Raw genomic sequence first — 288,358 nt, forward strand, 5'->3', positions numbered from 1 at the left:
TAATGTACTGGAACCAAAGTGTCAACAACAACTTCAGAGATTACAAATTGACTTGTCCAGTTGTCCCATGTTTGGTGTGAATTATTGGCACAGTCATGTATACTTCCATTGCATTGTGCGACTCGTAGTTTTGATGTGTCCTTATGCTTATAAAACTTTTGCCCCAACTGTAAAAAAAAAATTAAAAAACTGCAGGAACTAGAGATTTGAATATTGCAGCAATGTTTCTCTGTCTGTAAAGTGCCACTCAAAGTATCACACGTGAGAAATGCAAACGTCACACATAGGCACTTGTCCAATTATAGAATCGTGCACATTTACATAAAGTAAAGTTGATACGTGCAGCAGATATGTTTTTCAATATAAAATGTTCCAGGGTACGGACAGTGTCTACTTCATTTAGCCAGCAGAGAGCGCCCAACGCACACGATACTTCGATGCCATTAGTCTTGAAGGCGTGCTCTGCAGATGGCGCTGTAGATACAACAGTCTACCCGTTCCTGGTCTAGTCTCTATGCCCATCGCTGACCCGGCCTGTTTGCGACCACGCCTCCGCAGGTGACGCTCTTGCTGTTCTGCACGTCTCGCTGCTCCGTCTATAACCTCTGTGAGCTCCTTGGAACCTGCGTCTCTCTTCTCTCCGATTAGCACCGACAACAGCAACATGGCAGCAGCACTGCGAGCGTGCAGCCGGGGGCTGGGGCACAGTCAGTTCTGCGTCCCCATGCGGGCAAGGTGAGTCTAAAGGCGCTAGAGTCCTTGAGGACAGTGGCACAGTAACGGTGCCTTGGGCTTATGCCGGTGGGTGAGTTCTGGGGATAGTGGGCGTGGGTAGAGAACTTGAACAAGGAGAATAATTAGCGGAGAGGGTTAGAGCTACATTGGCAAGCAGTCCAGAGAGTTGCCCTTGCTGACTGAAGGAGATATGAGGCCTCAGCAGGGAGAGGGCATTAAAGTGGCTGCAGGGAGTGGGTATAAGGGTGCCGGTTTAGCTGTACCTTGAGTGGGAGCAGTGCGAATGATTAAGGGATGTGGAAGGATTCTTTTTCTTTTCTATCCCAACCAAATACACCTGCTTCTTGCCAGTTCCAAGTGCTTTAGTCTACACACTCCTGCAACAAATCGGCCCTGCCATAGGACGTTAGTAATTTTCAGTGATGGCTCTAGAAAGGATGGTTAAGGACCCTGGAGGTGTTGCTCAGAGCAAGCGGCTAACTCTTGTATAATATTTAAGTGAATACATGTGTACTTCAAAGTTAGGGACGATCGTTTTACTGCACGAACCCTCGCAGCTGTCAGACAAGAGACGTCCTTGGTCTGTCCTCGACCTGTCACTGTTTCACACTGGCTTTGCTGTGAACAGTTGATGTGAGTGCATACGTTATGCGGGGCTCAGTTTGCGTGTGCAGACTTTTCAAGGTGCACCCCTGCGCCGCCTAACCTGGCAGGGTTATAGCCAAGTTCTGTACCTAGGCGTCTAGACTCACTGGAACAGCACATCTCGTGACATCCGGCTCCTAAATAACTGTTCGTGCCTCGGTAGTCGTCCTGGAACAAAAAGGCATCCGAGAAATGTAGCACAGGAATCCCTTGCCTCCCCCCCCCCCCCCTTTTCCCATTCAGCGTCTTAATTTTTTTTACACCTTGGTTCACATGTAATCATACTTCGTGCTTTATTGCACGTAATAAGACAGTGTGAAACGAGCACCTTTGACCCTTCTCACGCTCCTACCGTTTATCCATATATTTACCCTTTCATCCACTCCTCCTCCTGTCCGTTCTTCTTCGCCCTTCTAACTATCCAACCATTGCCCCATTCACCCGTCCATCTATCTAGTCATCCATCCATCTAGTCACCCATCAATATGTTCAAGTATCCATCTGTCTTTTGAAGATCCACTCTTCCCCATCTGTCCATTCTTTTGTCCTTCAATCAAGTCACTTTTACCAGCCAATCTTTTTACTCTTCCATCCCACATTTCACCCTTCAAACTTTTAAACCTTTCATCCATCCATCCATTCACGCTTTCATCCTTCCTTTCACCTTGCTTCTATAATTTAATTAAGTTTTATATAGCGCGAACAAGATCCTGAAGGATATCAGAGCGCTTTACAAAAGGATGGAAGGACAAATCCAATATCGACATCAAATAAGAATACAAAACAGGAATAATCGCATAATTACAGGACAACTGGTTTAAGGAGAGTAATACAATAAACAGGTACACAGCGGGCTATAAAGGAGGGCACCCAATGAGGTAAAGAATATCAGCATCAGATAATAGTACAATGGTTGTAGGATTAATGACTTTGAGCAGGTGAGCCTAGCCCAGTTAAGGTAAGAATTTGTTTATTAGGAATCGTTTGGCTTCCAGTTTGAAAGTAGTCATTGAGGACTTCGGTGGAAGAGTTCCATATCTTGGGGGCAGCACCGGAGAAGGCTCGGTGACAAGTTCTTTTTGCTAAGGATGAGTGGTTTCAGGAAGTGTTATGTTGTACAGATCCTTCGACTTTACTTCCTACCTGTCACCTTTCCATTCTCCCCCAGTCCTTTTTACTCTTTCTATCTGCCAATCTTTTTTTTCTATAATGCATACTTTTCTTTCATATCTTTCTCTCTCATAATCATTGTTTTCAAATGTCGTCCTTTTTTTCGTTTTTTTCCTAATCCTTTTATTTTCCTTTTTGGGTTACCTCCCCTGTGCATGCCAGTTGAAAGCCCTTAACCGTTTCTCATAGTATCTCCTAGAAGTGTGATTTTATAAAACATTTGTCTGCAGACATCAGAGGCCCATAAACAGCTAATTAATGTTTATGTGGACCTAGTTCACCAGCTTATCAGGCTTAGTTGTAGCCCCCGCTTAAGCTGCTAAAGCGGGGATTCCCTACACCACTGTACTGGAGGCTTTTTGTGCGACTATTTTCAGGCAAGTAAAGATAATTTGAGCCTCTACAGCCAGGAAGGTTTCTTTAAAATTGTAGAACGCTGTGGGGTTAATCCTCTAAAATCCGTTTAATGTACTGTTTTTGGAACCACACTGCTAAAAGACCTTAGACGTACCAAAGCTTACACTAAATATGGATTAGATTCTGCAGCTCTCATGGGGTTTATTCTTCAGTGTCAGGTTAGGGTTTGAGGTTCACAGACATACCAGTTAGAAGGTCGGTGTTGATTTATCTTCAGGAGGAGTAGTTATTTATAGAATTGGGATATGTAGGCAGAATATTACACTGCAGCGGAGGGATTCGATTGGCTCAGATTCATTGTATAGCTTTTCAGTATTCTGTTAATACATAACTAGACTGGACTCGTGATACCTCCATATTACAACAAGCATGACCTCTGTTAAGCTAACTGTCTCTTTCTGCTGTCTAGAGTATTACATATTTTCTTACAAAAGGCTTTAAATCACCCCATGCATCTTGGCTTATAAAAGTTCTCCCTGTCTCTGAGGCGCATAATCTGTGCAAAGGTTCTCTCTCCTCAAGCTTACACAGGGACAGATAACTATTCTGGTATGATGGGGCTCAAACATAAAAAGTAAACTTTTTTTATATAGGTCACAAAGGGACTCAGAACAGTGAATGGTGATGTTGAGCTTGTTGGGAGTCTTTAGTCCAGTGAGTCGAACAATGTGTACCTGGGCTGCTCACTTAGTGGCCATCTGACAAGAAAAGAGTGTTATGGTATCCTTTCTCACCTCTGTCTAGTTAAGTGCATTGGAGCCATCTTAAGGGGAAAAGGAGACCACACAACCTACCGATAAAAAGATAATCTTTGCTAGCCTTAGCTAGAATGTTGGTGGAAACTCATTCATTTCGTCTTTATTTCGACAAAGATGTCATAAAAGAAGTTGGTGGAAACTCCTCTGCCCTACAAATGATCTCATGCTAACCAGGAATGCAGTATGCATATTCCAAGTTGGTCTCTGTGCCATCCTTTAATTCAACTTTTTTTTTCTTTACACTATACGAAGCTTGGGTTTGTGATATTACAAAGATGTTTCTTCCATTGGGAAAAAAACAACGTGGAGGCTTTTTGTTGAAGTTTAGGGGCAGTCCTTGAGCACTGTATGTATACTAGTGTGTACCACTGGTCTTCCTAGACTACCTTTACATTTGGACCCCATTAAGGTAAACAAACATATTACTCCTTTGGGCATCTGGCTTTCCAGGGGTATCAAAGTTGAGCAGTCAAGGCTTTAGAAGGCCGTAGTGGCTAGAATCTCAGTCAATTCCTATGACAGTAAATATTGCAACAAACTGACTGTCCAGTCAGTGCTATATCTTTTAAAAGAAGAAAATTACTTTTACATGCTTGTAAAAAGAGCAGTGAACAATGATTCACACAAAATTAGAAGGTGGTAGCACCCTCTGGTCAGCGATAAGAAAACAAATGTTACAGTAGAAAACCGCATCCATTGTGCCCTAAAGCCTGTCATAGCAGACAGGCAAACCATTGAGCTGGTTCACTTCTTTGTTACCCTCTAACTAGAGATTTTGGTATGAAGATGGCTATGGTCCTCAGGGTTTTACTACAGTGTTTGTAAATGTTTAGTCAATGGGCAGATGATCTAGAAAGAAACAAACCATTATTCCAGTTACACATGGTATCCAAAGTGACAGCCCTCCCTCCAGGTTTCCAAATTATCCGGCAGGATCGTCCTGATGGGAGAGGAGGAGGCCTAGCCATTATATATAAAGAGCAATACTGTCGAGTAATCCCTGAAGTAATTCTAGATTGTGAGAGCTTAGCATTTACTCTGGAACTCTCCCCGAACAACTGCTTTTCAGGAACGGTAATATATCGCCCCCCCCCCCCCCCCCGGGCCCCCCCAAACAGTTTCACAATCTCCTTCCATCGATTGTGGCTGAACGTGTTAGCAATACCTCTAATTATACTTTGCTAGGGGATCTCAATTTTCAATTCCTCCCTCTTTTACCTATGGATGCAAAGCAGGTGGCCATCCAAGGTCTGATACAGTCCCGCTTAGACTTCAACAATGTCCTCTACCTTGGCGCCCCGGAGTACACCTTGCGTAGACTACTGATAGGGCAGAACTGTGCGGCCCGCACACTGTTACAGCTGCCACGCAGACAATCAGCCAAACCTGGTCTGATCAGCCTGCACTGGCTGCCAGTGCGACAGAGAATCCTCTTTAAGGCCATGTGCATTGCCCATCAGGCCTTTTGGGACACACGACCAATGATTACCCGGGCCTAGTAAAACAGTACCAACCCAGCAGAAACCTTCGCTCTAGCCAGGCCTTTATGGCTATAGTTCCGAGAATAAAAAAGGTGCGGGCGGCAGGACGTTCACCTATAATGCCGCCAAGATCTGGAACTCACTTCCTCTTCATCTTAGATCCAACCCTAACCTCTCCTCATTTCGAAAACAGCTGTACACTTTTTTTTGTTTAACCCCCCTCAGTAATTTCTGCAAGTTACCTCTGTCAAGCAAGTTCTATTCTGGTCTCTAGCGCTTGGACGCCTCCGGGATGCAACCGCGCTATATAAATCCACTTTTCGTTTCAAATAATGTGTGCTACAGAGCATCTGATCTTAGGTGTCAAATAGGACAAAGTTCATTGTGAGATCAGTTGCGTAGTCAATATCTTGCCTAGATTCTCACATTTTTTTCAGTTGAGAACCAGAGCTGTAGTGCTTCAGTACTCAAAGAGGCACACCACAGAGTGCCAGACTTTAGGCCACCATATCAATGGGCAAGGTAAGATTTGTAGTTGTTATAGACACCCACCGAATCCAGAGGCTCCACCAGCCTCACATGAAAACAGGGATTTCAGATTTAGGTCCAAAAGTTCCTTTGAGTGTTAGCCAGACAAGTTCAAGGTATTCAAAGTTACTGTCTTAAGGGAGTGCAGTATTTGTTACTTTGCAGACCTTTCTGCAAGCTTTAGCCAACCAAAGGACAGAGTTGTTTTGAAATTCATAATCTTTCTTCTATCGGGAGTAAGTTCAGCTTTGGCCTGTCATGAGCTTGGTAGACTTTTCCAGGCAGGTAATGAAGGTTATGCTGGCCAGGTCCAGTGGTGGCAGGTTGTGGATTAGAATCAGACCGGTGAAGCCACAGGTTGCCAGGAAATGGCCTGCACAACACAGACAGAAAGGATGGGGTCCTTTTTTGGAGAGAGCACAAACTTGTCCTTCACAGAGGGGTGATGATTCCCCTCCAGCCTATCAACTCCCTCTCCCTAGTATCGTATAGAGGAATCCTTAACCCTAAGGGGTTGGAGGCTGCCTTGCCCCATGGAGGAAGGCAACCAGCAGATATCCCACTAACTTTGAAGTGCCATGAACATGTCCAAATGGATGCCCTACAATCTGTAGAAACTCTTGGTCAAATGCACAACTTTTGAAATTGCCCTTTCTGATGAGTCAACTCAAACTTTTCGCCCGTTAGACACACTTTTTAGGTCTCGCGACCTATCGATGTGCGCAAGCGCATCGAGCGTAGCGAGAATTCATGTGGCGAAAACATCTTCAAACCAAAGGGCTTTCAGCCCCGCGGTTTTCATGAAGTTCACGTGAACATGCACGCGCATCGCATGCAAGCCCAGCCTCTCCCGCCCCATCCGGCATCAGGCTTCTCCTCCCCTAGCAGCACTCCTCCCACACCAGCAACTCCCCCCTCCCACACCAGCACCTCCCCTTTCTCTCCACGCAATCACAGCCTCCCCCTCCCACACCAGCACCTCCCCCCTCCCACACCAGCACCTCCCCTCTCTTTCCACGCAATCACAGCCTCCCCCTCCCACACCAGCACCTCCCCCCCTCCCACACCAGCACCTCCCCTCTCTCTCTATGCAATCACAGCCTCCCCCTCCCACACCAGCACCTCCCCTCTCTCTCTACGCAATCACAGCCTCCCCCTCCCACACCAGCACCTCCCCTCTCTCTCCACGCAATCACAGCCATGCCGCACTGCCGAGCCTGGGCTTTTTTCCAACTCTTCCCTCCCACTCACTCACTCTCCCGCCCCAACCTGACTTGTTCTTGTTCTGAACTGCAGATGTACGAAGCGCCGAGCCAACTGCACAGAAAGAGCCAGTCTCATTGAATAACAGTCAAAAAGAGCCACAAATGAAAAACAGATCCCTTGAGTCATCTGATCACCTGCAGACGAATGACCGCTTTGGTTTCAATGACCTCGTTTTTTTTTTTGGTTCTTGTTTGTGCGTTAATATTTGAAACAAAACAATGAAGCAATGGGAAATGGGGGAGAATTCATGTGCTCCATCGGATAGTCAAACCACCACTTTTTTTCGTGGCGTTTTCTTCGAGTGCACGTACAGGCACGCGCATTACACTTTCATGGCCATCTGTTCCTGTTCCTAATGGCCCTCCCCCCTCCCCCAGCACAGAGCGCGCATCGCGGCCGCACAGCACATCAAAGGGCTTCTCCCAGCGTGTGCTGTGCGGCTTCTCCTCCCCTAATTATGTGGCCGGCCGTACTTGTGTTTCCTGGCCGCTTCCCGGACGATCAACTTGTATCAGTTTGCTTACATTACCATGGTTTAAGGCACACATAATTTCCTGTATCATGCCTTGCACTCCCTACCTTCTCGGGACATTCTTTGCACTTGTAATCATAGCAAACAAGGCAACTTTCGGATCAGCTACGGTCAGACAGCTATCTTCTTCGCTGTCCTTGTTTTCGACGTTTTATGTTCTCTTCCTAAGCCTTACATCAGTGACGGCCCTTCGCTAGCCTTGCACACCAAAGCCTGTGATGTCACTTGTATCACAGTTGCTTGAACTACATTACCTACCCATGCCACCTCATTTTGGCACACATTTTATATTCTCTTGCTGGACATCTCATGCCGTATCGTTATTTTTACTCCTCAATTTCCACACCTGGCATTAGTTTCTTTTCATGCCTTGCACCATTTTGTCATGCTTTACTCTACTCATGGCTTGCAAGCCCTGAACCTATTATCTTCCCTACCCAATCTTTCCACCTGATATCTTCACATGCCATATACCTGTATTCTCCTCCTATGCATATGCACCTGTTATCGTCTCTCACATCAGGAAGGTTTTGTTTCCCATGCCTGCTCCTTGCATCAATCTCATGCACTGCACCTGAAATGTCACATCAAAGGCTCTGTGCCACTTTCACCCACACAGCAACACTTACAGACACACAACGCCACTCACACCCACGCAAGCCCACTATCATCCACGCAGCACCACACTCACCCGCGCAACGCCACTCCCCCGCGCAACGCCACTCCCCCGCGCAACGCCACTCCCCCGCGCAACGCCACTCCCCCGCGCAACGCCACTCCCCCGCGCAACGCCACTCACCCGCGCAACGCCACTCACCCGCGCAAAGCCACTGACACGCACTGGCGTTGCCAATAGGTCTCGCAGTAGGAAAGTTGGAGATATTACAATTGCAAATAACAATGCCTTTTATTATTGTTTTCATTTTCAAAACATAAAGGGCTTTCTCATTTACAAAACCAATAGCTCCAACTTTCCTACTGCGAGACCTATTGGCAACGCCAGTGCTTGTATTGAATTTGTTTATGTTGGCTTTAGGACCTTGGGCACTTTACCCCTGCTAACCAGTGCTAAAGTGCATGTGCTCCCTTCCTGAAACATAACATTGGCTTAACCACAATTGGACTATTTAATTTACATATACGTTCCTAGTAAAGTGCACTACATGTGCCCAGGACCATTAAATTAAATGCCACTAGTGGGCCTGCATCACTGTTTATACCACCCACTGAAGAGTCATTTTAAAAAATGTCTTGGGCCTGCCACTCCAGAGCCTGTGTGTGCAGTCTTACTGCCATGTTTACTTGGCATCTAAAATCCCTTGTCAATCTTTTAACCCCCCTTTTTTATTACACATATCACTCCTAAGGTATGCCCCTGATAGCTAATAGGGCAGGGTGCTGTGTAAGTAAAAGGCAGTGCATATACCTGTAAGCTTTATATGTTTTGGTAAAGACAAACTTTAAAAATGTGTTTTCACTACTTTGAGGCCTACCCTCCCATAGATTAACACTGGGGACTCCTTGTTGCATCTGATCAGTGTAATTTCCTATTTGATGGAGTTAAAGCTGTCATGGTTAGGATCAATAGAATTGTAATAATCCTTTTTAATGGTAAAGTCAAATGTATCATTACAATTTCAAAAAAATGCCACTTTTAGAAAGTTGACATATTTTTGCTCTTAGCCCTGTGTGCCTGCTGCCTGCCTGCAATACAAGTCTAGGGTGGGTGACAGCTAGACCATGTGCATTTCCTCTAGACCGCCACACACAATGGAAGCTTAGGTGTGACTTGATGGGCCTTAATGGGCATTAACTGGCTTGATGGGATGCTGCTGAGCACTGTCTCACGTACACCTGAATAGGCTGTGTTCTGTCCATACACAAAGGGCTGCATATCCCCTGTAGTGAATCTGGTGCCAGAGCCCGAAGGGCACGGAAGTCACTCCCACTTCAGAGGCACCATTAAGTATAAGTACTGGACCTTTGGCACACGAACTCCGTACACTTCTGGACAACTAGATACTCTGTCAGGAATGAATGGCTGCCCCTCTGCAGGACTGCTGCTCAGAAAGTACTACTTTTCTGTTGATGTTGACCTGTCTGCTGCCCTCCTTGCCTGGGTCAGATGCACTGGACCTACAGCACTTGAACCCAGAGTAACCCCAAGGGCTTGTCTGGTTGCCTCCTGTTGAAAGTGTCAGGGACAGAAAAGACTTCCATCCACTACACCAACAGCACCTGGACTCTACCATCTGTGAGTCTTGCCCTGCCCAGTGGTGCCAGTCCAGTCCTGGACCTCTGAAAATGGGCTTAAAGTGCTGCATCTGCCTGAACTTGTGCATCAGTGGCATTGTGCCGATTTGGAACCAGTGCATCTCCCTTGATGCATCTTTGAGGATCTAGTACATCGCTTGCCGACTGCAAGGCGCAGCACCTTATGCTAAAAGCTAGATGACCACGCATCGCCCCTTTGCCATTTGCATCTCGGATACGTTGACAACACAACAAGGTACTTTGTGGCGCACCAAGGCTGTTCCCTGTATCCGACCCATTCTCCATCATGGTCGGCTTGAACCTTTGACTTTGACCAGATAGTCCCGGTTGGTGCTTTTTGCTTTAATTATTATATTTCAAGATATTCATTACCCCCTTCACTGCTAGGCCTCCACCCCATTGCTAAGCCCTTTTTTTGACTATTTGGGGTAGTTCGTGCTCGGGCCTCCATAACTTTATGTCCACATAGGCTATCTATTTTTTTCAACATCCTGGGGAGCCTAACGGTATCCAGGGTTTGTGTGTTCTGCTGGAGGGAACTGAGAAATTAGCCAAAATTTGTAGGTTTATTTATCTTGTTTCTTGGGTTGAAAAATGGGGGGGAAAGTGCTGCAGAAGAAAGTCCCCCTTTTTTTCACTGTAAATTACATCAACCAGTTTTGTGATGCTAAAATCACCATCTTCCCAGCTTTCAGGAACAGGCAGAATTGAATCTGGAAACCACATTTTTTTTTTAACACCAGTTTTGGAATCCTGCTGGGAAATGGCCAATTTTTCATATCTTGTGTGCACTTTCAACTTCCTTCCACTTTGTGGTGGAAACTGATGGGAAACCCAAGATGGATCTCGAAAAGCTGTACGTTTCTGAAAGTGACACATACATCTGAATTAAGGAAGGGGTCATTTGTATTGATCCTTCAAGGTTTTCCTACCAAAAATAACAGTTGAAATAAAAAAAATATATCTAAACACGTTTTCATCTGACACATCTTACAGTGGCAGATTTTTGAAAGCAATATACAGTTACATCCACTGGACCCTTCTGGTTGCGGGATGTATAGGGCTGTAGGTTCTCCAAGAACCCAAGGTACCCAGAGGCAACAACCAAACTGCACCATAAAATGTTTTTTTTATTGTGTCCCAACTATACCGCAACTTTTTTATGGTGAATTATAATGAATAGAAAAAGGGTATGAAGGAAAACTCAGTGTATTTCTGAAATATAAACCAGAAACTGAGTGTTGGGGTAGTGGTTGTTTGAACATATCTACATTTATGGGTACCCATAGTGTCATGTGTTTCAGAGGGTATTTTGTAAAATGTCTTCTGTGTTACACACTTGCTTACGTTTGAAAGGTACAAATGTAGAGATATTCAATTGGTACTAACATGTACTATTCTGTATTCCCACATGTCTTCTGATAAAAATGTTACCCCACTTGTGTGGCTGGGCCATGTGCCTGCGACACAACACATCTCAAAAGGTGACCTAGCAGACCTCCTATTTCACCCAGCAGAATGCATTTTTAAAAACATTTTTTTTACGGTGGCTAGCTGTGGATTATGGGCCCCAGCTAGGGTAACCTACCAGACCAACACCTGTGGAAGTGCAGGGTGCAGTGACTTGCATGGCTCTCACCAGGTTGTTGTGTTTTTTTTTTTGTTGTTTTTTTACTCAATCTCCTGCTAAATTTAAACTTTGCTCACAAAAAACAAATTTCCTTGCATTTCTGCAAGGATATGTCCTGGAATCTTCAGGCTGCCACAAATTTCCTACTATTGAGCATTCTACCAGATCCACCCAGTAAAAATGCTACCTCACTTGTCTGGGTGGGCCAAGTTCCCGCGACGGGGAATAGTGGTGATAAAGATAACTATGGTTGGTGTACAAATTAGTTGTGTGGTCGGCAATCGTGTAGGGAAACCTACCAAGCCAGGCACCTGGGGAAGTCCAGGTAGGTGTGACTTGCTTGGATCCCCCTACATTTCCTTACCCAGACTACCCTACAAAAGTGAAGCATTAAATAAAAACAAACATTTCTACCACACTGCGTTCCCCCACTTGTCTAGATATAAACACTACACCAGGTGTGTTCCTTGGCCTACTTCCTTCGTCAGGAATGAATTGCAGGGTTCACAGCGTTGCCCTGTGAATATCGTGATTAAATAGTTATGAAAATATCCCCGTATGAACACGGTACATATGTTCATCAGCAGACGCACAGAGGCTCGTCTTTCATTTAATATAGGTGGTTACGCTTTTGAAACCTACTGACTTTAGTGTATTTCAAATCGGCAGTATGACACAGCGATGTCACTTCATGTGCATGATCCAGCAGGACTTTCTCATTCATAGTTAAAAAGAGAAGCGTGAGGACAATAGTTATCATGTGAGGAATTCAGGGAAGTTACATTGCAATGTCTCGCGTTGTAATATTGTTTGCATATGAGCACCAGAACCAAAGGGGATTGCACAATGAGTTACATTTACTAGGTTCACTTCAATCTTACAATTTTTTTTCAGCATTGCTTTAGCATTTATAATCTTTTGTGGGGCCAAATGATAGTGGTGCTTACACGTACATATTTGCTCGTTTACTTGCTGAAACACCTGAAGAAGTACTTTCGTTATGTATGATAGTCTGCATGTAGACCTCTCTCCTGTCTGAAAAGTTCACAGCTAGAAAATCATCACTATGCTAGGCACTGCACTGTCGCCTCAGTTTTTTTTTTTTTTTTTTTTTTTACAAACAAGCTCATTAGGGTAACTTTTACAGTTAGAGCAGATTGTGCCATATGCAACAGTGTCCACTTTGAACAATTCTTGAACAATTGCACCCTATTGTATGTTTTATCTACTTAAAAATGGTGCCCTTTATTAAAAAGTCCACTAACAAGTTCCCGTACAATTTTCTCACTGACTCCGAAAGTGAGTAGACCACCAGGGGGGTTAGTAGTGGAATCCCTACCAGTATACGCTCTGAAATTATAGACCTTTCCAGTAATTCACTCACAGCATATACATCTTAATTCCATTACATGCCCACTTGCTAGGAATGTACTGCCTAAAAACCAATCGTCCCTTGAACAGGACCAGAGACTCATCCACCGCTATTTCTTTCCCTGGAACATAGATCTCTGAAAAGCGATCTACAAAAGAATCAAAGATAGGCCAAATCTTATAGCGACTGTCACAATCAAGTTAATCCCGTGGCAAGGCTGAAGCATTATCAACAAAATGCAGCATTCCTATCACGACTCATGGTAGCAGGAAATATTGCAGTTGCCATTAAGGGGCTAGTAGACCAATATGAATCAAGCAACGACTTTCTGATCCATCCCATCAAAAAAGTGAAACCCAGAACTACTTCAACTCAACCAGATTTGTGGGAGTCAACAGTGTAGGTCTAGAGTGGGGCTTAAGTCTGGCACTGTTGTCCCTCAAATACTGTTCAGCATACAAATCGGTACGGTCTGCAATCTCATCCAAAAATACATTTTCTATAAACAAGTTAGACATTTATGTGCAAGTGTTTTCAGTATTGATTCTACAACCTGCGATGCCACTTAAGGCAGGCAAAACCAGCTGCACCACGTTTGGGGCAACCCAGAGATCAGCACCTCCAACGGGAAGCCTTTCAGCCCCAGGCTGCAATCCAGAGGCCTCTTGCTGCACTATTGCCATAACGGTGTGCTCTCTATAAGCGATACTTGCTCCACCCTGAGAGTGGCTTCATCATCAAATGATTCCTTTTGGTCAGAAAATTCACTATCAGAATCTTGGACTTCCTCGTCTGCCTCTGATGCAGAGTCAGTCTCAGAACCTTGGTCCGAGGCAGATTAAAAAACAAAGCTAACAACCTGCTGAGGTAATTCTGTGGCTAGCCATAATTCCTACTAATAAACATAACCCAGCAAATAAGTCAACAATAACCAACACTGTGTAAAGTAAGTAATAAACAAAGTGTGGCTTTATCAAACAGAAAGTGAAACTACTGGCATATAATAATCTGGCAGGAAAAGTTGATCAATACGCAGCACACAGACCTATATACTCAGAAACTATACCACTCACTTGCTAGAGACAGCAAGACTGATGATCAACTGCACCTACTCTTCACAGACACTGCAAGCACCGAAGAAGACCCATTGGAAAGGAAGAAAATAAATTACACATCTTAAAGCAGGAAAAAGTGTGCACAAATCAATACTTTACTTTAAAAGTCACTCACTCAAAAAGCTAAAGAATCAAACAATAGTATAGCAGTAAAAGACATTATATAAACAGGTCAAGGATACACATTAGATGAAAAGATTACATAATGAGTTGCTTACTAAATGCAACTCTAAATCCCATCCCACTCCCCCCCCCCCCCCGTCGTTCTCTGAGATAGATCGGCCAAACTACACCACAGGAGGGGCCAAACAGAGAAAGGACCATGCCCAAGTGGTTGCTGCCTGCAACTTAAATTCCAGGTCTCAAGTGAGTTTCTTCTTCCAGATCAGCTGGAAAGAAAAAGAGCTGAACTAGCCCCCAGGGAGGTCCGAAACACAAATCGCATTTGCCCCCAAGAGATGGACCCTTTCCTAAGGAGTCGCTTCCCCAAAAACAGAAACCCATCCCTAGTGGTCAAGTGGCTGGGATTCCTACTCCACAATTGTGGCCCCACCTGCGATCGTGGAGAAGGAATCCACTCCAAACAGGCAGGGGGAAAGGAATGGCTTCCAGCGCATCCCTTCCCTTCTCTGATCTAGGCATGTGGCCTAGGTGCTAACTGTCATAAGATCACCAGGGAGCATGGGGGAGGTTGCAGCAGAAACGCTTCTGCTGCCATCCCTGGTGAGGGCACAGAGGTGTGACCCACAGGGAGAGCTCTAGCTCTTCCCCCTAGGACAGCTCCAACCTGTCTTCGCACACAGTGGTAAAACATTCATAACTCCAGTGCTACTTATTGGATTTTGGTCGTGTTCGGTTCATTAAATTGAGCTTTGTTTCTAACCAGGTGAATCTTTTTGTGTGGTGTCTTCACACTGTTTTACTGTTTGAAGTGTTTGCTTCACACATTGCTTCTTAAATTAAGCCTGACTGCTCTGTGCCAAGCTACCAGAGGGTGAGCACAGGTTAATTTAGGTTGTTTACCTGACTTACCCTGACGAGGATTGTTGTTCCTGCTTAGAGAGGGTGCATACCTCTGCCAACCAGAAACCCAATTTCTAGCACGGATGAAGCGCATATTCAGAGTATTCTTACAAGAACTCAAGTGAACCTAAGTGGTTCATACTCTGGAAGGAGCTAGAGAAAACATGATGATACAGCTGTGTGATAGAATCTCTCTAAGTAAATCTACATAACACTACAAGGTATCCTACCATCTTGTCATTCTCTGACCTCTATAGTAGGGTCAGAAAATGTTTGTGATACATCTCCACAGTCAATCGGGGTTTGTAAAGCGCAGTTAATCACCCTTGAGGTTCTCAGAATGCTGTGGTGAGGGTGCGCAGTGGATTAGACTAAGGGCTGAGTTCATACAAGGGGCTAGGCATTGAGCTCCTTCCTGAATTGCGTCAGCGGGAGTGATTTTCTTAAGTGGATGGGCAGGGTGTTCCATGTCTTGGAGGCGAGGTAGGAGAAGGACATTCCTCCAGTTCTTGTATTGAGGATTCGTGGGACGGTAGCCAGGGTTAGCTGGGCAGAGCAGAGGTATCGGATGGGTATGTGGAATGTGAGGCAGCGTTTCAGGTTTGCGGGTCCAGTGTTGTGAAGGGCCTTGTATTTGTGGGTGAGTAGTTTGAGTTTATTCTTCTGTCGACTGAGAGCCAGCGGAGGTGTTGAGTGATGTGGCTGCGCCAGAGCATGTTGGGGATTAGTCTTGCTGCGACGTTCTGGACATTCTTGAGTCTAAGGACGAGTTTCTGGGTGACGCTGGCGTAGATTGCTTTGCAGTAGTGTGCTGCTGATGAGGGCTTGGGTGACTGTCTTCCTGGATTCGGTGGGGATCCATCTGAAGGTCTTTCAGAGCAGGTGTAATGTGTTGAAGCAGGCCAAGGATACAGTCTTTATCTGACTGTCTATTGTGAGCGAGTAGTCTGTACAATGCAGAGGTTTTGTGCCTGGTTGGGGGGTAGGGAGATTTCCTAGAGCAGAGGGCCACCAAGAGTCATTGCAAGCGGAGGGGTAGGCCCCCAGGATGAGGACTTCTGTCTTGCCCGAGTTGAGCTTCAGGCAGTTGTCCTTCATCCAGGCGGCGACTACTTTCATTCCTTCGTGGAAGTTGTTCCTGGCAACCGTGGAATCTTTGGTGAGGATCACCTGAGTGTCATCAGCGTAGGAGACTATGTTGAGCCTGTGGTTCCTGACTATGGGAGATATGGACATTGAAGAGGGTGGGGCTGAGGGAGGAGCCCTGGGGTACTCTGCAGCTAATCTGTTGGGTTACAGAGGTAGGCAGGCAGTCTAACCCATTGGGTTCCACCGGTGAGGAAGTAGCAGAACCAGTTGAGGGCCTTGTTTCGCATACCAGTGTCGTGGAGTCTTGTGGCTAGAATGCGGTGGGACACGGTGTTGAAGGCCGCTGAGAGGGCCAGTTGGATGAGGGTTGTGGCTTCATCCTAGTCGAGGAGGGAGTGGTTGTCGTCTGTGGTGGTGAGGAAGGCGGTCTTGTTGCTATGATTGCTTTGGAATCCGGATTGGGAGTTGTCCAGGACGTGTTTAAAAAAAATATATATTTTTCAGAGTTTTATATAGTGCGAACTTGACCTGAATAGGGTATCAGAGTGCTTTACATCAGCACCAATTACATTACATGAGGACGCATTCATGTTTGTTAAACACGAGGAGATTAAGTGATTTGCTCCGAATCGCTGGATGTTCAGCTTCATTGCCGAGACTCTAACCAGCTCCCCTGATTTGAGGTCTACTGCCCTAGCCGGTATGTGGTTGGTTTCGATAAAGTTGGCGAGCTGGGCGTTGATACATTTTTTGATGACCGTGGCTGGGAATGGGAGCAGGGAGATGGGCCTGAAGCTCTTGAGGTCCGTTGGGTCCGCGGAGGGTTTCTTCATAAGGGGCTTGATCTTGGTGTGTTTCCAGTTGTCGGGAATGGTGGCAGTCTCGAGGGAGCAGTTGATGGTTCGGCATAGCACGGGTGCGATGGCGGCTCTGTGACAGATGCAGTGCGGGCAGGGGTCTGAAGGTGCTCCGGAATGAATGCTTTTCATGGTCTTTATGGTGTTGTCCGTGGTGAGTGGGGACCAGCCATGCTGAGTCATTCGGGAGGGGTGGTGTTGGTTGTAGTGGTTGCTGGTGCGGTGGGTGGTCCTGGGTGTCGAACTGACACAGTGACTCAAAACAACAATCTTGGTGCCTTTTGTTAGTGACCCTTCCCCACTATAGTAGAGGCATTCCCAATCATTGGGTTGCATCCCAGTCCTTAACATCCTGGAGGGGCTCAACCATATTCTAGGTAGCATTTTTAGAGATTGCGGTCTACCGAAATCTCCGATAAAAATACCTTAAACACTGAGGTATTCCTTTAATAAGAGTGTTTCAGGTACGGGTAAAAACTGTATCTAGGGTGATGGAGGGGAATTAGTGACCCTACACCCTAACCCAGGTAGACCTGTTTCCGCTTCAGTTGGTATGTGGTCCAGGGGGTCTGCAGGCTTTCATCAGGACTAGATTAAGTGCCCTCTGGTGGGGGTGTAGAAAGAGCTATATGCCTTTTCAACTTTTGTCTGTGCCATACTCAAGTCTGGTCGGACACAGACATTCGACTCATAAAACATACAGGGTGCTGCTAGCCTTAAAGTTGAGTCAGTTTCTCCATATTCCTATGGGAGAAAACAAAATTATGATCATAATGATCCATGGGATATGTACTGATGAGGATGTACCAGCATAACATCCTTCCAGTTATCTTTGTGTGCTTATTTTAGCACCATGCACGCCAACAAAGCATTAGATACATCATTTAGGATGGGACCGACCAACTGACTCATCTTTTTGAGAGACTTTTAGCATCTGCGAGATATTAAAGTACATAATTTAAAAACACATACATTGGTCACTCGCTGTGGTTCACTCCATGCAGTTCACTTCAATACAAAACGCGAATAAGTAAAACATAACGTCCTCAGTCCATGTCATCTTACCCAATTTGGGACAGTCTACTGCGTCATAGGAAGGTTGGGGGCATGCCCCTGTAGTCACACACTATACATGGCGGTTTTCGAAGAAAAACAAACTAATGTTAATTGCACTTACTCAAAATGATGAATAGTGCTAAACCCTTTGCCTTGGGTAGGTTACTTGCGTTGGCAAAGATGCCATACTGCTTTTCGATACCTACAATGACACTCTTCTCCCCCAATACCCCCCCCCCCCCCAACACACACACACTGTCGGTTAGTCCATAGCCCCAAGCACCGTATTTATGAGTGGTTCACAGTAGGCTCCAAAACTGTTTCTGTGTCACTGTGTAGTGCATATGATGTTATTACGTCCTCCGACTTTATGCGCGGTGTGGTGGGCATGATCGAAGTGGTAGTTCATATATAAAAAATCTCTATACCACGAACGCTGGTGTTATCCGTTGTAGTTAATAGTCTGTTCCAGGCAAATACTCAATAATGGCCAATATATTTCATTAATAGATGTTGTAATTGGATAATCATGGCTCAGGTTCACCAATGTAGCATGGTTGTTAACCTCTTGTATGCTTATGTGGAGCCCAGCTCGTCATGAGGAATAGTGGAGCTGGGCTCGTCATAACGGCCGCGGCACTCCCACGTGTAACTGATCTCCCGCCTGTGCGGGAGAATCAATTAGTGAACGGAGTCGTGACGAGCCCAGCTCATCATGAGCACAGCTCCGCTGTGCCTCATGACGAGCTAGGCTCGTCACGAGCGCCGCAACCCCCGCCCCCCCCCCCCACCACCCCCCCGCGCCGTGGGGGGGAATTGCCCCCGCAGAGAAAGGGGTGAATTGACACTGGGGATGAAATCCTGTATTTTTATTTTTTTTTTAATCAAAGAAACCATTTTTTGTAGGTATGAAAGGCACCATATTCAGTTTTCATTTAAACATTCAGGTCTTGAGCGTGTTCTTGAATTTCTGAAGCTATTGGCGGTCGTGAGGTGCAGGGAAAGGTTGTTCCATGTGCTGGCTGCCAGGTGGTTGGCAGGTTCCCTGCTGGGTCATAATGAGGGGGAAACTTTGCTAGGGTCTTTGTTCCAGTAAGCTTTATAGTTGATCAAACAGTTTTGATCATTGACTTCTCTAGGAGACCAAAGTGTACTTTTAGTGCTGGTTTCATGTTATCCGTTTTCCCGAAGAATAAGACTAAGGGCTCGATTACAAATCTGGAGGTCCACGAACTGCCAGACTTTGCGGGGGCACGCCTGTGGAGGTCTTCCACCGCTCTATTACAATTACGGTTGTTGGACTGCTGTTGCCCCACCACAGCTGCCAGGGAAACGCTGTACCCTGGCGGTGGTGTAGAGGCAGCAGTATGCTTGGTGGGAGAACAGTGGTCCCACCAAGCTTATTCCATGTTTCCTCTCTGCAACGGTTTTCATTTTGGTTCCTTTCTCCATGAAAACTGTGGCAGAGGAAACAAAGGAGACCCTACAGGGCCCCCTTATGCCTCTGGACCATGGGGTGCATGCAGGGGGGCTCAATATGTGCCCCTCGTGTACATGCACACCAGTTTCTGCACGGCATGAACTTTACAGTCCATGAAAATAGTTTGTCTGCTTTGATATTGGAGTGTGAGGTTTTGTGTCAAACAAGGCACCTAAGTTCCTAACGATAAGTGGCATTTGAAGGTGGGTGAAATGGCAAATTTTGACTAGCAGTTTTTGACATTTTTCTGAAAACGTAATTCATTATGATTTTTAGGATTTTCACCTATTCCACCAGGCAAATTAAGTCCCTAGAGATGCCTGTTAAGAGAAAGGGATTCTGGTGTATGACCCACACATAAAGTATGTTAGTTTTGGCGAGGTTAACAAGATAGTCTGTTTATCTGCAGTCAGACTTCAAAATTGTAGGAAGCTGGATCTGTATATACTATACCAAAATGAGGCATAGTGTGCACAGTCAAGTGGAACCCCAAAGGTAGGCAGAGGTAAAAGTAGATAGCACCTTACTCTCTATTTGTGGCAGTGTGGGCGAGCAGTAAGGCTTTATCAGAGGGTAGTGTTAGGCATTTGTTGTACACACTCAATCAGCAAAAGATGTCACACACTCAAAGACTGAACTCCGACCAATTTTGTTATTCTATTTCTAGAACCAAGCCAAGCCTGGCACCGTTAAGAGAAATAAATGCTTTGACAAATGTTATGCAATGTTTTACAATTGAATGCAGGTTCAAATGCAATTGATTGAAATGCAGGTAAGTTAAAATGCCAAAATTACTTTTCAGATTACTTTTTCCACGCAGTGGGATATGCCTGGATATCACACTGGTACATTTCATAGAGAAAAGGTAAGTAAAAACAGTTGAGCAGTTGTAGTTTTTCAAGTTTTCATACAAATCAACTCCACACTTAAAACATGTTTGAAGAGAAAACAGTCAATGTATTCCTATGTAGAGAAATGAAGTCATTGGTTAACAGGTAAGTACTCTATCTTCGGGGTTGGCTTTCTTGGTTTAGAACAAGGGTTCCCCCAGGGTCAAAGATGCAATCTCAAAACACCCTCAGCTGCACTACGGTGACTGGGTTCAGAGTGCTGATGCCCAATGTTATCAATGGGGGAAAGGAGGCCTCCGGTTGGTGGCTGCTCACGAGCAGGCCACAAGGTTGTGGAAGCAAAGCTCCTGGTGTTAGGCTCAAGGCAAAGGAGGATCCGGTTTAGCACACAAAATGCACCCACAGCAGCACAGGGGCGGCAGGGTGCTGTTTTGGCGTCGGGTGCCCTGTTTTCAATGGGGATTTTCGGTTTTGGTTATTAACTGCAGGCTTGGTCCAGGAAGACTTCCAGGAGGAACCAGCAGCTGGGCAAGTAAGTTAGAGGGCTTGGGGACGTAAGTGCACATCTGGTTCTTTTTCCAGGACGGCTGGATGCAGGGATGTCTTTTTGAGGTTGGAATTCACCTTACCGGGCCACTCACGTGTGTTGGGGTGGGGGGGGGGGGGCAGCATCGGGGGATCCTGGGGGGGGGGGGGGGGGGGGCCGCATCGGGGGATCCTGGAGGGGTCAACCCACTGTGGATTCAGACTCTGGAGGACCTCGCTGGGACCAGTGGGCAACTCAAACTCTGGCAGTATGCGACTGGTGCAGTTGTGTTTGCAGGCTTCTGGTTTATTTGTCCTCAGCAGGCTCTGAGTCTTGCTTTGGAGATTCTTTTGAAAAGAGCTGCTGTTCACAGGCGATCCGGTCTTTGTTGAAGGCAGTCAGTCCTTCCAGGGGTTCTGGCGGTTGCTGGCTGCAAGACAAGGCAACTTTTGGCGCAGGATCTCTGGAAACTGCAGATGGGCTGGTAGAGTTTGGGGCCAAGTCAGTTCCTCTCTGCAGTCTCCTCTGCTAGGCGTTTTCTATTGTCCTTCGTAGATTGTGGGAATCCGTCTTCCTGGTTCAGGGCTGCCCCCTAAATCCTGTATTTGGGGGTGTTTTAGGGGTCTCTAGGTCAGTAGTCAATGGGCTACTGATTTTAGGATGACACCCATTGTGCGCTCACCCTGCATGGGGGAGTGAACACAATCCCTAATCCAGATTGGAGAGTCTGCAAGATAGCAGGCCCTGAAGAGTGGGTGTCGCCTCGCCTCCCCCACCTGAGGGGTGGGGTTGACAGAGGCAGGCATTCCTTCTGGGCTGTGCTAATTTTTCCCACTGGTCTTCCTGCCAAAAAGGAGGGGAGACAGGAACGGGGCCTGCTCCTGATGGCAGGAGAGGTTGGGGGTAGTCTCATTGCAAAGGCGGAAAGGCCTTTGAAGCTCCCCTGCTCTTCCATGCCTGGGGGAGGTGTGACCACCTTCGCCCAGGAAAGACTTTGTTTCAGGGCTCAGGGAGCGAAGACTCCCACACCTGGAGTCTAGAAACATGTGTCATGGTGGCAGGCTGCTGGTGTGTACCAGTCTGGGAACCCACCAGAGGCTGGTCGTTTTTCAGGGGGCATCTCAAAGATGCCCTCTGAGTGCATTTTTTTTTTATTAAATCCCTCAATGGCATCCGTGTGGGTTTAATGTACCGAGACATTTGATGCCTAACACCCCAGTTTTCAGTAAAGTTTTATGGGTGTGTGGGTGTGGGTGTGTGGGTGTGTGTGTGTGTGTGTGTGTGTGTGTGTGTGTGTATATAATTTTAGTTTTTTCCAGCAATAGACCACTCAACCCCCCCATACTTGTATATTCTCATAATGTCGTCATTTCATAATTTCATAAACAATTACGTTTTACTTTACATTACCCCCAGCAGTAAGTCCTACAAAAAAAATGCCGTACAGTGAAATATTCTTCATCATAAATCACTAGGTATTGCTATGGGATTGTTTTCCAACAATATGGAGAAAAATTATTCGGGTAGGGCGATTACTACTCAGAAGGAGTAGAAGGTCCAGCTACAGCATATGCCCTGAGATGTATGTGATACAAAAGTAGCTGAGCTGTTTCTCAGAACAAAAGGAATGTACTAGTCATGCCGGCATGTAAGGATGTTGTAGCATCTCAATGGGACCTACAGTTGGGCATCCATAGTGTTGGATGTAATGCCCTTGCAGGTGTCATGCTTCATCATCTGGGCTGCTCCTCATTGGGTCGGCGGTGCAATACCCAACGGGCGACACCTCAAAGAGGGGCACTTTGGCGGAGATCTAGCCCTATTTGAAACTCACAGACCAAGTCTACGTTATTCTGGCCCCACACCCCCACTTCATCATACGGCGGTTGGATAAAAGATCTCCGCCAAAGTGCCCCTCTTTGAGGTGTCGCCCGTTGGGTATTGCACCGCCGACCCAATGAGGAGCAGCCCAGAGGATGAAGCATGACACCTGCAAGGGTGTGTGAGGGCATTACATCTAACACTATGGATGCCCAACTGTAGGTCCCATTGAGATTCTACGACATCCTTACACACCGGCACGACTAGTACATTCTTTTTGTTCTGAGGAACAGCTCAGCTACTTTTGTATCACATTGCTTTGGGATTGACACCATTCAGTTAAAGGAGACCAGATACTCAGCCCCCTTTTACGCCATTTCTTACCTTTCCTTTTGTAAATTGCAACTTCCAAATGAAAGATTGCTAGTAGCCTAGCTAGCCACTGATGAAAGGAGGGTGCAATAGGATCCAGCCAAGCTGAGGTTATGCAAATTCTTAACACTGCCATAGCACTAAAAATGAATTCATGGCCAATTCTGGGAGTGCTTGGATCGGAGGCCCCTAATAGGATAACTTTGTTAGACCGTTATCTCTTTTTAATACGGCAGACAGGAATTTCCCAATGTCACGTTTAAAAAAAGTGAATCCATCACAGGTAGAGAAGGTATGTACACAATCTGCATTGAATAACTTACATCTAGGGCAGCATGTCTCCTTGCCACTCCCCCATTTGGCAATTTTATCTGGAGTGTAGTATAGGAAAAAGCATGTTTTATAGAACTGTACTTGGAGTTTTGTGGACATAAGAATTGTTTGAGACATTGAGTAGGCATTGTTAAATTTATCCAAAGTTATACCTATTTTTCCCCTGCCACTTCTGTGCGGTTTTCTCCAGATCATCCGGAAACATCATATTTACAAGGGAATATATTCCCCCAATGGTGCTTTGTTTTAATGTGAATTAATGTTTCCACTAGGGCTATTTTTTTCAGACAGAGTCCCTCTTGGATTTTGAGATATTTAAAAAAAAAGTCCCGCCTGTCCAACTGGAAGTTTTCCCTTCAATCTTCTAAGGATTGAATCCCTACAGGGGAGAAGAGGCACCCTATAGGAGTTATTCCTGCCGCGTCCCATTTATTCATGCAGTTCGGCAGATCAGGGTTTTCCCTTGGGGGGTATAAAATGATATTCACCCTATGCCCAGCATTCTTCTTGCAGCTTTCCATGTCTTGAACCCACTAATCCATGTTTTAAACTTCACTTTTTTAGGGCTCGCCTGGCGTTGCAGCGCGAAGCGCTGCCGCTAGCGAGCATTATTGTCGTTGTGAAGGACTGCCGGGGGACGCGCAGATTCTCATCTGTGAACGCGCAGATTCTGTCCCTGTGCGCGTGCTCCCTTCCTGCCTCTGAACGCGTGCTGCTGGCGGCGCAGGGGCGCGCGTGAGAGACTCAGGTGGAGGGCGCGCGCGACCCCGTCCCGCTCCCCTTTGTTAGGGCTCCCCCAAAAATTGCAGTTTCACTACTTGTTTAAATCACTGTAAGCGGTCAGTGTGAATTCAGCAGCAGCCAGCGCACGCCACTCATTTTCAAAAGGGCTCGTTCCACTCGTGGGTCCATTCTGATTGTTTGCCAATGTTTTGCCACTCAAATAGTGCTGTTCCCCTTTAAGAAGGCATGTCCTACGTTTAGCAAAACCCCGAGTCTATTGGAGGACCTCTCCGCCACGTGTCTGCCATGACAGCGCTCCCGTGCAGCTGATTTTCTGGTCATACACAACAGGAGAAAGAAAGCTCTTCCTCCCCTGCCCGTCGCACGAGTAATGTTTTGACAGATGTATACAAAGAGACCAGCTGTCGGTCTCTTCTATTGCTTCTTTTATTTTGCTTTTTATTTTACAAATAAGGTGAGGTGCCAGTGAAATTTACTTGCTACATATTCGTGTGTTCTTTCATTAAATTTTTGAATTCCCGTTAATCCAGGTCACATGCATGAAATGTCTTCACACATGAGCGTATTTTCTCAATCAGTCTTTTGTCAGTCCTGTCGCATTGTAAGCTGTCACCGCTTCACGCCTTGAGCTCTGCTTGTCTGTCTAGTATGAGATGAATGGCCCCTCCCTTCTGGTTTCACAGTTCTCTCTCACCCGCGAATGAATGAGCTGGCTGGGGATGGATGCTCGTTCTTTCAGTGCACGGATTTGGCAATTTTTGAAGGCTGCCTGTCTCAGTCTTGTAGAAAGAGCAGACGTGCAGAGCTAGGTCCGAACACCCAACTTGTCAAATATTGAATATCAGGTTCACCTACGTTTGACAACTGTGCCCCCTTGTACCCAACGCCTGTGCGTGAGGACTTTTGAGGGAGAGAGAGCCGAGCCAAGTGTCTGGTCAGGCATGGCGCCCCTACAATTGTGGAACCGTGAAAATGTCTGACATGTAATTCATGCAAAAACCATGGAAGTATGATAAATGCTTGTCAATATTAAAATATAAACTCATTCTTCAGCGTGTGGAAAAGTGTCACCTTAATACTTCTGATGATATCGCTTCATTGAGAGGCATTTTTTAAAAGTTATAGTTTCTAAAACATGTACTTGGAAATATTCATACAGCCCTCCCCCCCCACACACACACAATGGGAACTGAGGCTAGTAAATTGTTATTTGCGCCATATATGTGGCCTACTTTCTTATTATATATGGAGCAAGATTATAGTACATTTAATCAAACACAAGAGATAGTAGTTTAGGATCAAACAGGCCATACATTACCAAGAGAATGTTGTGGGGTTTAGCTGGCATTGGGAGCTTGCATGCTTTTTGCTTGCAGCAAGGGGTTTCACAGTAGCCTCTGTGTCTAATGTAGTACCTTGGGGATTGGTGGTGGTGGCTGCATGAGGTGAGAGCAATATCCTAGTGCAAAAAGATGAGGGATGACAGGCCTCTGACTGTAGTCCAGGAAACAGATATTGTTTAATACATAAGGGGGAAGTGTTACCAAATGTCCACCTAAGACAATACTGTGAGGGGGAGTTCAGGAATAGGAATTGTATCTTTGATTCAGTATGATCAAGCCATGTTGTCCACTGGTTCATTCTGTGAATGGAACCGACTGGATTTGGTAAAATGTCCTAGATTACCAAATGGACTAATTCCCGCACACAATACCTATCAGACTCTCACCCCTTTGGGACTTGGTTCAAATAGGTCACTCTTTTCTGATGGAGGGAGCTAAGTAACTTTAAAATTAACTTCTCACCAGGAGATGTTTTAGAATGAGACTAAGAATTCATTTTAAATAGAGGCTCTTGTTCAGATTGCATGACTCCAAGAATAATTAATAGTGGAAGGACTTTCAGTGCCTCATGCTCCTTATGGAGATGTTTTCTCAGCTTGACCTTCTGCCAGTTCAGTTCTACCAACAATTATGGGCAAAGTGTGACCGATTAGCTTTGACAATGCTTGTTTTCTAAAGAAGGTACGTCACACTGAGGTTTGAATGTATTTAACAAAGCAGTAATCCATACTAATATAATAAAGAGAGAGCCCAAACCTTTGAGGCGGGTAATCTCAGGAACCACAGCCCCAATCACAACACCCAATACAGCGTTGGAAAGGGCAGTTGCAGCAGAAGGACATAGGCTATGCAGACGCCCACCATATACATTTAAAAGGTAAAAGAACCGTGCCAGCAAAGTAGTCCCTTGTGGGCGTGTCTGCGTTGTGGGCGTGACAAACACTGGGGGCGTGTGGTACGTTCCGCCTTCATGGCATGTCTCATCGTGTGGTGTGGGTGTGTGCTGGGGGCGTGGGCGTGTGCGGGGCGTGGGATTACGGAAAAAAAGCGAGCTTTGTGCCCAATATTTCATTGTTTTTTTCTATCCAGGTTCTGTACATTCCAGCTCCGGGTGTCCACCCTGCTCCCTTTAAATACCCTTTTACCCCATAATAATAAACCCACCCTTACTCCTTAAGATACCCCAACACCCTTAAACACTAACCCATCTTAACCCTATAAATATACCCTGTACCTCAAAACCCAAACCTATCCCTAAACCCTAAAAATACCCCTGTACCCCAAAACCCAAACCTAGCCCTGAACCCTAAAAATAACCCTGTACCCCAATACCCAAACCTACCCCTGAACCCTAAAATACCACTGTACCCCAAACCTAGCCCTTAACCCTTAAAATACCCATGTACCCCAAAACCCAAACCTAGCCCTGAACCCTAAAAATACCCCTGTATGCGTGGTAAAAGCATATAAAATGTAATGCCATGCATTATAATGGCTTTGCAGAGTCATGGTACTTTCGTAATGGAAGTATGCGGAGTGATGGTAAGCGGAAAGAAAGTTGCGGAATAATGGGTGTTTACCCTCCCCCGGTAAGTACATTGGTGGCACGGCGACCCACATCTCCAGCAACATACTCATATTTTTTTTTCACCACCGATTTGAAAAATGCACAGGTCTCTCTCATTGATGGCCAGCACCGACATACTCTTTTAGACACAACTCCCGCCACAAGTTCTAGAATTGCGAACTTTAGAGCTGGGGAGCTACGTTCGAATCTCGGCATCAGCTCCACATCCTGTGATTCCAGGCAAATCGCTTTGTCTCCCCGTGCCTACCACAAATGAATGTGTTCTTCTGTAATGTAAATTGTGCTCATGCCATGTTGTCGAGTTCGCACTATATAATATTGCAAGGAAAAATAACGTAGGGAAACTAGAGTTCACGCACTACTGAACGCGCACTCTTAAGTGCATCAGCAGTGCACTGTGAATCGGAGTGTTTCACAGGCCTGTCACAGATAAGAAATGCTATCAAAACGAAATCCAACAAAACAATATACTACTGGCCGGCAGCAATTTATACCCGGACAACGTCTGGACGGGCTGCTAGTATCACACTAAAAGCGAAATTTTGATAATTCATGGAAGTAATATTAACAAGCATTTTCAATGCAATAGGTTTCGCAGTTGTGAGAGTTTGAGCTATTGGCATTGTAAATGGCAATGCCTTTTATTTACGTGTTGGTTTTTAAAACCTAAATAAAAGGCATTGTTATTTACAATGCCAATAGCTTAAACTCTTGCAAATGCGAGACCTATTGCAAATGCTTGTTTTATGGTAGCTGTCATGCAAATGTAGCCACAAATATCCGGTGCTTTTCCTTCCCAAAATTAGCTGATAGATGGATGGCGAACCACCCCCGGGTAACATTTCAACCCTAGTATTCTGTAATAGTCCCAGACTATAAAGCAGCACAGAAGCCCAATAATATGCTCTTAAACTTGGGAGAGCAAGACCTCCTCTTTCCTTTTGGAAGGGTCAGAAGTTTATAAGCATGCCGACGTTGCGCGTATGCCCAGAAAAAACTGGAAAAGGTACGTACCATAGATTTAAAACACTGAACTGAGAATTCTAAGCATATGGCTCTAAATAAATAAAATAATTTTGGGGAAAAAGGCCATTTTCAAGGCGTTAGCCCTACCAATTAAGGAAATATGTAGATTGTCTAAACGGCGATGATCTTTCTTATATTCTTAATGACATTACCACACTTAGTTGTCGAAGAATTGGTCTAGACACTGTAGGGGTACAGGGCTCATGCACATGTACCCTCACCACTGGTATAGTGCACCTAGCTAGAGGGGTGGCTGACCTATGCAAGGGCAGTGGGGCTGTAGGCATGGTACACAGGGATGTGTGTCGACTCTTCGCTTTGTTCTGCACCAAAACACGCAGCCTGCAATGGCAGTGTGTGTAAAGGTACAGGGCCTCTAAGGGTGGCACAATAAGAACTGCGGCCCTTAGAGGCCTTCCCAGGCCACAGTGCCCTTTGTACCCATGGTACCTTTTACAAGGGACTGACCTGTGGCCAGAGAGGTTCCAGTTGGGTGTACATTTTCGGGAAAGAACACTGGCTATAGGCACCTGATTGACTGGGACCCAGGGCACATCAAGTCCAAGTGCATCAGTAGTCTGGCAAAAAGTGGGGGGTTACTGCAACAGAAACCCAGCTTCCTATGCCAATCCAGTGAGCGATCACAGCGACATTATAGTCCCCAATCTCACTTACATCCTGGACCATACTCTTTCAGCAGGAGCCTATATCTTGGAGATGTTGCCATAGATAACTAGTTTGAAACTTCTCTAAAATTGGTGGATAGTGAAACATTGTTTTGGGTCTTTAACGGCATGACCCCTTAAAATGAGGGGCTGATTTTGTGATTTGCAATTGTTTTATTCTGCTTAGTCTTCTTAGTCACTTGTTATGGTTGCTTTATGGTGCGAAAGGCTTCAATTCCACACTTAGTACTCCGTATCTTCTGGACCTGCAGCAGATCTTGATTGGATCCGGCTCCGTCCTACGTTTTTCTCTGAAGTATCTGTAGGCACTGCAGTCTTTTTTCTGTTCATCTTGCAGGTTGAACCTTTTGCATTGGTGGTCTTGGAGGCTGTGAAGAATGAGCTTTTCACTATGAGGCTTGAGCTTTACCTGCACGCAGAATTAACTGATAAACCTCAGAGCACTTTCAGCAGTTTTGTTGTGTAATATATATAAAATCGGGTAATGTACGTACATCCTGTGGTTGCGCCATTCGCTTGGCAGACGTGTCCGTGCTTGGCCGCATGCTTTCCAGTTCTTCCAGCAATGGTGATTAATGCTTGGTAAGGCATGCTCTCGTTCAAATGGCATTGGAAAACCCAAGATGATGACTCGACTCCCATTTTTTTTTTTCTTTCAGCTATGGATTACAACAGTGTACATTTTGCAAGCACTAACGTTAGGTGGTTGGTCTTAAAACATTCTTTTAGGGTAACATACCCCCTGATATGTCTGTGTAGGTGTTTTATGTCCTCAATTGGCACCTTTTTTATAGAACGTTTCTTAGAATAGATATATATATATTCCACACATTATAATAGCTGGTAGACTGTAATAGGTAAACATCCTACTATTGATTTGTAAGCTTAAACTGCCAAGGAGGAACTTTCTTTAAAAAAAAAAAAAAAAAAACCTTGTAGGGATAGGTTTTTTTTCTAATTCTCTCCTGAAGGTGAGCTAATTCAAGTACTGAGGCCAAGTGCCATGTTTAAAAAAAAATAAAATATTTTGATTGTTTAAATATACATAGCAGCCGATAACATATGCTTAGGAAGAAGAATATAAATACATCTGGCCTGGACTGAAGGAAGAGCATATAGTTTTACACTGTATGCAGAATCTGTGTCCTGTGAACTCCAGCAGGTATGGAAACAATGCACATGAAGAGTAGGAAGCAGAGATGGCTGGTGTAGAACCCGTGGAAAGCAATGCAAGTCCCTGTTCAGTAAACCCTCTCGTTGCCATTTGATGCCTGTGAATCCATATCGCAGGCATTCATTCCTTAGCGGAGCAGGAGATGTCATGGCATGGATTATAGTGTCTTGGAGCCCTGCCTCCTCCAGCTGTCTTGACTGCAAGCCCGGTTGTGTCCAATCAATGTCTTTCATTCAGAGAGTAGTGATTGTTGGCAGGATACCGTGATGACAGTTAAGCTCTGAGAAGCCCAACACAGGGACACTTGCCCCGGTAGCCGTTGACTTATTGGGGAACCCAGGGTCCTCCGTCTTTTCACGACGACGGAAGCAGGTGGTAACTGAAGAATCAGGACAGCCCACTGGCCAAGTCTCCATTTCCGCTGAAGCATTGTGCGTCCACGAAGTAAAAAGCTGCTTTTGTAATACGGATTTTAAATGGATTTTGATTACAATATGCTGTACAAATATGACTAGGCACTTACATCAATAGTTGGGCACGAAACTTTATATATATATTTTTAACCTACCGGGACGTGCTGTGTCATTGTGGATCACTGCCTGTGTGCACAACACTCAAGCGATGTGCAGATTATAAGAAGTGCTATGGAGGCTATGCTTTGAACTTTGGCTGGTGGCTAGGCACACTATGCAATACTGTTGTGCAGAGCTGTTTTCCTTTTATAGACATCGGCTCCTAGGATGACTGACCATGTCAGCGAAACCATGATTAGTGTTAAAGTTGAGAAGAACTGATTGGTGCACGCTTGACACTTAGAATTTTTAGTAGCAGGGCTGGCAAAGCACAGGTACTTTTCCACAGTAATATGTTTATACAGCTTATTGTGTGTGCAGCAATCCACGTGATGTGCAAAGGTACAAAGAGCAGCACACCTCTCGCATGCATCCATGTTGGAGTGTGCAATGCTGGTGCTAGCCAAGTTCCAGTCCCAGCTGTTGTCCTTGACATTAAATGACCCCTCTGCTTGTCCATGCGGAGCGATGATGTTTCTGAACTGGCACAGGACGCTTGTCCTTTGGCAGCCTTCATATACAAGCCCTTTGCTTGCAGGTGACCTGGTCTTGATGTCCTCTTTGAACTGCAGTGACACAACATGAGGTAGTGAGCCAGGTACGTCACCCCAGCACATTGGAGGTGTATGACGAGGTGATCACCCCAATCCCTCCTTATGGAAAAGTCAGCCTTTTCTTAACTCGTCCGTAAAGTTACAGGAGAGATTGTAAAAAAAATATATATTTTTTTTAAAACAGTAAAGCAAAATTGGATTTGCTGGAATTGCACAAATACTCTATATTCTTTTTTCGCTGGTTAAACGTTATTAAACAATCCCAACTCAGTTTAGGAGTGATAACCCCTCTGTTTGGGTACAGGTTGTATCCTGGCGAGCGCTGGATGTGAGCAGAGTCCAGACTTACTTGAAGTTTAGGGCCCTGATTGCTTTTTAATCAGTCCATTGAAGACTGCCGTCTGACTCCCTGGTCGTTTTCGAGGCATACCTTGGATCAGCAATAGGTATTCCACACATTATGCCATCTCCGAGGAGCATGATGCTTTTAGAAAGCAGCGTTTAGTGGTTCACTTCTAGTGGCAGTCCCAGACTCTACCACAGTAGGGTTACCGGTGAAGGCGATGGCAAGGCATTTCTGCTAACTTGCCAATTGCGGATTTTCTGAGAACAATATTACTAGAATTTTTCCTGTGGAATTATTGGGAGTTAAGCAGCGACTAATTTGAGAAGGCAATAACCCCTTTTCTGGGTGTTGCAATAAAGTGGATCTTGTGCTGATCACATTTGGCTTACAGATGTTTCTATTGAGTTGCACTTCCTGTTGCAAATCCAGGTGCTTACGTATTTGTCTTTGTGGTGGTTAGATTAGATATTTGTTTTTATTTACTAGCAGAGTGAGCTGAACTAATGTGTTCTTCCTTACTTCTTTCAGAGAATCCTTAATACCCTGCTCCTCTTCGCCCTTTGAAAATAATGTTTTTGACTCGTAGGGAACGTGTATTCCAAAGGGACCAAATCCACCCTTGCTTCCGGACTTTGTACACTTTAAATCCACTTATCGACTATGACATTGTAGCCCTAGCTGGAGCACTAGAGCTGGTGCTGTCACCTCAATACAATCCTACACCCATTGGCCAGATTAATTTCAGGTACCAGAAATTAAGCTACTTTACCTATAATGAACACTGAGTGAGTGCTGAAGATAACCCTTTCTCAGCACCATAAAAGCATTTTCTCTGGCAAATCTTGCTCTTTTAGGTAATGTGTGGATTGCAGGGCAAAAAACAAAAGCAACTCTTAAGTCTGATCTTCATCTGTACCTCAGCAGTAATATCTCTTTTGCTGTACTTTACAGGCAATACAAAAGGGGATGATGGACTGAGCGTTTGAGCAAATCAAACACTCGCCCCCAGTCAACAGAATGAACGGTGATGGATCAAACCCAGATCTGTTGACTTGGTGTGAGTGTTTGATTGGTTCAGATGCTCCGTCTATTACCACCCCCTTTTGTACTGCTTTGTTCGCCATAAGTTGGCAGGGTATGCTCAGACTTGAGTCCCTTGCTCACTTTGCAACTGGATTCAAGCAAGCCGGGCTGAAGACGGCTGAAATGCCAGAAACCGGTCCTCGGAAATTTGTTTCCGGTCCAGGGAAAGCATGGCTTGGCAGTTCGGGCTGGACTGTTCCCATGAGGCACAGGGTCAGACTAATTTGCCACCCCAGTTCAGACATGACCATATGCAGAGTGGGCTAAGGAACAGTGATGGATCAAACCTAGATCTGTTGACTGGGTGTGAGTGTTTGATTGGTTCAGATGCTCCGTCTATTACCACCCCCTTTTGCACTGCTTTGTTCGCCATAAGTTGGCAGGGTATGCTCAGACGTGAGTCCCTTGCTCACTTTGCCACTGGATTCAAGCAAGCCAGGCTGAAGGCGGCTGAAATGCCAGAAACCGGTCCAGGGAAGGCATGGCTTGTCAGTTCGGGCTTGACTGTTCCCATGAGGCACAGGGTCAGACTGATTTGCATATGGCCATTTCTGAACTGGGGTGGCAGAGTGGGCTAAAGAACGGTGATGGATCAAACCCAGATCTGTTGATTGGGTGTGAGTGTGTGATTGGTTCAGATGCTCCCTCCATTACCACCCCCTTTTGTACTTTACAGGCAAGCTGGGATGAATGGGGAGCAACACACGTATTTGAGGGTTGAACCAATACATGCAGGAGTTCCAAAAAACACATGCTCTGTGATGGGGTGCTCAATGAAAAAACTAGTTTCTTAAAAGTGAGGAGTTGCAGGATACAAGTAAGCCAATATTATTATTATTATTGACTCGTGGCTGAAGAGACTGGACACGCCGCCCTAATTGCTGCTTCCTGCGCTTCCACTGCAGCGCCTTGCGGTACCCGCTTCGAGCGCTGTGCGCTGAGGATTTTTGGACCTCTCCTGTTTTGCCCTGAGTGCACGGAGACTGTTGTGGGTGTGGAGGTGTGTGGGCAGGGCTGCGAGCTGCGGGACTACCTCTCCCAGGAGTCCTAGCCAGACCCAATCGCAACCAGCTGGGCCGCTCTCCCTGCCTGCCACGCCCCCCATCACCGGGATTAATTATATAAACAAACTGTTCTCCCCGCTGCGTGGGAGAGTGCCGGGAGAGCGCCGGGACAAGGGCGGGACAGTCTGTGGCCGTCCGTGGTCGGACGAGGTTGGGTTGGGCCACCCCCCTTTTGTCCCCCTGTATTTATTAGTGTTGTGCCAATATTGTATTATACGGGCTGTGGGTTGTGTATTAATCTATCATGCCTCTACGTTCTGGAAAAGAACGTAATGTACAGTTACAAACCGTAAATGGGGTAGGGTAGTTTCTGGTCCTTTAGATGCTTTTATTACTAGGGCCACAGGAATTCTAGAAACAGAGATAGCTATGGTTGAAAAAAGGCTCTCTATAGATTTGTTAAATGATCAACGATCCTCCATGGGAAGGTTAGCTACAATACCCAGCCCAGATGTCCAGCCTCCGAATACGAGCCACCATTTTATCGAAATGGTGGCTGATGTACATCGTGAGGCACAGGGGGAAGGCCTACCTCCGACTTTGACTGTGACAGTAGAGAGTGACTCCAGCTTCCACAACACACAAGCCAGTGGGGGAGAGGATAGTCTGCTCTTGGCCAGTCAATCTCTCTCAGATTCCTCAGAGGTTGAGGATTCACAGAGAAAAACATCACGAAAAAGAAAAAGAAGTAAAGGCCAACAGAGGGGGGGTGTTAATAAGATTCAAAAACCGAATGCCCCAGTAACTCTCACTGTCACAACTCTTGATGCTACCTCCATCACAGTCTGTCCCAGTCTTAAATGATCTTCCGAGAAAATCACATACCCATTTTGGCCCTTCGGACCCATGCCCCACTTGTTATAGCAGTGATGATAGTTTGTTGTTAAAAATGGAAGCTATGTTTAAAACTCTTCTGCTCCCCGTACTAGAAAGAACGCGCCTGATGACCTCTAAATTAGATGCACTGGAGTCCATAGTTAACACCAATACTGGTCTTTTAAATAAGTTGGTAAGCTCCCAAAGCGCTCTAGGGAACCCCAGTTCTTCCCTAAGTAATTCCAAAGGCCAGAAAAATGTTACCATAGGTAAAACTACTTCGTCAGTAACTGTAGGCACAGCACCCAATCCTGGTTTAATTAAAAATAAGGGTTCATCGGCAGGGGGGAGCTCTGGGGAATAATGATCGCATGACTGCACCAGCTCCCTTGTGCCAGGTGACAAAAAAGGCTCCCTTTAAATCCAACCATCAAGACCAGCCGAATAGCCCCGCACCCCAAGTGGCTACTGGGTCCCAGGATATTGTAAAAAAGAAGGCTTCAAGTGTATCTTCTCAGCCTAAACCAACTAATGGTACAAGGGGGAGTAGATCCAACAATCCCTCAACACCTTTTGTAAAAGCCAGCAAACGGATACCCCCATGTACAGATTTACCTATAGAAGCAACACCATATACGATCATCTTGACAGGTGTTGCCCCTCTTAGGGAGGGTTCAAATGAATCACATGGGGATCTCCGAAACAAGGTTGTATTCTGGCTGAATAAAAACCGCCCACTTCCCCCTTCCTCCTCGACAGAAATAGTGTTTGTGAGAAGAGTTGAATGGCTAGGACATTGCACCAAGGACCTAGAAGGGGACTGTATTATCATATCCTTTAAGGATCCCTGGGTGGTAGATTTCCTCCGCAGGGATGCAAGGTTTGGGAGGCTGGGAGATGTGCAGACCCTAGGTCTTGGGTATTTTTATCCAAGACGATCCTGTGAGCTCCCCCCTCGCCTTACCTTCTCAAGGATACCTGCTAGAGGATACCAGTCTGATAAAACCTCTTCTTTTTTTGCAGTACCCATTATTGTTTAATCGTTATGAACCCCTTTCTGGCCTGGAGTGTATCGATTGACTTCACACATCAAGTGGTAATGGGAGGGCTTTGGGCAATTAATTAGACTGGGTAGTTGGAGTTGGTACTGTAGAGTCTACTCAGGGGGAGTTTAGAAGTGAGAGGGAGTTGGTGGTGGCCCCTGTATACCCCCACCAGAAGGTCAACAAGGTGGTGGGCCCACACCCGAGCGTAGTAGCACCCTTGGGAGTGGATCACAATGGTAGGGATAGCTCTATAACATCTAGCCAGGTTACAACACTTAAACTAGCATCATGGAACGTGGCAGGGTTGAAGGGTCGTATGGACTCAGAGGATTGGTTGGACTTTATTGATACCTTTTGATATTCTTTTATTCCAGGAAAGTTGGGCGCCTGATCCTATTTTATAGGATTGGGTTCCTAAATTTTTTCAAACCCGCTATAAGGGGTAATAAGGGTCGGGCATCGGGGGGGTTAGTGATTTGGGTCAAACAGTCCATAGGTTATCGACCAATGGAAATTTGCGTGGATAACCGGGAATTAGGTTAAGTAAAGAAAATTGTCAGGATATTGTAATTATTAAGATCTATGCACGTGGCCAACCAGGTGGGCGTTGCCCCGGTATCCTAGATGTGTTAGACTCATACCTCGAAGGGGTAGGGAGAGACAAGTTACTCGTCCTAGCAGGGGACCTCAATTGCACCTTCGAGCTGCTTTATGCTGCAGAGGAGTACTTGGGGTTTGCAGAGGATACTGTCTAGAATATCCCAATGCTTTCTCTGGATACTATTAAAAGATGTTCAGAGGCAGCCCTACATTGGATGGGGCTTTGTCTAAATTGGGGGCTAAGGGCAACCAACGGTCGCACAGCCTCTGACGAAGTTGGCAAATCTACTTTTGATAATGGGGTAAGAAATAGTCGGATAGATTATATCCTGCTAAAAATGGAATTCTGGTCACTTTGATTGACATGGAAGTAGTGCCCCGCCCCGAAAGCGACCATAACCCTTTATCACTTAGCTTGAGACTACCAGGTGGATTTGGTAGGCCCACCTCCCCTGCTCATGTAACAGGGGACGTGGTATTAACAAACGATAGAAGAAGGCTTAGATGGTCTAGAGTTGTAGAGAACCCAACTCTTCTTGATAGTATAACGGAGGTAGTCTCATCATCTTTGACTGATATTTCGTCCCTTGCCCACAGCAGGGCTGCTTGTAATCAAATTTGTGACCTCCACAAACTGTGCTTTGGCCGTCTTAAGGTTCTTTTGACGATTCCACCAACGCAAGGCACCGCTGAGGTACATGGCCCTCCGAAAAAATGGTACAATAAAAACTGTAGGGAGGCTCATGGACGTTTAGTTAAAGCAGTAAAATCGAGGATATCTAGGGATATTAAGGAGGCACACTTAATGTATAAAAGAACCCAGTGGCAGGCGAAAAAGGAGTGGGATGATCTATTCTGGTCTGACCTACTGGATGCATGCATTTCTGCCAACCAGATTACATTTTGGGAAATTGTAAAATGGGGAGGAAATTCTGATTCCCAAGCCCCAGTTAATCATGTGTCTGCAGAAACATGGGTTGATTTCTATTCTGGTCAGTTTATGGACTCTGACCTAGAAATCGACGCAGCTCTGTCCAGGCACGTCCTCACCCTCACTCCTAATCAAGAGCTAAAATTCACGCCACTGGAAACAGAGTCTGCGCTCCGCCAGGTCCTAAAAGGGAAGGCACCAGAGATGGATTGCATCCCGGCCGATTTATTCAAGGTCAATCTCCAACTCTGGGTCCCATATATAACTAAGGTAGTGAATGCTATTGCCATGGGTGGTAGGATCCCTGGGTCTTGGAAGGGGGCGGAGATCCTCCCTATTTTTAAAAAGGGGGATTGTTGAGATCCGGGAAATTACCGCCCAATAAGTTTAATAGATTCACTTCAAAAGGTCACTGCTAGGATGGTCCTAGCTAGAATTCAGGGATGGATGGAGTTGGAGAACATCTTGTCTCCCCTACAGGCCGGCTTCAGATCAGGGACCAGCACCATTGACCAGGTCTTCAGATTTTGTCTGATTTACTGGAAGGTGGTGCTGCTGGGCGGCGGAACGATCTATGCCGTTTTTATTGATCTGAAATCGGCCTTTGACCTTGTGCCAAGGGCCAAACTCTGGACCGTTCTTAGAGATCTGGGTCTGCCATTGGAACTATTGGATATGATTGTTAGACTACATGAGGAGAACTTTGCTAGGGTGAGGTGGGGAGGCCAAGGGCAGGTGACGGATTGCTTCCCCGTAACTCGTGGCGTCCGTCAGGGTTGCGTCCTGGCACCTACACTTTTTATTGTTCATTGACCAGGTGGTCAAATTTTTTTCGAACACCCCCACAGATCCACCCTCCTTGGGAGGGACAAAGTTCCCCATGCTCATCTTCGCTGATGATACTTTGCTCCTCTCAAAGACTTGTGGGGGTTTGCAGGTTGCATTGACCCGATTCGAGGAGTTTTGTACTGTCAACAATCTTAAAAGTAACGTAAACAAAACTAAATTTATGGTTCTGACTAAAAGCCGTCCCATTAAGAGCTCAGTGACCTTGAATGGAGTGGGCCTAGAACAAGTTGATGTCATGACCTATCTAGGAGTAACCCTGGATTACCGACTCCGTTGGAAACCACAGGTCGATACATTGCATCTAAAACTTGCTCGCCTCACAGGTTGTCTTTTACAGGAACAAAAAAGGTCCCTAACAAAACGTATCAAACCAGCACTTAAGATTTATACTACTAAGGTAAGCTCCGCAATATTGTACGGGGCAGACCTTTGGGGGCATATGGATCTATCAACACTGGTGAAGGTTCAAAACAAATTTATGCGGAAATTAGTAGGTCTTCCAAAATCTACCCCCAATCAAACCTCTATGTCTGGATATGGGTTGTAACACAATTAATGAAATTGCTAGATACAGACTAGTAGCTATGTGGAGACGTATCTGGACTTCCCCAGACTTAAGCCTCTTTGCTAGAGAACTTGAGGAAGTAAGATCCATCTGGGGGTCTAGCAGCATACCCTGTAAAGTAAAATTGATTCTGGATGAGATGGGCCTTAATCAGCTATGGACTTCTCCAAGACATACCAGCTTTCCATCAAAACAGGAATATAAAGCACTATATTGGGCATCTGTTCGTAAAGGGCTTGTTATCAAATCAGACTGCGTTAGTGTAACAGGAATGTTCCTGCGCCATAAACTGGACCCTCTCCTAGAGAACTATTGGGATGACATTACTAAGCCCCTAGATAAGAAGCTTTATCACCAGTTCCGACTAGGTACTTTGCCTTTTAAGATCTTTCACTAGGAACTGGTCCAATCAAGTGAGCGACTTTTGCCCTTTGTGCCTCGTACACAAGGAGAGTGTGGGTCATCTTTTATTTGCATGCCCGGCTTATCAAGCCCCAAGAAGTAAATAGTTAGGGCCTATTTGCCGCCATCTTAAAATCAGAGGGAGCGCTGAAGCTATTTGGGCGCTTCGAACTAATACCTCAGAGGTGGTAGCTGTGGCTGTTGCCAAATTCTTGGGGTGGTCGTGGGTGATTAGATTAAGATACCTGCAGGCACTTTGAACTTGTTTCCTGATTTTGTCATTGTATTTTAAAAATCTCTAAACAGGTTTTATCTGTATTAGGTCTTCATCAAATTGTTTAATTCTGATATTAGTATTGTAACGCTATGAAATATATGAAATTGTAAAATTGAGGTTTTTTTTATTCAAAACTTTTTCTTTTCAATTGTATATATTATATTGTTATGTATGTTTAAATTTTATTGTGTTTTTAACTGTCTTTTATGATCTAAAAAATCGAAATAAAGACTTTAAACCTGAAGTAAGCCAATCGGAAGGATCATAAAGAGGCTTTGCTGCAGGGAAGGAGAATACACAAGAGGAATGTGCGCCATAAAATAAGAAGCAAGCAAATGAGACGGACATCTTGCCTACTTCTACATTCAGTGCCCTGCTGCTGCAGCCCTTTTTTATTATTTTAGTTTTTTTGTAACTCACTTTTGCAGACGTTTAAATACGTTTTTTTTAAGTGAAAAAATGGTGTGCCATGTCATATTCACATGCATGCATCCTGACACATAAATGTGTACTGGCCATCACAATGGGCTGCTGTAGCATCCTTGAATGCTTTTTTCCCGATGCTAAACATCACTGGCAAAAAGCATCAGTACAGCCAATAGGTCTAAACTTGCAGAGAAAGAAACATATGTATAAAAAAACGGGAATAAGAGCGTAATTGTGTGAGTGGGCACCCCTCCACTATAATCCATTCAAGAACCAATAGCCCAGAATAGACCACCAGAAAACGTCACGATTATATGGTCTAGTTGACAGTCTATTCAAAATAGTTGTGTAGAAGGTTAAACTAGTTGCATGTTCCTTAAAGCCACAAATAAAATGTCCTGATTCATAATGAGTATTTTTTTTTTTTTTTTTTTTTTTAGCAGTATAAAGTTGTATCCCATGTTTGGAACCACTCTTTACCTCTGATTCACTTAAGTTTATTGCTACATCTGCATAGAATCAAATAAAGATGTGCTTACTGGCCAAATAGTGGGGAAATATCGGCACAGCGCTCAACGTTCCTCCAAATAGCTGGGTTTGTCTATCAATCAGGGGTTTGTAAGCCCAACTACTCACCCGAAAGGGCCTTAAGGTGCGGGTGCGCGCAGCTCCTGGATGATCATGGTGATTCGTCAAAGTGCCAGGTCTTGAGGTCCTTTAGGAATTTGAAGAGTGTTGGTGTGTGTCGGAGGTGAAAAAGGAGGGTCTTCCATTCTTTGGCCGCGAGGAGGGAGAAGGTTCGTCCTCCTGTTCTGGTCTTGATGTGTGGTACTGTTGCCAGAGTGCTGGGCTGAGCGGAGGGATCTTTGGGGTGCATGGAACTTAAATAAAATTTGCAGATGAACACATCGATACTCAAATCCATGCACACACAGGGCATATTTATTTACCCTGAAATTGCAATATAGTCTCGTTCTAGCCCATGTACCAGAGTAGCTCACACAGAATCACAACTAACCAACGATGAACGCTTCATTCATCTAGCCTTGCCCACATAAGGGAATGATTAAGTGCTGTGGAAAAAAATCCAAGATTGCTGTTTTGCACTTTTTTGAACATTCAACTTTTGACAGCATAACAATTCCCCCCCCCCGCACCCCCACCCCCCCACAAACACATCTGTTTGTGTGATTGAAGGGATATTTGCAGCCTTCAATTGCTCCCTTAAATGATAATTCAGTACTTGTTGTGGGGATTCTGACTATGCACAAGAAAACAGGACCTCAGTAAATAAGGGCGTACCTCCTACCACATTAGTACCCGAAATCCCAACTGACCAGCAATAGTGTCTCATTCGGTCTCCTATAAATAGCGAGAAGCTGCAAAGGTTCAGACAACCCAGAACACGAGCACTCCCGACTCACCTCAGGAATCGCCGGAACAAGATACTCACTCACTCGTACTTGTCCACAATAAGAATGATCAGAGTCCCTTAACCCCTTCGCCGCAGCATGAATTTCTTCGTGGCGCTGGGGGTGTGTGGTGAGCGCGGCGCTGCTGTGCCCATGACGGAACCGCGCCGTCATGAGTCACGGACGGCGTGGTTCTGTCACGGCCCCACCTGCTCATTAATTTGCATGCACAGGCGGGGAATTAATGACACGTGGGCGGAGCAACAGCCGCATGACGGAACCATGCCGTCATGAGCACCCGTGGCCCGTGGCTCACGACTGTGTAGTTCCGTCATGCGCACTTAAGGGGTTAATATGGTAAAAATGTTTATTTTGTCTATAGTGATTCATAAAACAGTATGCAAACCACGACCAGCATCAAAATGCATAAGGCTAGCATCATTAGCATTGTTACAAGACCATAGAATACAAAAGGAGTGGTCTTTTTATAAAGACTGTGAAAAAGGCAAAACAACTAGGCCTAAACAACCTCCACTTGGCAGTAAGAAGTTATTTTATCTAACAGAAGGTCTCTAGGCGTTGTTAGCAGACCCCCCCCTACCTGAAAGCCTAAACGCAAAGGTTTACATCGTAGGAACAGCAGAGCTCCACTCCATGGAACAGCTTTCTTCAAGTGTGTTTTAAAAACATGCAACAACGCTATATCAAAGCACGATTCTTCCATATTGCAGCTGTTGGTAACATGTTTTGTCTAGGTAATAGGGACTGACCAGAACAGAATAACAAGAGGCATTGTTGATTGACTTTGCACATTTTGTTCAGACAGAATTGAAGGGAAAGCTGAGAACGTGAAAAACAGTCTGTTATCATATGTAGGGCAGAGGCAAAGTGTAGCGAAAACAAACTCTAGCAGAGGCGTGCGCAAAAGCAGCATCATAGGGCAAGCATAACTCATGCTAACTTAACAATGTCGTCGAGGTATCTAAGGGCCACATAGCCCATATAACATACTCTTATAAAATATTGGCATGTGTGCTTGAGGTTGGCGACTGCCCTTCTTGAACACCATGATGAGCAAAGCACCCTTTCTAACAACTGGAATCATCCCCAAATATCAGTGTTTATCACAAATATGTCTGCCCACTACATTTGAGGCTTCAGATGATTGTATACCTAAATATCTTTACCCAAGGCATTAAATAATCATGTCATTAATGTCACCAAATGATTATATAGAACTACGAACTCATTACAACCCAGGTGCACAGTGTGCTTGGCTATCGAGTGTCTAACCTACTACACAGCCTCCCTGGACAGCTTAATGTGCGCAGCATGTCACCAAATCCACCAGTTGGTCAAGTCCTGCAGACTGAAAAGCACTGTACTTGCACATCTTCAACCTGCATCTTAGAACCATTCACGAAGTTAGCTTAAGCATACATCACTATTATGTACACAACATTGCATTACAGCTATTTACCTGGCTGTAGATCCTGTTGAGAAATCAATCTGCAAAGTCTGGGCTGCTGACAACCAACAGCCCAGCTCAACAAAAGCCATCCAAGTCCATTGGCGGATCCATCCACAGACCGAACTCATTTTGTAGCAGGAGTAAACCATTTTTACTTTCACAATAACTATTCCAAACCATTACTAAACAGATCTCTACTATTCTTACCCAGTCGAACACCTTTGATGGATTGGAAACTTAAAACTGTATTCAGAAACCAGTACAGAGTTGGTGCTGTGGCTCTGAACAAATGCCAATAGCTTTACACATGACTATTAGTGGAGGGCTCATGAGATGTTGCTCCTCTAATTGTCCTCACCTAAGTCTTTCATACAGTGCAGAGCGCAAACATAGGTGCATGTGTCCTGTGTGTGTGAATGATCTTGTTCTTTGTCCAGTAAATAACCTGTCCTGCAGCAGCACATTTCTGGAATTACTCATCCTTGCTGGTTACAATCGATCTTTGTTCAGAAATTATTTTAATTCTGAAGTGCTTACCTAACCGGTTTATTTTTTTTCTTTAGGATAGGGGTCAAAAGCATTAATTTTCAATCTGTCCTTTATTCATTAATATAATGGTATTTTCTTACTGTATCTAACTCCTCCAGCATCTAGAGGCCTCACCGTATGGTTAGCGCATGATGGTCATCATTCATTCCACTGATGTACCTATTTGTCCTAAGTGGTAGTCCTGTTTCTAATGTCGCCCACAGCGTCTGACCAATGACTTGCATTATTTTGGGTGGTGATTTATCCTTTCAAGACAGTTTGAAAAAACGTCAGGGGTACGCAGATAGCCTCACTGAATAAGCTCAGTGCCTAATGGTTAACTTCCAAATGTCAAGAATCATGAGTGCTCCTCCATACAGGGCAGCAGACTTCTGCTGGGGGCTGCAGTGGCTTTTTTCACGTTTTTTAGGTTGAACCTGGGCAGCGCATGGGCTGCTCTGCAAGCCATGCTGTATTAGAGTATGGAATAGAAGCCCCGCTCACTCCCCACCCATATTTGTCATTGACTTGTTTCATTGTCCTTCGTAAATGCTGGTTTCTGATTCTTTAATAGGCTTGGTAGTCTCTCCTTAGTACCGCCTTGTCTTCATTCCCAACCTCCCACGGGGACTGGCCTTTTTACTTCGGATGTTACACAGTGAGTCTTTTTTAGCCTGCAAGCAATATTTTCTTTGCATAGTTTCTCCTACTGCAGGCACAACATGCTTTCCTGCAACATTCATACTTTCTAAGCAGTCCGGGACATTGGCGACTGCTTCTTTGCATAGGTCTCGTATTTCCCATAGTTTGAGCTATTGGCATTGTACATGATCATGCCTTTTATTTATGTTAATTAGCAAAACATCTAAATAAAAGGTATTGTCTTATACAATGCCAATAGCTTAAACTCTCGCAATTGCAAGACCTATTGCATTGCAAATGCTTGTTTTTATCATGCACTGATGGCTGTATCCCTGAAACTGCCAAGGACTGTTTCATGAAGTACTATCCCTTTGCTTGGTAAGAATATAAAATGAGTTCCTAGACATGATGCGGATTCCCCTGTGTGAAACTTAGTCTGGAGGTACTCATGCCCTTTTCAATTTTTTCTTCCTTAGCTCCTGTTGGGCCCATGTCGAGATGGGCCCCCCTGATGCCATCCTGGGGGTGACTGAGGCCTTCAAGCGTGACACCAGTGCTAAGAAAATGAATCTCGGTGTGGGGGCATACCGGGATGACAATGGCAAACCATTTGTACTAAGCAGTGTTCGTAAGGTAAGGCTGGCAAGTGGATGCAGTGTAGGTAATGGGCAGATATCTAAACCCTCGTCTTCCTGTGCACCATTCCCTCCTTTATGAAGAGAGGCAAATCCTGCTAGTTTTGCTGTGATTACGATTCTGTATTTGTTGTTACTCTGGTTTCTGAATTTAAATAGTTCCCACTAGCATTTAATTTTCATCTTCAACTTTGCAGGGTGTTGAGGCCTTTCCAGGACAGTCTACACCAACCACGTAGCATACAGGTTACTGGAAATGTTTTTTTGTTGTTTTTTTTTTGCAACACATGATGTAGGGATCACACTACCATTATGGTTCCTCGCTTCAAGGATTTAAAAAATAGATGGGCTCTCTGTTTTCATTCTAGTCCTACATGCATTCTAAAGATCATCACAGGCACATGTCTAACCCCACTAGTGTTTCCATTCCACCAATTTGTGTGTTGTGCTGGTCAGTAATTCGTTTTTCCTGTACCCTAATCTGTTTTGTTGCAGTGACAGAATTTACTTTAAAGATGTCATTGGGTAAGTGGACCGGCCTGGGTTTCACCTTTCTACCTCTCAAAAAGCCAGCTTTTAGAGTTGACTGTCCAGACTGAAGGTGAGAGTCTGAAGTTGTTAAATTGGGGTTCAACACATAAGGAATTTTTTTTCTGTGCTTTCAAAGTGCTCGTGAGGCTCTCCTATATGTGCTCATTCACTTTCGAGATTGGGAGGCAAAAGGGTCACTAGAAAAAAACTGCTCCCAATTTGAATTTTCATTTTAAATGTGATTTTTCGACCTAAATGGTGTTTTTCCTGAGTTTCAGGGAACAGGCTTATGATTCAGCTAGCATGGGCCCCTTTTACCCTGCTCAGTATGATAACCCATTCTAAGAATGGGGAAAAATGAGCAATTATGTTTTTTCTCAAGTGACTTGCACATGTGGACCTACTAAGTGAACAGAGATCGGTGGATCCTTGTTGGACAATTTGCTTTTAATTACTAACCGGTTTGATGTGGGGACTGCCACTAAGTTCCATTCTGTCATGCTGCTTTCCATGTGCAGCACCTTGGGTGACTTAGATTCTTTAAATGTCTGCTTCTAACTGGCTTGAATTTAGGGCAGCTGAAGTTTTGGTTCTCAGTCAATGTGCTATTAAACGGTCACTCGTTGGGAATAAGGTGGTAACCAGGTCTGTTTGTTCTCTCTTGCAGGCAGAGGCTATGATGACAGCAAAGAAACTAGACAAAGAATATTTACCCATTGTCGGACTGGCAGAGTTCAACAAGGCCTCTGTAGAGTTGGCACTAGGAGACGGCAGTGAGGTGGTCAACAGTGGCCGGGTATGGAAACTGAATACTCAATCACATTTTGTTTCCTGAGAATTGAATTAGTGAGACTTGCTCGTTATGCTATGTTTAATATTCTGTACAACACCATAAAATGAGGGCACACTTACTTGATTGTAGTGAACATGTATTTAATTTCACTGTAAACGCAGTATATGTTTCACAGAAGTATTGTGGCAACCGTTCATACTATGTTTAGTTCACGTGGACATACTTTCAAGGCTCCAATAATGGCACAACCACACATTCATGATGCTGTTTTTAAAGTACATTGTTCTGTTGGATGCTGGTCCCTTGAATGTTACCCTTCAGGCAGAGTGCATTGAGGCAATGAGGATTGAGCATCTTGCTCTTGTTGGCAACACAGAATGATGAACGAAGTGCTCAAACGTTTCAAACATTCACACCAGTCAGATCTAAGTTTGTGCCATCATTGTTTTGCTCACCAGGCCACCTCGGTGTGGACCCAGCCATATGCAAATCAGTCTTGGCCCTGCTCCCATGGGAACAGTCCAGCCCGAACTGACAACCCAGGCCAATGTTCAACGTTCAGTCCATCATCTTTTTGTATTGCATCTTGCTCTTGGTTCCATTACTGTGACTGCAGTTAATCTCTTGCTAAAATGTAAATAGTATTTTTTTTAGCCTATTCAATTTTCCAAGATGAACGCTCTCTTTAACCGTGTTAGTTCATATGCGAGCCTTGCCCCTATTTATTTATTTGAAAGTTTTATATAGCGCGAACAAGATCTTTGCAGATATCAGAGCGCTTTACAGTAATAGCATGTAGCATGTAGCAGTTGAGGTAGTTAGGTACAATATGCATAATTACATAGGTAGGTCAAAGAACAACCGGAGGTAGATCATAGGTGAGGTAGTGTCAGTACACGGTACATAGTCAAACCGTTGCGCCAATAATATAAAAGTACAAAAGTATGCATATACTTATTTAAACGTGCTGCAAGTGTTTTTGGAGATAACATAAAGGTGGGCATAGTTGAGGTAGGTGCGTGCAGGATGTTAAGTCACACAGGTGCATCAGTAGTACAAAAGTAGGGATGGTTGAGGTGGTGTAGGTACAGTGTGCAAGTCAGACAGGTGCGTCAATAGTACATCAAAATACAAAGAGGGAACATATACAATCAAATAAGTCATAATACCAGTGGTACAAGTAGTACAAAGAGGGAACATATACACTCAAGTAAGTCATAATACAAATAGTACTAGTAGACCAAGGGGTCAGGCCGGTATGGAGCGGATTCATGAGAGATACAGGTTAATAGATCATGTGTATTTAGCCATGAGGATCGCTTTTACTTCTTTCTTAAACAGTTTGTTGGAGGAGATGAGCCTGGTTTCAGGAGGAAGTGAGTTCCAGATCCTGGGCGCCATACCTGAAAAGGAGCGTTTATAGGTTTTTTTCCTTTCTGAATCTTCGAGGTTTCAGCAGAAGATTGTTTGTGCTTCTAGTAGTTCTAGAGCCACCCGAGATTGTCAGCTTTTGAGTGAGGTAGCTGGGCGAGTTATGGTGTACAGCCCTGTGAGTCATGCAGGCGATTTTCAGATGTATTCTGGCTTCAAAAGGCAGCCAGTTCAGGGATTTAAAGTCAGGGGAAATATGCGAGTGTTTTTTTGAGCCAGTGATGAGTCTCGCTGCAGCGTTAAGGGACGCTCTAAGGGGTGCCGTAGTTGTTAGTGGGAGCCCGCAGAGGGCGGTGCTTCCGTATTCTATGTGCGGGATGACTATAGATTGTACTGCAGTTTGGAAGTCTTTGGCTGGAAGGAAGGCTTTAAGTTTCCTCAAGGTATTGATTTGGAAGTTCGCTCCTTTGGTTGCCTTGCTGATGTGCTGCTGCATGTTGAGATTGGCATCAAGTGTTATGCCTAAGGATTTTGCTGAGTCTACGACGGTAGGTTGTACATTTAAGGCTGTTAACTGCTTAAGCCATGATTGAGCCGTGGAGATTTTTGCGGGAGGAGAGATCAGGAGGAATTCAGTCTTCAGGGCATTGAGTTTGAGGTGATTCTCTGCAAGCCAGGACTGGGTGTTTCTGATCGTGGTGTTCAGAAGCATGATGCCCTTGGGGGATTGTATTTTGAGATAGAGTTGGGTGTCATCGGCATACATGTGGAAGTGAACATTGTATGACTGTAGCAAAGTAGTGAGAGGTTCCATAACTAGGTTGAACAGAGTAGGGGAGAGGGAGGATCCTTGTGGGACGCCTAGTGATACAGGTACCGGAGAGGACATCAGGTTGTTGCTTTTGAATCTTTGTGAGTGGTTGTGTAGAAAGGAGGTGAACCACTTGAGAACAGTCCCTGAGATGCCCATTCTTGTGTTTAACAGTTCGAGTAAATTCTCATGTTTAACTGTGTCGAATGCTGAGGAGAGATCCAGAAGGATGAGGAGGCAGGTATCGTTTTGGTCTAGGATTTGGAGGGCGTCGTCCACTATGTGCGTCATGGCTGTTTCAGTACTGTGCCCTGCACGGAAGCCTGATTGATGAGCGTTGAGGAGATCAAACTTGTCTATGTGTTTAGTCAGTTGTAGCTGTACGCATTTTTCCAACAGTTTGGCGAGGGTGGGAATATTTGTAATAGGGCGGTAGTTGTTTAGATCAGTGGGGTCTGCTGTTGGTTTTTTTAATAGAGGTGTGACTTGTCCGACTTTAAGGGCATCAGGGATGGATCCTTGTTGAAGAGAGCTATTGATGATTTTAGTCCAGAGTGGGAGGAGCAAAGGGGTAAAGTCTTTTACAGCGTTGGCAGGAAGAGGGTCAGTGAGGTGATTGGATGGTTTCAGAGTGCTGAGCAGTCTGCCAATTTCTTCTTCGGAGTAGGTGCTAAAGGATGACCATGTAGCGTTGTTCTTTGGTGCAGGCGCTGCTGTGAGTTGGGGGTTGGAGTAAAGGATTGCGTCATTGAGGAGATCGCTTCTTATGTTGTCGCTTTTTTGGTTAAAGAAAGCAGAGAATTCTTCGCAGGAAGGTGTAATGCCCATGGTGCTGATTGTCTGGGGTTGTTCTTTGGATTGTGTTCTGATTAACTCAAACAATTTCCTTGGGCGGTTTTTCGCTTGGGCGAGCTGGAGGCTGAAGAAGTCTCTTTTTGAGCGTTTTATTTTCCTGAAGTAGGCATTTCTCTGCTTCAGGCTTTCTAGGTGCAGTGTAGAGGGGTCTGACCTCCAAGTGCGCTCTGCCATTCGCATGGCCCGTCTATCCTCATTGAGGCTCCCGTCATACCAAGGGTTGGAGATCTTGGACGAGACTCTTTTCAGTTGCATGGGTGCAGCATCATTGATTATTGTGGACATAGCATTTAGATAGTGGTCAGTCAGGAGTTGGACGTCTGTAGCGCCAGACTGGGGAAGTAGTAGATTGCAGCTGTTAGGCGGTAATGAGTTTGGGTTGAGTTTTTTCATGTCCCTTTTCCAGACTTTGGGCTTAGAGGGTTGCAGTGGGTTAAATTTAATCTTTTCATTGATAAGGAAGGAGACAATATGATGATCTGACCAGTCACAAGGTTGAATTGACTCCAGTTGAATAGCGTTCTCTTTGGCGATGATAAGGTCGAGGATAGCACCTTTCACATGAGTCGGGCTATTGCATATTTGGGTGAAATCAAGGGCGTTGAGGAATCTTTTGAGGCTATTAACCACTGTGTCACTGCTGTCGTTCCAATGTAGATTGTAGTCGCCAAGGAAAACTTGGGTATTTTGTCGTCCTGAATTGGTTGTTATTGTGTCCATGAGTTGTTGGCAGAAGGAGAGCTTGTCTCCAGGTGGGTGGTATATGATGTGAAGTGAGCAGACCGGTTTGCTTTCGCTTATGACATCAAGGCAGAGGTATTCACAGGAAGTAAGAGAAGGGGCGGACGCTTTAGTAACAGAGATTGCTTCTGTATATACAGGCAATTCCACCGCCTGTCTTTATGGGCCTGTCAAGTCTAATTATACAGTAGTTGGGGGGGACTAGTATATCCAAGATAGGTGTAGAGGTATCTGACAACCATGTTTCAGTCAGAATGGCCAGATCTGGTTCCTGAGACATGATGAGCTCGGCGACCCCCGCTGAGTGTTTTTGGGCCGATCTGCAGTTGAGAAGTATGCATTTGAGGCTAGGGGCGCAGAGGGTGGAGGCAGGTTCTGTAGTGATGGGCACATTAGTGAGGTTGTTAGGGACGGCGCCTCTGTTATCCTTTTGGTGCCTGAGGGGGTTAGAGATGATCGTTGGGATGGGCAGGTGGTTGGTGGCTAAGCGAATTTGGGGAGCCGGGACGTAAGATTGGAGAAGGACGTGTGTCTCATGGTCTGTTAACGTATTGGCAGTGCGTCTAGGGCGGTTGGTGGTATTGCGAGAGGGGATAGAGGTCCAGTGTGGGGGGAGTTGTGTGATAGGGCGAGTAGGCGGTGAGGAGGAAGTGTTAGGTGTAAAGGGAGTATTGCGATTGGTGGTAACGCGTTTGTGATTGGTATTGTGATTGTTGGAGTTGCGAGAGGGGATAGAAGTCCGATGTGGGGCGTGTTGTGTGGTAAGGCGTGTAGGAGGCGCGGGGAGAGTGTTATTAGGTGTAGAGGTGGTGGTGGTAGAAGGGTGTCTGGAGTGTGTGATGAGCAACTCTTTGATGGAGTGTAGTTCTTCTTTCAATTGGAGGAGGGAGGACATGATCATGTCGAGCGTGGTGTTCGGCGCGGAGTTGGGGGAAGGGTACAGGCGATGAACCGGCGAATAGGTTGTTGGAGACGGGTGAGGATCGGGATGGGGAAGTGGAGCTGGTGAAGAGGTTGGGAGTGTTAGAGAGAGGATAGATGTTAGGGATGGTGTTGGCGTTGTCGGGAGGGGCATCAGTGCTAGGAGGGGAAGGGTGAATGAGGGCGGTGTGGAGGCTGGAAGTAATGGGGGAGGAGGAGGGATAGTGGGGAGTGAGAGTGGGGGGAGAAAGGTTGAAGGAGGGGTGAAGGCTAGGCGGGACGGGAGTGCTAAGAATGTGGGGCGAGATAGGCGGAGAGAGAGCCAAGTTATGTGGGGAACAGTTGGGGGAGGAGGGGTGTTCTGAGAAGATTGGTGTGGAGGACGGGACAGGCGTGCAATGTGTAGGGGGGGGTATGGGAGGATGAGCGGAAGGGTGAGGGTAGGCAGGGGGGATGGTGGACCGGGTGGAGTAAGGAGGAGCGAGGTCTCTGTCTGAGATTGAGGGGTGGTGAGGGTTAGCTGCCGCAGGTAGGTCAGTGACTATGGTGCTGGGTGTGAAGGTGAGAAGAGTGTCGTTCCGGTGCTGAACTTGGTTCGGGGTGTTAAGGGTGGGTGCTGTGTCGTCAGGGGTGGAAGGACAGGAGGTGATATGAGTGAAAGTCCGAGGATTGGATAGGTGCTCTTTGAAAGTGGGAAACAGATTGTCAAGAAGTTCTAGGTTCCTGTCTTTCGCTTGAATTAGGACAATCCCGTTATTGTAAATCGTGATGGTGGTTCTGCCTGGGAAGAGTTGGGATGGTGAGATGGAAAGTGTTAGGCCATGGGTGGATTTCCTGGTGAAGGAGACGTTGAGTAGGGTGAGAAACGCTTTTTTTCCACTGAGCTCTGCGTGTAGTGTGGAAGATGATATCGGTGTTCAAGGGTCCATTGACCGACGAGAAGTAGGTGTCGGCAAAGGGGGTTTCTGGGTGGGACTTAAGGAAGCCGTGTTTGAAGCGCTTGGCGGCTTTTTTGGTGAGCACGGGTGGGTAGTTGATTTTATATGTGTGCTTGCCGAATAAATCCATGTTGCAGGTTAGATAAATAAATGTGCTGAATGCACGCTGCAAATGCCTCCCCAGTTTACAAGGCTCCAGAGTGCCCCTAGGGCGCCAACGTGTCACTAGTGCGCCTACGTGACTCTAGTGATTTTAGCGAGCGACCAAAATACTTGAGGTAGCAGTTGGTAAATTACAGGAGAGGAGAGCGAGAAATGGGTGCAGAGATTTACAGAGTAGTGCAGAATACAATTGGAGGAGTAATTCTGAAAGAATAAGAGCAGAATACAGATGCAACGCAATCAGTTACACGTGACAGGTAGGTCCCCTGGGGCGCCAATGTGACACTAGTGCGCCTAGGGCTCCAACGTGACACTAGTGCGCCTACGTGACTATTAAGAGTGAAAATCATAGTCATGACCAGGCGCGCGTCTCAACAGTGAGTTTCAGTTACTTCAACCACTCTGTACAAATATGATCCCGTGTCTGCAGCACCCAATCACCGCAACCAGGCCCAACAGTGAGTACGGGAACTGGAACAGACACTGAAAGACTTCCAAAGGCTCAGGTCGAGGCATTGCCAGAAGGCCTTAGCCAAGATCATAACTAACATTCTATAGCCCCGTGTCTCAGCCTGGCTAAGAATATATCACACAAGCAATCGGTCGAACATTACCAATCACTACTTAAATCGAAACCGAAAGCCATGGAGTCTAAACCGAAACCGAAACTGCTGGAGACAGAGCTTTGTCATCCCCTCTTCTTCCAGCTGCGGGTGTTGTTCCCACTCCAGTACTTGCCTCTACTAACTAATAAAGTATGCCCTTCCGTATAGTATGTACTGGGCGCACGTCTAATCAAAAGTATTGATACTGTAAAGGTTTATAACCAAGTAAGTCGACACCGGTGGTGTAATAAACACATCATTTTATCTTGTTCTTTTCTTCGAAATTAATACAACGCCAGCCGACACGTGTTTCGTCAAATAGGGCGATACCTTTGACTCATCAGGGCTGTGAAATTACATCCTATCATTGCATTAGAAAGAGAATTGTTGACAGTCAAAACAAGGGCCATGATATATTACAAAGTGAAAATTGTCCTCAATAGAGGACAAGTGGATGCATGTCACCTCAACGCGTGGACAAACCGAATAAAAACAAAATAAATTCCAAGTGAACATGTGATAATGGGTTTGGGAGAAAAGTACAAAAACAAAGCACCCATATAAGACATATGTATACGTGAAAAGAACACTAGGTGAAAAGGTTCCCGACTTTATCTGGACCTAATGAAGTAAAATGGTCATGTAAAATGGGGCTCTGGTAGGAGAGCAGATAATCTGTCTCTTATTGAGGATGTAGCCATAAATTGCCAAAAGCGTAGATGGAATAAGTCAAGACAGTTAAAAGGTTGATATCGCAAACGTAGGATAGTGTGACAATGTGGCAAATGGTCCAATATTGAGTTTGTAGGGATTTAACAGATACAGTCTTATTACATCACGGAACAAATACAGGTTAGGAAATAAAAAACGTTACATCAAAACAATATGGTCGGCGAACTATTAAGAGTGAAAATAATAGTCATGACCAGGCGCGCGTCTCAACAGTGAGTTTCAGTTACTTCAACCACTCTGTACAAATATGATCCCGTGTCTGCAGCACCCAATCACCGCAACCAGGCCCAACAGTGAGTACGGGAACTGGAACAGACACTGAAAGACTTCCAAAGGCTCAGGTCGAGGCATTGCCAGAAGGCCTTAGCCAAGATCATAACTAACATTCTATAGCCCCGCGTCTCAGCCTGGCTAAGAATATATCACACAAGCAATCGGTCGAACATTACCAATCACTACTTAAATCGAAACCGAAAGCCATGGAGTCTAAACCGAAACCGAAACTGCTGGAGACAGTCTTCGGATCGAAGAGTTCGAATCCATCGGATTCGACGAAGAAGAAAAGTGTTGACGACCCTGCGGGGTCACAAATAAGGGGTGTCGAACCGAAGATCGGTACGCTGAAGTCCATGACTAAAGTCAAGCACGTCGAACCAACGAGGTCGACTGACAGCGACACAAATAAGGGACTCTAGTCTCAGAAGGTTCTCGATCCGAAGCAACGAGTCGACAGGCCACAGTTCGTCAAAGGCCTCGAGCCAAAGTCCAAGAGAGGCTCAAAGGAGCTCGTCGAGGCAGAAGAGCGCGCCTCCAATGCAACAGGCGCCTCAGTTGACGCAAGGCCAAAAACATACTGGCAAAGACCAAGTCGGTCGGACCAATAACGACGCCGGACCCGAAGGTCAGTCTGTCTACAAACACTATGCCACCAATAAAATTCGGACTGCCCCCAACTGCACGGCCTAAGGCGTTCGATCCGAAAACGGGGATCGAAACGTCCAAGAAGGTGTCGATGGGCAAAAGGAGTCCTTCTCTAGAAGAGGACATTGTGTACCAAGAGCCCTCCTATGATGAGCAGTCGAAGCTACATATCGACTCCGGCAGACTTAGTATTTATCAGAGGAAGATCCGGTCAGAAAATCCTCTTGAAACATATAAAATTACACTCAAAAAGAAAAGGGATTCTTCCACATCACCTGTCCTTTTTGAGACTGTAAGGTACCATGGCCAGGACACTTCTGCATACTCACCCACACGCACTAATGAGGATATGGGGTATGACTACAATGAAGAATTTAATTACCCTGTGGACACGGATCAGGATGACCAGACTCAAGCCTGGACAGACCCTGTTGACCTGGGGGAGTCACAGACTATTCCTGACACTCCTTCTTATCCTGTCAAGACTCCGCCAACAGAGGATACAGCTGCGTTTAACGCATTAATAGAAAGGGCAGCACACAATCATGATGTGGAAATGCATGCTGACCCAATTGAAGAGGACTTCCTATTTGACACTTTCTCCACTTCAGAGAAATCAGTCAAGACATTGCCAGTGTTGAAAGGTGTCCTTAAACACGCAGGAGAAATTTTCAAGGAAACCACAAGAGCAAGGGTTGTTAACCCCAGAATCGAAAGAAAATACAGACCGGCACCTGTGGACCCTACCTATATTAAGGGACCGCTACTATTGGACTCTTTGGTGGTATTAAATGCTCGTAAACGGGCCAACTCACAAACCACTGGTGATGCTCCTCCTCCAGACAAGGAGTCTAAGATATTAGAAGCTTCTGGAAAAAGGGTGGCTGCTCAAGCAGCTAATATATGGAGAATTTCTAATACACAAGCCCTATTAGCCAGATACGATAGGGCTCATTATGACACACTAGAGCAACTGCTACAACATTTGCGTGATGTCTACAAGGAGGGAGCAGAAACACTGAGTACCTACTATTAAAGCTTTCATGGAGGGACTCAAACGAGTGATTCCTCCAAGACACCCACCTTCACCTGTCTGGAACCTGAAAGTGGTTCTAACCAGACTGATGGGACCACCTTTTGAACCTCTACACTCGTGTGAAGTACAATTCCTAACGTGGGAAGTGGCTTTTTTAGTGGCGATTACACTTAGAAGAGTTAGTGAGCTGCAAGCCCTAACTATTCAGGATCCATTCATCCAAATTCACGCAAATAGGGTAGTGCTACGTACAAACCCAAAATTTATGCCAAGGTGGTATCCCAGTTTCACATCAATCAAACAATAGAACTGCCAGTGTTCTTCCCAAATCCAGATTCGGTGGCAGAAGGAGCTCTACATACACTAGACGTTAAGAGAGCTCTCCTGCACTATATAGACAGGACAAAACATTTCAGGAAAACTAAGCAACTGTTTGTTGCCTTTTTCACCACAGCACAAAGGCAACCCCATTTCCAAATCGGGTGTAGCCAGATGGATTGTTAAGTGCATACAGATTTGTTATCAGAAAGCTAAGCGCACATTAACAGTTCACCCAAGAGCGCATTCAACACGCAAGTTAGGGGCATCCATGGCTTTCCTAGGAAACATTCCTCTAGAGGAAATATGTAGAGCAGCCACATGGACTACCATACATACTTACACAAAAATTGTGTAGATGTACATTCCAAGCATCAAGCAGCTGTAGGACAAGCTGTACTCGAGACTCTTTTTCAGACTGCTGCAGCTGGCACGGGCAACCACTGCTAAGGGGAGACTGCTATACATTCTATGCACAGATATGAATTCAGCAGCCCACATGCCTCAAACGGAATATGCTACTTACCAGTATGCATCTGTTCTTGGCATGTAGGGCTGCTGACATTCATATCGCCCGCCCTCCTCCCTGATGCCTGTCGCAGCTGTAGCACTCAGAATTAATCTCTAGCATGGACATCACTTACTGTATCATACTCCATCTCTGCCACAAGGCGAAAAACAATCTGAGGATGGAGAGGATGCCCATGCGCACTGTAGTCCGGGGGAGGAGCCACCTATCTCGTGATACTTCGAAGACTCTTCCAGGACAACAATGTGCAATCATCCGGACCCAACACTAGGCGGCGATCTATGCACAGATATGAATGTCAGCAGCCCTACATGCCAAGAACAGATGCATACTGGTAAGTAGCATATTCCGTTCTAGATCAAGAAAGATGATTTTCTGTGTACTGAAATTACAGGTGAACTTCATGTCCATGTCATTGGTGTTGAGGTGGTTGCAGAAGGCTTCTAGTTCAGAGTGTGACCCAGACCAGAGTAGTAGGCAGTCTTCTATGTAGCGACCCCAGTAAACTATTGAGTCTACCCAGAGTGCTCCCTTTGTGTCCCAGATCCATGTAGTTTCAAGTGCGCCTATGTACAGGTTAGCAAAAGAGGGGGAAAACTTTGAGCCCATGGCCACCCCCTTTGTTTCTTTGTACCATTTTTGGTCCTATATGAAATAATTGTTTTTTAAGATGGTATTCGTCATAGTGATGATCATGTTAGTATGTTGCCACAAAGTGGCGGGTCTTTTATCAAGATAATTAGATACCGCCACCAGGCCTTTGTCAGGATTGATCGAGGTGTACAATGACACGACGTCTGAAGTTGCCATTGTCATCCCCGGTTGCCACTGAATGTCAGTCAGGATCATTAGGATATATTTTGTATCTTGAATGTACGAAGGAAGGTTTTTAACTAGAGGGTTGAGGAAAAGGTCTGCTATTCTTTCTGTAGGGCCTCCTATGCCTGAAACGATGGGTCTACCAGGTGGGGGAAGGGGGATGGTTTGTGGATTCTGGGCACTTTATATAGCCATGGTGCAGTGGGTCTGCCAATTTAAGTAAAGCGTTTCTTCGTTATTGAGTATGCCTGCCGTGTGCCATTCTTTCAGTTGGTTGTTGATTAGGTGAGTTACAGAGTTTATGGGATTGTTCTTAATGGGTGTGTAACAAGATGGGTCACTGAGTTGAGACCTGATTTCATTATGATGGTCCACTCTGTCCATGACAACAACGTTACCGCCTTTGTCAGCTTTTTATTATCTCCCTATCTGCGGAGAGAGTTTTCAGAGCAATACGTTCATTCCTGGTGAGGTTGTCCCTGTTCCTATAGTGGTGTTTGTGTAGCCTAGTCTCATGTTTCTCAATGTCATCTAGGGCTCGGTTGTCAAACGTGTCAATAGGATTACCCGCTGGCACGTTGGGAGTCCTTCTAGATCTACATTTCAGGTTGCTAGCTATCGTATTGTCACCCTTGATGCCTAAGTCCTCTAAAAGTTGCTCAGGTGTTGAAGGGTTGGTCATCAATCTCGTTAAGTATAAGGAGTAAATGTGTGTCCTTAATCTCTCTTATGGTTTGTATAGTCTGTGTGGGTGTCGTGTGGGTGGAGCTACTGCTCGTCATCTCACTGGGGTTATTAGCAAAATGTTTTCTAAGTTTTAAACAACGTACAAATTTGAACAAGTCTATTTTCGTTTTGCACGGGTCTTCTGAGTCATGTGGGTTAAAGTGGAGTCCTTTGCTGAGTACGGAAATCATGTCTTGGGTTAAGGGTTTGGTGGAGAGGTTCACCACTTGTACCTCTTGTGAATTCTCACTTATGTCCGTGGATCTCCTGACCTCCGCTTTCTCTTGTATTCTTCCTTTCCCTGCTCTTTTCCCTCTACGGGTTTTCTTTCTAGAGTGTTCTGTCTTTGTTGTGTTCTCTTTTCGTGCCTGATCGTTTGGACGTCGCCTAAAAAATTGGAAGTGCCTGTGATTCTTTTCAGATTCTGTTTCGTTTTCAATTGGGATGGTGTTGAGGGATGAGGAACTCTAGGCGATGGAGACTGTTTCTACTCTGTCTGGTTTCTGTCTTCTTGGTTTTCTGGATAAGTTGGTCGTATTTCCAATCAAAGGTGAAGACACGTCCCTCTTTATAATCAGCCTCGTCTCGCTTAAGTTGTCGACTCTTAACTTTAATTTCTTTCTGATGTGTGTTCAGGATATCTTTCAATATGGCGTAGTTTTAATCTGTAGCTTCTTTTAGATTGAGCTCTTTTATCACGTCTTCTAGTAGTGAAATCTCTGCTTGTAACTTGCACACTTTTCGTTCTGTGTTTTCAATAAGGATGTTAATTAGTGTGTTTTGAAATGATGGTTAAGGCTTCTTCCCATTTGCCTAGCAGATCATAGTCTAGATCGTCAAACGTCGGTAAAATATGAGAGCGGAGTCTCCTTGTGTTTCTATTCAGTCTACGATACTGTTTAAGGGTGTCACTGTCCCACCATCTAGTGTTCTGTTTTTTTGAGCCTTTCAAGCTTGATAAATTTTTCTTTTAGCAATTCTCTACGTGGGGGATTACCACTAGTTGAGGGACCTGCTTTCTGTCTTCCTTTTTCTAGATTCTCAAAGTTCCGATGCCTTCTTGTCTCTATCCATTACCTGGATGTGCTATCGTGTTTTTAATCTTAATGCTGCGAAGCTGCCAGTCCTGCGGGGTACAACAAATTGTAGGCCTGTTAAGGATGGGCAGGAATGAAGCGCTCTAGCAGTGCATGAATTAGTGGGGAGTGGTATGTTCATATAGTTTTTAGACGGTGCAAACAGTATAGAGGAATACCCTAAACCTCTTGAAGAGATCAAGAACAGAAACCTTGACTCAGAAGAAACGAATAGCATGTACTGGGCACACGTCTAATCAAAAGTATTGATACTGCAAAGGTTTCCAACAAAGTAAGTCGACACCGGTGGTGTTATAAACACGTCGTTTTATCTTGTTCTTCGCTTCGAAATTAATACAACGCCAGCCGACACGTGTTTCGTCAAACAGGGCGATACCTGTGACTCATCAGGGCTGTGAAATTACATCATATCATAGCATTAGAAAGAGAATTGTTGACAGTCAAGAAAAGGGTCCTGATATATTACAAAGTGAAAATTGTCCTCAATAGAGGACAAGTGGATGCATGTCACCTCAACGCGTGGACAAACAGAATAAAAACAAAATAAATCCCAAGTGAACATGTGATGAGGGGTTTGGGAGAAAAGGACATAAACAAAGCACCCCTATTAGACATGTATACGTGAAAAGTACACTAGGTCAAAAGGTTCCCGACTTTATCTGGACCTAATTAAGTAAACTGGTCATGTAAAATGGGGCTCTGGTAGGAGAGCAGATAATCTGTCTCTTATTGAGGATGTAGCCATAAATTGCCAAAAGCGTAGGTGAAAAAACTCAAGGCAGTTTAAAAATTTGATATTGCAAACGTAGGATAGTGTGACAATGTGGCAAATGGTCAAATATTGAGAGTTTGTAGGGACTTAACAGGTACATTCGTATTACATCACGGAACAAAGACATGTTAGGAAATAAGAAACGTTACATCTAAACAATATGGTCGGCGAACTGTTGAGAGTGAAAATAATAGTCATGACCAGGCATGCGTTTCAACAGTGAGTTGCATGGTTACAAATGCTCAAACTGACTAAAATTTGATCCCGTGAGGACGGCAAAAGTGGTGGGCACCCAACCGGGTGTGGGAAATGTCTTGTACATGAAGTGTCAATGAACACAAAGGAGGGGATAATGGACCGGGTGAAGAAACAAGTGAAAGGAAGGGGAAGGCAGAACGTTACCTGCACAAGGCTTGTAAAAATAATGCTGTGGAGAAAAATGACAAACAAAACCGGGTCGGCAAGTCAGTAAGGGGCGACAAAGAACCACAAAAATATGGCACAGAATAAGGCAAAGAAGCACGTGGAATGACCGCACTCACCAGAGGACCGGTGATAATTCCAACACGTGTCGGCTGGTGTATTAATTTCGCAGAAAAGAAAAAGATAAAACGACGTGTTTATTACACCACTGGTGTCAACTTACGACGTGTGCCCAGTACATGCTATACGTTTCTTCTGAGTCAAGGTTTCTGTTTTTTGGCTCTTTAAGAGGTTTAGGGTATTCCTCTATACTGTTTGCACCGTCTCAATAATATATGAACCTACCACTCCCCACTAATTCATGCACTGCTAGAGCGCCTCATTCCTGCCCATCCTGACATTGTTCTGCATTCTGTCCATCAATAGTTGTTTTTGCATCCTAAACCCTAAGCAGGCCTACAAAGTATGCCCTTCCGTCTGGGAGTTGTGGTAGTAAAGCAAGTGTTTCCGTTTCAGTGCCTGTCCCTTACACAAACGGCCCTGCCCTAACACACAGAGGTTAATAACCTGTAGAGCCATAACTCAAATGTGTGCTTCAGTAGCATCATCAAGCTCTTGTTAATGGACATGAAAAAACACAAGAGCTGGCCCTCTGGCACGTTCCTCTCTGGTTGTCTTTTTTTACAATTGTGGGGAATATGGATGCAGGTATCTCACTTTCACAGATTAGGCTGATGTGATTAGATTTCAGTTCTGAACAGTTTAATCTGAAGTAGACCGTCTTACAGTTTGGTTAACTGTTTTTAGGTTTCGACCTGGCGAGGGGCATGCAGTGCCCCTCCCATATCGTAAACTTTTGTCTACAGTAGGGATGTTCGGACCGCCTCTGTTTCCCATTGGCTAGCTCCATAAATGGAGGCTAGCCATTGGGAGACAGAGGCTGTCAATCACGCTTTCTCGGGAAAACCGATTCGGGGGCGTTTCTGTGTCTTTTTTTAAGTACCGCCCTCTCCTCTTCCCATTGGCTGGAATTTTACCTTCCAGCCAATGGGAAGGGGAGAGCGCGAAAAACACGCCCCCAAATCTGCCGGCCGGGACACCCCCGTGACGTCATTCCCGCCCGCTGTCCGTGTCTTTTTCACCACCTCCCGCCCGCTGTCCGTGTCTTTGTTTTTGCCCCCCCTCCCGCCGTCCGTGTCATTGTTTTTGCCCCCCCTCCCGCCCGCTGTCCGACAGTGTTGCATATTTTAAAACCTGCCCTTCATACAGGCAGACAAATAAATGCCGGTCACAGAGGCAGCACTGCCAGTTCTCCCGGCTGTTAAAAGGCTGGAGCTGCGGGCGGGCGCACGGGAAGCAGACGTCTCCGACCAGGTTAATCATTGAAAAGTGAAGGCAATTCAAGTACTGTACGGAGAAAAAATGAGTCGGCAGCCTGCACGTCCGACGCAGATAAGATCTCCGTTTCATGATTAACTTCGGCAGGTTCAAATATTTGCTGAGCCAGGGATTTCAGGTGGGGGAGGTTTCGCGACAGAGCCCGCCTAAGTAAGAGCTGTCATCAGCTCACAAGTGGCTAATGCAGGGCCTGCTCTTTTTAGGCCGCTACGTGAGAAGGCCATTGTGCGCGCACCAAAAATAGCCTCACAGCGCAATATTCAAGCAACCAGCGGCCGCGCAAGGCACCGAGGGCAGGAAACGCGTGACCTCAAACTGCAAAAAATAGACCGCTTGCCCAGCCGCAAGTCTGCCCCTTTCAGAACAATATCGCAAACGTGCTACAGGTCCCTCTGCTCCCGGGGAGTTTGGCGGCCCTTAAGAACGCCCAACACAGAGATAAAACCAACCACAAAGAACAAGCTTTCTAACAAGACACGTAAAACCTCCCAATTTGAAAGATACAAAAGGAATTTGACACAGAAAGGACCACAGACAAACAAGCATCCCAACCTCGGACAACAAGCCTAGGCACTAAAGTCTTGAGACTTTTCCTGCAGGCAGTTTCAGAAGGGCCAAAACTAACAGCATTCGGAAGCTTTTTAAAACGCATGGGTATTCCACCTCGTCTGGTCTAGAGTTTTAAGGTAATATAAAAGGAGTTATTCATTTCCAGTGGCAACTGTTGTCTAAGTGGAACTTTTTATATTTAAAAGTCAAATGGAGGATTCAAAACCACCAACAGGGACAGTTTTGTTCCAGCTATCTGCTAAATATAGGCTTGTTTTTAATAGTTACCAAACTGAAGGGTGCTTGAAAACCATGGAGAAACAGCGGAGATCTTACAACATGACTCGTTTTTGCTGCTGGCGCCATTGAGTTGCGTCATCCCCACATCACTTCTGTGGGACACGAGTATTCAAAAGGATCTCGCCAAACTGAATGCAGGTTAGATGTTAAGTTCGTTGTACTAGAGGCTTTTTTTATTTTATACAAATATATTTTTAAGATGGTTATAAGTGTGTCGAGGGTGACTTGGGTTGAATGGTCTTATTTTTCTGTTGCTTGGTTCGTAGAAACTGTTTGTGAGTTATAATTTTAGAACTTGCCTTTTTTCGCCCTTGAACTGTGCCATTTTTTTACTTTCATCAGTGGACCCCTGTGTATATGCACTACTACGGTCGGTAACCATTTTTTAGGCTGCCTTTCTTTTTAAAGTCCGCTCTATGTTTTCGATTTTAATGTGATGCGTTTTTCAGTATTTACCTGTATTTTGGTTTACGTTACGTTCTGTGGCATTACTAGAACGGTGATGAGCCTTTAAATTGTAACCTTTTCTTATGTGAGGGGTTAAGAGTGTTTTTTATACCCCCCCCCCCCCCCCCCCTACAGACACACACCCACCCACCCCATAGAGGGTTAGCGATCCAAGAAATAAACGGGGGGTGGGGGGAGCGAGTCTGTGCACGAGCCGAGTCCCGAAAATCTTTAGCAAGTAACTCGAGCAACAAACATCCTGTAACAAACCTGCCAGGCTCTCAGATTGCGTATATGACCTTTCCAGTGTTCTTGAATGCTTGAGCATGATGCTTAAATGTTTTTAGTGTGAAAGTTAGAATGACGCTTTCTCATAAACTTAATAAATTATCCCTTTTAGTGTAAATGTATTTTGAATTCTCTAACACTGGAGGCAGCTCTGCAAGGTTCCGAACCCAAGTATGCCACCATGTGTAAAAAGCTAAGAGGGAGATTAAAAAAAAAAGTCGGTTTAATTAATTTTCTATTTGCATGGAAGCGGTGAGTTTTGACTTGAGAACCTACAATGAACATTTTTTTGTGCAAAATTACAAAATCTCTTCGGAATACATTGGGAATGTATGCTACCTTTCTTCCTTTTGTCACCAGCAGGTTGTATTATGGGACTTGTAGTTTCTCTTTTTGACTCTTCGGGAAATGGTCATTGGCTACTAGAATAAATAGATGAAAGAGAAACGGGACACTTACCTGGCTTAGTTTTTCCTTAACTTTGGTGCTAAGTATAAGTGAGTAGGAAGGACTATCACTGTCAAATGGTTGCTGCTGCAAGATGTTCAATTGCTGCGAAATTGTGACGGCTCGCAGATATCTTTCTTGCCTTTGCTGCTGAAGCACTCTCTCACCTGCCTCTTCTCTTGCTCTGCTGATCATCTGCTCCTAATCCCGGTCTGTCTAGGCTCGTACCTGTCCCCCAGATTCCCAACCCCTTAGAGGCCTTTCATTTGGCCTTCCTGCTACCTGTATGGCCATCTATCCCTGTGGTTTCCTGAAGGCCTCTTGCCTACCCCTCTAGTCTCTGGCCTCTCTCCTGTCTCTTTGGATCACTTTGTGACTTATCACCGGCTCTCCCAACTCTCTGCCTGTCCTCATGTCACCTTCCTGCAGTTTTGTGTGCAGTGGCAGCCGCTGCAATTTGAAAGTGGTAGGGTGAAAGACTTTGGCCTGCGAGCGTAGGAAGCGAGCCAAAAATGTCTCCGGGCTATACTGTGTAGTTCTCCCTCGAGAAAACAATCTGGTGTTAAAATGGTGCATTTTCTAGGGCATTGCATGATCTGCCCATGTCCTGTGAATTAACAGACTGCCTCTCAGTATATTCTGCTGTTTGGTGTCTTGGAGAGCATGAAGCAGTCTGGACACCTTGCTGGCTCGGCCCCCACTGTGTAAAAAGATGTAGCGTTTAAGATAGAACAAGTGCTTTCACAAATACATTTTTGGTAAAATTCAATCAGATTGTCTCTAGTGCGCAAATATTTTCAAAGTTTGCTTTATTAGGACACATTTCAAAACTCAGCTGGTAGCATCCTTGCATTATCTCTACATCTTTGGCTCCTTGAAGCTTCAAATGAATAAATCAATTCAGCCATACACATTGGTTTCCAAGCAGCCTTTACTTTTGCAAACTGGCCAACTGCACATGTGGCTTGTTTTTTTCTTTCACTGTTTGCCGCTCCTATGACTTGATGGCACAGAAGGCCCCTGGTCCCTTTCTTTCACTTAGAGGCCACCCAAGGTCATCATTCAATTATACGTTTGATAATACAATTTTAAAATAATGACTTGCACATGCGCTTCACTTTTTTTTAACGGACTGGGACTTAATAGCACCATATATATGCATGTCACTATGTATTCCCCACACTAGGCAAAACCGGATTTAATTCTTAGATTGGCTGATTATACAGTCATATGAACTGTTCACATTAACTGACTGAGTTACCATGACGTAATACTGCAATTCCAAATGTTTTTGTTTAGTTGCATGTATTTTTCATTGTAGGTCTTGTTTTTACCTAAAAGTGAAAGGCTAACAAAACTGCTGCAGAAAATGGTGGCCTTTTTTCACGTCACAGACCACATCCCCATTATCAAGCAATGCCTGCACTAAAGTCCTTCGCCATTTGCACCCTGGATAACAGTACCCATACTTTATTTGAATGTACTTCAATGTGAGCCACTGGCAGAGCTTGTAGCTCCGTGCTTACAGGAGAAGAGAGTTAAGCAGACGCCAGGTAATGGCAGTCTTCTGCTCCAAGTCCTGTTATCTTTCCCGTGGTGAGAGGTTGATGACTGTCAACACACTGGTCCCTCTATAAACTATTTGCAGTCCAATCTGAAACTCGCAGCTGCTCAAAACCAATTTCTCTAAACAGATACACTGCATACTTCTGTGAGCAAAAGTATGTATCCGAGTACAAAGTGCTGTCATATGTAAAAACAAGCATTTACAATGCTACGGTTTCGCCTTTGGAAAAGTTTGAGCTATTGGCATTGTAAATGACAACATTTGTATTTATGTGTTGGTTTTGAAAACGGATAAATAAATGGCATTGTCATTTACATTGCCAATAGCTCTAACTTTTCCAAAGGCGAAACCGTTGCATTGTAAATGCTTGTTTTATTTATTTTTTGTGGGACCTGTACAAGTGATTTGACTTTCTTGAATTCAGCTAGTCCAGTTTTTACGAATATAAAGCTTAATGGCTTTCTACATTTAATTCTGAAATCTTCTGCATACCGAATCATGTCCAGGGGTATCAAAATTCATTAATTATCACCTATTGCTAAAGAAATTTTTAACTTGTATACTTGGTAGCGATATTTAGTGCTGCATCTTATTAACTTTAAGCCGTTCAACTTTTTAGAAAACCAATTTTTTTTTAGCTAAAAGATGAATGCCACTTATAGCAGAAGGTGGGAGTAAAATGTGCCTAAGTATTTTTTTTTTAGTAAATAAGATACATTTAAATTGTGCCCTGAATGTGTTCGAGGAGGGGGTAGGTGAGGGGTGTGCTGGAAACCCCCAAGACCATTTTCCAATCACATGACGAAGGAAGTAGGCTCCATAAGTGGCAACAGGCTCAAGTCTCATCTGAAATCTTTGAATCGCACACAGACCAGTCACATTCCTTTACGTATGATCCTATGCGAAAAGTGTTGAACTTGATGCCTGATTTAATGTGCTGCTACCGGTAGTGCAGTTCACTGTAAATCTACAACAGAAGTTGACTGAGCCAAGACCTCAAATGAAGAAAAAATGTCAGATGGGTATTTTCTGGCAGATGGCTTCACAGCGTCTCTGATAGCAACCAAGACCACTTGCTGCTAATTTTATCTGACCTATACAAAATCTTCTTTTCAGTTTACCTTGAAAAGTTGCCCCAATCCAAGTCCCTGAAAATTGCCTAACCTTAAAAGCGTATTATCTTTATGACAAACATTCTAAACGTGATGTCTCTTAAACCATGATGTCTGTGAAACCTGCCAGCACTCAGACCTGGTTGATGTTTTACTTTTACCCCTGTCGTCATTAACAGGTTTGTTATTTTTGAGGTGTGCGTGTAATTACTAGAATGCCTGCCTGTGTTTTGATGTAAACTTTGTGCTACAGTTTCTAATGAATTTTAATTTATCCCTTCACAGTACATGACTGTGCAGACCATATCTGGAACAGGATCGTTGCGCATCGGAGCAAGTTTATTGGTGAGTGGCAATTGCATTTCTACGTGTAAGTGATTTTGAAGTATTGGAGGAGAGAGGCAACCATGGAGTCATATTTTGCTTTGATATCTTCTGTTTTTATATATTTTAGATGTACCTAAAATTTGTTTTTCTTCAGTGCACCACACCCCAGTATACCAACCCATTCTACAACGTTCTGTGGCAGGTGAAACAATGGTGCAGAGAACTGGAGATACCTACAAAATGTGCCTGTGTGGTTCGATCGATAGAAAACAATTCACATAGAGAAATATTCTGGTGTGGGCTGAGACCATGAGCCTTTAGGACTGGTCATCATTGGAACTGAGGAAGATGCAGGGCTTCAGAGAGACATTAGGACTGAGGGATGCCAGGGCAGATGATGGTCAAGACGCAGCTGGGGAAGCTCAGATTGGCAGGACATCAGTAATAACACAATGGTACAAATTACCTGCCCTAAAGATTATAGTGATGGCCATGGTGCTCTCGCGCCTTGATTATGGGAACATCATTTACAACGGCGCTCCAGCTTACGCCATTCGCCGTCTGCAGCTAGTGCAGAATCAGGCTGCCCGCCTGATTCATGGCCTGCCTAAATACCATCGAGCCACTCCCTTACTGCAGGCCTTGCACTGGCTGCCGGTGAAAGAGCGTGCCCTGTTTAAACTTGGTTGCACCACCTTCCAGGCTAAAACAGGCACCGCCCCGGAATTTATCTGTTCTGCCATCACCCCCTACATACCTGGACGAGAGCTAAGGTCCACTCATCAGGCTCTGTTAACTATCCCCCGCTTCAGTAAGAAAAAGACTGGTGGTACGAAATTTGCAGTGCTTGCTCCTGCGTTTTGGAACTCCCTCCCCTCGGAACTCCGCATGTCATCTTCCTATATGGAGTTCCGGAAGGGTCTCAAAACTTTTCTTTTCTCTCGAGCCTACAATGCTTAATCCCCCTCTGCTCCTGCCTGCTTCTCACAATCCAACAGCGCCATGAAACCGCATGGTAAAAGTGCGCTATAGAAATGTTTTTAAATTCAAATTCAAATACTTCATACCAAAAACATTCACTGCTGATTTGCAATCTCTGCGCAATAAATACTAACTGATGATACGGCTAAGAAATAATTGCATACACAAGTGTGCTGCAGCCTTCTAGCTCTACAGATAACTTTTCTTTAGCTAAAAAAGTTAGGTGCAGAGACCACTGGAGGGAAACCGGATAAGAAACATAGCTCACAGTACTTCGTCTCCTACTGAACCCCAATCGCCATTAACAGGCAAACCCTCACCCCTTTATCACTTACTCGGTCTGGTGATGTTCTAGTGAACTTCCCCACTCATGGACTTCAGTGGCAAATACCACCAATTGCAGCCCTGAGTCTGCCATTTGTGAATCTGAAAATGCCTAAATACTAATAAATTAAGCAATGTTACTTAATATGGCTCATCCAAGAATATACTGCACTTATTCCTGTTTTGGAGCTTTCATAGATTCACATGCTGGAATCATTCCCCGTCGGCATGATGGGAGTCCCTGGTACTTTAAATAGTAATAAAAGTAGACTGATCGGTATAGACCAGAAAAGGCCTAGGCCTCAGTTTATTAACCTTTCATAGTCATTATTAAAAAAGAGACCAAAGTTTTGTCTTAGCCAATCCGCAACTACAACCCTCTAGAACACCCCTGGGAGAAGTCAGAAACTCACATTTTCTACCGCACGTTGTGCTAGGGAGTCTCCTCTGAGCTCTGCTCCGCATTTCCCATCTTCAAGAAGATTCTGGATTTCAACTTTCAGGGAAGTGACTTTATTCGCTATATGGTCTCAATCCGATATGTCTGCTCTTTAGATCAGTGGTTTGCCACAAATCTGACTGAGTCATGTCCGCAAAGGCACAAAAGGCTCTCTTTAGAGAGTGTGCCACTTGTCTGAAGAAGAGACTGTATGTGGAAGGCCCTCTCAAAAAGTGCATTTATTGTTTATATCCTTCTCATAAGGCGTCTGACTGCTAGATATGTGGCACCTTTACGAATAAGACTGAGAACATGAGGGAAGGCTTCTTGCTTTGGCTCCAAAAAATTAAGACCAAGTCTGATCCTGTGTCAGTTGGAGAGCGGGCTGGGCTGCCTACCTCATCGAAGATTTCCCTCAAAAGAGAGAGGGGATTCATCGCACTCTGTCAAGGAACCCCACTCAAAATGAGCCAAAATATCCTCTCTCGATGTTACCTCAGGGCACAGTAAAGGGTCTCAAGAGAGAACCGCCTTATAAGTCTCTATCTGAGCCAAAAACTCCATCTCCAGGCCTAAAACTGACTTTTAAAAACCTTCTTCAGAGCCATCTATATGTTCTGTCACTCGAGCGATTTGCTGTCGACAACCAAGGGCATGCACCTCAGGTACGTCTACATCGTTCTCCACAGCCGTGTCCGCGACAACAACATCCCGGTCGTCAATTCAGGCCTAAATTTAGTCCACTATCCCTTTGGCATCGTCGACGAGGGTCTCCTCCCGGTCACTGAAATTGAAGCCTTGTAGAAGTTGCCGTTGACCAGATGGTCCTTGTCAATGAAGACTGTACTGCTAAGTCCAGGTTCCAGGTTTCAAGTCTTTATTTCGATTTTTGTCAAATCATAAAAGACACATTAAAATTCGATAGTAATCTGACAGACAGAATTTTTAAGCAAAAGGACTGTTTAAGAATGAAAAAAAGCAAACATCAATGAACAGATACTAAACATATTTAGAACAAACCACTAAGTCACTGTCGCCGGTGAAGATGTCGACGGAATCGTTGTTGACCAGGAAGAAGATGCTACAGTAGGAGGGCACACTTTTGTCTAGCCCATCGCTGTCTGCTTCAGCGCAGCTGTTGACGGAGACTATCTCGTCGACGAAGGCTCTTAGATCATCAACATCAAGGCCAGGAGCTTAATCACCATTGCCAACGAATACCGTCTTACTGAGGGAGATAGATATTACCCAGAACATCTGTCCCCAAGTAAAATTACACCTCTTTTACCCCCTCCTCATTTGGAAGAAGAGGATTCAGAAGAGGAAGACCCCTTTGGACCTGCATATAGTCCATCACATTTGCATGTCCAGCATCAGCGAGATGACGATGAGGCGCAGGAGCAGGACTGCTATGGTGAAGTTTACTGTGCACAACCTGATCTTGGCCGTCAGTACTATGGTGACAGTGCCTTCTGCCTTAACCCCTTCACTGCTGGCCCGTTTCCGCCCCTGTGCTGTAAACAAATGAACAGGGGTGGGCCATGACGAACCCCAGCCGTCATCAGCACACGAGCACTGTAGTGCATGACGGCTGGGGTTCGTCATCAGCATGCAAGGGGTTAATATCAGATTTTAGTTCATGTTTGAGGACTACCACCACCGTTTTCCACCATCAGTACCTGTTGCTGTCTCTCCGTTTCCAGTGGGGTCACCAGTGCAGAAATCCACTCCTACCAGGTGGTCACTCCCAAATACTCCGCAGTTGTTACTCTCCAGGAAACCGTTTCTTCGGACGAAGAACGCGAAGAGAGAGAACTTTGCAACCCAGCCGCAGAATGGGATAATTACTCAATCTCTCTGCCTGCTTCACCAACACCTCCTCCAGTAGACTCTCCACTATAGGATATAGGAGATTTTCATAATCTTCTAGAACATGCAGAAAAAAGATGTGCTTTACCACTCCCTTCAAAGTGATGCAACTGTTTCCTTTATGATTTTAAGGAACTGTACCTTCAGTCAGTTAGAGCCATACCGATTATTGATTTCATCTGGGAAGAGGGTATGTGGATTATGAAGACCCCAGCATATATTCCTGCGGAGCTACCATGCCTTGACAAAAAATACAAAGGCACAGACCATGCACTAGCGTGACTTACGGGACATCCGAAGACTGATTCAGTGGTCATGCAGGCAGCTCAATGCCGCTCAATAAAATCCAGAAGCACCCCATTCGGCTCTACCTGGTAAAGATGGCAGGTGTCTAGATACAATTGGAAAGCGGTTTGATCAATGTTAGCATTGACAGTGAGAGCAGCAAATTCTCTGGCCACCTTAGTGCACTATGATCGCCAGATGTGGTCCGACATTGCTCCCTACGTGGACCAACTCCCAGACGACGTTGCAGAGGCAAAAAAGAAATTTGACATTTAAACCAATCGGATTACATGACCTCACTGAGCCTCCAAGACTCATATTTCTACATACCCATTCATCCAAAGCACAGGAAATATCTGAGGTTTTTGGTTGCCGGACGCCATTTTCTGTTCTAAGTGCTCCCGTTAGGTCTCAAATCAGCACCCAGGATTTTCACAAAGTGCTTTGCGCCAATCGCAGCATTCCTCAGAGAAAGCCAACATCAGGTTTTCCTGTATTTGGACGACTGGCTGATAAAGGCACCTTCCGAGTCAGCAGCGTGAGCATCAACACAAGCCTGCACATATCTTTTCTGTTGACTGGGTCTCTCACTCTCAATCTGGAAAAGTTCAAACAGAACCCATTGCAAAAGATTGTTTTTCTAGGAGCAAAGCTATACATGAGGTTCTTAAAAGCAGATCCTGCTGAAGAACGGCAACAGCGACTTCTCATGCTAGCGACATCCATAAGAAGAAAAAAGTCTTTCAGTCCGATTATACAAGTCACTCTTGGGAATGATGTCTTCATAAATACCTCTGATCCCATTTTGTCACCTCAAAATGCGACCATCCAAGAGGAGCTGGACAAACAGTGAACACAATCCAAAGGCTCGTTCAACATGGTCAAGGTAACCCCACGAATGCTAAAGGCCTTGGAGTGATGGGTAGACTAGAGCCAACTGTCAGTAGGGCTGTCTCTCCAGCACACGCTGGCACCCTTTGGAATCACCATGGATGCGTCCCCGGAGGGCTGGGGAGCTTGCCTCCAAGAGTTTAAGTAAGCAGCAAGTTGCATCGGACTCAGTCAAACACACATAAATATGCTGAAATTAAAAGCTGTCCATTTAGCCCTTCTTCCCAGAATGCAAGGTTTGTCAGTGCTTCTCTACACAGACAATACCACAACGATACATCACATAAACCGGGCGGCAGACAATCTTGCCAACTTTCCAGAACGGCAGAGAGGTTATAGGAATGGGCTATAACTCTGAAAATCTGCCTCCGAATAGAGCATGTCCGGGAACACAAAACACGATTGTGGATACACTTAGGAGGCTCACTACATTGTGCTACGAGTGGAAACTACACCAACAGCCCCGCTCAACATCTTCAGCTGCTGGGGTACCCCAGAGTTAGATCTATTTGCAACCATCCGTAACCGCAGATGTTGGTACATGTGACCTTACGTTGCGTGAATACAAGACACGCTCCGTTTCTGTGAACCTCGGCAAGACGCTGCTTCGGTCTGCCGTCAGGGAACCCTGTGGGCGGTCATATGGAATAAATAACGAGGGGGATTACAAAGAACCAGGACTTTTGCCTGTACCAGAACTCGTTTGACTGAACACGAGCAGTTGGTTCCCCCTGCCTAGCTTTATTTGGATAAAGGCTTGGAATAATGCGTGAGGATCCCCCGGTTTCCCTTGGGAAATTGTGCATCTAATTAGAAGTCAACTATTGGAGAGTTTTGGGACACAACAGTAATAGGTGGCCCGTCCAGTCTCATTGACGTGACCCCTTCCAGTTACCTGTGGTCCTTCCTTCCCCTGTTTCGGACAACTCCCAATCCCCTCCTGAACCCAGTCCTGAAGAAGACCCGCAGCAGAGGTCTTGAATTTCCCTTATTGCGTTAGGGTCGAAACGTCGACGATTATGCCCCCTCATCACACCTTACATTTTCCCTGCCCTTGTCCCCATTTTGTATGGCCAAATTATGTATATAGAAGTGTATGGGTAGGCTTTGTTCGGTTGTTCAACTGAAATGTGCATTTTTAGTTGTACATAATAATCTCAACTCTGTTCGTTGAACTATTTTCTCTTTCAATTCACTTGAGCACCCCCTTTTTTCCTTCTTAATGCGTCCCGCAGTTTTCTTTCAATCTGTAATTATTTTATGCATATGTAAATAAATCTGTTATATATGAAAATGATCAAACATGACTTTTTTGATTTAGTTTGTTGGATATGTTGAATTTATACCATCTTTAGATATACAAAGAAATACATCTCCTTTTTACAGCTGCAGATTAAATCGGTTTATTCTAAAAAATTAAGGTATACATTAATTAGTGTTGAGTTTTTTCTAGGACCACTTTGTTTATATATTAATTGATACCCAGGTACTTTGACTCACTGGGTTAACCCCATTGTATTAATGGTACTATGTAAGCTGGCATCCCCAACGGGGGTCATGGGGGAATGCTTTTTCAATTGCATGGTCCGGCATGTCTGCCTACTCTTTTCCTCCCAGTCCTCTTCTCCCAAGAGTCATCAGGAAGATGAAGAACGAGCCATACAAGCTGATTCTAATTGCTCCAGCATGGCCACGACAACACTGGTACATATAACTGCTTCTCCTCCCTCAAGTTCCGCACATGCGACTAAAAGTATTCTCCATCCTCCTCGCGATGAACCAGGGAGAGATCCTACATCTGGATCCCCGACACCTCCTCTTATCGGCATGGCTCCGAAGTTCAATGAGTTCCAGCATTTGAACATTTCTGACAAATGTAGAGCTATCTCTGCCAGAGCGGATAGTACCAACAAAACTTACAGCCTCAAGTGGAATCATTTCTGTATCTGGTGCTGCCAAGTAAGAATACATCTGTTTTCCTCCTCTCCTGAACAAACTCTTGCCATACTTTTTACAATTGGCGCAATCAGGCTTGGCACATATTTCTATAATGGTCCATTTAGCAGCCATTTCCCTGCAACAGAGGACAATTTCTTCTCCACCATTGGTGTCTTCCAGGATTATCAAGGAATTCCTCAAAGGTTTGTTTCGTGCCTATCCTCCTGTAAGGTCTCCTCTACCATGGCAGTTAAATGCGGTTCTTTCACAATTGACGAAGCCTCCTTTCAAGCCTATTCACAGAGCGGATATCAAGTTCCTATCGTGGAAGTTAGCTTTACTTCTTTCCCTGACGTCCTCCAAATAAGTGAAATACAGGAATCTTATTTTCTCTGTTTAATGGTAAAAGGAATTATTTCCTAATTGTTATACCTATGATTGTGATTAATATACTGCTTGATGTTACTTAAAGATTTGCTATTGCTTCGTCCTGTGAAGTTGTTCAAGGCCATTATAAATGTGCTACTTAACTGCTAGCTACTCTTATTCAAGCATGTGAATCTATGAAAACTCCAATACTGGAGTAAGAAATAAGTTACTTACCTGTAACTGTAGTTTTCCAGTATTTGAAGCTTTCATAGATTCACATGCGACCCACCCTCCTCCCTGTGGGGACAGCTCACCTTCCTCTATTTCTCTAAATGAGCGCTAGCACTAGTGCTCAAAAACCTGAGGTTCTTAGCTTCTGTCAGGTGTTCTAGAGGGTGGTCCATGCTGATTGGTGAAGGCAAATCTTAAGTTTTTTTTTTTTTTTTTTTTACAGATTTTATAGATTTTCAAAAGTACCAAATGAGCAAAGCCCAGCAAGCATTATGCATGTAAAAGTCATATTGTAGAAGTTCTTGGCACCAAATGTCATCCCCAATGAGGGTCTGCAAACATCAGACCAAAATCCCCTCCCCAAACCACACACCACACACTTAAGTCTCTTTTTTAATAATGACAGATGATATAAACTGAGTCCTAGGCCTTTTCTAGTCTATGCCGATCAGTCTACTTGTATTACTATTTAAAGTACCGGGCACTCCCATCATGACTGGAAATGATTGAAGCATGTTTATCTATGAAGGTTTCCAATACTGGAGAACTACAGTTATAGGTAAGTAACTTCTTTCTTCCCTACATGTTAGGCAGAATAACATTGTAAACTGCAGTATTATTCCCCTAGAGCTAATAAACTCTGACTTTACAAAATGGGTGTAGGATATGATTTTTCATATAGAGCTGGAACAAAACTAAGCATTCTGAAAAAAAGACCCAACAGAGTGCTTGCTAAAGGCTATTTATGAAGAAACAAATATATGTAGGGCATAACTCCCACTTGCTTACAACTGAAGTTATTAATGAAAAAATTACCTGACAGAATGAGGTTGGCACTACTTTGAGTGTATGTTTGGGGCAGCAGAGACTGGCTTAGATAAGTTAATTCCTGGTAAATGAAAGTGCCTCTCCACCACAAGATGCTTTATGCAGCCCCACACTCTTCAACACCTTTGACACCTCTAGCCGACATCGTCAGAACTCCACATCTCTACATCATATCCTACGCCGATGATATTTAGCTCATCCTTTCACTCTCAGCAGACCCCACCACCATGAAGACCAGTTTCAATAACTGCATGAAGAATGTCACCGACTGGATGAAAGCCAGCTGTCTGAAGCTAAGATGATCTTTGGCAACAATACCTCCCTCTGGTACGATATCTGGTGGCCCGCTCAACTTGGATCCTATACCACACCTATAGACCACATCCACAACGTGGACATTGTTCTGGAACAGCACACTTGCCATGAAACAACAGGTCAATGCGTTCTCCTCCGCCTGCTACCGCCCCTCCACATACTCTGAAAAATCTTCAAATGGCTCCCCACCAGCACAAGAAAAACAGTCCCTCATGCCCTAATCACCAGCTGACTGGACTACTGCAACACACTGTATGCAGGAACCAACACCGAACTCATGAAGTTTTCAGACAATACAGAACTCAGTGGCAAGACTGATTCACAACCGACCCACATCACCCCACACCTCTGGAACCCGCATCAGGCTCCCCATTTAGAAAAAATGCCAATTCAAGATATGGACGCACACCTTCAAAGCCCTCCACAACCAAGAACCAGCATGCATGAACCACTGCCTGAATTTCCACCAACGATCCGGAGACCTTCGCTCCACCTTCCTTGCTCTCTCCACACATCCACCGAAACCACAGCAGCAGCCGTTCCTTCTCTTACACTGCCGCCAAGTCCTGAAATGCTCTCCTCCACCTCCGGACGTCCCACTCAGTGGCGGACATTAGGAAGAGACTCGGTCCATGGATTTTCAATTGAGCCCAGCAACCTAGCACCTGGATACCTTCTCGGATGATTAGCAGCTCCTTAGAAATTCTGATTGATATGCTGCAGAGACCATTGTGGGCAATCGAGTCGTAAGGATGGCTGCTCTGTACTAGGTTTTCCCCTCTGAATTGTACACCTTACAATCACAGAAACTGAACTTGTGTGGATGGTGGTGCAGTTTAATCTATTTCAGCGCAAGGTTTGGTGCAGAGGTAGGGGGTTGATGTTTCCGTTGATACCATATACCAGTATGCTTTGTTTATAACCAGTGCAGTATTTCTTCTGACATTGTTGGTATCGTGACATACCTAGCACGTTTACTCTGTCCTGGGGTAAATAAAATGGTCCATGACAATAAACGCCACCTACAAGAGTAAAACAAAACACATTGCTTCTGTGGTTTAGGAGAAAGCAAAATGGGGCGTATCAGACTAGGAAAGTGGAGGTGTGCCTTTGTATGAGACAGTAAGGTGTCCTGCTACCCAGAAACTAAACCGCATGACCAGACATGGGAGGGGAATAGGTATGGATATGGAATCGAGGGAAGGGAAATCCATACAGGGCTGCACAGCAGAGACGAGTTGTCGTAAGTACATGAGATTCACTGGGGGTTGATGTACTTTGTTCCCTGTCCTGATTTCACAAGGAAAAAACACATATGAGGACATTGAAATGTATTGGAGATGAGGTCTTATGTTAAACTAGGGTACTTGTTTTCTGAAAACTTATTTGTTGGGGTTCCATTCCAAAATTCTGTTAGTCAATTTGGTGCCTTTGGATCTCTGGACGGGTGGATAAACTGTACAGCACACTATCCAAACCAGCATTTACAATGCAACGGTTTCGCCTTTGTAAAAGTTAGAGCTATTGGCATTGTAAATGACAAATTTTTTATTTATGTGTTGGTTTTGAAAACAGATAAATAAATGGCATTGTCATTTACAATGCCAATAGCTTAATCTCTCGCAAATGCGAGACTTATTGCATTTGCACTCACACACACCCAGAGCCACCCACACATAGAGCCAAATACAAAAAAAGCTAGCCCAACACACACAGAGCCCCAACACACACAGAGCCCCAACACACACAGTACAGAAAATAAGTTGAGGACTGTGCACCAACGCTCTGTAATGAGTACACATTTGCAGGCAGCTGCACACTGTAAAGAATGCATGCTTATTTTGTACATATATATTCAACCTAGCTCGTTCACATATTGTAAGCACTCTGCTATGTCACCTATACTGAGCCGACCTATGTCACCAAAATAGACTGCAAGCACCCACCTATGTAGCCTATGATGTGCAGTTCAACGACCATACCCTACACATGCAGCTTTATACCAAAACACACTGCATGCCCAGGCCAGTCACCAACGATACACAGTGCAAAATCAGCTCCACCAGCTGGAAAACAAAAACCTAGCTGCCAACCACAATAATTTTCTGAGCACGCTGACATGTGTGCCATGCTGAGCACTCAGCTTACAGCCACGGGGCATTACGCACATCAACCTAGAGTACAAAACAGAATGCAATCACATATAGTAAACTGCTCGCCATCTGTCGCAAACTGACCAAATCCAATTGTCATACATGATGCACGCAAATTCAGGTGTGACTTACAGCAAACTACAGCCGGCTCTTGCTAACTTTTCTACGCGGTGCACAACCAGTTGTTACTATTTTTGCACAGGAACCTGCTATGCACTGTACAATGCAATCAGTTGTTACTTTACGTACATCCATGTGTCACCCATATTATAGTATGCACAGCCGGATGACAACCACTGTGCAGACAGATGTCACTAATGGTGCACAATCAGCTGTCACTCCTAGTACACCGCACAGCCAGCTGTCACCTGTAAAATGTACGACTAGGAGTTGCCTACAGTAACTGTTCCCAACCAGCTTCCAACAGTGCACAATCAATCGTCATAAGCAGCACACTTGCGTGCCGTCCACAGTATAGCTGTCACCTGTAGTCCAATTACACAGCCAGCTGTCACCCACCATATACAGTCATCACTACAGTACACTGGCCAGGCAAGTGCTGTGAACTGCAATCCACTGCACATCCAGGCGACACGGACAGCGGGAGGGGGGGGCGGGAACGGGCACACGGACAGCGGGAGGGGGGTGGCGGGAACGGGCACACGGACAGCGGGAGGGGGGTGGCGGGAACGGGCACACGGACAGCGGGAGGGGGGGCGGGAACGGGCACAGGGACAGCGGGAGGGGGGGCGGGAACGAGCACACGGACCGCGATAGGGGGGACGGGAACGAGGACACGGACAGCGGGAGGGGGGGCGGGAACGGGCACACGGACAGCGGGAGGGGGGGCGGGAACGAGCACACGAACAGCGGGAGGGGGGGTGGGAACGAACAGCGGGAGGGGGGGCGGGAACTGGCACACGGACAGCGATAGGGGGGACGGGAACGAGGACACGGACAGCGGGAGTGGGGGCGTGGGAAGTATGCTTTCAAAATGTTCAATGGGATGGCATGCATTAAGGAGTAGAAGTTTGGTGAGGTTTAATTACATTTCTGTGCCTATTACACAAGGACTGGGGGTGGGGGGGTCGGGGTTGGGAACGTGTCTTCTATTTTGTCCATACACTACGTAAGGTGTGAAACTAACAGACTAACCCCACTTGTCCTTTACCCAGGGAAGAGGCCCCTGGACCTCACGGCTAATTCTTTTTTCCACAGCAATTAACCAGGGCATTGCCCAGACCCAGATACTGCAAATGCATTACATCACTTCCTCGCACAAGACGAAATGCTGTCCAGTAGCTATAGGATCCAGGAAATGTGAATTCTATTCCCAGTGTAACCACTAGACCAAATTGTGTGATCTTGGGCAAATTACATTTTCTCTCCATTTATTTCCCAATTGGTACCAACATTTGGGAGTACTTGCAAAGAGGGTGAACGCCAGGATTACGTGCCACTGGGCACTGCAGCAAGCGCATAGAGGCAGTTTAACTTGCTGCAGCGCTCTGAATACGTCTCCTCACTCGAAACGCGATGTATCGAATACCGGTGAAATCCATATACTTTGTATTGCCATTCCCTTATAAAGACATATGGTGGCTTTTGAAATGGTTTCGACATTGATCATGGTATTTGTTTAATCACATAATAAATGAAACGCCAATAGGTCCTGTTACACAACGTCGGATGGGTGACGTAATGCGATTGCAGTCCACATATGTTCACTGTGATGCCTGGGCACATGACAGCAGAAGCAGCGTGCTCGTAAGATTCCACATTATCAGGCAATGTTTTGATTTATTCTGGCACAGCCCTCTCCCCACCAAACACACCCACCCCCATTTTATGTGTCTGCAAAAATTGGGGCGGGCTCTCCTCAATTCGGGGCAGGTTGCTCACGTGCACATTGAATGAGAGCTCAATGTTCCAGCAGCTACACGGTTTCTGAGAATCAGCGCCTTGTCTTCAGATGAACTTTCCTGCTGCTTGCTGCAGTGTGCTCCTTAAAGTGGCAATGTCGGGCCGCCCCACAAGAGCCGCTCTCTGAGAGGCATCAACGTGAGACACTGTGACTTATGATTAGCAAACACGAGCACTCCGGGTACCTGAGATGAATTCCGAGGTGTATTTAAGGACATTTCCCTGAGCAAATGAGGAAAGCGCAGCAGAACCTATTTTAAACACAAGAGGCATGTAATGAGCTGGGCACGCGGGCATCGCAGACTGAAGCTATGCTCGATGTTAGCAATACCACATGCCTGAAACAGCTGGGTCAGTCCAGAATATCATCTGGGCACGTTCTATCAAAGCTGACAGAAGCCCACGGCATAGAAACTCGAAACTTTCAAACCGGCATCCCGGAGCTGCCACGTCCGCTGGTTCAAGACGGCACTGCGGAGCTTCTCAAGTAAGCTACTGCCCGGCCGCCATCTTAGGAGAAATGACCAAAACAAACCTTAAAAAAAATAATAATAATAAACCACTGCCCACCGCCGCAATGACGTTCAGAGGGGCGGAGAGCGATAAAATCACCGGAACGCCCACGAATCTGCTTTGACAATTACGGACAGATCTCTCTTCCAATGGCTAGCCTCCATTTATGGAGCTAGCCAATGGAACAGAGAGGCGGGACAAAGCCCCGTACTGCTAAAACATAAGATTTCGCTTGCGCGAACACTGCTGCGCAGTGGACGCCAGGCAAAACCTAAAAAGGTCTACATTTTAATTTCTCTCTGCATCATGGAGGGCAGTGTTTTGCTGATTTTGTGCGCTCTGCTGACAAATGCAGTTTTTTTTTTTTTTTTTAGTTTACTGTAATAAAACCAGATTTAAGTGTAAATTGCAGATTGGGACGTCATGATTTTGTGGATAAACTTACCTAGCTAAAGAGTGGCATTCTTAAGCGTGCTGATAATTCAGAGCCTAATAAATCTGTAATGCCCCTTTTATGTTAGAACATACATTTACTGTTGTTGAAAGTGTGTAAAAGGAATTAATGTATCACAATGTTTTGGGTGACCCATGACCTTTGGCTATAAGAAAAACCATAAACAATAGTCTGTCGTTTTACCAAGCAGTTTATATCCAGCAACATAAATGAACAGGATTGCCTCATTTGCTTAGGAAACAAAGTCTAGTCCCTGCATACTATTTTCCATTTGTTAGTGCACTATTCCGAGTAAACTTCATTGAGTGAAATTTCCACATCCCAGAACACTAGCCACATGGAATTTTATGAAGTATTAAAAAGCACAGCACATGGTCTGTTTTTAAGCCAGCCAAGACAGTGACTGCTTACTGATTAGGCTGGGGTGTCTCTTTGAAGTGGTGGGTAAAGGTGAAGCCGCACTATTGGTGCTGCCGATCTCTAAACACACTCAGTCTCGTTATTGTCCGGCTCCAATTTTGAAAATGTATTGTATTTCATCCGGATTTGACATCTTTACTCAACCGAAGTGATGAAGTTAATTTACCTTGAGTAGTATCTTTTGAACATCTTTAAATTATGTAGCCATGGTACCTTTTGGGAACCACTTGTTAGTGACCTGATTCTGATCTCTTCTGTGTGTTTATTTTCCGTCTGCTGAATTGAATAATTCCAGGGAAACTAAATGCTTAATATATTTAGCGTGTAGTAATTCATGCTTTTACTTGGTCAATACTTATCTGACCAGTGCTACTAATAACTTAATTTTGTATTTTATTGCATGTATTGACTGCCTCTCCCTAACCGGACTTTGAAAGGTTGGTAGGGTTAGGGAACTGTTGATCATGTGCCTTTATAAGAGGCTCCATGTCCAGTGTGATGCCCACTGCTAGCTTTTGGCTTCTGAGACTCTGGAAAGCAGAACACAAAGGGGGGTGAAAAATTACTGGCCCCAGAAGGCAGAATTTTGCTGGCTTAAAAAGGTCTGTCCTGGCTGAAGGTCACATGCCATTGGAAAACTTGGTAGCTCCGCAGTCTCATGTCTGGATTATCCCTGGACGAAGGACAGACTACAAGTAAAGTTGGTTACATGCCAGCTTTAACTTTGGCAGACACGCAAGAGTGAGGAATGGTCTGTCACGTGAGGATCGCTTCAATAAGTAAATCCGGCTGGGTAACCGTCACATGTCAGGCTTGCGTTTGGACGACTGGTGGGCTGAGACACTACTTCTTTAATCTGAAAGAGCGTGATCGAAGGGTACAGTTGGTCACATTCCAATCACCCTCCTACATCTGACTCCATATCAGCACTATTGCTTCAGATTACCGTTAAATATAAAAACCTGTAAAAAAGGTCTTTTTATAGTGTTCTCCCAGAGTCCTCACTTTCTGCTGTTTACAGGTTGCTAAGCTCAATTGGGAGGGAGGGGGGAGGGGGGGGGGGGGCGGCATTGAAAGGCTTGGCAGATATGTAAACACTGAACGTTTGCTGTTTTTGTTTTACTATTTGCTGATATTCTGTTCAATGTATCTACGAAAATGATCAATAAATATATATATTTTTAAAGTATTGGGTTTTATATTTTTTCCCTACCTATTATCACTTTTTCAAAGTGATAATAGGTAGGGAAAATTATATATAAGGTTCTATATATTTTTTTTTTTAAATGGAGTACTACGGTACTTAAAACAAATGGTTGAAAATATGCTGTAGTACACTATTTTACGAATAGTGTAGTACAGGATATTCAATTTCTATACGTGTTTAATTCTTTACAAAACATAGTATTGCGGTAATTCCTAAAAATTAAATGGAAAAATGGAAAAACACAGTTCTCTGTAAAGTCCTCTAAAAATATGTGGAAAAATATAAATAAATGTTCGAGGCATGTGTGGCTGAAGATACACATGCTTTACATACTCTTGCCTTCTAGTGTTGGGTCTGGATGTGTGGCAGTTGTTTTTCTTCAAAAAAGTATTTCAAGTCGCGAGGTAGAGTGACTCCCCTTGGTGATGAGCATGGGCATTGACTACATTGTTAGATTGTTTTCTTTCCGCCATCTGGTTCAGTTGTGTATGCTTGTTCTTCAAGTGTTCAGTCTTGGTGTTCTTATTGATTCACTCACACCTTCCCCTTAGTCTGTATTGTTTTGCGATTGTGTTTCCAGTTTCCTTTGCGTATTGTTGTATACACTTTCGTTCAAGCTGAACTTGGCTCAACCACTGCTCCTTTGGGGCCTCCTTGGTCTCCATCGCGTCTCTCAGGAATGCCTTGCTGGTAATGGAAGGGACGCCCTTCTGTTAATATAATTTCTAATACTCAAAAAGGGCGGCTCCTAACCTCCGGTCCCTCAACAAATACATCCTATTAGAGCACTTTCACATGGTAACCGTGAAGGAAGTTATCCTGTTTCTCCAACAAGGTAACTTTATGGCTACAGTAGACTTAAAAGACGCCTATTTCCACATACCGGCACACCCAGCACATAACCGATATCCCAGGTTTGTGATAGGCTGCAAACATTACCAGTTCAAAGTCCTCCTTTTTCGGGGTCACTACTGCACCTCGATTTATTCACCAAGTGCCTTGCAGTGGTAGCCGCACACTTACACAGACAAGGAGTCCACATATTCCAATATCTGGACGATTGGTTTATCAAAGCTTCAACCCACCAATTGTGTCAACACCACACTCTGGCAACTATAGATCTCCTTCATCTCTAAAGGTTCACCATCAATTCCAAAAAGTCCCCCCTCCAACTCTTACAAATCCAAGCTTACCTGGAGGTATTCTATACACAGAAATAGGCCTAGCCTATTCCAATTCAGCAAGTATACAGTCCTTTCCAGAGTTAATAACCTGTTTCAACTACATTAACAGCTTACAGGCAGGATAGTTATGCGCCTCCTAGGCTTGGTAGTCTCCTGCATTGCCATAGTACGTCATGCAAGGCTGCACATGCATCTGTTGCAGGATCGTTTGAATCAACCGTGGTCTCAGATAGAGGGTCACTGGGACGATCTAGTGTTGATCGACCTCCGCACTCATCACTTTCTGCAGTGGTGAAACATCAACAACCTGTTACGGGGCGGCCTTTCCTTAACCCTGTTCTGCACATCATTGTCATAACCTTTGCATCGCTCACAATGTGGAGTTCACACTTACATGATCTAACAGTACAGGGCCTGTGGGAGACCAAATATCTGGGACTCCGCATCAACTACCATAGAGCTTCTATCTGTTCACCTAGCATTAAAAGCATTTCTACCTCACCTTATCGGCAAAGTTGTCCTAGTTCGCACAGACAATATGACAGGGGGCACGTTCACCACAGCTATCTCGCCTATCTCAGACCATTCAGTGCTGGGCTCTCCGTCACAACATCCACCTGTTAGTGGAGTACCTCCTAGGGACAGACAACGACTTTGCCGATCTCCTCAGCAGGATGCGACAGCAAGTCCATGAGTGGGCACTCAGCCCCTCTGCCCCCTAAGTCCTCCTCCTTCAATACTTTGTCGGTGGTGTTTTTTATAGGGAATTGGTGCTCTTGGGAATATCCACAAGCTAATAAGCCCCGTCTCAATATCCAAAGCGGTGCTGAAAGGTAGGAAGAACCACTATGCTCCCACAGGTGTGGCCTAGGCCTCCTTAAACTAACAAAAATAGAGTCCCCAGAACACGCAGAAATAGTAGTTCACATGTATGTAAGAGCCCAAGTACACAATAAATCAATCCTCTTTGGTTTCTCTTTTCATTCTTTTTTTTTCTTATGTCGTTCTGCTGGATACTTAACCAACATGTGTTTCGTCACCTGGTGGGCACACTATCCTGTGACTTTTTCAAGGCTCAAACTTTTGTACGTCTCATTTCTCTTTTGGCAATAATTCCGTCCCAAGCGATATTCATATGCAAATAACTTCCATGTCTAGTAACTCAATCCTTACGTTCTCTGCTGGTCATCCTTAAGTGTCAACCTCTGCCCAGTCTGAGTAGTAAACCCAAGTCTCCAGGGTCAAAACCCAAATGATAGTCTATCATGAGCGCAGTAAGAAGTTATAATATTTTCTTCTTATGGACTCTCCGCCGTTAAGCCGTGACCCAGCGCAGCCCCCGTTTAAGGGAAACTAAGTCAGTCCGTTTCGGTGAGTGGGGAGACTATCAGTCCCTCTGTTCCTATCCGAATGTCTTTCTACGTTTTGTAAAGACAGCCATTAGCAATCAGATACTGCATTCTCATCAGCATGCACCGTGATATACTGCAAACGTACCATGGTATAATCCGGCGAATATAGAACTATGTATTTTAACACTTATAACTTTAACACTGCTTACACATACTATGAAAAATCACTGGGGGTGGGGGAGCACACTGCCTCTCATCCCAGCACACAGTTCACCCCATTGCATCCTGGTAAATGCAGTATACTTTCCATGTTGCTGTAGATGAAAATCGTTTTTTGATCTCTACTTATGACTGATAAAATCCGGTTTAAAAAGGCTTCCTTGAGCCACTGAGCTAATGAGCTAGTGGAGATGCGCCTGTGAGAGGTACTGAGGAGACCTGTAAGAGTTTTTGCAGCCTACTCGGCAACCCCAGATGAAAATAGTTTCTTGATCTCTACTGATGACTGATAAAATTCAGAAACACGTGCGTCTAGAGATGACCGCACCAATCTGCACCAACTTTGGTGGAACACTCCACCAAAATACCAAGTAAGCATGCACTGCAAACTGCATTTACCATAATGCTAAGGGGCGAACTGTGCTGGGAGGTCAGCAGTTTGCTCCCACCCCTTCCTACCAAAAATTACCATTTACACCTCAATTGATATTTCTGACACACATCTGCATCCGTTCACCCACTTTCACATTACGTCCGTTTCAAGTGCTACATTCACGCTATTCCACTCCACGCTATGCAACTATACTGTACACCACTCCACTGTAAGCCTATGCACTGCCTCTCCACGCTATGCGTCCCACTCCACTCAATGCCCCTCGAGTCTACTCAACAAAACACTTAACAAAATTCCACTCCACGCTGTTCCACCGTACAACACTACTCCACACTGTAGTCCACTGTATGCCACTCTACCACACTGTACTCTACACAACTCCTTCTGATACTCCACTACAATTTACTCTACTTTATAACACACTCTTCATTCTACTCGAAACTCACCTTTGTGGCAGTCTACTCAACAGCACTGTATGCCACTTGAGTGTACAATAATTCTATGCACTCCACTGTACCCCACACTGCTGTATTCTGACTCACTCACTCTACAACACTGTACTTCACTCCATGCCACTCCACTCTTTAACAGATTCCCACACTGTATGACGCTCCATACCTCTTCAGTGTATGCTCACTACTCCACTCTACGGTAGTACACAACCCGACACTCCACTCTGATACTTTACTCCGCTCTACAACACGCTACTATATACAAGTCCACTCTACAACACTGCTATATTGTATAACGCTCTGCTACATTCTGACACTGACATTATACGCCTCTGTATGACACACTAATTCACCTCTGTATGACACACTAATTCACTGAGACACCCTATGCAACTCCCTCCATGCCACATCGCTCCACCCCACTTTACTCTGACATACTAGTCCACTGTACACCACTCCACTTTACCCAAATCAGATTCTCTGCTCTACAACACTCTACTTTACACTGTATTCCCCTCCACCATACAATGATTCACTCTGTAGCTCTCCACAACACTGTACTCCAGTCTATCCGCATGTGTCACTCTAATTTACTCTATCCCTTTACGACACTACACAACTTCCTCTATGCCACACCACCCCACTTAACTGCCCTCTACTCTGTGACCCTCTGCTCCATTCTAGTCTACTCCAGTACTTCACTCCGCACCACTACACTGTATGGTACTCTATGCCACTTAACTGTACAAGTCTGTATGCTGCTCTACCACACTGTACCGCAATTTACTCTATGGCACTCCACAGTAGAACACTCTGATCCAATCTGTGGCACTGCACTGTTCTTCACTCTGCAAAGCTTTCCATCTCGCTACGACATGCCAGTCCACAGCACTGTACAATACAGTACCAGTTTGAGAAGGTCCTCCATTTAATGACCCGCCAACCCACTCTAATCTAAGACATAAGACATTCATCTTTACTCCACCCTATCCTATGCAACTCCACTCAACCGTAAGATATTTAACTCCACTCTGTTTCACTCTACTACCCATACACTCCACTGTACAAAACTCTACTAAACTCTGACACTGTCCAACAGTCTGTGACACAGTAGTGTACTGTACGAGACGTCAGTCAAATTTATGACCCTTTACTTGACTCTGCGCTACATCACTTCATGCCGCTCTACGAGACACTAGACACGGCTGTCCTACACTATAGAACACACCACTCACCTCCACTGTACGATGCTGTTCCACAGTACGACACACCATTTTACAACCCTCTACTGTATGAGATTCTACACCACTATTGTATGGCACTCCATTCGATAACGCTGAACTATACGACACTGTAATCCATTGACCTCCACTCTATGCCACTACATTGTAGTACACTGTATTCCACTCTATGCCACTGTACAACATTCAACGCAACGACACTACTCCATGACACTAAATTTGATGACACTCACCTGTACGACACCCCTCCACAATACTCCATGACACTATAGGACACACCATGCCACTTCACTGTATAACACATGACTCCACTGTACGCTAGGTCACTCTATTCTACTGTACAACACTACACTCTGCGACACTACTTAATGACACAACACTGATTTAAAACAAATTGTTATTAAAAAAAAAAAGCTATTTAAATTCAATGAAAACCAAGGTGAAAGCTAAGGTATAGTTGGAAACTTTATTTATTCTTTCTATACAAACCCAGCTAAAACTATACAAACATTTGAAATTCCAAAGTTTTATAGTTGGAAGTTAAATATAGAATTTACGCTACACCATCAGTTTACTATGTTGTACACCTGCGTACAGTCTTGTTGTCTTTCGCCACTCTACATTAACTACAACTCGCCACCCTACCATGCTCTGTTCTCACCAATCAATCAAAATAAGCTTTATTCGATTTTCATAAAAAGAAGAGATAAAAGCATACATATACAATGTTTACGCAGTCACGATCACAAACAGTTGAGCGATTGGGGTTTAAAAACGGTCAGTGGAACCCCATTTCTGGATAGCCATATTTTTCCTAAGATAAATCACAGACTATAAAGCTCAAAATCCTGCAACAAATTGATAAGTGAGTTGTAAAAACAGTAATGGAGATTGATATTTATTTATTTATTTATTTATTTGTTCAAAGTTTTATATAGCGCGAACAGGATCCTTACAGATATCAGAGCGCTTCACAAAGACAGGGAGGGGCAATAGGAGTAAACAGAGATAATGGGAACAGTATAATAGTCAGTGACATGGTAATAACATGGATGATAGAAACAAACATAAAACCAATCCATATATGATCAGGTAAATAACATGGTAACATGGTAATAACATGGTAATAACATGGTAAGTAACATGGTAATAACATGGATGATAAAAACAAACATAAAACCAATCCATATATGATAAGGTAAGGGAGTAGTATAGAGCAGCACAGGTCATTGATCCGACTACAATGGCGTACAGGTGGATCAGTAAACCAACGTGTATCATATCTTGGTCGGTAGTAAGAGAGTAGCGTAATAGTGCCCCCAACAAGTCAAGTATAGTGCCAGGGGATATGCAGAGCAGCGGTACAAGCAATGCAGAGTCTCTGACCCAACATCTGTAGCGATCAGGAGATCTTGGCCAGAAGCAATGTTTTCACCTCTTTCTTGAAGAGTGCAGTGGAGGTGATTAGCCTTGTTTCAGGAGGGAGCGCATTCCAGATCCTGGGTGCCATTCCAGAGAAGGAGCGTTTGTAAGTTTTCGCTTTCCGAAATCTACGAGGTTTCAGGAGTAGATTTTTAGCACTCCTATTGGATCTCGAACCTCCTGATATAGACAGCTTTTGAGCGAGGTAGTTGGGTGCCTTGTGGTGCACGGCCGCGTGTGTCATAGTTGCAATTTTTAGCTGTATTCTGGCTTCAAAAGGCAGCCATTTTAGAGACTTTAGGTCTGGGGATATGTGCGAGTGCTTTCTAGAGCCAGTAATGAGTCTAGCGGCAGCGTTCAGGGAGGCTCTTAAGGGTGCTGTTGTGGATTGTGGGAGACCGCTGAGGGTCGCAATTCCGTAGTCTATTCGAGGGATGACTAGAGCTTGTACAGCAGTTTGGAAGTCTTTGGCCGGGAGGAAGGGTTTAATTTTCCTCAGCGTGTTAATTTGGAAATTAGCTGCTTTTGTGGCTTTGCTGACGTGCTGCTGCATGTCGAGCTTGGCGTCGAGTGTGATGCCTAGGGATTTCGCCGAGTCCACGATGGTAGGTTGGACATTGAGTGCTGTTAGGTTGTTGAGCCAGGTTTGGGTGGTGGAGATTTTCGCCGGAGGTGAGATGAGTAGGAACTCAGTTTTTAGAGCATTCAGTTTGAGGTGATTATCGGCCAGCCAGGATTGGGTGTTAATAAGCGTGGAATTCAGCTGTTTGATATCTTCCGGGGACTGTAACTTTAGGTAGAGTTGTGTGTCATCAGCGTACATATGGAATTGAACATTGGATGCTTGAAGCAAGGTGGCGAGGGGTTCCATAACGAGGTTGAACAGTGTAGGAGAGAGGGTGGATCCTTGTGGAACCCCTAGATCTGCAGGCACAGGTGTAGATAGTACATTGTCGATCTTGAACCTCTGAGACCGGTTGTGAAGGAAAGACGAAAACCATTTGAGAACAGTTCCCGATAGCCCCATCCTAGTACTTAGCAGCTCCAACAAGTTCTCATGTTTGACCGTGTCAAATGCTGACGAGAGATCAAGAAGGATGAGGAGGCAGGACTCCTTACGATCCAGAATTTGGAGGGCGTCATCAATTATGTGTGTCATAGCTGTTTCCGTGCTATGTTTCGCTCTGAAACCTGATTGATGAGGGTTGAGGAGGTCAAATTGATCAATGTGTTTTGTTAGTTGGAGTTGGACACATTTCTCCAACAGTTTGGCCAGGGTGGGGATATTGGTGATGGGCCGATAATTGTTTAGGTCAGACGGGTCAGCTGTAGGTTTCTTGAGTATAGGCGTGACTTGCCCCACCTTAAGGGAGTCTGGAATGTGTCCTTGTTGCAAAGAGCTGTTAATGATCTTGGTCCAGAGAGGGAGGAGCAAGGGGATAAAGTCTTTTACAGCATTAGCAGGTAGAGGGTCTGTGTGGTGATTAGAGGGCTTCAAAGTGCAGAGCAGTTTGTGTATAGCTTCTTCCGAGTAGGTGTCGAAGTACTGCCAGGATGCCTTGTTTTTAGGTTGAGTGTCAGCCATTCTGGTGTAGTTGGAGTATCGATTTACATCCATGATGAGGTCATTTCTTATGTTGTCAGTCTTATGTTTAAAGAAAGCAGAGAAGGCTTCACAGTGTGGAGTGTCTTTTGTTGTGCTATTTGATTGTGTGGGTTGTGCCTTTGTTTGGGTCTTGATTAGCTCGAACAGTTTTCTTGGCCTATTCTTCGCTTGGTCCAACTGGCGGCTGAAGAAGTCCGACTTTGTGCGCTTTATTTTCCTAAAGTAGGCATTTCTCTTGTTCTTGAGCTTTTTGAGATGCAGTGCTGAAGGGTCCGATCTCCAGGTGCGCTCTGCCATTCGCATATTACGCCTTTCGTCATTGAGATTGTCATCATACCAGGGGTTCGAAATTTTGGTGGAGACTCTCTTCAGTTGCAGAGGGGCGACTTCATTGACTATTGTATTCATAGAGTCAAGGTAGTGGTCAGTCAGTGATTGAACATCTGAGGCACCTGAAGGGGGAAGGAGGAGGTTGCCGATGTGGGGAGGTAGGGTGGAGGGGTTAAGATTCTTCAAATCCCTTTTCCATGTTTTGGATTTGGTTGGTTGAGTAGGGTTAGGTTTAACTTTTTCGTTGATAAAAAAGGTGATAATGCGGTGATCTGACCAATCGCAGGGTAGAATCGCTTCCAGTTGAATAGCGTTCTCTTTGGCAATGATGAGATCGAGTATCGCGCCTCTGTCGTGTGTTGGTTTATCGCATAATTGGGTGAGGTCAAGCGCATTGAGGAAAGTTTTTAGACTATTCACTGAAGTGTCTTTCTGATCGTTCCAGTGGAGATTGAAGTCACCCAGGTAGACTTGAGTGGTCTGCCGACCGGCGTTGGAAGTGATCAGGTCCATGACTTGTTGGGTGAATATGAGATTGTCACCAGGCGGGTGATAAATGAGATGTAGAGTACATACTTGTTTGCCCTCACTGATGATGTCTAGGCAGAGGAGTTCACAGGAGGAGAGGGAGGGTGAGGTGACTTGAGTAACGGAGAGGTTGCTCTTAACAATGCATGCAATTCCCCCGCCCGTCTTGCCAGGAGACCTGTCCAGCCTAATGATGTGATAGTTGGGGGGGACTAGTATGTCCATAATCGGGGTAGAGGCTTCAGTGAGCCACGTTTCCGTTAGAAAGGCTAGGTCTAGCTCCCTATTTAAGACAAGATCCGCGATGTCGGAGGAATGTCTCTGGGCCGATCTGCAGTTTAGTAGGATGCATTTGAGTTTGGGAGAGAGAAGGGTGGTCGAGCTTTCTAGTGTGAGGGGAACTTTCCTGAGGTTGTTAGGGACGGAGCCTCTGTTGTTGAGTGTTGGGAGCCTCAGAGCGTTTGTGGGAATTGTGGGTATGGGGATGTGCGAATTGGAAAAACCTTTTACCGGACCTGGGCCATAAGAGCGTAGGAGAGAGCAAAGGTCGAGGTCCGACAAGGGGCTGAGAACACGACGGGGGCGGTGGGAGTTATTGCGAACGGGGATAGTGGACCATTGCTGGTGTCGTCGGGGGCGAGTGTATGTAGGAAGGGTGCGTCGTTTGTAGGGTAGTGGGATGGTGGGAGGTAGACTGGGCTGTGAGGAGAGAAGGTCTTTGATTGCGTGGATGTCTTTTTTGATTTGTAAAATTTCCTCCTTGACTTGTTGGAGTGTGGATAAGGTCAAGTCAGGAGGGTTGATGAGGTGTTCCGCGGTGCTAATGGGTGGGATGGTATTCAAGGTGTGGACGTGTTTGTGGGCGAGGGGTGTGAGTGGTGAAGGTGAGGCAGGCGGAGGGTGGGAAGCATAGATAGTGACTTCAGTGGGAGGCGGTACAGGTGAGTAGAAGAGTGAGTGAAGGTTGAAGACCGTGGGGGAGACAGGAGGGTAGTGAGGGCTAAGAATAGGAGGTGGGAGAGAGGGGGGTGATAGGGTAAGTGAGGAGGTATGTTCTGTATCTTGTGTTGGGAGGGGGATGACGTTATGAGTGGGAGTGGGGAGGGAGCGGGGAAGGGAGAGGTGTCTGCCATGGGGGGGATGGGGTGGTTGGGTGGATAAACTCCGAGTGATGGTGTGTGCAGATGTAGGCGTGTTGTGGGTGGGAGTTGTTGTGTCGGGTGTGAGAGACACGTGGGTGGGAGTGGAGAGAGAGATGGGGAGGGAGAGGTGTCTGTCGAGGGGGAGATGGGAGGGGGTGAATAAACTTTGGGCGGTGGCTTGTTCTAATGGTGGAGTGTTGTGGGTGGGGGATGGTCTGTCCGAGGGGAGAGGGATGGAGGGGGTGTGTGTGGGGATAAGAAATGTCATGTTGGAGGGGCTACTAGTATGTGCGGTGGGGATATTCGTGACTGTCCTTGGGGAGTGGCGTGCGTTAACAGCGGGTGGGCCATTTACTGGGGTACTGGTGGTAGAGGTGTAGTAGGTGGTGGCTACGAGGTCAGGGGGGATAGTGCTGGCGGACTTCTGGGTTCGGGTCCGCAGTTTGGAGAGGTGCTCTTTGAACTTGGGGAACAGGTTGTCTAGTAGTTCCAGGTTCTTGTCCGTGGCTTGGATCAGGACAATCCCGGTATTATAGATTGTAATGGTAGACCTGCCAGGGAAGAGGTGGGAAGGTGTGATGGTGAGAGTTGAGCCATGGGTTGTTTTCTTGGTGATGGAGACTGTGAGTAGAGATAGGAAAGTTTTTCTCCATTGGGCTCTGCGTGAGGTGTGGAAGATGAAATCAGTATTCAGGGCTCCATTGCCTGATGAGAAGTAGGTGTCAGCAAAGGGTGTTTCCGGGTGCGCCCTCAAGAAGTTGTGTTTGAAACGTTTAGTGGCACTTTTGGAGAGAGGGGTGGAGGGGTAGTTAATTCTAAAAGTGTGCTTGCCGTTGAGCTCCATTTTAGAGAGGCTGTGGTGTTAGGTGTCTGAACTAGGGCGATAGTACACGCTGTCAGCCGCTAGTTACAGGGCCAAGGAGGACACTAGTGAGTGAGCACAGATATATAATTATAATAGTTTAAAATTGTAATAGTGTAAAATAGCCAATAAAAAATGTTTCCGAATGACCTTGTAGAGAACACAAAAGAACATAATGTGCAAGGTGCATTAGCCAGAAAAATCCTCACGGGCCATTTAATCCGAAAGTCTGACCAGTTGTTAATATTGGGAAATGTGACTAGACGGTAAGGATGTCCAATCTAAAACGCATCAAAACTAACCTGTGATGACCGTTCTGCACAGAGTTAAGATATGGCTGCAAGCCATCTGTAACCAGTAGCCTCTTGTTACCAAAAACACTGGGTTTCACCAATTCCCAGGATAATCTTCATTCTTCGAGCAAAGACGGACCATATTTCTTGAATTCACTTCTACTAATGGAGTGAAGTAAAGCAGGGTTCTCAAAATATTCAACATGGCCCAGTTCCAGACAAGTCAGTTTAACATTTGAACCTTGGAATTAAATGCACCTGGGACAATTTAAAACTATCATTAATAAACTTGTGATATAAAACTGTCTTCATAGGTCCATGCCTTGTGCCATAGTAAAATTGGCTGGATTCTAATCTGGTCAGATAATAACGAATCCCCAAGTTCAGTATAACATACAAAAGAACAGCTCTTGGGGACAGACAAATGGTTCCTGAAAAAGGCATTCTCTACTATCTGATGCCGGTTAATGTTATAGTCTTAAATTCTCGCTCCACATAGAGCTGCCGACACACAATAGGCATTACATATAGTTAACCTCTCTGTTTTTTTTTGTCAAGCTTGATGGCATAGTTTGCCAGCTCTGAAGTGGATTTATTGAAGTGCAACTTTAGGTTTGTGGCTGGATTCCATGAGCCCAGTGCCTCGAATAAAATGCCCGGATACGAGAAGGTGGGAATGCAGCTTAGCTTGACTTTACCAAACACAAAATCACGACACTTCATGGGTTTTCTCCCACATTTCATCTTCGTTTTTCCTAAATTAACATTCAAATCAAAAGCTAACGTGGTTGACCAAACAGGCAAGTAACTGCTGCATACCCAACGGGGTAAGGTACATGAGTATGATGTCATCTGCATAGAGCAGACTGGGAATGGGTCTCTGGCCAATCTGGGTTAGATCCCTGCAGTTTTTAGACTAGAAAGAACCAGACTATTAATGGACAGGGTAAATGGGTGCAAGAACACACAGTTTTGTTACATTTTTAGACCTGAGCTGTTAATGCTTTTGGATGTAAGTATATCTTCAGTTGGGGTCTGCTCATAGAGGATTCTCCATGGGCTGTGTCCAAAGATATAGCTTACACTGTGTAGTGCCTGTGGTGGTGGTGGTGGTAGCATCTTCTATCTTTGTTTGCTAGACCCTTCCTCTCAGCCAACCACAAACTGACCCTTTAATATTTGTGTTTCAGTTCATAGAGATGACTTTGTACATGTACAGTAAGACCAAGATTACTTTCAACTCCTTCCTCTACTAATGCGTGTCTTCGTAGATGTGTCTCAGTTCAATGGGCTGGAACTTGTAGCTGTGTCCACCAAATCTCAGCAAGTGTGTACTTGTCAGTGGTTCTTAGAAGGTTGATAGGCTATTTTGCTGTGGGTAAGCACGCAGTAGAATGGTTGTTTGGCCAATATAACTTCAAATGATGTCTTTATTTTTTCTTTTACTTCAGGAACGATTTTATAATCGAAGCCGTGATGTGTACCTGCCTAAGCCATCCTGGGGGAACCACACTCCTATTTTCCGGGATGCTGGCCTGCAGCTAAAGGCGTACCGCTACTATGATCCCAAGACCTGTGGCTTTGATTTCACTGGGGCTCTTGATGACATTTCTGTGAGTGTCCGTTTGTCCACCTTTCTCTGACCTCTGTATGTAATACTATGGTGGACAGGTGCACTGTTCAATAAATGCACACAGTATCCACTTGGAAAGCCTGCTCATCTAGTTGATGGAACTCCAGAACCTTTATAAGTTGCTAATGCAATGTTCTCGTTGTCATTGGCAGAAAATTCCCGAACAAAGCATTATCCTCTTCCATGCTTGTGCTCACAACCCCACTGGCGTGGATCCCCGTCCAGAGCAATGGAAGGAGTTGGCAGCCTTGGTGAAGGTGAGTACTTCAGAATGATTTTGTCTGGATGAAGATGGTTAGAATGACAAGTGACTGTCTTATAACTCTCTACATGTTAGATTTGACGAACATGGTCAGTTCTCAAGTGTCTATTATATTGGGTTGAAGATCCATATCCCCTTTGCCGTGGGGCTAATTCCCCCGGGGTGTGGGGGGGGTGTGGGATGGGGGAGGGCTTGGCTCGTGACTAGTTCGGCTCGTCACAAAGCACAGTGGCGCTGTGCCCATGACTAGCTGAGCTAGTCATGACCACGCTCGTTTTTAATAGAACGATCTGCACAGCAGGGGAATTATCCCTGCATGGGAGCGCCGCAGCGGTCATGACTAGCTCAGCTCGTCATGAGCACAGCGCCACTGTGCCTCATGACGAGCTGAGCTCGTCATGAGCACCGAAGGTGTTTAGCTTCTGTTTGATGTTAGAGAGCTTGCATTTTTTTCAGTGAGTATGTGTCTTGTGCGATACTGGCCACCAATCTAAGCATTACTGTGGCTCCACCAAAGCGGTGAAGGGATTGCCACATTTATGGTATCATTATGCCCAGGCACTCTAGTTTCCAACTTTAGCTCTGCTGCCACTCAGTGACATGGCTGGAATCTGCTTCTCAAAAGCCCTTGTTCCCACTAGATGTAATATTTCTGTTTCTAACGAGATTTATTGTTGAAAAGCCTGTACAGGGTGGAGTTTAGCCATTTGCTCCCGCACATGACTGGAGCAATGTTTCACAAGGAGTCTGCTCCTTTGCCACCTCTGAAATAGAATACTAGTTGATTGACAGGATAGGGTTTAGTACTCTCAGCTTTGCCATTCAGTCATGAACCTCAAATAATGCATTTCCTCTCAATCTCAGAGTAAAGCTCTTAATGGTGCCTTTATCAAACCAATCACTGACCACTCAACAAATTCCCTCATGTCATAACCAAATGTTTGAGGGTTGCAGGCCAGGTGAAAACAAAACTGAGGGTTAAAGTGTAGAGGTGAGGTATGCACTAGGATTTCCTCCAGCAAAGTTAAACAATCCTAAGTATCAAAAATAATCACTGTCACAGAGCAGAGGTATAAAATGTGTGGTTTGTCTGCTTTGGTTAAAAATAGAAATTCCCAAAGTGTTATGCCTACCTTTGTCAGGTCCATGCGAAACTCCTGCTTTCCGGATTCTCGGGTAGTCAACTTCTCTAGTATTCCTAAGTGGTTAATATAATATTGCTATATAATAGGACAACCCAACCCCTTGAGTGTGGGCCATCGGCATCTCCATGGCAACTTCGAGGGGGTAGCCATGTTAACTGCCTGAACAAGGTACAAGGGGGAAAATGTTCATCTTGACTGTTTGTCCTGCCCAGCTAGGATACGAACAGCCTTCCAGCACCCCATATCACACAATCTCCTACCTAGTGTGGCCAATGTGCTCTGAGGATGGTATCCACATATCTTTTTGGGTCTCCTCAGTGCTCGTAGACAAATTAAGGATCTCTGATTTACTGTGGTTTATTTTAAAAACCAATGCCACTTAACATCTTCAAGCTCAGTCCCCATGGCTCTCAAATACTTCTCAGATTCACACCTTGACTGAAGATCTGAAAATAAATTGATTTTGTACAGTATTCAAAGAGTATTCCGACAGCATGGCTGAGTAGTTGCACCCTCGCTGTGATTAACTCCATCACCAAAACGAATTGGAGAAGTGATGGGAGCATCCTGGGGAGCTACACCAGTAACGAAAAGGGAGTTGAGCAGCCACAATAAAGTAATATCCTGGATGTAGGATCTGTGTTAATGACCTGAAGCCAAATAACAAGACTACCACTCCAATCCCACTCTGAAAAACACTTCATGGAGAGAGGTCCAGCTAACCAATTCATGCTCCTTATCTGCATCTAAAGCTAAAAGAATTGTGGACATTCCTAAACCCTTAACTTTTACTACAAGATTTCTGGCCTTAAGATAATCATCTGTTGTCTACCTGGGATAAAGCCTGATTGATTTACTCCCATGTGCAAAAAGAACATGTTTAAAATGTTAACCAGGTTTTGCATGTTAATCCATGGAAAGGGGCAGTAAGAGGAGCACTCCGCCGAGGGGTCCTTATGTGGTTTAGGAACTGGGATTGGCATTTCTGTCAAGGAGTGTAACAGTCTTCTGCAGAGAACGTATTCAAACCGTTCACTAGTACTGGAGCACGGTCCCTAAAAGTCGCATAAATGCTCATGTAATATCCATTTGGGTATGGGAACTTAGGGGAACTCGTTACTTAAATTGGCCTTAAGGACTTTTTCTTCAGTCATTAGGTTGTCCATTTCCTTGTGCAAGTTTCATGTTAGCTGCAATAACTGGCTGTGTATATGTAGGATCCAGTTTTTTCTAGGGATTCATAAAAGTTCTGGAAGGCCAATATTGTTTCTGTCTTACTGTAAATCACTACCCCTTAAATATTCCTTACCCCTTAAATAAATCTTTTTGTTGTTTTAGATTTGATTCTATTTGCTATGTTTCTCAGCTTTGTTTCCGCTTTTATACAGCAATTGCCAAGTGTCGAAGAAGAGGCTTTTCGGCCTTGTCTGTCAGTAAGACTTGAAGCTGGCTCTCGGTCCTGTTTGTAGAATGTAGTAAACTATGCTCTCTGTATGAATCACTTAAGTGCATCTCAGTTTGTGGCTTGTGATGTGTGGCCCCTACCATTAATTGCCAAACAGGAATATATTGCTTGCTTAATTTCACTTTAATGTACTGTGTCCCTAATAATTAATTCAGGCACCCCTTTAAGCAGTTCCAGAGTTATTCACCGATTTGCCAGTTGAAGCCTACTTAACATGATCCAAGAAGAAGTTCTACCTGCGTATTTCGAAAACTTCTCTCTGTGCCATCTGAGAAAGGAAAAAATCAGTCCATGCCTGTGTAAGAACTGTGGGTGAAGAACTTAATATCCCGTTGCACTCAGTGTGGTGCCCTCCAAACATAAACCAATCCTATTTCCCAAGCAACATAACGCAGGTGCGTTCTCTGCACTCCAGACATGGCAAGACCACTACTTGATCTGTTCCGGTAGCCATTCCATACCATATTGAAGTCCCTTCTGAGAGGTTCATGTTTCTAAAAGACATTTGGGATTCCTGCCCAGCATTTGGAACGTGTGTTGACCATTATGCATGTTCTACAGCCTCCAAACCTCCGCCCACCTCCCCAATTAATATAATAAAACTGCAAGTAGGATCTCTGTTCTCTTGTATCAGCATGTGGGAAACGTTTGTTAAAAACTGAAATGCTACCCCGCTACCTTGGTTGGGGTGGTGTGGTTTTGTATATGGGAACCTTTGTGGTGTAAATGAAACTGATGCCTCCACAGCATCTGTTTCCCTGGCGATTTCCATTCAATCCTAGGGACCTATGGTGATGCCAGAAGCTGGTGGGTTTGATGGGGGAATGCATGCCTATCTTACTTTTAAGGAAGTAAAGTACAGCATTATGAACAAACTTTCTTATTGCTCAAACCATCCTATGTTTTCTTTGTAGACTCCCTTCTGCGTATTTAACACCCTCCCCCTACTTCCTCCCCATCCTGTAAATGAATGAAACCACAACAATAAGCAACATATTAATATTAATGGAACTAAACTAAGCTAGTTCCACTGATTACTCCCTTTTAGCCAGTCTATTAGGGGACTTAGGCTGACACCAACAGGTTTGCTTTTCAATAGTGTTGTGTAGTTCCCACTAATCCATAGAATCTGCACGTTTGTTGGACATCTGTAGGAAGCTGGGTTTCTGTTGCAGTAAACACCCCCCCACCCATTTTTACCAGACTACTGATTCACTTTGACTTGATGTGCCATAGGTTCCTGCCAATCTGGTTCCCAGGGCCTGTGTTCTTTCGCAAAACTGTACCTTGTACCCCCAATTGGCACCTCTCTGGCCACATGTCCATCCCTTGTAAAAGGTATCAAGGGCACTGGCCAGGGAAGGCCTCTAAGTGCTGCAGTACTTATTGTGCCACCCTGTACCTTATAACAAATGCACACACACACTGCCATTACAGGCTGCGTGTTTTGCAGAACAAAGTGAAGAGTCAACATGGCACACATCCCTCTGTGCCATGCCTACAACCCACTTTCCTGGCATAGGTCAGCCACCCCTCTAGCTAGGTGCGTGCACTGTACCAGTGGTGAGGGTACAGGTGCATGAGCCCGGTACCCCTACAGTGTTTAGACCAATTCTTAGACATTGTAAGTGCATTAATGCCATTAAGAGTATATGGTGCTGGGAGTTTGTCATTAGGAACTCCACAGCATCATAATGGCTTTACTGAAAGCTGAGAAGTTTGGTATCCAACATCTCAGCACATTAAACCCACCATGATGCCAGTGTGGGATTTAATGAACCATGCACTCAGAGGGCATCTTAGAGATTTTCCTTGAAAAACGACCAGCCTCTGGAAGATTCCCTGATTGGTACACACCAGCCTGCCACCACAAGACCGGTTTCTGGACCCCTAGGTTGGGAGCCTTCGCTCCCCATGCCCAGAAAAAAAGCCTTTCCTGGGAGGAGGTGGTCACACTTCCCCCAGGCAAGGAAGAGCCACCTGTGGCAGGGGAGCTTCAAAGGCATTGCCACCTTTGTAACACGACGCCCCGCTTCTCCTGCCATCAGAAGCAGGCCCCCTTCCTATCTCACCTCCTTTTCGGCAGGAAGACAGGCGGGGAAAAATTAGCACAGCCTAGAAGGTGTGCCCACCTCTGCCATCCCGACCCCTCAGGTGGGGGAGGCGAGGTGAAGACCACTCTTCAGTGCTCGCCATCTTGCAGAAGGCAGGCACTCTCCAATCGGGATTAGGGATTGTGCCCACTCTCTCACGTGGGGTGAGCACGCCAAGGGTGTAGTCACCCTAGGGTCAGTAGCCCATTGGCTACTGACCTTGAGACCGCTAAAACGCCCCTAAATACAGTATTTAGGGGGCAGCCCTGAACCAAGAAGACAGTTTCCCGCAATCTAAGAAGAAAAAGGACGTAAGAAGACGCCCAGAAGAGGAGACTGCAGAGAAGAACTGACTTTTCCCCAGCCCTACCGGCCTGTCTGCAGTATCAATTGAGCCTGCGCCAAAAGTCGCCTTGTCCTGCGGCCAGCGACCTCCAGAACCCCTGGGAGAACTAACTACCTTCAACCAAGACCGGATCTCCTGGGAACAGCAGCTCTGCTCAAAATAAACTCCCAAGACAGATTCTGAGCCTGCTGAGGACCAAGAAACCCAACGCCTGGAACCACCACTACACCATACTCCTACGGCCCGAATCCAGGTGGCCCACCAGTCCCAGTGAGGTGCTTCCGAGTCCACCGTGGGTTGACCTCTCCAGGACTTCCCAACGTCGCCTGCTGCCTCTGCACGGAGACACCCCCCACCCCACCCCACCCCACCCCTACCGTGAGTGACCCGGTAAGGTGTATTCCAACATCAAAAGACACCCCTGGAAAGAGACCCCGAGATGCACCTACGTCCCCGAGCCCTCCAACTTACCTGCCTAGCTGTTTGTTCCTCCTGGAAGTCTTCCTGAACCAAGCCGGCAGCCAAAATCCAAAACCGGCCACTCCCATTGAAAACAGGACACCTTGTGTGCTAACTCTGATCCCCCGTTGTCCTGAGCCTAACACCAGGAGCTTTGCTCCCACAACCTTGTGGCATGCTCGTGAGCAGCCACCAAGTGGAGGCCCCCCTATACCCCAATAGATAACATTCCTAACAACTGAGGATGTTCTGAGGGTGCATCCGCAACCCTGGTTCTAACCCCAGAATACCAACTCGCACAAATAAGTACTTACCTGCAAACTGTTAACTTAATTTCCTTCCACTGGATTGCTTTGCCTGCTTTTCCTTGAAAATTGTTTTAAGTGCGGAGTTGGTTTGTATTAAACATTGAAAAACTGCAAATGTACCAAAATTGAATTGCATACCTTTTTGTCTAGAAAATATTTGTGGGGTATCTAGGCATATCACACCTAGTAGCAAAAGTAACTTGAAAAGTAATCCAAAAAGTAATGTGCACAGTATCTGTTAAGTAATTAAAAACGAATTTTGAACTGTTGAGTTAAATATAATTCAACCAACTGCATTTCAACCTGCATTCAACTGCTAATCATTGCATAAGATTTTGCAAAGTATTATTTGACTTAGCTGTGCTAGACTTGGCTTGGTTCTAGAAATATCTAAATAATATTTTTGATAAAAACAGGTTGGTCTGAATTCTGTCTTTGTGTGTGACATCATTTGCTGAATGAGTGTGTACAACAAATGCCTAACACTACCCTCTGATAAAGCCTTACTGCCTGCCCACACTACCACAAATAGAGAGCAAGGTGCGATCTAATTTTACCTCTGCCTATATTTGGGGTTCCACTGGACTCTATGCACACTATACCTCACTTTGTTATAGTATAAACAGACCCAGCTTCCTTCAACAACAAACTTTGGGCGAGGTGCCTAGACTGATTCCGGGCACCCCTGCAGGATATGTAGCCTAGAGACAAGCTAGCTCACAGTGCCACCGTAAGCACCCACAAAATTTACCAGGGAGCAAATGGTTTCTGGCAACCACTGAACATGTCAACCCTGACCCTTCCAGGATTGTGGAAACCGATCAGAACCTTTTGCTTAGTCACGCTTGCTTCCTTGTAATCTGAGACATATATACAGAATACACAGTGGGACGTTTTCAATATATTTATTGAACCAACGTGTTTCTGTATAGAATACATGTGCTGCGATAATCATTTGACAGAAGCAGATGAAAGTGATTACAAGCACCAAAAGTGTAAATAGTAGATATAGTTCTACAATGGTGCTGAAACAGTGTATATAAGCGGGCAAGGCAGTAATATACAAAGCAGTAATCTGGTGTACTCCTACTATGTAAACCCTACTCTAAGGGCCCGATGTAGGTAAACGCGATTTTCCGATTTCAAAATACTGAGGCGGGCCGAATCGGTATTCTGAAATCGGAAAACGAGATGTAGGAAAAAAATCCCGAATGAATACCGAATCGGCCGGCATCGGTAATGAGATTCGGTACGTTCCGATTCTGCTCGGGCCGAATCGGAAATTACCGAATCGGCCAACAACGAATCGGAAAACACCGATTCGGCTACCACCGAATCGGATATTCCCGATTCGGCGAATACCGATTCGGCAAAAGCCGAATCGGTAAAATCCGAATCGGCAATCATAGACCCATGGCGAAAAAGCCCATAGGAATGCATTTAATGAACCGATTCGGCTTTTACCGAATCGGATAATACCGATTCGGATTTTACCGAATCGGATTTTACCGATTCGGTAAAAGGCGATTCGGCAATAGGCGATTCAGCCAATGAGGTGGCTCCCCCTCCCCCACCCAAACAGGGAGTGGCAACCCTGGCAGGTGCAGCTAATTAAGAAGTTTCTAGAAGTTTCTGGAAAGCCTGCCTGAGCCCAACACACAGTTAGCAGCAGTGGGAGAAGGAGGTTGCAGACTGAACAGCAGAAAATGGAAGATCAGGCAGGAAGCCAGAAGTCCTCCCAAAAGAGGAAGCCCAAGTTCACCACCACCGAACTTCAGGTGCTGGTTGAGGAGGTGGTGAGGGTGCACCGCCAGCTCTTTGGCAAGCTGTCCCTCAACGTGCCAGACAGCACCAAGAAGAGAATGTGGGCCGACATCGCCCAGAAGGTCAATGCTGCTGGTGTCACCTCCAGGTCCATTGAGGAACTTAAGAAAAGGTTTTATGACCTCCGCAGCCTCACGAAGAGGAAGCTGGCTGACCTTCAAAAGCAGGCTGGTCTCACCGGAGGAGGCAAGAACCCGGCGCCACCCCTCACCGAGCTGGAGGAAATTGTCTCCAGCACCATCGAGAGGGAGAGCATTGTAGGAATCGGGACCCTGGACAGCTCTGCGAGAGCCCCAGCTACAGGTAAGAAGCATGCGCATCATGACACACCCTACCAGACACCTCCCCATGAGACACAATGCATAGGCAAACACCAGCACTGTACTGTCACCAACATACAAGAGACAAGCATCATGGTACATGTAGTCAGCAGAAGTTAGCCAAATATGTCAGTGCAGAATCACAAGACAGGAAACAGTGTGACACGGTGTAAGGAGATGCAAGGACATGTGGAATGCCATAATTGTACTGACTGTAATACATCGGCACTCAGTTTACAAATGCTTCTTTGTACCTAGGGGCACCATCAGGCGGCACCACTGTGGCAGCAGAGGGAGCATCAACATCAAACACTGCAGTCGCAGGGCCGAGCACCTGGCCGGCTGGCCAGGAGGAGGAGGAAGGAGACACCCCAGGGCTTGGAATGGAGGGAGTCCTGGTGATTGATTTCCAGGCAGTGCACTCCCCAGTACTGTCCAGCACACCCCCCTTGCAATTTTCACCAGACAACTCCCCTACAAGGCAGACCATTCCGCCGACAACAGCTCCTGCCACAACCGTGGCCTTGCCACCCGTCCAACCTGTCGTGGGAGCAGGGGCTCCGGGACCGGCCAGCACCACACCACCACCAGTGGCACCCCAGCCCACTCAGCAGGCCGGAGGCAGCAGTGCCAGACGCCGTGCCACCACCACCACCACTGCTGCACCAGCACGGGAGGGCAGTGTGTTCCTGGGCCTGGAGGGCCAGATGGTAAAAATCCAGCGCCAACAGGCCAGATCCACCATGGCCTGCCAACGCCAGCTCCTGCAACACAACATGCAGATGGGGGAGTTGGTGAAGGGTTTCCAGGCTGTTGTGGACAGCAACAAGGAGGTGGCAGCAGGGTTGGGCAGGCTGACCACTGCCATCACCTACTCAACTGCCAGGCAGGAGGAGCATGAGGTTGCGCGCAGGAGGGATGCCCGGGTGCTCAACCGGGCCATGGCCCGCCTTGCAGCGGCGACCGCACAGCTGTGCCATCGCAGCTCAAATCAAGAGTCAGTGCTCAGTCAGCATACGGCTGAGCTCACCAGGGGGATGGCCAGGATAACCACGGCCATGGAGGCCATGTTAATATCAAACGCCGCCTCCAATCCTGCCCTGGACCTGGGTGATGCTGGAGACAGCAGCAGCCCGGCCAGCGCTGCATCAGAGCCAAGGAGGAGCACCAGGCGATCCGCTGATGCTGCTGGGCATTCGGAGGGGGCCGAGGGACACCCCAGTGGGTCTGGAAAGCGGGCCAAAAAATAGACTGGCAAGGGGGGATGTGCAAACCAGAACCCTGGACTTTATTTTAGTGTACATTCTCCATTTTTTGATGCACATCAGTGCTGTAACTGTGGTGCATCACTATTAATAAAAAAAAATTTCCAGCAACATTTAGCTGTCTTTGCATCTGTACTCAGTCAGAAATAGTTCTCAGTGATCTCCTCACGTCTGTATCTGCCATCACATGGCGTACACACCCCAGCTGGCTGTGTCAGTGGCACAGCTTCGTCGTCGTCATAGTCCTCGTAGTCAGACAACTCCACCTCAGTGCCCTTCTTGACCGCAAGGTTGTGTAACATTGCACATACAGCTATGATCTTGCAGCAGGTGATGGGGGTATACTGCCTTGCACCTCCACTCTTGTGCAGGCATCTGAATCTACTTTTCCAGATGCCAAAGGTCCGTTCAACAACATTCCTGGTGCGTATGTGGGCCCGGTTATACCTCCTTTGGCTGGGTGTGGAGGGGTTGAGGTAGGGGGTGAGTATGAATGAGCGGAGGGCATATGCACTGTCGCCTGGAAGAGAAAGGGGTCACATTAGACACATGCATACATGTATTACACCTACCTACTATGTGTTATGGGGGTCTGATGATGTGTCTCACCTAGGAGGTATCCTTCTCCAAAATCGCCAGCCATCAGCCGTGCATATATGCCGCTCTGTTGGAATATATAGGAGTCATGGGTACTTCCTGGAAATTTTGCTACCAGGTCTGTGATGGTGCACTTGGCATTGCAGATCACCTGCACGTTGATGGTGTGTGTAGATTTCCGATTGCGGTATATGTATTCGGTGTCCGCTGGTGGGCAAATCGGAATATGCGTGCCATCTATGCAACCGATGATTTGGGGAAAGTGTGCCATCTGGTAGAAATACGCTTTGGTTTGTAGCAGTTCTGCGTGGGTTGCAGGGAATGAGATGTATTGGTCCATCCTGTCTATCATGGCGTCAAGGAATATGTGGAAGAACCTTGACAGGCTGCTCTGGCTCACCCCTCCTGCTGCTGCTACTCCACTTTGATAGCTGCCAGACGCTACCAGGTGTAGGCTGCATAGCACCTGGACGTGCGCAGGGATGGCGTGTGCCCTTGGGGTGTGGTGGTCCAAGTATGGCTTAAGGTCCCTGATGAGCTCAAGTATGGTGTCAGAGTCCAGCCTGTATCTCTGTAGGATCTCAGCCTCAGTGAGCATGAACAGGGTTATCCTCTGTCTGTAGACCTGTTCATTTCGTAGCCATTCCCTCTGTTCTTCCTGCTGTAGCCGTAGCCGCCTCGCAATGACATAGAAAGCTGCCATCCTGCAAGTTGCAATGCATTTTGGGACTGTTTATATGGGTTGGAGTTGGTTACCACCTGATTGCAATCCATGGTAAATACCGAGTGAATTCTACCGATTTTGAGCCGATTTCGGTGTTTCTGTGCCTCCCTACATCTCCCCAACTGTCGGAATCGGGGAATTTCCCGATCGGAGATTCATACGAATCGGCATGTTTTCCGATTCGGATCATGTCCGAATCGGTATTTTTTCCGATTCGGTACATGGACCGAATCGGTGATTTTCCGATTCGGTGTCACTTACGATTCGGTTCTTGGACCGATTCGGTGATTTTCCGAATCGGTGTCACTAACGAATCGGTACAAGGACCGAATCGGTGATTTTCCGATTCGGTGTCACTTACGATTCGGTTCTTGGACCGATTCGGTGATTTTCCGATTCGGTGTCACTAACGAATCGGTACAAGGACCGATTCGGTCTTTGTAACCGATTCGGTGTTTTTCCGATTCGTTACATATCCGATTTTCGGTATGTACGTATCGGATTCTTTCCCATTCGGTACTCATTCCGAATCGGTTTTCTATCCGATTCGTTCTGTTTTTGGTTCCCTACATCTCGATGGCTGTTTACCGATCGGTAAGGGCCAAAAATCGGTATTTTCGGCCAATACCGATCGGTAAAGCCCTACCTACATCGGGCCCTAGGTGTACCTAGGGTTTGTGTAGGTGTAGAGCCAAGAATCTTGGAGAGAATCAAGGGCACTGTCTTGGTCACGAACTGGACACCCCTTGCAAGATTTCAGACCACTGCGTCGTTAGGTCTCCGCATGCAGGGACCCTCGTGTCAGCTGAAGTGTCTCTTCTGCAAATCTATTGGGATGTTAATTATTTATAATAGAAAGCAGCCTTGCGATGTGCGTTGTAGAGTAGCGATGTTATGGATATGTAGATAGCTCTGTCGCCCCGTGAATGAAGATGGAACAACATTTGTACATGATGTTTGAGGCATCGTAATAATGTTGTGAAAAGCTAGATGTGTGAACAAAGAACTAATCCGACATTTTTGTGCATGTAAATATGTGCAAAAGTTCATGGCAGAAATGTTATTGTGAAAAAGAGGACAATGTAACAAATTGGCAGCTTTGCTACATGGGCCTAACCCAGCAACATAATTGAATGAATGAGATTTATTTTCTAGCATCTTAATGTAGTAAATTGAGAAGGGCAACTGTAAAACCTTCATCCTGCGGGAATCCATCACTCCTTCCAATTTATTAAGATGTGAAGCATCTTCCGGGGGCGATAATCTCCATGTCCCTGCCTGAAGATGGATTGTCAGAGTTCTCAGAAGGAAAGGAAGCTACCCACACTTCTTCCTATCAACCTTAATTTTCACCGACCCGGTGAGGTCATCTGTATACCTCAGATCCACTTTCAGGCAAGTTTTTAGCACTGCCTCCTTCTAGCAGACTGTTTTGCTTTCGGCTAATTTCATCATTCCCTATTGAGTTTCATATTTCATCCTGTGACGCATATGTTTTCTTGGTCGGTCAGTCCCAGAAGTTTGCCTTTTTGTTCCAAGATAGACAACCACCTCCCTCCTCTTGTAAGTTAAAAGCTTGCCTGAGAGGTCCAATACAGCATCAGGCGCCCATAGCAAACCAATGGGGGGAGATCCGGTTGTAATAAAGGCTGCAGCCTCGGGCCAGGAAGCAGGACGACGAAAACTCACTGCTACCCAGGTAAATAGAGATGCTAAGGGACGTAGGGGCACAGTCTGTCCAGCTCCCTAAGGCCCAGGGGCTTCAGGTGCAGGGCTGTCCTTTGGTGTCTTGAATCAGCTTACCGGGTAGGTCACAGTCAGGGAGACTTTGTGTTGAGGCTGCAGGCGTCTAGGTGCAGTATGCCAGTCATCGGCCAGCAATGGACTCTGGCTGGTGGCGGGAAACCTTTGCAGGACCTGTGGGCCCCTTGACCTCGGGCAATGTGCGTCTGGTGCAGAGGTGGGTCCAAAGGCAGTTCTCGATTCCTCAGGGCAGAGTTCTTTGTTTTTGGAGTTGGTTTCTTCTGGACGGGTCTGCTGTTCACAGGAGATTTTCAGTCTTTGTTGAAGTCAGGCAGTCCTCCAAGGGCTCTGGAGGTCGCTGGTATGCAGAAGGAGTTGCTGTTCTTCAGTAGGGTCTTTGAGCGCTGCAGACAGGCCAGTAGGTCTGGGGTTAATTCAGTTGGTGTCCTCAGTCTTCGCTGCTGCACAGCTCTTCTTTGTATGCCACCCTCCTGTGGGTGGGGGGGCTTAGCCCTTGCCCTGAGTGGATAAGTCCCATCATCTTCAAAATGGTGGGCACTGAAAATGTGCATATCTTTGCCTCCAGCACCTGGGTGGTGGATTTTGGGGAAGGTAGGCACACCTCCTACTCTAGTTTGTTTTTCCTGCTGGTTCTCCTGCCAAAAGTGGGGGTTTGAACCGGTGAAGGCCATCTTTTGCTAGCAGCAGAGGCTGGGGTTGCATTACAAAGGCGGCAGACCTTTGAAACTTCCCCTTCGAGCACTGGCCCATCCTGGAGTAGGTGGTGTGACACCTCTGCCCAGGATGTGCATTGTTTGTTCCAAAATAGCAGAGGCTCTCCACCCAGGGGTCCAGAAACATGTCCGTGCGACAAGCTGCCTAAAGCCAGTCTGTGTCCACACCAAGGTTGGTAGATTTTCAGGGGGCACCTCGGAGGGGCCTTCTAAGTACGTGTTACAATAAATCCCACCCTGGCATCATTGTGGGTTTATTGTGAGGAGTAGTTTGATACCAAGCCCTCTTGTTTTGAGTGAAGCCATCATGGTGTTGTGTAACTCGTTGGTGTGCCATGTCGACTTTGTCATTTTATCTGCACCAGGCCATGCATGCTGCAGTGGCAGTCTGCATGATTTAGGTGAAGGGTTCCTAGGGGACCCTCTTCAGTCTGAATGCCCTTGGTACCAATGTACCTTTTACTAGGGACTAACAGTGGACCAAAAGGGCCAATTGGGGAATAGTTTTGGGAAGAAGTACTGGCACAGGGGACCTGATTGGCTGGGACCCTGTGCACTATAATTGAAACCACATTAATACCAGGCAAAAAGTGGGGGCTAACCATGTCAAGAGGCACTTTCTCACAGCGATGTCATGTAAAATGCAAACTTGTGAATCCCCAGTTGATTTGCTGCACAAAAATCTCCTTAATTGATAAATGATTAGTGAGTGTCCTTTGAAACCACCAAAGCAAATCAGGCATTTAACCAACTCATGCTAAACCTTTTTTGCTGCATAAGGTACCTGTGTTAATGGAGTAGGGGAATAGTCTTAATCCTCAAAGGAGACCATCAACTGTACACTGGGGGTTCTTTTGCAGAAGACTCGCAGCCAGATGGTTTATAACAATGTTGCTCTACCAGTGTTGTGCACAAACCCTTGCAGCAGAGATATTGTGAGTCAAAGGTTCTCTGCTGAATGAGTACTTTCCTCGTTGCCACTATTCATTGTGGTACTGTAGTGAGTTGGAGGTACTCTATCTCTCAGAATGATCCGCCATTTTCATTGTGAGTAGTTGGACTTAGTGTTTTTTCCCAGTTCTTTCCTTTAGGTGTTCTCAAATGTCCACCCAAACGAGGAAACCTTTCTTCCCTCCGGTGGGACTGCTTCGCAATCTAGTTGTCAATTCTGCGACTAAGTGGTATTGTAACCCATTGGTTTGGAATGGAAGTGTGCATTAGGCTAAGATGAACAGTCAGTTAACATTTTCTGTTTTTTTTTGCTACATCTTTTAATACTATGCTTTGCTCTTAGAATATCTGTGCAAAGCGTAAGTTAAAATGTACCATAGGATTTGCTAGAAGGATTCCCTTTGAATTGGTTGGTGAATATGTAATTGGATAAGTAGCATTCGGGTTTGGAGTGGTCCTCAAGGATATACTTCTAGGATAGACGAAGCTCTAGAGCAGTAAATGAAGAAATGAAAGTCTGTGGAGTTGGGCATTTGGATGTTAAGTCTTGTTTCCTCTCCCACAGAAACGCCAGCTCTTCCCATTCTTTGACATGGCATATCAGGGCTTTGCCAGTGGTGACACAAATCGAGATGCTTGGGCTGTGCGATACTTCCTCGAGCAAGGAATCAATATGGTGCTGTCACAGTCTTATGCAAAGAACATGGGCTTGTATGGTGAGTAAGGCTCTTCAACCTTTGTGCTTTATGGTATCTGAATTAATGTATTTAATTTTTTGAGTTTTATATAGCGTGAAAATAACCCTTTCGGGTATCAGAGCGCTGTACATCAGGAAGCAGAAAGGTAAACTGATAGGAATTTACAATCCAGAGAGCAACTAAGTCAATATAAGAACGCAAGTTGGCATTCGTAGGGTCTGGATTCTAAATGGTCATTTAAATAACGTGTGGGGTACCATCATAGAAACAGTAACAATGGATATGTAGTAGTACTAGATAGTCTTGTGGAAGGGCAGGCCATGGTGGTTAAAGTCTGAGAAGGATGCATCTTCATTGGGGAAGGAATCTGTTCATTAGTAGCTGCCTTGCATTTTGGATTTTGTTTTTAAAAGGGCAATTGGGTGGTAGCATTCGGCCTCAGGATCAATGGAGTTCCATATTTTGGGGGGGGGATTCCGGAACAGCAATGCTTATAGGTTTTCTTTTTAATTTGGTTTGGGAGTTTGTAGGGCTTCAATAGAAGTGAAGCATGTACTTTGTAAAGTTCTGTTCTGTAGTAGGGGATCTCTGTGTATAGTCATAATCTAGTGAATAGTCCCGCCCATGTGCGCGGACCCCGGAGCAATCAAATATAATCTCTTAAGCTGTCAAAACATGCAGACCTGCATAGACACTTAAGAGATAATTTAAAGACAGATAATGCAGCCTATATCCACAGGCTACACTGTCCAATACTTCAACTAGAAATTCCACCAAAAACCACAACAGCACAGCCTGTCCAGGTTTTCCACAGAGAAAATCTTGCCTTTAACAGCAAAACCCTCTGGAATGATAGAGAGGAAGGAGTGGACAGACAAGCCCCATAGGCTGCCATTATGTGGCTCAAAACAGGATACTGTGCCTTTAAGAGAACTTTCCAGAAGCCTCACAGTATCCCAGAATGCAGTGCAGGTCCCTTTCACCTTCAGTTCTTTTTTCCGGCTCCTGCTAGCAGGACCCTGGAGCATTAGCTCTTCTTTTTTGAGTTTTTTCTATACAATTTTTGTGATATTTTTGGATTTTTGTAGCTTCACTTGACGTCTTTGGCCTTTATCTGCATTCTGCTGTGTTTTTTTGGCAGAATTTCTGCAGTCTTCTTGTCTTTAGACTATTTCTAGTCTGACAAGTGCTTTGTCTGCAGCTGAACTGAAGGCCAAAGCTGAAGCTCACAGGGTTTGTACTCTGTGCTTGCCTGTGTCTATTGACACCTGTCTTCTCTGCCCCTTCTTTTCTAGGGGGCTTCGGCTTCCAGGTTTCAAACAGAGGAGTTTGAAGGCATCTTCAGCCTCTGGGTGAGGAGAGGGTAGGTCCTCTACCAAGTCCCATGCTGGGATCTCTGGGGTTATCCCCAGTAAGGGCACGTCTGAGCTATGACGCGGTTCCGGTCTGCGTCTGGGCCGTCGTGGAGGGCCTCGACGTCGTGGAGGGCCTCGACGTCGTGGAGGGCCTCGACGTCGTGGAGGGCCTCGACGTCGTGGAGGGCCTCGACGTCGTGGAGGGCCTCGACGTCGTGGAGGGCCTCGACGTCGTGGAGGGCCTCGACGTCGTGGAGGGCCTCGACGTCGTGGAGCGGTGATGCTCCTTTTGGGGCATTGGTCGCTTGGGCTCTGCTCTCTTCCGTTGGGTCCGGACGTCACCGTTAGGGATGGCTCGGCGTCTCCGTGTTTGACACCATAGTGACATTTTGACGTCTGAGTGTTGGTTGTCATAGAGACAGTCACTGTCTTAGTGATGGTGACGTTGTAGTGAGGTCGACGTCCTGGGTTACAGCCGCAGAAAACTGCCGGCTCTTGACGCCTGGGTCTTGTTCCAGGCCTCGCTCCTTGGTGAGCCTCTCTTCGTAGGAGGGTACTTTGTGTTCCCGGCACCTTCCACTCACGACGCAGAGCAGTTGATCAGCGTCGAGGAACCCTTCTGATGGGGAGTTTGTGGTTACTCACCACGTGTAAGCGAGGGACGTTGGTCCTTTTGCTTAGTTTTGAGTACTTGCATACCTGCACATCTGCTAGGTCGCCTCCTGCTCAACCACTACTGGTGAGACCACCGGGGATGTTTCAGAATCCTCTCGGTTCCCTCTCCCGCCCACCACCCCAGGGGTCTTTGGCCCCTCAGTCTGCGAACCTCTGTGCCTTGATGCCAGGGATGCGTCTTCCGTGAGTACGGGGAGTCTCTCTCCGACTCTTTACTGGTTGGCGGGACTTAACTTTCGTCCACTACCACCTGACAGGAGGTTCTGGCTCCGACCGTGCTCCTGACTTGGTCGCAGGGGTGGCGGCATGTAGATCTCGTGCTGTAGCCCGCTGTTGTTGGACCGTTGTTGTGAGAGCCCTCTGTGGGGGTGTTTTCTTCACCGATTTGTGGTTCCTCTGCCGAGAGACAGGAGGGAAGCCTTACAAGAGGTGGTCTAATGGGCCTGATAGTTTCGGATCTAGGCATCGGTGTCGGAGCGGAGTTTTCTCTCCTGCCGACCCCCAGGTATTGTGGGTTTGTCCTACGTTGCCATACTTTTATTCGCCTGACGTCTCTGCAGCCTGTGGCTCAGCAGTGTGCTTCCACTCTCCCGTTCTTTGGGCAATCCTTGGGCTGCCATGAGAGTAGTGAGTGGCTCGCATGAAGTCTGAATCGGAGACTTTTGGACGGCTGTAGGTTTGGGGCATGGAGAACGGCTTGAGGCCTTCTGCCCTTTCTAGCGGCGTTTTTCCTCCCAGGATTTGCCGGTGGTCCCGGGCCGCCGTTTAATGCTTTACAAGTATATTGTGCGCATACGCGGGAGAGCTTGTTGCTCCTCGGCGAACAAAGGCCGGCTGGGTCTAAGTCAGTCTTCGGTTCATCGGCCCTCCTTCAGCAATTCCTCCGGTCGGCTCGCGGTTTCAGCTGCGCGAGCTATAAGCAGAGGCCGATATCCTGTTTAGGAAAAGGGCGATCGAGGACGTACCTCTGTCTCAAAGGGGAAGAGGTCTGTACTCCCGGTTCTTTCTGGTTCGCAAGAAGGACAAGAACGAGTTCAGGCCCATTCTGGATATGCGACAAGCAAACAAGTGGATTCGCAGAAGAGGAATTTCGCATGCTGTCGTTGCATCAGGTTTATACTCAGCTGCAACAGGGAGATTGGCTCGGTGCCATAGATCTACAGGATGCATACTCCCATGTGCTCATTGCACACAAACGCAGGAAGTTCCTGCGATTCCAAGTCGGCGCCCATCGTTATCAGTACACAGTACTGCCAGTCAGGCTGAAGTCTGCGCCCAGACCATTCTCAAAGTGCATGGCAGTGGTAGCTGCACGCCTGAGGAAAAACGAGGTGGTTTCTCTAACCGTACCTGGACGATTGGTTGATCAAGGCCTCCTCCTTCTCGGAAGCTCAGGCACACCTCCAGAGGACGTGCGTTCTCTTGAACGAGCTGGGGTTGCACATCAACATGTCCAAGTCTGTCCCGATTCCGGTCCAGTGCATACAGTACTTGGGAGCCTCCGCCAATACGCTGTCAGCAAGCGTGTCTCCTTCGGAGGAGAGACTATTATCTCTTCTTAGGAAGGCTCAGGCTCTTGTGACTGCCCCATCTACAACAGTGAAGACGGTGTCTTCTCTACTGGGGTCGATGACCTCTTGTATATTCCTCTCGCCACACGCACGGCTGCTCCTGAGACCTTTGCAGGAGTGCTTGGAGGATCAGTGGGATTAGAGGAAAGGATCTTTGGGCGACAAGATACGACTGACTCTGCGTGCTCTTCAGTCTCTGAAGTGGTAGTGTTCTGCGGAGAATCTCCTAAGAGGGGTTCCCTTTCACAAGGACAATTCCACACAGACTGTCGTGACGGATGTGTCTCCCCACGGCTGGGGGGCGCTTTCCGGAGACTTGCAGATACAAGGAACGTGGTCCCCGATGGAGTCCACGTATCGCATCATTTTCCGGGAACTCAGAGCTGTTCACTTGGCACTGAAGGCGTTTCTTCCGTCCTTCCAGACCAACTCTCTGCTTGTACAGACGGACAATACGACCACAATGTATTACCTCAACAAGCAGGGGGGTTCGAGATCGCGCACTCTGTCGCAGGAGGCGCGGGCGATCTGGCGCTGGTTTTTATCCAGAGGACTGACTCTAACGGCTACCCATCTGCCAGGTGTGCAGAATGTTCAGCAAGACGTGCTGAGCAGACTGATTCAGGAAAACCACGAATGGGTCATAAACGACGAAGTACTAGGAGTAGTCTTTGGCAAATGCCTGGACTTCGCCTCCAGGTACTGCCTGCGGGGAAGCTGGGGAATGCATTCTGGATTAACTGGTCGAACAGCTTTCTGTACGCTTTTCCACCCTTTCCCTTGATTCCGGCGGTGTTCATCAAGCTGTCCCAGTCCAGGGCGTGGATGATCCTGATTGCCCCGGAATGGCCGCGACAGTGGTGGTTCACGGACCTGCTTCACCGGTCTCTCCGTCCTCACATACAGCGGCCTTGCAGGCCGGACCTTCTCACAAAGTTCAGGGGGCAGATGTTGCACCCCAACCTCTCGTCTGAGTTCGGCTGCATGGCTCCTGAGATAGTGTAATATGGCCATTTGAATCTTCTTATGCTTACAAGTGGAAGAGGTTTTGCATCTGGTACAAGTCCAAGGACCATGACCTGATGACTGTGTAAGGAAGATGTCATCCTTCCGTATCTTCTACACCTGGCGCAGTCGGGCCTTCATGTCCAATCCATTACGGTTAATCTTGCTGCGCTGACTGCCTACAGGAAATGCCCTTCAGACTTCCTTCTTCCAGATCCCTGTGATCAAAGACTTTTTGGAAGGCTGGAAGAAAGCATTCCCTCCTGTCTGGCTTCCTTCGCCTTCATGGGAATTGAATGTGGTGCTGTCCAGATTGATGAAGGAGCCTTTTGAACCTATTCATAAGGCTTTGTTGCAGCACCTTTCCTGGAAGGCGGCGTTCCTCGTGGCCATCACATCGGCCCGCAGGGGGAGTGATATTCAGGCGTTGTGTTGCCAAGAACCTTATACTGTATTTCATGCTGCTAAGGTTGTTACGCATAATAATAAAACAGAAGAGGGACCCTGTATCTAAGGAAATACTGCAAAGGGGAACAACCCGCCAGGGCGAGAACAAAAGGGAAAAACATGAAGGGGTGTTCCCTTGCTAAACAGAAATCAAAAATTCAACTCACATCAGCAGTTCACCCATGCGCAAAAATACAGATACATTTATTCAAAAAAGTTTTTAATTTTCATTTTTTGTACATATAAATATCAACATACTTTTTTTAGATACATAATTCCATTTGGACAGTAGAAAACATTAGAAAGAATTGACAATCATGAATGCTAAAAAACTAGGACACGCAATGACAATTCAAAAAAAAGAGGCACCAAATATATCCATTCATACATACAAACATCACTTTTATACAGTCAATTCCACACACAGGCATTCACATCCATATCACTACACACAAGGACAGGAAAAGCGCCGACGCGCGTTTCGGACAAGTGCCAGTAGAGGCTTCCTTCATCAGGGCGCACTTAGGAAAGACATAGGCAGACACAGTAAATGATGTCTGTAACAAGGTCCTGAAAGGCGGTCCTAGGTAACAGCAAGGCTGAGGGAGGGTGATCTAAAGACCCTAAAATGACAAGACCCTTTAAGATATGTAGGAGGGTCTGCAGATAAGTAGAAGACCTTATAAATGCGGGAAATAATCTCCAGGTTCCACAGGTCAGGAAGTCTCAATTTAAAAATAGCCCCGCAGGGGATCCAGGCTTTCAAAAGGAGTAAGGGTGCAGGTGCAATTCCGTAGAAAACATCCAAATGTCTCAAAGAGAATAGCAGGAGCTGTTTTAATACAGGAAATAACGTAGAAGCCTTTAAGGAAATAAGAACGACCTCAATTAGAAGGTACTCAGAAGCGTTTAGTTTACGGTTGGAAAAAGACGAGACGTATCCAGCTAGTGCAGCACATCAGTTCAAAAAAAGGTACTGGGGACCTGATGCGACCCGAAGGTCTGAGTATAAATAGCGTCCTCGATGACAGTAGACGCGGAGCTCCTACTCCCTGCAGCGCGAAAGTTCGTCGGTAAGCAATGGATGTTTTCTACGGAATTGCACCTGCACCCTTGCTCCTTTTGAAAGCCTGGATCCCCTGCGGGGCTATTTTTAAATTGAGACTTCCTGACCTGTGGAACCTGGAGATTATTTCCCGCATTTATAAGGTCTTCTACTTATCTGCAGACCCTCCTACATATCTTAAAGGGTCTTGTCATTTTAGGGTCTTTAGATCACCCTCCCTCAGCCTTGCTGTTACCTAGGACCGCCTTTCAGGACCTTGTTACAGACATCATTTACTGTGTCTGCCTATGTCTTTCCTAAGTGCGCCCTGATGAAGGAAGCCTCTACTGGCACTTGTCCGAAACGCGCGTCGGCGCTTTTCCTGTCCTTGTGTGTAGTGATATGGATGTGAATGCCTGTGTGTGGAATTGACTGTATAAAAGTGATGTTTGTATGTATGAATGGATATATTTGGTGCCTCTTTTTTTTGAATTGTCATTGCGTGTCCTAGTTTTTTAGCATTCATGATTGTCAATTCTTTCTAATGTTTTTTACTGTCCAAATGGAATTATGTATCTAAAAAAAGTATGTTGATATTTATATGTACAAAAAATGAAAATTAAAAACTTTTTTGAATAAATTTATCTGTATTTTTGCGCATGGGTGAACTGCTGATGTGAGTTGAATTTTTGATTTCTGTTTAGCAAGGGAACACCCCTTCATGTTTTTCCCTTTTGTTACGCATACTCACCCTAAATTTCTTCCAAAGGTTATTTCTGATTTTCATATCAACCAGACAATAACTTTGCCTACGTTTGTTCAGAATCCTGCATCTCCAGCGGAAAGGTCCCTACATTCCCTGGATGTTAGGAGGGTGTTGGAATTTTATCTGGCTAAAACCAGAGATATTCGTGGTTCAGATCAATTGTTTGTCAATTATGGATCAGTCAGGACCGGTCTTGCTACCTCAAAACAGTCCGTCTCTAGGTGGATTCTGTCCAGTATTCAATTGTGTTACCAAAAGACTAATACGACCTTAGGAGGTACATCTAAGGCTCATTCCACCAGGGGCAAAGCTGCCACGACTGCTTTGCTACGTAATGTTCTGATTGCAGAAATCTGCAAGGCCGCCACTTGGAAGTCGGTCCGTACCTTTGCTAAGCATTACTGTCTGGACACTGATGCCAGGGCAGATGCTCAGGTTGGGCAGGCTTCGCTGCGAAATCGGTTTGCACAGTAGTGGTGTTATTTCTCGGTTCTCCACCGCCGCTTTAGTGTGGGGATGGGCTTGCCATTCTATTCACTAGATTATGACTATACACAGAGATCCCCTACTACAGAAGGAGTAGATTCTGTCCTGTAACTCCAGTTCTGTAGTAGGGGTATCTCTGTTATAGTCATAAGCGCCCGCCCTCCTCCCCGGTGGAGAGAGATATTCATGTGAGAAATGCTACAGGTCTGGCGTGTTACGCCTTCAAAAAGAACTGAAGGTGAAAGGGACCTGCACTGCATTCTGGGATACTGTGAGGCTTCTGGAAAGTTCTCTTAAAGGCACAGTATCCTGTTTTGAGCCACATAATGGCAGCCTATGGGGCTTGTCTGTCCACTCTTTCCTCTCTATCATTCCAGAGGGTTTTGCTGTTAAAGGCAAGGTTTTCTCTGTGGAAAACCCTGGACAGGCTGTGCTGTTGTGGTTTTTGGTGGAATTTCTAGTTGAAGTATTGGACAGTGTTGCCTGTGGATATAGGCTGCATTATCTGTCTTTAAATTTTCTCTTAAGTGTCTATGCAGGTCTGCATGTTTTGACAGCTTAAGAGATTATTTTTGATTGCTCCGGGGTCCGCGCACATGGGCGGGGCTATTCACTAGATTATGACTATAACAGAGATACCCCTACTACAGAACTGGAGTTACAGGACAGAAACTACTCCTTCTTGCCTGATGAGATGAGTTTCTTGGCAAGGTAAGCTGGAGAGTTATGGTGAAGTGCTTTGAGTCAGGCAGGCAATTCTTAGATGGATCATTGTCTCATAGAGTAGCCGGTTCTGAGCTTTGGGGTCTGGGGAGATGCGATTTGCTTTTTTAGCCTGTTGGGAGTCGATCCGCTGCTTTAAAGGTATTCTTCGGAGGTGCCGGTTTTACTTTTGGTAGTCCCACGAGGGCGGTGCAGCCACATTTTGGTTTGGAGATCACGAGCGCTTGAACTGCCCTGTCTTGAGATCTGCAGTCCGAATGAAATGTTTAAATTTCCTTAGTGCGTGAATTAGGTAGTTGACTTCCCTGGTGGCGGTGCTGATATGATCCTGCATAGAAAGGTGAATTTGATGATGTGTGGCTGTAGGTACACATGCTCTGCATACTCCTGTCATCTAGTGTTTAGTCCAGATTTGTGCAAGCTGAGAAGTCTTTAAAGTCACAATGCCGAGTGACCCTTTTCGGTGGTAATGTGCATGGCCATCAATTCAGTCAGGTTCGGACGTGTGTGCCTCCGCTCCGTGTTTAGATTCTCCTGTTCTTTTCTCGATCTTCAACAGTATTATCGTTCGTGCTTCTCAATCTACAACTCTTACAAAAACTCCGCCACTTCAACATCGTTCGACTGAGGCCCCTTTTGGGCTTACCTTTCCCATTGTTACCAGTCTTTGCGAAAGGTCTCCACTGGTAATAGAATGCACAACATTTCTCATCTTCCCACGTTGCCACACAAAGTATCCTCACACAGATCTACACTCAGTGTGGAACTTTTGTTTGTTCCCCCCCCAATCACAACAAAGCGGTCAGTGCTGCATGCAAGTCATTCTGGTCCAAAAAGACCCTTCAGGAGCGTAGAGCTTGTTGCCTCGAGGTCCTACAGAGCCACCAACTACACCACAGACCTATTCGCAGAGGAGCATGCCTAGGAGCAGCCATCGGTCGAATCTAATTCTGCTTCCTTGTAATGAGACCACCAATAGGCATTAAGTTAAGCTACTGTGTCCAGGCAACAACGTCCACCTCTGCACGGAGTGCTCAGTCCACCTCAAATCCAAAAGCTTTTGTGTCCAAGCTGACTTCCAGGCTCTGTCCTGAAACACAGGAGGAACCAGTCATGCATAAGTTACAGGAGAAATTGGGGTCATGCCAGAAGAGAATTCATATCCAGGCTCGTACTGGAGACATCCAGGCCACAGCTTCCTCTCCTCAACCACCTTTGTAGAGGCTTTGGACTTGCCAGTCCCTCTTATGAGGAAGTCTACCGACTAGGCTACCTACCCTCCATCCCTTCCAACTTCGCCTTCACCTCCCCCACTGCCACCCTCTCCTGCACCACTATTTCCTACAGGGTAGCCACTGGATGACTCACCTCAAGGGTCTCCACAGTCTGACATTGGTGGTTGTAGAGAGCCACAGGGAGATGATCACTGGGATACTTAAGACCCAGATCCCCTGCTCACACAGATCCAGATTTTTATCCTGTGTGCCCTTCTCATTAAGATGCTACTGTTCTCCATTCCAACTCGAAGTACTCTCGCACTGACCTACACCAAGACTAACTTGTGCCTCTCACCGGAGCACAAGGAAGAACACAGTGAGGCTTGTTGGTCGTTTCGATCAAAAAAGACCCTTCAGGATTGTCTGGCTAGACAACGAGAAATGTTGCTCCAAAGCACTCAACATATTCCAGATTTCTTCGCAGAAGAATCAGAACAGGAAGAAGTGACCGTTGCGGAAGAGAGGCCTTATGATAGATACATCTGTCAGTGGATTTCTCTCCTTGTGAATATCCCCCTGCGTCAGCAACGTTCCGAAAATGTCTTTTGTAGCACGCCGGCGTGGACGACGTCCTAGGAGCACGGCATCGCGCGCGACTCCAACTGACGTCACCGACTCCTTATTAGGCCTACGTCGGCGTGATGACATCAGTTCCCTTTTTTCTGCGACGTCGACTCTAACGGTTTCTTGGGATCTTCTATTGTGTGGATAGTAACTTTGTTACTATTGTGAACTTTTGTTCTGGATCTGTTTGGAGTGCTGTCTTCTGTCGAAGATGTCATCGAAGAAGGCCGGATTTAAGCCATGCGACGCGTGTGCCAGGATGATGTCTATTACTGATCCTCATGGTGACCGTTTGTGGTGTCTGGGCTCCTATCACAACGTCAAGGGTTGTCGTTCCTGTTCGAAGATAACCCCAAAGGCTCTTCGAGAACGAGAGGCAAAACTCCTTCTTGCCAAAATTAAGGGTAAGGATACCAAGAGGACTTCAAGGTCAAGCTCAAGACGATCGAAGACTAGGTCGCGGTCGAGATCTCTGTCTGAGTCGACTTCGAACAGTTCGAGACACCAATCCGGCAGGCAGTCTGACTCGAAAAAGAAGTCCTCTTCTCGAAGACATCATAAGGGCATGATATCTCCCTCTCCAGCTCGTAAGCCTGAAGGTGAGGCCTTGCCTTTACAGTCTCGGGAGCCAACATCGAATCCGGAATCTAATCCGTCTCCGGAGCTGTACCAGTCTTCGGTGCATGATGAAGAAGTTGCGGCTCCTCCGGTTTTGGCGACTCCGGTACACCAACCCGAGGATCAAGAGGAGTCTAATCCGGTACAGCCTCCTCAGGGGCAACCAGTGGGTTCGTACCCTCAGTTTCCTGGTCCAGGTCAGGACCCTTCGCATTTTCTAAACGCCATGTATGGCGTATATGCGAGAGCAATGTACCCCTCTGGTGCACCAGCTGGCCCCATGGGTCCATTGTCATTTAATCTGGGCGTGCCTCAAGCTTATGCTCCGGCGCCTTTCTTGCCGTTTATGCTGGCGCCGATTCCACCGTGGCATAGCTCTGCTACACCGAGGTCATGGACTCCGTACAGCTCCTCATTCAAAGGCGGCTCCAGCTCCTCATTCAAAGGCGGCTCCAGCTCCTCATTCAAAGGCGGCTCCAGCTCCTCATTCAAAGGCGGCTCCAGCTCCTAATTCGATGCCGGCCCCTACTCCATCAGAGTCGTTACCGGATCTAACGATGTAGATTCGGATGGAGTAGTCTAGGCGTAGAGTACAGCACCTTTTATGGAGGAGAGAAATTATGAGGAACCTGAAGTTAAAGAAGGCGAACTTCAGGATCAGGAGGATTACTTTGAAGAGTTGCAGGATGCAAGTGGTTTGGAACTTTCACCGGAATGGGAGTTGCCTGCTTTATCTGATACTCGCTTCTTACCATGTGGTGATTAAGAAAGCTGCCGAACTCTTAAATTTGACTGTACCATCTGTGGAGTACAAGTCTAACATCCTTATGGAGGTTCTCCATTCTCCGTCCTCTGTGGTTGAGCCAACTCTACCATTTACTGAGGCTCTAACTGAACCTATATTGGAAGCATGGAAGAGGCCTCTTACTGCTCCTGCGGTGTCAAAATCAGTATCAAGACTCTCTAGGGTGACACCTGGAGATCCTGAATTCTTGTCTATTCTTCCTCTGCCAGAGAATTTGGTGGTCCAGGCTGCTTGCTCAAAGAAATCGGCAGGTGCTTTTCCCCAGGTTCCTGGAGATAAAGACTCTAAAAAGCAAGATCAAAATGCGAAAAAGGTGTTTTCGTCAAGTAGTATGGCCCCAAAATCCACGAATTCTACTTGTCTGCTAGGCAGATCTGTTCATGCCTTAATGGACACAGTGAAGCAGCTATCATCTAAGCTTCCCGAGGAGGATAGGAAGAACTTTAGTGAAGTGGTATCTGACACACAGGCTGCAGCTCATCGGGTCATACAAAGTGGTATGGACACGGCGGATTCAGTGGCTAGGATCATGGGGTCTTCGATTGCCACTAGAAGAGCTGCTTGGTTAAAGACTTCCGAGTTTTCAGCTGATGTTCAGGCTGCTCTGATGGATTTGCCTTTTGATGGCACATGCCTTTTCGGAAAGAAAGCTGATGCTGCCTTGGAAAGGTTTAAAGATAGCAGAGCGACGGCAAGATCTTTGGGTCTGCAGACTAGAGGCTCTTTCACCAAGAAGTACAAGGGTTTTGATAGGTCTACTTTTCATACCTATAAGCAGAACCAACAGCAGCAGCAGCAACAAAATCCTTTGTACAAGTCCTACAGGGGTAGACAAAGGGGTCGTCCTCGTGGACGTCAAGCCTCCTCCTTTACTTCCACCTCTAATACCCACCCCCCACCTACAACAGCAAAGCAGCCCTAGATCCCCCATTCCAGATCATGTGGGTCCTGTAGGGGGTCGGCTTACTTATTTTCTACGGGATTGGGAATCTGTTAAATCAGATCTTTGGGTTCTCAATCTCGTAGAGAATGAGAATACTCTTCCCTTTCGGGAATTCCCTCCCAATTACCCTCCTTGCCAGGGTTTTTGCTTGGAGGACCACCTGTTCTTCCTTCAGGAAGAGGTACAGGTACTGTTCAAAAAGGGTGCGATAGAGGTGGTTCTAGAGCAGGAAAGGGGTCAGGGGTGCTACTCCCGGTATTTCCTGATCCCCAAGATGGATGGCAAGCTTCGTCCAATCCTGGAATCTCAGGATCTTGAACCTTTTACCTGAAGCAGGAGAAGTTCAAGATGCTCCCCCTTGCACAGGTTCTTCAGGCTCTGCTGGAAGAGGACTGGATGGTGTCGATCGACTTGCAGGATGCGTATTTTCACATCCCAATCCTGAAGTCGCACAGGAAGTATCTCTGTTTTACGGTGGGGTCGCAACACTACCAGTTTGCGGTCCTTCCGTTTGGTCTTACTACTGCGCCTCGAGTCTTCACCAAGGTGATGGCTGTGGTGGCTGCACATCTCAGAAGATCAGGGATTCCGGTATTCCCTTATCTGGACGACTGGCTGATCAAAGCAGAGTCTCCAGAGATAGTGCTCCATCATCTGCAAGAGACCACTCCGTTGTTACACAGGTTGGGTTTTTCGATAAATGTACCCAAATCTCACCTGGTGCCCTCCCAGCGCAACCTGTTCATAGGTGCGGTACTGGACACAACTGTGTCATGCATTCCCTCCTTCTCAAAGGATTCGCGACATACAGGAGTTGATTTCTTTAATTTTCAATGGAGCGGTTGTTCCAGTCCTGAAGGTCCTTCGCCTGCTCGGTCTGATAGCTTCCTGCATTCTGTTGGTCAACAATGCACGCTGGCACATGAGGGCACTCCAGTGGTGCCTCCGGAGGCAGTGGTATCAACACAACGGAGATCTCAGTGAGTCTGAGGATCTCCAGAGAACCTGCAGTGGATCTGACTTGGTGGGGAGTGGAAGGCAACCTATCTCAAGGGAAGCCCTTTCAACTGCCTCCAGCTGTGGCCACAGTGATAACGGATGCATCCACTCTAGGGTGGGGTGCTCATCTGGAGTATCTGGAGGTCAAGGGTCTTTGGTATGCAGAGGAAAGGTTGCTTCACATCAACCTTCTGGAATTGTGGGCGATACGTTTGGCACTCCTGGGCGATACGTTTGGCACGCCAGGCCTTCCTCCCTTCCCTTTGCGGTCGGTCGGTTCAAGTCCTGACGGACAACACCACCTCGATGTGGTATGTCAACAAACCGGGAGGAGTAGGGGTCGCAGTGTCTCTGCAGAGAGGCTCTGCGTCTCTGGTCCTGGGTTCAGGACCATCCGATTTGTCTGATGGCAAATCATCTGGCCGGAGTTCTGAAGTGCCCTTCTCAGGGGGTCCCAGAAGGACCACCACGTTTTTTAAAACCGCGGGGTACGCGCACGGTGCGCGTACCCCACTATTTTAAAAAAAAAAATGTTTTGCCCTTGGGGGTCCTTTTGGGACCCCTGAGAAGGGCTAGAGGGCTGGGGGGGCGTCTCTACCCTGCCCCCTTTTCGTGTTTTCCACTCTTGTTTTGGGCTCTCTTGTGCCTCAGTTCTCCTGAAAAACAAGATGGTGGCCAACACTTCCTGGTTTGGACAGTTTGGAATGTTGACCTTCGACTGCCAGCCAATCAGAAACTCGCTCGCGCCCGTAAGGGTGCGTACGGTACGCGTACCGTACGCGTATGGTGAACGCATATAGATATATAATTTGATCAAATTCAATTTTCTGAACAACTACTGGAGGGATTTTCACCAAATATAGAAAAGGCACTACTGCATACCTGTCCCTACCATTTTGCCAAGTTTGGTGTAATTCCGTTCAGCCGTTCGGGCTGTAGCTGTGTCTAAAGTTCCCATAGAATATGCCATTTGAAACATTTCAAATTCAATTTTCTCAAGAACTACTGGAGGGATTTTCACCAAACATAGCAAAGGCACATCTGCATACCAGGCCCTACCATTTTGCCAAGTTTGGTGTAATTCCATTCAGCCTTTCGGGCTTGCAGCCGTGTCTAAAGGTCCCTATGGAAATTAACATGGGGAAAACACGTTTTGGGACCCCCCTTTCGGCCCTTGCTTGACTAATCCCCCCGAAACTTTCAGGGAAGGAGCGGAGCTGGCCTAAATTCTGGAAAATTACACACCAATTGCTCAATCGGCGCCAAAGTTATTCCCAATAGAATGTTGAGCGCATATAGATATATAATTTGCTCAAATTCATTTTCTCAACAACTACTGGAGGTATTTTCACCAAATATAGAAACGGCACTACTGCATACCTGTCCCTACCATTTTGCCAAGTTTGGTGTAATTCCGTTCAGCCGTTCGAGCTGTAGCCTTATCAGAATGTCCCTATGGAAATTAACATGGGGAAAACACGTTTTGGGACCCCCCTTTTTTCTTGGCCCCCGCTTGATGAATCCCCCCGAAACTTTCCGGGAAGGAGCGCAGCGAGGCAAATTTAAGGAAAATTACAGGCAGATCCCTCAATCGGCGCCAAAGTTATTCCCAATAGAATGTTTGGAATTTCCTATGGTAACTAGGTCCTAACTATATATACCATATCTGCTGTTATTGGTCCGTCCGGGTGCCTCAAAGGCACGGAAAAAAGGGCGGAACTGTCACGCCGACGTAGGCCTAATAAGAGTCGGTGAAGTCAGTCGGAGTCGCGCGCGATGCCGTGCTCCTATGACGTCGTCCACGCCGGCGTGCTACAAAATCATTTTCCGAATGTTGCTGTCGCAGGGGGATATTCACAAGGTGAGGAATCCACAGGCAGATACTGTATCTACCAGAAAAAGCGTTCCCGAAGGTAAGTAACTTGTTCTTCTCGGTCCCAGAATCTTACTCCGACTTAAAAATTGGATTGGAGTCTGTGGACATTCCAGCGGGACAGGGTGCTATGAGCACTAAAGCCGTCTTACCCCATAAACTCTCTTCCATAAACCTAAGGCTTCGGCACCACGTCTGCCTTCAGGCCTTAGTCCGCACCGGGATGACGTTCTGGACGCCCCGCCCTAGGGCCCGGCACCAAAACAAATAGTCAAGCCGCTGGCTCAGGTTCGAATTGAGACAGTCTTCGGATCTGAAACATTCTACCCCTAAAGACAGATCTGGTTCGGAGCTGAAATCTTCCGCTTTGAAACACAAGTCCGGTTTGGCACCGAAATATTTGGCGCCGAAACCAAAAGAATCATCTCTCACATATCATGGAACCGATCTTGAAGGACAGATGAGACCCAAAACAAAAAAAGCTAAAACTCCTTCAAAAAGGAAAGTTAGTTCAGAGGACCCTGGGTATAAGATTCCTCTTAAGGACATTGCTCAGGCGGGCTGTACGGGTCCAGGAACGACAAATTGTTCCTCCACACTGCCATGATCGTGGCCAAAAGAGATAGATGCCAACTAGAAGCTTCCCAGCCCACCGAGCTTCGCGAAGTGGCACAGGGGAGTGGACTGGTGTGCAGCGCAGGAGAAACCCCTGTTCGAGGCATGTGGGCTGCTGAATTCATATCTGTGCATAGATCGCCGCCTAGTGTTGGGTCCGGATGATTGCACACTAGATAGGTGGCTCCCCCCCTGGACTACAATGCGCATGGGCATCCTCTCCATCCTCAGATTTTTTTTTCCGCCATTGGGTCCGGATGTTCAAATCTTAGCTCAAGTTAGGAAACTTTTTCTCAAAGCCAAAAGGCTTTCGCGAGCGTCTTTATCGTTTCGATCGGTATCGATAACATTTATCTACAGGACATCCACTATCGGATGGCTTCCTTCGCCTCTCGCATCGAGTTTCATCGACGATGGAGAGTCTAGGCCTTTTCAAAAGGTGTCCGCTTTGTAACGCCAAATATGCACACAACGCCGTCCACCCTGTGTGCAACAAATGCTTGTCACCGGACCACAATGAAGACCAATGTATGGCCTGTGCCCGGTTTAGATCAAAGAAAACTCTTCGTACCCGACGCGCTGCTCGACTGGAATCGAAGAGGCCAGCGCCGGAACCAGATAATATCTTCAGGACCGAAGGCGAATAAGTCGTCGAGATCCCGGACCAAAATGAACCATCGGAGCAGGGATCCACGCATGGATCCGACTATGAGGCCGATGAGGAGGAATATCTGGAAGAAGAGGAGAATCATGAAGTCGTCGACTAGGTAGGAGACGTCGACGTTCAGGCCCTTGGGGCCGAGGAAGATGGCTTGGATGAGCTAGGCCCAACCGTCGATACGGGGGCCGATGGGCATAATATCAATACGGCTCAGGTCGAGGGATCGCCACACGGCCTTACCCAAGATCTACCTTCCAGTTCAACAGCCCCGCAAAAAGGCCCGGCTTCGAACACTTTAATTGAGCCATCGGTTTCGAAACCAACTTAGGTTGATCTCAGCAAAACGAAACCGAAGCCAGCACAGTCGAAAACGAAAGTGCAACTGGCTCTAGTCGGCGCCAAGGCCTCGAAGCCCTCGGGCCGACGAAACAGATGAGGGACTTCGATGCGGGGAGCTTCCAGAAGGCCCTCGACTCGAGTAGCGGGGTGCCGAAGGCCAAGGTGAAGGTCGTCGAGTCGAAGACGTCGGCGCCGAAGGGAGCCGCTACGCAGCTTGAATCGAAACGAAGCACCAATCCTCCATCTATGACCGGACCGGAGACAAACGTCGGTTCCACGGCAGAGGCCGACGCGGCACATGCAGCGCATAAGGCTCAAGTCATGGCCCTACACGTCGCGGAGTCGGTTCACAGAATCGGAGGCAAGGCTTCGACGGCTGGACCGAAGAAAGCCACCACTACAAAGTTGGTCACCGCGCTTGCAACGTCGGCGCCAATAAAATACGGTTTACCACCGGCAGTGCGGCCGAATATGTTCGAGCCGAAACAGTGCATCGGCATCATAAACAAACCCGTATTCACCCAAAGGCCTACGAATGAGACCGAGGAACTGGAACCGAGGCAGTTTATAGACTCGGAAACAGGAAGACTGTCTCTCTACAAAAGGAGAATAGTCCCTGAAAAGCCCATGGGGTCTTTCAGAATTCCTCTAAAGAAGAAGAGGGGATCACCTGCGTCACCAGTGATGGTCCAACACTTGCAGACATATGAGCAGGAGCCTCAATCTTTTTCCCCTACATACTCAGATGCAGGGGCAGGTGACGATGATACTCAAGGTGATGGCGATGTGATGGACACTGATCATGATGATCTGAACCGAACATGGGCAGACCCTGCTGACCTGGGTGACCCGCAACATGACCCTGATACTACGGCCTACAATGTCAAAACGTCTCCGACTGAAGACACTACAGCTTTCAACGCTCTGATTGAAAGAGCTGCGTTAAATCATGACATTGAACTTCATAGTGATACTGTGGAAGTGGACTTCCTTGTGGACACATTCTCAACTTCCAAAAGAAGTGTAAAGACACTACCAATGCTCATGGGTGTTCTTTTACTACGCCAAGGACATTTTCAAAGAAAATTCTAGAGCAAGGGTAGTTAACCCAAGGATAGAAAAGAAGTATAGGCCGGCACCCGTGGATCCTGCCTATATTAAAGGACAATTGCCTTTAGATTCTATGGGGGTTGCTAATGCAAGAAAGAGGGCAAACTCTCAAACAGGAGATGCGCCTCCGCCTGATAAGGAATCAAAGATACTGGAAACATCTGGCAAGAGTGGCAGCACAGGCTGCAAACATCTGGCACATTGCTAATACTCAGGCGCTTCTCGCCAGATATGATGGGGCCCACTACGATACTCTAGAGACATTATTGCAGCACCTCCCAGAACAATTCAAGGAAGGAGCAGAGCTGTTGGTTCAGGAAGGGAAGCTAATCTCCAACGCTTCCATCAAGTGTGCATTAGACACAGCTGACACTGCAGCTAGGGCTATAAACACTAGCGTCATGCTAAGGCGACGTGCTTGGTTGAGAATATCTGGTTTCAAACCAGAAATACAGACCACCATTCTTAATCAGCCAGTTAACACTGTCTTCTTGTTTGGCCCAGAAGTTGATGCCACCCTAGAAAAGATAAAAAAGGACACGGAAACTGCAAAGTCCATGGGGGCTCTGCAGTCGCAGCAGTTTCGGGGTAGTTCCTTTCGTCGATCCAATAACAGAGGACCGTCAAGGGGCGAAAACACCCAACAAACGCAGTATAACAAGGGAGGTACACAATCCACCTACAATAAGAATCCGGGAGGTGGATATAGAGGAAATAACATCAAGGGCAGAGGAAGAGGAAACAACAATTCCAGATCCTCTGCCAATACCAAACAGTGACGCCTTGTCACTGCCCCGACCATCTAACACCTGTCGGGGGGGAGACTACAACAGTTCCTGTCTGTATGGAAATCCATCACCACAGACAGGTGGGTAAGAGATATTGTACAGTACGGGTATTGTCTAGAGCTTACAGCCACTCCACCCAACATACCTCCAAGACACCGTCCTATGTCCGCAGAGCACTTACACTTATTGCAGCAAGAGGTCGTCAGTATGCTGGAAAAAGGAGCCATAGAGCTCGTGCCTCTAGCGGAACAAGGGTCGGGGTGTACTCTCTGTACTTCTTAATTCCAAAAAAGGACGGGTCTCTCAGGCCCATTCTCTACCTAAGACCCCTGAACCAATACATTCTGTGGGAGCATTTTCACATGCTCACCTTACAGCAAGTCCTACCGCTTTTAAGTCCGGGAGATTTCCTCGCAACACTGGATTTCAAAGATGCGTACTTCCACATACCCATACACCCCTCACACAGAAAGTATCTCCGGTTCACCATTCAGGATCAACACTACCAGTTTAAGGTCCTCCCCTGTGGAGCGACGACGGTGCCCAGAGTATTCACCAAGTGTCTGGCGACAGTGGCGGCTCACCTCAGGAGACAGCACATACATGTCTACCCTTATCTGGACGACTGGCTTATTCAAGCAAAGTCAGCCCAGCTGTGCGCCACCCACATGTCCCACACCATTCACCTCCTTCACGATCTGGGATTCTCACTGAATTACACAAAGTCACATCTTCAACCTGCCCACGTACGGCAGTACCTGGGTGCGACAATAGACACTCTGGCAGCCACAGCTCAGCCAAATTCAGTGAGGATCAACAGCATGCAATTGCTGATACAAAAATTCAGACCTCAACGCTCCCTTCAGGCACGAGTGTTCATGCAGTTGATTGGCATGATGGCCTCCTGCATCTTCATAGTCCCGCACGTGAGACTACATATGCGCCCGCTTCAGGAGTGCTTGGCACGTCAGTGGAACCAGGCTCAAGGGCAGTTGAAAGACCTAGTGTTGGTGAGCGGTCCGGCATACAACTCTCTGCATTGGTGGAATCCACAAAACCTTTGCAAGGGCCGACCGTTCCAAGAGCCCGTACCACAGATAATACTGACAACAGACGCGTCTCTCCAGGGATGGGGAGCTCATGTACTCCATTACACAGTGCAGGGACTATGGACGACACAGCAGAAGAAGATGTACATCAACCTTCTAGAGCTGATGGCAATCTCCATGGCAATGAAAGCTTTCAAAGTACATCTCTGCAACAAAGTCGTGTTGATCCGGACGGACAACATGACTGCAATGTACTACATACAGAAGCGGGGAGGAACACACTCTCCACAGTTGTCTAACCTGGCTCAGAGCATGTTGAAGTGGGCCATTCAGAGGAACATGTTCCTCATGGCAGAACACCTCCCGGGCAAGGACAACCAGATGGTGGACCTGCTCAGCAGGCACAGCCACCAAATGCACGAGTGGGAGATACATCCATCAGTACTCCAACCGTACTTCCAGCAATGGGGTCATCCACAGATAGACCTGTTCGCCACAAGGGAAAACGCAAAATGCCAAAACTTTGCAAGCAGGTTCCCACACCCACAGTCTCATGGCAATGCGATATTGATGAACTGGTCAGGCAAATTTGCGTACGCTTTTCCCCCAGCACCTCTGATACCGCTGGTGGCACGCAAACTAGGGCAACACTCGATGACCCTCATCCTGGTTGCTCCAATGTGGGCACGCCACCCATGGTACACCATGTTTCTGGAACTATCCGTGGTACCGCATCAACGGCTACGCCTCACACCCAGGCTTTTGATGCAGAACCATGGAGACATTCAGCATCCAGATCCGCAACAGCTCAACCTGGCGAATTGGCTCCTGAAGTCCTAGAATTTGGCTACCTCAACTTGCCGCCGAAATGTATGAATATCATCAAGGAGGCAAGACGGCCCACAACCAGAGCATGCTATGCGGCTAAATGGAAAAGGTTTGTCATATATTGTACCAACAATGACATTAACCCACTGGATGCATCTATTCAGAACGTCATCCGTTATTTGTTGCATTTATACAGATGTAATCTAGCGTACAGTTCCATTCGCATACATTTGTCCGCCATAGAGGCCTATCTTCAAAACGGGCAGCACCTCTCCTTATTCAGAGTGCCTGCCATTAAAGCTTTTCTGGAAGGACTTAAACGAGTGATCCCTCCCAGACACCCACCGTCACCAGTCTGGAACCTGAATGTAGTCTTCACCAGGCTAATGGGACCACCTTTTGAACCTCTACACTCTTGTGAGCTTCAATTTCTGACTTGGAAAGTTGCTTTCCTAGTGGCCATTACCTCGCTGAGGAGAGTTAGTGAACTCCAGGCACTCACCATCCAAGAGCCATTCATCCAGGTCCACGCAAATATGGTGGTACTACGCACCAACCCTACATTTATGCCTAAAGTGATTTCGCAGTTCCACATGAACCAGACCATAGAACTGCTAGCTTTCTTTCCCAATCCGGAAAATGTCGCAGAGAGATCCCTACACACGTGGATGTCAAAAGGGCTCTAATGTACTATATAGACAGAACGAAGGATTTCAGAAAAACGAAACCGCTTTTCGTTGCCTTTTCTCCACAACACAAAGGCAACCCCATTTCCAAGGCAGGGATAGCCAGGTGGATTGTTAAATGTATACAGATTTGCTATGCCAAGGCTAAACGCACACTAACCATTCCACCACGAGCACACTCCACACGTATGTTAGGAGCGTCCATGGCTTTCCTGGGGAATATTCCTTTACAAGAGATATGTAAGGCAGCCACTTGGTCCACCACACATACATTTACGAAACACTACTGCGTAGATGTGCATTCTAAACAGCAGGCAGCTGTAGGACAGGCTGTTCTCAAAACCCTTTTTCAGACTGCTGCAGCTGGCACGGGCAGTCGCCGCTAACAGGGGGACTGCTATGCAATCTATGCACAGATATGAATTCAGCAGCCCACATGCCTCGAACCGAATATGCTACTTACAAGTATGCATCTGTTCTTGGCATGTAGGGCTGCTGACATTCACATCGCCTTCCCTCCTCCCCGGTGCCTGTAGCAGCTGTAGCATTCAGAATTACTATCTAGCATGGACATCGCTCACTGTATCGCACTCCATCTCTGCCACAATGGCGAAAAACAATCTGAGGATGGAGAGGATGCCCTTGCGCACTGTAGTCCAGGGGAGGAGCCACCTATCTCGTGATACTTTGAAGACTCTTCCAGGACAACAATGTGCAATCATCCGAACCCAACACTAGGCGGCGATCTATGCACAGATATGAATGTCAGCAGCCCTACATGCCAAGAACGGATGTATACTGGTAAGTAGCATATTCGATATGAAGCCTGGGGCTGTCCGGCCAAACACTGCAGGGTTTGGGGCAAATGGCTGGGTCAGATAGAATGAATACGTTTTACTTCACTGACCGTACATATTATGTGGGCCTCCCAGGGTCATGGATTGCCAAATGTATAACATTTCAAAGACAAATATGGCACTTTGCATCATTACCGAAATGTATTGTACTACGACTATCACTGGAGTTTTTTGTTCAAAATCTTTTTCAAAAATTGTAAAAAAAAAAAAGGCATTGTTACCAGTCCTGTTATACACACCGAGCACAGGGGTTTGAGGCTATGCGATATTGCACCTATCCACTAGTGTCACGCTGTTATCTGCAATTTTTAGGTGCTAAGGACAGGAGATCCAGACCCCTAGGTCTCCCTGAGACTGAAAGTCTCAAACATATACAATTTATCACAATGTCCAGCACTATATAACCAAGTAGGAGCAATCTATTTCTATATAGTATGGTAACAAAAATAACACAAAATTCTTTTTGGATGTACACCATAAAGTTACAATACTTCATTCAGTCAATCTTGATAAGTTAAGAGTCTTCAGTGGATAAGTAGTAAATTCTTTATTTTGGTTCAAAAAAGCATGGATTCTGTCTTCATAAAACAATGTTGTTACCAGTCCTATCCTCCCTACTTTGCCATCCCCTCCACCATCTTCACCATTACCACAACTGCCAGACTCAGAGCCACTACACATAGCACCACAGGGGTCTACTCAGACACAGCCTGATTTAGGAGGTGATGGATGATGATGACAATGTTCCTTTTCCAACAGATCTATAGGATGCTTATAATATTGATCCACCCATGGATAATGATCCAGATTTATACCCTGCAAAACCATCACCTTCAGATGATATTGTATCCTATCGAGCTGATTTCAAGGACAGCAGCTTATCATGGAGTTACACTGCACAAAGAGGCTTTGGAGGACGGCTTTTTATTAGGACTAGTCAGTCTTCCTATGTTGAAAGGCATGCAGGTGAGATTTTTTTAAGGACCCCATTTGTGCCCGTATTTTAACACCTAGGGTTGACAGTTAAAGCTCATCAAAGAGCAAACTCCCAGATCTCTGGAGATACACCTCCCCTGGGAAAAGAGTCAAAATTGATTAACGCATCTGGTAAAAAAAAAGTGGCTGCTCGAGCTACTACCCACTGGTGTATTGCCAACACGCAGGGCCTGCTAGCTAGGTATGACTGGGCACACTGGGACGAGATGGAAGGCCTACTTCAATAATTCCCGAAGAGTTCAAGAAAAAGACGCACAAACTAGTCCAAGAGGGAAAACTTGTATCTAATTCTTCTATTAGATGTGCTCTAGATGCTGCAGACACTGCAGCAAGAGAAGTTTACACCAGCATTCTTTTACTTCTACATGCCTGGCTTAGGATTTTAGTTTTTAAACCAGAAGTCCAGAAATCTATTCTAAATACACCCTTTGACAAGCAAAATCTTTTCGGATCTCAAGTTGATGAGGCTTTAGAAAAGATTAAAAAAGACTCGGACATGGCAAAATCCATGGGAGCGCTTCAGTCTCCATCAAGCAGAAGCTTCTTTCGCAGCTCATTTAATAGGGGAGGGTCAAACTACATCCTCAGACCCTAATGCTTCCTTATAATTCCAACACGCAACCATCTTCCTGTAGAGGCTTCTACAGAGGAGGGTACAGAGTAAACCTTTTCAAAGGTAAGGGACAAGAGCACGCCAACGTGTAACTCCCCTTCCCCCTTTAAACAGTAACTTGCCTGCACTTCGATCATTTAATACCTGTTGGGGGAAGACTTTAACAATTTCTCCCCATCTGGAAATCCATCACATCAGACAAATGGGTCCTAGACATTATCAAACATGGTTGTTAACTGGAGCTCACCAGCAATCCTCCCAATATTCCCCCTCGCACTCACAAACTCTCTTCAGAGCACATGGTGCTTCGCAAACAAGAGGTACAAGCTCTTTTAGCAAATGGAGCCACAGAACCGGGTACATTACAGTACCAAGGTTCAGGGGTTTACTCTCTGTACTTTCTGATCCCCAGAAACGACGGCTCCTTAAGACAAATTTTGGATCGAAGGACGGTAGATCTGTACATACTATCAGAACATTTCCACATGGTCACGCTTCAACAAGTACTTCCACTTCAGCAAGGCAATTTTATGTCCACACTGGACTTAAAAGATGCACACTTTCACATTCTGGTTCACCTAGCACATCACAAATATCTCAGATTTGTGATAGCAGGAAAACACTATCTATCAGTGCGAAGTACTCCCATTTGGAGTAACTACTGCTGCCAGAATATTCACAAATTGTCTAGCAGTAGTGTCAGCACATCTCCGAAGACAAGATTCCTGTCTTCCCAAACCTAGACGACTGGCGCATCAAAGTTAACACACACCAGAAGTGTTTACAACCCACTCAGACTACATTAAACCTACTCCACCAATTGGGTGTCATGGTCACTGCACACAAGTCTCAGTCTCCGTCTTCATAAATGCAGGCCTATCTGGGAGCGACTCTTAACATTTGCACAGCTCTAACCTCTCCCAATGCAGCCAGAATTCGAAATATTCAAACTCTGCTACTACAGTTTCAGACCAATCAATACTTAACAGTCATGGGAGGAGGAGCCAAGATGGCGGCGGAGACGGACGTGTAGTCGCCCGGCTCCCCAAGCCTGTGATCCCTGCGCCACTATCCTGACCTTAATCCTGCCACGGAGCGGTCGCAGGAGGACGAGAGAAACGCGCTGATCCCGGGGGTGTTTCCCCGGTGTCCCTACCTGCCCTCTAGCTGACGAAATCGCGGTGCTGCTGCGATCGCCATTACCGAGCCCTGTGACCGGACCCTGTGTTGCTTTGTTCTGCCGGGGACGGCGGACCCCTTGAGGGTCGACGGTGGAGCAGCTTTGATATCCCTCTGCCGCCGGCCTGGCGGTTGTGCTGGCGCCTGCTTTGACCCCCCTCTACTGGACGGTGAGCCTCGACTGATTGTGGGTCTGCATTGACGTCCCTCCTCGGTGCGGCGCCGGGGTGAGTCGCGCTTCTCCTTTCCTGTCCGGAACGGATCTGGCCGCCTCGGATTGCCCTGCGCTTCTCCCTCTTGGAGCCCGCACGAGGGGGGCTCCTGTGTGTCGTTACCTGTCGGTGGCTGACCCGCTTTCCGCTGGGGCCGCATCTGCGCTGTCCGTGTGTGCTGGCCGGGGGGACCGGTGAGCTCCTCGTGATGCTTAACATGGCGGCTGCTCCCCCTACAGAGCTGGCGGACGACATCTTGGCTCCTGACTGGACTGCCCCGCACAGTCTCCAGGGAAAGGTGGATTGTTTTTCTGAACCCAGGATTGTGGAGACAGTAGAACGCCAGCCTGTTTTCACCTATGCCTCTGTTCTTGCCGCGATCTCCGACTTGAGGGCGGACTGGCGCAAATGTTCCCAAGCGCTTGGGGCAAAATTGGATGGAGTCGCTACTGGATTGGGGAGTGTTCTGGATGTCGGTTCTTCTTGTTGCACCGAGCGGCCCCCCCCCTGCATGGACGACGCTACATTGATTCCGCTGCCTTGTACAATGGAGCAGCTTCCACACGGTGCTTACTCCAGCGGACCGTCGTCAGCTTCGCCTGTGGAGGCTACATTGTTTCCCATCCTGCCACGGTTCCCGCACTCGGATACTGTGTTGCTTTGTTTGTGCAAGGCTCTGCTGGCAAGGCAACTGTCTTCGTTGACTGTAATTGTCACGCACGATGCACCCTCACTGAATTATTTTTTGCTACTGCGGGCTGACATTGGGACGGTTTGTTTCTGGTATGCCATCAATGTGTGGGATGGGAGAGGGGAACTTTGTTTTATCGAGGGCGGCCATCTTACCCCTTTGTCCATGCGGGGGCGGGACTGACTCCGATGCCATGCTCAGGGGGACGATTGAGATCCGGCCAGGGTTAGGGAGGCCCTCCCTGGTGTATTGTGACTGAGGGCGGAGTGGGGACCCGGGTTGGGACGCTTCCTCGGCGCGTGCTGTTGCGCTGTGTGATTTACTCTCCTTATTTCTATAGACTATGACGATCCTGTTTTTCTCGTGCTGTGAAAGGTGGGGGGTATTTAATGGAGGGGGGTCACGGGAGTTTTTTTTGCTGATTGTGATAATTCCTAACGTATGGTGGGGGTGGGCACGATCTGTCGTATGCTTCACTGAAGGGGTGGTCGCTCATGTGTTGACCCGGTTACTTAGCCGTGAATACTCCTGTTCCCCCCCCCCCCCCCCCCCTCTGTTATTGACTGTATGTTTATTGCTCTGACTGCTCCGCATGGCGTAGGGTTACGTGGACTGGAGGGCCCGGGTGATTCGTGGAAGTGGTACACACTTGTTCAAGTCGCACAAGTTATAATGTCTTTCCCTAACTGATGTTGTATTGATGTCTGGTTCTCAGTGGTCGCAACTTATGTGGGGATTGTGTTTCTGACTGGGGTACTGGGAATGTTTTGATTGGCTCCTCCTCCCGCTTCATTTGTAGTTTTTGAGAGTCGTAGATTAGAATGGTCTATTCTCACTCTCTATATTTCATGGTAATATTTTTATTATTTTTCTTCCTTTTTCCTTTCTTCTTTTCCTTTGCTTGAACTACCTTTCGGGTTCTTTATGGGGCGACAGGCACATTGTCGGGGGGGGTAGGCCGTAGCCTCCGCGTTGGTGCAGGGTGGGGGGGTAGATTTTATTTTCCTTATTTAGTTTCTATGGGCCTTTTCTCTTACTTTTCTGCGCTTTCTCATACTGTTTTCCTTTCTGGGTCTTTGATAGAGGATGGTTGGGAGTGGGTGGCGCTGGGAGTGGCACGAGCGTGGTTCCTGTTGTCCGCTTTGTTTTTCTACCGTATTGCCACTCTGATGGAGTGCTCCACGTAATTGCTGTTATTTCTCCTGCTGCCTACTCATGTGGAACTAATGTATGGACTCGGATCTCCTTTACACCTATCCTTCATAGACTTTTATTTAATCGGAAAAAACTTTAAAATTTAACCTTTACTGATCCTTCTCCCTGGCGACATGTCTTTTCCAGCGTAATTGTTGTTAATTGTTGTTGTATCACCTGATACCGTTGGGGAACCGTATTGCTGGCACTTGTGCTCAAAAGTATTGTGGCCGGCCGGATGGTTGTAGGCCCGTATTTGTTTTTCTGCACCATGAGCAATAAAGGTTTTCAAAAAATTAAAAAAAAAAAAAAATACTTAACAGTCATGACTTTCATGCAACTGTTAGGAATGATGGTATCATGCATTGCAATAGTGCCTCATGCAAGGTTAGACATGCGGCCTCTACAGGTCTGTTTGAGACTTCAGTGGAATCAGTCTCTGGGTCAATTAACAGATCTAGTGTTGGTAGACATCCGCACCCATCGCTCTCTGTAATGGTGGAACACACAACTTTCTCTGCAACGATGGAACACACAAAACTTTCTTTGCAACTGTCAAGCCTCTCTCAGACAATTTGGCGTTGGGCCGTTCATCAGAGTGTTAATCTTCTGACAGGGCACCTCCCAGGAGTGAACAATCAAATTGCCGACCACCTCAGCAGAAGGCGGCAACAAATACACGAGTGGGAACTTCTCCCCAAGTTCTGCTTCCATACTTTCAACAAAGGGGATTCCTACAAATAGATTTGTTCGCCACATTGAACAACTCAAAATGCCTAAACTTTGCCTCCAGTTTCCCCCACCCTCTATCCAAAGGCAATGCCCTATGGATGAATTGGTCAGGAATATTTGCCTACACTTTTCCGTCTCTCCCTCTCCTTCCATTTTTGGTTCGGAGGCTCAGGCAAACATCCCTCACATTGATTCTAGTGGCTCCCACTTGGGCCTGTCAATCGATGTTCACTACACTCTTGAAACGATCAGTGGTTTCACATCAAAAGCTGCATCTCAATTCCAGTCTTCTCACGCAGTACCATGGAAAAGTCAGACACCCAAACCCCAACAAACTCAATCTTACAATTTGGCTCTTGAAGTCAAAGTTTGGTTCTCACTAAACTTGCCACAAGAGTGTATGACCACTATTAGGAAGCAAGAGCTTACTCCGAGCATGTTATGCAGTACAATGGAAAAGATTTGTTATATATGGTACTAATATCTATATAGATCCACTAGATGCTTTTATTCAAAATATCATTGGTTACCTTTTACATCTAGAGTGTGCTGGTCAGGCCTACGCTTCCATTTGATTGCATCTTGGAGCAGTAGCTGCATATTTGCAAAACAGGCAACATCTATCTTTGTTACAAGTTCCAGTAATAAAAGGTTTTATGAAGGGCCTTCAGAGTATTACCGCCCAGTGTACCTTCTGCACCTATTTGGAATCTAAACATTGTGCTTACATGGCTCATGGGTCCACCTTTTGAACAATTGTACAGCTGTCCGCTACAGTTTCTTTCATGGAAAGTTGCCTTCCTCATTGCGATCACTTCATTAAGGAGAGTTAGTGAGCTACAAGCATTAACCTTAGAAGAACCATTCTTTCAACTTCATGAAGATCGAGTAGTTCTTCACACCAACGCAAAATTCCTTCTCCAAGTGCTTTCTGCTTTTCATATCAACCAGTCAGTTGAGTTACCGGTGTTCTTTCCTCAACTTGATTGGGTGGCAGAACTCTTCATACTCTTGATGTCAGAAGAGCGTTATTGTATTCTATTGAAAGGACAAAGGATTTTCGTAAGTCAAAACAACTTACATTTGCTACACCTCACAAAGGCAATCCTATCTCTAAATCTGGTATTGCAAGATGGATTGTTAAATTCATTCACATCTGCGATGCTAAAGCTAAACAAACTTCATCTATACCTCCTAGAGCACATTCCACATAGGAGCGTCTATGGCCTTTTTAGGTAACCTCTCTATAGCTGACATTTGTAAAGCAGCAACATGGTGCACACCATACACATTTACCAAATGCTACTGTGTGGATGTGTTAGAACGTCAACAAGCCAATGTAGGGCAAGCAGTGCTAAAGACACTTTTTCAAACCGCTGCAAAATCTACAGTTTAGCCTCCACTTTAGGAGAATACTGCTATATAGTCTATGCAAAGCATGTGTATCTACAGTACACATGCCTCAAACGAATTACTTACCCTGTAAGCATCTGTTTTTGGCATGTAGAGCTGTAGATTCACATGCGCCCTCCCTCCTCCCCGGACACCTGTGGTAGTTGCAGTTCTTATTATTTACACTACATACACATGGACATCTCTGTACTACACTATGCTCACTTACTCCATTCTCACAGTCTTGCGGTTAAATAATCTAATAATGAAGTTGATGCCCATGCGCACTATCCCTAAATGGAGGAGTCCCTTTACCTGGTGACTGGGAAAGACTTCTTCAGTGAAAAGCATCTGGACCCAATACTAAATGGCAGGAGTATGCAAAGTATGTGATTCTACAGCTCTAATGCCAAGAACAGATGCTAACTGGGTAAGTAGCATAATCCTTGCCAGTCATCTTGGGTGTGATTTATGAGAGGCAATGAAGCTCTGAAAGTAGACCGATTTGGCTTTGTCTTTGACTGTTTATGCTTCCATGACTTGCAAATTGTCAGTGATTTTATTCTTAGTCCTTTTTTCAATTTTTGGAGAAGCATACATGCATACTTGGAGAGTTTTCCAGAGAATTGCCAGTAGAGCTGGGCAGCATGGCTTCACCAAGCCATGTCAAGTGCATTTGTCCCTGCGGTCGGTATAAAAGGGTATGTGCCCAAGGGCATGAAGTTGAAAAATTTAATCTCACATCCAGGTCGCTACTAAGTGTTTCCATTATTGTGCAACATGTTGTTGCTTCGGGTATGGACTTGTTGTTCAGCCATGAGTGTACAGTTTGAAAGTTAAGTATTGCTTTCCCTAGCTAGCACATAGTGACTTATTGTAATTCCTCCTGCTTTTTTATTAATCAGGAGAGCGCGTGGGTGCTTTCACTGCCATCTGTCAGGATGCGGACGAGGCCAAAAGGGTGGAGTCCCAAGTGAAGATTCTGATTAGGCCCATGTATTCTAATCCGCCCATTAACGGAGCAAGAATCGCAGCAACCATCTTGACCAATGCAGAGCTACGCAAGGAATGGTGAGCAGGCTTGCAGCTTATATCCTCTAAACTTCTCATGCTATGTTCAGGCAGTCTGCAAACGAAGGGGCACTAAGACATGTTTACGGTTTGCACAATTAAATGTACCTGCCTATACCACCACTGATAATTGTAACAGCATAATCAATCTTAGTTTATGTGCTGCTGTCACATTGTGCATGCGACATAAAGATTTGTGCTGTCAAGTTCCATCCTCAGTTGAGCCTACTCAAATCTAGCCCTTCACAAAAATTCCCTAACCTTTCAGTTTTTTATGCTCCCATGTTTTTAACTTAAAAACACAAAAATGTGAGGTATGCTTGAATTAAACTCAACCACTGAGTTGCTTGCGTTCCTGTTCAGAGGATGTTTGGCAGTTCGGGTTGGAGGGCTCCTTGGATAGCTGGTGCAGGACCAAGCCTGATTTGCACATAGACTTTAAAAATGGCATGGTGGATGATAAAGAATGGACTGGAGTTAGGCCCGAGAGATTGCCAGTGGCTGGGACTTTTAGTGATCATTACACATCAGTCCAACATGAGTTTCCTAAGTGCAACGCACTAAGTGAGATGGGTATACCCACATGTGGGTTCATTGTGTCGCACAAGATCAGCTTTTCCATTTTATTAACATTCGCCCTGTGAGCGAAGCATTTGAATTTTGTGTGCATACAAACTCCCCTTCCCAATTAGTGAAAAGCAATATATGCACTGTCTGTTTGGAGCATTTATGTGGTGGAAGAGTGGCGGGGTGAAGGAATGGCATTGAGGAATTTCCTTGTAATGGGACGTAATGATCTAGGAAAGCTGATATGATTGATACATACAGCACAACCTGCTTTTGTTTATCTTTTGATTTAAAAGCTTAACCCCTTAACTGCTCTGAACGTTCCGCGCCAGTGTGGAACGATCTATTGAGCGGGCGGTGCCTCGACGGCCAATGGACGTGCGCTGCACCACAAAGGTAGGGCACGCGACGACCATTGGCCGTCCGAAGCAGCCATGAGGCTAAAGCAGGCAATTCCAATGGAGAATATTCAAAGGGTATTTTAGAGCCATTTAATGTAAGTTTACACCAGGGGTAAAGCAAATTCAGATACAATTGGCATGTTAAAATTAATAAAACCGCCCTTTTAATTAGTTCTTGTCAAGTACACCTGCCTGGTACTTAAAGCATCTTAACATGACCAAATTACACATATATATATATATATATATATATATATATATGTATGTATATATGTGTGTATATATGTATATATGTGTGTATATATGTATGTATGTGTCTGTATATATGTATGTGTGTATATATGTATATATGTATGTATACAGTTTGTGTGTTTTTTTTTGTTGTTTTTTTTTTTGTTTTACACAGGAGAATAAACTGTGCAGGGCATTAGTTTTCTACAGTCAAATTTTATTGATCATAGTAGCAGTGGGCTCTGCAAAACAGACATAAGGTTCTGAAAGTACCTAACCTGCTTATTTGTCTATTGCTCTTATTCTTTATGCACGTTTCAGGCTGGAGGAAGTAAAGGGGATGGCTAACCGCATCATCAGTATGAGGGAGCAGCTGGTTTCCAATCTGAAGAAGGAGGGCTCGATCCACAACTGGCAGCACATCACCGATCAGATTGGCATGTTTTGCTTCACAGGCTTGAAGCCAGAGCAGGTGAGTGCATGTTGCCTTTTTACTTTTTTCAGACATATTACAGATACAAAACTCCTAGCTTAATTTTTTTTTAAATTAGCACTGCAATTCCATGCTTCTGGACGGTCCAAAGTAGCAAAACTGAAGCCGAACTGGTTAAATCCAAGGAGTAGGTTCAAATATTATTTGTACTTGCAGTTGCATCGCAAAGGTGGTATACATCTTTTGCCAGGAGTAAACCACGGTCGGTCAAGTCTTCGGCAAAACATTTGCAATTGTGTACATCAGGCATACCATGGAAGGATGTAAATTTGGCAATCAAATTGGGTGATCAGATTTGGGTTTTGAATATTCCAAGAAAAACCTACCCGAGTAACAGATGTTCCTCTTGTGTGTGATTATATTCCCATCCAGGAGATAATAAATCAAATTTCAGGTTTCTATTGATAACTATGGTAACTGGTTTCTTGCAAATATTCATAGAGCTGCATACTCTGAATACTTGCCCTACAACTAAGATTCAGAAATATGTTTGCAGAACAGTTTACAAGGCTGTGTAGCAGGTTTCCATTGAAAGTATACAATTCACTAAGTTTGCTTCTGCTGCCTTTGCTTGTTTGACACATTGTTACAGCAGTTTTCATATAGCACTTACTACCTCCGTATGGTGCGCTGAAGCGCTTGCCTATGCGGGTAGTACACGCCTCCTGCCACGCCACTGAGATTGCGGAAACCATTCTCAACGAAAACATTGACTTAGCATTCCTGACTGAAACCTGGCTCAACCCTCACTCCACTCCTATCCTCGACCTGCTGATTTTCCCCCCCCCTGGTTATTCCATCAAGAAAGATAGAAGCGAGCAAATAGGAGGTTGCCTTGCCCTAATCTTTAAAGAAGGTCTTAATATCTTGACAGTCCATGTCCAAGACCCCTCCACATTTGAGTACCTATGTGCTGATATCAACATACCTGGCTCCGCTGCCGTGAGGCTTCACACTATCTACCACCCTCCTGGTAACAGCATCGCCTTTCTTGAAGAGATGTCTGATCTTATTGCCCAAGCATTGCTTTCCCACTCTAAAAATCTCTTTCTTGGGGACTACAACATCCATTGGAATAATAACGACCCCGCGGTCTCCTTATTTAACGGCATCAGGGACATCACTGACCTGACTCAACTCTGCCAATCCCCAACTCACGCCGAAGGTGCCACCCTTGATGCGATTCTGGCTAGCCAGGATCTGGCCTCCCTCCTAAATATCCTTCCTGTCGACTGGTCCGATCACCACCTCATCCTCTTCACCTTGAATTGCTCCATTTCGCGCCCCACCCCCATCGGCAGTCTACCTCTGATACCTACTCCGAAACTTCACCTTATTCCGCCAGTCGAATTGGAATCCACTATTAAAACTTACTTACTCCTCCCCCTCAGCACTAATGACCTAACAGACCATTACAATAATTCAAATATTGAAGCCCTCAACCAAATTGCCCCAATCTAAATCTAACAACAAAAAAACTTCCCGCGCAAATCCTGACCTCCATAATGAGAGATGGGCCCTCAGACAATTAGAACGGACCTGGAGGAACCATCCCGTGGCAATCTGGCCCTCCTTAGAAAGGCCAGAGCCCACTACAAAAAACATATATTCAATGAAAAAGCCTCCTATCGCCGCTCCCTACTGGACCAGGCCAGAAACCGCCCCAGAACTATTTAGCACCGTTATAAAGCAAACGTGCTCCGGCCCCCCCAAACTTCTATCCTCCGTTGAACAATGCAAAGAAATTGCTAGCTTCTTTTCTAACAAAGTCAACTCGATTGAACTCTCCTTCGCCACCACAACTCTCCAACCACCACCACCCGCATTCATCTCCCCCCCCCCCACCCCCCCCACAACATCCCTAACACTAGTTCATCCTCTCCCACCCCAAGTTCTCTCCGAACCCCTCACCGTTCGCCCCAATATGTCTCCACTGTCACGTGCCACTATGCTAAAAACTATGCCTCATGGAGCGAATTCTCCCCTGTTTCAGAAATTGCTGTCCCCAATATCATCACTAAACTCAAACCATCCTCTCACACCAAAGACCCTCTTCCTGCTCACCTGGTTCAAGAACTCAAACATGTCATTGCTCCGGTGTGGACCAACATCATCAATTCCTCTTTCCTTTGGCTGTGTTCCTGCGTCCCTTCAGCTAGGGCAAATCTCCCCCATCCTCAAAAACACCTCCGCTGACCTGAATAACCTACGCCCCATCTCTAACCTTCCTTTCCTCTCAAAAAGCCCTGGAAAAATGTGTCATCGCAACTTGATAACCACATCACCTCATTCAATCTCCTTGACTGATTCCAGCCTGGTTTCAGAAAAGGATGCAGTACCGAAACTGCCATCCTCAATATTACTGACGACATCCATCACTCCTTAGACAAAGGTGAATCCTCTCTACTAATCCTCCTTGACCTCTGGGCTGCTTTCGACACTGTCCATCATCCCACCCTTCTTAACACCCTCGAAGCTCGCTTCGGTCTCGAGGGCATCGTACTCAAATGGTTCTCCTCATTCCTTCAAAATAGATCCCAACAAATTAAGCTCAGTCACTGCCTCTCCAAGCCCCAACCTGTCTCGCTTGGTGTTCCGCAAGGCTCTATCCTCTCCCCTACCTTATTTAACCTAGTTATGGAACCTCTCACCTTCATCCTCAAACAAGCTAAACTATGCTATCACCTCTATGCTGACGACACCCAACTTTACTACAGGATTAATTCTCACAATGACATCCTCCACCTCAACGAGACCCTGATTAAAGTACAAGCTTGGTTCCATCTTAATCATCTCAAACTTAACCCGAAAAAAACTGAACTCCTCCTTTTCACTCCCAAAAATAACTACCTCCCCATTCAACTTGGAATTAAGGATATAACAGCTCTCAACTGCTCCCTCTCCCCCCTCGAATTCTGTCAAATCCTTAGGCATCAGCATTGATTGTAACCTGAATCTCATCCCACACATCAATAATGCTGCCAAGGGTGCCCTCTTCACCCTCCACCACCTCAGAAAACTCAAACCTTTCATACAGCGAACGACTTTAAAATCGTTGTCCAATCGCTTGACCTTTCCCGTATTGACTATGGTAACGCCACACTCACTGGCACCCCTAAAGTCCACATAGCACTGATCAAATGTGTTCTCAACCTTGCCGCAAGACTTATCTCAGATTTCTAAAAAATTCGACCACATATCTCCGGTCCTAAAAAACCTCCATTGGCTCCCAATAGAAGGTAGATCCACCTACAAGATTGCATGCATCACGCACAAAGCACTTCACCAAAGCACTTCACCAACACACCCCCTCCTACCTAGCAGAGAAATTGCAAAAAGCTGGGTGCTCCAGGTCCCTGAGGAGTTCGAACTCCCTCGTCCTTATCCCCCCTAAAAAGCCCAATCTCGTGCTTTTTCGGGGAACGCCCCCACGATCTGGAATTCTCTCTCCAAAGATCTTCGATGCAACCCCTCGTACCGTCTCTTCAAAAAGACTCAAAATACTCCTTCTCAACAAATATTGGGGAACGTAATTTCTCTTTATTCTGACACTCTTCGCTCCTGGCTACCTGGTTCTCACCTCCTCTCAACCCCTTCCCCGCCTTCCATCCCTCATCTCCCCCTGTCTACACTCCCATCTCCCTCTGAATTTCTACACTACCCCACCCCTATTGATCTCCATATCCTCTCCACCATCCCCCCTCCCATTCTAATACCTTGTATTATATTACTCCTATTGAAATGCACATTGTTTATTTTAGTGCAAATGTTATCTACCTTGTAAAGCGCTCTGATACCCTCTGGTCCAGTAGCGCTATATAAAACCTTGGAAATAAATAAATACACCATGTATGTGTGGTTGGAAGTGTGTTGCCTTTGTTTTGATCATTCATGGGTAGTGTTAACATGTCATCTGTGATGACAACCGAGGTGTGATTGTGTTATGGGAAGTGGGGCATAGCAGTGTGATTGCTAAAGAAGTATGGGGGAGAGAAGTGTCCAGTTTGTTTTCAGTAACCTGGCAGCTTTGAGCAGGTCTGCAGGTCAATTTACGGAATTCATTATGATCATAGTCCACTTAGTTAGTTACTGCAGTGGGATGTCCATTTTGAGATTTTTTTTAAAGATATGGTGCAGGGATCTGCTGGTGATGAGCTTTAATATCATTCCATATCTGGTAATCATTGTGCGATATCGAGAAGTGATCCCAGTATGTTTTTTATGTGCAGTGCGGAACTAGATTATAGCACTCTGATTGGCCAGCAGTGTATGACCGATCTTTTCAGCAAATCAATACCTGTTTACGTGGTGATGGCTGGTTTAAAGCCTGTAGAGCACTGGGTGATGGGCAAAACCTGAAGCAGATCTGTTTTATGTGAGTGTCAGTAAAAGGAGATTTATTATGCAGCCTGTATGAACTTTATTATACAGCTTAACTACTGAATGTTAAGGTATTTGTGTGGGCCAGCAGGGTTATGTATTGTGATTGCATTTATGTAGCACTTAATGCGCTTGATGAGGCATTGAAGCACTTTCTGCCAGGCAGCATACTGCTCCGGAATATCTTGTTAGTGTTTTTTTCACTTGTTAGTATTGGTTATTGAGATTAGTCTTGTACTCTCAAAGAAACCATTCTGTGCATTTTAATCTAGTTTCTGAGTCCTATATTAAATTAATAGGAGGTATGTGGCATCTTTAATCTGGGCAAGTGTACACAAGCATGCAAATGGTTTGAAAAACTTCAAAAACATACAGATACGGCTAAGGGGCTCTCCAAACAACTAGTCCAGGGAGTTCTTGGCAGGTAGCAATACTGTCCAGGCTCTCATACCACTTACCCAGATGCGGGCTCTCCACAAAAGCAGCAACTTCAGCCTTACACCTTGAGAGGTTACACTAGAAGGGGTTTAGGGGTGACCACAATAAGGGAAGAGCCAAAGGAGGTCCCTGTAAGGGAGCCTCTGCCACTACAGAATATTGACTCCTTACAACTCCCACCCAACCGCATAACGTCTGTTGTGTGGAGAATCTGGGATTTCCTGGCAGAATGGTGAGGGCTCACCTCAGATCAGATAAATAGGTACTATCCATAGTTCCACAAGGATTACTGTCTACAGTTTCACATATACCCCAACCCCATAACATACCATCTCGCACCTCAGTGAGGACCACACACTTTGAGGAAGAAGTACAAACCTTCCTACAAAAAGCTGCCATCAAATCCGCCCCCACACAACACCAAAGGAAAGGGGTTTGTTTTCCCAATGTACTTCCTTATCTCAAACCAATTCACAAACTCCGATCCCTCAAGTTCAGAATTTGTATAGCGCACTACTCACCCAGAGGGTCTCAAGGTGCTTGAGGGAGGGAGGGGGAGGGGGGGGGGGGGTATTTACTTATTGAATATCCAAGTTTTTAGTTGCTTTCTGAAGGAGAGGTGGTTCTGTGTAAGGCGGAGGTGGGTGGTGAGAGAATTCCAGGTTTTGGCCGCTAAGTAGGAGAAGGATCTCCCCCCCCCCCCCCCCCCCCCCCCATGGTGGATCTTTGGATGCGTGGAATCGCGGCGAGGGCTTGATTGGACGATCGTAGTTGGCAGGTGGGGGTGTAAAAGGTCAGGCGCGTGTTGAGGTGTTCGAGGCATGTGGGCTGCTGAATTCATATCTGTGCATAGTCCGCCACCTAGTGTTGGGTCCGGATGATTGCACATTGTTGTCCTGGAAGAGTCTTCGAAGTATCACGAGATAGGTGGCTCCTCCCCTGGACTACAGTGCGCATGGGCATCGCCTCCATCCCCAGATTGTTTTTTTCCGCCATAGGGTTCGGATGTGTTTTCGGTTCCCTCCTTCGGAACCGATAGTTGTTCGATTTTACTTGAGACCAAAAGGTCTTTAGGCTGGGCGTCGGTATAGTTGCGTTCGGGTTTTCTTACTGACTCTCAGCTCCAATCTCCTACTGCCCTTCCACGTGCTTCGACGCGGACGGGCCTACACTAACGCATTTGCGATGGAGCGGACTCCATTCAAGAAGTGTCCGCTATGTCACTCGAAATATTCGCACCTCGACGTGCACCCTGTGTGCAACACATGCTTGTCACCGGATCACCGTGAAGACACCTGCATGGCTTGTTCAAAGTTTAGGAGTAAGAAAACTTTGAAGATTCGCCGGGCTAATCGACTCCAGGCACAGTTGTCGGCTTCGGCACCCCCACCTGATGACATCTTTCAGGAATCGATCGAGGAGGAGGCCGGCGTACAAGAGTCGGACTCTGGCCCCGCGTCCGAAGAAGAGGCCTACGACGCGGACGAGGAGGCCTGCGACGAAGTCTCCGGTGAGGTAGGGGACGACGAACTGATTTGTGCCGCGATGGGAGATAGCTCAGAGGAAGAGCATCCCCAAACGGACTCCGGGGTTTCCCCCCGTCATACGGCCCAGGTCGAGGGATCGCCTTCGGGCCTTACCCGAGATCTTACTAGAAGTCCTACGTCCCCGCCTCCGGGCCCGGTCACGGACATTTCTGGCAAGAAACCGAAAGTGAAGCCAACCGGTCCCGCACCCTCGGATGCGAAACCGAAACCGAAACTGGCGTTGGTAAAGAAGGTTCTGGAGGCGTCAACTTCCACGAAACCCAAAATGGCCGACTCGAAGAGCCACGCCAAGATGGCCGACCACAAAAGCCGCGCCAAAATGGCCGACCCGAAGTCCTCGGGGTCGGCACCGAAGGTGAAGACTTCCGACGCGGCTGCGTCGGCACCGAGAGGGGTCGCGGACCCGAAGACGGCTTCGAAGAAGCGTCACGCCAACGGTGCGACAGGCCAGGGGGCGTCGGCACCGAAGAAGAGGCCTGCTGGCGACCGGGCTCTCGGAGACGAAGAGTCGCTCGAGACAGTTCAGCCCTCGGCATCCCTTACTAAGAAGGTGGGAGAATCCTTGAAGCGGATCCAACAGTCCACTGTGGTTCCCAGCCAGGACACTGTCGTGCCTAGGCCCACGCCGAAACCTGCCAAGGAACAAACGCCCATCCGTTTTACCCTCCCTCCCAAGTCGGCGCCGAAGGCCTTCGCGCCTAAGCAGAGCGGACATTCTCAGGAAGTATTGACGCCGAAAGCTGCCTTGGTGGTATCGAAGCTTCGGCTCCAACCGCTCGCGGTGGAGGAACGTCGAGAGGTGACAATCGACGCCAACACCGGAAAATTGTCGCTCCTCAAACGAAAGATTACGTCGGAGCCGCCATTGGAACCCTTTAGGATTCCATTAAAGAGCAAAAAGTACTCTGCGGACTCTTCGGCTCTGATGGAACCTCTGTCTCCACAAGCCATGGAACGCTCGCCGGCCCATTCCCCAGTGCCTGAGGTGGACGAGGAAAACGACGAGTACAACTATCCTGCGTACTCGGATCCGGACGAGGAGCAGGTGCCCTGGACGGCAGGAGGCGACACGGACGACCTGCAGTCAGGTCAGGACACTCAACTTTTCGCCACGAAGACGTCCCCGACGGAGGACTCGGCGGCGTTTAATGCATTAATAGAGAGAGCTGCAGCGAACCATGACGTCGAACTGCACTCAGACCCTGTGGATGCGGACTTCTTGGTCGACACCTTCTCGGTAGCCGAAAAGCAAGTCAAGACGCTACCTATGCTCAAAGGGGTGCTGAAGCATGCACAGGAGGTATTCAAGGAGCCCACCCGGGCGCGGGTGGTCAATCCTCGCATCGACAGGAAGTATAAGGCAGCGCCCACGGATCCCACGTATATTAAGGGACATTTGCCATTGGACTCCCTGGTGGTGTCCAACGCTCGAAAAAGGGCGAATTCGCAGACTACTGGTGATGCTCCTCCCCCAGACAAAGAGTCAAAGATCTTTGAGGCATCAGGCAAACGCATTGCTGCACAGGCAGCAAACATCTGGAGGATCTCTAACACCCAAGCCCTGCTTGCACGTTATGATAGGGCCCATTATGACACATTAGAGGCCATCCTACAACACTTGCCTGACCAATACAAGGAGGCGGGGGAGATGCTCATTCAGGAGGGTAAACTCATTACTAATGCATCCATCAAATGTGCCCTAGATGTAGCAGACACTGCCTCCAGGGCTATCAATACAAGCGTGTTACTCAGACGCCATGCCTGGCTTCGAATTTCTGGGTTCAAGCCCGACATACAAACCACATTACTGGGTCAGACGGTGAATCCGGACCATCTGTTCGGCCCTGAGGTGGATGCCTCCCTAGAAAAAATGAAGAAAGATACCGAAACTGCCAAGTCTATGGGGGCTTTACAAAGTCAGCAGTTTCGGGGTGGTTCTTTTCGCCGCTCCAATTCAAGAGGCACCTCAAGAGGCCAGGCACCCCAGACCACGCAATACTACAAGGGTAACACCCAGTCCTCGTATAACAACAACAAGGGCAGGGGTGGCTACAGAGGCAATAATATCAAGGGCAGAGGACGTGGAAACAATGCCTCCAGGTCCACCGCCTCCAACAAGCAGTGACGTCTTGTCACTTCCCCCCGATCACACAACACCTGTCGGGGGGAGACTACAGCAGTTCCTGCCGGCGTGGAGGTCCATCACCACGGACAGGTGGGTGAGGTCTCTTATCCAGTACGGGTACTGTCTAGAACTTACGTCCATTCCACCGGACATACCGCCAAGAGGCCGTGCTATGTCCGACGAGCACTTGACCTTGTTGCAGCAAGAAGTACTAATCATGCTGCAAAAAGGGGCGATAGAGCTCGTTCCATTGCAAGAACGGGGAACAGGGGTTTACTCCCTGTATTTTCTCATTCCCAAAAAGGACGGATCACTCAGGCCGATCCTGGACCTCAGGCCCCTGAACTGGTACATCAACTCAGAGCACTTCCATATGCTCACATTGCAGCAGGTGCTTCCCCTGCTTCAACGGGGGGACTTCCTAGCCACGCTGGATCTGAAGGATGCCTATTTCCATATTCCCCTGCATCCTTCACACAGGAAGTATCTCAGATTCAAGATCTTAGACCAGCATTACCAGTTCAGAGTCCTGCCGTTCGGGGTCACCACGGCACCAAGAGTTTTCACCAAATGCCTAGCGACTGTAGCAGCGCATCTCCGTCGCCAGCACGTCCATGTCTTTCCATACCTAGACGACTGGCTTATTCAGGCAAAGACGGAACAGCAGTGCGTAGACCACGTGTCACGCACCATTCACCTCCTGCACGATCTGGGATTCTCTCTGAACTACCCAAAGTCCCATCTCCAGCCCGCCCACGTGCGACAGTATCTGGGCGCGACAATCAACACTCTGGCGGCCACTGCGCAGCCGAGTTCAGTGAGAATCGCCGGTATCCAGGCGCTGATCCAACGATTCAGACCCCAGACCTCGCTTCCAGCGAGGGTGTTCATGCAGTTGATAGGCATGATGGCCTCCTGCATCTCCATTGTCCCGCACGCGAGACTACATATGCGTCCGCTTCAGGAGTGCCTGGCACGTCAGTGGACTCAGGCTCATGGGCAACTGACAGACCTAGTGTTGGTGAGCGGTCGGGCGTACAACTCTCTGCATTGGTGGAATCCACAAAACCTTTGCAAGGGCCGACCATTCCAAGAGCCTGTCCCACAGATCATCCTGACAACGGACGCCTCTCTCCAGGGATGGGGAGCTCATGTACTCCATTACACAGTGCAGGGGCTATGGACACTTCAGCAAAGGAAGATGCACATCAATGTGTTGGAACTGATGGCAATCTTCATGGCCTTAAAGGCGTTCAAAGTACATCTGTGCAACAAGGTCGTGTTGATCCGGACGGACAACATGACGGCCATGTACTACATACAGAAACAGGGGGGAACACACTCTCCACAGCTGTCTCATCTGGCTCAGAGCATGTGGAAGTGGGCCATTCAGAGGAACATCTTCCTCATGGCAGAACATCTCCCAGGCAAGGACAACCAGATGGCGGATCTGCTCAGCAGACACAGCCATCAGATGCACGAGTGGGAGTTACATCCATCAGTACTCCAACCGTACTTCCAAAGGTGGGGTCATCCAGAGATAGACCTGTTCGCCACAAAGGAGAACGCAAAATGCCAAAGCTTCGCCGCCAGGTTCCCACACCCCCAATCACAGGGCAATGCGATGTGGATGAACTGGTCAGGCAGATTTGCGTACGCTTTTCCCCCAGCACCTCTGATACCGCTGGTGGCACGCAAGCTCAGGCAGCACTCGATGACTCTCATCCTGGTTGCTCCAACGTGGGCTCGCCAACCATGGTACACCACGTTTCTGGAACTCTCCGTGGTACCGCATCAAAGGCTTCATCTCACTCCCAGCCTTCTGACGCAGAGCCATGGCGACATTCAGCACCCAGATCCGCAACAGCTCAACCTGGCGATCTGGCTCCTGAAGTCCTAGAGTTTGGCTACCTCAATCTTCCTCCCGATTGCATGGACATCATTCGGGAAGCGAGAAAGCCCACTACTAGAGCTTGTTATGCGGCTAAATGGAAGAGGTTTGTCGTCTACTGCGTGGAGCACAGCATTGACCCGCTAGACGCTTCCATTCAAAACATCATATGTTACCTCTTTCACCTGTATCGGTGTAATCTAGCTTACTCTTCCATCCGCATTCACCTGTCGGCTATGGCAGCATACCTCCAAAATAGGCAACACCTGTCACTCTTTAAGGTCCCTGCTATCAAGGCTTTTCTGGAAGGACTCAAGAGAGTCATTCCACCAAGGACTCCACCAGCTCCGGAATGGAACCTCAATGTGGTTCTTACAAGGCTGATGGGTCCCCCCTTTGAGCCACTACACTCTTGCGAACTGCAGTTTCTGACCTGGAAGGTGGCTTTCTTAGTAGCAATCACATCGCTACGGAGGGTTAGCGAACTGCAGGCGCTCACCATCCAAGAACCTTTCTTCCAGGTGCATGCCAACAGGGTGGTGCTCCGCACTAACCCTAAATTCTTGCCCAAAGTGGTCTCACAGTTCCACATGAACCAAACTATTGAATTGCCGGTGTTCTTCCAAAACCCAGAGACGCTGGCGGAGCGGATGCTCCACACTCTTGATGTGAAGAGGGCCTTGATGTATTATGTGGACAGGACAAAAGATTTCCGCAAAACCAAACAACTTTTTGTTGCTTTTGCCACTCAACACAAGGGAAACGCAATCTCCAAAGCAGGAATAGCTAGATGGATAGTAAAGTGCATTCAGATCTGCTACGCTAAAGCAAAGCGCACTCACTATACCACCGAGGGCCCACTCCACTAGGAAGTTGGGGGCCTCTATGGCGTTCTTAGGTAACATTCCCTTAGAAGACATCTGTAGAGCAGCCACATGGTCTACCACTCATACTTTCACCAAGCACTACTGTGTAGACGTGCATTCAAAACAACAGGCAGCTGTTGGTCAGGCTGTTCTAAAAACGCTTTTTCAGACTGCTGCAGCTGGCACGGGCGGCCGCCGCTAATGGAGGGACTGCTATGTATTCTATGCACAGATATGAATTCAGCAGCCCACATGCCTCGAACTGCAAATGCTACTTACCAGTATGCATCTGTTCTTGGCATGTAGGGCTGCTGACATTCATATCGCCCACCCTCCTCCCCGGCGCCTGTAGCAGCTGCAGTATGTATTCATATACAAACATATGCTCATAGCATGGTCATCACTCACTTCTTCACTCCATCTCTGCCTATGGCTAAAAACAATCTGGGGATGGAGGCGATGCCCATGCGCACTGTAGTCCAGGGGAGGAGCCACCTATCTCGTGATACTTCGAAGACTCTTCCAGGACAACAATGTGCAATCATCCGGACCCAACACTAGGTGGCGGACTATGCACAGATATGAATGTCAGCAGCCCTACATGCCAAGAACAGATGCATACTGGTAAGTAGCATTTGCAATTCGGGTCCTAGGTCGTAAAGGGCTTTGTGTGCGTGGGTGAGGAGACGGAACGTTATTCTCTTGTTGACGGGGAGCCAGTGGAGGTCTTTCAGGTGACCGGAAATGTGAGCTTGGCGGGGGATGTCTAGGATGAGTCTGGCTGAGGCGTTCTGGATGCGTTGGAGTTTTTTCTGTAGTTTGGCTGTGGTTCCGGCGTAAAGGGTGTTTCCGTAGTCCAGTCGGCTTGTGACTAGTGCATGGGTGACCGTCTTTCTTGTTTCAGTGGGGATCCAGCGGAAGATTTTTTTTGAGCGTACGTAGGATGTTGAAGCATGATGATGAGACTGCGTTGACTTGTCTGGTCATCGAGAGGGAGGAGTCCAGGATGAAGCCCAGGTTACGTGCGTGGTCCGTTTGTTTGGGTGAGTTTCCCAGGGCCGGTGGCCACCATGAGTCATCCCAAGCGGAGGGGGGATGATCCTAAGATGAGGACTTCCGTTTTGTCTGAGGTCAGTTTTAGACGGCTGTTCTTCATCCATTCAGCCACTTCTTTCATCCCGTCGTGTAGGTTGGTTTTGACGGAGTTTGTGTCTTTGGTGAGGGAGAGGATCAGCTGGGTGTCGTCTGCGTAGGAGATGATGTTGAGGTTGTGTTGGCGCGCGATGGATGCGAGGGGACTCATGTATACGTTGAAGAGGGTGGGACTGAGTGATGATCCTTGTGGAACACCGCAGATGACTTCAGTGGCTTCAGATTTGAAAGGGGGGAGGCAGACTCTCTGGGTTCTTCCAGCGAGGAACGAGATGATCCAGTCCAATGCTTTTCCTTGTATTTCGACGTTGCTGAGGCGTTGTATGAGGGTGCTATGACAGACTGTGTCGAAGGCTGCGGAGAGGTCAAGTAGGATGAGCGCAGCTGTTTCTCTGTTGTCCAGTAGAGTTCGAATGTCGTCTGTTGCTGCGATGAGGGCGGTCTCGGTGCTGTGTTTGGCTCGGAAGCCGGACTGTGGTGGGTTGAGGGAGTTGTTGGCTTCGAGGACGGCGGCGAGCTGACTGACGGTTTTCTCAATAACTTTGGCAGGGAATGGGAGGAGCGAAATGGGGTGGTAGTTCTTAAGTTCGGTGGGGTCTGCTGTGGGTTTCTTCAGGAGGGCGCTGAGTTCAGCATGTTTCCAGCTTTCCGGGAAGGTAGCGGAGTTGAGGGAGCAGTTGATGACATCTCGGAGATGGGGTGCGATAATGGAGTCTGCTTTGTTAAAAATGTGGTGGGGACATGGGTCGTTTGGCGATCCTGAGTGGATGGAGTTCATCAGGCGGATGGTGTCTTCGGTGGTGATTGGGTTCCAGGCGCAAAAGTTGTTGGTGGGGGGTTTTTTGTTCGGAGGTGGGTGGGGTGGACTGGTCGCCAAAGCTGTTATGTATGTCAGCGATCTTGTTGTGGAAGAACGAGGCTAGAGAGTCGCAGAGGTCTTGAGAGGGAGTGATGTCGTTGGTGCCGGCAGTGGGGTTGGTAAACTCTTTGACGATGTTGAATAGTTCCTTGCTGTTGTGGGCTTTGTCGAGTCGATCCTTGAGTGCCGATTTCTTGGTGGTTCTGATCAGTTGGTGGTGTTTGCGGGTGGCGTTCTTGAAGGTGGCCAAGTTGTCAGTGGTTGGGTTTTTTCGCCATGCTTTCTCGAGGGTGCGACAGAACTTCTTGGATTTCTTAAGGTCATCATTGAACCAGGGGGCTTTTTTGCTACCTTGTATGATTTGATTGTTTTTCAAGGGTGCTAATTCGTCAGCGCTGTGGGTGATCCATTGTGTGAGGTTGATGGCTGCTTGGTTTGGGTCCAATGATTTGGTAGGAGGGTTTTGGTGAAGCGATGTGAGGAGCTGGTCGGTGGTAATTTTATTCCAGTTTCTGCAGGGGATTCGTAGTGGGTGGTTGTGGGTCGTGGTCTTTTTGTAGTTGAAGTGAACGCAGCTGTGGTCCGTCCAATGGAGTCCTGTGGCGTGGTTGAAGGAGATGTGCTTGCTGGAGGAGAAGATTGGGTCGAGCGTGTGCCCGGCGTGGTGGGTGGGGGTGTCCACAAGTTGTTTGAGTCCAAGATTGGCGAGGCTGTTCAGAAAGGTTACTGGTGTTGCTGTTGTTGTTCTTTTCCAGCTGGAAGTTGAGGTCTCCCAGTAGAATGTAGTCCTTGGAGGGGAGGGCATGTGGGCTGATGAAGTCAGTGATGTCTTCGCTGAATTGTGTGCGGGGGCCAGGTGGTCTGTAGATGAGTGTGCCTCTGAGAGTGGTCTTGGGGTTGATGTGAATCTGGAAGTGAAGGTGTTCGGCAGCTGAGAGGGTGTCGTCAGAACTGGTCGTGATGCGGATAGTGTTCTTATGGACGATGGCGATGCCTCCACCTGTTTGGTTGATGCGGTCCTTTCGGATGATCTTGTAGCCGTCCGGGATGGCTATGGCGATGTCGGGGGCGCTGATGAGGCGTTCATCCAGGTTTCTGTAAGAAAGGCGACGTCCGGCGTTGTGGTGTCTAGTAGGTTCCATAGTTCAATGGCGTGTTTGTGGACAGAGCGGGTATTGAGCAGGATACACTTCAGGTGATTAGTGCCAGAGCTCTGTTTGGAGTTTGTGGATTTGGTGTGAGTCCTAATGCAGTCGAACTTGCAGGAGTGGCAGGTGAAGGGTCCATGGTGTGTCCTGGGGCGGCTTGGTAGCAGTCTGGGAGACAGCCGGGGTTGAGTGCTGAGAGGGTAGCGGTGTCGTACGTAATGCGGGTGGAGGGGATATTGCGGGGGCCAGGGGGTTTGGCGCTGGGCGCGGTCCAGGCGCGGACGGGCGTAGACGGGCTTACCTTTGGCGCACCTTCGGCACGTATGGGGTGCGTCCGCTGCGCGTCAACTGTACTGACATAAGTGGATAGTGGGGGGGGCGGAGCGAGGGAGGGTCAGCTGGGAGGCGGGAGCGGGGTGGAGAGGCGGGCTGGGGGGCACAACAACAAGATGGCAGCAAAACAAAAGTGAAAACAGGACGAGATTGGGGCCCAAGCAGGACTATCGCTATTATGTGGGCAGAGGCACCGGCACAATCAGGCAAAAAATAAATTAGCAATCAATGCGCACTTTGTACTATAGCGCTACGAGGTTAGGTAGGCACAATTTAAAATGCACGCAATGTGGCTATGCTAAATAGCGTTACGCTATTAATCCGGCACAATTACAATTCCAATTAAAGAAAGCAGAGCATAATTAGGATTTTGCAGCTAAGATCGGTAGATCAGTAAAGCGCTACAATACCAGGTGGTGACTGGGGAGCGACCGCTACTGCACGAGGCAGTTGTTATAGTGTTGAAACACTTATACATGGTAACCTTCAGGGCGTCATACTTATGCTGCAGCAGAGACTTCATGGCAGCATTGGCCCTGAAGGAGACATATTTTCACTTCACGTTCTCCTAGCCCACTGACGCAACCTGTGGTTCTTGGTAAGTGGCAATCATTACCCGTTGATTCTAACCGTTCCATGCAACCACCGCTCCCAGGGTCTTTTCCAATTGCTTAACTGTGGTTGCAGCACATTTAAGACAACTATGACTAGGCCTTCATGTTTTCCCCAATTTGTACGATTGACGGGTCAGGAACACAAGCGAAAAATAGTGCCTTGCCCATACACAAACCGTTATCTATACTACACATCTTAGGCTTTACCATCATCATCAGCGTCCCATTTTATCTATACAGATTCAAACTATTCTAGGGTTGGGTCTCAATTGGGTAACTGGAAAAGCCTACCCCAGTCAACAAAGAGTCATGGCTTTCCATTAGCTTGGCCCTCTTTTTCTTCCAAATGGTCTTTCTTTTAGAACAGTTATGCAACTCCTTTGCATGATGGCTGTAGAAGAGTAGGGTCTGCTTCCTATAGTCACCCTCACTTTTTGCTCTGATATACTGGTTTCTCGACTTTAGTGTGGCTGTGGGCCTGCTAATCAGACCCACAGCCCAGCTGTTCTCTCTCTAAATTCATATCATGTACTTTAGGTACATACCTTATTGGGTAACCTTTGTGAGCCCCTTTATAGTGTACCATAGGTACCGAGGGCATAGGTGCATCCAAGGCCTACCAGGGGCTGCAGCATGTATTATGCCACCCCTGGCTGGCCATCCACTTTGACACAACTGACTGATCATTCAGCTGGGGCAAGGTCGTGAAATCACCCCTTGCTTAGGTATATTATCCCTATACCTACCATTACATATAGACACATATATACCTATATGTTACTCCTATGGCAGGCCTTGACAATCCTGAAGGCAGAGTGCTTGGGTTTATGTGAGATGGTGCTTTAGCATGAGCTGAGCCTGTCTGCAGTTTTCGGAACTATGTCCTTATAGCTGTTCTATGATTTAGCCATACCATATACTCTTAAGTGCATTATAATCCTCACGGTTAATGCGAACTTTGATTTGGCTTATGTCGTGTAAGGTGTCATATGCTTTGGAATACTACCCCCTCGCCAGTTCTGGTGACGGGGGTAGCATTCCACCCTTCTAGAGGGAGAAAACATGTCGTTTTAGCTTTACCCGGTTAAAGTTAAACAGAGCCTCAGCATCACAAAATGGATGCTGCTGCCACAGACACAAGTCTGACCTCCTGCAGCTGGGAGCCCTTCCAGCGAGGGAGGCCTGGACAATAGATTTCCTGCCTTGGGAGGTGCTAGCACCTCCTCAGACAGGCTACAGTGTATTGGGGCAGGGTGGGTTGAATGAAATGAGACACTGCCTGGGGCACACAAGGTGCTCCATGCATAGCCCGGTTCAAACCAGTTGCTGGGGCACACCAGCCCCAGCGCTGGCGCTAAACTGGACAAAGGGAAAGGGGTGTAACCACCCCCTTTCCAGGTTCCACCCATAGGAGGGACCTAGCAGGTAATCCAGCCCCTTAGATTAGTATAAAGCTAGGAGCTGAGTCTAGAGACTTTAGATTATCCTGAACTGAAACTCTGAAACGCGACTCTGGACCTTCGACATTCTTCTGCAACTAGAAGACTGAAGAATCTCCCTTGTGGTCAAGGAGTGACCACCCTGTGCAAACAGGCACCATCAGTGACTTGCCGGTTTGCTTTGTCGACGCTCCAGCCGGAGCCCGATGACTTCACGATGCAGCCTCTGGACTTCCAGACTTCTCTGACCCCGACCCACATCCACAGCAAAGCTGAGACCCGTGGCGGACACGAGAGACGTGGGACCGGACTACCTGTAGTACCTGCTTTTAGCCAACTGTGCAGCTTCTGAGGCGTCCTGGAAGTTGTGCATTGGGACTTGAGAAGCCCCAACACCGAGCCCTAACTGCACCGAAGCTCAGCCCTTCATACTCCACGAGTGCCGCGTGGGGCCTGCTCCTGCATTTCTTCTCGACGCGTCTTCGCGGTTGCTAGCCCGCTAGTTAGTGGCCCTCCTGAAGACATCTTTACGAAACAACACCGCTTGCCTGGTTGCTCCGGGCTTGCTCCTGCTTTCCTGTAAAGGGGAAGCTCCCCAGACCTTGCTTGTCTGAAAAGAAGTCCATCTTCCCTTCCTGCGTGGGTTGCCTTTGCCAAGGCTTGTTGACTCCAATCCGGAAGCCGACAATGCCAACGGCGAGATCCTTCGTGGGACAGTCCGTATCCAGCTCCAGGTCGTAGTCGACGCCTCCTGGTCCACGTGGCTGCAGAGACAAGCTTCACTTCTTCACCTGTTTGCAGTTCGACATCGCCTGGTTCCTTCCTGGTCGCGGGCTAGTGACCCAGACTCTGTCCCCTCTGCTTTAAGGTTCTTCACTGCTTCGATCCACCCTTGGATCCAACCGGACATCTTCCTCCTGGTCGGCTGTTGCATCTTTGTGCAGCTCTCCATAGGATTCGGCGACGAACCCCAACACGAAAGAAAACCTATGCACCCGGCTTCCCTGGGTGAGGTAACTCGAGTACTCCGGTACTCCCGTGGGTAATAACTATCCAAGTGTCCTACTTTTAACTGGGTTTTCGAGTAGTCCACCCGGAAGTGTCCGAAATAAACTACTTTGTTAACTTTATGTTCCCATTATAAGTCTATGAGAACCTGCGTGTTTGTTTAGACACTGCACACGCATCCGTGAGACTCCTACTTACTAACCTGTGGTTGTTCAGGACAGGTGAATATGCCTAGGGCATCGCTGGGACTACACTGAAGAGGTTCTTATACCACTTACTTAGTATATGGTTCGTGAGGCCCCTCGGGCAGAATTGTATTTGTGCAACTTATAGTATGCTTATTGAGTCACTTGTGCTGTATCTCGAACTCTGACCTCAAAGAGTGCAGAGGGGTTGTGTTAGTAATAAATACATATATATTTGATGTATACATTGTGTGGGGTCCTTTCATTTGATATTCAAGGGGTTTATTATTGGTAAAATAATTGGCTTCACATGCTCTCTGAAGTATGAGCCTAAGACTGCTTTGTCCATGCTACCACTAGGATAGCTGGTCCATAAGGTTGACTTTACAACCATCACTATAAGGGTTGTTTGGACTGATACAGGGTGCCCACTAGAATAGTGGACTTCACATATCAGGCCAACTTCTCACAATGGCCTCCTGTATCACCATAGTTCTCCTTGCCAAACTGCATATGCGTCTGCTTCAACAGTGCCTAGTAGCACAATGACCCCAAGCGGAGGATAAGGATGGGGGAATATAGTGATGGTAAATACCAGTGTTTATTGCTCTCTGCAGTGGTGAAACTGCCACAACATTTAGCAGGGCAGGATTTTTAAAGACCCTCTACCGCAGATCACCATTACCATAGACTTGGCACAAGCAGGATGGGATGCACTGCTCCATCTCGCAGCATTGCAAGCTTTGTGGACCCCTCAACTGTAGGGCTACCACATCAATTATCGTGAACTCCGTGATTCAACCAGCCCTCAAAACCTTCCCCTCTCCTATACAAGGCAGGGTAATGCTAGTCTGAACGGACAACATGACAGCGATGTACTACCTACAAAAGCAAGGTGACATTCACTCTTTCTGCCTTGCAGGTCTAGTTCAAACGGTCTAGATTTGGGGCCTTCAGCACAACATCCATTTGATAGCCAAGTACCTTCTGGGAGTGAACATTGACCTTCTCAGCAAGAGCTTCATGAATGGGAACTTGTTCCCCAAGTACTAAACTACTTAAAACGCTGGGGAACTACACAGATATCAAATAAAAAGGATACACCACAGAGGTATGACTGTCTTCAGGGAAGTGTGTTACTCATCCTGGTGTGGATGCACACAGTGTTTGCTTAAATACCCCTCACACACCAAAAAGGCCCTTGGTGTCATGCTTCATCATAGGGGTCTTCCCGCCCTGCTGTGGGAGGGGACGTGCTACGACTACGCGGGAGCACTTATTGTAACAATACTATGTGTAGTGATCTGGTAGTGAGAGGAGAGGTCAGGAGTGAGTATGGGTAAGTGATTTAAAAAGGACCTGGCCTCATGGACTTAAACTTTGATAGTCCAGTCAAAGACATCGTTTATTTAGACCATAGTCTTTAAACAAATAGCAAAGCTCATTACACTTATTACTACTGTGCAATTTGTACATTTTCGGAGCACCAAGGAGCTTAGTACACCCTCAATAATAAATAAATACCAATTATCCAATAAAAACAGGGCACACTTATACAATTTATACCCGGCTTAATACAACTCTAAAACCCAATCAATTCATGTTTATATAAAATTCATAAAACCCGACCAACTCAAAAGCAATTTATAAAACTCTTAAGGCTGACTAAACCATTCTTGGGGACTTTTAATTGCCTTAATGTAATTACCCAATGCAATTGCTATCTCTATATTTGGTAGTTCCATTAATAGTGCTGCCGCATGTAGCCTTAGCCTTATATCATATTTAAAAAATATTGGGCATAGGTACTGTTTACGGAGGTCTAGTAGAGTTCGGCAGTCTAGTAAAATGTGCATTATGTCACCTTTAGTTCCCAGCGCACATTTACATAATCCGTCACTAGATCGCATTTGTGCCTTTACTTCTTCATCAATCAGCCAAGGGTTAATGCCCGTTCTTAATCTTAAGATCTCCTGTCTGAGACCTGGATTAGGTAGGATATCCAAATGAGGAAAACAGTTTTCCTTTAGCCATGATTCTCTTAAAAATTGAACAGATTTTTTCTTATTCAGATATTCTAAATCGGCTTTTTCAGACACTTCTTGTCCTTGGTTTCTAAGGTCGCTCTTGGTAAAATCTACCTTTAACGATAGTTGGCAGATTGGCACCCTTAGATGATCACTAGTCAATAATACCTTTTTTTCTTGCCTCCCTAGCCCATCTTAGGCTGCTGGATTCTATCTCCTTTCTACACCATTGAGATACCTTATGGACTGATTCTGTGTCTAACCGTTTCCAGAAACGGATTAAAAGCATTTGAGACTGTATGGTCCAGGCACTTGAGCCTAACTCGGTTCTTACCGCCTGGATCATTGATGAACGGGGTAGGGAAAGCAATTTTTTCAAGCACTTCCCTTCCTCTAGATCCCAGTCATGTTTCCCGCTTAAAAAGAGAATTTCTGCTCCGTACAGGACTTGTGGCGGGATCATCGTGTTAAATGCTTTAAGTACCGGTTTATGAGATGTCTCCATAGTCATGATTACATTTTTTCAACCCGCAGATTGATCAAAATGCATTTGCATCCTGTGCTTCTAGGTGAGTGCCCCATTTTAAGAGACCTATCAAACACAGTCCAAGGTACCGATATTCCTTGACTGTTTCCAATTGCAGGTCTCCTAAGAACCATGTAAAACTAGTTGTCTTTTTCCCAAAGCACACTTTAATAGGTCGGTGAGGCTGGACCTGTTAAAGTGATGCGGAGGTGTCCTGCCTATAATGTGCGGATACTCCTATAAAGTCCACCTGTTTCTAAGCAAAGGCTTCTTCATCAGAACTGATAGATCCCATCAGTACTCGCTATGTTAGTTTTTCCTAATGGGTGTGTTATATACAAAAGTGAAAAATGAAAAGCTGCATAATATGTTATGCACTTCATACAATACCCAATAGTACCATCTATGTGTTAATCTGGAAGAGAAAGTACAATTAATAGTGCTTTCCCATGCGCAAACACACAATCTGCGAAAGGAATAAAAGTGAAAACAACCACATGGTGACAATATTGTGATCTTGGTGTTCTCGCTATCGTGGTCTATCATTGTGAAGATCTGTGGAAGAAGAAAGGAACACACAAGACACACACATGGAACAGAAAACACACACGGAACAGAAAACACACACTATTTATTTGACTAGAGTAATTGTGGTGAACTTTGTAATTACTCAATGTTAACAGTCATAGAATAATACATACTATGTAATGTATGAGTTAAAACCCCATGAGCGCCTTGTAACAGATGGGGAAGGGAATCGCCAAACGTAGTTCTGTTAGGTATAAACGGGAGGGAAAAATACGGTGATTAAGTCGAAGGCCTCACATATTCTCCAAAATGTGTGCCGTACATTGCTGGTGGATTTTCATTGCCTGCAAACACAAATGCGTCTCCCAACATCTGTCGTACGTACTTCGGGTCTGGTCGATTCAGCCTTGCTGCAAAGTGACGCCTACCCGCGGCTCCGTGATGGGAAAAGTACTGCGGGGAGGGTTCATTTATAATACCAGTAATTGGACTCAATTGTCTACACCTGCGTGGGGAGGACGCCCTCACGCCTCCGAAAGTAAACGTTACTGCCAGTATCTGGTGGTGTCCAATACGTCAGGCAGTGTTGCCATAGTGATGTTTGTATATTCAGCAGAAACCAACAGTTTCCCACACCGCAGCTAGAGTGTAGAATATCTGACCTCGTTGAGTTCTTGGAGGTCGGGGGAATTTTGTACATTTTTTATGCCTGAGTTTGGGATCTGAGCGTTGTCACGTGTTTGGTCAATGTACTCTTATAGATGTTCAGCAGACATGAGGGAAGGAAAAAGGCAAATGGATGTTACCAATATCACAGCTAGAGCGAGGGTTATCTGTTCTCATTTCAATCCGCGGGGGGGGGGCGAGGAAGGAATCGAAAATTTAGGTTAGACCGGGGCCAGAGTTGTAATCTGCGCTCAGTCATGTACGAGGGCGATATCACCGGATATAAATGGTATGCGTTAGATATTAAAGGTATAGCCCCATACAGCTGTTAAAAGTAAACTTTGTGGGAATGACCCACAATGCCAAAGTACATAAAAAATAAATAAACGAACGGAGAAACAAGAGTCCTTCTTGTCAGAACACTGCTCACAAGTACTCTTAATTCGGCCCGGACAGGATGTCTGAGGATGCTTTTTGAATTTTCCTACCCAGAGAAAATACTGGAGTGGATTCTCTGCGGTGTGTTTAAAGGTAGTTGCTGTAGGTAATGTTCGGGGTGTCTCGCATACCTTCCGGACCCGGCATTGTGGGTAGGTCACCGAGCGCCACACAGGACTTCTAAACTTCTACTTTCATGGGAATGCAAGCCTGATGTGTGGACTGCTGGGTACTGTTGATGCCTGGATTCTATAACCATTAGGCAGATCCAGCCCATTACAGGTACATTAACACATTAAAATGTTTTCATTATGTCTCTGATAAACCAACAAGCTAACCTACATATATAGAAAACTAAGTGTAGATAGTTTTCTCTCTGTTCTTTAACAAGTCTTAACAACTGACTCATTAAAATGGGACAGTAAGCCCCAATAAGTGCCAGTTACACTGTTTTTAGGTCGAGCGGACCTAACCCTCAATGCGTGAGCATTGATGGTGTCTGCTTCAGACCTAATGTTACCCGTATTTAGGAAAGTGGACAGCAATGTGCCACGCGCTTTTCGTTTCCAGATTTCACTGCGGGAGCGCGCTCCTAGCTACCTGCTGCGTGTGCGTCGTCCGTTTCGCTTTCGAGCCAGTGCCCCTGGGCAGCCTCGTGGGCTCTGGAGAGATGCCGGCACTATCGTTGGGAGTCCCACACTGGGGACTCCAAATACCATGGCCCCCGCAGCCCTCAACATGCCCCGAGTACCTCCTGTCCCCAGAAACGCAAGCACGGAGCCCCACTCACCGGGACTTCTCTTCCGCAGGACTCTTCCGGGGAGACAACGTGCCCAGCCAGGTCCCGCTCCGGGGCTGCTCCCTCCGGCGTCAATGGGCACAGGGACACTGGCACTCCGCTCCTTGGCTTCCTGGGCGGACGCCGGCTGCACGCAGGGCTCTCCTCTCTCTGCTCCGGAGCCTTGCGCCAGCCATTGCAGCCTGCCTCCTGGGAAGCTCCGGTCGCGCTCGACTTCCTGCTTCTGGTCAAGCCCCGCCTCTGTCTCAAGGAGGGCTGCCTGACTTCCGCCCAGCCCGGGCTGCTTTCTTGTTATGTTAAAAGTCCCGTATTGATTTACGTGCTAACTCTTTTGATGACTCCGCTTCTTGCTCTGGTTCTTAAAGAGTACTGTAGCTCCGAATTTACTAGCTTACCCATATCAGAATCAGTACGAATATGACCAACAATGCAGTAAATATATTAAAAATATAAGCACAATTGATGAAATTAAAACGTTCAAAACATTTTGTACAGAAAGTATTTTACCCTGCGTATTGTTTTGCTGCACGATAGCGTGAGGGATTCTAATGCTGCTATTTTGCGGTTTCCTTCAGCGGACGTGACGTACAGTAACAGACGTTTGTTGCTGTGGCAGGTTTGGCTTTGGAAACTCTATGGATACGTTGTCCGGTGCATGGTGGGTTTCAGTTGGGATGGACTGTTAGTAGTAGGGGCTTCCATTTATGTGACCGGAGTAGGTGAGCGGTGGTTAACGCGAAAATAAATGCCCCGGAAGCAACTGAGTTGTCGAGAGGGGTGTTTCATAATTCAGTATGCTCTAAGAAAGGTGAATAGAGACAGACTGTTATAATGCAATGAAAGTGGGTAGGGTACTGATAGCTGGGATCTCAAATAGCAACGTGTGAGATGTCAGCAATTCCTCCCCGTTCCGGTTTCCATTCTGTTATTAGCTAGAACATTTCACATTGAACACACCTTGACATAAAAGGATCGACGCTTTTAATCATGCACGTTTCTGAAAGAAAATAATACAGCGTATGCGATTCAAAGTTTTATCCTTTTATTAACCCGTTTTTTCCACCGTCCGTTTTGTGATCGTATTACTAAGTTACTTTGTCATTTGTACACGTTAACATCGGGTACAAGACAACATACATTACATACCTTCACGTAACATACTAGACGTGGTACGATGGCCTGTCTGCACAGTGTGTCTGACAATTGCTATAAGGGCAAGTAGGAGCAATTTGTAATGTGCACAAATGTTGAAAAGTAAACCAAATATGCGTATATCTGAACTTCTACTAGTTAAAGGAAATGACGCCGTAGAGTCCAAGGCTAGTTACCTTCTGTCTACTGAAGTAAGTCAGTCTTTATGTGGAACGGGGCCTGGTCATGCACATCGTCTTTTGTTGCTACAGTGTCCCAGAAATATGGTAGTGTAATGAAGTAATGACCAATATTTGTATAACTCACATGGTGGTTCCTCCTATAAATAGGTCAAAATAGGAACCAGTGGGAAATCGACAAATAGCGAGGATGCTAAAGCATGCACACCAAGTGCTGAGCATGGAAGAACACATCGTCATTAATGAGATTCAATATGCATGCATGATAGCAAACATCAACTTGTAACCAGGCCAAGGGAGGAAAAACGAAATGGGTACTTACCAAAATGTATTTAATTTAATCAGAAAATGTTCAACACTTCTTTGTTTGACTTTTAGGTAGTAAAAACGTGTATTTAGGCCATTGTATTTAAAACATTAACTCCTATATATCAGCCCCCACTCCCGCTCTTTCTCTATCATTGCGGTTTGCTCTAAACATGGCAGGAACTCAAAGCCACAAATCTTTAAACACAAATTCACCGACACACAGAGACAAGTAAAATGCATGCACTCACAACTTGTCACACACAGGCAATTATAAATACATACAGTCATACAGATGCTAACATGCAACCCACACCATGCAGTTACCCCAATACGCACACACAAGCACAAACCCACACGTTCATGCAGTTACATTCATTACTGTTACATATATGACCACACAAGCACTCACGCACATATGAGCTAATTCAGACATGTACAGATATAAAAAAAATAAAGCAAAGACAGATACATGTAACAATTGACATAACGTGCACAAAAGCACTCACGCACAGACAACAAACGGAGACACAAACAGAGAAAACACAAAATACAGACATATGATTCCATAGATAAACCGCAACGGTTGCTGTTTATCTATGCTGCAACACACACATGTAACCGCAAGCAGACACACAGCACACCTACACTACAGCACATCACAAAGTGTGTTATAATATGGCATGCTCTGAGCGTGTTTTTATAGTACATTTCCACCCCAGCATCAATCTGTGCAACCATTCAACAACAACTGGTTCAAATATGTTCTCTCAATGTTTCAAACTTTATTACAAATGTCACAAAAAGATGTTAATATTTCACTTCTGTTCTTGGATTTTCGTCACAATAAAATACACTGAACATAATCTTCACAAGTTATTTACAAAAGTTTAAGCTATTGCCATTATAAATTAAAATCTCTTTTATGTAAGTACTAATTATTTAAAAAAATTAAAAGCCATTGTAATTTGTAATATTAATACCGCTAAGTCACGTAAATACAAAACATGTTGCATTACAAATGCTATAGGTGTCACGTTTGCGAAAGTTATAACTATTGGCATTGTAAATGACAAAGCTATTAATTTAGCTATTTTCAAAACCAACACATGAAATAAAAAAAATTGTCATTTACAAGACCAATAGCTCAAACTTTCCTAATGCGAGACCTATTGCATTGCAAATGCTTGTTAATTGAGGCAGGAGACCCCCAGAATAAAGTTTTTTTTCAGGTACTCCCAGCCCCATTTTTAACTCCCTATCACATCTACACCTTTCTGGCCCCATACCCGCACTTCACTAAACGGCTGTTGGATAAAAGATGATCGAGGCATGTGGGCTGCTGAATTCATATCTGTGCATAGATTGCTGCCTAGTGTTGGGTCCGGATGATTGCACTTTGTTGTCCTGGAAGAGTCTTTGAAGCATCACGAGATAGGTGACTCCTCCCCTGGACTACAGTGCGCATGGGCATCTTCTCCATCCTTAGATTGTTTTTTTTCCGCCATTGGGTTCGGATGTTATTCCTACACCAACTTCGGAATCGAAACTAATTTTTTATAGAGGCCAAAAGGCCTTCGAATTTGACGGTATTGTTCTTGCTCTGTACCTCTTGACTTGATAAAGCTTTCCATCTCGAATCTGTTGTTGACGCGGGCCATTGGGCCTTTTCGACGCCACGTGAGCCTGCTGTCGATGGAAAGGAGCCCGTTTAAAAGATGCCCACAATGCCACTCCAAGTTCCCGCATACTGACAAGCATCAAGTATGCAACAAGTGCCTTTCTCCAGACCAGAAGGAAGAAACCTGCTCAGCCTGCACCCAGTTTCGGTCGAAGAAAAACGATACGTAATTGACGGGCCGTTAGGCAAGAGATGCAGCGACGGGTACCGATCCGGACAACATCTTCGATGATGACCAAGAACTTCAAGAAGCACCAGATTCGGACCTAGAGATCGTCACCGTCGAGGACTACTCTGACTCCGATGACGAGATCCCACCGGGGCAAATCGGGAGTACACTACCCCTGACACCAATTACCCCGTTACCAAGGGCTCCGGTCGAGGCATCGCCAAAAGGCCTTAGCCAAGATCCAAAAAAACATTTGCCAGCCCCGCCATCCAGCTCTGCTCCGAAACCTTCTGAGACCCCAGGGCCAAGGACTGCGATCCCAAAGAAGGTTCCAGAGCCTAAAAGTAGTCGACCCTAAGGCCGTCGACCCCCAAGAAAAACGTACAGCCTAAAGGCGTCGATCCAAAGAACACAGTTGAGCCGAAGAAGGCCGTGCAGCCTAAAGGCGTCAACCCCAAGAAAACTGTTGACCCGAAAAGGTCGTCGAACCGAAGGGCGCAGACCCGAAACAGGCCGTCAAGCCCAAAAAGGACGCCAAGTCAAAAAGCACAGACACCAAAAAGGACGCCGACCCGAAAGGGCCGGCTGTGCCAAAAGTCGCTGAACAAAAGGTCGCCAACTGGAAAGGTGCTGTATCGAAGCCTATAATCAGGTCGATAGCCTTCTCCGGCCGGAAGACCAGTGCTCCAAAAACACCAGTCGATCCTAAAAAGACGATTGACTCTGGAAAGGACAGTCAACCTAAAAAGCCTGTCAAGCACAAACGCGTCGAACCGGAAAGACCCGGTCGAGCCAAAAACACTCGCCGACCCGAAAAAAGGGCCTGAGCCGAAGAAAAGCTCTAAGGCACCAAAACTCGTCTAAGCAGAAGGTGTTGTCGACCCGAAAAAGTCACAACCAAGAACAGTGGAAGAGCTCTCCCATCCCGATCCAGCAGACAACCAGGCAAAAATATACATTAATCCAGAGACTGGTAAAGTGACAATCCTGCACAGGAAAAAGAGGCCACTGGACACTGACTTTCACTCACCTATTACACTAAAGAAGAAGGACTTTGGGACTTCTCCATCTAGACCCTTCGTTCCATTCTATCCCATTGTGCCTACTACTCCTTTTCCTCCTTACTCCCCTACTCACTATGGGGACAATGAGGGGAACACAGGGGAGGATCCTCAGCCTGATTAAGATTATCCACAGGATCCTGAGCCACAAAATTAACCCTGGGAGGAGCCAACTGACCCTTATAACACCCATCCCATCCCTGATGTCTCCTCTTATCCAACTAAGCCTTCACCTACTGATGACACCATTGTCTTCAACCAATTGATAAACAGGGCAGCACGATACCACAATGTAGATAATCATAATAACCCCATAGAGGAAGACTTCTTATGATACCTTCCCTACCTCAGAAAAAAGTGTAGAAACACTTCCTATGCTAAAGGGAGTGTTAAAACACGCACCTGACATATTTAAGGATACAGCCAGGGCATGAGTAATTAATCCCAGGATTGAAAAAAAGTATAGAGCAGCCCCTACAGACCCCACCTACATCAGAGGGCAGTTACCATTAGACTCGCTAGTAGAGGCTAAGGCACGAAAGAGGGCTAGCTCACAAACTACAGGGGAAGCCCCTCCCCCGATAAAGAATCAAAAATACTAGAAGCTCGGGTAAAAGGGTAGCAGCACAAGCCTCCAATTCATGGAGGATTGCCAATACACAAGCTCTGCTAGCTCGTTACGATAGAGCACACTACGACCAGCTTGAAAGTTTAATGCAACACCTACCTGAGCCTTTTAAAGCCCAAGCTGATGACCTCATACAGGAGGGAAAGTTCATCACAAATGCTTCATCAAATGTGCGCTGGATGCAGGGTACACCGCAGCCAGGTCGATTAACAAAAGTGTTTTACTAAGGAGACATGCATGACTGCGTATTTCAGGCTTTAAAAACGAGGTGCAGTCCACCATCCTTAATCAGCCAGTCAACCAAGACTTCCTTTTTGGCCCTGCTGTCGACACCATTTTAGATAAAATGAAGGACACAGAAACCGCAAAGTCAATGGGAGCATTGCAGTTTCAGCAACACAAGTTCCTTTCGACGCTCCTCATACAGGGCAGCTACACGAGGCAATACTTTCCAAACGTCATTATACAAAGGCAACACACAAAGCTCCTTTACCAAAAACTCCAACAGAGTACGTTATAGGGGAAATAATAATAAGGGAAGAGGACGTGGAGGCAATAACGCCAGAGCCTCCACTGCCACAAAACAGTGACTTCATCACGCTACCGCCGGACCACCTAACACCGGTCGGAGGCAGACTCCAACAATTCCTACCTGTCTGGAACGCAATTACCAGTCCTTCACGCTAATCCTAGTTGCTCCCACATGGGCGAGACAACCATGGTACACAACGTTCGTGGAGCTTTCAGTAGCTCCTCATCAAAGGCTGTGCCTCTCACCCCATCTTCTAACTCAGAACCATGAAGAAATCAGGCACCCAGATCCCAATCAGATGAACCTAGCGATCTGGCTCCTGAAGTCTTAGAGTTCGGATACCTTAACTTGCCTCCTGATTGCATGAACATAATCAAGGAGGCAAGACGGCCAACTACTAGAGCATGCTATGCAGCTAAATGGAAAAGATTCGTCGTTTACTGCAACAATAACCAAATCAACCCATTAGATGCTTCCATACAAAACATTATATGCTACCTGCTGCATCTTCAAAGATGCAACCTAGCATACTCTTCAATAAGGCTACACCTAGCTGCTATAGCAGCATACCTTCAAAACAGGCAACCCCTTTCACTGTTTAGAGTACCAGCAATCAAGGCTTTTATGGAGGGTCTTAAAAGAGTGATCCCTCCAAGACACCCCTCCTTCCCCAGTCTGGAATTAAAATATAGTACTTACCAGACTTATGGGACCTCCTTTCGAACCTCAACACTCATGCGAACTGCAATTCTTAACGTGGAAGGTGGCTTTCTTGATTGCTATTACCTCACTCAGGCGAGTTAGCGAATTACAAGCACTAACAATTCAAGAACCTTTCATGCAAGTACACGCTAACTGGGTAGTTCTTAGAACAAACCCTAAGTTTATGCCAAAAGTCGCATCAAATTTCCATATTATTCAATCGATAGAACTGGCAGTGTTCTTTCAAAATCCACAGTCAGTAGCTGAAAGAGCCCTACACACAGGATGTAAAAAGAGCTCTACTTTACTATGTGGACAGAACTAAATCATTTAGAAAGACAAAGCAAATATTTGTTGCTTTTTCACCTCAACATAAAGGGAATCCCAAATCAAATTCAGGAATAGCCAGATGGATAGTTAAATGCATTCAGATATGCTATCAAAAAGCCAAACGCACTTTAACCGTCCCCCCAAGAGCACACACTACAAGAAAAATGGGGGCATCCATGGCTTTCCTAGGGAATATTCCTCTTGAAGACATATGTAGGGCAGCCACATGGACTACCATTCACACTTTCACCAAACACTACTGTGTAGAGGTGCAAGCAAAGCAGCAAGCTGCTGTAGGCCAAGCTGTCCTACAAACTCTTTTCCAAACTGCTGCAGCTGGCACAGGTGACCACCGCTAGAGGAGATACTACTATACAGTCTATGCACAGATATGAATTCAGCAGCCCACATGCCTCGAACGGAATATGCTACTTACCAGTATTCATCTGTTCTTGGCATGTAAGGCTGCAAACATTCATATCGCCCACCCTCCTCCCCGGTGCCTGTCGCAGCTGCAGCATTTTCTTTTGCATGGTCATCTCTTACTTTACTATCTCCATCTCTGCCACAAGGGCGAAAAACAATCTGAGGATGGAGAAGATGCCCATGCGCACTGTAGTCCACCTATCTCGTGATACTTCGAAGACTCTTCTAGGACAACAAAGTGCAATCATCCGGACCCAACACTAGGCGGCGATCACAGCTATGAATGTCAGCAGCCCCACATGCCAAGAATAGATGCATACTTGTAAGTAGCATATTTCCTCCGATAAAGTGCCCCTCTTAGAGGTGAGCCCGTTGGGTATTGCACCGACGAGGAGCAGCCCAGATTATGAAGCATGACACCTGAAAGGGTGTGTGAGGGCATTAAAATCCAACAAATGGATTCCCTCAGTGGATCCCAGTTCTCAAGTGACTTTCACAACCCCTCCCAGAGGAACAGCACTTCAATCCTATTTTGACTTCTCGCATACAGATCATGGTTGCTGTTCAAGAGGTTCTATCAAGATAGTTGGGGCCATGGTATGTCATCATTCAGGCCAGTGCGATTAGTCCCCAAACGGAACACCCATCTCTGTTCTTTTTCCAGTAAATCTCTCTCATTTTGGATTTGTTCAATGACGGTCAGTTTCAAATCGTCCACAGTGTGGGTCATGGTCAGGTAGTGGTTCTCCATTTTTGTTGTGCTTTTCTTACAGTGTACATTACTCTTAAGTTCGCCTATGCGGATCTTTACTGGTCTAGATGACATGCCGACATACTCCAGTTTAAATGGACAAGTGATGAATATCACGTTTTTACAATTGCAGTTTGTAAATTATCTTTGTTCCCAAATCTCTCCATTGATGAGCTTTATATTTCTGCTTCTCTTGGTGAGGCTACATGTGCTGCAGTTCCTGAAGGGGTGATGTCACTGTATAGGGGTGCAGTTGAGCGAAGGTGGTTCCCTCCCCCGCACCAGTCGCGGTCTGGTGTGGACCTGGATCTCCTTTAAATTTCGACCTCTTTTGTGAGAGAACATCTGTTTTGGAAAATTGAGTTTGCCACAATTCAGGATCCTCCAGTGTTTGTTTATTATTTTGGAAACATTTTTCGAGTGGCTGTTGAAGGTGGTTGAAGGTAGTTACACAGATCGGTCTGGTTTCTTGTTGTCTTGGGGGGATGGTTCTAAAAAAAGGGCATCCGTATTGTTCCTTGCTCGATTGGGGACGTTCTTCACGATACGCTCTGGGTAGTTGCGTTTCAGTAGTTTGTTTTGCTACTGATGGAGAGATCTGGGAACAAAGACCATTTACAAACTGCACAGTAGATTAAATTAATAGGAGTTAGGTGTTAGTGAAGGCGTCCAGAACAACATACAATCGAAGTATCAAGCAGCAGGAACCAAAGACGAATTAGATATCCTTTTTGTTTAACCTGTCGAGGAGACGTAGGAGGGCGGAGAAGGGAGGGAACTAACAGACTTTGTACGCAAGTGACTAGAAAGAGACAATATGTATACTCAGGGGAAGGGCGATCCTGTTGTCGCACGTTCAGCGTAGGATGTTTTGATGTGGGGTGGGGGGGGGCACACCTGTCTTGTTTTTCTTCCTTCTATCTTTCTACTGTCTTCCATGCTATCTTCATTTTCTTACCTATATATTTCTGTACAAGAAGTTACACTTTGACCCGAACAAGACTGAGATGCGGTAAACCTAACACTAGGACATGCACAGGTCAGACACCTGCACTACACCAGGAAATGGGGCCTAGCGGGAAGGGGCTGTATGCAACAAACGAGAGCTGGGGGCGCAGAATAGGGTTACCAGCGCTCCCCCATCATAGCCAATGACACCCACCAACAAACTTAACCTGGCGTCTGACCTAAAGATAGTCTTCCTCAATGTTAAGGGGCTCAACCAACAAGTCAAGAGAAAAAAGATACTCAACTACCTGGCTAAGAGTAAGGGGGATGTGGTCTTGTTACAAGAAACCAAACTAGCTCTGGATGATGTCAAACTAGTGAAAGCCAACTGGATATCCCAAGTGGCATGCTCACCGACAGAAGGGAAGAAGTGGGGGGTAATTACACTGATCACTAAAAACTACAATCTAGCAATAGAATCCCAACAGCATAACTAGGCAGGAAGAGTCCTGGTAACACACTTGAGAAGGTGGGGGGGGGGAGGAGGAGATCATTCATGTTGCCAACATATACAGCCCGAACACAAACGACCCTGCGTTCTAGGAGGGGGTATCACACAGACTAGATGGCCTCTCACAGAACGAGCTTACAGTGGTGACGGGGGACTTCAACACTGCTCTGGACCACATACTTGACAGACAATCACTCTGCCACTCCCAACCCTCAAGCGCACACTCCAAACTGAAAAACATTTGTGCCAGATTCAACCTCAAAGACCCATGGCAGCTTCAACGCCCGGACACTAGAGATTACACCTTCTACACCAACCCGCACAACTCTTATAGCATGAAAGATTACATACTAATCACATACCCACACACCTAATAGAGCATACTGACCTAGCACCCAGGTTAGTCTCAGGCCACTCGTGCATCAGCCTAAAGTTGAGCAGGTGTCATAGCGAAGACATCCCCATCAAAGATGGCGTTTTAACAGCGACGTCTTGACTGACCCAGTAAACAAAGCAAAGATAGAGGAGGCCATAAAAGAATACCTTAGACGCAACGCCACACATGAGATTGACCCCACTACTTTATGGGATGCACTCAAGAAGACAATCCGGGGCACAATCGATATCAAGTCCAAAATTAACAAGAGCCATACATGAAACTAGCACCCTAACAGACCTCACCAGGAAAAAGAGTACAACAAAATCCTCAGCGAGAGGGCCGGACTATGGATCAACAAATATAAGACCATCAACCTTTGCGAGGCTAAAAGAGCGGGGAAACTCCTATTCTCCTACCTAAAGCCTAAACAAAGCCAATTTACCATCTCATCCATCACCGACTCACACAATACCCACACAAGACACAAAGAAATCCTACAAAACTATTCAAGAGTTTTATCAGAAACTCTAAAAAACCGAACAGACCTTAAACCTGGGAGTGTGTACAAAATACATTGACACTCTGCCTTCGCAAACTAATGAATGAAGAAGCACAGAGTCTAGGGCAAGAAATCAGTACAGCCAAGACTGAAATGGCGGTCAAGTCTTTGAAGGACAACAAAGCACCAGGCCCAGACGGGTACACATCCATTTTTTTACAAATCCTTTCTTGACCACCTGAAACCCACCATGAAAAGGGTGTTCAACCACTGTGCAGAGAATGAGCTTGTATCACAATCCATGTCTGAGGCCAACATAATCGTAATCCCAAAGGAAGGCAAGGACGCACTGTTACCAAGAACTTCAGGCTCATATTCTTAATTAATGTGGACTACAAAATATACGCAAAAATCCTAGCTGCAAGGCTAAACCACGTCCTGCCCAGAGTGATAAGCAACTCGCAGGTAGGCTGCCTAAAGACCCGTACGTCAAACGACAATACCAGAGTCCTATGCCACATACTAGCACACACCGCCAAACTAGCAGAACCAGCGGTGGCTATCACCCTAGATGCCGAGAAGATTTTCAATGGAGTTTCATGGGTCTTCCTGGAGCAATGCATGCACACATTCTATGTTATGTTATGGAAGTTTTGTATAGAGCTCAGCTACTCTAACCGAGTGTCCCAGCGCTCAGAAACCAAGTCAGACTGAGAGAAAAGCCCTAGATTACTGTGAGAATAACCAGGTCTTAAGCTCCCTTCTAAAGGAGAGCAGGTTGTTTAGCTGTCTGAGATGTACTGGCAGCTTGTTCCACAGTTGGGGGGCCAAAAGTCTGTATGAGCGCCCGCCAATACATGCTCGCTTGACCTTAGGAACAGAGGCAAAGGCCAGAGACGTAGATCGCAAGGACTGGACAGGATAGTAAAAGTGCACCCTTTTCCTCAAGTAAGTTGCTCCAATTCCGTGTAAGGATTTGAAGGCAGTGGTCAGGGTCTTAAACAAGATGCGTTTTCACACCGGGAGCCAGTGCAAAGATCTCAGCAGACCAGAAGTCTTTGATCTACGACTCGGGCTTATAGCCCTGGCAGCCGAATTTTGGACCAGCTGTAGGAGAGTGATGAGATACTCCGGCAGACCGAGGAAAAGTATGTTTTCAATCTTGGGGAAGCATACATATGGAAGGTACTGGCACTGTACGGAGACCCCAGAGCGTGCATTGCCATTAATGGATCACTCTCCGATCCTTTCACATTACAGCGCGAAACGAGACAGGGCTTCCTTTTGTCCCCCTCGCTATTCCTGCTGGCCTTGGAACCCCTGAACAGGGATGTGAGAAGTTGGCCTGATATGTGATATCCACTTTTCTAGTGGGCACCCTGTATCAGTCCAAACAACCCTTATGGTGATGGTTGTAAAGTCAACCTTATAGACCAACTATCCTAGTGGTAGCATGGACAAAGCAGTCTTAGGCTAAAACTTCAGAGAGCATGTGAAGCCAATTGTTATACCAATAATAACCCCTTGAATACCAAATGAAAGGACACCACACCAGGTATATATCCAATGTATATGTATTTATTACTAACACAACCCCTCTGCACTCTTTGAGGTCGGAGTTCGAGATACAGCACAAGTGAATCAATAAGCATACTATAAGTTGCACAAATACAATTCTGCCCTCGGGGCCTCACGAACCATATACTAAGTAAGTGGTATAAGAACCACTTCAGAACAGGTGAATAGGTCTAGGGAATCGCTAGGACTACACTGAACAAACAACGGTTAGGAAGTAGGAGTCTCACAGGATGCGTGTGCAGCAGGCCCGGACTGGCCGTTGCTGGCACCGGGCAATCCCCCGGTGCGCCGCAAGGGTGGGGGCCGGTTTTGTTACAGGGCCGTTTTTGCAGCAACAAAATCAGCCGAAAACAGACCCTGGCAAAGAGCTCGGTCGCACCCCCAGGGGGCCGGCCGAGCACTTTGCCAGGGCCGGTTTTGGTTCAGTCCGGCCCTGGTGTGCAGTGTCTAAACACACACGCGAGTTCTCATAGGCTTTCAATGGGAACGTAAATTTAACAAAGTAGTTGATTTCAGACACTTCCGGGTGGACTATGGGAAACCCCAGTTAAAGTAGGACACTTGGATAGTTATTACCCACGAGAGCACCGGAGTACTCGAGTTACCTCACCCAGTTAAGCCGGATGCATAGGTGTGAAGTCCTGTCTGGTTTCTTTGTCGGATCCTATGGAGAGCTGCAAGAAGATGCTCCAGGCGACCAGGAGGAAGATGTCCGGATGGATCCAAGGGTGGATCGAAGAAGTGAAGAAAATGAAAGCAGAGGGGGCAGAGTCTGGGTCACTAGCCAGTAACCAGGAAGGAACCAGGCGATGTTGAGCTGCAAACAGGTGAAGAAGTGAAGCTTGTCTCTGCAGCCACGTGGACCAGGTGCGTCGACTACGACCAGGAGCTGGATACGGACTGTCCCACGAAGGCTCTCGCTGTTGGCGGTGTCTGCTTCCAGATTGGAGTCAACAAGCCTTGGCAAAGGCAACCCACGCAGGAAGTGAAGATCGGCTTCTTGTACAGACCAGCAAGGTCTGTGGAGCTTCCCCTTTACAGGAATGCAAGTGCAAGCCCAGAGCAACCAGGCAAGCAGCGTTGATTCAAAATGGTGTCTTTAACTGGCCACTAGCCAACGGGCTACCAACCACAAAGACGCGTCGAGGAGAAATGCAAGAGCAGGCCCCACGCGGCACTCGTGGAGGGCTGAGCTTCGGTGCCCTCACGGCTCTGGGTTGGGGCTTCTCAATCCCCAATGCACAACTTCGAGGACGCCTCAGAAGCTGCACAGTTTAGCAAAGAGCAAAATGGCAAGGTGTCCGGTCCCACGTCTCGTGTCCGCCACGGGTCTCCAGCTTTGCTGGAGGTGTGGGTCGGGTCCGAGAAGTCTGGAAGTCCAGTCCTGTGAAGCAGTCGTCTGGATCCTTCAGGAGCGTCAACAAAGCAAACCGGCAATTTACTAGTTGGTGCCTGTTTGCACAGGGTGGTCACTCCTTGACCACAAGGGAGATTCTTCAGTCTTCTAGTTGTAGTAGAATGTCGAAGGTCCAGAGTTGCGTTTCAGAGTTTCAGTTCAGGATAATCTAAAGTCTCTAGACTCAGCTCCTAGCTTTATACTAATCTAATGGGCTGGATTACCCGCTAGGTCCCTCCTATGGGTGGGACCTGGGAAGGGGGTGTTTACACCCCTTTCCCTTTGTCTAGTTTCGCTCCAGAGCTGGGGCTGGAGTGCCCCAGCAACTGGTTTGAACCGGGCTATGCATTGAGCACCTTGTGTGCCCCAGCAGTGTCATTTCATTCAACCCACACTGCCCCAATACACTATAGCCTGTCTGGGGAGGTGCTAGCACCTCCCAAGGCAGGAAACCTATTGTCCAGGCCTCCCTCGGCACATTACTTAAGTTCACTGAGCACGTCTATCTATTAACAACCCGCCTTTTTTACGTAAACACACGCCATTAGACCATAATTTTTCACTAAAACTGCCCGAAACCACACCCTACGGTATATTGAGCACCCTGTTATATTGAACACAATGACTGTCATAACAAAGGAAGTGTGTGGGTGTCAGGGTACAGGGGCCCCTGAGGGTGGTACAATAAGTGCTGCAGCCCTCAGGGGTCTTCCCTGGTCACCATGCCCTGGGTACCTAGGGTACCATTTACTAGAGGATAACAGGTGGCCAGAGATACCAATTGGGTTTTCGTTTCAACCTGGTTTTAGGGAATGAACACAGGCCCTGGGTACCTGGTTGGCAGGAACCCAGGGCACACTCAGTCAAAGCACATCAGCAATCAGAAAAAAGTGGGGGTATACCCATGCAAGAAAGATGGCACTTTCTCCCCCCCCCCCCCCCCCCCCCCCCCCAAATGAAAGGTGATGAGACTAACCTTGCCCTAGGGAGTCTTCATTGTCTAAGTGGAAGAACCTGGAAAGTCCATCTGCATTGGCATGGGCAGTCCCTGGTCGGTGTTCCACTTCAAAGTCCATACCCTGTAGGGAGATGGACTATCTCCGTAGTTTTGGATTTCCCCCTTTCATCTCATTAGCCATCTGAGAGGTCTGTGGTCAGTTTGAACCAGGAAGTGAGTTCCAAACAAGTAGGGCCTCAACTTATTCAGGGACCAAACCACAGCAAAGGCCTCCCTCTCAATGGCACGCCAACGCTGCTCTCTGGGGAGTAGCCTCCTGCTTATAAGAGCAACAGGCTGGTCTTGGCCTTCCTCCTTGATCTGGGAGAGGACTGAAGTACCAAAAAATATTATTACAACCCACCTAGAGCCATACTTACAACTAGCCCAATGCCAATTACCAATAATCAGTCGGTTGGCAGTGTAGAAGGTCCAATCGTTTATTATAACAAACAAACTCTGCCAGAGGAGCTCCTTGCGACCTAACCCCACGAGGTCCGCCAAGAAGACTGCTGGCACATTGTCAGAACATCACATATATATACTGTTACATTTCAAAACCGTTACCCAAGATGAAAAAATACAAGTTGGTACAGGTTGATGCAGAGGGAAAGACCATATATGGGAAACAAAACGCTCTTGGTTTAGCTCATCTCATTATAGCAAGGTCGCGAGGGTAACACCCTTCTGCTAACTCCGAGGGAGTCTGCGCAGCACCCCTCGGAATGTGCTTATCCAGCCTCCTCCTTCTACCTATAACCTTGACAGGCCTAACGTGCAGAAACATCAGTTTGCAACAGTTGGGCTATTTCTCAGGGGAACGGCTTTGGTAAAATGCAAGGATAGGGCTTGCTAATGCAGGGATCGAGCGAGGCCACAAAATGGCGTTGGTAGAGTGAAGCAGGTACAAAAACGTGCAATATGGTGTATGTTAATTCCTAAATTACTGCTTTTCGTGTGTATATTAGTATTTGCGTTTCTTCATTATTGTTCTAGATGCATCACGCTAATTATAAACAGCGACTATATGGTTCGCTGAACCGAAAATCAATTCCGGTTCCTCAGGACTGCTCCTATCCCCAGCTCTGAGGCATCAGTCTGCACTATGAACTGTTTATGAGTAGTCTGGTGCTTTTAGAATGGGTGCTAAGCACATAGCTGCCAAAAAGCTTTTGACACCCTGAAAGAAGCAAACAGTCCAGTTTACTTTCTTGGGCATTTTATTTGATGCGAGTTCTGTGAGGGGAGTTCCAATGGACCCATATCCCTTCACAAACTTGCTGCAATATCCAGTCAAGCCAGGGAATGCCCTGACTTGGGTCTGGGTGGTTGGAGCTGCCCAGTTCAGGATGCTCTGGATCTTGGGCTGGAAGGGTTGGACCTGGCCTCCACCAACAAGGTGGCCTAAGTACACCACAGTGCCCTGCCCTATCTGACATTTGGATGCCTTGCAGGGCTTGTAGAACTTTCCCCAGGTGGATCAGGTGACCCTGCCAGGTGGAGCTAAAGACAGCAATATCATCAAGATAGGCTGCAATGAAGGATTCCAACCCAGTCAGGACTTGGTTCACCAACCTCTGGAAGTTGGCAGTGGCATTCTTTAACCCAAAAGGCATTACAGTAAACTGATAGTGCCCGTCAGGGGTGGAGAATGCTGTTTTCTCTTTGGCTCCTGGGGCTATGCCAGTACCCTGCAGTCCAGTCAAAGTTACTGAGGAATTTGGCTGTCCCTAGCTTGTCTATCAACTCATCTGCTCTTGGAATGGGATGAGCATCTGTCTGGGTGACAGAGTTGAGCCCTCTATAGTCCACACAGAACCTCATCTCTCTCTTTCCACCCTGTTGATGAGGTTTGGGGACCAGAACTACTGGACTAGCCCAGGGGCTCTCAGAGGGCTCAATCACCCCTAGTTCCTGCATCTTGCTGACTTCAGCTTTGATGCTTTCTTTGACCTGGTCTGATTGTCGATAGATTTTGTTTTTGACAGGGTTACTGTCACCAGTGTCCACATAATGGGTACACCAGCTGGTCAGACCAAGGGTCAATGAAAAGATGCTGGCAAACTGCTGTAAGACTTGCTTGCAGTCAGTCTGCCGTTGGGGAGAGAGGGTGTCTGAAAAGGGAGAGGCTCACTCTCTGCTTCCTGTTCCTCATCAGTCATCATCAGCATGGTGAGGTCAGCCCTGTCATTGTAGAGCTTAAGGTGGTTCACATGGATAACCCTTTTGGGTGTCCTGCTGGTGCCTAGGTCCACTAAGTAAGTGTATAATATAAACAAATGTGGGGGGACGGTGGGGAATTTTTAACGACCAAGCAATGGTATCATCCCCTAACCGTAATTATAACCAAAAGATACCATTGGGTCACAAGAAAATGAAAGTAAACTGTTAAGGTATGTGTTGATTCGGGAACAGTCACCAATTCCAAGTTTGAGTGGTACGTGGTGGCCATCAAATGATTCCCATCAGATACCCGTCCTGTGCCGCCCTACATCATTTGGGATCCTTCACCAGAAGGAAGAGATGTTTAACCACTTAGGATTAGGTGAACTGTAACCTAATCAAGTGGGAAAAACTGTAACCTAATCAAGTGGGAAAAACTCAAATGTGCTGGTTTGTGTGTGTGGCATAGGGAGGGTAAAAATATATTTTTTGTTGCAGTGCATAAATGTGTTAAAGTGATAACTGTGAGTGAATTAAGATTGGGTTGTAGAAATGGAAAAAGAACAATTTAATGATATCCTATCCACACCCAATATTAAAAACAGTGCATAGTGGTATTCAACATATAAATACTCAGATTGAAGGTCAGCATGTTTCTGCGGTAGTTGGAGTCTCGATCTCCTCCAGCTTCGTCAGGACCTTATGTCAATGCTACTGCATGATGTGGTTGAAAATGAAAAGTGAAAAATAAATATCACCTGAAATTCGCCTGCTCAGACCATCATTTCGAATGACCAAGGCGGTGAAACAAAGGAAAACACATAATTAGAATCAACAGTTTACTACACATAAATTAGAATGTGTCTTGTTAAATAATGCCAATAAATCTTGGTCATATTAGTCTCAATATGTAAACTATATAATGTCTTTTCCCAAATCAGCTTGGGATTTACAGAACAAGGATACATTTATCCTACAACTCCCCCAATATGTGGGGAATATACTCTCCACCTCACCTGGCTACAGCTCAGGTAAAACGGAGCACCGCTCTAGAGAAAAGAGAGAAGAGAAAGAAATGAAAAAGGAAAGACGCATCACTGTAATCATTGCATCTGTGTTATTAGCATGATAGTTCGGAATATGTGTTTCCTGATCAAACTGTCTACATTTTTATATCGTTATTTAGATTATTTCAACGTGTAATCACCAAAGGTAGCTAATGTGTGATTTAGTGTTCATTCAGTCATTGAACCTTGCTTGTCATTGATGTTCCTAGTTATCATCTGAGGAAATGGTCTGCCCCATTTAAATGATCGGTTACTCTACAGCATCACCATGCTGCCTCGGAGGTGATTAAATCGAGTTTTGATAACCCTCCTCGATTTCATTAGGGCTGCTTGTCACTCTCATGAACCACTAGTTAGTATTATTTAGACGATTAGTTTAGTGTGGGAATAACCGCCTCGCAATCAAGAAGTAGTAACGATTGTAAAGCGGCTCCACCCTGTAATAGCGGTTCACGAGTAACAAAAGAACAAGCCCAGAGACAAGTATCAACCCGCTTACCTGTCCGTCGGTACTCCGGACATCCGTCTAGGCTGTCGTGGAGGGAGGTACCGTACCGGACAGGAAGCGGGTCTTTATCCTTCCTGGTTGCCCGTACACTGACGCATGATTGGATAGAAATGTTACGAGGTGTGCCGTGACAACGCATGCGTCTGCGTGCGCAAGCGTCAGCGTCCCATGTTGCCTAGCAACTAAGCGCGAAGGCGGTGAAAGCGTCGTCTTGCTTCCTTCTTCTCCTCCATTGGAGGGGCGTGTCACGTGATGATAATGTTGTGTCCGGACGCTTCGTTGCCTAGCGCAATAGAGATACAAAACAGTCTTTGATTCATAAGCGTGATGTCGAGTATTGAGAGTTTGTTCTTGAAAGGGTACAGAATTATACAATTATTATAACAGCACCCAACTTTTTAAGAGGGTACAAGATGTAGAAATTATAATCATTATAACAACACCCAACTGGCCTTTTGATGATAGTGCAGAACATTATCCATTGTAACCAGCGTGTCCCCGATCGTGGTGCTGGGAGGCTATGTTTATTCAGGGACCTGCACATGCACAACGGATTGGCTATTCATTGTGACTTAGTATGCTATTGGCTAAGCCAACCCGTGTTACTGTTTGTCTAGGGGTTTGTAGAAGGTGCCGGCTTCTTTGATGTCATCAAGGGAAGTATTAAATCATGCATAAGATCGATCAGAATGATATCCCTTGTTGATTCATCAGTTAAGTGTGAACTGGTGAGAGAGGGTGTTAAACTCACAAAGACATCCATGGAATGTCTTCGTTCAATCCTGTTTCGTGAGTTTTTAACTTGTACACCCATCTCTGTTCCCGTTTAAATAAAAAGGAACTAATGTCCGCCATGTGTTTTGGTATTGTAGGTTGTTCCAGAACTGTCCACCTCATGTCTGTGGGGAGATGTTTTGCCTGCAAAAAGTGATTAGTTAATTTGGTAGCCTGTCTACTATATCGTATGGAACTTTTATGTTCTGATATGCGTAGTTTGATTTTTCGGGTTGTCATCCCCACGTACATCTTGTTGCAGGGACATTTGATTAAGTATATTAGGTTTGCACTGTTGCAGTTTGTGAAACTGCGTTGTTCCCAAACACGCTCTGTCCCAATGTCAATAGTGGTAGTTCTTGTGGTTTGGGGGCATGCTGCACATTGTCCGCATGGGTGGTGCCCCGTTACTGCCGGCATGTTCCATAGGGTACCTACTGCTCTTGGTCCCTCAATTTTAGGTCTTGTGTGGACTAGTTTGTCCTTCAAGTTTGATGCTCTCTTATATGCAAAGAGGGGAGGGGCAATGTGTCTTTGCCGGTATTGAGTATGCCCCAATGCCTTTTTACGATCTTGCTGATTTGATTGGAGTAGGTACCAAATGTGCTCACACAGGTCATGCGCTCAGTTTTAGGTTTAGGTGGTAGAATTTCTAGAAGGCCAGCTCGGTTATTGTTAGCCGCTCGTTTTTTTGATGTCTGGATTAGTTTTTTAGGATATTCTTTGCATGACAGATCCAGAGATAGTTGTTGGGCATGTTTTTCAAAGGACGTTTTTTTTTGTGCAGTTTCTTTGTATTCGTAAAAATTGCCCATAGGGTAAATTCTCCCGCAGGGCTTTCGGATGGCAGCTGTTGTAATTTAGTAACGAATTGCGTGCCATTGGTTTACGATACAATTCAGAAACAAGGCCAGTAGGTGTACTACAGATCAGCAAGTCTAAAAAGGCCAACTTTTGGGAGTCATGTTCCATGGTAAATTTCAGAAAGGAATTCCTCAGATTTAGCCAGGAGTGAAACTCCTTCAGCGCCGTCTCACTTCCACGCCACACCACGAAAATATCATCGATGTAGCGTTTCCAAGTCCGCAGACACCTAAGATGGAGGTTGGTGTCTGCGAACACGTGCTCTTGTTCGAAATGATGCACGTAGAGATTAGCGAGACTAGGGGCAAAAACGCTGCCCATACTAGTCCCGCTAATCTGTAAGTAGAGGCTGTCTGTTCTCTGTCATCGCCAGAGTGGCCAGTGTCATGATGACACTGACTGGTGTGATTGAATTCAACTCTCTGGCTGATAGTAATGCTTCAATGACTTCCAGTGTCTCGGCCTGAGGGATTGACGTATACAGACTCTCAACGTCAAATGACACCAATATGTCTGTAATTGGATTGAAGTCAATGTTGGGTAATAGCCTCAATATATCCTTCGTGTCCTTCAGAAAAGTTGGCATTTCTCGCACCATAGGTTGAAGGAATACATCAACAAAAGTTGACAATGGTTCTAAAAGGGAACATTTGAGTTTTTCCCACTTGATTAGGTTACAGTTCACCTAATCCTAAGTGGTTAAACATCTCTTCCTTCTGGTGAAGGATCCCAAATGATGTAGGGCGGCACAGGACGGGTATCTGATGGGAATCATTTGATGGCCACCAGGTACCACTCAAACTTGGAATTGGTGACTGTTCCCGAATCAACACATACCTTAACAGTTTACTTTCATTTTCTTGTGACCCAATGTTATCTTTTGGTTATAATAACCACTAAGTAAGTGACCTCACACTTTTTTTTCCCTCCAGGATAGGGTAAGGGCCACTCCATCTGTCTTTGAGAGCCCTTTGTGCCACTGGCTCCAAAACCCACACCTGTTGTCCAGGTTGAAATTCAACCATGGCAGCTTTTTGGTCATACCAGTGCTTCTGCAGCTCCTGGCTGGCCTCAAGATTCTTGGATGCCTTGTCCATGTACTCAGTCATCCATTCTGGACCTTAGGCCAAGCACATAGTCCACAATGTCTTGTTTGGGTTCTTGGAGAGGCCTCTCCCAACCCTCTTTCACAAGACCAAGAGGTCCTCTTACAGGGTGGCCAAACAGAAGCTCAAAGGGGGAAAACCCCACTCCATTCTGAGGCACTTCCCTATAATCGAAAAGCAGGCATGGCAACAGGACATCCCATCTCCTTTTGAGTTTTTCAGGGAGTCCCATGATCATACCCTTCAATGTCTTGTTGAACCTCTCAACAAGACCATTGGCTTGTGGGTGGTGTGGGGTAGTAAACTTGTACTGCACCCCACACTCCTTCCACATGTGTTTCAGGTAAGCAGACATGAAGTTGGAACCTCTGTCTGAAACCACCTCCTTAGGAAACCCAACCCTGGTGAAGACACCCAGAAGGGCCTTGGCAACTGCAGGAGCTGTAGTAACCCTTAGGGGAATTGCTTCAGGGTACCTAGTAGCATGATCCACTACTACTAGAATGAATGTGTTCCCTGGGGCTGTGGTAGGTTCAAGTGGACCCACAATGTCCACATCTACCCTTTCAAAGGGTACCTCCACCACTGGCAGTGGTATCAGGGGGCCTTTGGTTTGCCACCTGTCTTGCCACTGGCCTGACAGGTAACACAGGAGCGCACAAACTCCTTCACTTTTTGGTTCATCTGAGGCCAGTAGATGTGGCTAACTAGCCTTTCCCAAGTTTTGGTCTGCCCTAGATGCCCAGCTAGGGGGATGTCATGAGCTAAAGTTAGGAGGAACTCCCTGTACTTCTGTGGCACTACCACCCTCCTGGTAGCTCCAGGATTGGGGTTTCTTGCTTCAGTGTGCAGTAGTCCCACTTCCCAATAAGCTCTGTGGGTACCACTGACACCTTCCTGGGCTTCTGAAACAGCTTGCTGCCTCAGGCTTTCAAGAGTGGGACACTCTCGCTGACCCTGGCACAGCTCTTCCCTAGTGGGTCCCTCTGGACCCAGTAGTCTAACCTAGTAAGGCTCAAGCTCCTTGGGCTCAATTTCCTCTAGGGTTTCCAAATCCTCTCCCTGAGGAGAGGGGTCCTGAGAGGCGTGCTGTGTATAAGCTGGTCCCCCAGTCTTCTTGCTTTTTCTCTTGGTTGGTTGGGCCATACTTTCAGGCTCCACACCCACTCGTTCACCCTTCTTTTTGTTCTGTGCTCGGGTTTGCACACACACCAGTCTAGGAATACCCAGCATGGCTGCATGGGTTACTTGATCAACCTCAGCCCAGGCGCAGGTTTCCAGATCATTTCCAAGCAGTCAGCTGGCAGTTGTGGAGAGACCACTACCAGTTTCTGACCAGTAACCTCCCCCCAACCTAGTGTCACCATGGCCATAGGGCGTTGGGTGGCAATGCTGTCCGCATTGGTGACTGGGTAAGTTTTCCCAATCAAGTATTGCTCTGGGGAAACCAGCATCTTTCACCATAGTGATACTGGCACCTGTATCCCTAAGGGCTCCTATTCTATTTCCATTAATGGAGGGGTATTGCAAATACTTTTTACAGTTGGGTGACCAACCAGCTACAGTGGCAAACTCCATATACCCCAAAGAGACTAGACTAGCTTGAGTGTATTCCCAGATTTGCTCTGGGCACTCCTCTGATCCCATCTATAGACTCACTGTCCCTGGAGTAGCTGTACTGGGTGCCTTGGGGGCTTTGTTGTCGGGGCAGTTCTCGTCTACAGTTAAATGTCCCAACTTCTTAGTTGTTACAATAGGCTTGTTAGGATCAAAGTTCTTCCCCCTATAGGCCTGAGGCACATAGGGAGTAGTTTGGGACCCACCCACCTGTACAGGTTTTTGGAGCCCTTTGGAAGGCTCAGACTTTTATCTTGGGGATTCTCATCACCTTTCCCCTGGGGAGGTTTTGTGACCACCTTATTTTGGTCACCCCCAGTGGCTGTCCTTGTCCCCCTAGTCTTGACCCAGTGGTCTGCCTTCTTTCCCAATTCTTGGAGAAATTAGACCTAGGTCTACCAAATGCTGATGCAACTTTTCATTTGTGCAATCACTCAAAATGTGTTCCTTCATAAACGATAAAGTCCAGTAAAATCATGCACATTATGTCCAGTTAACCAACCATCCAGTTTCTTTACTGAGTAGTCTACAAAATCTATCCAGGATTGGGTCTGGGTTTTGTGAGCCCCCCCCTGAACCTAATTCTATATTCCTCAGTAGTGAGTCCAAATCCCTCAATCAGAGTTGTCTTCATGAGGTCATAAGACCCTGCATCTGGCCCAGAGAGGGTCAGAAGCCTGTCTCTGCAGTTACCAGAGAACATTTCCCAGAGAAGTGCCCCCCAGAAAGGTTTCTTTAGTTGTCTGAGCCCTCTCAAAGGCTGTGAACCACTTGGTGATGTCATCACCTTCCTCAAATTTTGGGACAATCCCTTTGGGGATTTTAGGATCATAATATTGCTCTCTATCCTTGCTATTGGTATTGCTGCCACCAGAGATTGAGGCTAAGCCCATCTCCTTTCTTTCTTTTTCTAGAGCCAGGAGTCTGGTCGCTAGGTCTAATCTTTTGGCCAACTTTGCTAAGAAGTTGTCCTCTCCATTAAGGTTCTCCCCAATGTATTCTCTGGGGCCCAGTCCACCTGTGTGGTTCTCAGGCTTCCAAAGGCTAACTCTTAGAGTCAAGGGTACAGTGACCCCTTATTCCCTAGGAATGATGGGGGAAATAATTATCATCCTCCTCATCCACTCCTTCTTCCTCTGGCTGGGTGTCACCCTGCTCAGAGGGGTGGTCGTTTGCATATTCAGCCAGGAGCGGAGCGCCTGGAGCCCTTATTTGGTTGGATGCAGACCTACAGCTTTTTTTTTTAACTTTGCATAGGGCCCTCCATTCCTTATCCAAGTGAAAGTAAGGTGTGAGGTCGAGTTCCTCCTCCAGGTTCACATTATCTTCACTAACAGCTGGGTTCTTTTGAGACATTCTAACCTGACAGTTCAAACCCTCTACCCTAGCTTGTAGTGACTTTTATTTTTAAAAAATTCTAATGGGACTTTAGCAAAGCCCTACCAGACTTTTTAGTATTTTTCGAAAAGACCAATTTCAGAATTCTAAAGGCAATTCATGAGTTCTGTTGAGTGATCAGATGGTAACCAAGTAGTCCAACAAATGCAAATTTGTATCCCACCGCTGCCACCAATGTGAGAGAGGCTCTATATATACTGGACTAGAATGAAGTACAGTGTGTGTATATAGAGTCCACCAACCCCAGATGTATAACAGAGGTTAAAGTCAGAACTGACTTTACTCTCCAAAGCAGTAGCTTGGTCAAGCAGTAAGGCAGTACCAGAGGACAATGTAAAGCATTTGTTGTACAATCTGTCAGCAAAAGGTTTCACACACTCAAGGACTGAATTCCAGGCCAATTGGTTTTATATCCACAAATATAGATGTTTTATTTTTAGAACCAACAGTTATAAAAATATACTTTTCTTGTTATGAGTTCTCTCATGTAATTACTTTGCAAAGGAGCAATAAAGTTTGTACATACAATTAATGCAGTATTGACAGTAAGCAACACAATCCTAAAAGACACTATAGCATTGAGCTCAATGGGTTTTCCACTTGTAAGTACAGTTAGTTACTATATAGATTACTTTAGTAGTCCCAGTACTAGATCTTAGATTCAGTTCTGGGGTCTAAGATGAAACCAGATTATCAAAAACGTTTTAGTTACTGTAGTGAATTTTCATGAATATAAAGCTGTTTTAAAAGCTCACACTTAGAAACTTTTCAATGGAAATCTGACAATGTTATTCAATGGGAGAAAATTCAGGTTGCAGGTAAAGTACGATCGCGTTACTTTTGTAATCCAGTACTGGTCTCCTAGGGCCAGCACTGGGGTCTTAACTCAAAACAGGTAGGTAATTGCGTTTCAGTATTTTGTGTGATTTTTAAAGAATATTTCAAGTTTTCAAAAGTAGACACTTAAAAGAAATTTCATAGATAAGCAGAAAATAGGTTTCTATGGAGAAAATACAGATTACTAGTAACCCCTCTAGTGATTACTTTTGTGGTTCAGTACTGGGCTGAAAGATACAGACTGGCTTCCCCCATGATCACAGGTGAGTACTTCGGAATTCGGACTTCGGCTGATTTTATGTGAATATTTTTAGATTTCAAAACTTCACACTTAAAAAGTTTTCGAGTCAAAATGAGTCAATGTTATCCAATGGCAGGTAAGTAAATGACAGGTTTCCAGGTGAGTACTTGGTTGGTGTAGTTAAGGTTCTGGGCATAGACTCAGCGGTCCCCCAGGGTCAGGTAAGTACAGTTAGTTCACTCCAAGCGGCACAGGGGCGGCCGGGTGCAGAGGTAGGTAGGCCCAATGAGAGAAGGGTCTTCGGTTGGTGGCTGCTGGAGCTGGGCTCCTGGTCACTTGCTATGGGCAATGGGGGGAAGTAGGATAGGACACAGGGGTCACAGCCAGCGGCACTCGGGCGGCTAGGTGCAGGGTGCCTTTGAGCAGTCGGGCCTAGGGTGCTTTTGAGCCGTTGGGTGCTCAATGTTATCCAATGGGAAAGGTCAAAAAGGAACAAAGGCTGCAGGCTCGGGGACGGAGACTCTCCAGGGGCGACCAGCACTTCAAGAGGTAAGTTGGGATCTTGGAGCACAGGTAGGTACCCCAAAAGGAGGCAAAGGGGGCTGTAGGGCGCTGGGTGCAGGGGTGTCTTTGGGTGTCGGAAAAGCTTACCCTCGGCTTGTCTCGGTTGGGGTGGCCCCTGGTACTGAGTCTGCAGGGGTCGTCTGGTTCGTCGAGGAGGGTCTTTGGGCACTGGACTTCGTGTCACAGTCGCTGGGGGGACGTCCTCGTGGTCTTGGTTCGGTTGTGGCCGGCCCGGTGGGTGCAGAGTGGGCTGGTCCGGAGCTTCCTGGTTGGCACCAGGTGGGTTGTTGCAGCAGAACCTCTGCTGATGGGAGTCAGTCTTCAAGAGGGTCAAGGCAGGCAGGTCCTCCGGGTGGCCCAAGGTTGCTGTCCGCCCGAGTCGCCGGGATTAAGCAGGAGCAGGTTCCGGGATCGACAAGCCGGTAGGGCTGGGGCCAAGTCAGTTGTTGTCATCCTGTTAGCAGCTGCACGGCAGGTCTTCTTGATCTTCTTTCTTCTTTTCGTATCTAGATCTGTGCCAGGAAGGTTCAGGGAGCCCCTAAATACTGAATTTAGGGGTGTTACAGGTAGGGCAAGGACTGGGACCAATGGGTCCCTGCCCTGGGGTGAGTACACACCCTAGCTTGCTCCTCTCCTGTGGGGGTGGGGGGCAGGAGCCTAGCTGTGTTTGGGCAGGGCTCCCCATCTTCAAGATGGCCGGAGCCCAGGGTGGTGCTTCACCTAGTCTCCCCCACCTGAGGAGTGGGGTTGGCACAGGCTGGCGCACTCACACCCCTTCCTGATGTAGTTTTTCCTGCCCGTCTTCCAGCCAGAGTGGGGGGGGGGGCAGGACTGGTGGGGGCTGGTTGCTGGGTACAGCAAATGGTCTGAAAAAGCTCAGAGGCGGCATGCCTTTGAAGCTTCCCCCTGCCCGTCCTGGGGGAGGAGACCTAGCACCTCGCCCAGGATGTGCATTGTTGCAGGCCCAGAAGAGCAGGGGCTCTCCTACCCAGGGATCCAGCAACATGTTTGTTGTGTGGCAGCCTCTGCTGCCACTCAGCCAGACGTGGATTGTAAGTTAGAATTTCAGGGGGCATCTCTAAGATGCCCTCTGGTGCATTTTACATTAAATCGCACACTGGCATCAGTGCTGGTTTAGTGTGCTGAGAAGTTTGGTACCAAACTTGTCCGTCTTCTGTGTAGCCATTATGGTACTGTGGAGTTCGTAATGACAACCTCCCAGAACCATATACTCCTAATGGCATCACTGCACTAACAGTGCCCAGGAATGGCCCTGGGTACTGCAGGGGCACAGGGCTCATGCACCTGGGCCCACACCACTGCCATAGGGCACCCAGCTAAAGGGGTGACTGATGTATGCCAGGGCAGTGGGTTTGTGGGCATACAGGGATGTGTGCCATGTCGACTCTTTGTTTAGTTCTGTACCTAGGCACTCAACCTGCCAAAGGCAGTGAGTGGGTACCCAGGGACAGGGCCCCTAAGGGTGGGACAATAAGTGCTGCAGCCCTTGGAGCAGAGCTTTCCAAAGTGTGTGGCGCGACACAGTACTGTGTCGCCTCCACTCTGTGGGTGTGTCGTGACAATGACCCCCCCCCCCCCTCACCCCACCCTCGTGTGTGGCAGCCCGGGCTCAGACAGCTCCCCGGCCTGCTCACAGCCGCATCCGAGCAATTCACAGGTCATTAAAAGACTGTGTGCATGTTAAAGAGGCTTTGTTGATGTTTCACCATTTCTAAGAGCCCCTGCAGCGTCACTCTACCTCAAACTGCTTAATGTTTCAGCCCCCCCCCCCCCCTCTCCCCCGAAATTAGCCAGGGGCACAGGCTGCTGCGAACATGATTCCTGCTCTTTGACCTTGTCAGACACTTGGCAGTGGCAGCTTCCGAGCAGTTTCGGAAGGAGTCTCTGCTTGGCGCACTGGTTCAAGGCGCTGCATCTTATTACTTACAAAACTCAGGCGTTAACCGAGAGGTGGGGACTCTGTCCAGCCTCAGGTCCATGGCATTTTTATCTTATGACCTCCGCATTTATTTACGAAACATTACATAATTGTATTTGTCTATTTTGTTGAATTTATTTCTGAGTAGTTGCATTTAATAATTATATCAGAACCAACGGCTCCTTTTAATGCACAAACAGCAGAGGAAATGCTTTTCCAGGGGCGGCTCACGCGAGAATTCCTGAGAGAAGGGTAATGGCAAAAGGGTGCCACAGAGATATAGGGGGGGGGGGCAGAGATAGAGGGAGTGATAGAGAGAGAGAGGGAGCGAGAGAGAGGGGAGAGACAGAGAGAGAGATACTAAAGGATGGAGAGAGGGGGTGAGAGACATACCGAGGGAGAAAAACACAGAGAGAGGGAGAGAGACTGAAGGATGGAGAGAGACAGAGATAAAGAGAGAGGGGGGATAGAGAGGGGGAGAGAGACGGATGGAGAGAGAGAGATAAAGAGAGGAGGGATAGAGAGGGGGGATAGAGAGGAGAGAGAGATACTGAAGGATGGAGAGAGAGGGCGAGAGAGATACTGAGGGAGAGAGCCAGAGAGAAAGAGAGGGGAGAGAGAAAGACTGCAGGGAGAGGGGAGAGAGGGAGAGGGGAGAGAGGGAGAGGAGAGAGAGAGAGAGAAGTGAGAGGGAGATGGAGAGGAGGGAGAGGGGAGAGGGAGAGGGAGAGAGGGGAGGGGGAGGGAGAGGGGGAGGGGGAGAGAGAGGGAGAGGAGCGACACTGAGAGGAGGGAGAGAGGGAGAGGAAAGGAGAGAGGAGGGAGAGGGAGAGAAAAGGAGAGGAGAGAAAAGGAGAGGAGGGAGATGAAGAGGAGGGAGATGAAGAGGAGGGAGAGAGAGGGGAGGGAGGGGAGAGAGGGAGAGGAAGACAGGCGAGAGAGGGAGAGGAGTCGGAGGGAGACAGAGGAGAGAGAGGGAGAGGAGTCAGAGGGAGACAGAGGAGAGAGAGGGAGAGGAGTCAGAGGGAGACAGAGGAGAGAGAGGTAGATAGCAAGGCACGGTGAAGTAAGGATGATGTGCTTTTTGGCGTGCTGCGCTGAGTAAAACAGTCTAACCTGAGTTTAATGCGCAGAGACTGGCTGATAAGTTGCATGATGGGTCCTGAACGGATTTTTGTATAACTCTTATTCAGCAAGGCATCAGGTGGACTTTGTGCATGGTTGGAAGGGTTGGCAGTGCGTGCACCCCCCCCCCCCCCCCTTTTGAGCTGCAAATCAATGGGGCATGTGTCAATGTGTGCATGGTTATATTCTTGTTTCAGGCACACACTTAACCTTGCTTACACCCAGTTTTGCTAGTCACTGTCTTTGTTAGAACCTTCCTGCTTTCTCAAATTTGCTTGAAACTGCACCATTGGCCCACTATTTTTTCAAAATTTTCTTGAAGAGTAACCCCCAGAACCGCCTGTAGGGGGTCCGGCTCTCTCGCTACGCTCGCTCACATTACCGTGTCACAAGATTAAGATTGTCGAAAAGGTGTGTCACCGACGTGGAAAGTTTGGAAAGCTGTGCCTTAGGGGGTCTTCTCTGGTCACCATGCCTTGGGTACCAATCACTAGGAGCTGATAGGTGGCCAGAGATGCCAATTGGGTTTTGTATCAACACAGTTTGCCCCAGTATTGGAACTTTCATAGATTCCCATGCTTGTCATCATTCCCCGTCGTCGGAATGGGAGCCTCGGTAAATACAAAATACCTTCGTAATAAGCACAAAGTGAAAAAATAGGCCTAGGCCTCATCTCATTTTGTAGCTTATCCACCTCTTTTTGTAAAAGAGACCAAATTCTTGCAGTAGCCAATCAGAGCAGCCTCACCCCATAAAACCTTCCTGAGAGAGCCTCAGAGCCTCAGATTTTCTACCGCACGTTGTGCAAGGGAGTCTCCATTGAGCTCTGCTCAATTTTCTCCACTTCTAAGTATTTTTCTTCAACTTTTTGCTGGCTTTCGTCATGTCTGACAAAGAGACTAAGGCACTTTTTAGAGCCTGTGCTACTTGCTCCAAAAAGAGGTTGTTTGTTGAAGACAAACATGAAGACTGTATATACAGCTTATATCCGGATCATAAGGCCACTGACTGCAAGATTTGCAGAACCTTCTCCACCAAGACCTTGAGGGACAGAGAGGGACGCCTCCTGACTTGGCTACAAAAGATGAAGGACCGCAAGGAAGTTATGTCTTCAGACAGTGAGGGCTCCTCTTCGATGGTGTCATCTAGAAAATCGAAGAAAAGGGGTAAGTCTCCCCCTACTACATCTGATGAGTCTCATGTCAAGGCCTTGCCTGGGACCTCTGATAGGTCTGATAGGCCTGCTTCCCTAAAATCTCCTCACCGCGGTGAAAAGGAGAGGCAGGGACAGTCTGAGGAGTCGCAACCTTCAAAAAAGGCTAAAAAGATCGTCCCTGTGACTTCACCACCCTCTGACAAGGAAAGAGGGGTGAAAAAGCCTTCTACTGCGACTCAGGAGATTGTTTCAGACAAGAAACAACTTTCGTTGACGGTGAAAACCACAGGTACGGCGACGATTTCTGTCAAAAAGGACTTGCCTGTAAAATTGGCCTCGTCGACGGGCTAGTCGACGATTGCTTTGACGACGGCACCTGCGCCGCTGACTATGTTTAAGACGCCTGATGCCTGTTCGTCGACGAAAATGACTTTTTCCACGTCGACGACTATGACTACGAGTCACGTCGACGACGACTAGGACAACGTCGACTACCATGTCGACGACACCTGTGACCATGATGCTGACGACTAGTTCGTCGACAGTTCCGTCGACGATCCAGCCATCGTCGACGATGACCATCTCCCCGTCAACGATTCAGACTTCGACCGCAGTTTCTTCGTCTGCGCCTCCGTCGACGAAACAGTCTTTGAAGATTCAACAGTCGATGACGATTCCGTCAACTATGTCGTCGACGACTGGGAAACTTGCAATTTCTCACAGAAAAAGACAAATCACACTGGAAATTAAAACTCCACGACGAGTTAGTTACCTCCTACCCTATTGCTGGATGAGGACTCTGAGGAAGAGGCTTATAGCGATTACGGACCGGCTTATAGCCCATCTGACTTACAAGTCAAATTACAGGAGGTCAGTTCTGAGGAAGGTGAAATGGAGCAACAACACTATGTTCCACAAGACTATTATGACCAACAGGAGACATCTCACATGCAGGTTCCTTTGCAGAAACCTCCACGTCAGTCTCGGCAGGATATGGTAGCGATGCCATCAACTCTCATCTCAGATTTACAGTTAATGTTGCAGGACTATCGGAGGAGTTTTCCTGCTCCACAGGAGGTTCAACAAGTACGCCCTCCTACACCTCCGCCTCAGTTATCTCAACCATTGGCAGAACACTCTTTGCCTTCAAGAGGGCGTGACCCAGAGCCTGTAGAGCATCCACAAGAGGTGGTGCCCATTCGGGATGATACGGATGATAATGCCTCATCTGATGTAGATCAGCAAGTGGACCCTGACCAAGATCAGAATATAGACTGGAATCATGATGGTCTTCGAGATCCAGACATCACAGGGCCTGATACCGCAATCTCTCCTCCAGCAGATATTGGAGGTTTTCACAACTTAATGGAACGAGCATCCTAGAGATTTGGTCTTCCAGTTACCACAGTCCAGTCTGAATGTTTTTTATACGACTTCAAAGAACCAATCCGAAAGTCAGTACGTTCAATCCCCATCATTGAACATGTTTGGTCTGAAGGCTTAAAAGCTATGCAGAATCCGGCCACGGTCCTCCCAGTTCTCCCCAGACTGGAGAAAAAATAAAAGGCGCCGGAGGGCAGCCCGGCATGTCTGCTAGGTCAACCAAAACCGGATTCGGTTATCTCCCAGGCCGCACAGAGTAAATCTAAAAACCCATCCACGCCGCTAACGACGCCACCGGATAAAGAGGGCAGGCGTCTGGACAATGTTGGAAAAAGATTCTCCACAATGGCCAGCCTCCTCGTTAGGGCGGCTAATGCGTTGGCGATTCTGGGGAGATACGATCGCCAGATGTGGTGTGACCTCTCCCCGTTTGTGGAAGAGCTTCAGGATGCATCTAAGGACGAGGTCGGAAAGATCTTACTGGAAGGGGAGCGAGCCTTTTCTGAGGTAATAGACTGTGCTATGGATATAGCAACTACGGCCTTCCGAGTGCTAGCCGGCTCGGCAGTTTTGAAACGCCAGGGTTGGTTGCGAGCCACGTGGTTTCGACAGGAGGTACAAAATAAAATTCTGGATCTGCCTTTACGATGGGGAGATGTTATTTGGCAAACACGTGGATGACGCCCTACAGGGCATAAAGAAAGATACAGATACGGCCAAGTCTTCGGGAACTTTACAATACCGCAAGGTGCCCTTCAGGGGAGCAAGAGGAAGAAGATTCTCATCCTATAGAGGCGGCAATCAGCACCGCTAGTATTCACAGAGGGGTTCTTTCTCTCGCCAGCCGCCGAGAGGACGACCGGGGCAGCAGAGGAGAGCTAATACCAAGAGACAATAGCGGCCAGGTGGCTCTTTCTACTGTTCCTGTACCCTCGTTAACACCAGGGGGGGGGCAGGATTGCCCGTTGCCTCAACAACTGGATGGTCATTACAGACCAGTGGGTCCTAAACATCATCAAGGAAGGACACACGTTGGAGTTCCAAGATCTTCCTCCAACGAGAGCTCCAGACGCCATTACACCCAAACATCAAACTCCTTCATCTCGAGGCCCACCAACACTTCACCAAGGGGGCATTAGAACCTGTACCTCCTCTCCCAAAAGGGGAAAGGGTTCTATTCCAGGTTCTTCCTGGTTCGGAAGACGAAGGACAAGTGGCGTCCGATCTTAGATCTACGACAGCTCAACACTTATCTCATCAAGTTGTCCTTCAGGATGGTCACTCTTCAGGACATCCTCCACCTTCTCAATCTAGGGGACTACATGGCAACCCTAGATTTGGAAGATGATTACTTCCATGTACCCATTCATCCAGCTCACAGGCAATATCTTCGATTTACAGTAGGCAAGAGCCATTTTCAATTCAAAGTACTACCTTTTGGTCTCCGGTCCGCTCCGCGGATCTTTACAAAGGTACTGGCTCCTGTGGCAGCCTTTCTCAGAAGGCAGTCTTTGGAAGTCTTCCCATATCTGGACGATTGGCTGGTAAAGGCTCTTTCGTTCCAAGAGGCGTCCAGGGCAGTCACGAGCTGCATTCAACTGTTCGAGCAGCTAGGCCTTCGGCTCAACAGGGAAAAATCGATTTTGCACCCCTCCAAGACAGCAAAGTTTTTGGGTGCGATTCTAGACACGGAGTGCTGCCTGGCTTTTCCTTCAGAGGAGCGCCAAACCAAGCTGATTCTCTCAGCTCGCCGTCTACAGACACGGAAGTTTCTGTCAGTTCGCAAATACAAATCGCTTCTCGGATCGATATCATCCTGCATACCATTGATACCACACTGCAGGCTGCGAATGGGTCCACTACAGGAACAGCTGGACAAACAATGGCGTCAGGTGACGGGCTCCTTCTACGACAAGATAGTAATCACTCCGGAGATGCGGAAGGCAGGCAGTTGGTGGTTGCTAAAAGACAATCTTTCAGTAGATTTGCCATTCCAACTTCCACCATCTCCCATAGTATTGACAACAGATTGACGTAAATAATTAATTTACTCTCTTAATTTCTATGCAGGTAAGTACTTAATCAATAATAACTCAATCAGAAGGAAAGAAAACAGAGTCCGTGGTGTTAGAGTTTCTAAGGGTTTTATTCCTCATAAAGGAATCAGGATATCATGTTCTGACCACCACAGGGGTGTCAGAAGGGATAGATGAGCGCGCTCTCGTTTATTGACAATACATAGCTTATATACTTGATTTACATCATAATGTTCAATGTAAGAGGCGTAACAGCTGAGAGAAGACAAGATAACAGTATACACGTGGTACCAATACATCATCAAGAGGCGTAAACTAGGCGTGAACTAGAGGTGTGTGCTAGAAACGTCACTGATAGGTGACGCAAGTGGGTGGCACCAAGGGGTGGTGCTAACAAAATGTTGCAATGTCAGCAGAAATCGGAAGCTTGGATGCGCGCGCAGCTGCATGACGTGTGATTGACGGGGTGCAGGGGTCTTGACATTTATACTGACGGAAAGAGACAGAAGTCTGGCATGTCAGATCAACTTGTACTTCTATCATATCTGATATCTGATGTTTAGTAACTATACTATCTGGGCGGAAAGGTCTCTAGGGTAGAGGCTATTCTATGCTAACTGTGGATGCGTGTATGAGCGCCTGAATGTCTACATGTGAAGCGTGGGGGCACGGGGCCTTCCATGGAAGCATGGCAACGGAGGCTATGAATTACTTGCATTGAGACAGGTCGGCCCTTTTGGCTCTGCAGCTGGAGAGGATGTTTACAGGATCTAGTAGGCAGGAATGTATTCTCGGGGAGCGAAACAGATAACTCGAAGGTTATAGTCAGTCTTGGCAGAAAGCAGGCTTGAGCTGAGCGCGAGGGGCCGCGCTGAATGTAGGACAGAGTTCACGAGTACAGAGGTAGCCTGGGCAGAGCCAGGAGCCACAAAAGAGGTTCAGATGGCAGGAATTCGGGGCCTACTCTGGCTAGAGCAGGAAAAAGTGAAAAGTGTACTATAAAAAGACGTTGGCATAGCATACTTAGGAACGGACTATATAATCCATTCATGGTGCATCTGAAAGAGGACAAGTTGACGGTGGACGCAAATGTATTTGCGTCTTCATAGCTGGCACAGGAGGGAAGTTACATGCACTTTAATCTGGTACATGGAGTCGGTGGGGTACGCGCTAGGGAACACATCATGGCCAAAATTTAATTTTCCTCATTCCCTCCTTGTTCCCTACGGACCCTTCATGAAATATCGATCCTCATGAATCGATCAGTCTGTTCTTGTAACATCATTTGTTCTTCTTTTTTTCGGTTACGTTTTGAGTGGAAACTGGAATGTTCAATACAAGAAGTGGCACATAGTCCACAAATCGCTGGCCCACACTGTAGGCACAGGCAGCAACTGAATACTAGGACTAGGCCAATGCCTAGGAAGGATAGGATCTTCCATCCCCAAGCTGTTAACGTTGTCCAGAACCAACCGGACCAAGTCCAGGTGCCTGGATTCTGATGTATCTGATTTGCAATTTTATGAAGACGGGTGATAGCTTGATATACAGATGGTGCATTCTGTGGAATGAAAACACAGCAGCTTGACCCGATGACCTTACATGCTCCACCTCTATCTGCCAAGATGACGTCAATTACAAGACGATTCTGAAGGACAACAACCCGCATAGCGGACTGCTCTTCTGTTAAGTTACCTAAAGCGGAGGTAGTTTCATTTACTACGGCTTCAAGTGTTCTAGTTAATCTGCGTATTAATTTACTATTCTGGACAGGACCTAAAAAGAAAAAGAATCCTTTATTAAAATCAGTGTACTGTTCCCATGCCGTTTCTGTGTAGTCGACAAGGGGGGCATCTCTTCTGGGTCTATTCTTTACTAGATTGCTATTTCTATGGTAATCAGAAGGAGCTAGAAAAACGGGTGGCAGAAGGAATGCAATGTAACAGGTACCATCCCAATCTGGAGGTAGACGGATGTATGCGGTATGACCACACACAAAGTAAGAATGACTGATAGCTTTGAAAGATGACTTTCCATCATCACTGAATTCGACCACAGTAGTACATTTACTATGACCTAAGTGTACTGAACCTTTCTTCTTGATACATAATTCACCAGTGACTGGCAGTACTGACATAATAGGTAGAACTGGTGCGGCTTCGGATTCGACAGTAAGAATCATAAGGCTAATTGTATAATTACCTAATCCATATACTTCATTTTCTAGATCAGTTCCTATTCTAATGGGCAGTCCCTCCTTATCCGGGTAACAGACGTCTAGTAGGACCAAGTTCAAGTTTCCCCAAACCCAACCCCCATCGAAAACAGCAATGTCGGGATCTAAAGAATTAATTATCTTAAACCATGCTCCGCAGGAGCCATTGTGAGTGAACGGATACGGAAAGAGAGGCAGCGCTCCCTTGTAATTCTGGTAGGGAGGGAGTCGGCCACATATCCAGCAATTTGTAGCATTGTTAGTTTGATGAGAATGATGTAACATACTAATGAATGTATTGTTGCGCAGCGCAAGTCTGTAGGAAAGCTCATGAGGAGGTAACTCACTAAAAGTGTGTTCAGCAGAGACATTGTAAGCAGATTGTTCACGCTTGAAAATAGGATAGTATATAGGTAACAAGATGCTAGCAACAATTATTAATATACTTAGAATAAACATAATTATTAGTGTCACTATGCAGTGACTACGAAGTGATTTGCAATATGTTCTTTTCTTTTCTTCTCTCTCTCTAACTCGATCTAGGGGATACATGTCAGAAACTATTTAACCGATTCACCTAGGGGAGGACTTAAACAATTAAACTGTCTGACTTGCTAGATCGTAACTTCATACGATATTGTTCTTGAGGAGTTTTTTCTCGTTTGGGTTCGGAAAAGTCTTTGGGATCACAGTCTTTGGTGGGGGTGGGTGTGTCTTGTTCCGGTTTCAGTCCTGGAAATGTTTTGATATGGCTTAGGTGGACCCACCCCTTTCTTCCTTCCAACTTGACTGCGGTCCTTGTCGTAAGTAGAACGGTCTTCGGAGACTTCCAGCGGGGCTCCAACGGACTTTTCCTGTCGAAGTTTCGGACTAAAACAACATCTCCGGGGCGGACGTCATGCTCCTTCACATCGGTGTTGTCAGGGAAGGCTGCGGCAACCTGTGAACGACATGATTGGAGTGCAGACATCAAGGAGGCAAGGTAATCTGTCAACATATTAGAATCAACATCGGTTATCCTTTTAGGAATGGGCGTCCCCCACATATTCGGTGGTCTGCCAAAGACCACTTCGTACGGAGATAGCCCTGATCTCGAATGGGCGACCATTCTCATATAGAATAGTGCCACCGGCAGGGCGACTATCCAGTCGACCCCTTTTTCCTGACATATTTTGGCAAGGCGAATCTTTAATGTCTGATTATGCCTTTCAACAAGGCCTGCGGCTTCTGGATGTCGGACACAATGGAACTTCCACTGGTATCCTAATAACAAGGAGACTTCTTTCATTAGGGCAGACGAGAATGGCTGACCGTTATCTGAGTACACGACACGAGGCAAGCCGTATCGTGGGAAAAATTCACGAACCAACTGTTTGGCAGTGGTCGGAGCAGTGTAATCTGGGACGGGGTATGCTTCGGTCCAGCGGGACAGAGCACAGACAACTACGAGAACATATTTAAATCCTCGACAACGGTCCATCTGGATATAATCCATCTGGAGGACTTCAAAAGGGTGATCGGGAGGATGAAATCCACCTTGCTCTACAGGGACGCTTTTACCTGGATTGAACTGACAACAGATCATGCAAGTACGCACTTTCTGTTTTGCGGCTGCTCGTAAGTGTTTATTGTACCAGAGATTTTGCAAACTGTCTAGCATGGCTTTCTCTCCCAGGTGGGCAGGACTATGTGCTGTATTTATCATGACTTGAACCATAGAGTCAGGGAGAAACCATGTAGATTTTCCCGTCATCCAACCTTGATCTGTCTGGATCCCTCCTAGTTCGGTCCATTTCTTTATTTCGTCTGCAGTAGCATGTGTCTGAATGTCAATAACATCTAGTGTGGGATCTCTGACTGTCATGCAGTTTGTCGGATCTGTTGTCTTTATCGTATCAGTTGTCTGAGTGTGAGTTAGTGCTGTATGTTTTGCAGTCTGATCTGCCAGGTCATTACCCTGGGAAACAGAATCTGTGGCTTTAGTATGTGCCTTACACTTCATGACTGAAATGGCTGAAGGCAGATGTATTGCTTCTAGCAGTGCTTGAATGAGGGGACCATGCTGTATCTTTGTACCATGAGAGGTCAGAAAACCTCGTTCTTGCCAGAGCATACCAAAGTCGTGTACGACTCCGAACGCATAACGGGAATCTGTGTATATGTTAACATTTCTGTTCTTCGCTAGAATACAGGCTTGGGTCAGAGCGATGAGCTCTGCCGCTTGAGCAGACAGTGTATCAATACGATGTGTTTCTTTAACTTCAGTTTCAGTGGTCACGGCATATGCGGCCACTAACTCTCCTGTACTTGTTCTCATGCATGAACCATCCACATAAAGTGTCAGGTCTGGATTTGTCAATGGAACATCTGTTAAATCTCGTCTGGGCTTTGTTACTGCATTAATAATTTCTATACAATCATGTGGAGCTGGATCTGTCATAACTGTAGGTAATAATGTTGCTGGATTCAAGATACTGCAGCGTCTGATTTCTATGTGTGGCTGGAATAATGTCAATTCGTAACCTGTCAGTCGTGCTATGGTCAAGTGTTGAGTCTGGGTTCTGTTTAACAGAACCTCTACAGAATGTGGAACTTGTACTGTTAACTGATGACCTAAAACAATTGAGTCGCTTTGTCTGATTGCTAACGCTGTTGCTGCTACTGACTTTAAGCATGCAGGGAGTGCCTGTGCTACTGAATCCAATGTGCTTGAAAAATAAGCGCAAGGCTTATGTGAACCTGCTTGATCTTGAGTGAGGACAGACAATGCTGTACCGTCACGTTCTGTAACAAAAAGTGTAAACGGTTTGCTGTAACATGGTGTCGCTAAAACTGGTGCTTGGCATAAAGCTTTCTTTAATTCCTCAAAGGCTTGTGTGTGTTCCTGAGTCCAAGGGAGGACAGTCGAAGTTGCTGCCTCCTGTGTCGTTAACTGGATGAGTGGTTTAGCTAGAAATGCATATTGAGGAATCCATTGTCTGCAGTACGAGGTGAGGCCTATGAAGGCCCGCACTTCTTTTTGTGACTGGGGTCGGGGCATGTTTACAATTAACTGAATGCGATCGGGAGTGAGCTGTCTCCCCACTTTGGACAGCAAGTGACCCAAGTACACAACTTGCTGAACACAGAATTGTAGCTTCGAAGGGGACACCTTGTGTCCCTTGTCGGCTAGGAAATGCAAAACTATCAGAGATGCTTGTTCACATTCGGGCTCACTTCGTGCGGTGATCAGTAGATCATCGACGTACTGTAATAAAGCGGTATTAACTGGCATTTGGATACAATCTAGTTGTCTTTTCAGTGCTTGACTATAAATGCTGGGGCTTTCTGTAAATCCTTGAGGTGCGCGGGAAAATTTGAAACTTCGTCCATTTAAACTGAATCCGAAGAGATATTGGCTCTCCGGGTCAATAGGTACACTGAAGAAAGCGTTCTTAAGATCGATTACAGTAAAGAACGTTGCTTCTGAATCAATGGCAGTTAACAGGGAGGAGATATCGGGGACCACAGGATACTGTGGTACAATGCATTTGTTCAGTTCTCGAAGATCAATCACCAGCCGATATACTGGCGGTGCATTGCGGTCTGTACGTTTAAGAATTGGAATGATAGGCGAATTACAGATATTGGAGTCGGTCTCTACGACCACTCCTTGGGCAATAAGCTCTTCAATGATTTTCAGTAAAGCCACTACAGCATCGGGTGGTAACTTGTATTGTCTGATTCTGGGTAGAACAACTCCTGTCTTGAGTGTAACACGGTATGGTGTGATATGCATACAACCTACATCAGCTGGGCCTTTTGCCCATAAGTGATCTGGTACATTTTTTAGTCTAACATCAAAGTCACGTAGAACATAATGACCCTTGAAATCCCGTAGAAAGAGTCTGACTCCCTCCGGGGAACAGCAAATTATAGCTCCTAGAGCCTTCAGTGTTTTAATTCCTAACAGATTTTCGGGACATGATTTCGTAAGTAACAAATCTGTAACTCGAGATAATGGACCCACAGCTAGTGGTACTGGTTCTGATACTTCATTTACAATAGGCTGTCCTGAAAAACCAAGGGAAACATTCTGTGAGCCTGAGAGGGGTGCCCCTGGAACTTCATTATGACTTATAGTAGTGCGACTTGCCCCTGTGTCAATTAAAAACTTTCTATCTTTTCCTAATACGTGACTATGTACATAAGGACCTTCTTGATCTACAGGAATTTCAATAAGAGGCAAATCACTTTCCCTCCCTAGGCTGTTTCATGTATAACGCTGATAATCTGGGTATGCCGACTGGGCATACTGGTACATTTGTTGTGAGACTTCTCTAGTTGCGGCAGCGGGCTGTGTCTGAGTATGCTGTGGCTGCGGTACTGCTACTGTCTGTACTGTATGGGACTGATCATGCATAGGCTGTGTATTCTGCATTGGCTGTTCGTTCTGTGAGGTCTGTTGATGACCCTGTTCATGTCTAGGCGGACGCGGTCTTTCTTTAGTTTTACCTGTCTCGATGTTATGTTTCAGGACTGGACATTCATGTACGTAGTGACCTGGCTGCTTGCAATAATTACATGTCCCTTTAACGGGAGCGGCAGAATGATTTGTCTGGGCCCCACTTTTTCTATGACCCTCGGCTGGAATTGTCTGGGCTACTAACATTTTCATTTTCGTGTCTTTCATACGTTTCTGTTCCTGGTCCTGTTCCTCCCTAATTCTATTCTGATGATATTGTAACATTTGTAACATCTGTGATGGCGTATTTGCCTGCCAAGTACTTTCAACCTTGTACACTCTATTTTTAACTAGTGGTAGGGCGTTCTCTACTAATTTTGTTACAAAAAGGTGTGGATATGACTCGCTACTAGTTTTTAGGCCACTATTGATAATGAAACATTTCTCGAATCTTGAATAAAAGTCACTAGTATCTTCATCTTGTTTCTGTTTGCAGGACGAGATTGCGTCCCAATCTTCCTTTCTAGTTGTCAATAATCTTGGCAGAACCTGTACTATTAAACCTGGTAATGCTTTAGTCAGATCCCCAAGGCCTAACCCTGGGACTCGTTTCTTTTCTTCGTCTTCTATCTCCGCCCATGCTATCTTTGACTCTCCCACTTCCCAATCCTTCTCCTTTAATTTCTCGTAAATGCCCGTGGGCAACAGTACCTTTAACATTTTCATAATATCATCATACGTGTAATCTCCCATCAGTAACATGTCTTTAAGCTCTCTGTGAAAACCCGCAGGGTCTTTATCATGGCACGGAACTAATTTCTTCATTTCTAATAGTTCTAACTTAGTCAGTGGTGTGTGAACATACACACGTTTCAGGTTATTATCGGCACCCATAACTGGATGTACTTCTCGTAAGGGATTCTGGCTTTCAATGCCACCACCGCATTGCATGTGGTACATTTTTCTTTCTGGAGGCAGGGCGGGAACATATTCAGAGCTCAGGAAGGTGTTATACTTGCGTCGTTGTTCTAGAATTATTTGTATTAATTTGGTACTAAAACCTCTCCATCTATCCATGATTAGTGCTTCTAATGTTTCGTGTAAGGGACCTGGATCAGAATGATGGTTTCTGAACTTGATGAGGAGGTGCTGAATCATGTATACACCTGCTATTTTCTGCTCTTCCGGGGAAAGGTTCAAGAATGTCTGCACTAACGTGTCATCATTATATATGTCTGGGTTTTCGGCCCACAACACGGCTGACCGGGCTAGTTCCTGTTCATCCATAGAATTGAGTATATGGTACCCTACTCGATCTCGAAGCCTTTTATCAGTTTCCTGGAACTGATGTTCTGAAGAATTCGGATTTGTTAAAGCGGAGAAAAGAACTCTCTTGCTCTCCGGACGGATGCCTTTCCTAAGGTAATTTCCCTTACCTACATACGCTATTATATCTGTAGACTTTTCTGATGTTTCATCTTCATCTTCCTCCTCGGAGGAAGTTTTATCATTTCCTTCCTGATGTGCAGTTAATACTGCCTTTCTAATTTTCTGGGACATAGTGGCTATGCAAGTCCCCTTGTCATGTTTCGCGTCTGCTATATTTTGGCCCCACTTGTTTAATGCGTCTAACTCACTTTGATCTGTCCCGGGCCTGTCTCGTTCTCTTATCACACAATTAATGAAGAATCGTAATATCTGTTTTTGAATGTCAACTTTCTGTTTATACATGGCAGCTTTGACACTATCGGGGTCTTTCCCTGTCTGTATGAATTTGTATAGTCTGTCGAGAGCTTCCTGCATTCCTACACAGCATAGCAAGTTATCGGTGGCAGATCTTAAGCGTAGTGATGCTAATACCATTAGATCGTCGTTTCCGGGTACTGGATCATATCTGCAGAATGACATCCTATCTTTGAATGCGTCAAGCCGGGCTGAATAGGGAGACTGGAAAGGATTCTGTGTGTCCTTTAAATGTAATCTGTGTGTCGGTGGCGGGGTCTGTAGACCCGCTGTCGCACCTCCTGAGGCGGATGCTTGGGCATTATCTCTCCGCGGAGTCTGTATCTGGACTTGAATCTGTCTTTTAGTAAGATCGGGTAGTACTGGTTTCGGTAGATCCGTCTTGAGTGGAGGAAGTGGCGGAGGTGGCGGAACAGGGGAGGTCTGTCGCGGTACCGGTGGAACATTATCTGGGGGCGCAGTGCCACCCCCATCCCTGTCAGTAGGCAGGGCACGAACAGGCATGTTGGTATAAGCTGGTGCTACATCCTCTAGATACGAATTCAGGAATATATCTTTAGTAGTTTTATGCATTACTTTAGTTGGAACTAATGGTGTCGGTAAGTTTTTCGGTATCTCTGATTCAGTTTCGGATGGGCCATCTGCTACGAGATACATACCGTTTACAAGATTATTTCGGGCACGGTCTATTTGTTCTGTTTTTACTCGGATCCCTTCAGTAACTAATTCGTTTTCTCGTTCTTTATCTGATTCTTTAAGTCTGTCTTCTCTACGGAGTGCTTTGTCAGCACGCTTACGTGATTCCTTACGCCAAAACTCTATGGCGTCCTTCTGAGATTGTCTAGCTTTCTTTTTCCATAATGCTTCTTCTACCCTCATGATGCACTCGGCATCCCACGTGCCGGTAACAGGCCATCTGTGTCTTTCGTCTAGGTGCTTGGTGTAATCGGCCCATAAATCTAGATATAATATGGCATCTATGCCGTGTTTCTGATACATAAAATTGCCTGGAGTGTCCCTAGGGGGGATAGGAATTTCTTCCTCTAGTAACCCTTTCCTAGTTCCGATCTGTTTTAACTTGCTGAGGAACGGCATCCTGCTTACTTATTGCTGAACGCTAGGTCTTTTATTCCTTGATACGAGTTGCTAGTTGATACAAGAAATACAATAATACACAGTAAAAACAGTCACATTCATACCACAACATTAATCACATAAAAACATTGAAGACATAGCTAACTAAGTGTACTGCTCAACAGTACGGATACACTGCTGTAACAGTGCAGAAATTCGGAAAACTCGATATACTGCTAAACAGTACAGATACACTGCCTAAAAACAGTGCAGACCGGACTTGCGTACCCAAACCCGTCTAGATACGACCCAGCAATGGTACTCACCGGGAAGCACGGAAACAGAAGGCCTCGGAAAACTCGACTGGGCTCGACTCGGAACTTCGGAAAACTTCGGAGAACTTTCGGAAAACTTCGGAAAACTTCGGAAAACTGGTGGGCCTCTTCACACCTCGGACCTTGCTTCTTTCGGCTGGGCTCTGGTCGGGATCCTCCGCACTCCTCACCGCCTCGTCTGGGCACTGATCGCAGTCTTCGTCACCTCCGTGGGTCAGAGGGGGATGCAGGAAATCCTGCCAGTACACGTGTAGTCCGTCTAACTGATGGCAGGGGACACGGATTGCAACGCACCTACCGGCGCGTGAGGTGGGGGAGGGGTCCCTATTCGGGCGCCAAAATGACGTAAATAATTAATTTACTCTCTTAATTTCTATGCAGGTAAGTACTTAATCAATAATAACTCAATCAGAAGGAAAGAAAACAGAGTCCGTGGTGTTAGAGTTTCTAAGGGTTTTATTCCTCATAAAGGAATCAGGATATCATGTTCTGACCACCACAGGGGTGTCAGAAGGGATAGATGAGCGCGCTCTCGTTTATTGACAATACATAGCTTATATACTTGATTTACATCATAATGTTCAATGTAAGAGGCGTAACAGCTGAGAGAAGACAAGATAACAGTATACACGTGGTACCAATACATCATCAAGAGGCGTAAACTAGGCGTGAACTAGAGGTGTGTGCTAGAAACGTCACTGATAGGTGACGCAAGTGGGTGGCACCAAGGGGTGGTGCTAACAAAATGTTGCAATGTCAGCAGAAATCGGAAGCTTGGATGCGCGCGCAGCTGCATGACGTGTGATTGACGGGGTGCAGGGGTCTTGACATTTATACTGACGGAAAGAGACAGAAGTCTGGCATGTCAGATCAACTTGTACTTCTATCATATCTGATATCTGATGTTTAGTAACTATACTATCTGGGCGGAAAGGTCTCTAGGGTAGAGGCTATTCTATGCTAACTGTGGATGCGTGTATGAGCGCCTGAATGTCTACATGTGAAGCGTGGGGGCACGGGGCCTTCCATGGAAGCATGGCAACGGAGGCTATGAATTACTTGCATTGAGACAGGTCGGCCCTTTTGGCTCTGCAGCTGGAGAGGATGTTTACAGGATCTAGTAGGCAGGAATGTATTCTCGGGGAGCGAAACAGATAACTCGAAGGTTATAGTCAGTCTTGGCAGAAAGCAGGCTTGAGCTGAGCGCGAGGGGCCGCGCTGAATGTAGGACAGAGTTCACGAGTACAGAGGTAGCCTGGGCAGAGCCAGGAGCCACAAAAGAGGTTCAGATGGCAGGAATTCGGGGCCTACTCTGGCTAGAGCAGGAAAAAGTGAAAAGTGTACTATAAAAAGACGTTGGCATAGCATACTTAGGAACGGACTATATAATCCATTCATGGTGCATCTGAAAGAGGACAAGTTGACGGTGGACGCAAATGTATTTGCGTCTTCATAGCTGGCACAGGAGGGAAGTTACATGCACTTTAATCTGGTACATGGAGTCGGTGGGGTACGCGCTAGGGAACACATCATGGCCAAAATTTAATTTTCCTCATGGTATTAGCATCACTACGCTTAAGATCTGCCACCGATAACTTGCTATGCTGTGTAGGAATGCAGGAAGCTCTCATGGAGGTATGAGGGGCGGTCCTCCAAGAACTGAAAGTCAGTGGTCATTGGAGCTCAGTCCAAGTCAAGTTCCACATCAATCTACTGGAACTTATGGCCATTCGTCTAGCCTTGCAGGCTTTCCTTCCAAGGATCCGCAACCGTTTAGTGCTGGTTCGTACAGACAACACCACAGCCATGCACTACATAAACAAGCAGGGCGGAACGATATCTTGCACCCTTTCGAAGGAAGCACAGAGACTTTGGAATTGGGTGATCCAACACAATATCACCCTTTCAGCAGAACATCTGGCGGGCACGCTCAATGCCACAGCGGACGCTTTGAGTCGCCAAAAGACTATCAGCCACGAATGGGAACTGGATCAGACCATTCTAAACAAACTGTTTTCACGTTGGGGGACCCCAACCATCGATCTGTTTGCAACTCCCCAAAACGCCAAATGCCAGTCCTACGCAAGCAGGGTTCACCATCGGGGATCCTTGGGAATGCGCTTTTGATTGCCTGGTACGGCGCATTTGTTTACGCCTTTCCTCCTATTCCGCTGATCCCAAGACTGATCCACAAGCTCAAGGTGGAACCGTGCAGAATGATTCTGATTGCACCAGCATGGCCCAGGCAGTTTTGGTACACAGAACTTCTTCTCCTCTCCCAAGATCAACCAATTCTCCTGCGTCCTGTTCCATCACTGTTAACAATGGCTCACGGGCAGGTTTTGCATCCAGACCTGAAGTCACTACAATGGACAGCGTGGCTCCTGAGTTCAGAGAGTTCCAGGGTTTAAATCTTTCAGGAGAATGTAAAGACATTTTAGCCCAGGCCCGAGCGCCTAGTACGAATAAAACCTATCTGGCAAAGTGGAAGAGATTCTGCCTTTGGTGTCGGAGAGAAGGTCTACATCCATATACTTTTGCACCGCACCAACTTTTGCCTTACATCCTTTCTCTTGTAAAATCTGGATTGGCTCCTTCTTCTGTAAAGGTACATCTAGCGGCCATTTCTAGATTCAGACGATCATCATCAGGTCCTTCCCTTTGGTCTGCGAGGATCATTAAACAATTCCTGAAGGGTTTGTTCAGGGTTTTTCCACCAGTCCGGCCACCACCAGCTTGGCATCTTAATTTGGTCCTGTCACATCTGATGAAGGCCCCATTTGAGCCTATTCATAGAGCTGACATGAAATTTGTCTCATGGAAACTGGCTCTTCTCTTGGCCCTGACATCGGCTAGAAGAGTTGGTGAGCTCCATGCTTTCATAATTGAGTTACCTTTTCTACAATTCAAAAATGATTTGCTCATCCTACGAACAAATCCTAAATTTATTCCGAGGGTACCCTCAATTTCATCTGAATGAGCCGGTGGTCTTAAAATCCTTCTTTCCGCGGCCCTCCACACCAGCAGAGAGGGCTTTGCACTCTTTGGACATTCATAGATGTCTCAAGTTCTTCTTGGAGCGCACAAGACTGTGCAGAAAATCTTCCCAGCTTTTTGTTTCATTCAGTGCTCCACGAAAGGGTTGTCCAATTTCTAAACCCTGCATTTCCTGCTGGATATCCAGTGCAATACACTTTTGCCATCAAGAAGCGGGGAAACCACTTCAGCGAGCAGTTCGTACTCATTCTACGAGATCAATGGCTTCATCGTGGCGCTATTCTCAGGTGTTTCGATCAAGGACATATGTAGAGCGGCGACATGGAGCAGTGTCCACACCTTCACTCGCCCTCGCCACTACTGATTGGATTCTTCTGTGAAAGAGGATGTGGCAGTGGGCCAGATGGTTTTGAGGAACCTTTTCCAATAAGTCTGTGAGCTTTTCTTTCTATCCCGCCTTCCTGTTTTGCATATTTTGTATTACTTGCGATTGTTCTGCTTTGTGATGCAAATGTGTATCTGTTTTCTTATCAGGATTACGTATGACATTTACAGGTACACATATTACAAAATATGCTTTTCTCTTTACTGCTAGCTATTCTGATACAAAGCATGGGAATCTATGAAAGTTCCAATACTGGGGCAAGAAAACAAGTTACTTACCTGTAACTTTGGTTCCCCAGTATTGGTAACTTTCATAGATTCCCATGCGCCCACCCTCCTCCCCTGGGAAAGCTCAGCCTTACTATCCTTTTTAAAAAAAAAAAAAAAATTTTATTGAAAATTGTTATAATTGTAACCCCCCCCCCCCCCCCCCCCACCCCCCCCCCCCCCCCCCGAAGGACAGTTTTCCTTTGAGCTCGGGCCTGGGGCAGACCATATAGACAATCCATAAATTTTACATAAACATTATTTGCACAGTACATGGTTATTGATAAACAATATGTGATATGGAGCAAGTATATTGAAGGTAAAAACAAACTAAGTAAAAAAAGAGAAATAAAGGAGAAGATACATTGGAAAGAGATATAGAGAAAGAGAGAAAAAAGAAAAAAAAAAGGAAAAACAATTTAAAGATTATATGGGAGGGGGAGCTGGTGTCAAGTTGAAACAATGTTCATGTAAGGTTATAATCTGTACATTCCAAGAACACAATAATATCTGATAATCTTATCCCACCCCTTCCCTCCATTTGTTAATTGGAGCCCATATTTGTTGCCCCATTGCTCTCCCTTTTTTTCCCCGCTTGGCATAAATTGAATTCTCTAAATTACAGCTATGCAATAGCCTGGCTACCCATTGCTGTAACATAGGTGGTGTTTTATCTTTCCAGGCTGTCGCAATACATAGACGATAAACTGCCATTGCTACGAATATAAAATATTCATGATTACGACAAGAGTCATCGCTTGTGACCCCTAGCATGACCAGTTCTGGGGTTATCTTAATTGGCAGTTTAAGTGTTTTATCCATGAATACCTCCATAGATTCTATCAGTGGTCGTAAGACTGGGCAAGCAACATACATGTGTATTATATCACCCTCATTACTATCACACCTGGGGCATGTTATTCCCTGTGTTTCCCCCCCCCCCCCCCCCCCCCCCATTGAGCTATTTTAGCAGGTGTATAGTACAGCATATACAGAGTTTTATAATGCTGTGCTTGCAAAGCGGAGGAGCATAGAATTTCATGGCCATACTTTAGTGATTTCCCAAACACCCCTCGCTCTATCCCCATTCTGTTAATCCACTTCAGTTCTACCTTCTCCAAATCGTCATCCCTATTGTTAATAAGCTCTGCATACAATCTTCTGATCGTGCATCCTTGCCCCTCCTCGATGACCTGCAATATTATATTGTATTCAAAACCCCTCTTTCCCCCTGTCTTGCCTGCAAGGAAGCTGCCAAAGCTCCTTTTAAATGCCTGCCAGATCTTATATGCTGCATCCACTGTCTTAGATTTAGTGGCTTTAAAAAAGCGCGGCTCCGTTTGCTTCAATAATACATTCTCAACCTCATCTCCTAAGACCAATCTATAAATCTCGGCGGATCCAGTATGGTGTACTGCTTCCATTTCGAATCCTCCCAAAAGACTTGTCATTTGTTGTAATGCGGCTGCCCAGTAATACAACTTGAGGTCCGGCATAGCCCAACCCCCGCGTTCCCGTGGTAGTGACATAAATCTGAGAGCCCTTCTGGTTTTACCGTGGGACCAGATAAACCGGTTAAACATTTGTTCTATTAGAGTGAACCAGCTAACATTAAAATATATAGGAATTGTTCTAAATAAATATAAGAACTTTGGGAGCAGGTTCATTTTAACAAAATTCACTCGGCCTACTATAGACATGTGGATGTTGTGTACCCTATCCAGGTCTCGTTTGGCCTTGTTTATTATCGGTCTAATGTTGTTTTCTACTAATTGATCTAGATCTGCCGTGATGGTCACTCCCAGATACACCCCCTCTGTCACCACCCGGGAGTCGGTACATTCTGCGTATGCGTTTCAAATAATTTGAGTCTTAGTTTTGTTCAATGCACACCCTGCCACCCTCCCAAACTGATCCGCCTCTATTTCTATTTCCCTGATAGATTCTATGGGTGTAGGTGTGAGAACTGCAACATCTTCCGCGTATGCTAGTACTTTGCAGGGACCTACTTTAGTTGTCAGTGGTTGTATCAACTCATTTTGTTCTAGCTTAGCCAGCAGCGGGTCAATATATAGTGCAAAAAGCAGGGGTGAACATGGACACCCCTGCCTAGTGCCACGCAAAATTTCAATTGAACTTGAGTGTTCCATATTTACTCTTATGCATGCCGTTGGAGCCCTGTACATTGATCTTATTGATTTCAAAAACCTTTCCCCGCACCCCGCTTTCCTCAGTACTGCCCACATGAACTCCCAGGTCACGCGATCGAATGCCTTCTCGGCGTCTAGTAGGAGGACTGCCATAGGTCCCCCTGCCCCCTCTTGTGTTATCCCCTGAGCATCAAATAGAGTAATTACTTTTCTAATATGCTGAGTCGTGCCCCTGTTTGGGATAAACCCGTGCTGATCCTTACTAACTAAACCTTTTATCACCCCCGATAGTCTTGTGGCTAAGGATTTTGAAAAGATTTTAACATCCGAGTTGATTAAGGTTATAGGACGGTATGATCCAGGATCGGTGGGTGACTTGCCCTTTTTTTAAGGATTATTACTATGTCGGCCCCAGCCCAACTGACAGGAATTGATACTCCTTCTTGGGCAGCAAGCATTGTGTTCATTAGATCTGTTTTTATAGACTTAAAAAAAACCTTCTAAAACTCTCCAGGGATCATATCTGGCCCAGCAGCTTTACCAGATGGCAAACTTAGCATAGCCTCCCTGATTTCCTCCTCATCCAGTGGAACCCCCAGCGCCTCACTGTCAGTCTCAGATAGTACTCTGCTTGGTGTTCCTTCAAGGTATCCATTAATATCCTCTGGTGATCTTTCCTGTTCCTCTGTGTACAGTTTGAGGTAAAATTTCCTGAAGACCTCCAGGATCTTTCTCTTCGGTTACTATGTTACCTTCTGTATCTCTAATTTCCCTGATTTTCCCTCTTGCTTCTCTCTGCCTTGTTCTGACTGTAAGAATATGGCCCACCTTTTCATTATATTCGTAACAACCTTCCCTTTTTCCTTAAATATTTTAGCTGCCTTCCGAGATATGCTTTCCTCCGCTGCCGCCTTAGCTAACATGACCTGTAGTACCTGTTGATCAGAATCTTGCCTGTCCCTGATAACCTTAACCAGTTCCTGTTACGCATTTAACACTGCTATCTTTAGCTGCTCTGATACTTCCTTTTCTGGAGGGGCGGGTGGGCAAGATGGCCGCGGAACAGTCTCAGGAGTAGGTCGCTCTCCCTCTTGATGGTTGTTTCTGGTATTGGAGTGATGAGGTGAATCATACAAATTGTGGAAAAGAAGCTGGTCTGAGCACACCCTCCTGCTATCCCAACAGCAGAAGATATTCAGCAGGACTGTATCGCGCTCCCTGACGGATCTTTGGAGCAGGGTACTGTTCCCGATAGCAGAGGTACTGGGACTACTGAGCGGGAGCTGGAAATTGCCGAGCTATAGGATGCCGTCCCGTGTCAAGCCAAGAGAAGTCACAGCAGAAGGGGAGGTTGTACCCGACGTTAGTATCCCCTCAGAAATGTATACAGTGACAAGGATGCAGGCAGCTAAGATGAGCAGCGGCGTCTCGGCACATGAAATGGATCCAAATCCACGGAAAACAAAAGAGAAGACGAAAACTAAAGAACGAGATGTTGATCTTAAAGCGGAACAGAGGGCGGAAAAGAAAGCAGCTGCAGTGGCTAAACTAAAACAGTCCAAAGCAATCCCAAAATCCACGGAGTTAAAAGGCAAAAAATGTGCCGGTATGCGTCAACCTACCGTGCAGGAGGCATTCAAGTCATCGGCGGCACCATCGCTTGGGACTACGGTATCAGCAGGAGTACAGGGTGTCAATCTCGAGGCCGGTGGCGGAGCGGAGAGGCGTCCTGCGGAGGCAGCCGAGGAAGCTGTGATATCGACTGATGCAGGCAAGGCGCATCCACCCAGGACATCGACAGTGTCAGGAGAGGTGGGTGTTGATCTCGTGGGCAATGGCGGAACAACAAGGCACCCCACAGAGGCAGCCGGGGTAGCTGAGTCAGGCGAAGTGCGCGCGCAGGAAGCAGAGCGCAGCCCACAACCTGAACCGGAGGCAGAGAATGCAGTATGGGCGGAGAGATCAGAGCAGACGGAGCAGGCAGCGGCAACAGCGGAGTCACTGAGAGTCTGTGTCTGCACGGAGGGCAGCAACCCAGGCGTTCCAGGAGAGGGATCAAACTTGCAGGGGGAGTCAGAAGGGGCCACTGGAGGCTCAGATCATGCAGAGACCCCAGAGGCAAGCTGCACTACTGACGCGCAGGACAGGACAGGTACTGCAACTATCTCAGTAGAGACTTCGTTAGGTCAGTGTTCAGAGTCCACGTTGGATAACGAAGTGGGGGATAATGAAGTGGATGTTACTGCTGGCACTACTGGACAGAGACCCGAGGCAGGCATCCCACCTAAGGCCAGGAATTCGGAAACAGAGGGTAACCCGACCATGATTGAACAAGCTGGCGCTGAGGGGGGGCAGCAGGCCCCGGGGACCCCAACAGAGGATTGCTTTTTCTCTGTGAACGAAACAGGTGTCTCAGAGACCTCAGAAGGTGTCATCACCGAGAAGGAGTCGGATGGACCCACTGGGGAAACCTCCTCAGCAAGCGAAGACACAGAATCAGAGCTATCGGGCACGGATGTAGGTTCAGAGACGGAAGAATCCGAGGAGATAGCAGAGTCAATCAAACAGAAGCCTAAAAACCCGAAACGGAAGCAACAACAGAGGAGCCGACGTCGCTACAAACGCCATGACCCTGTCAGCCCAATGTATAAAGAGGTCACTAAAAAACTGGATTGGGACTACTCAGCCACCTCAAGCCTGTATCAAGAAGATGATATGATACAAGGGGGGCCCAGAGGTCAGCAAAGGAGCCAGCATGGAGAGACTCCTACTATAGGCCTACTCTACTCTACTTTAAAACAGATGCAGGGAGAGGCAAGATCAGAGAGTAGGAGGACTAAGCAAGCAAACAAGAAAATTCAGAGCTCCCTCAGTAAAATGAATAAGCTATACGCTGAGATGGCGGGCAGGGTTACGGAGGTGGAGGAACGGACCGGTAAAATGGAGGAAGAGGTTTCTAGATGGCAGGAGTTTAAGGAGTCAAACCAAGGCCACAGAGTACATAAGCTGGAAACTCGAGGACATGGAAAATAGGCAAAGAAGAAATCACATCAGACTCCTGGGAATTCCGGAGGGAGTTGAAGAGCAGGACCCGCGGGCCTATGTAGTGGCACTTCTTAGGGGGGCTTTCGCCGAGTCGGAGAGATGGAATTGGGATGTAGAGGTGCAGAGAGCGCATAGATTCCCCCTAACGCAGAAGTCCTCATATCGTGGCTCGCAGAAGGGCAAACCGAGAGCCATGCTGGTGTTTTTTGGGAACTTCTTGGCCAGGCAGGAAGTCATGGACAAGGCAAAGCCGCAGGACCGTCGTACGTATAATGGGGTAACATTCTTTGCGCGCCCTGACTTTTGCCACGTCACTGTGGAAAGAAGATGGAGGCTACGACAGATGATCGAACCATTCCGGAAGCAAGGATGCGAGGCTTATCTGCTATTTCCTGCAAGGCTTAAAATAATAGTGGATGGCCAGACTAGAATGTTCTTCTCGGAGATCAAGGCACAAGCCTTTTTGGATGAATACAAGGAGAAACACAGACGAGGGGGCGCTCAAGCCCCCTGATGACATTGACAATGCTGACATATCATCAAATGTAACTGAATATTTCAATGGTCACAAAGGGTTTTATATAGGGGGAGTGTAGTAGGAGGGCTTGGTCACTTTGGTATTTAAGTTTGGGTGCAGTATTAGGCAAAAAAAAAAGGTTTCACCTTAATGAACGTATAAGGTTATATTGGAAGGGAGGGAGAAGGTTGCGACGCTCCACTGAGCTAGGAAGCAGCCATGCATAGGTCAGGTTTGACCTATTTGCCTGTAAGGGGGGGAGGTCCGGGGGTGGGGTACGAAGGACAGGGGATGAGGGTTGGGTTAATCAAGGGGACAAGGGCAGGGGGAAGAACACAGAGTAAAGAGATATATTGACTATTCGCAGACTGAAATTCAGACAGGAAGACAAATTGAGTGGATACAAGATATAGGTTTGACAAAACGTTGGATAAAATGGGTACTATAAGAGCTAATATAGATACTAGGGTAGTTACACTTAACGTATGTGGCCTCAATGATCAGATTAAAAGGCAAAAAGTGGCTGTGTTGTTGAAAGAGACAAGGGCGGACTTTTTCCTCCTCCAGGAGACACACATAGAGGGGAACAAGCTGTTTTTGCTGGAGCAACTAGGGTTTCGGGTACTTGCTTATTCTAAACCAGGAGTTAAGAAAAGGGGAGTTGCCATCCTCACAAAGAGGTTCGATATTCAGACCAGGAAAAAATTAGAAGATCAATGGGGGAGATGGGCTTTGATAGAATGTCTGATTGGGGAGGAGTGGGTCCCATTAGGCTCATTAAATGGGTCTACAGAGGATGATCCGGAGGTATTCGACTTTTTGGATATAGAACTTGCAACGTGGGCACCGAAAATAATTTTAGCGGGCGATTTTATATATAAATGGTGCCGATGGGCTAGGCCTAGGAAATCACGGTCATTACTCAGGTAGGAAAAAGAGTCTGTCAGGCAATTCAGAGGATGGCTAGTAATAACTCTTTAAGCGATATATGGGGGCAACTAAAACCGTCTGAACCTGGATATACTTACTATTCAGCACCCCATAAAATCTGTGTCAGATTAGACTATTATTTCGCATCAGGTTTCTCGCTCTCTAAAATGCATATCGAGAGGCTACCTCGTATAGTATCCGATCATAACCCTCTTGTCCTCACGGTCTTCGGAGATGGTTTTAGGAGACACGCAAGGGCTTGGTCATTTGAAAAAGAGCTCTTGGTAGATCCAACCTATGTAGAACGTATGCATATATGGATTAGAGACTTCTGGGATATCAACAGGGGTAGTACCGCAATAGGAAATGTATGGGACGCTTTTGAAGCAGGGGTTCGCGGCGAGACATTGAGCTACAGCCTGGCAAAGCAGAAAAAAGAAAAGGAAGGCTCAGCCTTACTATCCAATGATGTCGCTGTTCACTCGGCTACGAAAATATGAGGCTCTGAGGCTCTCTCAGGAAGGTTCTATGGGGTTAGGCTGTTCTGATTGGCTACTCCAAGAATTTGGTCTTTTTTTTTTTTTTTTTTTTTGTCCTCCTATTCGCCCTTGGTGACCATATAATAACAGAAAGATAGAGGAGATGACCGGAACACTGACCCAGATATACTGGGGGGGGTAATAGCGAATCCTATCGGAGTACCCCGCAGTGCATAGCGTCAACCTCTTATTCGTCACATGGTACCATCAAGGCTAACATGCTGCTATATAATACCCAGTTCGTAGCCGAAATCACCCTTCTAGGGTATGTATAGCCAAAGGAGACCCTTCCAAGCAGCGTAATCATAGGACATGGGGGGGGGGGACCCATGATTACCAATTCAATAGAAGCCAAAATCTTCTCTTATTTGGGTTCCCAGCTCTGATCATATCTAATTTTGAAGTCTGTAGCATAGAAGCACGCCAATCTGTTAGAAGTGGTGGTGTCTTATCTTTCCATCGTTTACATATTTCTCTTCTAGCCAGCAAACGGGCATAGAAGACCAATTTTTTACCCATGCCGCAAAGGTCTGGGAAAATGCCAAAAAAGACTAACATTGGGCAAGGACTAACTTGAGACCCTACAGCTAGGGAGAGGGACACACAGATCTCATTCCAGTATGATGTTAGGGATGGACACTCAAAACATATGTACATCTGATGCGGCTACCAAACCGCATCTGGGGCAAGCAACCAGAGCGTTATTAGGAAATTTTGATAACCGTAGTGGAGAATAATACGCCCTGTGTAATGTGAACAGATGGTTGCGACGAAGCCATGAAGGTTTCACAATATCCCCCAGAATTTTAAACTATTCTAGCCACAAGATCTCCGTATCAATATTAGTGATATATGTATCCCAGAGCGAGTGGGGGAGCAAAAATTCACCATCAGACTCGTCTATCATAAGATTATACCAAAATGTGATCTCTTTCTTAAAGGGTAATTTATCTATCAGGTGGGATACTAGATTACTCTCAGCACCTATTTTAAATCTACCCCTACCCTGATTTTGAGCGTATGCCCAGCTCTGAATTTGGAGGTATTTAAATCTTGAGAAACGCACTCCTATTGTTGAACTCAAAGCCTCCCATGAAAGTAACGTGCCTTCGACAAACAGGTCCCCCCATGATGTAAGACCCGCCTCTCTAACAGGTAGAGCTAGATTATCCAAGAGCCAAGAGGGGGAGCCCGGAGAATCCCAAAGTGGAGCCCTACTGTGGTAGTAGTCCAGTCTGAGTGCACGTCTAAAATTACCCCATGTTCTAGCTAGATCCCTCCGTACCTTTAGCTTGACTTTTTTAAAATATTTGGGATCACCAAATTTGCAGGCCTAACTTTTTCCCCTTTAAGAAGTGCTGAGAATAGTTTCCCACACCCAATGTCACTAGGGGTCTTTAAAAGCATCCTGACGTGGGAGAGTTGAAAGGCCCATCCATAATACTGCAAATCTGGTGCCGCAAGGCCCCCTTTTTCTCGGCGACGTCTTATCTTCTTCCAGGCCAATCTGGGTGTATGACAGTTCCATATAAATGTGTTTATTTCAGCTTGGAATTTTGCAATCATGGATGGATCAAAAAAAAGAGGGATAGTGCTAAACAAAAACATAATCTTAGGTAAAATAGTGATTTTAACCAGGTTAGACCTGCCTAACAGGGAGATAGGGAGAGCTGACCATGTTCTCATCAACCTACGACACTCCTTAGCCACAAGGGCAAAATTTAAGGGGACGCTATTATTAATATCCGCATAGATATTTAAACCCAAATACCTCGGGATAGAACTAGGCTGTGCTCCTGCCACCGGCACAGGATGATTCCAAACCATGAAATCGGTTTTAGAAGCGTTGACTTCGTAGCCAGATACTGCCCCAAACTCTTCTGCAATGGCTATCGCTGTTGGAAACGCCGAACTCAACTCGGCTGAGAAAATGAGCATCGTCCGCATATAATGCGACTTTCCGCTCCCACCCTTCAAACATAAAAGGTTTTATATTAGGGTTATCACGAATTAATTGGGCAAAAGGTTCTATATATAAATCAAACAAAAGAGGGGAAAGGGGACACCCTTGGCGGGTTCCGCGCGTAATACTAAATGACTGTTAGTTCCCCATTAACCAATAATGAGGTGGAAGGGTCTTTATATAAAAGTTTTACAGCTCGCCTAAAATTATCACCTAAGTTAAACTTTCCCAGGACCTCCGATAGGTACACCCAATTTACCCTATCGAAGGCCTTTGTGGCATCGAGCGTGGGAACTGCCAGAGGAAGAGATGTGGACGTGGCCATGTCTATTGCGCCGATGAGGTTATAAGTCAGCTCATATAGCTGCCGGTCCTTTACAAATCCCTTCTGGTCCATATGCAAGATGTAATTTGCCACCGCTCCCAGTCTATTTGCTAGCACAGATGCAAAAATGTTATAATCCGTATTAAGAATTGAAATCGGTCTATATGACCCACAGTTAGTAGCTGGTTTGCCCGTTAGATATTGAAGGAGTGTTGAACAGATTACTTTGTAGATTTCAGATGGTAGCCCATCGGGTCCTGAAGCCCTACCTTTTTTGCTATTAAGAACAGCCGACCGTACTTCCTCCAATGAAAAAGGGCACTCCTGGGTGTTTCTTTGTTCTGGCGATAAGACAGGGAGGGAAATCCCTGACAACCATTCCATTGCTTGATTTAGTTGTACATTCTTATCCTCACGATATATTTAGCTAAAAAAGCTCCTGAAAGCCCCACTAATTCCCTCATCAGTAGAGTGTATTATACCATCCTTACTAATGGAACTAATATTATTTCGGACCCTGTCTGTCTTCGCCTTCCAGGCCAGGAGCTTACCAGCACCTTCCCCGTAGTCAAAGGGAGACAATTTGCTGGCCTCCCATCTCTCCATGACCCGCACATTCAAGACTGAGGAAAGATCTTCTTTTAAAACCGTTAGCTTATCCTGCAGGTCCTCTAACGTGGCCCCAGATGCTACTGAATACCTGTCGAGTTCTGCTTGAACTCCCTCAATCTCCAATTCAAGCGAGGCTACGGATTCCCTGTATATCTTGTTTTTATATGCAGTTTTGTTAGATACCCCCTTAATGTAGATTTAAACGCATCCCATGTGATGCCAGGTAGGGCTGAACCCTGATTGATCTCCCAAAAAAATTTAGCTTCCTGATTTAGTGCATCTATAATGTCAGATGAGGCAAGAATTGATCTATCAAAGGACCAGTTTCTCAGAGAGGCCCTGGACATGACCTCAAGCTCAAGAAGGATGGCTGTATGGTCGGAAAGATGGAAGGGTAAATGACACACTGATTTAACCTGTTTAACCAAGATATGACTAATCAAAATGAAATCAATACGAGACTGGTGGTGAAATCTATAGTTCCTGAAAGTGACCCCTCTTTGAGACCCATGAAGTGTCCGCCATATCGTTGTAGTTTAGTGTTTTCATATTGTCTAACAAAAAAGTCCTAGTTTTAGATAAGTTTTTGGCCCTATTGGAAGGTGACTTATCCAGCACAGGGTCAAGAACTACATTGTAATCACCTGCCAAGATAACCGGCTCTGGGAATAAGTATAGTTGTGAGAAGAGTGTGGATAGAACTGATGGATCATCCCGATTCGGGCCATAGTATCCTGCTATAGTAAATGGCGAACCTGAGATAATAACTGAGGCTATGGCCCATCGGCCGTAAGGGTCCACCTGCTTAGAAACAAACCTCGCCCTAATAGATTTTTTAAAAAGGATGGCCACACCCCTAATGTGTGATGATTGTGATGTAACAACCCCAAAGTCTATCCACCTATTCTTACCCAACAGATTTATTATTTCGGCTTATGCCAAATGTGTCTCCTGGAACACTATTATTTGCGCTGCCGAGTCTCGTAAATATTGCATTATATTATTTCTTCTTGGACAAGTTCGAAGACCATTAATGTTCCAGGACAAAATACGGAGTTTATTCATTGTGTTGGCATTCCCACCCGAGCAACAAGATCACAAGGACCAGTGACCAATATTGCCATACTCCCATATATAAGTTATGTAATAGCTTACAACTGTCTTTCACCTCTTGAAAATATTTTTGAGGACGTTTTAGAGGACATTTTAAAATTTTTTTTTTTTTTTCTAACGTTTCCATCCTATCAGACAAACTCTGATTCTCTTGTCTAAGGCCCGCTATTTCCGTCTTTGTAGCGTCCATATTAATGGTCACTTCTGTAACTTTATCCTCAAGGACTTCTGTCCTAGTGGTAAGGGTATACTAGAGGTAGCACTGCTCAAGAAATGAGAAGTGTCCCCCGGGCTCCTCGCTAGTCCTTATATTAAGGATTCACCACTTTGTGCATCAAATGTTTTAACAATGCTTGTTTATTGTTTCTTCTTAGGTCTTGTTATATTCACAAGAACATCAATCATTCACAAAAGTCTTTCATTATTCGAAAATGCACTTAAATAGATCCCAATGCATTTCGGCATTACTAAGATGCCTTCTTCCAGGGGATTAGTATCTACAATGAGGAAGATGAAATAAAAAGCATGTAAGAATAGGACCAGGGATGTGAAAATTTTACAGAACCGATATGAGTGCAGAAAAGTCTAAAGAGGTGAGTATATCCAAGTACGTCGGTGGTAGAGCAAAAGGGTTTAAGAGCTGAAAAAGTCGATTGGAAATGAGCGGTGAACTTAAAGAAACAGACTAAGAAATGTCAGTCCCAGGCTAACGAGAGCACCGGTGCGCGCAAAAGAGACACGTGACTGTGAAGCAAAGGGTCTTAACGTGGCAGTTAACCCAAATATTAAGTTGCTGGTTACTAGAAAGCTTACCGTGTCGTACACGGAGAAGGTGAATATCGATAACTCGTTCGTGTGCCGGGTCCGCGAGGTGTGTTAAATCCCGGAAGTATGAGAGGTTGCTAGGTTACCTGTGACGTTGTTGAGGCGCGTCGTGGGCGTGAATAAGACAGAGAAGCAGCGTGAATTAGACAGAGAAACAGGACTACAAAGCGTAACAAACGGTGCAAGAAGTCTCGGATCGTGATAAAAGTGGACAGTGTAAATAAATAGAGAAGGAAAAGTGATGACTGTCATATCGTCAAAATAACGTAAAAGAATACACCATGAATAGTACTACAACTGTAAAAAGGATCAACATAACAAGGTTATCGGATGGTGTAAAAGGAACTTAAAAACAACAACAAAAATTAATTGAAAACAAAAATAGGAATGGCTATCCACAAGTCGCAGTTATGAAAAAAAACCAAAAGGGTTTATAATAATGGATTATAGGTAACACGAGAATTCCACTTGGTCATTAAGTCCATTGGGTTTCAAGCTGGACAGTGTGAAAATCCAATAATTTTCACGTTTCAAGAGTTCATTATGATTGTCTTTGCCTGTTTCTTTGGTGACAGTTTCCAGTGCGCAAAAACGTAATTGACTGATTCCATGCCCTGCTTCAAGAAAGTGTTGTGCTATTGTAGATTTGGTCTGTTAAGTTCTAATGTTGTCTTATTTTGAGCTTTGTTTCGGTTTGACCAACGTAAATTTTGCCGCATGGGCACTTTAACATGTAAATTACATTGGAGGTATCACACGTGGCTGTGGCTCTGATCTTAAGTTGATGCCCTTTCATGGGGTGACTAACAGTTGTACCTTTGATTACATTATTACAGTGGTTGCAGTTCCAACAAGGATTAGTGCCTTTGAATGTTTGACTAGTAACTTTAGAATGTTTGAGTTCCCCTATATTTTTAGCTCGGGTGTAAGCAAAGATGGGTTCTGTCTCGAAAATCTTATTGAAATCAGGTTCCACTCTTAGTATGTCCCAATGCTTTTTGATGATTTGCTTAAATTTGCGGCTGGAAGTGGAGTATTTGGAAACCATGGTAATGACATCGGTTTTCGGAGTGGTAGAGTGGTTCAGTAAATAGTCTCTTGATTTGGTTGTGTAGTGTAGTTCCTATTTTCCCAATAGGCCCTGCGCATTGGAATAACAAACAGTAGTATCGACGTAGAAGTGCGGATCTTCCAGGCCTCCACTGACTATGCTAAACTTAATTGGGTTTGTTACCAACTAGCTCAGAGGTCACTGGAAACTTTCTTGACTGAAATAGGAAGTGATCAGCTTCCCTGGCACAGACCAGAAGGGATTCAGTTTTCCAACAACCGTGCAACATGACAACTTTGCTTCTCAGATCAAGAGTCAATCTCTAGGGTCGTGTGAAACAATAGACAGTTATTTTACTCAGTCAGGTCGGTGCAGTTTACTTTCACAATATGTAGAGAATAGAGAGACGGGCGTTGTCAATAAAAGGTAACATTTATTGAACAGTCTTTCTTCTCCTACAAGAGAAATTAATTGCCACAATTGCAAGACTTGTTGTTATAAAAAGTACGTACAGTAAGAAGTATTGCGAAATAATACTGTAAAAGCATTGATATGGTTTCTTAGCCATACAATGGTTTAAAAGGATTAAAAGGAATAAAACGTATATACATTCATATATACATTAGGCTAAAATACTCAACTAGTGCTTCTAACTAATCCTACCCCAGTGTACCTGACCTAAGCCTAATACTTGGGAGGGAAGTAAGTAAGTAGCTTTAAGTTAAGTTGGTTTTGCCAAGGTTTGCTTCAAGAATTCTCTTCTAAGGGTTTAGTCAACACCATACCTCTGGAATAGAATGATGGAGGTCTGGTATCTCCCTCAGGGCTAGATATCCCAGTCACCCGCAAGGGTAGACCAGAAACGCCGGAGCTGGATTTCTCTGCAGGAGAAAGACAGCGTCTCTTCTTCAGCGCGTCGAGGAGGAGGAGGGGCAGCGTCCGCGGGCAGCTTGCATCTGCTGGGCTCTAGCAGGGGACGGCTGTTCAGCTCCTAAGTTCACCACACCATCGTTCGCTAGTTAGCAGCGATAGCAGTAGCGATAGCAGCTATGGTATCATCAGCATGACAGCTTCAGCAGCAGCGAGATAGCTGGCAGCATCAGCTTCAGCGAAACAGCAGCGAGACAGCTATGACATTGATAGCTTCAGCATCAGCGTTTGCTTAAGGCAACGTTGGTAATATTTATACCTGAAAGGTGCCTTGTTTGACGTAAGTTTTTGGACTTAAGACGTCAATAAAGATGTCACTAGGAAGTGATCGTCTATCAGTGCTCATTAGAGTTCTATTACTAATCAAAACACAGCAAGCGGGGATTTCCAGGTTTGCTGAGTTATCTTGTTGAAGAACTCGGAGTGTTAATCTAGGAATCTCATATAGTGACTTCTGCTCTGTCATTGCACTAATTGGTTGCAAAGGAAGTGGCAGAGAAAGCTATTCTGGAATGTGGCTCTGTTCGTGTAAGGCCAGAGATGAGTTTCTGAATATTGCACTTGAACGGTTATGCCAATATAGGGAATAAATGGATTTATAGCCGAATAGGGGCATAAGGTCACAGTATCGATCAGGATCCTAGATTAGAACGCTACACCCACTCCACGAATTCATGTCCATCAAATTACTAAAACTAGAGCAATAGGATGCATGTGTAACATTGCCCACCCCAAAATACATATATGCATTTGAAATAGGCGTATATTGTAATACGTGAACATTTAGGTACTGTACGTTTTTGAAGCATAGAAATCATTCAAAAATTATAGCATATGAAATCAATGAACGATTATGCAAAAAGAATTACACATGAAATATCTCAAACAGAAGAAGGGCGAGATAATTTCATCACATATAAATGCATTGCAATAAAATGTGCTAGAGGCTGGTGTAAAGTTATTATGTCTCTAGATGTATTTAGAAATCGAAGTTGAAGCTTCTGTTCTCTATGAATAGTTTTACTTTAAGCAAAGAATTTTTCGTGCCAAAAAGGGTGAATATTAAAAAGTGTTCAATTCAAAAGAATTATTGCTTGAACGGGGAAATTAGAGTTCCAACGCTTTTAGCAGTTTTTGTTGTTCAAAACTGAAGGCCGAATTCAGAGTTCATGGGAACGCTGTGTGTCGGAAAGCTTCTCCAAAGTTATTGTTTCTGTCCGGGTGAGAACATCATATCAGACAGACTCTCAAAGAATTGGTCTACAAAACCAGGTGACAGTTCGACCAAATTCGATAGTGCTGTAACTTGGCAAGTGTGAGAATGATTACTGTCATCATAGTCTGGATCAGCAATGCTCACAGAAGGTCGTACCTGGGTGATGCTGCTTTTGTCACTCGCTCCACTGTTACCACCTAGTCGTAGCACAGGAGTCTCAACGAATGCCGTCATCAGGATTGGTAGCCGCTGGGGACAACACAATGCGTGAGCCGTTATCGGACTGAGCAAAGTATCGATATCCATTGGTACTGCTGATGGAAGTGAAAGACAGATGTCCAACACGCACTCATCTCCGCATCGCATACATCGTAGTACAGGTAAGATGCAGGATTGCCATATCGGTCTGAATGAAAGGAACCAGGTCATGTTTAGATCTCTCAGCCTGGCTAATCCAAGGACTCTAGTTATTCTGTCCCGGTAGCGCATTGCTAGGATTGTCTCATCCATTCCCATAGGAGTCATGTCTGAGCTGTGGCTTGCCATAACTAAGCAGGAGGGTCAAAAATAAAATCCCTGCTACAAGTTCCAAAAATAGGGGTATGCCGCCAAAAACAGAGTGGACAAAATTTGGAACGATTCCCAGAATTGTTGAAATGGTGTTAGCAGTCCCGTAAAAATCGTCTTAAATATGCCTGGGATGCCTGTGGCACTAGACATGTTAAGGAGTTGGCTCAACATTTCTACGAAATGCACGGGGCAATTTGTTGATAAAAGGTCATGAACCTCCTTAGCTGTCCTTGCAACTAGAAGATCATACGTCTCTTTTGATGACGTTATGGGCACTGTTGTCTGTAAAAGCACAGATTTCATTTTGCTTAAAGTATCAATTCGTATAGAAGAGAAATGCAGACGAGGCCAGATGGGAGTCTGTGTCTCCAGGCCCGCTAGGGAACAATGCTTGCATACAGCATTTGACCATGGATGTTACGCTTACGAGAACTTCTCCCTGGAACAAGGCCACAACATCTGTGATTTGTTCTAAGAATGTAACTACTATTCGAAAGTTGCATAAAGAAGGGCTCTATCTGCGTTGCAGGTGTGACAAGCTGGTGGCATGAAAGGTTGTTAGAATTACCTTCACAGGCTCCGTGTAAATTAATACCCTGACACAAAAGTATACCGCTTAGTGAATGTTTACAATTTTCACCACTAAGAAATACATTTTTGTCGCTGTAGCATGAATGTGTATATGGTAATTTCCATGCTGATTTAACATATCCTTTACCCAATCGTTCATACTGGCCAGTAGGTATGTATTCAAGGCACTTTTTAAATCTGAAAGTTGTTATCGGAATAGTGATAATTCCATGTATTATCCATTCAATGACAGGACTCTCTGACATTGTCAATGGTAATCTCTCAAGTTTTTCGATGCTCAGGATTGTATAGTCTGCTCCTTTCTGTGCCAAACTGATTTGTTTATCAGTAAGGTTAAAAATGGAAAAATAATGACGTTGTGTTGATTAAACGCCAAGGCACATAGCCTGAACGAAGATTTTGCAGCGCCCAGCCTAATTGTTCAATAGAACGCAGTTGTGACTGGCCATGCTGTAACATTAGCAAGTCTCTGTCTATTATGTCAAAGGCAGAAGATACAATATTGTCCAACGAATATATTCTGGAGGACAGTCATTAACCCATTGTCCACTACAGAAAGTGATTTTTCCAAATTAATACGATCAATTTCTCATTTTTTTTCTGCTGTTTCAATTTGTGTGACTTTCCAAGCCTCGTTGTACGCAGCATAGATACTGGTCGCTATGAAACGCTTTTGACGCTGTTTGCGTGGTCCAAGAATGAAATCGCGCAAATAAACACCATCTTTTAGTAAAGACAAGTGTTGCTTAATTTCAGCCAGTGTGAATGATCCTAGCCATTCGAGGCAGAGTTTCCCTACACTGTATGTTGTTACTATCCCTAGATGTTGTCTCTGGGAGTATCTAGGGTCTTGTCTGGATATTTTTAACCCCTGTGTTTTGTTCAGGAATCTATCTTGACAGCTGTTTGTGTCAGTAGGCCAGATTAACCACTTTTTCCAATCAGGATGTGTTCTGTTAAAATGTAAAATTTTAGTTACGTCTATCTCAATATCTGTGGTAGCATTATCAGGTATTGGCTTCGGAATAGACGGGTTGTTTAGGTCTTTGATCTTAGCTAGGCCAAGACACGATGTTTGGTGAATTGTGTCATTTAAAAACATCATTTGTTCTGGTATCATGCAGGTTCTGAATAGTGCTTCTAGGCCTTGTACCTGCCAATCTTTTGTACCCCAAATGGTTTTTGTTTCAATGTTATTTTTCCAATAATCAAAACCAAATGTCATCATTTTGTCATAAAATGCTTCTGAATATATCAATTTAGAATTTGTTAGCATTGTTTTCATTCCTGTTTTATCTTACAGTTTGTAATAAAACGTTTCTGCATCACTGGTGTTAAACCCTGAGAAGTACTTGAATTTCTCAAAGAATGTTCTAGAACTGCTTTTAGGTGGTGTAGCACAATGTTCCCATTGATTATACTTAAAAACATTTCTAGGCTGTGCAGATTTATGCAAATAATGATCGCCATAATGTGTGTAGCAGAATGTCTGCTCATAACTAGATGAACCTTGTAAATAATCATGTTCTGTGAATCTAGCTGACATTACTAAATCAGACATCATGTCATTAATACTGTTAAAGTCCCAATCATCAGAGAATGTACTAGGTTTTACAAAGTCACTTAAGGAAACCTTCAGTTGATGAGGATACTTCAGGATCTCGACCGGACCATAGATCTCATAGTCAGTTTTCTCCCATACTACCCCACCAGGTATTGGAATGGCTGTGACATTTACTGTTGACAGTTCTCTTTGCTTCACGTGGGATGATCTGTGTGGTTTGAGGACTAGGTTGATGTTCTGACTTAGTGTCCATTCAATTGTAATAAACTTTCCTAAAATTAAAACTAAAATTAGGCATAGTAGGAGTATGAGTACCCCTGAAATAATCCAATGCTCAATCAACGGTGTATCCAGATATAATTCTTTGATTTGTTGAAGGAGTCCTGTTGTATTTTCTTTAAAAGTCATTTTTGTTTCTGGCATCACTTCGGGGTCGTTTTGATCTTCAGAGAAGTTGTCGAAGTTGATGAAATAACCAGAGGCAGTTCTGTCAATTGTTGGGATTGTTCTTTCGATCTGTCTTTCGGTAGCATTTTCTGATGCCACATTATTGTAGACTGGTGTTTCTTGACGAACTGTTTCAATCTGTGTCTCAAGAGGCACGAGTTCCATGGCATTATTGCATAGTCCTTCTCTGTGTACTGCAGGCTGATCGAATATGATTAGTCTTTCAGTTTGAACCTCTTGGATTGTTGCAAGTTTGGGTATTCTGTTGTTTCTTGGGAGTCCACTGGGCCTACTGTTGATTATAGGCCACATGGTTGTGGTTTTACCATGTCGATAGATACCACTCTGTTCTCCTTTTTACCAGCAAGGGGCGGTAGTACTACTGATCTTGTTCCGGTGATTGCCAAGACAGGTACTGCTTTTCTGTAAGAAGGCCCAAATTCCTTCTTCACCGCGATTTTTTTCTCTGACTAGATCCCCAATCTTTGGAATCCAGACAGGCCTTGCTGGGGCTGTTGCTTGTGGTGCCTCGTCAGTGGTATCTGGCTGTTGCTTTAACTTTATGTTGCTTAAGGATTTTCTTGTTTCATTCAGTTCCTGTAAAACAGCCAAACTATCTTTGATGTCAAAGTCTGTTGTTTTCTTATCTTGTACCACTGATACCTGACTATCTAAGTCCTGAATTGTCATTCTAATTCCGAACAATAGTTCGTATGGGCTGAAACCTTTTAGAGATTTTCTTGGCAAATTGTTAAGACTGGTCTGGACACTTATTAAATGTTTGACCCACCCAGCGCCTGAACCTAATACCTTCGCTGTTATAGATCGCTTTATGTCCCGGTTTTTTCTTTCTACCACACTATTCCCTTCGGGGTGCGACGGACAAGAATACCGCAACCCAATTCCCATGCTGGCCATGGCCTCCTTATAAGCTCGAGAGCTGAAAGCAGGACCCTGGTCAGAATGGAACGTGGTAATTGCGTATGTGCCGATAAAGACTCTCAGATCTTTTATAACCGTTCTAGCGTCAGCCGAGCGCTGGGGCCACATTCATATGAACCTCGTACAGGAATCCACTGCTACCATGATATATCTATAGTTGCCGTCCCTTTGTAGGGGACCACAGTGGTCCAGGTAAACACATGCAAATGGTTTATCCGAGATGAGAAGGGGTGTCTGCGCTGGTCGTTTTACTGTTGATACTTTTATCCTTTGGCATATATCGCATTCTAATACATACTTTTTAGTTTGTATTCCCAAGCGAGGCCACCAATATCTCTGTTTTAATAGTGATATTGTTGCGGAAACGCCAGCGTGTGCAGAAGCAAGCCCTTTGTGTGCCGCTTTGATTAGTCCTAACCTGTGTTCCATGTTTGGAATTACCCTATGCCCCACTCCAGGGATTCGAGCAAAAGGAACATTATTCCTATCTGTTGAATATAAGTACTTTTCTGGAAAGCCTTTTGGGAGTGTTTTCTTATCATTCTTTACTGACGCACTGACAGCTTGTAGAATATCGCTGTCTATTTTTGTTTGTGACCAAGTTATCGCAGCTACGGAAGCCGTTTGGCTGATGAAGCCGCGAAGGAAGCTGTGCAATGTATTCCCTGCAACGTGAACGCCATCACGTTGATGACTCAGAGTGTGTATCACGTGAGTCTTTTGTAGTTCTTTCTGTAAAAGAACTACCTGTTCCCAAAGCATTTTATGCTTTATTGTGGCACCTGTGTCATCTTTGTAATCGTTTTCAATCCAACTCTGCAGTTTATTATTGTAAGAGTTGACGCATAAATGAGAATCGCACACGATAAGTGTCGGGAATTCACGTTCTGCATTTTCAAGCGCCATCTTTAAAGATCTTATTTCAGCTCTCTGAGCCGAACAGTTTCTTACTGATTCAGTTTTTGCTACTTTCGGTCTGAATTTACCGCACAGCCAACGACCTTTAACAATCGCACAGGCTGCATCGTAGGATTTGCTCTCTACGTTGAAATGCTGTACAAATCTATCTATAGATTATACAGGCGTATTGTGGGAGAGGCAGAAGTTCGATTGGCAGAGGATATTCTTCCTCCTATTCTAAATCATTCAGTTCTTCGAATTGGGGGGCAAAATAGTATTTCACATCTTCCGCTCCTAGAGAATCTACACACTGTATCCATTTCGGATCCAGTGACACTGTAGGCAGGTTTACTGGGCTGAATAGCGCCTCGAAGGCGGATTCCGCTGTGAGGATATTAATCCTTTTACCCTGTGCTAATTCTCGTTCATTTGCTAATGCAATTTGCACTGCTTTCACAGTTCTTTCTGTGTGACTGAATGTTTTTTCTACTTGTGTATACAAGTGAGATTTAATTGAAATTGGTACCTTTTCTCCCTCATTAGAGGTCAGGTACGTGAATCCGCATCCTCCTGGGATGACTCGGATTACAAGATTGCGTGTGTTGTCACGTGTATCTAATTTAGTTTTAGCGAACATGTCTGTTTGCAGTGATCTCAAAATTTCTGTGTGTTTTTGAGTCCAATTGATTTGTTTAAAATCTGGTTTAATTAGTTCGTAGAGAGGTTTAACCCTCTCTGCGTAATTTAGAATGTATGTTCTTCCGAAATTCAGAAAACCTAGTATGGATTGTAAATTCTTCAGCGTTTTAGGAGCTTGGAGTACAGCGCACTTCTCTAAGAAGTTGTCCGCTAGGCTTTTTCCTTCACTTGATAATTCGTACCCTAAAAATAGTACTGTCAGATGGGCAATTCGAGACTTTTTAAAGTTGAATTTGTAACCCTCTGCTGTGAACCCAAGTATAATGGTGTTCACTCTTTTCAAGTGAGTATCCAAGTCGTCGTCTGTGAGATAAATATCATCTACGTAGGATAATGCCTCATCATCATATATTTGTAGTAACTGTTACCCTAGCTGAGAATAGTCCTGGGCTGTTCTTGAACCCCTGTGGGAGTCGACAGAATTTTCTGCGACCCAAATGCTGAGAAAGCGGTCAAGTATCTGCTTTCTGGTGCAATGTTTTGACAAAAGAAACCATTAGATATGTCTAATGTTGTTTTATATTTTTTCCTAACTGTTATTCATTAGGGCTGCACTATGCAAGTTTTGTACTGCAAATGTTTTGCAACATGCATTAAGGTGTCTGTAGTCCAAAACTAGACGATATGAATTGTCTGGCTTGGAGACAGGAAACAAAGGATTGTTCATTTGAGAGGTGCATGTTTCAATCACCCCCTGGTATTCAAGTTGATCTAAGATCTCCCTGACTTGTTTTTTAGCTTCTTGTTTAATGGGATACTACCGTTGGGCAGTTGGTTCACTTTTTAACTATTTTGTGGGGAGGTGAGTCCTCATCCCATCCTACATGATTTTTATATAATGCCGGTGCCTGGGCCACTGCCCATTTCCTTGCATAAGTATATTTTTTGTGAATCGGAATGTGATTCGAGAAGGCAGGCATAATCATTTCTTCGCCACGAGGGCACTCCCTGACAAACTCTGGGGGCCAATCTTGTTCAGCTAACAGAATATCATAGCCTTTTGAGAGTTTTTCCCAAAATAGACCCTTTATTTTCCTAGTCTTATCACCCTCTATACGCAATGTTATTTCGTATATTTTATGGGGCTCGCTGAGTCTGGTGTCGGCAGTTTCAACCTGCATGTATTCATTTGTGTCCACTGTCTCCAGATGACTCATCAGGATCTTGCGGGCTATACTGATTTCTGCTGCACTGTCCAACATTGTCAATGCCCACTCCCCGTTTTTCAACTGTGTCCTCAGTATTCTCGGCATGGTTGATTACTCTAATACTGGCTACCTTCATTTTTGGAAATTGAGATTTTTTACTCTGAGCAGGTTCCTTGTCTTTGGACTTGGTGTGCTCCCCTGGGTCTGACCGTCCTCTTCTTTCCGATTTCTGTGAAAAAGATCGAGAGGGACGTGTATCAATACTTTGATGTCTATCAGGTTTTTTCAAATTATCCCTATTTTTAAGGTTATATCTTTTCTCAGAGGGCTCCCTCTTGGGAGACTGGTGTTCTCGAGTCGGAGTTCTTTCCCTCCGTCGAGGAGACCTTCCTCTGGACTGGAAAACTTTTTCCTTGGGAGTGGATTGTTTATTTCCATCCCAGCTCTTTTTTGGAGTGTTTGAATATTTTTTCAGGATTTTCGAGCAGTTGGGGCTTTACTGGCTTCCCACCCAAGCTGTCTCTACCTAATTCTTCATAGCACTTTTCTATGATTCTGGCAAGCTCAATTGGCTGATCTGTTATAGCTGTTTCCTTCAACTTCTGGCGGATCGCCACAGATGCTGCTTCTCCTTTTATATTGGCTAATAATATAGCCGAGACCTGCTTGAAGTCTTTCAGTAATTTCATACCAAGATTTAAAGCGGGCTCTGGACCGTATTCATTTTGAACTGTTTTAGCACTTCTGGTATTACCGCCATAGACGGAACACCATGTGTTTTTGTGTAAATGGAAGAAAAGACTGTACCCCAAGTGTCGCAGTCTTCAACGTGTGGTGCGATTCCCATAGGAAGGCAGATGGTCAAGATTCTGTGTTTCTCAACAGGGGTAGTATCCGGAAATACTGCCTCTATTTGAGTGATTTTCTGTGCTAACCAGAAAGGAATTTGTTCCCGTTTTACGAGTGTTTTACCAAGACATGACTGTATGTTCTGTGGTGTGATTTTATTAGTGTTCCCCTGATGAGGGGTCAGCTGTGGTACATTAACAGCTGGTTGGACTGTTGCAGTCCGCATTACATATTGGACTAATTGCCTATGTATTTTTATAAGTGTTTTTAGCTGTACTAACAGCTCTTCTTTAGACATTTTTGCAATGTCCGGATGTGGTGTGTAGCTGGCTAGAACCGGCCACGTTGCTCCTGGTCTACCTAGTGGACCGAGCCTGGTAATATGATCATTATGTTTTAGGGCGCCATTAAACCAGAGCAGGTGCTCTTGGAATCTTAGTGGGATTTCAGTCTCCTCGAAAGGAGCGTACTCTTCCGGAGGTTTCTCTATTTTGTAATAGTGAAACTCTTTTGTTCTAGCGTTTGCCGCTGGAAAGTTTATCCATGAATAGAATACCTCTGTCTGCCGATGTTCGTGTGCCTCTATCACGAAAATTACTGTACCACCTTGTGGTGTCAGTCCGTTTTCTATAAGTTTTAAAGTTATAGACTTTCTTAAATGTACCGGGATGATAATTGCACCCGGTTCAGTATCGTCGTGACCCTGCTGAGTCGCATCTGCTGCGCCCCCAGTGGTTCCGTTTTCGAAGTCTGACATTTTATAAATGCAGGCTTTGCAGAGTATGTCTCCAAGGAGACAAAGATTAGGTGCACAATATTTTGGAACACTGTATCCTTCAACGTTGAATAAACCAGAGCTGTACATAGGAATCTCTTCCTACTGAGTTCGGGCGGATTTTAACCTTTCACCCACTCCAGATGTCTATTGGAGTATTTACGGGAGAAAGGGGTCTGTGTGAAATATGCACGACTGAGTTACTCTAACGTCTTGCGTTAGTTTATCGCCTTACCAAACGTTGGGCGCCATGTAGTGTAGTTCCTATTTTCCCAATAGGCCCTGCGCATTGGAATAACAAACAGTAGTATCGACGTAATGTGCGGATCTTCCAGGCCTCCACTGACTATGCTAAACTTAATTGGGTTTGTTACCAACTAGCTCAGAGGTCACAGGAAACTTTCTTGACTGAAATAGGAAGTGATCAGCTTCCCTGGCACAGACAAGAAGGGATTCAGTTTTCCAACAACCGTGCAACATAACAACTTTGCTCCTCAGATCAAGAGTCAATCTCTAGGGTCGTGTGAAACAATAGACAGTTATTTTACTCAGTCAGGTTGGTGCAGTTTACTTTCACAATATGTAGAGAATAGAGAGACGGGCGTTGTCAATAAAAGGTAACATTTATTGAACAGTCTTTCTTCTCGTACAAGAGAAATGAATTGCCACAATTGCAAGACTTGTTATTATAAAAAGTACGTACAGTAAGATAAGTATTGCGAAATAATACTGTAAAAGCATTGATACGGTTTCTTAGCCATACAATGGTTTAAAAGGAATAAAACATATATACATTCATATATACATTAGGCTAAAATACTCAACTGGTGCTTCTAACTACGCCTACCCCAGTGTACCTGACCTAAGCCTAATACTTGGGAGGGGAGTAAGTAAGTAGCTTTAAGTTAAGTTGGTTTTGCCAAGGTTTGCTTCAAGAATTCTCTTCTAAGGGTTTAGTCAACACCATACCTCTGGAATAGAATGATGGAGGTCTGGTATCTTCCTCAGGGCTCGATATCCCAGTCACCCGCAAGGGTAGATAAGAAACGCCGGAGCTGGATTTCTCTGCAGGAGAAAGACAGCGTCTCTTCTTCAGCGCGTCGAGGAGGAGGGGCAGCGTCCGCGGGCAGCTTGCATCTGCTGGGCTCTAGCAGGGGACGGCTGTTCAGCTCCTAAGTTCACCACACCATCGTTCGCTAGTTAGCAGTGATAGCAGTAGCGATAGCAGCTATGGTATCATCAGCATGACAGCTTCTTCAGCAGCAGCGAGATAGCTTGCAGCATCAGCTTCAGCGAAACAGCAACGAGACAGCTATGGCATTGATAGCTTCAGCATCAGCGAAACAGCAACGAGACAGCTATGGCATTGATAGCTTCAGCATCAGCGTTTGCTTAAGGCAACGTTGGTAATATTTATACCTGAAAGGTGCCTTGTTTGACGTAAGTTTTTGGACATAAGACGTCAATAAAGATGTCACTAGGAAGTGATCGTCTATCAGTGCTCATTAGAGTTCTATTACTAATCAAAACACAGCAAGCGGGGATTTCCAGGTTTGCTGAGTTTTTATCTTGTTGAAGAACTCGGAGTGTTAATCTAGGAATCTCAGATAGTGACTTCTGCTCTGTCATTGCACTAATTGGTTGCGAAGGAAGTGGCAGAGAAAGCTATTCTGGAATGTGGCTCTGTTCGTGTAAGGCCAGAGATGAGTTTCTGAATATTGCACTTGAACGGTTATTCCAATATAGGGAATAAATGGATTTATAGCCGAATAGGGGCATAAGGTCACAGTATCGATCAGGGTCCTAGATTAGAACGCTACAGTTGCACATCTTAGTTTAGCCTGTTCAAGTATCTGGTCCGGGTACCCTCGGGCTCTGAAGCGTGATGTGATGATGTGAGATTCTGTGTCGAGTCTGTTGGGTTCAGAAGTGATTCTTTTTGCTCGAATGAGCTGGCTGTAGGGTAGGTGGTTTTTGAGTGGTTGAGGGTGGAAGCTATAATAGTGAACCGTGATGTTCCTGTCGGTTTTTTTGCGAAACAAACTTGTGTTGGTAATATTGACATCAAGGTAATTGATGGACTGTGTTTGGATTTCATAGGTGAATTGCAACCGTGGGTCAATGGAGTTAAGTTGAATGAGTTCCTTCAGCAGTATGTCTTTGGGGCCTTGCCACATGAGGAAGATGTCGTCGATAAATCTGACGAACATTTTCAGATCTTTCCAAATGGTTTTGCAAAGGATGTGATCTTGTTCAAATCTGTGCATGAACATATTCGCGTAGGTAGGAGCTGCCGAATTGCCCATTGAGGTTCCGGTCAATTGATGAAACCACTCATCTTTCCATGTAAAGTAGCTATAGAGTAGTGAAAATTCCAGTAACTCCATTAAAAAAAGTTTCATATCTTGATTCAATTCTGTCCTCAATAAGCAGTATTCTGCTGCTTCTATTCCCATGGAGTGGGGAATGGATGTATATAAAGATGTGACATCAACTGTACACAGAATTAGGTTGCTGAAATCATCTACTTCCACAATTTTGAGTTTAAGGAAGTCAGTTGTATCTCTCAAAAATGTGGGTATTGAGGTGACGATCGGTTGGAAATATTTGTCCAAAAATATACCCACTGGGTCATGTATGCTTCCACATGTAGAAACTATGGGCCTACATGGAGGCGCTTGAAGATTTTTATGGATTTTAGGAACTAAAAAAATTTTGGGCTCTTTGGGTGCTGAGTTGTGAGGTATCTGGTGGTTTTAGTAGTTATTACCTCATTATTTTGAGCTTTGCTGATAATTGAATCAAGTAGTTCCTTATATTCAATGGTGGGATCATTAGAGAGTTTGTGATGTGTTAGAATCCAAGAGGTGGAGGGATGCCTGTTCTTCATAGTAGGTGGTGTTTAAGATAAGGTGGTAAGTGGTAAGGGTGCCAAGCTTATTGTCAAGAGATTCACAAAAGCAACGGATATCAGCTTGGTTTGATGCAGAGGTCTCAAAGCCCTTTTTAATGTCTGCGGCCAAAGTTGAAAACATTGCCTGAAAGGAAGCCTGAAGTGTGGTGACCAAATCCGTATTCAAAGCATGGGAAGCGTCGTAGGCAGAGCCTGTATCTCCACCAGCCATTAGACCTGCTGTTGACCCAGCTCCTTTGATGACTGACTGCAAACTCAACCCAGACGCGACAATAGGAGGGGCAATAGGGAGTGGAGGAGCCAGTGAAGGAGCCAGAACCAAAGAAAAAGGTGCAGACCACGCCAAATCACTCGGAACATGACAATCCACGAACTCGGTTAGGCACGTCTCTCCTAACCTTGGGGGGGTCTAACGTTCCAAAATGCTGTTATTGTCATGGTCGTCATTAATAGCGTTATTACTGGCTTTATCACTACTGACAGTGGCATTGTTGTTATTGCTATTGTCATTGGGCCCCCCACACCTTCTAGTGAGAGATTAGGTATGGGATCATCCGGACTCTTCATGTTCTCCATAGATGACTTTTAAACTTCATTAGTGGCCATCCGTGCTTCCGGCGTAAGATCACCTACTACTTAACCCTGTGAGCCGGGGGGGGGGGGGGGGGGGTGGTATTGTCACCCAACACTATCAATTGAGGCACCACCTTCAAATAAGATCGCAGTGAGGGAGTTATTTTTGATACAGAAGCAGAATTTTTCCCTTTACATTTTTTTGCTAGCTTAGGGGTGTATGCCCGCTTCGCTTTGACTTGCCCTGTTAAATATGTTGACAATTTTTTACTATCTGCACTAATGCTGGTGTTAATGCTTGCAGGTGCCTTTAAGGTCAACTCCCCCTCTTTTGAAAGATCAATGTCTTTGGTATTTTCATCAGTAGTTACACCTATACATTTCCCTTTTCCTCTCTTTGCCCCCCCCCCATTCCCTCTTCTTCTACCCCTCCTAGGGACTCCCCCGGTTGCTACTGTTTTGCCAACAGCTCCCTCCACACCTTCCAAGCCTCCCACTTCAACCCCGGTACCGCAGATATCGCTCTGGTGTTGATGCAGGGCTTGAAGCTTCTCTTCCTCCAGAGCTTCTCCCTCCTCACCCAGCTCCTCCCGTGCAGTGGCAGCAACAGGCGTGGGAGCAGCCAGACAACGCCGCTCGAGCAGGGCTCCCCGAATACGGCGACCCCTCCTAAGCTCCCGGGCGGCCAATGACCAAATCCACCCCCCTGCCGGGAAAAACAGGGGCTTCCGCGCCAAAAGGTTAGCTGTCCTGGAGCACACAGGCTCCTGTAAACGCTTGTCCGCTGCCGCCACAGGCTTTACAGGCTCCTCCCCCAAACACATAAAGAGCGGGTGTATGGCGAGGAGACGCCACTGCTTGCGAGAAGAAACTGCTAATCCGTCAAAATCACCACTGTTACACAAACACTGCAGCGGAATAGCGGAAAATCATGCCGGGCTCAGATATGCAAAATTTCACTGAGAAACATCCTGATATCAGCAGTCGTGGGAGCCCATATGCAGAGCACCGCCGCGGCTCAACCCGCCGCCGCCATGTTTCCCTTTCGGAATTGTGCCATTGTTTTTTAATTTGGTCTCTTTTACAAAATGAGGTGGATAAGCTACAAAATGATGAGGCCTAGACCTATTTTTAGGTCTTGCCTGTCGATGCGCATGCGCATCGAGCTTGCGAGACTATGGGGGCTTAACCACTCTTTAACTGACTTGCAAGGAATCGTGGCGATTCCTTGCAGTGCCCGTGACTTTTAAGCTCAATGCGCATGCGCATTGAGCTTAAAAGCGCGTGCACATCAGTTCCCTCAGCCGCACTCCAGGCCCCCGCTCCGCCCCCTCCCCTGCCCGCCGTGTCTCATTTCTCCTCCCCCCTCCCCTTATCTGCCGTCCCTTCGTCTGTTCCCTCTCCCCGCTCCGCCCCCTCCCCTGCCCGCCGTGTCGCATTTCTCCTCCCCCCTCCCCTTATCTGCCTTCCCTCCGTCTGTTCCCTCTCCCCGCTCCGCCCCCTCCCCTGCCCGCCGTGTCGCATTTTTTTTTTAATTCCCCCCTGCCCCCCAGCAATGCCAACACTGTTTTTCTGCCGTGTTTTTCTTTCAGTATGCCGAAATGGACGATATGCAATCTGACTCTCCTGGTTCCAAGTTTTTAGAATAGTTCACAGTGGTTGTGGCCAAGTAGATGAATGAACAACTTGTCTAGCATGAGCCGTTCTTGGATTTGACTTCGCAATGTTAGTAAACTACGCTGGGGTAAAATGTCAACCAATGATACCATTCAGTATGTGTCCGTGATCCCGCCTACGTTTAAGCGCTATACTTGCCCAACTTCGGTTTGATTAATCTTGTGACCGTTAACACCAGTCTGCTCTAAGAACTTGCTGTGCTTTGATCATTCTTTACTCTTTTGTAGCGTGTTTTGTGACAGCGTTCTTGGGGATGGTACTCAGTAGCTGCTGTTTGCACAAAGATCTCTGCAGCGGAAACGCAACCCGCTAATGCATTTAATTGCTCTTAATAATGTGTAGCTCTCCTACGCTGCAAGTGGTATTCTTTCACTTCCCTTTAATGCTATTCCCTACTAACTTGTTTTTTGTTTGCTTCCTGTCACGATACACCCCCTTACACTCCCTCCCAGACCCCTTACATGCCTCTCTCCCCTCCAGTGTTGCTCTCTCTCGTCCATTTTCTTCTCTCCCATCCTGCGCTGCTCTCGCTCTCAAGCTTGCACAGAATGGCAGTGGCTCCATTTCTGTCGGGTTTAATTCATGTGGGGCATGAGTACCTTTCCCGTTTTCGCAGCTGAATTATCTTTTCATTTGTCTTTTCACATGTAGAGCGCACACCGCCACTGCTGAAACCCATTGCCACTGCAGACATACTCACTCGGACATCTGATGGCCACCACAGACGTGCCCTCGCTGTGCAGACATGCCCACACTCCATCGGATTATTGGATTGCACAAAAAACCACTTTTTCTTCTAATCCACTGCAGCTGGTTAGATCACTTAACCTCCCTACCTTCAGAAGCCTCAGATCCAGTGTCGGAGGTTTAGTTAGCCCTTTTCAACATCAAGCCATTGTCACCCTGCTAATTAAGAATACTTATGATTGTCCATTTCATCTCACTATGAAGATTCTGATGGCCACCACAGACGTGCCCTCGCTGTGCAGACATGCCCACACCATCGGATTATTGGATTGCACAAAAAACCACTTTTTCTTCTAATCCACTGCAGTTGGTTAGATCACTTTACCTCCCTACCTTCAGAAGCCTCAGATCCAGTGTCGGAGGTTTAGTTAGCCCTTTTCAACATCAAGCCATTGTCACCCTGCTAATTAAGAATACTTAGGATTGTCCATTTCATCTCACTATGAAGATTTCAGACCCAGTACAATCAAGTCCCTTGCACAAGGAGTCAATAGAAAATACTGATACTTTCCATTGAGGAAAATTAAATATCCCATCAGCTGCTTAAAGTATGCCATAGACTGCACAGCTTCAGAATTCTTAGTCTGTGTGGCTCCAACATTTCAGATTATTCCTGACCTTTAAATCCTCTCAAAAGAGCATAACCAAAGCACTTGGAACATAAAAAAGTTCAATAGGGGTGTTTGAAACTTTGGGAAAGTTACACTGAATTACATGAAACTTAACTCCGTCATTGAACGCGCTATTTTAGCATAAAGTGCAATTTGACACGAGAGCACATTTCCCACTGGAAAAAAGCGCAAAAACAGAAGTGCCACAAGCAACAGCTGCTTGCGTTCTGACCGTTCACATTGGTGCAGGGAGCTCCGTGTCAAAGCTTGCCGCAAACGACATAGAATTCCATGACGTAATGATATAATTTTGGGAATCTCCTGTCACAAGCATAATGTGAAAAGCCTGAAACTACATGAATAACATTGCATTGCATTATTTAAATTTCGCCGGAGCATAGTTTTCATTGCAAGAGTGATAAATGTGTATAGAAGCTGCCACTCAGTTGAGGACAAGGTCTGGAAGCTGTGCGGGAGAGTAATACTGTGCAGGCCAGGGCTAAGCTATAGGCCGCCGTCTGTGTAATCTCCAGCCATCGCCATCTGTTACCCCTCCCCAGCACCTCCCCTCTCTTCCCGCACACAGCCTTACTCGCATTTCTCCTCCCCCTCCCCAGCCGCCACCACCTCCCCTTTCTCCCTGCACACAATTATCCCGCACGATGTTTCTACCCACATGCTAGTCGGTTGCTACACACAACCCCACACACAACCCTCCACACACAACCCCACTCACCCCCCACATACCCACCCCACCCCACCCCCACACACACCCCACACACCAACATCACTATGCGCTACCACAGCATCACTGAACGCCACAGCAACACTCCCCACCACAACAACTGGCACTTCTTGGGTTGCCTTGTCCTACAGCTAAATTCGAACTGTTCTGAACTAGAGTCTCATAATTCACAATTTTGCTGTAAAACGATCAAAGAGGTACTAACTTAATTTCGACATTATTGAAGTGCAGTTTATCTTGTCTTCCTCAGTACTTCGTACATCTCTCTAGAGATGTGGCATAACGACCAGAGCTGCCATCTAAGACACGTAAATACAAAACATGTTGCATTACAAATGCTATAGGTGTCACATTCGCCAAAGTTATAACTATTGGCATTGTAAATGACAAAGCTATCAATTTAGCTATTTTAAAAACCAACACTTAAATAAAATATTTGTCATTTACAAGACCAATAGCTCCAACTTTTCTAATGCGAGACCTATTGCATTTCCAATGCTTGTTTCACTTTGTGCTTACTACTAAGGTATTTTTTATTTACTGAGGCTCCCATTCCGACGACTGAGAATGATACCAAGCATGGGAATCTATGAAAGTTACCAATACTGGGGAACCAAAGTTACAGTTAAGTAACTTGTTTTCTTTTAGGGAATTAACACAGGCCCTGTGTACCTGGTTGGCAGGAGCCCAGGGCACACTCAGTCAAAGCACATCAGCAATTCAGAAAAAAGTGGGGGCATACCAAGGCAAGAAAGATGGCACTTTCTCACAAATACATGTTCTTGTTGCTAGTGAGATTTGTGCATATTTCCCTTTTGAAACTTAATAAAAACTCTTGAGCTAATTTAATTGGGCGTAAAATGATTTTAAATAGCAAATGGCTGTTAATTATATAAATTCAAAAAGGTCTTAATAAGGAATTCTGCTAGCTCAATCTTGGGCTGGTTTCATCATGTCACCCAGTGTGCTAGGGACAGGTATGTATGTTCTGCGCAGGTTAGGCAGCATGCCGCAAGGTGGAACTACTGAATTTAGAGACTCTGTGATAGTAGGAGATGGTCAAAATACCTGTGACTGCGCAAGATTCCATGTAAACGAATCATTGTTTAATCTCAGCATCTTTCTCTTGCTGTTTTTGAATAAAAATGTTTCATTGCTGGTTTTTTTTGTTTTGTTTTTTTAGGTAGAACGTCTGAACAAGGAATTTTCTATCTATCTGACAAAGGATGGCCGCATTTCTGTTGCTGGTATTACCTCTGCCAATGTGGGATATCTCGCCCATGCCATCCATCAAGTCTCCAAATAAAAAGGAACATGAATGTCCAAAGCGAGCAAGGCATAACTAGTCAGGAACGTCTCCATGTTTGCCTTCGCAGCTTTCTCGATGGTGTTTAAATGTCAAGAGAAACAAAAAAAGCACTTATTTTTCAACCACAGCACTTTCTGCTATGCCGACTGAAATGTTTATTGCTCAGTCAGACAAGGACGTTTCTGGAGGACCGGTTTTGGTTCCATGGAAGATGCCAGCATTTCCCCTCATATACTGAGACTCTTCACTAGGTTTACAGACTGGCTAGGTCATTGTGATTCAAATGTTTGGAGAACTGCTCTGAGCCTCCCTTCTGTGTTTTAACGTGCTCTTTCAATTCTGTGTTCATTTCCGGTTGTTTGGGGTCCCAGTAATGCAACGTTTTATTGGATGGTACAATTTAACTGGAGGGTTCGGGTTCGCCTGCTCAATAGGATATTTTTATTCTGGTGGATATAGCAGATGCTTGTATCAGTGATTAGTGCCCATTCTGAGAAACTGAGCTGCGGTTATTTGCAAGCTTTTGGCTTCTTCAATACTTATTTTCCAACATTTTCAATGTCTGCGTTCCTCGCCTTTCTGTTAAATGAAGGTGGGATATTTCTCAGGGGCTGATCAGAAGTTCTCCCACCCCTCTCACTCCTGGTTTTATTGCAGCTGGTTCTGAATTGGGAGGAAACCAGTTTAAGATTTTGAGGCCTGCACCACTTATGACCTAATTCATGAGGTTTTTTTGGGGTGTGGAAGTGCCTCGCTGGTGTGCTCCGAATTTGGAATAATAATTAAATCACAGCAATAAATTTGGTTTGTAATCTAGCCTACCTAGTCCAGTCACCACCTATATTATGTGCAATATACTCGTGTCTCCCTGCTGGATAAGAGTGCTTGGTGTGTAGAGTTAAGTATTTGGAGCTGTGGTTCGTAAATTAGCGTGCTGTTAATGCGGTGTGAGAAGAGACCGCCCGAATCATGTAGGCCATTTTATTCCATCTGTTCCTGCTCAAATAAATCTAGACTGAACTATCCGTGTTTTGAGTACTGCATTATTGTTAACATTTACCTTTGTTGCTAAGTATCCTCCGTTTGACGAAAACCTCTACGAGTTGCCATTCGACCTGTCTTTAGTGATTATTTTTGTGAAATGTCCGCCTTCAAATTCAACGATTGTTCGTCACTGTTAGTAGGCATTGGCAAAGTCAGTAGTTCTCAGCAATGTGAGAGCTACTGGCGTTATCGGTGTGAGAGCTGCTGGCGATGTCAATGTGAAATGTCTTTTAGCCGTGTTTTGCAGCACATCTGCTGTTCGGTATGGCTAAAATTCACGGGAAAAAGCGCTATGAAGCGACCAGTGGTGGCTGTGTCATAGTGCCTTTTTGTGTGGCAAGAGTGACAGTAGAAGGAACACCACAGGGGGGTGAAGAGACGGGACATGTAAATGTAAATTGTGCTGTGTAGCCGAGACCTAAAATTCATGCGCCTTTGTGTAATGTAACCGTTTCACTCCAATACCTTCTGGTTACGTTTGTGCGCATTGAGCTTAAAAGTCACGGGCACTGCAAGGAATCGCCACGATTCCTTGCAGTGGATAAAGAGTGGATAAGCCCCCATAGTCTCGCTTGCTCGATGCGCATGCGCATCGACAGGCGAGACCTAAAAACAAACACGAATGAGGACATGGGGAGGTGGTGTTGGTTGGTAAAGAAGAAAGGGGATTGGGTTGTGAGGGGAAAGAAGCAGAAATGATGGGGGGGGGGTGTAAGGAGAAAAGAAGCAACTCAAATGGGGTACAGATGGTAGAGGAAAGTAGCAATTAAAAACACAAGCACTCGTATGGAGTGCTTAAACACAAAGTAGCTCCGGAAACTGGAGCAGTGGGTGGACACAAATTCCGTGCAGTAGTTTAACGCCAGACACAACAAGCATTTGCAATGCAATAGGTCTCGCATTTGCGAGAGTTTAAGCTATTGACATTGTAAATAACAATGCCTTTTATTTATCTGTTTTGATAATTAACACATAAATACAAGGCATTGTCATTTACAATGCCAATAGCTCAAACTCCTGGAAATGCAAGACCTATTTCACGTCAACGAAGTGCCCGCCATTGTCCAGGGCTGCTTGGAAAGTGAAAGCGTGCATGGCTCACTGAATGTTGCAGGAAAGCATAGCGTACCTGGAGTAGGAAAACTCAAAGAAAATAGTTCCTACAGACTAAATAATACATACAGTGTAACAGAAGTAAAAGGGCCTGGCCTCATGGGAAGTTACAAATAAAGATAAGGCAGTACTATGGAGGGACTAACAAGCCTATTAGCTAATCAGAAGCCAGCATTTACAAAGGACAATGACACAAGCCGATGAAAAATATGGGCTGAGTGGGCGGAGCTTTAATTCCATACTCTTAATACAGCATGCCTCACAGCGCATGTGCTGCCCAGGCTCGACCTAAAAAGTGGTATGAGGATGCATGCTCTGGCAAACTGAAATGAAGGAATGATATGAAAGCGACATTGAAGCTAACAAATGGTAAGAATATGGGCAGGCTGTAGCCCACTAACTGTAAACAAAATGTCTCTAGGAGACTGCACATACGTAGTCTAGCCGAGACCTAAAATACATAGCCCCATCTCGCACTTTTCCTTGTCTATGTACTGCACGATATTGCTTGCTCCTCAAACCCTCAAATACCCTAAACTCTCCAAGACTCTTGTTGGAAAAAAATTTAAATAACGGGTACTCGTAAGTGCAGGCTTGACATAGACCTGCATTTCTGGTATTAATTGCCCTTCCTCGATGCATACACCAATACACGATCATCAGAAAGTTAGGCTTGTATTTTACCTCCCTTCCCAAAAATGCTTAAACCCCCAATCTCTCTTCTGTGCACTGCTGCAGTGCTCCGTGCCGGTCTCTCCTACCCGCTGAATGAGTCATGTGGGAGCAATCAGCCGCTTCAGCTGTGTGTGCATTTGGGTCTGTTATTTCTGCCAGAAGTGGGGGGAAAAACTAGATTTGGACCTGGTATACCAGAGTACATGCGATATTTCCCATTTGGAGGAAAACTACTTGTAATCCCTGGTTTTAGGTGCAGGGGTATATGGCCAGGGTGGTGGTGCGCTCTTTTACCTGGATGCGTCAGTACTTTAACTGCTAAATCCTCCGTGTTCTAGAGATCTGTATGTTCCTTGTTCTACTGACCATGTACAGTGCTCGCTGATTCCCTAGTGACCTGGAGACATTGGGGCCTTCCCATGCATGGGCTTAGTTTAAGTCCTTGACAAGACTTATGAAATATCTCAGCTCTCAATCCTCACTGATCATGCAATCGAAGCTGGAGTGTGGGGATTTGAAGCACAGAAACAGGAAACGGTCCTTAAATAAAATGGATAATAATGCATGATTTCTATTCAGTTTATAATCCCCTCCACAATGTATAAACATCTAACTCTACGTCCTATGCAGTTTAGTTGGCTATCAAGAGGCTGCCATCAGTATTAACAAAAACGTTCCACACAAACCTCTTGCAGCCTTATAGATCGAACACTGCACTTTAAATTGGCTAAATAGTTACAAAAGCTTCGGGCCCCATTTTCTGTGGCACAGATGTACACGGGCAACCTCAAACTGCAACCACACTATTAAATTAGAGCACTGCTGATCCTTTACATATTTATCAATCATCCTCCCATCAACTCATGCCACAGGTATTTCGTGGACCACATCGCCCTACGTTACAGGAGGGTTGAACCCTGGTCTGTGATGCAAATGGTGGAATGGCTCACACTCTGGACAACCAGCAGTCCTATGAACACATACTAGTAGGCCACAGGCTTCACAAATGCAATAACCCGACTCGAGAGAACTGAAACACAGAGTGCTTACTCTTTCTCTGTTCGGAAGTTTTATTGTACTTTTTTTTTTATAATCCAGTGATGGCCAGTCGCTGCTTTTTCAATATTTTCTTATCTTGTAAACAAAATTGTGCATTGGGTTAGTGTCATGTCAGTCATAAAATACACAGGCGCTAAAATTGATGTACAAATGTGTTTTAATCCCGACTTGAACAGTGCATCCTTTTAATAGTGCTTCTTGTATTACATTCCGTAGCTGGGGTTCGTTTTGGCTTCTACATTGGATGCATGGTCTCTGCTACACGTCGCTCTGACCCTGGAACACCGTATACACATGAATGAATCAAAAGAAGTGGTATGTCCCTGCAGGCCTTTATTACACATGCTTTCCAGTCTGGACTAGGTCCTTACCCCTTGTACTATAGTTGATGATTGGGTGGTTTGAATTAGGCCATTCCCTAAAACTACTGGGCCAATGTGCTTCTATCATAAATTGCTGACTTCCTCTTGTATTTCCGCTTCCTCCCACCCCCTTGAAAAGTGACTGCCCTCTCGGCAAACGTTATACTGGGACAGAAAATAGTCCCATCTGGTTTTGAAAAAGTCTTTGGGTCCTCACCAGTTGAACACCCCTGGAACAGAAGAGCGTTGGCTTGAGTCAGATCACAGCTTCATCTGGTTGGTTCTGCTACCCGCCCTTGCTCTCATGCACTGTGGCTCCCCATAGCTTTTGCTGACCAAACCAGTGTCTCCTTAGCAATAGGTTTACAGCACCTGCTTTCTGAATGAGTCATTCCATCATGATCATAAATGCTTTGATTTAAAAGAAATCCTGAAAGAAGCACAGATTTACATAAGCCATTACAAATATAACAAGCACTGGCGTTGCCAATAGGTTTCGCATTTGGAAAGTTGGAGCTATTGGTTTTGTAAATGACATTGTATATTTATATATTGTTAGTGACAATGCCAATAACGATATATAAATATAAAATGTCATTTACAAAACCAATAGCTCCAACTTTCCAAATGCGAAACCTATTGGCAACGCCAGTGCTTGTTTTTCATTCTTCGGTTCTGCTCACTGGCGTTCTCGTGTACAGCGTCGCTTCCCTTTGCCTCCTGGCAGCATGACTAGTAACAACAAGTGCGCGCAAGGCATAAATTAGTCAGCGACAACGAGCAAGGCAGGCCTGCCTCAAAGGCAGAAACACATGAATAGTGCTGCCTATTAATCACGTGCTTTGATGTCTTGATGTTCCAGTTTTAAGACTCTATGAAGCAGGATCCCCTGCTCCGCCGTCTGACAGCACATTTAACAAAAAAGCACTTCACATTTAACAAAAAAGCACTTCAAAGTTGGTAATTTACCTTCGCCTTATTTCATTAAAGCGCCCTGCCCAGTTTTGAATGACAGCTAACATCAAAGGGCCCTCTCCCTATAGATTTGTTACAGACACAATTACAGACAAAAATACATGCCGGGGGTGTCTTTTTCTCCCGTCCTCGACTCTCAGAAGTAAAGACCTGATGTGCTTTTGAAAGCCTAATTAGAAGTCATTCAACTAATTGCAAGAGCTTTTCTGAAGACTGTTTAGGAGGAAATTTGACATGGATTCCTGCCCTTTATTGCCTTTGCAAACAGACAAATAAAGCTCTTTTCTTCGGGAGTTGCAGTTGTGGAAAAAAGAGATTGATGTGGCTTAACGGCCAGACCTTCCGATTTTGGAACTGGGGAAGCAGGTTTGTGTCTGGCGTTGGCTCTGCACCCTGTGATTCTGGGCAAATAAGTTAATTTCCCAGTGCCTATCAAAAATGAATTTGTTCTGGTGTAACGTAATTGGTGCTCAGGTAAAGCGCTTCAATATGTTCCGGTCGAGTTCGCGCTACATAACATTTTACGGTTTTGGAAAGAAAACTTAGGATCTGCCATAGGGCGTCAAGTTGAACTGTGTCAGGTGTAAGTAGTTCTGGCAGTCCTGTTTTCGACTTGTACTATGATGATTGTACAATGGAGCCATTACAAATTGAACCCAGCACCTGGAGACTCTTACGGGTGAGCGCTTTACAAGCATTTGATTGATTGAGGACTACAACTACCAGTATGCAAAGGGAAAACATCATGAGATTTGTTGTTAGTAGGAAAATAGGAATGAGTTCTTTGTTTTGAATCCAAATAACGTGTCTAATACAGCCTGAAGTGGGTGCCTGCCCTTAGTACATGATTATTCCAATCTCCTGCGAGTCCCACATGACACGCCTATAAAGACCCCTCATGGTGGCGGCGCACCGGGGACGGGGCACCTCTAGGGTACTAAATGTCCCTCTCAACACAATAGCGGTCACCCAAGTTGCTACGAACTGAGCACACTAGTGCGTCTAAAAGAACCCCTGTCTTCCTGTTATTCTGCATTTGGCGCCAGCACTTCATAGGCGATGCACACACGCTGCTGCCGAGCAGCAACACTGAGCTTGAAACATCCGACTCGGCACAGCTACAGCTCTCACCAAAACGAACTGCTCTCGCGAGAGTTTGCACACCGCAGTCACTCCAGCTGAACACATACAGGAAGTGGAAGGTAGGAGGCGTTTATGAACACAAAAGAAGGACGACAAAAGCACCACGGATAAAGGCTACCGATGAACTAAAATGAAACCAAGAATAAAACAACAAAAACAAACAAACAATGTCAAAGGAAGTACGTCTGAGTACAATGTTCTAAAGCATGTAAAGACAAGTAGGCAAGCAAAGGGGGCGGGTAAGTCTTACGGATGGGTGCGGGAGAGCCTGGTGGGGGGGCGGGATGCGGATTAGCTAGATGCTAGTTTCTAAAGCATGTAAAGACAAGTAGGCAAGCAAAGGGGCGGGTAAGTTTTACGGATGGGGGCGGGAGAGCCTGGTGGGGGGGCGGGAGGCGGATTAGCGAGATGCTCGTTTCTAAAGCATGTAAACACAAGTAGGCAAGCAAAGGGGGCGGGTAAGTTTTACGGATGTGGGCGGGAGAGCCTGGTGGGGGGGGCGGGAGGCGGATTAGCGAGATGCTCGTTTCTAAAGCATGTAAACACAAGTAGGCAAGCAAAGGGGGCGGGTAAGTTTTACGGATGGGGGCGGGAGAGCCTGGTGGGGGCAGGCGGATTAGGGAGATGCTCGTGCGTGTGTGGTCACGTGACCCGCTTTTGTGGTCACGTGACCTCACATGCACTGTAAAGAAACCGCAGTGGTTTGACTATTCGATCGAGCCCATGAATTTTCGCCATTCCATTCGCAAGCGAATGGTAATAGGCGAAACCTAAAAACGTGGTTAGTAATAATAAATCATACAGACAACCGTTTCCGTTTAAAAGCTGCTATTAAACTATCAACGTTAAAGAAAACCTGAATATATGTCAACAATCGTAAAAAGAACAATGCTGATGTGGGTTGAAAAAATCCGTACATATTTAAAATGGGTTTTAAGTGCTTATGAGCAAACTACTAAATAGATTTATTTTGTTAGTGCTCAAGATATTGCACCACCGACTCATCACAGAGGCAGACTAAAACGGAGTCAGTATTGTATTGGCCCAAAGGAAAGCCGAGTTGAGATTTATGGTCCCTAGTTGGAATTTTGCTAAGAGTGACCTCTCCTGAGGGCTCAAAACCCAATCGAGGTACAGGTCGAGATTTGGCGTTTTTAATAATTGCATCCTTTAGCAGGCTGGGTTTACTAAAACAGCATTTTTTTGCGACTTGCACAGGGAGCAGGAACAGTTAACTTTGGGGATATCTACTTTAGTGAGGAAGGAGTTGTAAACATACCCTTGCACCCAATAGCCTTGGACATGCGCTTTACAGAATTCAACCAGGGGATGTTAAGGCCCTTACCGCATCATAGGCAATCATGTATGATCATTTTGTTCAGGGCGGTACACTTATTGGCTCAGACGGAGACCCAAAAGGCAAGTGTGGCCACCCTAATCATGTCGGACACAGGTAATACTGAACTCCTCATGGAGTAAAAAATGTGGGGTCAAGGGAGGAAGGCCAAGGAGCCGACTGCAGAAGTGTTTCTCCTTAGCTTGAATGGAAACAGCCTCTATCTGAAAGAAACAGTTAGTTATAGATTCCTTGCCTTAAAATTACCCCCAGGCGTCAGACTGGATTCTGGAAGTTTTTCGTCCGCAGTACCCCTGCGTGTCGAAAGGTAGTGTCGGTTGGCGCCTTTCGTCCTTGGCGTTGTAGTCGCCGGGTTGACGGTGCGGTAGCTACTTAGACACCGCGTTCGTGCGCTGACGTCAGTTCTTTTTCTGCTCCAGCCAGCGCAGATCCGGAGAGAGCGGTACCTCCAGTCACTTTTTGACTGATTTTTTTATTTTATTTTTTGCCGACTTTTGTCAACAGTTTTCGAGTCTTCGACTCCTGGTGCACGTCAGGGATGCCCAGGTTTAAGGCTTGTGGTTCCTGTAACCGACTGATGTCTGTGACGGATCTGCACCACAATTGCCTGCTCTGCTTGGAACGCGACAACGACCCAAAGTCGTGCTCAGACTGCCGGACCATGAATCCAAAGTCTATGCGGGAGCGGTCACAAAAGTTTTGCGAGGCCCGGCAGTCTGCTCCTCGCCGTTCGAGGTCCCCGGTCCTGTGGGAGGTCAAGGGACCGGTCGGAGAGCCACCTTCATTCATCTTCCAAGTCTTCGCTCTCTGGGGTCAGGTACGTCTAAGCACAAGAAGTCGAAGAAGCATTGTCGCTCTTCGACTTCTCCCCATCCGTCTGCTGACATGACTAGGGATGCGGGTGGTGCTCCTCCTGCTGCTCTGCATGCGGAGCCTGAAGGGTTGACTCCGTCCTTACCGGGACCCGGAGAGACCCCTGCCCAGCTTCGTTAATTTTACGAAGCGATGCATGCCATCTTTGGGCAGCCCGACTCCACACTCCACCGGTGTGCCTTCGGGCCCAGCAGACTCTGCTGGGGGTCCTGGGCCTTCGATGCCTGCGGCTTCGGCCCCGGCCCCGGTGCCCCCGTGGATCCAGGCCTGGGTCCGGATTGGCGCCGGTCAACCTAGTTGCATCTCCCCTGGTGCCGATTCCACCAGCACCACGTCCACAGCTGGTGTCTGCTGTGTCCCCAGGCGACGTTGACCCTGGCCTCGATGTAGACGCAGAGCTGGACCGACGCCGGATTTGGTGCCGACTGGTACCTTTGTGCCCTGGTGATACCCTGGCTCTTTTAGACAAGATTAGCAGCCATGAGAGGGAGAGGAGGACTGGGAGGGGTCAGTTGACCCTCTATATAACCAGTTAAGCTATGAACTGGACAGGAGAGAGGAACTTGGGGGAGGCCAGTGGTCTGGATACCTCGCCAGACCTTGGTATGTTGTCTCCTCCTACAGTGGCTACGGAAGAGGGAGCGTCTCATGCCGTGGTGTTGTGTAGGGTGGCTGAGGCTCTCCACCTTCAGCTACCTATGGGGCAGGGTGGATTAACCTCCTGACAGAGGTGCTTCAACCAGCGTGGAGCTCTTCGGAGCCCCTGCTACCATTTAATGAAGCCCTCACTGACATCCTTTTGGGCGTCTGGTCCAAGCCCAACATGGGGCTCCTGTGGATAGGATGATTGCCTGATGCCACCACCTGGCTCCGGTCGACCCATCTTTCCTCTCCCAACACCCCACCCCTGAGAGCTTGGTGGTCCAAGCTTCCACCTCCAAAGGCGCATTCCCTAACACACCACCCTATAGGGAATTAAAAAACCTGGACCATCTTGGGAAGATGTTTTCTTCCTCCAGCTTGGGACTGCGGTCGGTAAACACTGCATGTCTGTTTGGATGATACTCCCTCTCTGTGTGGGATACGGTGGCGCAAGTGCTGCCTCGGTGCCCGGAGGAGACCCAGGCTGTACTCTCACGTGCAGTTGCCGAAGGGAGAGACGCAGCAAAGTTTACCATCCGCTGTAGGCTGGATACCACCAAGAAGTGTCAGAGCTCCGCTGGCAGACGCCGGGAGACTCGTGTTTTTAAAAATTGTATAAAGTGACTTTAGCTGTGGAAAACTTACCAGAAGCCTGTTGCTTCACTTTCCCTCAGTTTGAAAACCAAACAGCGTCCTTGTGACGACTGCAACGACCCCCAGCTCGCCTCCCCGGCGACGCACAGGCCACGCCCACTTTCGGGATCACTTATAAGAGCGCGCGCTTTGTGTTGACGCCGCCAGAAGTGTCAGAGCTCCGCTGGCAGACGCCGGGAGACTCGTGTTTTTAAAAATTGTATAAAGTGATTTTAGCTGTGGAAAACTTACCAGAAGCCTGTTGCTTCACTTTCCCTCAGTTTGAAAACCAAACAGCGTCCTTGCGACGACTGCAACGACCCCCAGCTCGCCTCCCCGGCGACGCACAGGCCACGCCCACTTTCGAGGCCACGCCCTCCCCCGCCCATATCATGTGTTGCCAGCGGAAGCGCAGCGGACGAGCGCAGCGGGAGCGCCGTCTGCGCGCCGAAGGCGCGCCTAAGGCAAGCCCGTCTGCGCCCGTCCGCGGCAGACCGGGGCACGGGGCCAGACCCCCTGGTCCTCACCTCCCAGATAACCGCTACGACAAAGAGGAACTCCTCACCCTTCGCACCAACTACTTAAAGGTATGTGAGCACAGTATTGATCTCAGTAGACCTACTAATTCCTGCGATAACTGTGGCTTCACCCTCAATAAACATCCCAAAGCTAGCACGCCAAACGGCAATGTCCAACCAGAGCACAGTAGAAAAATCAGTGGCGCTCTACTTAACTGTCGCTCCCTCAAAAAGCATAAACTCGAAGTATTCGACCTTATAATCGACAACAAATGGGACTTACTATGCCTTACTGAAACTTGGCTGGACGAAGACTCAGACCCTGAAGTCAGGGAGGCCCTGCCCCCTGGATATGCAATTTGCAGGCAGGATAGACCTAAGGGAAGGGGAGGTGGCATTGCCATAATCTATAGAATGAATATGACATGCTCCCTCGAACCTGTTACTATAACAGATAGCGAAACTGAAGCTTTCTCCATCGGTATTGACAAAAATACGGTCATCAAAGGTCTACTGATCTATAGACCCCCTGGAGGTAGCAGAAACTTTACGGAAAGTCTTATCCAGAACGTCACCCCATTGGCTATGAGATACAGGAAGTTCCTTGTATTAGGGGATCTTAATCTCCACATTGAAGACCTTAACAACTCAGCTGCTCAAGAATTGTGCCAAGAGCTGCTAACCTTACAATTAGTCACTGCCTCCCACCTCCCGACTCATCGTCAGGGGCACCTTCTTGACCCCATTTTTAATAACTTAGAGGATCTGACACAGGATACTCCCATTCCATTGCTGTGGACAAATCACTTCCTAGTCCCTTTCCACTTCCTAGTCATGACTCATCACATAAAAACTCACCATTGCGCCAATAAACTACAAAGGAAATGGGCCCGGTTTTCCATGGACTCTTTCGAGCATCACTTCCGACTAAACGGTTCCCCAGCAGACTTAGGAGTGGACGTGGACAGAGCTTGCATAGCCCTGGACGGACACATCACTAAGGCCCTGGACATCACTGCCCCTTGGGCCAATAAGGGCCCAGAGCGACTAACTAAAACTGCACCTTGGTTCAGCACAACTCTTAGAGAAACCAAGGCAGCCTGTAAGAGACTTGAACGAGCCTGGAGGAAGAACTATTCACTAGAGGCAAGAGATGTATACAGAGCTAGCATTAAAGAATACCATCTCCAAATTAGGAAAGCCAAAGCGACCTTCTATGCGGATCGAATAGATAGTGCTAACTGCTCATCCAAGGAACTCTTCAGGATTTATAAAGAGATTACTTCACCTCCCCCTGCTTTAGAGCAGGCCGACACATCAGCACAATCATGTAACGCTATCGCGGAATTTTTCCACAAAAAAGTACGCGACATTTACAACAGTTTCCCGGATGATGCAAGAACTGGCTCTAACCTTCTTCCTCCTCATGAAGAAGCAACCTGGGAGGCAAAGATCGAAGACTGCCTCACAGTCTATCAAGTTCCGTCAGAAGCTCTCCTGATAGCCACTGCTAAAGGCATTAAATCAGGCTCCCCGCACGATCCTGCCCCTGCCAAATTCCTGGCCAGTGCCATGAGTCATCTGGCACCTTATGTTGGCCACATACTATCTACCTCTTTCAACACTGGCAAAGTCCCTCACCGGTGGAAACAGGCAGTCGTACTGCCTCTGAAGAAAAAACCCAACATCAGTGCGTCCCAGCTTAGCAATCTACGCCCCATTTCGCTTTTACCCTTCTTCTCTAAACTGGCGGAAAAGCTGGTGAACCAACAACTATCCGCGCACATAGAGTCCAGAGGCCTCCTGCATACCAACCAATCGGGATTCCGAGCACGCCACTCCACGGAATCAGCCCTCCTTTTTTCGACTGAGGCACTGAGGAAGCACGTAGATGCAGGACATGTGGCAGCTCTAGTGCTCCTGGACCTCAGTGCAGCCTTCGACACTGTAGCACATCATACGCTGCTGCAGTGTCTGAAGAAAGGAGGGGTGACAGGCATGGCCTGGTCATGGTTGGAATCTTTTCTCACCAACCGTAGCTTCTCGGTAGAGCAAGGAGGAGCACGCTCCGATACCTTTGACCTTGGTCAAGGAGTGCCGCAGGGCTCAAGTCTCAGTCCAACCCTTTTTAATTTATATGTCACCCCCGTGGCTACCACTGCGGAACGATACGGGGTAGAAGTAGTGACATACGCAGACGACACACAGTTGGTGGTCGCTCTGACCCAACCTGGTGAACAAGCCGCCGCTAACTTCTCAGCTTGCCTCCAGGATATGGCGGGATGGATGGCGAAGAATTGCCTCCGTCTTAATGGTGACAAGACTGAGGTGCTGATCGTTGGAAAACCCCCCTCAGTCTGGTCATCTGCTTGGTGGCCGCAGACCCTAGGGCCCCTTCCTACCCCTAGTGATCAGGTCAAGAATCTGGGAGTATGGGTGGACTCAAAGATGGACTTCGACTACCATACTAGACGGGTAGCCGGTTCGTGCTTCTCGATCCTACGGAAACTCCGCAAAACCATCGACCTGCTCCCAGAATCATCTAGGAAGACCCTGGTCCACGCCCTTGTCACGTCAAGACTGGACTACGGCAATGCCCTTTATCTGGGAGCCAACGCCACTAGCCTGCGGCGACTGCAGACAATTCAGAATGCTGCCGCTCGCCTGGTCCTCCGGCTGCCCAGAAGAGCCCCCTCAAAAAAATCCCTACGAACTCTACATTGGCTGCCGATCAATGAGAGAATTGATTTCAAAGTCCTTTGCATTGGTCACAGGATCGTACATGGCAAGGGCCCGGCCTTCCTTCGGAACCTTCTCTGCCCCTATACGCCCACTCGACAACTCCGCTCGTTAGGAGCAGGCCTCCTCGCTGTCCCCAGACACAAGAAGGCCAGAATGGGAGGAAAATCCTTTCGTATTTTGGCGGCACATAAATGGAACTCTCTCCCCCTGAGCTTAAGAGTGGAAACATCGGAGCTCATCTTCCGGAGAAAGCTCAAAACATTCCTCTTCCCTAAAGACTAACCCGTCTTGTCTGACTGACGGAGTAGATGGCTCTTCTGACAGCACGGGGACACACTGTAAGTGTAACCATGCGCTTTACAAATTCAGAAATAAATAAATAACTCACTAGGCAGGACGATTTCCACGTCGGTAGCCCTTCAACGCTATGCCTGTTTGAGGTTGACTGGTTTTTCAGGGGATGTCCAATTCACTCTTCTGGACATGACCTTTGATGGCCGTCACCTATTCGGCGACAAGGCAGACAACGCGCTGTAGCGCTTTAAGGACTCTCGGGCTACAGCCAGGTCCTTAGGCCTCTTCACCACTCGCCCTGCGCAGTCTGCTTGTCGCCCCTTTCGTTGCTACGGAAGGGGTGCCCCGCCACGTCCCTCCCAGGGCAACCGGCCAGCGCAAGCTGTTAAGCCCCTGCGCTGCCGGGAGCGTGGGAACCACGGCCGTGGTTCTGCTGGCCAGTCCACCATAGCCTCCACCACCGCAGCCTCTGAAACCCTCCTAGTCCGACCTTTCAGGGCCACCAATCGCCAGTGGGAGGCAGGATTTCATGCCACCTCAGTACCATTGCATGTTGGAGGATCATCTGACCCTTCTCCAACAGGAAGCTACGGCACTCTTGGCCAAGGGTGCCATCAAGCGAGTTCCTATCCCAGAAGTAGTTTGTGGTTGCTATTTCCACTACTTTCTGGTGCCCAAGAAGGATAAAGGCCTGCGTCCTCTTTGTTGGCTACGTGGGCGCCAAAAAAGGTTGGGCTGTGCACAAACTGGCCATCTCTATGTGGGTTGTTTGTGTATTAAGACTTACTATTCTTTGGCAAAGAAGTACCCTCTAATGGAGCTGCGCACCCATTCCACCAGGGTGACGACAGCTACTACTGCTTTGGGACGAGGAGTCCCCCTCAATGACATCTGTCAGGCATCAACGTGGGCATCTCTGCCCATGCTCCCAAAACACTACTGCCTGGACAGCCAAGTCAGGAGACCGCTTCTTTGGCCTTCTTTTCTCCAAGACTTCCTGGTGTGAACTTGGTTTGCAGACCCATCTCCGGGGTTGGTATTGCTGGGGTATCTATTCTAAGGTAAGGGATCTATAACTAACTTTCTTTCAGATGAACAAGTTATTTACCTTCGGTAGTGATATATCTGTAAGAAACATAGGTTAGGTTATAGATTCCTTACTGCGCCACCCATCCTCCTCGTTCTGCGAACTGACGTCTAGGGTTAAGGTATTCCTTTCAGGGCCCTAGTTTGGTGCCCCAGTGGTCAGTGTCTTGCATGCCTCTGCACTTCTGGCGTAGAAAGTAGTGTACAGAACTGATGTCAGCGCGTGAGGGCGGCGTCTAAGTAGCTACCGCGAGATCATCCCGGCGACCATGATGCCAACAACTAACTCGGAAACACCTTTCGACGTGCAGGAGTACTGCCGACAAAAAACGTTCAGGATCCAGTCTGATGCCTGGGTGTAATTCTAAGGTAAGAAATCGATTACTAATCTGTTTCTTACAGATATATCATTACCGAAAGTAAGTAACTTGTTCTTATAGCCCCACACCATACATTGAAATTGGAAGACCTTTTCATTGATAAACCTCCAATAGGGGCTGGACTGGTTTATTGCCCTCTCTGCGCAAAAGCAAACAAAGCTCCCACTGTTTGCTAAATAGGGCAGCCAGGAGCATCTCTGGTGTAAAACAACCCCCAAACACGGGAAGTCTGAGACCATTTCAATGCTCCTGCCTCTAATCGGAAAAGAGCCACCTTTTTTTTTTTTTTTAAGATCTTGGGCCACAAACTGTAGGAAGCGGGCTCTGTATACTATACCAAAGTGAGGTATAGTGTGCACAAAGTCCAGTGGAACCCCAAAGGTAGGCAAAGGTGAAAGTAGATAGTATCTTACACTCTATTTGTGGTAGTGTGGTCGAGCAGTAAGGCAGTATCAGAGGACATTGTTAAGCATTTGTTGTACACATTCGGCAAATTAATTCACACACTCAAAGACTGAACTTCAGACCAAGTGTTTTTGAATAAAAATTATTTGTTATTTTATTTTCTAGAACCAAGCAAGCCGGGCACAGGTAAGCAATAAATACTTTACAGTAGTAATGTAGTTGTAACACTGTTTGGATTGCAATTGTATGTGCACTTTGTTTTGATTACAGTACTGTTACTGAAAGGGGGGGCATAATCCTTTCCCTGGTTGGCTGGGTCCCCCTCATCTGCAAGATGGCGGGGACTCAGAGTTGTGCTTCACCTCTCCTCCTCCACTTGAGGCGTGGAGTTGGCAGAGGTGGGCACACCAATCTTCCTCACTTGTTTATCCCGGCGGTTCTCCCACCCAAAGTAGGGATCCGAACCAGTGAGGAGCAGTTTCTGAAAGCAGCAAGTGGTCTGGGGAAGCTCACAAAGGGTGTAAGCCTTTGAAGTTTCCCCTTCGTGGAACCTGCCCATCCTGGTGGAGGAGGCTTGGCACCTCGTCCCAGGATTGTTTCAGGCCCCCGAGAGCAGCAGGCTCTCGACCCAGGGGTCCAGAAACCTGTCTGCTGTAAGCAGCCACTCGGCCTGGACACTAGTGATCGGTCATTTTGCAGGGGGCATCTCTAAGATGCCCTCTGTGTGCATTTTTCATTAAACCCCACACTGGCATCAGTGCGGGTTTAAAGTGCTGAGAAGTTTGATACTAAACTTCTCAGTTTTCAGTGTAGCCATTATAGGGCTGTGGAGTTCGTAATGACAACTTCCCAGCATCATATACTCTTAATGGCAGCACTGCAGTTACAGTGCCTAAAAATTGACTTTTCCTGCACAGGGCACACTGAGTCAAAGCACATCAACTGTTCATCAATAAGTGGGGGCAACCATGCAGAAGGAGGGCCCTTTCTCACACAAACCATATACTTGGTTTTGGCAATATTCATATCTAGATCCAAACCATCCATAAAGGTAACAAAACTACTGATTGGAGTTCTCAGACCATTTGGGGTACTGGACATTAGCACAGCATAGTCTGCATAGAGTAAGGCCGGGATGGGTGTAGCCTGAACCGTGGGGAAGTCCTTCCCTGCACTTGATAAGCATGTATTCAAGCTATATATATATATATCTATATATATATATATCCAGAATAAAATTGGGGGCCTGGACACAGTCCTGACAGACTCCTCGTGCTAACTCAAAGGTGCCCGTGCATTCCCCCCTAGGGCCGGATGTAACGGAAGCCTTAACCTCGCAATTTAATGCTTGAAGAAAAAATAACCATGTCCTCCAGGTCCTTATTGAGCCCATGTTCAGAAAGAGTAAATCACTCTAAACTCTGTTTATGTTGTTTCTGTTTTCGTAATTTGTATTGCGCACAAATACCCGAAGGTGTCTCTTCGCATAAGAAACTTCCTAGGACAAGAGGCCAGCTGTTAAAATCATTGATCAAATAGCCAGGTTTTTAGTAGTTTACGGAAAACAATGAGAGTAGGGCTGGTTTTGATAGCCAGTGGGAGGGAGTTCCAAAGCCTGGGAGTCGCCACTAGAAAACTTCTGTCTCTCCAGGTGGAGGTTCTTGTGCGTGGGACTGGTAGGAGACAGGTGGAGGATGAGCGCAGGGATCTTTTAGGGGCATAGATCCGAAACGCGTTCTTTAAGAACCGTGGTCCAGTATTGTTGATGGCCTTATAGGCAATACAAAGCGCCTTAAACTTAATCCGGCTTCTGACTCGTGGCCAATGCAAGTGACGTATGGCCATAGTGGGATGCCAAGCAGGACTCTGGCTGCCGCATTTTGGATGGATTGCAGCTTATTTAGGATCTGGTCTTGTGTGTTGAGGAAAAGAGCTTTGCCATAATCCATTTTGGAAAAACAAGAGCGGTAATCAGAGTTTTACCTGCTGATGCTGGCAGATATGGAAGTAGCTTCTTAATTTTCCTCAACATGTAGAAGGAGGATGAGACCACTGTGTTCACATGGTGTTTTAATGACAGCCTGTCATCGAACATGACTCCAAGGTTTCTGACCTTGGCCGCTGGAACTGGCGGTGGACCCATTTCACTTGGCCACCAGATGGAGGACCATTCCGGGGAAAGGTTACCAAAGGTCATAACCTCGGTTTTGTCCGAATTTAATTTCAGACAATTACTAGACATCCATGAACAGATGGCGATCATACCCTCCTGGAATCTTGAAGCAACGGCTGGTCCATCCCTGTGCACAGCCAGCACCAGCTGGGTGTCTTCTGCATAGGTGGTTAGACACAACCCGTGTGCTTTGATGACCCTCGCCAAGTCCGCCACATATATGTTAAATAGTGTTGGGCTTAGCGAGGAGCCCTGGGGCACGCCACAAGGTAAGGTGAAGAAAGGGGAGTAGAATTCATATAACTTCACTGCCTGTGTGCGGTTGGCCAAAAATGAGGCGATGAGATCTTTGGCCAGGTGGTTGACCCCGAAGGATGTGACACGGTCGATCAGGATGGAATGATCGACCGTGTCAAAGGCTGCGGATAGATCTAAAAGTATTAGGACCGCCGCCCCGCCCTGGTCTAGGATGGCCCTTTTTTCATCAGAGGCCTTTATCAGGGCAGTTTCAGTGCAATGGCCCTTCCTAAACCCAAATTGGGTGTCGTCTAAGAGTTGATGGTTATCGATGAACTCTGAAAGCTGCTGGTTCATCAGTGCTTCAAAAAATTTTGCAGGGAAGGGGAGGCAAGCAATGGGTCTGTAGTTGGCCGAGTCGCAGGGGTCAAGAGAGGGTTTTTTTAACAGTGGCTTGATTGCTTTTTTCCATATTTCCGGGTAAATACCTGTCCAAAAGATGGTATTACAAATGTCCATGAGAGGGGGCGTAATAACCTCGGTAATTGAGTTGAGGGGGGAAAACGTAGAGTATATATTAGTGACCTTGGTGGCAAAAAAAGTGGCTACCGAATTACAAAGATCTTGGGAAGCCTCAATGGGAGAACTTGTAGGGGGATTGGAGAGGATATTTACTACTTGAAACAGCTTCTTTGCCGAGTTCTGTGCTGACTCAATTTGCAATAGGAAGAAGGCGCTCTGGTGTGTGATAATGGATCTTTTGTAGATAGCTAGTGCATCTTTGTAGGTTTGTTTGTCTATAGGACTGTAGTGTTTGTTCCACTGTCTTTCGAGGTTCCTACAGTGCTGTCTCTGGAGTCTGAGGTCATCAGAAAGCCATTGCGCGGATGGTGCTGCACGATTAGGAAAGATGGATTTAGTCGGGGCTACCTGACTAACCGCCTCCTGAATCCAGTCCTGATACCTATCAGACGCTAAACAGGGGTTGGAGGAGGTCTCAAGAGGATTTAGTCAGGATATTAGTAAAGAGAGGGATGTCAAGGTTTTTCCAGACTCTGGTGTTCTTCGGCATGCGGGCTTTGGCCTGAGGGGGATTAGGATTATGGACTCTCATAGTAAAGATGACTGCGAAGTGCTCCGACCACTCTAAAGGAAGGATGGTGAGCAGAGAAATGTCCGGGTTATTGGTAAACAGACAGTCTAGCGTGTGTCCTGCTTGAGTGGGACCTACGACTAGCTGCTGTAGTCCAACAGCTTGCAAATCAGTGATGAGTTGGGTAGTATCATTGTCATCAGGGGCTTCTAGATGAAAATTGAAGTCTCCTAGAATAGTGTAATCAGAGGGCCCTACAGAGAGTTCAGTAAATTGGTCGAGATGAGAGAAAGCGTGTGCGCGGACCAGGGGGGTGATATAAAAGAATGCCTTTGAAGACTTGGTTATGATAAGGAGTAATGGAGTAGGCAAAAGCCTCACAGTCCGGGCGAGGAATGGGTTCTAATTTAGTGAGATATATGGCTTTATAAATAATGGCTAGTCCGCCGCCTCTACCTGTAACTCTGTCCTGCCTTACCACACAGAAACCATCCGGGGTGGCTGCGCAAAAGTCTGGACCGGAGGCAGCATCCCCCCAGGATTCGGTAACAAAGAGAATGTCAAGCTAATGGTTGGTGATGCACTCCCTAATTTCCAGATTGTGTTTCGGAAGGGAGCGAGTATTGATAAGTGCCATGCGGTAAGGGGGCCTGGACACGCAAGCAGTAGGGTAGGTGGACGGGAGGGGAGACAGGAGTTTAAAATTGCAGCCAGGGCAAGCTTCTGGGGCAGGTGCGAGGCAACTGACAAATGGCAGCATCTGACACCGTGGGTTGAGGGCACGAGTGTTTAGTTGCCTTAGCTGAGATGAGGATTACCGCAAAGGAGTAATGATGGAATGGGCATCCTTCGGTCCAGGGGCGCGGACGGGCGCAGACGGGCTTGCCTCGCTGCTCGTCGGGGGGGGGGGTGTAGGGGGGGGGGCATCCGGTTTTTATGCCGGTGGTGGCGAGCAGCTAGACTGCTAACCTCTGCGAAAACCGAAGTGGAGTAGCACACTTCCTGGTAGGCGATCTATCCCTCCACACTAACTGAATAATCAGTAGTGGACCGGGGAACACGCCCAACAACAGCACAAAGTAAGTGTAGCAATCAAAAATACATTTGTGACATGAAGAAAATGAAAGTGACTTTAAAACCGCTAGGAGCGCTTCTAGATAAGTCTCCGTCGGTGATTTAAAAACAGTGCTTTAGATATTAGCAATAGCGCTAATGAGCTGGGCATAGGTAATCAATGCTACATTAAGCGTGGAGGTGTCCCGAAAAGAATCTGGGATATTTTATCAAAAGCGCTGCTTAGTTCCATAAAGGAAATAAACAGCATACCTCCCTTAGCTAAGGTATATTTACTAACAATGAAGTGAAGATTAAGACATTGCTTAAGCCTACCCTTAAGCCTTATTGTGCAGGCCAATTACTTGATTAGCAGTTGACCACTCCTCGATCTTACTGAGGCAACTCTCACAATTACCTTCACCGTCAAATCCGGGAGTGAAATTGGTCTTGTGGATCATCCCTCTAAACTTTTTTTGTACACTGGAACGATCACTGCACTATTCCATTAATGAGGAACGCTGCCGAGTTATTAAACACATCAGTGATTAAGGAGGCCCAGAGCTCAACATTATCCTTATCAAGGTCCATCGGGACCCCGTCCCGGACCAGTGCCTTCCTAGATGAACTTTCATGGATTGCTTTTTCCACTTCAGTTGCATCTAATTTTATAGAGCTGGGAAACGGGGAGGAGTGATCCACTGACTTTGAGTCCCCAGGGGTCCTAAATTGAGTAACCCTATTCTCAGCACTGATAATGGACCACAGACCTGTGGTCAGGGCTTCAGTGGGCTCAGGCCTATAAATAATTTTCCAAAAAGCATCTGTATTTTTAAGTTGGGTTGCTACCATCAGACTATCCCAAGTATCTAGCTTGATGGTTTGCTTCCAGATTCTAATGGATGCTCTATAGGTATCACTGCATAACCAGGAAAAAACAAAATTAACTCAAAAAGGATTATGGTCGCTAAATGCTTTTGTTTGGACTGAGACCAACTCAATGGTGTTTCCCGTTAAAGGTGAAAAAAAATGTAATCGATATCAGATACTTGCGCCCCCTCCTCCCTCCAAAGGTAGCGGTAGAAAAGTCAGCGTTTCCCCTTAGCTCAAACCCATCATACAGCCTTACTTCAAGTAAAAATGTCAACAGCTTGCCACCTTTCTGATCAAATTCCCCATGGCCCTTGAAAATGCTCAAGTACAGACAGTAACGTTTAAACATATTTTAGCATTTAAACCTATTTTAGCATTTAAATCGCCATCAATTAAAATCACACGTAGCATATGCCTTTCCCTTAAATATTGTACTGCAAATACCAGGTCCTCCAAATTACAGGTTGAATCATTAGAACCCACAGAATTATAAAAATAAGGCAAACTAAAAGAGCAAGGGAGAACAACACCCAGTATTTGTATACACAGGTGTATAATATGGACTAAATGTAACCTTGCATTACATGTCGTGCAAATCAAAATAGCTAAGCCCCCACTGGCGCTGCCCCTAGGCGATCTGTGAGATGGAACTGAAAAGCACTGAAAGCCATCCCAGGTGAGAGTTCAGACACCAAGTCTCTTGCAAAAGAATAAAATCAAAGGCAGTTATGTAACTCATCCATTCTAAGCTAATTTGGAGTTTATCTCTACCACATTCCAGCTAATCAGTTTGATTTCCCCATCAAAACAGGCTCCTTCTCAGTTTCCAGGTAATGACATATCTGTACTGATGAAAAGGGTGCCCCAGAGGGAGATCTTCTAATCTCCACATGGATTGGAAGTCCCAGATCTCACAGACTATCATAGTCCGACATGTTGCACTTTGGTAGGACCTTCGGCTTACCCACACTGCTGGAGGGAGCAGCCGTTATAGGTGTGTCCATGATTTGTCATTTCCGCTTGTTAATGCCCTCTAAAGGAGAAACCCTGTTGTGGCAGTGGATACGCTGGTCATCCCCGTCTAAGGCTTCTTGGGCATATACAAGTGACTGGTTTATACCAGTTTTCAAGTGCCTAAAGAAAACCAGCATTGGCATAGCCAATAGGTTTAGCCTTTGGGACCTTATAAGTGTTTAGCCATGCAACAGTTGATGTTGTTGCATCAAGGATATCACCAAGGACCTGCACACCGCCAAAACCAACCTTCACGAGGGAATGAAGGCCGTCGCGGACTGGATGAGGAATAGTCGTCTGAGCTGAACTCGGACAAGACGGAGGTACTCGTCCTCGGACCCAGCCCCTCAGCCTGGGACGACTCCTGGTGGCCGACCACACTGGGAACAGCACCGACAACCACCGACCATGCACGCAACCTAGGATTCATCCTAGACTCCTTCCTCTCCATGTCTAAACAGGTCAACGCCGTCTCCTCCTCCTGCTACAACACCCTCTGCAGGATCTACAAGTGGATCCCACCCGAAACAAGAACAGTGACACAGGCCCTCGTCAGCAGCAGACTGGACTACGGCAACGCACTCTACGCAGGAATCCCAGCCAAACACCTACAACGACTACAACGCATCCAAAACGCCTCCGCCCGACTGATCGTCAACGTCCCCGCCGCAGCCACATCACCCCCCACCTGAGACCTACACTGGCTCCCTGTCGACAAGTGGATCACCTTCAAGCTCCTCACTCACGCACACAAAGCACTCCACAACGCCGGACCAGCCTACCTGAACAGCAGACTCTGCTTCTACACCCCACCCGCCAGCTCCGCTCCGCCAGCCTTGCCCTAGCCGATATTCCCCGCATCCAATGAACAACCTCCGGCGGTAAATCCTTCTCCTACCTGGAACATCCTCCCTACCCACCTACGGCAGACCCAAGACCTACTCCCCTTCAGAAGAATCCTCAAGACCTGGCTCTGCGAACAGTAGCGGCACCCCCTCCCCTCAGCGACTTGAGACCCTCACGGGTAAGTAGCACGCTTTACAAGTACTCTGATTGATTGTGCAGGATAACTAAACAGGTGAGACCTATTGGCTATGCTTGTTTTCTTACTGAATACACATTAGTCAAAAATACAGTTATACAAAAATGTGTGTCATAGCAGTTAACGGAGAAAATAATGAAAACAAAGAAACACACCAATCATGAATGAATCAAATAATTATATTGAAGTAAAGAATCACTTTGTTTCTTTTGTTACATTTTATAGTGTATAAATGACACTAAAAGGCTGTCACAGGTGATGAACTAAAACGGTGAAGGAGACCAGAATAAACACCACCTAATCAAGCACTGAAATTGCACGCAGCTACAATATTATGCCTTTTAAATACTTCATAACAGCAACGTAAAAAAAGACATGAACAAATCCCCAACTGGGCGTCTAAAGTGTAGGTAAAATAAATAGGTGGCATTCAAAGTTGATCCAGGGTTGGCTCTAGGCGGCCCTGGGCAGGGAGCGTAGGTAGGGGGCCCTGGAAGAGTGGGTCTGGGCGGGGCCGAGACCCCCCCACCCCCCCACCCCCCTCCCGGAGCTTAGGAAGGTGTTTGGAAGTTGAACAGAGCCGGAGGCCGCCAAATCCCTGCGAGGGGCCGCCACACGAATTTGTATCCATCCTCAGAGGATTATTATATTAAGGATATATATTGGCGTGGTGGCCCCAGGGGTTTGGTGGCCCTGTGCAGGTGCACAGCTTGCACATGCCTAAGGCCGCCCCTGGTTGATCTAAAAAGACCGATAAAATAAAACCCTCTTTGAACTGGGTGTGTAACTGAAGGTAACGGACCTACTTTTATGTGGAGGAGAACAATGTGCACAGGCTTTGAGCAGCCACTCAAAGTGAAGTGAGCCAATGGGTAAAGTGGACTGAACGACTGCCCTGTGCGACAGACTATGCTAGACGGATGCAATGGGTGGCAGGAGATTTAACAGACCAATGGATGAAGTCTGACCTAAAGGCCCTTTACATGTGTGTATTAGGTATGATTTTTGGATGGAAAATAGTAGTCTAGCAAGACAGCTAAAGCTGTCTCAAAGGCCAGACCTAAAAATAGAAAGTTAAAAGTGCTGGAGCAAGAACACTCCCTTTGTATAAAATAGTGTGGTTTCATTGCACAGTCCAGTGGCCTGTCCATGCCAGTGACAGTACATTAAGCGACAGAATTAAATGGGAACATAGGGAGGCATTCGGACTGAGAGACACACACCACACCCGCAGCAAAGTCTCAATCATCTTTTCACATAAATTGTCTTATACGTGGAAATCATCCATTGATATTAAAACATAGGGTGAAGACCTAAAGTGTATTTACATCCGCCAGAGAGAGATGAATTCTGTAAGTCTTGAGTGTTCCGAATCCAGGTTGTATGTTTAGGAATGGACGTGTGCGTTTAGTGACTCCTGACGCACCATTGTGACAAATGTTGAGCTTCCAGGGGTGGACGGATAAAAGCATTGTCTTGAGAGACCGGTGAAATTAGTGCCTCTTGTGGTAAGTGATGCATGTCATATATTATCTGCTGAGATGGATAGGCAACGTTCCAGCTCTCTCAGAAAAAAACAATATTTTGCCTCTGGCATGAGGCCTGTGCATCGAAAAACAGGCCTTTTGTGGGGGTAATTCGATGCCACCGACAGAAGGAGCCCCAAGGCTGCTGCCTTACTTCTTCATAACATGACAAAGACATTACCTATTCTTCCTAATAATGACAGGTGTATGAAGTAACCGCTGAGATGGCCGTGCAGACTCATGCGCCGGGAAATGCCCCAGGCGGCAGTCCTGTCTGGGGCCACGAACAGCCACTCAAAGCCCAGTGCTCATTCAGAGCCTACTGCTGAACACAGAGGGGGCCATTGTGAGTCGATAACCTGCAGATCGCCAAATCTGCCCCACTGTGTGTTCATGTGTCATATGTGGTGTGTTCAGAATGCGCCTGCCTGTTGTGGCCTAGTCCTAGTACTCAGCCAAGCTTCTCCACTCCAACGAAATGGGTGATCCTCGGCAATTCGTGACCATGCTAGCGCTAAGTTTTAGGAGCCATGATAAAGCTGGAGGAATCCAAAGGGTGCGATTGTGAGTTGAACTTTGCAGGGATGGGCAAATGAATCACTTCGGACGCGCTTTAAATGACATTGACAGAAGACTGCAATGTATTTACTCATCCAGTATTAGACCATCAACTTGATCAGTTTATGTATATTCTAAAGCTTTATCATTTAAGGGGCTGCGATAAGTTTGCCTTTGTTTATTAAACTCGTAAATAAAACATAAGAATGAAGATGCTTCATTTCAAAGTTGGTCAGGGCCCCTGAGATTATGGTCATCTCTTTTATAATCGCAAGCACTATAAACCATATGCCTGGCGCCCCCTGTCCCTTTCAGGCACCCCAGGGCTCAGCTCTATCCAGAATTGTAATGCTATAATTCTTTATTGCTTGATTATCAAAACCAGAATTACTAAGGATAAAGCTGCCTCCGTAGCCAGCACACTCCCCTCCCGGCCAGGACTGCTGCAGGACGGAAATGCAGGCACCGGGGTGCCTCTGCACCGTCCCCTCTGATGCACAGCCGCTGACCCCGCTTCATCTGTTTGACCCCCTTTTCAGTGAAGGACATCCTTAACCTGGAGTAGCAGCACCCCTGCATGGTGACGTCCATAGCCGGCTCCTTCCAGCTCGAGTCCGCCCCCTCCTGCATGCTGTCCAGCTTCAAGCAGGAGACCTACCCTGGGACCACCAGCCGGGCCGCCCTGGGCGAGGAGCTGTGTAGGAGAGTAGGGTCTGCTTTCCTATGGTCACCCCACTTTTTGCTTCACTGGTTTTCGACTTAATGTGGCTGTGGGCCAGCTAATCAGACCCACAGCCCTGCTGTTCTCTCTCTAAATTCACAACCATGTACTTTAGGTACATCACCAATTGGGATTGGGTCATCTTATCAGCCCCTGTACAGTGTACTATAGGTACCCAGGGCATAGGTGCATCCAAGGCCTACCAGGGAAAGCAGCATATCTTTTGCCACCCCTGGCTGGCCATCCAAACTGACACAACTGGCTGATCACTCAGCTGGGGCAAGGTGGTGTAATTACCCCTTGCTTAGATACAGTATACCTATGTCTAAACCTATATCTGGACACATATGCACCTATAAGTCACTCCTATGGCAGGCCTTAACAATCCTGGAGGCAGAGTGCTTGGTTTTATGTGAGATGGTGCTCTAGCATAAGCTGAGCCTGTCTGCAGCTTTCGGAACCATGTCCTTATAGCTGTTCTGGAATATTGTCATACCATATACTCTTAAGTGGATTATGAACCTCGCGGTTTAATGCTAACTTTGGTTTGGCTTTATCAAAACATGTCGTGTAAGGTGTCATACGCTTTGGAATACTACCCCCTTGCCAGTCCTGGCGACGGGGGTAGCATTCCACCCTTCTAGAGGGAGAAGACATGTTACTTTCCTTAAACGCGGTTAAATCTAACCAGAGCCTCAGCATCACAAATTGAATGCTGCTGCCACAGACACAAGTCTGGCCACCTGCTGCTGACCGAAACTCCGGCAGGGGAGGCCTGGACAAAAGGTTTCCTGTCACAGGGAGGTGCTAGCACCACCCAGACAGGAGATAGTGGATTGGGGCAGGGAAGACTGAATGAAACTAGACACTGCCTGGGGCACACAAGGTGTCCCATGCAAAGTCCAGTTCAAACCGGTGCTGGGGCACTCCAGCCCCAGCTCTGGCGGGAAACTGGACAAAGGGAAAGGGGTGTAACCACCCCCTTCCTGGGTCCCACCCATAGGAGGGACCTAGCAGGTGATCCAGCCCCTTGATTTGGAATAAAGGTAGGAGCTGTGCCCATAGACATTAGATCATCCTGACTGAAACTTTGATATGAAACTCTGGACCCTTCGACATCCTACTCGACGTAGAAGACTGAAGAATCTCCCTTATGGTCAAGGAGTGACCACCCTGCACAATCAGGCACCATCAGAGCTCAAAGGTTTTCTTTGTTGTTGCTCCCGCCGGAGCTCGAACGACAGAGACCGACAAGACCTGGACTCCCAGACTTCCAACAGCCAATCCACAGTCCTAGCAAAGCTGAGACCCGTGGAGGTGACATGAGATGTGGGACTGGCCATCTTGGAAAGCCAGCAAAGTGCTTCCTGTGCAGCTCCTGAGGCACCCTCGAAGCTGTGCATTGGGAATGGAGAAGCCCCAGCCAGAGGAGCCTTTGCACCGAAGATCACCTCTCCACACTCACCAAGTGCTGCGTGGGGCCCTTTTACAATTTTCCTGCTCGACACGTCCGGTCACTTGCCCGTTGGCTAGTGGCCTCTGTGACGATGAACCTTCAAATTTTCACTGCTGGTCTGGTTGCTCCAGACTGGCCCTCGCTCCCATGAAAAGGAGCAGCCCATCAGACCTTGCCGGTCTGATCCAGAAGCCATCATCGATTCCTGCGTGGGTTGCATTTGCCAAGGCCTGTTGACTCCAATTCGAGAACCGACACCGCCGAAAGCGAGAGCCTTCGTGGGACAGTCCGTGTCCACCGCCTGGTCGTCGTCGATACCTCCTGGTCCACGTGGCAGCGGAGACAAGCTTCATGACATCACCTGATTGCAACCTGACATCGCCTGGTGCCTTCCTGGTTCTATCCTGGTCACTGGCTAGTGACCCAGACTCTGTCCCCTCTGCTTTCAGGTACTCTACATCTTCGATCCACCCTTGGATCCAACCGGACTCTTCTCTCCTGTTCGCCTGCAGCATCTTTTCCTCCAGGCTCCATAGAACTCCACGACGAAACCCGACGCACTTTGACACCTATGCACCCGCTTCCTGTGGGTGAGGTAACGAGAGTACTCCGGTGCTCCTGTAGTGGTTTACACCTCTAGTGTCCTAGTTTTAAGTGGTTAAGTTCTAGTCCAGTCGGAAGACTCCCAAATCAGTAACTTTCACGCACCATTGACTTCTATTGGTAAACGCGTGTGCCTATAGACACTGCACCTGCATCCATCCTGTGGGCCTCCCCCGACCTAACCTTTGTTAGTCCAGTGTAGCCCCAGCGATTCTCAAGGCCCTAGGCCTTACCCCCTAGGCCTTACCATTGTTCGTGACGTGGTTCTTATACCACTATTTTAGTATATGGTTTGAGTGGCCACCAGGGCCTATCCATATTTGTGCAACTTTTGTATGTTATATGAAGTTCTTTGTTTAACGCTTGTGCTTCTGTCCTCTTAAAGAGTACAGGGGATTATTCTAGTAATAAATACATATATTTGATAATATATAACTTGTGTGGTGTCCTTTCATTTGATGTTAAAAGGATTGCATATGGTAAAACCGCTGGCTTCACATGCCCTCTTGAGTTTAGCCTAAGACTGCTTTTGTCCATGCTACCCTTAGGATAGCTGGTCTATAAGGGTGACTTACAACCAATCACCATAAGGGTCGTTTGGACGGGTGCAAGGTGCTCACTAGAATAGTGATCATCATATACCAGGCCAACTTCTCACAAGCTGGCACAGGGCGAGCCCCCCAAAGCTTTGCCAGCCTTCCCGGGCACCTTCTATGCCAAGGGCTATTCCGAGGACGCGAACGTGGACTAAAAAGGTACGGGGATGAACGGCCATCTGCATGCGTGCTTACGCATGTTAAGAGTGAATATTTTTAGGCACCTTTTGGACTAAATGTCCACATTTTGAGACATGCCCTTTAAATCCCCTTTGTTGTATTAAAAAAATATAGTACACATTTCACAGAGGTTTTTTTTCTCATTTTAAGGAAGGGAACCCTCCATAACTACTGCAGGAATGTCACAAGCAAGGACAATTCAGCGTTGGGCTTAAGGGGTGAATATGTGAATCCAAATGTCTGATTGCCCGCTGTAGATAGTTTGTTGCTTCCGTGTGAAATGGATCCAAAAATAAAGAAGAAGCCCGCGAGTGGTGTGCGAGCGCGCGCCACTGCCAGACATGTGGTTTCAATTATCGCACCCGTGTCTGGGCACGATAATTGAACCCACATGACGGCCTATTGGTGTCTATTACGCGCACCAAGCGCGTAATAGACACCAATAGGCTGTGGGCGGAGCAATGTGCCTGCCTTTGGCCAATTGCGTGCAGTCTTTCATTAAAAGACGCACGCTAAGGCCAATGGGGTAGCTGAAAAGGAAACGCACACGGACGAGCGTGTGCGATTCCTAGGTCAACTTGATTTCCCCGTTTTTCACGTACTAAAGGTCTCGTGACCTGCGTGTGCACTGCTGCACAGTGCAGTGCAATGTAACACAACGTAGGTCGCAAGACCTAAAAATTATCCTCACAAGGTGCCTAGAGAAGCGGCATCCATGTATGTGCCCAAAGAGGTGGTACTCATTAGCCGCGTTGGGGAAGAGTGCCTCCAGGGGTGAGGGCGAGGGACTTATCGCGCTGCATTGTGGCAGTGACATGCATGAGGTGTTCAAGCACTGCCAGGTGCTTGTTGTAATAGCCCAGTATAAAGACGGCTCCTGGCAGACCAGCTTATACCCAGTGTTGTGCATTAGATGTTAGAATGCTGTTTCTACGATAGCATAGATTGGCAAGTGCAGTAGGCACGTGAAACTATACTATTTAGTAAGCACATGACATGATTTACTCCTGGAAAGGCACAATCTCACATGCAGTTGTGAACTGGATGGAGCGCGTGGAATGAAGTGAATCCAAAAAGCGAAAGAAGGGGTAAACTAATTGAAAGGCCCGGTCGCTCATGCAAGTATTAACTGGATTGAGCGTGTGAATTATAGTGACAACCGAGCATAATGTTGAAACACACAGTGTTTTCAGGGGTGCGCGTGAGTTCTAAGATTTACTGTGCTGGTGAAAGCGAGTGCATGCATGAGGTTAACAAGGCAGCTGGCACAGTAACGAAGGCTCATCAGGTGCGATAACTTGATACAGGTGATCATGTAAGATGCGAGAATTTCTGAGCTGGTGAGAGTCAGAGCATGCATCATGCTAGTTGAGCGGCGAAAAGTACAACATGCTGCAGTGCGGGTGACCAAATTAACAAGGCGGAAGAACCAGCACTGTGATGGCGGGCTGAGCTTACCGATTGCGCAGGAGCGGCGTCCGGTGGCGAAACATCGTCCACGGGACCATATGTGAGGTGAGTAGCGGCAACGAGGAGCATTTGGCAGGCCAATAGGCAGGCGACTCACTGAAGAGGCTTGCCAGAGAGGGGCGGCTTTGCGAGTGCACGTGCGTCCGCTACAGAGCAGAAATAGTCCGTAGCGGGCCCAGCGGTGAGTGAGTAGCGATGCATGGGGAGAGTGTACAAAGCACACTACACTCAGGGAGCGGCACCAGTCTCTGTCACCGCGGAGGCGGCGAGAGAGGAGAGCCGAGAGAGCATGTGGCAGCAGTCATAGGAGAAGGCAGTCAGCGGACCAGCGCGACCTTAAAGCACGGCAGGGTGCGCACCGGAACAAACGAAACAAGCATTGGCTGCGCGTGAAAGTGAAAGCAGGAGGGGAGGGGAGGGGGGCGGGGCGGGGCGGGGCGGAGGAGCGTTGAGGAAGCAATGAAGTGATTTGGAAAGACAGATAAAGCTGGCGGTTGCGCGCGTGAACGCAAGCGTTAGGCCAGCCAAAGCAGCTTGTGGTAGCACTTTTTAAAGCCCCTACTAAATGTCTCTCCGAACAGCGAATGCGCTGGCTCAGGCGAGACCTAAAAATGCAATGGCAATACGTTGATGGCCCTGTTGCATAACCTGTTCTTTATGGCACAAAGTTTGTTTTGGAAGAAATGGAAATCTTAGGTTAAGTCGCCATGGGCTGATTTCTCAATAGGACCAATACAGTCCATGTGCCTCTCCATCATGCTTTTGCGGTAATCCTTCAAGGAAAAATTGGAATGGCTGGCTAACCAATGGGATACTTTGTTTTTGAGTTGATTGTAAGCCTCCGATGAATTGATCTAAAGTCTCCGATTGAGGGTTATTGTTGGACCTGTTACTTTTTTGCAGGGTTGTGGGAAGCTGGCTTGGTATATGATGCACACTTATGTAAGTGGGCACCCTGCACCAATTCAGACAACTCTTTGGTGATTTTAGTGGTCTTGAACGACCGTAGAAACCTCTATAAGTGGTAGCTGTGGAGAGCAGCCCTCAGGCTCAGTCCAGAAGGAGTGTAAAGCAGCTTGTTTTACTATAACATAATCTTATTGAAATAGATTAAGTGAAAGAGAAACACAGTGTATTTATAAAAATAAGTATTTATTATATAACACTCACTAACACATACAGGTATCTCCTAGCCAGAAATACACACAATACTTTTCAATAGGTAAGTAACACGTAATACACATAAGTCACCAGGGGGAGACCAAACCATATACTTAAATAGTTTTATGCGAACCATGACTCAAGTCAAGACTATACCCAGAAGACGTAGAAGTGCCGGGGACCCAAGGAACCACCAAAGGTAAGTAACCAGGAGCTCCACATAGGCAGAGTAGGAACATGACCGCAGGATCAGTGCAAACTAATGGGTAAGTCGTGGTTGCAATTTTAAAGAAGGACCTATCCCAATGGACCCTGAAGAACCCCAGTGGAAGACAGAATATAGGAGAGCCACCCCACCCGTTGATACCTTAGGAACCAGAATACCTGCCCCAGGGGACCCGGGTGCATAGGTGTGAAGTGGTGTCGGAAACCGCAGTGGAACCCAATGGAGGACTTCAGGAAGATGACACTGCTGGAGGAGAAAGTGTCTGGTGGAACCCAACGGTGGATTCAAGTTGAGAAGTACCTGAAAGCAGAGGGGACAGAGTCTATGCCACTAGGAAGTGAACAGGAGGCTCGGAATATGAAATGCCCACTAATGTCAGGTGCTGCAGGAGAGTTGACCGTGACATTGGAGCTGCAGCTGTGAGGACCAGGCGATGCTGTGGAAAACCAGGAGCCGTTCAAGAGCTGTCCCACGTCAAATGTCAAGAGTTGAGGGGTCAGTGTCTGTAGGCAAATGCAAACCCCATGGAAAGCGAAGAAGGTACAATGTCTGGACCAGAAAGGCCCAGATGACTCAACATGAGGAGGGGAGTCTGGGCAGGTCCTGAGCCATCAGGGGAGCCCAAAGAATAAGAAGATGACCCTCAAGAGTACCCACAGGCCGGAGGCACTGGAGTCACAAGATGACATAAAGCAGCTCACCAAAGAAGCAGTCCCACGTTGCAAGGGTTTTTGTGAGGACGAAGATCTTGGTCATTGGGGCTACTACATCTGCAAGTCAACACGGTGCACAGGGATTTGGTTCCTGCAGCTCCGACAAGGGATACTGGCTTCAAACTTGGTGAGAGGACAAGTCAGGCCTCGGGGGATGTGAAGAACCACCACCTGTGTTGCTGAGCCTTTTGGAGTCCGTGGGAGCTCAGGATCAGCTGACTGGTCAGCTCAATTGCGGTGCCTCCAGATGCAGGGAAGTGACTCCTTCAATTTAAGGGAGAGTCCTTCAGGTGTCTTGGATGCCCACAGGCCTTAGAAGGTTCCTGTATGGTGCACAGCCACTGACGTTGCAGCAGACTAGCAGAGCGCGGAGATCAGGAGCAGCAGGAGTTTTCCCAGTTGCAGCCTTGATGCACAGAGCGAAGTTCAGAGTCCCCAGACGGTCGAAGAAGTGGTGTCTGAAATGAATCTTGTCCCACAACGCATCTAGAGACCCACCCACAGGTAAGCCCTTAAATACCCTAGGGAAACGGTTGGGAAAGGACAAGCCAACTGCCCCCTGAACAGGTTTGAACTGGACTATGCATGGAGGGCACCAAGTGTGCCCTGCACGCAGACTATGTGGCACCAGCAATCGCTCCCACCCTGCCCGAATACACTAAATCCTGTCTGGGAGGTGATTACACCTCTCTGTGACAGGATACTTATTGTTCTGCCTTCCCCTGCTTGAGCTTGGCTCAGCAGCAGGAGGGCAGAAACATGTCTCTAGTCAGCAGCATGCCCTGACTTGCTGTCCGGGTCTAGAAGACTGGTACTGGGAGCATATAGGGCCTCCCAAAGCTTCTTTCTGGTGCATGGAATCATAACCTCCCACACCGTTTACGGTGTAGGGTTATGATCCCAACATGTTCGATACCAAACACAACTGGTTTCTTGACGGCCAGTTTCGAGATGGTCACCGCGTAATCATGCGGTGCCCCTCTAAAAGTCCTATGGCTGTCTCATAACCCAGGAGAATGGACACCACACTTACACCCTCACCTTCACACTTAGGACCAAGCACCCTGCCTTCAGGATTGTAAGGCCTGATGTAGGGCTGACTTGTAGGTTTTAAGTGAAGTGACCTTAGATATAGGTAAACCTATATCTTTCATAAGTGGTGCTAGCACAGCTTACACAGGCTGCAATGGCAGGCCTGTAGTTACATTTTGAGTGGTCTCCCAGAGGTGGCAATATACATGCTTCAGCCCCTGGGGGACCCTTGGTGTACCTATGCCCTGGGTACCTTAGTACCATACACTAGAGACTGATAGGGTTGCTCCAGAGTCCAATCTGGGATGTACCTAAGTACTTACCAAACCAATTTAGTGGAGAAAGCACAGAGACTGGTGACCTGATAAGCGGGATCCCAGTCAGACTAGTCAGAAACTGCAATACATCAAGCAAAAAGTGGGGGTAACCATAGAAGCAGACCATACTTTCCTACAAGGGTTATTACCAAACTTTTTGCCTTCTTCCTCCTGTTTTTCTGACCCTCTTTTTGTTGGCTTTAGGACTCTGGGCACTTTACCACTGCTAATCAGTGCTAAAGTGCATGTTTTCTCTTTTTAATTTAATTTACTTCCAAGTCCCTTGTACAGTGGTATCCGTATACCCAGGGCCTGTGAATTAAATGCTACTAGTGGGCTCACAGCACTGCTTGTGCCACCCATTGACGTAGCCTTTCAAACCCCTCATGCCTGCCACTGCAGGGCCTGTGTGGGCAGTCTACTGCCACATTGACGTGGCACTTAAAACTAATTGCCAAGCCTTAAACTCCCCTTTTACTACTTATAGGTCACCCCCTAAAGCAGGCACTAGGTAGTCCTATGGACAGAGTGCTGTGTATGGGGAGAGGATGTGGCCTAACGGCTAGAGCGGTTGACCTCTAAGCTAGGGAACCAGGTTCAAGTCACCGGCAGGGACACTCAACATCTTGTGTTTCTGGGCAAATCACTTAATCTCCCTGTGTCTTACAAAATGAATATGTTGGTCTGTAACGCAACTGGTGCTCATGTAAAGTGGTCTGAACCCTTCGGTCTAGTTCGCACTATATAAAACAAACAAAAAAGTAAAAGGTAGGACATGTGCCAGTATTGTGTGGTGTGAGAAGTTAGCCTGGCATATGATGTCCACTATTCTAGTGGGCACCTTGCACCAGTCTAATCGACCCTTATTGATGGTGGTTGTAAAGTCAACCTTATAGACAAGCTATCCTAGTGGTAGCTGGGACAGCAATCCAGTCAAACAAGGCCTGTCCAATATACATTTTATAAATTTACATGTAATCTGTAAAATCATATATCCTGCATACAATACATTTTCATGGATCAATCTGGGGAGGGCGGTACAGGTCTATATGGTGGAAGGGTGTCAACGTTTCGACTCGACTTGTGCTGTAAGGGTAGTTTGCTACCTCAGCGGCGAGTCTTCTTCAGGACCAGGGAGGTGGGCAACCTATTCCTGTTGCCAGAGTGGCTACCCAGGAAAATTCAAATTGCTGCAGCTGAAATATCTAATTGTTTATTTTGTATCCTTCCTTGACTTATACCTTCCTATTCACCAACACTTTCTTTCTTTTTCTCCTTCCTTGCAACCTCGTACATGCTTTAAAATTGTGAAATAAACTACGCATAAGCAATGAATTAATTGTCTTGGCGCTAATTCCATGGCGGTCATGCTGAATACATGTACTCTTTAAATTATGAATGGAGTACATATGTTTTAAACACCTTTTTTTGATATAAATTATCAGTATTGTAGTGCTTACACAATACCGACTTTTTTCGTTTGTGTAATTAATTTATTGTCTAAAATATTGGTTACAGACCATTCTTTTATTCCCGTATTGCACCCAGGTCCGATTGACTTTTGGGTTACCCCGTTATTTGAAACGACTAATTAATTTATGGTACATAGCCTGAGACAGCCGAACTCTGTGTCAGGGCCTCTCACATTCTGTTGTAGAGTCCTGTGAATCTGCAGTCGAAGTCCTTGCTCTTTTTGGTATTAATTCTTTGTCATGTGACCTGCTTTCTAGATGTCCGCTTTTTATTGTTTTCTAGTGGTGACATCTAGGCTGATATTAATATTTACTTCAAAAGTGTTACTTTCCTGATTACAGCATTTCTAGATGTCAGCTTTTTAGGTCTCGCAGACCTGCGTTGCAGCCTGCATGCGCTGCTCGCTCTGTGAGACATCTTGTAATCGAGGAGATTTCAGAAGTGGAGTTTAAGCACCGCCCATCATTCCCATTGGCTGGCGTCATCGTTTATGTTAAACGCTGGCCTTCGATTGAAAATGAGGCTTCTTTGTTACCTCCCTGTCTCCTTTTTGGATGGTCTATCCGGACTCGATCGTTTACTTGCGGCGTTACACGATCAGCGTTCTTGTAGTTGGTGAGCACTATTTTTTTCCATGCGCGTATACCTGCGCTCAGTCTCTCCCTGCCAGGCTCAGTTCACTGACTCCACCGCTCTAAGGCTCCTGTCAGGCTCGGGTCCGCCCGTACACTCTCCTTCACCTTGCGGGGGATTCTTGTCACTGGCCTTGCCCAATCTGTGGTTCCGTCGATGGCCCCAACCTGCCGCGCCTCTCCGATGCAACACTTGCCCGAGTCAGAACTTGCTATTTAAGCCCAAATGGGCCATCCGAGCCCCGAATACCGGCGCGGGCTGCCCTTCCCTGACCCGCAGCGTCGAGAAGCGCATGAACCAGTACCCGCGGCGCTGCGGACACACTGCATCACCACTTCCTCCCTCTCCCTTCACTGTGTCGCCCCCATCACACCCGACTTCCTTCCTTCTCGAAAGCACAGGCCTCTGCCTACCTCCGGACACACACGACCTGGCCGAGTGCCGGCTACAAGAATCGGAAAAAAATCTGCCCAAAACACAAGGAAAAAAAAAGCATCTTATTGACAACCCAGCACCACACCAAGAGCACACATTCAGTCTGTGGCCTCTTCATGGAGGGAGACAGTATATGAAGGATGGAAGGATTAAGGTTGTTGGTGTATATTAAATATAGTCCCCTCTCACTAATGGCCACATTTCAATCAGTGTGCATTTGTGTGGCATTTCTCTGTTTACGGTGCTTGATGTTTTGTATGCCTCACAAGCGATTGCTTCCTGTTTTTTAAGTCTCCCAGTGTACGCCTGCACAGTAAAAACACTTTGTCTAATAACACAGTGTGTTTATAGATGTTAAAGATACGTTTTAAACATGTTTAATATGTTTATCAGTAAATGAGAAGCACCTGTATGATAGAAACACGTCCATGGTAAGTCTACAAAACGATATCTTGACTTTTAGAAATTACCCCTTTGCTTTGTGTTTACAAAAGTGAGTTCCATGATGGCCGGCGTTTATCACCATCTCTTTCCATACCAGCATAAGTGGATTGATGAGGAATGTGGCGAAGTGGGCATTGAGCAAACAGAGGGCCAGAGCCTCATTGATGCATTGAATTTACAATAAAGGCAGAAAGGAAGGGGCGGTTAAAGACTGACCCTGCGTGAGGAGTTGAGTAGCTTTTGTTAGGAGCCATTCCGTAGTCAAGCAGAATGTCAACTGAGAGGGTTTTCTACATTAATTAAGTGTTCAAAACGCCGTTATGACAAGCTTTTGCAATGCAATAGGTCCCGCATTTACGCATATTTGAGCTATTGGCATTGTAAATGACTGCCTTTTATTTATGTTTTAGTTTTTAAAACATAAATAAAAGGCATTGTCATTTACAATGCCAATAGCTTAAACGTGCGTAAATTCGAGACCTATTGCATTGCAAATGCTTGTTATTGTTTTCTAGTGGTGACATCTAGGCTGATATTAATAGTTACTTCAAAAGTCTTACTTTCCTGACTACAGCATTCGCTTATGAATAAGATGGCTCCTGCAGTGGCAGCTTTACCGACTCCGTTCACCCATTCCAATAGATAAATCATTACCCAGCCCATTCATTTTTTGCATGACCTCGTCTTGGACAACGGCCACCACCTGGTAAAGGTGATTTGTTTTATTCTCCTGGTTTTAAAATGCTGCTTATTTTTATTTTTGCCTAATTGCCATTATTTTTGCCTTTTAATCCTTTAGTCAATACATTGTGCCATCCAAAATTCACAATTTTATTATATGATCAGCATTGTAGAAGGTAACCATTTAAATAGAAATAGAATAAAACACATACTTCCTATCACTTTTATGAAATATGTAAGTAAGGAAATCTCTGTTTCAAGAACAGGGGTCTTAAATGCTATGTCATGTGGAGGGATTTCTGCCTTCTTTCATATCTGCCAAGATTTCAGATTGCTATGTGTGAAATTTCTATAATTTAGTTATAATTATGAGTCAGCCATCTCAGGCATTTGCAGCAGTTTTAAGATCTTCTTAGAGTTTCTCGGTGTTCAAATGGGTCTAATTTCAGATATGTATAAGTTTCCCTCGTCTTTATTGCTCGATTTTCTTTGAAATGTCACTCATAATTGCACTGAAATGATAAAAATGTTACACATAGCAATTTGAAACCTTGGCAGCTATGCTCTTCTGCTGTAGCCCTGCTACTTGCTGGGGGGCCTAAAGTACTCACTGGTTTGCTTTTTTAAGTCTCGCCTGGTGTTAACAGCGCATGCGCTGCTCTCGCCATGCGAGGGCTTCTTGGAATCAATACGGTTCCAGAAGCCATGTCTCTGCTCCCCCTGCAATTTCCATTCGTGCACGTCGTTTTGCATAACACAGTGTCATGATTGCACCAGAGGCATTTTAATCCCTCATGGTTGCCACCCTGTCCGCTTTTGGCCCCGCCCACCAGGATTGGTTCTTTTACTTGGGGCAAGAGACTGTGTCTCTTAATTAGCCGCTAAGCACTTTTTTTTAGTATTGCCTTTGATTTCTCTGTCGCGGCTTGTTTGAGTTTATCACGGAACTTCAAACAGTAGTACTGACGTTTTGTGAGATCTTGCAAAGCTTTTAATTTAGGGGCAATTGGTGCATTCGTTTGATGATCTTTGTTTACGGAGAACAGGAGAATGTGTTGGTTCTGTTAAGCAAGGTGCAGTTGTAAAGTCTTTTAACCTTCGCAGTGAGGCTTACTCTGTAAGCAAGCTTTGTGAAGCACTGATGAATGCCCTGGGATTATATGATTCCATAAAATGCATCCTGGAGGTGCAAGACAACCACATGCTCCCAGGAGATGGATTCCGGGACATTAATATTCCAGCCCATTCAGACATTCACGCAGGGAGCCAATAAATCAGCCAGGCTCTAGCAGGCCTCCGGATTTTACTATCTGCTGAGCAGCAGTTTGCCAAGATGCGCCATTCCGCCTCTGCATCGATAGTTTGTGGGTCACCAATAAACGAAAGGCTCCTTTGTTTCCAAAGTATATATTTAAAGGGTGGATATTTCTGATTGAGTATGCGACATTTTGACGTTGCTCTTTATTGTAAATCTGGGGGCGGCTAATCAGAAGGTGTTTGATGTCACTCAGAGTCAAGTCAAGTCAACGAATTTATATAGCGCACTACATACCCAGAGGGTCTCAAGGCGCTTAGGGAGGGGAGGAGGATTACTTGTCAAATATCCACGTTTTAAGTTGCTTCCTGAATGCTAGGTGGTTCTGGGTAAGGCGAAGGTAAGTGGGGAGTGAGTTCCATGTTTTAGCAGCCAGGTATGAGAAGGATCTGCCTCCCATGGTGGTCTTGTTGATGCGAGGTACAGTGGCGAGGGCTTGGCTGGAAGAACGTAGTTGGCGGGAGGGGGTGTAGAAGGACAGTCGTGAGTTGAGGCATTCTGGTCCGATGTCGTAGAGTGATTTGTGTGCGTGGGTTAGCAGTCGGAAAGTGATCCTCTTATTGACGGGTAGCCAGTGGAGGTCTTTCAGGTGACCAGAGATGTGTTCGTTGCGTGGGATGTCTAATATGATCCTGGCTGAGGCGTTTTGGATTCGTTGGAGTTTCTTCTGGAGTTTAGCGGTAGTACCTGCGTAGAGGGTGTTTCCGTAGTCCAGTCGGCTCGTGACCAGAGCATGGGTGACTGTTTTTCTGGTTTCGGTGGGGATCCAGTGAAATGTTTTTTTGAGCATGCGAAGAATGTTGAAGCAGGATGAGGATACGGCGCTGACTTGTCTGTTCATAGAGAGTGAAGAATCCAGGATAACGCCTAGGTTCCGTGCGTGGTCTGTTGGGATGGGTGCTTTTCCAAGGGCTTCCGGCCACCAAGAGTCGTCCCATGCTGAGGGGGATGTACCTAAGATGAGGACTTCTGTTTTATCTGAGTTCAGTTTCAGACGGCTGTGTTTCATCCATTCGGCAACTTCTTTCATTCCTTCGTGTAGGTTAGTTTTGGCGGTGCTGGGGTCATTGGTGAGAGAAAGGATCAGTTGAGTGTCATCCGCGTAAGAGATGATGTTGAGGTTGTGTTGGCGGGCGATGGCCGCGAGGGGGCTCATGTATACGTTGAAGAGGGTGGGACTGAGTGAGGACCCTTGGGGTACGCCACAGATGACTTCAGTGGCCTCGGACTTGAATGACTTGCCAGAAATAGAACGTAAAGTAGTGAGCAGGAAGCAGTCTTTACTAGTATGAGGCATATTGAGTGCGGGCATTGTCATTACAAAGGTTTTAAAAGAACGCCAACTCGGTAGATATAACGCAGAAGGCGTTATCTCGCTGCGGACAGTTCTACCAAAGATTTTGAGGTGGGGAACTAACAACTGATACCCATTCAGAGGGTCTGGTCTCTGTGAAATGGGAGCATTATTCAAATTGGCTGCTTTGTGTGACCTTGGGCCACGCTGACTGAATGAGCTGCGGAGAAAGTTGCTTTTCAAGTTTTTTTTATTTTAGAAAATGGATGATGCATAATGGAGGTCAAATTTGAGCTTGAAATTAACCTAATTTTGGGTTTTGCAAAAACAAACTGGATTTTTGTGCCAATGCACGGGCCCAATCCTCATTTTACAGGGAAAGGTTGCACCCTGCCCTTTTCATGAACAAAAAATACTTTAAAACCCTTCAGCACCAAGAGTTTTTTAAATGACACCGTGGATCAGCCATGCAATTGAGGGAGACTTTGAGGAAGTGGCATTTTATAGATTACAATTCTGCAGAGCTATTGTTTCATCATTTAGAAGATTACAAGTCGCTCGGTCAGCTGTACAGTGAGCCCTTTCAAAATCTGAAATAATTTTCAAAGTTGCACGTAAATAAATCAATTGATAAAAGTGGCACTTTTTGCTGTCACCTTAGAAAGAAATACAGTTGCAAACTTATTTGCATAGCATGAACCCCTTTTTAGGTCTCGTGACCTATCAATGCGCATGCGCATTGAGGTCACGAGACTATAGGGCTTTAAACAGACTTTAACTGACTGGCGATTTGGTCCTGTGCCCGTGCGCTTTTAGGTCAATGCGCAAGCGCATTGACCTAAAATGCGCGTGCACAGCATCAAATTGTCAGCCATCTGTTGCCCAGCTTGGTGCCGCTCCATCCCCTGCAGCATCAAAGGCTTTCACGGCCGGCCAGCCGTGCTTTCAGTTTCACGGCCGCCCGGCCGTGTGAAGTGCTGCTGTGTCGCATTTCTCCTCCCCCCTCCCCACAGCAATGCCCTCCGTCTTGTTTCTCTCTCTCTCTTCAGCTCGTCGTGAACTAGAGGGGGCCAAGAAAATGGGTTCATTTGCTTCCCGAAAACACAGTGCCTGTGAACCGCACTCTCAATAAATTCCAAAAAACTATTCTTTCTGCTGAACTCTTTTTCAGTCTCTGTTACTTGATGGAATAAGTAACTCGCGGGAATGTCTCGAAACTACATATTTAATTGCAAATAAATCGCGTTCTACAAATCTCAGTTTGGCTCGCTTCTCCCCCTTCCTGTCACGCAGTCAGGCACATCTCTGGGATCTGGGAGGACTGTTCACTTCTCGTTGTTTTCTTTTGCAGCTTCAATCCGTTTAGTTATGGTATGCCGAGTTGAGGAGATTCCAGGGGGCACACAAAAGGGAAACGAGTTTGACACTTTACGTAGCTGTTGCTGGGGGCACACCCCCTCCCCCACTGCTGTAGGTATCTGCACCCTCCTTACCCTTCCTGTTGCTGTCTGCCCCCCATTGAGAATGGTTGCGCACTGCTTCTGCATCAGAGCAGAGTGCCAGGAATGACCTGGAATCAGGTACCTGACAATGACGAGCAGTTTGTGCCAGACTATCAGGCTGAAAATTGTAAGTACCCCATTCAATGATGTCAGTGCATGGTCCCTCCGAAGTGGCACTGCATCCGCCTGGGTACTATCCCAGAACAATGCTGCTCTCTGCTTGCCACATTGCCGCTGTGGGGTCATTCTTCTACATTAGCCACAGCCCATGCCACGCTTTACCTACGTGGCCACAGTCTCGCTCTGCAGATGCTCTCTGCCGCTCTCTATCCCTCTTTGTCTCCCTCTCTTCCTCTGTACCTTATCTGCATTTTTTTCTCGGCCTCTACCTATGAACTGCGCTTGTTCTCCAAGTCTGTCCGCGTTTGCAGGGATTCTAGCAAAACCACCATGCTGTCTCGGTCTGCAGCCTCTCTAGCAACTCTTCACCTCTTTACCTTTGTGTTTTTTTATTTCTCTTTCTAGCTTTTTCAGCCTCTTTCCCTCTGTCCGCCTTTGTTTCTCCAACATTTTCTGTCTTGCTTTCTTTTCTCACTTATACGTTATCTTTGTTTGTTTCTTCCTTTGTCTTTTCTTCTCTTTCTCTCTCTCCGCTAAGCTGCCTCTGCGTACTATGAGTATGTAGCAAATCTTCTTTTCTTTGCGTCTCATACTATCTCTATTTTACTTTATTTCTTAGTTGTTCTTTGTCTCCCTCATTATTTTTTCTTTTTCCTCTATTTTTTCTTAGTTTTCTATCTTGCTACTTTGATCTCTTGCTATTTTTTCTGTTCCACTTTTATCTTCCATAATTTGCCTCCTACTTCTTTTTTTCATCTCTCCATTCTATTTTAATTTTTCCGCTTTCATTCTCTACTTTAAATGAGAATTATGATGAGTGATAAAACATTTGTTGGCAATTTGTTAATCCTGTAAGCATCCCTATCGTTTTTCCGTTAAATTGTAAAATCTAACCTCTAATATGTACTGTTACATGTCTTTCCATTGATTTACAAATGAGGAACTCCAAGTCTAGCCCTAGACCTTAGCCTACACTTATCCTTTACCCTTATCCTGTTTACCAGGCCGGTCGCTCCCCTCACCGCCACGCAGCCCCCTGTGTGACCACTGACCGCTGCTGCATTGTGTCTGCCTGCGTTAAGATTGACTGTGCCCTCCTTCTCTTCTGTACCCACGAGTGAGTGATTCTAATGCCCAGCTCTGCTGATACAAGGCTTCTAGACAATATACACAACCACCCCATCCACCACCGCATCCACCATCACCACATCCACCGCATCCTCCACCATCACATCCACCACCACATCCACCATCACCTCCACATCCACCATGACATCCACCACCACCACATCCACCACCGCATCCACCACCACCGCATCCACCACCACCACCACACCCACCACCAGTACATCCACCACCACATCCACTACCACCACCACCCCATCCACCACTACCACCACCACCGCATCCACCACCGCATCCACCACATCCACCGCATCCACCACCACATCCACCGCATCCACCACCACATCCACCATCACCACCACATCCACCATCACCACCACATCAACCACCACCACATCCACCACCACCACATCCACCACCACCACATCCACCATCACATCCACCACCACCACCACATCCACCACCACATCCACCATCACCTCCACATCCACCATGACATCCACCGCCACATCCACCACCACATCCACCACCATCACACCCACCACCGCCACATCCACCACCGCCACATCCACCACCACATCCACCACCGCTTCCACCACCACCGCATCCACCACCACCACTTCCACCACCACGACCACCACTGCATCCACCACCACCACATCCACCACCACTACATCCACCACCACATCCACCACCCCATCCACCACCACCACCCCATCCACCACCACCACCGCATCCACCATCACCACATCCACCGCATCCACCACCACCGCATCCACCACCACATCCACCATCACCACCACATCCACCACCACCACATCCACCATCACCTCCACATCCCCATGACATCCACCACCACCGCATCCACCACCACCACCGCATCCACCACCACCACCACACCCACCACCACCACCACACCCACCACCACTACATCCACCACCACATCCACCACAACCACCACCCCATCCACCACCACCACCACGTCCACCACCACATCCACCATCACCTCCACGTCCACCACCACATCCACCATCACCTCCACATCCACCATGACATCCACCGCCACATCCACCGCCACATCCACTACCACATCCACCACCATCACATCCACCACCGCCACATCCACCACCACCGCCACATCCACCACCACCCCCACCACCACCGCATCCACCACCCCCACCACCACTACCCCCACCACCACTACATCCACCACCACCACAACCACCACCCCATCCACCACTACATCCACCACCCCATCCACCACTACATCCACCACCACCCCATCCACCACCACCACCACCCCATCCACCACCACCACCCCATCCACCACCACCACCGCATCCACCACCACCACCGCATCCACCACCACATCCACCGCATCCACCACCACCGCATACACCACCACATCCACCATCACCACCACATCCACCATCACATCCACCACCACCACCACATCCACCATCACCTCCACAACCACCACCACTACCACTACCACCACATCCACCATCACCTCCATATCCACCATCACCTCCACATCCACCATGACATCCACCACCACCACCACATCCACCACATCCGCATCCACCACCACCGCATCCACCATCACCACATCCACCGCATCCACCACCACCACATCCACGATCACATCCACCATCACCACCACATCCACCATCACATCCACCACCACCACATCCACCACAACCACCACCCCATCCACCACTACATCCACCACCACATCCACCACAAACAACAACCCATCCACCACCACCACCGCATCCACCACCACCGCATCCACCACCACATCCACCGCATCCACCACCACCGCATCCACCACCACATCCACCATCACCACCACATCCACCATCACCACCACATCCACCATCACATCCACCACCACCACCAAATCCACCATCACCTCCACAACCACCACCACATCCACCATCACCTCCACATCCACCATGGCATCCACCACCACCACATCCACCACATCCGCATCCACCACCACCGCATCCACCACCACCACCACACCCACCACCACTACATCCACCACCACATCCACCTCAACCACCACCACCCCATCCACCACCACCACCGCATCCACCACCACCACCGCATCCACCACCACATCCACCATCACCACCACATCCACCATCACATCCACCACCACCACATCCACCATCACATCCACCACCACCACATCCACCATCACCTCCACATCCACCATGACATCCACCACATCCACCACCACCGCATCCACCACCACCACCGCATCCACCATCACCACATCCACCGCATCCACCACCACCGCATCCACCACCACCGCATCCACCATCACATCCACCATCACCACCACATCCACCATCACATCCACCACCACCACATCCACCACAACCACCACCCCATCCACCACTACATCCACCACCACATCCACCACAAACAACAACCCATCCACCACCACCACCGCATCTACCACCACCGCATCCACCACCACATCCACCGCATCCACCACCACCGCATCCACCACCACATCCACCATCACCACCACATCCACCATCACATCCACCACCACCACCAAATCCATCATCACCTCCACAACCACCACCACATCCACCATCACCTCCACATCCACCATGGCATCCACCACCACCACATCCACCACATCCGCATCCACCACCATCGCATCCACCACCACACCCACCACCACTACATCCACCACCACATCCACCTCAACCACCACCCCATCCACCACCACCACCGCATCCACCATCACCACATCCACCGCATCCACCACCACTACATCCACCACCACATCCACCATCACCACCACATCCACCATCACATCCACCACCACCACATCCACCATCACATCCACCACCACCACATCCACCATCACCTCCACATTCACCATGACATAAACCACATCCACCACCACCGCATCCACCACCACCACCACACCCACCACCACTACATCCACCACCACATCCACTACAACCACCACCACATCCACTACAACCACCACCCCATCCATCACTACCACCACCATCGCATCCACCACCGCATCCACCACCACATCCACCGAATCCACCACCACATCCACTATCACCACCACATCCACCATCACCACCACATCCACCATCACATCCACCACCACCACCACATCCACCACCACATCCACCATCACCTCCACATCCACCATCACCTCCACATCCACCATGACATCCACCGCCACATCCACCACCATCACATCCACCACATCCACCACCACATCCACCACCACATCCACCCCCACATCCACCCCCACATCCACCATCACCACCACCACCACATCCACTACCACATCCACCACCACCATATCCCCCAGATCCACCACCACCACATCTATATGTGTGTGGCTCTGTGTGTGTTTAGGTGCAAATGCAATGTTCTTGGATTTTCGTCACAATAAAATACACTGAACATAATCTTCACAAAAGTTATTTACAAACGTTTAAGCTATTGCCATTATAAATTACAATAACTTTTATTTAAGTATTAATTATTTACAAAATTAAAAGCCATTGTTATTTGTAATATCAATACATCTAAGTCACGTAAATACAACACACATTGCATTACAAATGCTATAGGTGTCACATTTGCAAAAGTTAAAACTATTGACATTGTAACTGACAAAGCTATTAATTTTGCTACTTTCAAAACCAACACATAAATAAAAAAAAGTGTAATTTAGAATACCAATAGCTCAAACTTTCCTAATGCGAGACCTATTGCATTTCCAATGCTTGTTAATACCAATGGGTTCTTACAAAGGCTGAGTCTGGGAAGGACCCAGTAACGGACATGGTGATACTATATAAGAAGTGTTGTCTCAAATATTTAATGGATGCAGTAATTGGTTTCTTTAAAAAAAATACATTTTACCGTGCCCTTTTTCCCTGCAAAATCACTGTTTTATATGATTTTGTCATATTTGTTTGCCCTTGAAATGTGCCTTTTTATTATTGAAAGACATATCACTGCTGTTTGTAAGTTTTTGTTTTTTAAACA

At 46.4% G+C, this 288,358-nt stretch overlaps 1 protein-coding gene across 1 annotated transcript; it reads left to right on the forward strand.

Moving 5' to 3' along the window:
* The first annotated feature begins 422 nt into the window (after positions 1–422).
* Positions 423–242,969, forward strand: GOT2 (glutamic-oxaloacetic transaminase 2). Its single transcript, XM_086945299.1, has 10 exons — positions 423–735; positions 43,953–44,109; positions 45,310–45,438; positions 65,606–65,665; positions 93,264–93,425; positions 93,598–93,702; positions 108,247–108,397; positions 138,379–138,544; positions 140,065–140,215; positions 241,819–242,969. Exons 1-10 carry the CDS (start codon positions 665–667, stop codon positions 241,939–241,941), a joined length of 1,275 nt encoding a protein of 424 aa, XP_086801425.1. The 5' UTR covers positions 423–664; the 3' UTR covers positions 241,942–242,969.
* The last annotated feature ends 45,389 nt before the right edge of the window (positions 242,970–288,358 follow it).

The sequence above is a fragment of the Lissotriton vulgaris genome, chromosome 12 (assembly GCF_964263255.1).
Source record: "Lissotriton vulgaris chromosome 12, aLisVul1.2, whole genome shotgun sequence".
Taxonomy (NCBI): Eukaryota; Metazoa; Chordata; class Amphibia; order Caudata; family Salamandridae; genus Lissotriton; species Lissotriton vulgaris.

What these genes read in the sequence shown, in the direction of transcription:
- GOT2 (XM_086945299.1), top strand. Translation starts at nt 665, where the DNA reads ATGGCAGCAGCACTGCGAGCGTGCAGCCGGGGGCTGGGGCACAGTCAG. An exon ending in TACTAAGCAGTGTTCGTAAG is followed by an intron (nt 44,110 to 45,309) that starts GTAAGGCTGGCA and finishes TCTCTCTTGCAG; the next exon opens with GCAGAGGCTATGATGACAGC. An exon ending in AGTTGGCAGCCTTGGTGAAG is followed by an intron (nt 93,703 to 108,246) that starts GTGAGTACTTCA and finishes CCTCTCCCACAG; the next exon opens with AAACGCCAGCTCTTCCCATT.